Source organism: Mirounga angustirostris, unplaced genomic scaffold (genome assembly GCF_029215605.1).
Source record: "Mirounga angustirostris isolate CCGP_5_RB_7025 unplaced genomic scaffold, mMirAng1.0.hap1 SCAF_4, whole genome shotgun sequence".
NCBI classification, from domain to species: domain Eukaryota; kingdom Metazoa; phylum Chordata; class Mammalia; order Carnivora; family Phocidae; genus Mirounga; species Mirounga angustirostris.
This window is the reverse complement of record NW_026991712.1, coordinates 85,382,504-85,639,423: the sequence shown is the minus strand read 5'-3', so window position 1 is coordinate 85,639,423 and position 256,920 is coordinate 85,382,504. Positions and strand designations below refer to the sequence as shown.

Sequence of the window (256,920 nt, the reverse complement as noted above, 5' to 3'; positions counted from 1 at the left end):
CCCTCGCGGCCCCCGCAGCCCGCACCCGCTGCCCTCGCGGGCCCTAACGTCCCGGCCCGACTGAGCTGCCAAGACGCCCAGGCGGGAGGGACCGGCAGGAGAAGGGCAGCCTCCCCTTTCGGTCCTGCCCAGTATTAGGTTCCCAGAACGCTCTGGAAGAGACAGAGAGGGAGAGGTGGAAATAGAGCCAAGGGAAGGGAAGAACTCCGTGCGATTTTGCTCATCTGAAAACCGCATGAAGATGAAATCGGGGTCCTGGCGCTGGTGAAGGTGAGTCGAGCTCCCATCTTCAGTGGGAGCCAAAGCCTCCCTGGCTACTGATAGAGAAAAGACGTTCGGGTTCGAAGCGGAGGGCCAAGAACTTGAGATGTCTTTGGTGCAAAAAGGTGGTTTTATTAAAGCACGGGACAGGACCGGTGGGCAGAAAGAGCTGCCCCGGGGTCATGAGGAGTGGTTGACTATATACTCTCAAGTTGGGAGGGGAATAGGGATGGTGTAGGTCTGAGAAATTTTGGAAGCAAGGTTTCCAGGAACTTGAGGGGGCTAGCTATTGTTGGGAAAAGGTCATTTATTAGTGTATAATAAAACCCGAGTCATGAGACCCTTCAGGTGTATATCGGTGGATCATATGCTTTGGGAACGATTGCCAACATGTATCTTGTGGGGTAGAGATAAAGGAAGTTTCCAAAGGAATTTTTATTTGTTAAAGTAGATTTACAGGATCCTGGGAATTGGGCTAGATTGCCTTTTGCCCTTGGCAAAGTATTAACATCCAGGCAGCTGAGTTTCTAGAGGAATGTCATTCTGCCTGTTTCAAGGACTGATCAATGGGCCGTAGATAGTAAGGACATTTTTTTAAAAAGATTTTATTTATTTATTTGACAGAGAGATAGCGAGAGCCGGAACACAAGCAGGGGGAGTGGGAGAGGGAGAAGCAGGCTGAGCAGGGAGCCCGATGTGGGGCTCGATCCCAGGACTCTGGGATCATGACCTGAGCCAAAGGCAGATGCTTAACGACTGAGCCACCCAGGCACCCTGGTAGTAAGGAAATTTAATAATTTTTCTTCTGCCTTTGTTTTCCACATCATCTACCAGTGAGTAAGCAGCCCCTGTTCCTTTTGGCACTTGAACATCTCTCCCTGGGCTTTCTGTGGATTCCGAGGATGCAACTGGTAAGTTTTTTTTTTTTTAATATTAAGGATTTTATTTATTTATTTGGGAGAGAGAGAGAGAGCATGAGTGGGGGGGAGGGTCAGAGGGAGAGAGAGAAGCAGACTCCCAGCTAAGCAGGGACCCTCCAACTTGACTTGAGGGCTGGATCCCAGGAGATCATGACCTGAGCCAAAGGCAGGCACTTAACCAACTGAGCCACCCAGGCGCCCCTGGTAAGTTTATTTTTAAGGCACTTATTTGAAGTAAAAGTACTTTAAAATCTTTTAGCAAAGGAAATGGTTTCTGATGGGTTTTGAATGAGGACTTCCAGGTGTGGGGGAAACTAGAGAAAGCAACTGTAGAGGCCGCAACAGGCTTGAGTGATAGAATGTAGAAAGGGCCCACAGCAACCCCCTGGCTGAATACCAGGTGACCCGCCTCAAAATATCTGTAGGCCCTAACTAACCAATGAGCTATTTGCAACCAGACACGGTTACCAAAAAAGGGAAAATGCCATAGTCGCCACACATCCTCACCTTCCTCCTTTAAATACAGCCCCCACCCACTGCCTGGTTGCCGACAGTCTCTGCTTTGCTGACCTGCCCGATACTTCCTTGCAGTGTATTCAATAAACTTCTATCTCCTTTGTTCTGCCTCAGGTGAATGCTTTCACCACCGGTGCCACCGCCCCCCCCACACCCCATCAGGCAGGCCCCACATTTGGGGGCCCCATCCCAACAGGTGACACCACAGCAACTACAGTTGAGAGTGTCACACACCTCGGGGCACTTCAGCCAGGTAGGTTTGACCTCCAGGTTGGGCCTGTCTTAACTTTCAATGCATTGTTTGTGGAACTTACTTAAATATGCATTCAAAAAATATATAATAAGTACATCAAGTCCACTTTTTGCTATTTTTACCCAGATAGAAAAGAAGAACTAATGATAAAGTGTCATAAGATAGCCTTTAAATATCTGATATTTCCATTAAAATTCTTCCTCTCTTATATATAACCATCCAGCCTCCTTTTATCCAAAATGTGATATCCATGGCCAAACCCTAAAATCAATTTACTGGTTCCAGCTTATTCTTCCTCCTACTGTATCTAAACCTCACTCCGATCTTCCTTCATATGCCAAAAAAAGAAAAAAATCCACTCTCCTGGAGTTGCCAATTTGCAACCTTATGTTTGACAAATCAGTATAGCAAATGGGGCTCTCCATCAGACTCTCCCTAGAACTAAGCAGAAAATTTAAATAACACATTATTTTCCATGATCAGAAATAATTAAAAGGCCTTGAAAGTGAACTAATTTTACTTCAAGAAAAAAATCCAGAGGAAATGCTAAGTATTGTAGACATTGTGCCTCTCCATTATCTTTGCAGACAACTGAAGATTTATTCTCTTCAGAGGGTACAAAATATCTTTAGCCACATGATCAACCAGTACACGTAAGGACATGGATACAATACTAAAGTGAGAGCGGCAAAGTAACAGCATACTTTAATCTGTGTGGTGATTACATAAGTATATGCATATTTCAAAATTTATTGAGCTGTGCAAAAAAAAAAAAAATACAAAGCTGGCAAACTAAGGGGTGCCTGGGTGGTTCGTCAGTTAAGTGTGTGACTCTTGATTTTGGCTCAGGTTGTGATCTCAGGGTTGTGAGATTGGACTCCACCCTGGACATGGAGTCTGCTTAAGATTCTCTCTCTCCCTTTTCCCCTCCTCGTTCGTTCTCTCTCTTTAAAAAAAAAAAAAAAAAGCTGGCAAACTTATACTATCTAACTTTAAGACTTACTATAAGCTCTTCTAAGCAAAACAGTGGACAGTAGCATAAGGAAAATAGTATAGATAAACGGAACTGAGTTGAGAGGCCTGAAATAGACTCACACCTATATGGTCAGTTGGTTTTCAATAAAGACTTAAACCAATTCAATGGGCAAAGGAATGTTATTGAAACCAGTGGTGCTGGAAGAAAACTCTATTCCTATCTCACAAAAGTTAATTTTTTATGACTCATGGATCAAAACATTAAAGTTTAAAAAAAATTTTTTTTTTTTTTAAGATTTTATTTATTTGAGAGAGAGAGAATGAGAGACAGAGAGCATGAGAAGGAGGAGGGTCAGAGGGAGAAGCAGACTCCCCGCTGAGCAGGGAGCCCGATGCGGGACTCGATCCCGGGACTCCAGGATCATGACCTGAGCCGAAGGCAGTCGCTTAACCAACTGAGCCACCCAGGCGCCCCAAAAACATTAAAGGTTTTAGAAGAAAACATATGAAAATATCTTTGTGAACTGGGTAGGCAAATATTCCTAGCACAGGGCACAGAAAAAAAAATCATTGTAAGAGAAAGGAATAGTAAATTAGACATTATCAGCATTTTAAAAAATCTACTCAAAAAGATACCATTATGAAAGGAAAAAAGCAAGCCATACACTGAGGCTAAATGTATCTGATAAAGTACCTGTGTCCAGAATATATTGTGAGCTCCTAAGGTTTGTTTTTAAAAATCAAGCAATGTATCTTTTATTTATTTATTTTTAAGATTTTATTTATTTATTTGAGAGAGAGAATGAGATAGAGCATGAGAGGGGAGAGGGTCAGAGGGAGAAGCAGACTCCCTGCTGAGCAGGGAGCCCGATGTGGGACTCGATCCCAGGACTCCAGGATCATGACCTGAGCCTAAGGCAGTCACTTAACCAACTGAGCCACCCAGGCGCCCAAGCAATACATCTTTTAAAATATGGGTAAAAGACTTGAACAGACACTTTAGAAATAATGATATAATAGTCAATAAACACATAAGAGTGCTCAGTATCATTAGTTGTCAAGAAAATGGAAATTAAAACCACATTGAGATATCATTACACTCAGGAGAATAAATAAAATTAGAAGTCTGAAAACACCAAATCTTCGTAAAGATGTGGAACAATGTTAAAAAAATCATTCACATTTGTTAAACAGTAAGGCAGGCTTTATTCAGGAGGCCTACTACCATAGGGTTTTCTTTTAGACTAGCCTAGGCTCAACTCCAAGTCCAACAAGGGATAGTGGGAATGTATAGCCTGGAACAGGAACAGAGAGAGGTTTAGTGAAGAAAAATTTACTAAGAGGAAACATCAGGGGTAAGAGAGAAGATTCTGGCTAAATCAACCCAAGGGACTCTTGCTGAAGGCCTGCCAAAATGATCAGGTACCACCCCGGTGATGGTGGAGAATGAGGAACCTGACCAGATATCATGGGAGGGGGAATTCTGGTTAAAAGGACTTGGTAGGATTCTTGCTAAAATTGGACAACACAAAGACAAACTCAGAAGTCTGAAAATCAGGGCCTACTTGAGAAGAGAGTTTAGAGGAGTCTGACAGAGTTTGGTCAAGGAGAGAATTTTTGTCAACAACCAGAGCACTCATACATTGTTGTCATGACCATAAAATGGTACAGCCACTTTGGGAAACATTTTGGCAGTTTCTTATAAAATTAAACATACACCTCTCCCTCGTTGATTCCATCAAACCCTCTCTTAGGTGTTTGTCCAAGAGAAATTAAAAAAGAATGTGTATATGAAAACACTTATAATAAGAATGCTCTTAGCAGATTTATTCACAACAGCTCAAATTGAAAACAATCCAAATATCCCTTATTGGGAGAATGGTAAAGAAATTGTGAAATCTCTATGTGATGGAATCCTACTCAGCAATGAAAAGGAATGAAAATCTGATATACTAAATAACATGGATAAAATTCAAAGACATTATGCAGAGAGAAATAAGTAGACATAAGCATACATACTCTGTGATCCCATTTACAGGAATTTCTAGAAAAAACAAAACTTAAGGTGAAATAAATAAGGATAGTGGTTGTCAAAAGATTCAGAGGATAATGACAATATTCATGATTCTACTGCTTTTAACATGAATGGTCTGGTATTTCCTAAATCCAAGCACATCTGACAACAGAATGAAGTAGAATGCTCTTAGTCCATTTTATAGAACAAAGAATGAGATAATTGAAGTATATTTATCCAAAGCCATACAAGGGCAAAACCATTTATTTTAAATTGAAGTATAATTAGTCAGTGTCATATTAGTTTGGGGTGTGCAATATAATGATTCAAAATTCTATAAATTCTATACATTACTAAATGCTAATCACAATAGGTGTATTCTTAATCCCATATATCTATTTCATTCATCCCCCGCCAGGGGCTGAATGAACCATCTTTACAACCAAGAGCTTGTCCTCTGGAGCATACATTAGTTCGGTCTTTCTTCTCAGACAGTATATCAGGATTCTTCAGCTGTAGGGATCAGAAGGGAGAGGGAGAGGGCAAATGAGGGAGGGATGGAAGTAGAAATTCTTTCATCCCCTCCCTGTCTCTTCCTCCCTCCCTACCCCCCTCTCTCCGCTTCTTTCTCCCTCCTGCTTTTTCTACCACACCCGGCTCTGACCCTTCTCCCCCCTTCTGTTATATAACAAAAACAATTCTCGCCATTCTGGATCTGGCTTCTGTTCTCCCCCCGCCCCCGCCCCCACAAGCCTCCTAGGAGGTCTCATTGCCCTTTTCCAACCCCCGTTCCCACCCACTCCCCCCCCCTCCATGTTTCCTTTCCTGCCCTAGGGATCTACTCCGCCTGCCTAAGTGAGTGAGTACACAACTCCGCTGAGCTGGGCGTGGGGAGCTCAAGCGCCTAGGGTGCTCGGTAGGCCTTTCAGGTTGCCCACTGCACGGAGGCTGAGCAGTCAATCCGAATAAAGGCTTTATACAAAGAACTTTCTGCTTTGAAAAACTTCATTATTTCCATTCTCAGGGTTCTTTGCGGGACTAGAAGCTAAACAACAATGTATTTAACAAGTCTTAACAGTGCTTCAGACCCTGTTCTCTGGGAGGAGACACCATGATCCCTGCCTTCCTGGAGTCCGGTGTTAGACACGGGAAACCAAACAACACACCGTCCCCCTAGGCCTCTTGGGGAAGGGCAGGCAGACTCTCCTTTGGGTGAAGGTGGAGCAATGCAAAGAGCCACCACCGGAGCACAACAGGCCTTCAGCTTCCCAAAGACCCCACGGAGGTCAGGTCCGGGGAATTGCGGCCCCGGGGTCTATGCAGGTGCTGGCGATGAGGCAGGTCAGGAGCAAAGTGTGGCAAGGCTGTTCCGCTGCCCTTAGAGTTTCGGAATCACCCAATGCCCCAGTTTCAAATGAGACAAACAACATGATCTATCTCTGTTCTGCAAAGCTATAAAAATTGCGGTTTTCCTGCAGAATGGACAGCAATAAATCCTGGGGTGCAAGTTCCAACTGCCTATGAAATCGGGGGAACTGCAACGTCAAGTCTCTGTGGCGCAATCGGTTAGCGCGTTCGGCTGTTAACCGAAAGGTTGGTGGTTCGAGCCCACCCAGGGACGTGTGCCTGGCTTTTAACTCAATTCCGCCTGTTTCCTGCTGTTTATCACCTGCAGATTTTCTCACATAAAATCTATGTTACTGGATTCTAGGTCCTACGACCTCACATCAGCTAACTCTTAAATAAGATCCACCCCCCCCACCCCCCCAACTTCATTCTCTTAGAATATCTGCTCACCTATCAGCTTTATACCCCTAAACAGGAACTCAGACAAAAATAAATACCCATGTTCTGGTGGGGTAAAGTTTTTTATTCTGCTCTTAAAGATTGGATGAATAAGTTAAACTTTTGTGACTCAATTTTTTAAAAAGTCTAAATTTGTTTGCATTCATTGTTCAAAATTCCTTGGGAAGATTGTTCTTAAGGGTGCTTACTTTTTTTTAAATTAAGACTTTATTATTTTTTAGAGCAGTTTTAGGTTCACAGCAAGTCGAGGGGAGGGTACAGAGATTTCCCATACATACTTCCTGCCCTCCACCCCCACATGAATTGCCTCCCTCATTGTCAACATCCCCCACTGGAGTGCTGCATTTGTTACAACTGATGAACCTACATTAGCACATCAGAATCACCCAAAGGCCATAGTTTACCTTGGGGTTCACTCTTGGTGTTCTACCTTCTGTGGGTTTGGACAAATGTATCATGAAAGTATCCACCATTAGAGTATCACACAAAGTATTTTCACTACCCGAAAAAACCTCTGTGCCCCCTTTCTGGCAACCACTGATCCTTTTACTGTTTCCCCAGTTTTGCCTTTTCCAGAATGTCATATAGTTGGAATCATGCAGTGTAGCCTTTTCAAATCAGCTTCTTTCACGTAGTAATACACATTTAAGATTCACACATTTAAGATTCTTTGATGTCTTTTCAAGGATTGGCAGCTCATTTCTTTTGAGTGTTGAGTATTACTTCCTTGTCTGTATGTATCACAGTTCATTTATCCCTTCACCTACTAAAGGACATCTTGGTTGCTTCTAAGTTTTGGCAATTGTGAGTAAAGCTGCTATAGGCATGGGTGGGCAGGTTTTTGTGTGGGTGAAACTTTCAACTCCTCTGGCTAATAGCAGGGAGCCTGATTGTTGACTCCTATATTAAGAAAATATTTTTAGTTTTGTAAGAAAGTGCCAAACTGTCTTCCAAAGTGCCTGTACCATTTTGCATTCCCACCAGCAATAAAGGAGAGTTCCTGTTGCTCCACATCTTCACCAACATTTGGTGTTGATGTGCCTCAGTTTTTTCATCTGTAGCATGAGGCCAACAGGGGTAACCTGTACCCAGGAAGTGCCTGGATTTGGTAATTGCTCTATCAATAATGTCCTGATCAGTGGAATCCTCATCATAATTATCCTTTGCATTTTTTTGACAGAGGCATTTCTTCTATAGTATGTGTACTATTTATTTAACTGCTTTCATATGGCTTTTGCAATTAAGTCGGTTATATGGTTTTATGATTCTGAATAGGCTGCAACCATCATTCTTGTACACATACCTTTCGCCACCTGTGCAGGTATTTCTATAGTGTACAGAACTGGAAGTGCAACTACTATATTATAGTATTCCCAGGATTCTAATTTTAAGAAATCCTGCAAATTTGCCTTCCACAGAAGCAGTGCCTAAAAATTACATTCCAATTTATTTCCCAGCCTGTCCATGTCCCTTTCTTCGTTTCTTTGCCAAGACAACAATCTTTCTGAATCTCTATGATCTTTTTTTTTTTTTTTTAAGCTTTTATCTATCTATTTGACAGAGAGAGACACAGCGAGAGAGGGAACACAAGCAGGCTTCCCGCCGAGGAGGGAGCCCGATGCAGGGCTCGATTCCAGGACTCTGGCTCGATCCCAGGACTCTGGGATCATGACCTGAGCCGAAGGCAGACGCTTAAGGAATGAGCCACCCAGGCGCCCCTATTATATTCTGATAAGGGAAATGCTGCCCTCCTGACTTAACTAAAGGGCAGGTACAACACAGGGACATCGTGAACATTACACAGAAACATTCTGTTGCATATGTTGGACGGCTAACCTTTCAGGATGTAGTCATTGAATACAGAGTCCTCCAATCACTGTCATTGTTTTCTGTAGTCAGCTAAGTTTAGGGCAGACTGCTCAGAGTGATGGCTTTGCTTCCTGCCAAGTAGCTTATCCAAGGGGAGAAAAGTCTCTCTGGCTCCAGATGGCTTTTCCTCTTTTTAAAAATAAATTTGGGGGCACCTCGCTGGCTCAGTTGAAAGAGCCTTCGACTCTTGCTCTCTGGATCGTGAGTTTGAGCCCCATGTTGGCTGTAGAGATTGCTTAAATAAATAAAACTTTAAAAAATAAATGTTGGTTTTGCTTTTATTCGATGAAAACAATCTCTAATGCCTGTTCTCCTTGCTATGCAATGGTGAGCTGGCATGCAGATAACTGTCTCTAGAGTATTCCTTGACAGTTTTTGGTTTTTTGCTATGTCCATAAAAATTAGCCTATCTGAGACCTATCATTGGAGCCAATAGAATCCTGCCCTTGACCGGCTCTTCCTGCACACCTGGACCATTAAGTGCTATTGGCTCAGTTCTTCCGTTGAATCTCATGAGCAGAAAGTGAGCAAAGATCTTTGCCTTTTCCATACTAAGTGGGGTGATTGGAAAACTCCTCTCTCTCTCTCTCTCTCTCTCTCTCGCTCTCATTGTGCATCATTATTTTCTCCTATCAGCGGCCATCAGTGTGTGATTGTGGTTTAATTTTATGAAGTAAATTCCTGGGGCTAATCTCTGATGAGTGGTAGTTGACAGGGATCTCTAGTCCCTGGTAGGTCACAGATGACAACTAATCTAGCCTGTGAGACTTTTTGATTGCCTGTTGTCCTGAGGATTCTGGTCGGTATTTTCTGGTATTTACTTGGGGAATGCTATTGTTTGCTGGGCTCACATATATATTTCTGTATATTGTGGGTATGTGGGTGGTGCTGTGGATATTCTTACAGGTTCTCTTGACTCGCTGCAAAAATTTAACAGAGTAATTTGTTGTTTTCAGTGTTCTGACATTCCAAAATCTTACACCTTGGTGTTGTGCACTGCACGGCTTCTGAGACCTTCTCAAACTTCATTCCTTGTCACACGTTGTTGTTGCTGTTGTTGTTGTTGTTTGCACGGTGCTTGCTTTTTATCACAGCAACCACCCAAATCCAGCTTTGCGAAGAAATGATATCATTGAAAAGAATTTAGCATGATCTAATGTTCTTGAATTTTACTGTATGTAAATTACATCTCTATAAAGCTGACTTAAAAATTTTTTTAAAAGACTGACAATCCCAAATGCTGACAGGATGAGGAGCACTGGAATCTCTTAATTCTGGAAAGAGTACAAATAAATTCCAAAACTGTTGGGAAAAAAAAAATTGGCAGTGTCAACTAAGGGTCATGCATTCGTGGTTATATACTGTGGCCCAGAAATTCGACTTTCAGCTACATACCTTAGTCCTGTGCTGTGCAATATGAAAGTTCAAGCCACATGCAGCTACTGAACACCTGAAACGTTGTTAGTATCACATGTTGCAATGACAATAGTTTTGATATAGTAGGTCTAGTGCAATATTAAAATAGATTTCATCTTTTTCATTTTACCTTTTTAAAATGTATCTACTATGGAGTGCCTGGGTGGCTCAGTGGTTTTAGTGGCTGCCTTCAGCTCAGGTCATGATCCCAGGGTCCTGGGACCGAGCCCCACGTCAGAGCCTGCTTCTCCTTCTCCCCACTTGTGCTCTCTAGCTCTCCTTCTCCCAAATAAATAAATAAAATCGTTTAAAAATGTATCTATTAGAAAAATTAGAATTATATGTGACTGGCATTATATTTCCACTAAAACGGGCTGTCCTAGAGAAATGTATATGTCCACTAAAAGACATATAAAAGAATGTTCATGTAAATCCATAATATCCTAAACTGGAACCAACTCACATGGGCAAGAGCAGAATAAATATATTGAGACATAATTCATACAAGGAATATGGAAACAAGAACTACATGGAAAACATGGATAAATTTCAGACATGATGTTGAATGAAAGAAGTCAGACCAATGCCTCTCTCCCCACCCCCAAAAAACAGTATATGCTTTCTGATTCAATGTCTGTGAAAGCAAAGGCCAAGAAAAATTAACATATATTGATAGAAGTGGGGGGCAGTGTGGTGTGGGGGTTTGGGATGGAGATGACTCTGTGAGCTCTTGGGTGGGAAAAGGCATGAGGAAGATTTCTGTGGTCTGTTAAAGTTCCATACTTTAGTTGGTACTACCTCAGTGCTTGTTCAGGTTGGCTTACATTGGTAACGGTTTTTTAGTGGTACACGTTTTGTACTTTATATTTAGTAGGCCTTGGTTTGAAAACGTTTAAAGCCACTTGGCTATGCTAAAGTGAAATTGATACTTCTTCTGGTTTGGTGGAGGCAAGTGGGCAAAGTAAGTTGAAACTATTTGTTGTGGTGTTTTTTGCTCTCCTCGGATTTTTGGCTTTCCTCTGCTATCTGCTGTCTAATTACTTCTGTATTGCTCACAGCCATTACCTTAAGCTGACATCCAGCTGTTAAAGGTGTGTCAAGCAGAGAACAAAGTCGGCTCTTTTCAGAATAATTACGACTCAACAGGGGTGGTGGTGAAGTTGAGAAATCCTGATGGAGAAAGTAGTTCAGTTAGGCTTCATTAAGAGAGGCCAAGGGAAGGACCCTGGCAGGTATTACAGAAAGTTGGGTGGGCGGGGCAGGGAGTCACCACATTCACCCCACAACTATACTTTCAAGAACTTCTGGGAGCATTCACAAATAGCCAAAAATATTGACCTGATGAGTTAGGCAGCTTCACCAGAATGAACTGTCTAGACTAGCAGTTTGCGGGCTTTCAGCTCATCCGTTTACCAAGGAAAGGAAAACAAAAACAAAATATTCCCAAGCCTTCTGTGGGTTTTTTCTTTCTCCTCTTGTTTCTGTCTCTTTTCTAAATCCTGTTTTTCTCTTTGTTTAGTGACAACATTCTTATAACTGTTTGCATTTCTATAAGTCGACTTGAGTGAGATAACTCATCCAAAGTCTCTTTACTACTGATATTGAAATAAAGTTTTCATATTAACCTCTGTATACACATCATAGCTAGCTTTGAAATATGTTCAGGGGTGGAGAAGCTTCTATGGAAAATGTAGCCCTTGGAACATCCGAAGACAGGTCCTTTCTAGTCTTAAATAAAGCCAATTCCCAGTTATCGTATGGTCAACACACCCGTTGTCATTTTCTCTGTGTCACTCTCCATTCTGGTCCTTTGTGTCCCACCCTCAGCTTCTGGTGGATCTGGGAGACCTGTTGTGTTTTCGCTTTGTCTAGGATGCTCTTTCACTCTCTGGGACAGACTTGGGGAATGAAAGGTATTGGTATCCAGAGTCAAAGCCCCAAAGGTGCCAGAGCTTTGCTGGGCATGGCCTTCTGGCTCCCATGGAAGGTCAGAACCTCGCCATCACCATTTAAGTCCTACCTCAGAACTTTGTCTTTACTCTTTAATGACCACTAAAGCCATTGCTTCTGTGACTTCCATTCTTGTTCCGCAGTCTTGTCTGTGCTATAGAGAAATTAGCTTTGCAAAATTCAGTAAAAACGCGGCTCTTGGGGGCGCCTGGGTGGCTCAGTTGGTTAAGCAACTGCCTTCGGCTCAGGTCATGATCCTGGAGTCCCGCGTTGGGCTCCCTGCTCAGCGGGGAGTCTGCCTCTCTCTCTGACTCTCCCCCCTCTCATGCTCTCTATCTCATTCTCTCTCTCAAATAAATAAATAAAATCTTTAAAAAAAAAAAAAAACGCGGCTCTTGGGAATCAAATGCAGTGTCTTGGGGATGGGACAAAAATTCTACCAGAGACCCACAGTGGCTGACATGACTCTTTTACTCCTGCATCACCTAATCCACACAGAGATTGCATGGCTCTGTGTGACCTCCTGCAACCAGAGCCTGGAGTCATGCTCTTGTCCCAGGAACTTTCAAAAACAAGGAAACTTCTGCAGTGTACAACACTGGTTGTACAACAGTGCTTCAGCAACATCAGTCAAACCTGTGGGGAACGGCGTGAAGCCACCACCTGGGTAGAGCCCCATGACCATCCAAGGGACCGAGACCCCACCTGTGAGAGAGCAGGACTGGCTGAGGCTCCCATTTGTTCCTTTGCTTGGGGAAAGTGTGTGGATCTGATGAGGAAGCAGAGGCAGCAGGGGAGATGGCCCCTGGAGTTGAACTGACATTCAGCTGTATCTAGGCAGCTGAAGAAAGCCATTCAGAATTGTTGTTGGGGCCGCCACCCGGGTGGCACAGTGGGTTAAGCATCAGACTCTTGGTTTAGGCTCAGGTCATAATCTCAGGGTCGTGAACTGTTGGGCTCTGCACTCTGCACAGACTCTCCTTCCCTCTCCCTCGCCCCCCACCCCACACTTGCTCCTGTGTGTGCACTGTCTCTCTCTCTCAAATAGATCTTTAAAGAAAAAAAAAAGAATTGTTATTAAAAGTGAGGCGTCATTAATCTGTCTACTGCTACAGAGAAATAAAGCAGATGATTTTATGGTATGATGGTTATTCTCTAACCTGTGCTGCCCTATACTGTAGCCACTGGCCACATGTAGCTATTTAAACTTAATTATGAAGTAAAAAAAAAACAAATTTGAAAATTCAGTTTCTCAGCACTAGCCACATTTCAAGCCCTCAATTGCTGTAGGAGTCCAGGGGCCTCCGCATTTGAAACTGCACATCTGGCTCATTCATCTGGCATGTCAGTTACACATAAGATTTGTTTATGTCAAGGTCCTGACTTCTCCTTTAGCATTAGATTCATTTTAGTGCATCTAGGACATCCCTAGGACCAGCAGCTCCTGTGTCTGTATGATCTCTCCGCTTTCCCTGAGCTATAATGGAGAGGAGGACTTTCCTGTTTTCTCTGGGCTGGTAGAGAGGAACCATTCCATGCCCTGGCTACTGCAGGGCAGTGGTAAACCAGGCATGTCCAGGGTCTTGCATTGATCAGTCCAGCCCCAGCGTCGCTCTAGGTTACTCTAAAGGCTGCTCCTGCCCATACCTCAAGGGAATGCTTGTGGAGGCTCCTGGGCTCGCTTATTACTTCTGTTACAAACTATAACAACACGATTTTTTCCTTTCATGTGATTTTAGACTTACATCCTGTTTGTGGCAGTTCCTACTGGTATTTCAGTTGTGATGCTGATATACAGTTAACTTTAAAAATAAATTGTCTATGTAAAAGATGTAAATCAAAGTATGGAAAATATTAGCTAATCGATGATAAAGGTAAATGGATGTGGCCAAATATGGAAGTGCTGTGTTCACTAATGAACTTTGAAAAGGATGACTCTGTCTCATTATTATGGGCTAGCCTCCCTTTTCCTTGTCACTCCAGGAGCACTCCCTTTTGCCCTAAGTCAGGTAGGCAAGAATGCTCAGCGGTCTCTCTGCACTTTGAACACAAAAGGCACAGTGAACCTTTTTTTTTTTTTTTTTTTTTTTTTTGGCGAACCTCTCTAGGGAACTTCCTTGTTCGGACCATTAAGGAGAATCAAGATTTCATAAACACTTCTGATGATGTGATTACATCATCCCTGGGACCTCGGAGTGTGTTTCTGGGGAAGACTAAATCGTTCTGTGTGCTCTTTCTTCTTTATTTCATCAATTAGTCCTCAGTGTTTTGTAGGCTTTACTTTGAATCTTCTCTTTTTCTTTCCCCCAGATGGGGGAGGTTGAGCAAGAAGGAGGGGAGGCACATTTCGGTGAAGTCTTCTCAGTGAGCATTGGCATGATGGCCAGGCACAGGGGCTCTGGAGGGAGACGGCCTGGCTCTGAGTGCTGGCTCTCACCATCACCGGGCTCGGGCCCGGGGAAAGTCAGCTCAGCCTTTCAGTGCCCTAGTGTTCTCGTCTGCAACAAGGGTGGTCATGACCTACACACTCTCAGGGTCGTTACGTGCACTAGATACGCTACACACGGTACAGCACCGAGGAACTGTGTGCCGCTCACACAGTGAAGCTCTGAGAAAGCTGCTAGTAGTATGGTCATTAAGACTTTGGTTTCCACTTCTAACTGTACCACTGCTGACCTTCGACATTCCTCAGAATAAAGGAGTGTTAAATGGTTTGCTTGGCCTCTTCTCCGCCATATTAGTGACCAGCACCTGGAAAACTGGTTACTTGGTAATTTTGATAGTGATTTAACTGAGTGGAGATAGCGCAGCAGGGAACCGGTTCCAGCTTCATCAAATCCTTGCACCTTGGACAGGCATGATGATTGTTCTGCTCGTGGTAGACAGTCTATTGCACATGCTTCTAGCAAGAGCTTTTACTATCCAGTCAGACTTATCCCAAGTATTCTAAGAAAACTTCAAGTATGCACCAGTGATCCCTTTAAGGAAAAAAAGGAGTAAATATAATTTATCTGGAAGTTGTAGATTTCATCTTTCAGTGATGGTGGGGTATTTGTAGCAAACCAGCATTCACCCTGAAAAGAAAGAAAGTCTGAACGGAAGGAATTCTGTCTGAAGTCTTTGGAGAACTATCAGTTCAGTTCCAGAGAAGAGAAAGAAGAGAAGACGGGGGGCGCCTGGGTGGCTCAGTTGGTTAAGCGACTGCCTTCGGCTCAGGTCATGATCCTGGAGTCCCGGGATCGAGTCCCGCATCGGGCTCCCTGCTCAGCAAGGAGCCTGCTTCTCCCTCTAACCCTCCCCCCTCTCATGTACTCCCTCTCTCTCATTCTCGCTCCCTCAAATAAATAAATCTTTAAAAAAAAAAAAGAGAGAGAGAAGACGGAAGAGAAACTCAATGGAATAAAACTAATTTTCTAGCTTTTCCCCCTCAGGGCATTTGCCAGTTCTTGGCAGGAACAAGAGATTGAGAAACTGGAGAGAGGGCAGCTACTAAGAGCCAGAGAAAACAGCCACACATTAAGGAATTTCATAGATCTGGACAGAGAAAGAGGAGAAGGAGGTAGGACATGTGGAGCTGTCCAAGGATTCAGACTTGAGGAGCCAAGATCCTGGAGTGGGTTGAATGAGCTGGATGCTTGGGACAGAACTTCCCCCTCGATACATTTGCAAATTAAGCTATGTGCACGTAAGAGGCTATGAAGGCAAGCAGAGTGTAGCTGAAAGAGAGTGGAATTTTCAGCACTACCATGGGGCTAAGGAGATACAGACTGAAGTTCAGGGTTCATCGAAGAGGAGGGGCCTGAGGAAACATGCCAAGGTCTCAGGTGGGAGCCCTAGCCGTCCACAGCACAGCAGCCTGAGCAAACTAGCTGTAGACTGAGGCTTCCCATGAGTGCAAACAAGCTGCAAATCAGCGTCGTGAAGGATTGGAGGTGATCCGGTCCTCTGCTGCCTGCTGGGGGAGAGGGTGAATAATCTTCAGAGAAAGACGACATCGTCCAAACAGGCTATCATTCTTCACACAACAGGGTCATCATTCAATCACAATATTCTAGGATTGTAAGGGAGGAGAAACAAGAGGGGGAAGAAAGCAAACCATGGAAATTGACTCATGGGTGATGGAGATACTGAGTTATCAGATAGGAACTTAAAGTGGTAGGTCTTAGGGGCACCTGGCCGGCTCAGATGGTAGAGCATATGACTCTTGATCTTGGGCTTGTGAGTTCAAGCCCCACATTGGGTGTAGAGGTTACTTAAAATATTTAAAAGTTACTTCCAATTTTTTAAAAAGATAAAGTGGTATGATTCAGCTGTCCAGAAAGTAGATGACAAGATAAAAATTTTCATCAGAGAAATAGAATCAATTTTAAAAATCAGATGAAAATAACAGAAATAAAAGATGTAATAGCTGACATTTTTTTAAAAAGTCATAGCAGTTTGGAAGAGAGATTATTAACCTGGAAATCTGTAAGTAGAAAAAAACTCTCCAGACTTAAGCATAGAGAGCTAAAAGCAAGAGAAATTGAGAAAAAAGAGTGTTACAAAGATATGGGCCTTGTCCTGAAGGCCTAACACATGTATAATTAAAGTCTCAGAGGTTGGAGGAGCCAGAAAGTGGGGCAGAAACTATATTGAAAGATAATATGGACAATTACGGAAAAATCGTGGTGATCTATCCAACCACATGTGCAAGAAGATCAATGAACTACAAGCCAGATGAGGACAAGAAAATCACACCCCCAAACTTCTGAACACCAAAGACAAAGGAAAACAATCATAGCAGCACCCGGATTGGGGAAAGGGGGCGAATTCCCATTTCATCTTCCAAAGATTGGGAGCTGAATTCTCAGCAAAAACAATGAAAAAGAAGACCTCAGGGAAGGGCTAGAGCAAGATCATTTCCAGCCTATTGGTGCTGCTAATCCCTGGCTGAGTATCTTTCAAGAGGAAGTGAAGACCTTACCACATAAGCAGCTGACACTAACTACAGGAAATGCAAAAGGTAACTCTTCAGGCAGATGCTAAACGGCCACAAGGGAAATGTGGAAAATGAAGGTAGGAATGAAGAGCAGTGGGTGGATAGGTTAAACATGTGACTAAAAGTCAAATAAATCTCACTATACAAACAACAATAATAATAATGTTTATGAATTCAAAGTGTATGTTGAAAGAAAATTAATGTGAAACACTCAAAAATGAGGTGAGTAAATGGAAATGAGATGTTCCAGAGTTCTAGCATTGTCTAGGAAATGTAAGAGGTTCTAATGTATCAGTCTTTTGCATAGATTTTAGAGAATACATGAAAGTAACTTATTTGTGTCCATATGAAACAAATATTGAACTAAATATTTAGTGTAGTATTTATTGAATTAATATTAACTAGAACTAAAATGAGTCAACCTTTTGGGAATTCTCAGGTTTTAAAAAATAATTAACTTTCTTTATCGATGCTGTATATATCTATCTGTTATGTCCATCTGGTCTAATCTGTCACTCAAAGACACTGTTAATTAACTTCATGTTGGATGTTAAGGTTGTAAAAATAGAAAGTAGACAGTGAAATGTGATAAAGGTCTAAACCCTTGTGACTATCAGACAGACCCATGTATTTCCATCAACCCAGGAAGTTTCTTGGCAAAATATTTCAAAGGGGGAACCGCTCTTCTCCGCGGATCCTTCCTGGGAATGGGATCACACAGGAGTATCAGATAGGTACGTTTAAATGCATATGTTTTAGGTGTTCAGAAATGTCTTTATGGTGGTCATCTTTTGCTGAACACACTTTTGGAGGGGGTTGTCCGCGTTATTGCCTTATCCATAGTTTAGATGTTTTTACTGCGCAGTACTGATCCATTCTAAAAGTATACAAGGGTTTGGGTATAGACATGTGTTGATGGACATGTGGGTCTTATCCAGCTTTGCCTAGTATAAATGACATTGCACCATCGTTTGTGTAGAAGCCTCTTTGGGATGTAGGCATTCATTGTTCTCAGGAAGTAAATAGCAATATTACTAGGAACAGGGTAGGTATATTTTTTACATTTTCGAGAAACTGCCAAATATCAGGAAAGTAGTTGTGCTTTAATTACACTGCAGTCTCAGTATCACACAGTAACCTCATACTCATTCGAATGGGGGAGGGAGAGGGAAAACAACTTTAAAAATCTATTTTTCTAGACTTTTCGTCTTCACTTTGTTCCAAATACTAAAGCCTCTGTGAATGTGGCTGGGGTCACACCAAGTGTCCCCACCAGCCTATTCGGGTCTGGCTGCGGAGCCACACAGAGGCTCCAAGGCAGCCCACCCAGGAATCACTGATAAACGCCAGGTAAGGATAGACCTTCCCTCCCCAGTCATGGCTCTGTCACTCTTGGGGTCTGTGCCACTAAGAACGGTTTCTTGCGCTTCCTTTTCATCCCGCCGTTCCATGGCCTGGATTTCACTGGACACTGTTCGATGGTCACGGCCACAGGCCTCTTGTCGGTGGCTTGAGAGCAGCCCAGGCAGGAACCGGAGGGACCGCTTTTGCCCGGAGGATACCAAAGAGACGCCCCTCTGCCGAGAGGACGGCGGAGAAGCGCAGAGCCCAAGCGCCCGCGAAGGAAGAGCGCGCGGGTGAGGCGCCGCGGGGCAGGCGGGAGGCCGGGGAGGGCGCGTCCTCCGGTTCCTGGGACGATTCCCGGCGCCGAGCCGCGGCCACGAGCCGAGAGCACCGACCGCGCCCGCGGTGAAAGGGGCCGCCGACAGCCCGGGAGAGCGGGTGACCCCACGGCCGGGCGGCGGGGGCGCCTGGGGGCTCAGACGCCCCCGACCGGCCGCCTCCGGGAGCTGGGGAGTCGGCGGGGCGCCTTCTGCACCGGGGCCGTCGTTCCGGAGCTGGAACCCGTGCGCTCGGTGCGGATCCCGGAGCCAGACTGCCGAGGGCCCCCGGGTCTTCGCCTCCTGGGGGGAGACGCGGAAGCCGAAGCCGGCGCCGCGCGGGGGCTGCGGTCCCTTTCCCTGAGGCGTCGCGGGGGCTCCCAGGGGCCTTTCGCGCTTGGAAAGAAGTTGGTGGCACGACCGAAGGTGTTCAGGGTTCCGGCCCGAGGCCCGCCACCCGTCCCGTTTCCGTAGTGTAGTGGTTATCACGTTCGCCTCACACGCGAAAGGTCCCCGGTTCGAAACCGGGCGGAAACAGCTTCCCTTTTGCCCCCACTTCTATTGTTGGTGAAAACAGAAAGGAGGAGCCTTTGAGCCGAGGCGGCCGAGGCGGGCGCAGCCCCGTTTTCCATTCAGAAAAGCAAACACAAAGCAAGACTGCAGTTGCCTTGCTTCCTGAAAGCCTGCTCGGCACTTCACAGCCCGGCCTCGCTCGTCCGCGGCGAGTCTCAGCGGAGAGCAGCGCACAGCCAGTTCGTCAGGCCCCCAAGGGCTCCCGGCACCAGGCCCACTTCAGGTTTCCTCTACCTCCAGAAAGCCCCTAAGCTGCTCCCCTGGTACCTCAATCCGCTGCCCGGGCGGACGGGCCCCGTGCCTCTGAACACCAACCCAGGCTCCCCTGTGGGGCACACGTGGCTTTCCCGACCCCAGCACGCCGGCGCAACGGGTGCGTTTGCCCCACAGAGCAAAGGAAAACCAACTGCGCCTGGGACTCGTAGAGGAAGAGTTTCAGGCTCCTCCTAGGGAGCCCGCAGGTGCCAGCATCAGGAGAGCCCCTGAGCTAGCTGGCGGGTCCCGAAGTAGAGGGACCCCACCCGCGGCGAGCCAAGTCCGCCCCGCACTCACCAGGAGACCGAGGCTCGGACAGAGAGCGTGGCCTTGGCTCTGCCACACACAGGGCTAAAGCTCGACTAGAACGTCGCACAGGCCAGTTACCTTGGGGCCAGACCTCAGAGCCCAAAGCGCCTCTGAGGCTGGGAGAGGTGATGAGCAGCGGGGCAAGGGCTGGGAGCCTTGGGCCGCTGGGAATCGCCCCCACTTTTGCTCGTCCGTCTGGGAAATCTAACCTTTATTTTCAGGGTTTTCACCTGCAAGGGCCAAAGCAGGGATCCTGTGTGGACTCCTGGTGATCTGTGTGATCCGATTTGGATCTTCAGCGCTGCGGCTCAGGTTCCATTCCCAATCAGGGAGACCTTTTGGCACTGTCACCTTACTTAGCATTTTCCTTTTCATCCCGGTAAGTGTGGTGTACAGCAACGGGCATGTGCAGAAGTGTCTCTACACTGAGTCCCTAAATACCAGAGGTCCAGGCTCAGGGTCCTTGTGATCTCCTGGCTGGGAGAGGAGAGCTGCTGGGATGAGCAGCCAGGGCAAGCGGCTCACCTCCATTCACCTCACAAACCTAAAGTCTCACTTCAAGGGTTTTCATCTAAAGAGAACCTGGGACTTGACTTTATCACTCCTTTAAAACAAACAAACAAACAAACAAACAAACAAACACTTTGAAACATACAAAACAAGTTGCAGGAGTGGTCACGTCCTGTATCCCTCAGCTAAGTGCACCAGTTAGCATTTGCCCACATTTACTTTCTCTCTCTCCATATAAATGTTTGAAAGTACCCTGCAGACATCTCAAGGTAACTGGCTGGGCCACTGTTGCTCCTTTCCTTGGGCGATGTCCGTCAAAACCAGCCTCTGCAGGACCTTGCCTCCAAGGCCAGGGGAGGACATTGTCCTCTGGAGGAGGCCCCTCTTGTCCCTTCAGGAACCAGACCCCTGTTGCCTTCAGGCTGTTAGAGAAGCTTCAGGCAGGCCGAGTGTTACTTGCCTCTCCCAGATGGTGCAGGCCAGGTGTGCCCTGTGCTTGTAGGAACACGTTGAGGTTGTCATGCCCCCAGCACCACCTGCCCTCTGGACTCCTTCTGGTGGCTTTGGTAGGCAGTGGGTCCAGGGTCAGCCTGAGCTCTAGAACCCCCCACCCCAGGAGAGACCCTTCAGGGAGGTGCAGCTGCCCCCTTAGCTCCTGCCCTCCTGACTCTCCGTGCCCTGCAGGGATCTTAGAGGGTCCTGGCCCAGCAAAAAGTGAAGAATCCTTTCCTGTGGTGGGAGGATGAGGGCAGCAGGTGGAAAATTCTTCAACGGGAAGGGGGAAGTTTTCAAGAGCTTTCCAGAGTTGTCTGTGTTGATGCTGTCAGGTAGGTGGCTGTCCTGTGATGAGGGTGCTTAGTCTTACCTTGTCCTGGCCTTGAGCTGGTCCTGGCTCCAGTCTGAGTCCAAGCCGACACAGGCAATTTGAAGTTTGTATTCAGTTGTGCCTCTCCCCAAAGTGAGGAAGTGCCTGACCTTCTATTTCCAGGACCCCAGTGGGGGTCCAAGGATGCTATTGATGCAATTGATGGGGTTTTCTCCCTTCTCCCTTCTTCCTTCTTTTCTTTTTTCCTTTTTCCTTCCTCCCTTCCTTCCTCCCTCCCTCCTTCCCTTCCTGCCTTCCTTCCCCTCTTTCTTTATCTCTCTCCTTTTTTTCTTTCTTACTTTCTTTTCATGTTATTTTTAAGTAATCACTACACCCAAGGTGTGTCAGCTGGAACTCACAATCCAGAGATCAAGAGATGCATGCTCTACCAACTGAGGCAGCCAGGCACCCATCCCACTTCCTTTCTTGCTGAATCTGTAACTCAGGGAAAAGAACAAAAACAAAAAACAAAAACAGTTTAGCTGTAGATCGGTTAGTGGTGTCGGTGCCAGGTACAAGAAAAAAAAAATCAAGTGGAGTCTTGAGTACTTTTAAAACACTTTAAAGGATTTAAATAATTTATATATAATGGCATAGAAGATGTTTATATCATGTCGTATTTCTAAAGAGGACTCCTTGTGTGCATCAGACTGGTTTAATAATTTTGATCTAAAAACTGCTCTATGTTGTCTTCTAGATTTTCGAATACTGTAGAAAATATTGGTAGATAGTATTCCAGTTTATACAAGTCTTGCGTTCATTTTCTCTTCAAAATCCCAGTGACCCTTAGCTGCCTAAATCTCCTATACTGGTTTTACTGGTCCAACAAACACAGTTTAATCCAATACTATTTAAGAGTTTATACAATATGAAATTATGTGTTTCAGTAAGATAAATACATCATATGATATTTTTAATGGAGATTAAGTCTTACAATTCTGGAAATCATAGTGACTCAATTATTCTTACAGTTCTGGGGGGTAAACCTTTTTAGGTATCATATATGATCCCAGCATGCATTTCTCCATTATGTGTCAGGGGCATTTGCAATTTTAAGATCTATTGTGATCTTTAAGTTCTCCCAATGATACTAAATTGAGTTAATTAATGTATCTATCATCTTAGCCTAGAGCATTTCTAATTAGGAGAGAAATCATAAAACACCTTTAATATAGTGCTGCTGCCCATTTTTAGGCATTAGCTAGAGTGGCTGCTGGAACAGGTTAAGAGGAGTGAACCTTTAGGAGATATCGGTGAGTGTAAAAAACACATGCGACGTCTGCTCCAGCAAGGAAAGGGCTATCAGTGAATGATAGGGCAACTTTAAAAGATATGAGCGATTGGGGAAAAAAGAAAAAACAGGAATGATTGGAGTCCCTGAAAAGACTGGGGGGAAAGAAGCAATTTTTGAGGAAACAACGACAGAAGAATTTCCAGTCATAATAAAAATTATAAACCCACCAATCCAAGGAGCCAAATGAACACAACGAATGAGCACAAGACACATGAAGAAAACCGAATCTAGTCACATCCTAATTATATTGCTCAAATCCATGGAAAAAGAAAACAAAATCTTCAAAGCGGCCAGAGGAAAAAGGCATGGTACCTACAGTTTTCTGGTGGGAAGGAGTGTGGGAAGGCACTGGAGCAACCTCAAAGTCAAGGAGGATGTCCCCTCCAAAAGAGGCTTTTTTCAAAAATGAAGGTGAGTGACATTGACAGACATCGAAGTGTTGAAAGACTACATCACCAGCAGACCCACACTACAAGAAACGTTAAAGGAGTCCTCCGGGAAGAAGGACAACCATACCAGATGGGAATCTGCGTGTAGCCAAAGGGATGAAGGACAACAGAATGGTAACCGCATGGGAAGATAGATGAGATTTTTTTTCTTATTATTTCAATCTCTTTAAAAACACGAGGCAGATGAAACCAAAGTAATAAGGATGGGTTTGGGGGTTTCTAACACGCAAAGTAAAGTAAAACGCACGAGAGCTACAGCATAAAGGCGGGCAGGGGAGAAACGTGAAGAGGTAGGAGATCCCTTGGAGGGAGGCTGGTAAGTTACAGGTGTATGCGGCTCTGAAGCCTAAAGCAGTGGCTGAAATAACAAAAGAAAGAGTTATAGCTAATAAGCCAACAAGGGACAGAAGCGGATCATATAAAAACCATGGGAACACTGTGTTAGAGCAATTGCTCTTCCAGGACTCTATCCTGTAGAAATACTCGTCAAGTACGAGAACGATGACGACAGCAGTATTTGTAACCATAGAACTCTAGAATCAACCGAATGTAAAGAGTATAAGGAAAGGGTTAAATAAATCCTGGCACAAACGCACGGTGGCAGAAACTGCACTGTTAAAAGGCATTCGAGGACTTCCGGATTCCCGGCGACCTGCTTTCCTCCAGAGCTCTCCCCCTCCAGAAGCCCTGGTGGCCTTCTGATCTTGGCTTCGGTCCTCCTGTTGTGCACGTGCCAAACGACACTCTGTCTTGTCCCTTCTAAAAAGAACCACCTCGTCCCTGGGTGGGCTCGAACCACCAACCTTTCGGTTAACAGCCGAACGCGCTAACCGATTGCGCCACAGAGACCTTCGGGGAGCCCCCGCCCACACCCCAGTAGAGAGCAAGCACGCGCTCAACGCCAGGGGGAGCCACCCGCCTCCTGTCTGAGGCGACTGGGGCCCGAGGGGAGCTGAAGGCCGGTGGCTTCCCGGGACCGTTCTTCGCGTTTGGTCCGCCGGCACCCGCCCTTCGGCGCCGCTGGCCCTCCGCTCGCTCCACTCGGCCGCCGTCCGTGTGGGGGAAGCTGGAGAGCGGGGGAGGTGCGGGCGGTCAAAAGGGGGCAAACGCCAAGAGGCGGCAAGGGAAAGCGGGGGATGGTTTTTGTGGTTGTTTTGTCCTTATCGCGTAGGAGAGTTGAGGGGAAGGGAAGGAAAATGCGAAGAGCCGGCGGGGAAGAGAGCACAGCGCCCGTACCTGCGGTTTGTCCGAAAAGAAAACAGCGCAGTAACTGGAACGACATTGCGTCAAGAGTCCTAGAGCGACGGCCAGGCTTGCCGCCGGGAGGGTGGCGCGCCGTGATCGTATAGTGGTTAGTACTCTGCGTTGTGGCCGCAGCAACCTCGGTTCGAATCCGAGTCACGGCAGTGCTCCCGGGCGCTCGCTGCCCCTCCCCTTTTGCTTCGGGTTTAAGCCCGCCGCGGCTGCGCCCCTTACCTGGGGGCCAGAGAGCCCTGCTTGCCGCTGGCCGCTGGGCGCCGGGAGGTCGTCTTCGTTCACCCGAAAGAAAGGAAAACTCCACTCGGCCTTAACCCGGGGACCTCCTCCGCTCTGACTCTGAGCGCAAGTCACCTGAACGAAATGGCTTCTCTTCAGCGCGGCTCCCAACCAGGACAAGTCCTTGAGTCCCCAGCTGTCCAGCGAGGAGCCTCGTGGGCCGGCGTTGCTGGGAAACGGCGTCTCTGTGTTCCTCAAAAAAACCTTAAGGATCCTCAAAGACCATCGGGTAAGTGACAGCCCCTCCATAGACCCGCTGAGCGCCTCGAACCTTGGCTCCTGGGAATCTCTGCTTCGGGGGACTTTTTCAGTCCTTGGCTGTTGTCCTCCTTGTCGTCATCACAGCACCCTCTCTAGTACTCGGGGCATACCCTCAAGGATTGGAAAAGGCCTGTCGGCAGCCACTTCCCGCCAGATGGTAGTCATCGGGATGCCACTGAGAGTTGTGCTCCTTCCACACCTTTGCCAAGACTGGGTGTTTCCTATCCTTATCATTTGAGTCCTGCTGCTGGGAGTAGTGCTCTCTCCATGTGATTTTAACATCCATTTCTCTGGCGGCTAAAAATATTGAGCTCTCTTTTAGGTGCTCTCTAGGCCTCGGGTATCTTCTTTTCCGAAGGCTCTGTTCATGTCTTTTCACCATCTAAAAACACTTGAGTTGTCTGAATTTTTTTTTTTTTTTTAATTGTCAGTTTGAAGGAGCTCATTGCACCTTATAGTTACAGGTTTGGGGGTTTGCTTGCTTGCTTGCTTGTTTTGTCAGATAGGTTTTGTGAACATGTTCTCCCTGTCTGTGGCTTGCTGTTTTCACTGTCTTGGGGGCGTCTTTGGATGAGAAGATGTGGTTAATGTTGATGAAGTCTAACTTGTCGTGTCTATTTTTCATATACATATTTTTTCCTGGGTCTTGTTTAGTACATCTCTGCCTACCACCAAGTCACGAAGTATCCTCAAAAACTGCTTTTGCCTTTAGCCTTTATGTTTTACGAGGCACCTGCAATTAATTTCTATGCGTAGTGTGAGGTAGAAGTAACGCTGTTTCCCGCCCCCGATATTGAACCTATTTCCTTTCCCCGTTGAACCGTTTCTGTTGAAAATGAATTCACCAGGTCAGCTGGGGTCAGTTTCAAGTGTTTCAGCTGAGTCCATTTATCTGTGTCTCCTGATGCCACCGGCACACTGCACCGTCTATAGGGACTTAGAGTGAGTCTTCAGGTCCGGTAGCGTAATAAGGTGTGGGGGCAGCAGGTGGGGGGTGTGGGGGCAGAGATCCGGAATCTTCGGGGCCGCCGAGCCTTCCTTGAAAGCGGTCTCCGTCCCGCCCGGAGTCTACTGGGTGATGTTGGGGACCCCGGGGTCTGACGCCGGGCGCCTCCCCTCCCGCGCCCTCGCGGCGACGTCGTGTCCTCACGCGGCCGCCTCGGGAAGGCGCGTCTCCAGGGCAGCTCTGAGGGGCGGCGGGGCCGGGCCGGGCCGACTCGCTCCGGGACTTGCGGACCTGGCGGCCCTCGGAGCGTCTGGTGCGGACTCTTGTTTTGGAGGGAGCGGGGAGGGAACGTCCTTATGAAAGCGGTCCTTGGGAGGACAGGTGACCTCCCGAAGGCCCAACGCCTCCCACAGCTCAGGGGAAAATGTCACTCCCGTGGGAAGGCCGCAGAAGACGAGCCTTTCGCCGGCTCCCTGGTGGTCTAGTGGCTAGGATTCGGCGCTTTCACCGCCGCGGCCCGGGTTCGATTCCCGGTCAGGGAATTGCCTTTTGCGCGGGAATCTTCCTTTCCTAAAACCCGGAGGTGTGGCGTGCGGTGTGCGCCCCGCACCGCTCGGACTGTTCATCTCCCGCGCCGGGGGGTGGGGACGGCGGGCCGCTTTTCAGGGCGCACGCACTTGGCTTGCTGGCCTCCAGGTCCGCCGCCCGCAGAGGCGACTTCAGAGCTTCTAAGCAGCTGGCTCGTGTTTACGCTACGCGGCAGAGGTTCAAAACCCTGTGGGGCCGCCCCAGGGGCGCAGAGCAGGCTGAGCCCCCGAAAAACCCAGCTCTGCAGGCCAAGCCACGGCGCGCTGTTCGCGTGTACGCCAGACACCGGCCGGTGGGCCCAGCTCCTCAGCTCAGTTCGCGCAGAAAAGGCTTACTACGCGTTCGGAAGCCACGCCTGGACCGATACCCGCGAGGAGGGTTGAGAGCAAAGGGGAGCGCCGGGACGGGAGCGGGTCCTCCTCGAAGGCTGTCCCACTCGCGGATTAAGCGGTGTAGGGAGGTGACGCTAACTGACCCAACAGAGGCAGCAAGGGAGGCGTGCCCTAAATGGAAAACTGGTATAGCTTCCGCAAGCCGAAGGTAGGGGTAAAAATCAACAAACACCAGGATACCAAAACGATGATCCCACAGTCAAATCCCACCGTTTCTCCCCGGGCTGTTGCATTTAAACCCTGTAGACTCTACCAGGCACTGGGCACATTTTCTTTTTTCCCTTCGACACTGGCTCCGAAGACCTGTTGGGGTAAACGCGACGTCTTCTGTGAGGCACGAAGAGAGCGAGCGAGGGCCGGGAGAGGTGCCGCGGAGCGAGGCTGCAGGGGCTGCGGGGCGGTGGGTGCGGAGCCGCTGCTGAAAGGCGGACGGTCCGAGCGGCGAACTCGTGGGTTCTCGGGAGGCGGGTGTGTGTTGGGGGGGGGGGGGCGGGGGCGGAAGGGGGTCGCTTGAACTCCTTTCGGGAGCGGTTTGGAAGAATGGCGAGGGTTGGGTGGAGGGGAAGGTGGTGACCCTGAGCGTACCAGGGAGGGAAGGAAGGCTGCCGAGGTGGGTAGGGGGGAAACCTTGGTAGGTAGGGAGACTGTAGTTTTGATGGTGGTTTTTCACAACGAGTTTCGTCCGTTACATCCTGAGTGCGCTTGACCCTGTGGTCGTTTTTAGGCCGCATATGGGTCTTTCCTCCTGGGGTTGTCAATGGGGGCACCAAAATTGCCTTTTCCCCTTTTGTTCATACTCAGACCCGGGGCTTTGGCACAGTGTGGCATCAAGAGGCTGCTTTTTAAGAGACGTTCCGTGTTGAGAAGCATGGATGACGTGTTGGAGGTACAGAACGCCACCCGGTTCCAGCAAACGGGCCCCGGAAGCTTCTCTGGTGATTCACTCCAAGAAGTCCAGGAATTTTAAATTCATCCCTGCCATCTGGGTAATGAATGATAAAGGTAGAGTTTTCAAAGTAAGAGAATACAAATCTATTTCATTTCCGATTACAAGATGGTTTTTGGTTTTGTTTTGTTTTGTTTTGGGGGTTTTTTTGGTGGTGTGTTTTGTTTTGTTTTGTTTTTTGGTGTTCTTTGATTTGTTTTTCCTTAAGCTTGATCGGTACCTTAAAAAAAAAAAGAGAGAGGGCTTAAAGGTAGATGGCAGGCTTGGCACTAACATTCGCAGGTGCCCATGCAAAAAGTAAAAACAGAGGCATCAAAGCTCCTTCCGCTCCTAGGTGGATTGCCAGGATAGCTTATTTTGTTTTCTGTTCCAGGACCTTGAGGGCTAGGAACACAGAAATGGACATTTTCAGTCCCATCTAGTCCTGCCCCTTCAAGTCCCAGGGCTCTTTGGACAAGGCGGCCTTGGTACTACAAACATTATAAAGAAAAGGAAAGTTTAAAACGCCCATGGGAATAAATACATTGAGTAAGCAAGCACACAAGCAAGCAGGCGCCTGGCTGGCTGACTCCGTTTAGCCTGGGACTCTTGATCCTCGGGGTTGCAAGTGCCAGCTCCACGTTGGATGTAGAGATTACTTGAAAATAAGATCTTGAAAAATAAAGTAAATAAAAAGCCCCTGAGGAAATTGTGGCCACGGGCGCTTGACCTCTATTGGATTTAGCCTTGAGTTACACATAGCCTGGGTAGTCTGGGAGACCTTAGGCCCTCAACTTGGTGTGGTATGTCCCAAGAGCCTGCCAGAGGAGAACATATTCAAAAGGAGAACAGGCTCATCCTAGGGCTGTAGAGGTACCCTCCAATAACATTTCCAGAGAATCCACTAGCATCTAGAATTCAGTTACAAGACATAAGAAGGAAAGCTCAGGTATCTGGAATTCTAGAGATGTTTCCGTCAGTCCTGGTATCAGAGCAGACATGAAGACGGAAATTAGGAAATAATTCTGAATCAAACAAAACTGAAAAGACTGCAGCTATGGCACAAGGTGTGCTGCTGAAGCCAGTCTTCAGAGGACAAAACACAGCTTTAAATGTAAATCATGACAATTAGGGCTGATCGAGCTAACCCTCCATCACAAAGAGTTACCCCCCAAATAACAAGAACAACAAAAGCAGATAGGACCAGAAATTAAATATAAAAGCAGGAATTTGAAAATTAGAAATGCAATTTTAAAAATTAAGAAAGAGGGGTGCCTGGGTGGCTCGGTCGTTGGGCGTCTGCCTTCGGCTCAGGTCATGATCCCAGGGTCCTGGGATCAAGCCCCACATCGGGCTCCCTGCTCAGCAGGAGGCCTGCTTCTCCCTCTCCCACTCCCCCTGCTTGTGTTCCCTCTCTTGCTGTGTCTCTCTCTGTCAAATAAATAAATAAGTAAATAAATAATCTTTTAAAAAATTAAAATTAATTAATGTAAATAAGAAAGAAAATCAGAAATAAATATACAAAAGAGAAAAGTCAATGGTTGCATCCTTGAAAAGACTGCTCTGATAAAACTGGGAGGAAGGAAGTCACTGCTACTGAACAGGTAGACATAAGGAAACAATACATGAATATCATAAACACGCATATGCCAACCAGTTAAAAGTTTTAGAGGAAATGTAGGTATATTGCAATAATGATTTGGGCAGGGGTGGGGAGGAGGACTAGTCCTACAAGCATTAAACTTTTTTAAAAAATTAGAATTCAGAAGTCTTCCTGCAAAGAAAGCTCAAGGAGCAAGAAAGTTCATTAGAAGAAATGACTCCAAAAAAAAAAAAAAAAAGAAATTCTAGAAGTATCAGAAGATGGCAGAATCCCCCAACTTATGTTTATGAGTTTGGGTGGAAACCAAAACCCCCAAAAAGTCAATGTGAAAAACAGAAATTGCAGGCCTCACTTATTGCTGAGGATACATAGCTGCAAAAATTCTTTAAAAGACTGAATCAAAATATATATTAAAAAATATGTCATGACAAAATTGGTCTTACACTGGGGAAACAGTTGATTATCGTTAGAAAAAAATGAATTCATCACATCAACAACTTATAGGAGGAAAATCAGAATCACTAAAGCACAGAAAAGGTGTTTGAAAAAATTCATTGTCAGTTTATGATTTTTCAAAACCTCTTAGCATAACAGGAAGAGAAGAGAACAGCCCTAATCTGTTAAAAGGTAGCTCCCAAACCAAAAACAAACCAAGAAAACCCTTCAGCACATGTCATGGTTGATGATGAAATACTGACTTTTCCCCCTACCCTAACCAATTAGGAACCATCAAGAAGCAGACAAAGAGGCCCACCGCGACCAAGTCTCTTCACCACCGTGATGGAGATCTTAGCCAGTGAGAAAAGGCAAGAAAAAGTACGAGAAGTGAAAATGAAAAAAAGAATACTATAAGTATTTATATATATGAAGTAAATTACTGGAAGTATTAAGAGAACCGAGTTTCTTTGGTATATACACAAATAGAGAAAGTGGGTTAAATTAAAGATTCAAAAACCGAAGGTATTCAAAACATTATAAATGTTCAATGATTATAACATATAAGAATTCAATCCCATGTACCGGGGTGGGGGGGCGGGCAGGGGAGGGATGAAATATGATCCCTACCTCCACCATAACCAAAATCACTTCCATGTGGATTAGGCACCAAAATATGAAACGAAACCGCAAATGTAGCGGGGTATTCCCATGATCTCAAGGATTTAAAAACTAAGGATTTAAAAAATAAGACAAAAAGACTAATTCTTAATGAAGAGGCTGACTAAGTCAACTACTTCAAGAATCTCTGTTCATCGCAGCACAGAATCAAGGGTAAAAAGTCAAGGCACAATTTGGGCGCATGTATTTGCAGTCAGCATAATCAACTGGTACCGAAGATAGTTAATGAGTTCTTGCAAAACAAGAAGAAAAAGACCTATAGGAAAATCACCAAGGTTGGGGGAAGAAACATAGGAGAAAATTCAAGTGGCTAACCAACATGCAATGGTGCTCAAATTCATTACCAAGAAGGGCTTTCAAAATGGAACCCTAATGAGAGAACATTAGAGATAGGCAAAATAACAACAGCACCACTAATAATTAAATGGGAGTAAGGGATGAGGTAGAAGCTTATGACCCGGCAAAGCATGGGAGTGACTGATTTAGGGCTAATACCATTTTACTTCTTCATCTGTGTGTAGGTTACACAAGTGTGTGCATAATAATCATTTGTTATATGATGCATACAGGTTCTGTGCATTTTACCTTATGTATGTTACAATTTTTCAAACCCCCCAACCCCCGCACCCCAATGATTCTGTGACAGACAGAGAGAATGTTGTTGAGATTCCAAGATTTTGTTTCAAGAGAAAGGTGTGGACATTACTCTTTAGTACATCCCTCCAAGGACAACCCCATGCAGACCAGGCCCATGAAGTTGAGTTTTGGGTTGATGTGAGCTCAAAGAGTATTCTCCAAGAACCAACCCTAATTGAAAATACCTGTAGGGGTGCCTGGATGGCTCAGTCAGTTGGCCTTCCCAGTAGGGTCATGATCCCTGGGTTCTGGGATCGAGCCCCGGGACAGGCTCCCTGCTCCTCGGTGAGCTTGCTTCTGTCGCTCCCCCTGCTTGTGCTCTCTCTCTCTCTGTCTGTCAAATAAGATCTTTATTTTTAAAAAGAAGAAAGAGAGAGAGAAAGAAAGAAAGACAGAAAGAAAAAGAAAATACCTGTAAAGGCTAAATTCCTTTAGTCCTGTTATTTGAATACTCTGAAAAGGCTGTAGGCGGGAGCCCTAACCATTCAGATCTCTCCTTTGCTTTCTCATTGCTTATTTCACAACCCACAGCTCCTTTTTCCTCCTCTCCTCTAAACTCTCCAAGAAATTGCAGTCCTGTCCTTGTGTGTCTCCTCCCTCCCTGGCAACTTTCCTCCAGCTTCCTCACTGAAGATGGAGAAGCAAGAGGGGGAGGAAGGGGAGACCACCTGAACATGGAGCAAGCTTCTCACAGGCCAGGAGAGTTAGGTAAGGAGGGGAGGCAAAGACAAAATTTTTTCCCCCCCAGCAAACAGTAAAGGGGAAATTTGGGGGATGTTACAGTCCTTAACGCCTTTAGTCACTCATCCAGTGAGTAATCCATCATTTCCTTGACATAAATCAGAACTCCTCCTCCCTCCCCCGAACCCCACGGTCTAAATCCTGATTCCTGTTTACAGAGAAAAATGTATATCACAGTTCAGAATTTATTCATTAAAATTTCAGATTTCCAAAAAAAATTTTTTTTTAATTTTTCAGATTTCCAAGAGTTTAAAAATAAGTTAATGACCAAAACAACTTGCCTGTTTCCAACACAGTATCCTCATGGTTCTATACTCAAAAGTAGAAAGACAGTCTCGGAATGACAAAACTCTTGAAATGGAATAAATCACGTGTATTTTTTAAAAAATTTAAAGATTTTATCTATTTATTAGAGAGAGAGAGAGAGAGCGCGTGCGAGCATGAGCTGAGGGAAGGGGCAGAAGGAAGGGGAGAAGCAGACTCCCCGCTGAGCAGGGAGCCCAGCCCAGAGCTCCATTCCAGGACCCCGGGATCATGACCTGAGCAGAGGGCAGAGGCTTTAACCGACTGAGCCACCCAGGCGCCCCTAAATCAAGTTTATTTTTAAAACGGAAAGGGGGGGAACTCCCCCATTGTCACTAATCTTCGATTTCAAGCTACTGTTAGGTAGGTGAATCCTCCAAAGATTTTCGGATGAAAATTAATCACCGGGAGGGTCTAACGCAGTCACGCCCTACTACCCTCAAATCGGAATCCTTTCCAAGGAGCTTCCAAGAGCTAGAACACAAACCCCGGCCAAAGGTTCCCAGAGTCCTTAGCTCCCTTTCCCTTTTTACAAATACACTCTTGGGGCTAACACCTGCTGAGGCGCATCGCGCGGCCCCCGCGAGAGGTGCCCGTTGAGGCGGAACCGCGAGGCGCCGGCGGGAGGAGCGCAGGCCGCGGCGGCGGACCCCGCGGACCGACTCGGTTGCTGGAGTGCGGTGCGGCGGCGCGAGCGAGGGGTCTCTGGCCCCAGCTCCCCTCGCGTCCACGCGGGTCCCTCTCCACCAGCCTCCGCCTTCCTTGGGCCGCCGACGCCGCCCCGGCCACCGGGGTGTCTGCCGGGCTCCGTGGTGAGACGCGGCCCCGCGGCCGACCCAAGGTCCAGCACGGGCCTCCGTGACCTGGTGGCTCTTTGGGTCCCGTGGGTCCTCCAGGGGAAAGGCTGAAAGTAACTGGGGTCTTAGGTCCAAATAGTCTAAACCGCAAAGCCCGCGGAGACACTTGCGGGTGGACAGGTAAGAACTCGCGAGTGAGCTGCTTGCTGCGCTGCACGCCGATTGGTACTCCACGCAGGCCCAGCCCCAGTGTAGATCGACTCCTTACTGCTTTCTGCTCAGAAACGCCCTGCGGATCTGGGGTCTCATTTTCCTGCTCCTGGCGGCCAGAATCAATCAGGAAACCACAGGACTTGGCCTGTGCCTCGGGGAAAGCGAGGAGGAGGCGCCTGGTGAAGGTCTGAGGTCTGCGGGGGAGGGGAGGGGGAGAGGCGCCCGTGTCGCGGGTGGAAAAAGAGGGAAGGCCAGGCGGGATGCATTGGCCGGGAATCGAACCCGGGTCTCCCGCGTGGGAGGCGAGAATTCTACCACTGAACCACCAATGCTTCATGCAGAGGGGAGCCGCATGGTGGGGCTCTAGAAAGAATTCCCAGGGTGACCCCCCCCCCCCCACACACACACCCACCCCGGGACGGGGCACGGGGAAAAGTAAACGCTCCAGAATAGGTTTACACGGTTGTCTTTGGGGCACAGAGCTAGCAAACCCGCAGGTACTCAGAAGCAACGGCTTGAGAAGGAGACTTCCATCAGGCAACAGCGTCAAGTGGGGACATTCGAACAAAATAGCAAAATAAACTGTTCCGTCGGCTCACACCACAACTCTGAGAAAGGCTCTTTCCAACTGTACGACAGACCCGGGCAGGGAAACGTCCGAAATTCATCCAGACCCCTTGATGATGACCCTAAACCTTCAACCATCAACCTCGAACTGTCACTTTACACAGTCTGAGAACGTAATCTAACTTGCCAGGTTAGGCAAGTAAAATTCTAACCGCGGGAAGACAGAAGCCCCTGACGCAGACTGGAATTAGAAGAAGGAATTAGAACAGCTAAGGAAGAAACACATTTCCGTCAGTGGAGTTAGGTCTTTGTAACTGTTGATTTATTTAGTACAAGAATTAGGAGTCGGTCTGTGATCATTATAACAATAGTATGTGTCTGCCTCTTAAGGTGTTCAAAGCATTTCGATGGGTATGTGATAGATCATAATTATGACAAGATTACTAGTAAGCTTGGGACCGATCATTAACTGTTTTGGAGAATCTCATCCCCTAAACTGGACTCCCTGCTGCACTGAGTTGTAGCATTGGTTGACTCTGAGATGCCTGTGAAGCACAGGCCCTGGTGTACTGGCCATATCAGGAGCAGGCTAATATTTTAGAAAAATGTGGGTGGTTGAAATGTCCTTTGATGACATTGAAATAGAGAGAGATTTCTTTCCCCAGTGTTCCCTGGGGAAATTAAACTGAAGAAGGGAAACTGGAGAGCTCCCCCACATGTTGGGACTAGGAATCAGTACGACTTTTTGAACTAGGGGAGCCACAGAGGTGCAGTGATGCCGCTCTTTCTAGAAGGTAAGGTAGGTGGAGGGTGAGTCCTAAACTTGAGCTCAACAAGGCAACTGACTGTCACCTCAACCTTGAAGAGCTTTGGCTCCTCTGCCCTCTGCCCAACACCCAAGACACACACGGGCTCTGGCCAACAGGCTTTGCGTTACCACCTACAATGACCAGGCATACATTTATTCCCACATCTCTTTCAAAACTACAAACTTGCACTTCCAACTCACAACTCCTGATTCACAAGTCAATGTCTCATTGAGGTCAGAGACGTCCTAAAACTCGACGTACCAGTGAGTTCCCTGCCCGCCTCACACAGCACCGCCCACCATACCGCAACACTCTCGGATCAGACCCGGGCACAGCCGCTCTCAAAAGTGGTAGGTAGTGCACTGTCGCGCTGTTCCAGTCAATCACCAAAACAACACCCGCATCTGTTCCTACCCCTACCATACACCAACAACCATCCTTTTGCCCAAACCAGATCTTGCTGCCCTCTTTGGATATGCTCTCTCATCCTCCCGGCACAGAAACACATGCCCAGTATTCTCAGTAGGATACTGCCTAACTCTACTGGGTGCACCGCTGGCTCACTGCCACTTTATGACTGCACAACTCTTTCCTCCTTTAATACAACCAGATAAGAAGGCAGCGTCCTCACGCCAGTCTGCTCTACTCCAATCCATTTGCCACACTGCATCCTGAGGGACCCTTCCACAGCCTAAATCTGGACATACCTCTAACCTAAAACCACCTAGTGTCCTCCTATTCCTTCACTACAATGCCTTGATACCTGTATGCGTACTCTGCTCCCCGCCCCTCCACCATACCCATTATCTGACTATCTCTTGCCAATTCTCAGGTCTGGCAACAGTGAAGTGCTTGACAGGTTAGGAAGGATCTCAGGATCTCACATCCTGGCACTTGCTTCCCTCTACAGGGGATGGTCTCTCACAATGCCCCCTTTGTTCTTCAAATTCATTCTCATGGTAACTCTTTTGGGTATGAATCTAAAAGCACCATCCATGTAAGAAAAAAATGGATTAAGTTTGACTTCATTAAAATGAAATCCTTCTGCTCTGCAAAAGACACTGTTTAGGGAGTCAAAAGACAAGACAGAATCTGGGAGTAAATATCTGCAAAGTGCTTATCTGATAAAAGGACTTGTATTCAAAATATACTAAGAACTCTGTAACTCAACAATAAGAATTTCAATTTAAGTTTTCTTTTTTTTTTAAGATTTTATTTATTTATTTGACAGAGAGAGACACAGCGAGAGAGGGAACACAAGCAGGGGGAGTGGGAGAGGGAGAAGCAGGCTTCCCACGGAGCAGGGAGCCCCACGTGGGGCTCGATACCAGGACTCTGGGATCACGACCTGATCTGAAGGCAGATGCTTAACAACTGAGCCACCCAGGCGCCCCAACAATAGGAATTTCAAAACTCAAATAATGAGCAAAATATCCGAACAGTCAAAGATATATAGGTGACAACTCAGGACATGAAAAAATTTTCAACATTATTTGTCATTAGGGAATTGCAAATTAAAACAACAATGGGATACCTGTACACACCTGTTAGGATGGTTAAATCTAAAAAGTAACACTAACAAATGCAGTGAAGATGTGGAGTATGGGAACCATCGTTCATTGCATTGGGGAATGCAAAATGATACAACCACTTGGGGAGAGTGTTTGGCAGTGTCTTGCAAAGTAAACATAATCTTACCATATATACTGCATCAGTATCCTAGGTATCTACCGAAATTGGTTGAAAATTTATGTCCACACAGAAACTCACACATGAATGTTCATAGAAACTGGAAGCAATTAAGATGCCCTTCAATAGGTGAATGGATTGTATTCCATTACTATTCCAATAGGTGAATAGTATTAAGGAATAAAAAGAAATGGGCTACTATAAAAAGGTATAAAAGAACCTTAAATTCATATTGGTAAATGAAAGAAGCCTGTCTGAAAAGACCACATATGACATTTTTGAAAAAGGCAAAGCTATAGAGACTAAAAAAGATCAGTAGTTGCCAGGACTTGGAGGTGAGAAGGATGATTATGTGGAGTATAGGGAATATTTAGGGTATCAAAAGTATTCTGTATGACATAGTAATGATAGATACATGACATTATCAATTTGTCAAAACTCACAGAACTTTAAAAAAGAGTGAAGAGCTTTAGTTAATAATAAGGTATCAATATTGGTTCATTATTGGTAACATATGTATCATATAAATGCAATATATTAATAATAGGACTGGGGGGCTGACTAAGAGAACTCTGCTATCTGCTCAATTTTTTTTGTATTCCTAAAACAGTTCTAAAACTAAAGTGTATCAATTAATACAAACTCAAAGATCTTTCAATCAGATTTGACTGGTGGAGTGTAAAACAAAAAGGCACAATAAAAATTATTTTCTTGTGAGTGTGGCTCTCCACTTGGGGCTCATTCTTGTCCTTAATTCTACCAAGACCAGCAAACTAGGACTTAACTCCTTAGAAAGGTCAGAAGCCCCACCACCCAACTCCCTGCATCCAAGTGTCCCCCTTCTTTGGGCCCCTAATGCCTCTCCCATAGCCACTTCTATCCTTCAGTGAACTTTACTTTTTGATCCCACTACATGTGCTATGTGGCCAAAGGAGAGGATAGGAGAAAGAACAATGGTAACAGTGGTTTTGGTTTTAAGTACTGTTTCAAATTGCAGAAACCCATCAGGCACATTTGAGGCTTCAAAGACATACTGTTGCCAGGTTAGGACTGCACAGCAGGTCAACAAACATGTGTGATCACTGCAAGGCTCAGAGCCCTGCAAAATCCCTATTTAGAGCAATTCCTTAAGGTCTTCTGTTCTGGAATTAATTAAAGAGGTATTGTTGCTATTTTTCCTCCCTGTACTGCCACTGCCACTCGTAGAAGCCAGAACCCAGAATCAACCCCTTTTGTCTGTGCAAAAAGGAAAACACAGTAACTAACACATACCCAGGAATTGAACCTGGGCCGCTTCTGTAGGAGAACAGTAATTCTACCCCTGAGCCACCAAGGCTTTGCCTTAGCCTTCAGCCTAGATCTACCCATGTAGTCTTCAAAGGACTTTGAAAAGAATTCTTAAAATAAATTTGTATAGACCTCTTTGGTAGACACACAGAACAAACAGAAAAGACACCCAGAGAAGAGGCTTGCATAGGAAACTTAAATCACGCAGCACTATAAAGTTGAGGTATTCAAATAAAAATCATTTCCTCGCTTCAGATGCATTCCCTTTGCTGGCCCATTGCTTAGTGCCTCCCAAAGCCCTTTGCTCCCAACCTTGATGCCAACATATTTTTCCCCCTCAATAGGCATTCAGGACCCAGTAACAGTTTGGGAAGCTGGATGTTTGGGGATGTACCTGAGTTAATCCAGAAAATCTGGGTGATAATTGAGCTTCTCTCATCATACTTCTATTTTGAGTCCTTCAAACAGGCCAAGGATCAAATGGGCCTGCTTTTTTCTTGCATTTGAAAGAGATGTACAAAAGGATGAATACGTAAAAATTTCATTCCAAGATCTTCCCATGGACCACACCTTCTTTAGCCACGAAGGAGAACACGCCAAGGCAAAACAATTGGATTAGATTCTGGACAGACGCTAGAATGTTACCCTTCTATCCAATGTAAACTGTTTTTGTCCTTTGCCTTTGTCTGATACTCTGACATTTATATTTTTACTCTTCAGTGCTTGCCTTCTGACAAGAGCGGCATCACTGCACCTCTGTGGCTCCCCTAGTTCAAAAAGTCGTACTGATTCCTAGTCCCAACATGTGGGGGAGCTCTCCAGTTTCCCTTCTTCAGTTTAATTTCCCCAGGGAACACTGGGGAAAGAAATCTCTCTCTATTTCAATGTCATCAAAGGACATTTCAACCACCCACATTTTTCTAAAATATTAGCCTGCTCCTGATATGGCCAGTACACCAGGGCCTGTGCTTCACAGGCATCTCAGAGTCAACCAATGCTACAACTCAGTGCAGCAGGGAGTCCAGTTTAGGGGATGAGATTCTCCAAAACAGTTAATGATCGGTCCCAAGCTTACTAGTAATCTTGTCATAATTATGATCTATCACATACCCATCGAAATGCTTTGAACACCTTAAGAGGCAGACACATACTATTGTTATAATGATCACAGACCGACTCCTAATTCTTGTACTAAATAAATCAACAGTTACAAAGACCTAACTCCACTGACGGAAATGTGTTTCTTCCTTAGCTGTTCTAATTCCTTCTTCTAATTCCAGTCTGCGTCAGGGGCTTCTGTCTTCCCGCGGTTAGAATTTTACTTGCCTAACCTGGCAAGTTAGATTACGTTCTCAGACTGTGTAAAGTGACAGTTCGAGGTTGATGGTTGAAGGTTTAGGGTCATCATCAAGGGGTCTGGATGAATTTCGGACGTTTCCCTGCCCGGGTCTGTCGTACAGTTGGAAAGAGCCTTTCTCAGAGTTGTGGTGTGAGCCGACGGAACAGTTTATTTTGCTATTTTGTTCGAATGTCCCCACTTGACGCTGTTGCCTGATGGAAGTCTCCTTCTCAAGCCGTTGCTTCTGAGTACCTGCGGGTTTGCTAGCTCTGTGCCCCAAAGACAACCGTGTAAACCTATTCTGGAGCGTTTACTTTTCCCCGTGCCCCGTCCCGGGGTGGGTGTGTGTGTGGGGGGGGGGGGGGGTCACCCTGGGAATTCTTTCTAGAGCCCCACCATGCGGCTCCCCTCTGCATGAAGCATTGGTGGTTCAGTGGTAGAATTCTCGCCTCCCACGCGGGAGACCCGGGTTCGATTCCCGGCCAATGCATCCCGCCTGGCCTTCCCTCTTTTTCCACCCGCGACACGGGCGCCTCTCCCCCTCCCCTCCCCCGCAGACCTCAGACCTTCACCAGGCGCCTCCTCCTCGCTTTCCCCGAGGCACAGGCCAAGTCCTGTGGTTTCCTGATTGATTCTGGCCGCCAGGAGCAGGAAAATGAGACCCCAGATCCGCAGGGCGTTTCTGAGCAGAAAGCAGTAAGGAGTCGATCTACACTGGGGCTGGGCCTGCGTGGAGTACCAATCGGCGTGCAGCGCAGCAAGCAGCTCACTCGCGAGTTCTTACCTGTCCACCCGCAAGTGTCTCCGCGGGCTTTGCGGTTTAGACTATTTGGACCTAAGACCCCAGTTACTTTCAGCCTTTCCCCTGGAGGACCCACGGGACCCAAAGAGCCACCAGGTCACGGAGGCCCGTGCTGGACCTTGGGTCGGCCGCGGGGCCGCGTCTCACCACGGAGCCCGGCAGACACCCCGGTGGCCGGGGCGGCGTCGGCGGCCCAAGGAAGGCGGAGGCTGGTGGAGAGGGACCCGCGTGGACGCGAGGGGAGCTGGGGCCAGAGACCCCTCGCTCGCGCCGCCGCACCGCACTCCAGCAACCGAGTCGGTCCGCGGGGTCCGCCGCCGCGGCCTGCGCTCCTCCCGCCGGCGCCTCGCGGTTCCGCCTCAACGGGCACCTCTCGCGGGGGCCGCGCGATGCGCCTCAGCAGGTGTTAGCCCCAAGAGTGTATTTGTAAAAAGGGAAAGGGAGCTAAGGACTCTGGGAACCTTTGGCCGGGGTTTGTGTTCTAGCTCTTGGAAGCTCCTTGGAAAGGATTCCGATTTGAGGGTAGTAGGGCGTGACTGCGTTAGACCCTCCCGGTGATTAATTTTCATCCGAAAATCTTTGGAGGATTCACCTACCTAACAGTAGCTTGAAATCGAAGATTAGTGACAATGGGGGAGTTCCCCCCCTTTCCGTTTTAAAAATAAACTTGATTTAGGGGCGCCTGGGTGGCTCAGTCGGTTAAAGCCTCTGCCCTCTGCTCAGGTCATGATCCCGGGGTCCTGGAATGGAGCTCTGGGCTGGGCTCCCTGCTCAGCGGGGAGTCTGCTTCTCCCCTTCCTTCTGCCCCTTCCCTCAGCTCATGCTCGCACGCGCTCTCTCTCTCTCTCTCTAATAAATAGATAAAATCTTTAAATTTTTTAAAAAATACACGTGATTTATTCCATTTCAAGAGTTTTGTCATTCCGAGACTGTCTTTCTACTTTTGAGTATAGAACCATGAGGATACTGTGTTGGAAACAGGCAAGTTGTTTTGGTCATTAACTTATTTTTAAACTCTTGGAAATCTGAAAAATTAAAAAAAAATTTTTTTTGGAAATCTGAAATTTTAATGAATAAATTCTGAACTGTGATATACATTTTTCTCTGTAAACAGGAATCAGGATTTAGACCGTGGGGTTCGGGGGAGGGAGGAGGAGTTCTGATTTATGTCAAGGAAATGATGGATTACTCACTGGATGAGTGACTAAAGGCGTTAAGGACTGTAACATCCCCCAAATTTCCCCTTTACTGTTTGCTGGGGGGGAAAAAATTTTGTCTTTGCCTCCCCTCCTTACCTAACTCTCCTGGCCTGTGAGAAGCTTGCTCCATGTTCAGGTGGTCTCCCCTTCCTCCCCCTCTTGCTTCTCCATCTTCAGTGAGGAAGCTGGAGGAAAGTTGCCAGGGAGGGAGGAGACACACAAGGACAGGACTGCAATTTCTTGGAGAGTTTAGAGGAGAGGAGGAAAAAGGAGCTGTGGGTTGTGAAATAAGCAATGAGAAAGCAAAGGAGAGATCTGAATGGTTAGGGCTCCCGCCTACAGCCTTTTCAGAGTATTCAAATAACAGGACTAAAGGAATTTAGCCTTTACAGGTATTTTCTTTTTCTTTCTGTCTTTCTTTCTTTCTCTCTCTCTTTCTTCTTTTTAAAAATAAAGATCTTATTTGACAGACAGAGAGAGAGAGAGCACAAGCAGGGGGAGCGACAGAAGCAAGCTCACCGAGGAGCAGGGAGCCTGTCCCGGGGCTCGATCCCAGAACCCAGGGATCATGACCCTACTGGGAAGGCCAACTGACTGAGCCATCCAGGCACCCCTACAGGTATTTTCAATTAGGGTTGGTTCTTGGAGAATACTCTTTGAGCTCACATCAACCCAAAACTCAACTTCATGGGCCTGGTCTGCATGGGGTTGTCCTTGGAGGGATGTACTAAAGAGTAATGTCCACACCTTTCTCTTGAAACAAAATCTTGGAATCTCAACAACATTCTCTCTGTCTGTCACAGAATCATTGGGGTGCGGGGGTTGGGGGGTTTGAAAAATTGTAACATACATAAGGTAAAATGCACAGAACCTGTATGCATCATATAACAAATGATTATTATGCACACACTTGTGTAACCTACACACAGATGAAGAAGTAAAATGGTATTAGCCCTAAATCAGTCACTCCCATGCTTTGCCGGGTCATAAGCTTCTACCTCATCCCTTACTCCCATTTAATTATTAGTGGTGCTGTTGTTATTTTGCCTATCTCTAATGTTCTCTCATTAGGGTTCCATTTTGAAAGCCCTTCTTGGTAATGAATTTGAGCACCATTGCATGTTGGTTAGCCACTTGAATTTTCTCCTATGTTTCTTCCCCCAACCTTGGTGATTTTCCTATAGGTCTTTTTCTTCTTGTTTTGCAAGAACTCATTAACTATCTTCGGTACCAGTTGATTATGCTGACTGCAAATACATGCGCCCAAATTGTGCCTTGACTTTTTACCCTTGATTCTGTGCTGCGATGAACAGAGATTCTTGAAGTAGTTGACTTAGTCAGCCTCTTCATTAAGAATTAGTCTTTTTGTCTTATTTTTTAAATCCTTAGTTTTTAAATCCTTGAGATCATGGGAATACCCCGCTACATTTGCGGTTTCGTTTCATATTTTGGTGCCTAATCCACATGGAAGTGATTTTGGTTATGGTGGAGGTAGGGATCATATTTCATCCCTCCCCTGCCCGCCCCCCCACCCCGGTACATGGGATTGAATTCTTATATGTTATAATCATTGAACATTTATAATGTTTTGAATACCTTCGGTTTTTGAATCTTTAATTTAACCCACTTTCTCTATTTGTGTATATACCAAAGAAACTCGGTTCTCTTAATACTTCCAGTAATTTACTTCATATATATAAATACTTATAGTATTCTTTTTTTCATTTTCACTTCTCGTACTTTTTCTTGCCTTTTCTCACTGGCTAAGATCTCCATCACGGTGGTGAAGAGACTTGGTCGCGGTGGGCCTCTTTGTCTGCTTCTTGATGGTTCCTAATTGGTTAGGGTAGGGGGAAAAGTCAGTATTTCATCATCAACCATGACATGTGCTGAAGGGTTTTCTTGGTTTGTTTTTGGTTTGGGAGCTACCTTTTAACAGATTAGGGCTGTTCTCTTCTCTTCCTGTTATGCTAAGAGGTTTTGAAAAATCATAAACTGACAATGAATTTTTTCAAACACCTTTTCTGTGCTTTAGTGATTCTGATTTTCCTCCTATAAGTTGTTGATGTGATGAATTCATTTTTTTCTAACGATAATCAACTGTTTCCCCAGTGTAAGACCAATTTTGTCATGACATATTTTTTAATATATATTTTGATTCAGTCTTTTAAAGAATTTTTGCAGCTATGTATCCTCAGCAATAAGTGAGGCCTGCAATTTCTGTTTTTCACATTGACTTTTTGGGGGTTTTGGTTTCCACCCAAACTCATAAACATAAGTTGGGGGATTCTGCCATCTTCTGATACTTCTAGAATTTCTTTTTTTTTTTTTTTTTGGAGTCATTTCTTCTAATGAACTTTCTTGCTCCTTGAGCTTTCTTTGCAGGAAGACTTCTGAATTCTAATTTTTTAAAAAAGTTTAATGCTTGTAGGACTAGTCCTCCTCCCCACCCCTGCCCAAATCATTATTGCAATATACCTACATTTCCTCTAAAACTTTTAACTGGTTGGCATATGCGTGTTTATGATATTCATGTATTGTTTCCTTATGTCTACCTGTTCAGTAGCAGTGACTTCCTTCCTCCCAGTTTTATCAGAGCAGTCTTTTCAAGGATGCAACCATTGACTTTTCTCTTTTGTATATTTATTTCTGATTTTCTTTCTTATTTACATTAATTAATTTTAATTTTTTAAAAGATTATTTATTTACTTATTTATTTATTTGACAGAGAGAGACACAGCAAGAGAGGGAACACAAGCAGGGGGAGTGGGAGAGGGAGAAGCAGGCCTCCTGCTGAGCAGGGAGCCCGATGTGGGGCTTGATCCCAGGACCCTGGGATCATGACCTGAGCCGAAGGCAGACGCCCAACGACCGAGCCACCCAGGCACCCCTCTTTCTTAATTTTTAAAATTGCATTTCTAATTTTCAAATTCCTGCTTTTATATTTAATTTCTGGTCCTATCTGCTTTTGTTGTTCTTGTTATTTGGGGGGTAACTCTTTGTGATGGAGGGTTAGCTCGATCAGCCCTAATTGTCATGATTTACATTTAAAGCTGTGTTTTGTCCTCTGAAGACTGGCTTCAGCAGCACACCTTGTGCCATAGCTGCAGTCTTTTCAGTTTTGTTTGATTCAGAATTATTTCCTAATTTCCGTCTTCATGTCTGCTCTGATACCAGGACTGACGGAAACATCTCTAGAATTCCAGATACCTGAGCTTTCCTTCTTATGTCTTGTAACTGAATTCTAGATGCTAGTGGATTCTCTGGAAATGTTATTGGAGGGTACCTCTACAGCCCTAGGATGAGCCTGTTCTCCTTTTGAATATGTTCTCCTCTGGCAGGCTCTTGGGACATACCACACCAAGTTGAGGGCCTAAGGTCTCCCAGACTACCCAGGCTATGTGTAACTCAAGGCTAAATCCAATAGAGGTCAAGCGCCCGTGGCCACAATTTCCTCAGGGGCTTTTTATTTACTTTATTTTTCAAGATCTTATTTTCAAGTAATCTCTACATCCAACGTGGAGCTGGCACTTGCAACCCCGAGGATCAAGAGTCCCAGGCTAAACGGAGTCAGCCAGCCAGGCGCCTGCTTGCTTGTGTGCTTGCTTACTCAATGTATTTATTCCCATGGGCGTTTTAAACTTTCCTTTTCTTTATAATGTTTGTAGTACCAAGGCCGCCTTGTCCAAAGAGCCCTGGGACTTGAAGGGGCAGGACTAGATGGGACTGAAAATGTCCATTTCTGTGTTCCTAGCCCTCAAGGTCCTGGAACAGAAAACAAAATAAGCTATCCTGGCAATCCACCTAGGAGCGGAAGGAGCTTTGATGCCTCTGTTTTTACTTTTTGCATGGGCACCTGCGAATGTTAGTGCCAAGCCTGCCATCTACCTTTAAGCCCTCTCTCTTTTTTTTTTTAAGGTACCGATCAAGCTTAAGGAAAAACAAATCAAAGAACACCAAAAAACAAAACAAAACAAAACACACCACCAAAAAAACCCCCAAAACAAAACAAAACAAAACCAAAAACCATCTTGTAATCGGAAATGAAATAGATTTGTATTCTCTTACTTTGAAAACTCTACCTTTATCATTCATTACCCAGATGGCAGGGATGAATTTAAAATTCCTGGACTTCTTGGAGTGAATCACCAGAGAAGCTTCCGGGGCCCGTTTGCTGGAACCGGGTGGCGTTCTGTACCTCCAACACGTCATCCATGCTTCTCAACACGGAACGTCTCTTAAAAAGCAGCCTCTTGATGCCACACTGTGCCAAAGCCCCGGGTCTGAGTATGAACAAAAGGGGAAAAGGCAATTTTGGTGCCCCCATTGACAACCCCAGGAGGAAAGACCCATATGCGGCCTAAAAACGACCACAGGGTCAAGCGCACTCAGGATGTAACGGACGAAACTCGTTGTGAAAAACCACCATCAAAACTACAGTCTCCCTACCTACCAAGGTTTCCCCCCTACCCACCTCGGCAGCCTTCCTTCCCTCCCTGGTACGCTCAGGGTCACCACCTTCCCCTCCACCCAACCCTCGCCATTCTTCCAAACCGCTCCCGAAAGGAGTTCAAGCGACCCCCTTCCGCCCCCGCCCCCCCCCCCCCAACACACACCCGCCTCCCGAGAACCCACGAGTTCGCCGCTCGGACCGTCCGCCTTTCAGCAGCGGCTCCGCACCCACCGCCCCGCAGCCCCTGCAGCCTCGCTCCGCGGCACCTCTCCCGGCCCTCGCTCGCTCTCTTCGTGCCTCACAGAAGACGTCGCGTTTACCCCAACAGGTCTTCGGAGCCAGTGTCGAAGGGAAAAAAGAAAATGTGCCCAGTGCCTGGTAGAGTCTACAGGGTTTAAATGCAACAGCCCGGGGAGAAACGGTGGGATTTGACTGTGGGATCATCGTTTTGGTATCCTGGTGTTTGTTGATTTTTACCCCTACCTTCGGCTTGCGGAAGCTATACCAGTTTTCCATTTAGGGCACGCCTCCCTTGCTGCCTCTGTTGGGTCAGTTAGCGTCACCTCCCTACACCGCTTAATCCGCGAGTGGGACAGCCTTCGAGGAGGACCCGCTCCCGTCCCGGCGCTCCCCTTTGCTCTCAACCCTCCTCGCGGGTATCGGTCCAGGCGTGGCTTCCGAACGCGTAGTAAGCCTTTTCTGCGCGAACTGAGCTGAGGAGCTGGGCCCACCGGCCGGTGTCTGGCGTACACGCGAACAGCGCGCCGTGGCTTGGCCTGCAGAGCTGGGTTTTTCGGGGGCTCAGCCTGCTCTGCGCCCCTGGGGCGGCCCCACAGGGTTTTGAACCTCTGCCGCGTAGCGTAAACACGAGCCAGCTGCTTAGAAGCTCTGAAGTCGCCTCTGCGGGCGGCGGACCTGGAGGCCAGCAAGCCAAGTGCGTGCGCCCTGAAAAGCGGCCCGCCGTCCCCACCCCCCGGCGCGGGAGATGAACAGTCCGAGCGGTGCGGGGCGCACACCGCACGCCACACCTCCGGGTTTTAGGAAAGGAAGATTCCCGCGCAAAAGGCAATTCCCTGACCGGGAATCGAACCCGGGCCGCGGCGGTGAAAGCGCCGAATCCTAGCCACTAGACCACCAGGGAGCCGGCGAAAGGCTCGTCTTCTGCGGCCTTCCCACGGGAGTGACATTTTCCCCTGAGCTGTGGGAGGCGTTGGGCCTTCGGGAGGTCACCTGTCCTCCCAAGGACCGCTTTCATAAGGACGTTCCCTCCCCGCTCCCTCCAAAACAAGAGTCCGCACCAGACGCTCCGAGGGCCGCCAGGTCCGCAAGTCCCGGAGCGAGTCGGCCCGGCCCGGCCCCGCCGCCCCTCAGAGCTGCCCTGGAGACGCGCCTTCCCGAGGCGGCCGCGTGAGGACACGACGTCGCCGCGAGGGCGCGGGAGGGGAGGCGCCCGGCGTCAGACCCCGGGGTCCCCAACATCACCCAGTAGACTCCGGGCGGGACGGAGACCGCTTTCAAGGAAGGCTCGGCGGCCCCGAAGATTCCGGATCTCTGCCCCCACACCCCCCACCTGCTGCCCCCACACCTTATTACGCTACCGGACCTGAAGACTCACTCTAAGTCCCTATAGACGGTGCAGTGTGCCGGTGGCATCAGGAGACACAGATAAATGGACTCAGCTGAAACACTTGAAACTGACCCCAGCTGACCTGGTGAATTCATTTTCAACAGAAACGGTTCAACGGGGAAAGGAAATAGGTTCAATATCGGGGGCGGGAAACAGCGTTACTTCTACCTCACACTACGCATAGAAATTAATTGCAGGTGCCTCGTAAAACATAAAGGCTAAAGGCAAAAGCAGTTTTTGAGGATACTTCGTGACTTGGTGGTAGGCAGAGATGTACTAAACAAGACCCAGGAAAAAATATGTATATGAAAAATAGACACGACAAGTTAGACTTCATCAACATTAACCACATCTTCTCATCCAAAGACGCCCCCAAGACAGTGAAAACAGCAAGCCACAGACAGGGAGAACATGTTCACAAAACCTATCTGACAAAACAAGCAAGCAAGCAAGCAAACCCCCAAACCTGTAACTATAAGGTGCAATGAGCTCCTTCAAACTGACAATTAAAAAAAAAAAAAAAATTCAGACAACTCAAGTGTTTTTAGATGGTGAAAAGACATGAACAGAGCCTTCGGAAAAGAAGATACCCGAGGCCTAGAGAGCACCTAAAAGAGAGCTCAATATTTTTAGCCGCCAGAGAAATGGATGTTAAAATCACATGGAGAGAGCACTACTCCCAGCAGCAGGACTCAAATGATAAGGATAGGAAACACCCAGTCTTGGCAAAGGTGTGGAAGGAGCACAACTCTCAGTGGCATCCCGATGACTACCATCTGGCGGGAAGTGGCTGCCGACAGGCCTTTTCCAATCCTTGAGGGTATGCCCCGAGTACTAGAGAGGGTGCTGTGATGACGACAAGGAGGACAACAGCCAAGGACTGAAAAAGTCCCCCGAAGCAGAGATTCCCAGGAGCCAAGGTTCGAGGCGCTCAGCGGGTCTATGGAGGGGCTGTCACTTACCCGATGGTCTTTGAGGATCCTTAAGGTTTTTTTGAGGAACACAGAGACGCCGTTTCCCAGCAACGCCGGCCCACGAGGCTCCTCGCTGGACAGCTGGGGACTCAAGGACTTGTCCTGGTTGGGAGCCGCGCTGAAGAGAAGCCATTTCGTTCAGGTGACTTGCGCTCAGAGTCAGAGCGGAGGAGGTCCCCGGGTTAAGGCCGAGTGGAGTTTTCCTTTCTTTCGGGTGAACGAAGACGACCTCCCGGCGCCCAGCGGCCAGCGGCAAGCAGGGCTCTCTGGCCCCCAGGTAAGGGGCGCAGCCGCGGCGGGCTTAAACCCGAAGCAAAAGGGGAGGGGCAGCGAGCGCCCGGGAGCACTGCCGTGACTCGGATTCGAACCGAGGTTGCTGCGGCCACAACGCAGAGTACTAACCACTATACGATCACGGCGCGCCACCCTCCCGGCGGCAAGCCTGGCCGTCGCTCTAGGACTCTTGACGCAATGTCGTTCCAGTTACTGCGCTGTTTTCTTTTCGGACAAACCGCAGGTACGGGCGCTGTGCTCTCTTCCCCGCCGGCTCTTCGCATTTTCCTTCCCTTCCCCTCAACTCTCCTACGCGATAAGGACAAAACAACCACAAAAACCATCCCCCGCTTTCCCTTGCCGCCTCTTGGCGTTTGCCCCCTTTTGACCGCCCGCACCTCCCCCGCTCTCCAGCTTCCCCCACACGGACGGCGGCCGAGTGGAGCGAGCGGAGGGCCAGCGGCGCCGAAGGGCGGGTGCCGGCGGACCAAACGCGAAGAACGGTCCCGGGAAGCCACCGGCCTTCAGCTCCCCTCGGGCCCCAGTCGCCTCAGACAGGAGGCGGGTGGCTCCCCCTGGCGTTGAGCGCGTGCTTGCTCTCTACTGGGGTGTGGGCGGGGGCTCCCCGAAGGTCTCTGTGGCGCAATCGGTTAGCGCGTTCGGCTGTTAACCGAAAGGTTGGTGGTTCGAGCCCACCCAGGGACGAGGTGGTTCTTTTTAGAAGGGACAAGACAGAGTGTCGTTTGGCACGTGCACAACAGGAGGACCGAAGCCAAGATCAGAAGGCCACCAGGGCTTCTGGAGGGGGAGAGCTCTGGAGGAAAGCAGGTCGCCGGGAATCCGGAAGTCCTCGAATGCCTTTTAACAGTGCAGTTTCTGCCACCGTGCGTTTGTGCCAGGATTTATTTAACCCTTTCCTTATACTCTTTACATTCGGTTGATTCTAGAGTTCTATGGTTACAAATACTGCTGTCGTCATCGTTCTCGTACTTGACGAGTATTTCTACAGGATAGAGTCCTGGAAGAGCAATTGCTCTAACACAGTGTTCCCATGGTTTTTATATGATCCGCTTCTGTCCCTTGTTGGCTTATTAGCTATAACTCTTTCTTTTGTTATTTCAGCCACTGCTTTAGGCTTCAGAGCCGCATACACCTGTAACTTACCAGCCTCCCTCCAAGGGATCTCCTACCTCTTCACGTTTCTCCCCTGCCCGCCTTTATGCTGTAGCTCTCGTGCGTTTTACTTTACTTTGCGTGTTAGAAACCCCCAAACCCATCCTTATTACTTTGGTTTCATCTGCCTCGTGTTTTTAAAGAGATTGAAATAATAAGAAAAAAAATCTCATCTATCTTCCCATGCGGTTACCATTCTGTTGTCCTTCATCCCTTTGGCTACACGCAGATTCCCATCTGGTATGGTTGTCCTTCTTCCCGGAGGACTCCTTTAACGTTTCTTGTAGTGTGGGTCTGCTGGTGATGTAGTCTTTCAACACTTCGATGTCTGTCAATGTCACTCACCTTCATTTTTGAAAAAAGCCTCTTTTGGAGGGGACATCCTCCTTGACTTTGAGGTTGCTCCAGTGCCTTCCCACACTCCTTCCCACCAGAAAACTGTAGGTACCATGCCTTTTTCCTCTGGCCGCTTTGAAGATTTTGTTTTCTTTTTCCATGGATTTGAGCAATATAATTAGGATGTGACTAGATTCGGTTTTCTTCATGTGTCTTGTGCTCATTCGTTGTGTTCATTTGGCTCCTTGGATTGGTGGGTTTATAATTTTTATTATGACTGGAAATTCTTCTGTCGTTGTTTCCTCAAAAATTGCTTCTTTCCCCCCAGTCTTTTCAGGGACTCCAATCATTCCTGTTTTTTCTTTTTTCCCCAATCGCTCATATCTTTTAAAGTTGCCCTATCATTCACTGATAGCCCTTTCCTTGCTGGAGCAGACGTCGCATGTGTTTTTTACACTCACCGATATCTCCTAAAGGTTCACTCCTCTTAACCTGTTCCAGCAGCCACTCTAGCTAATGCCTAAAAATGGGCAGCAGCACTATATTAAAGGTGTTTTATGATTTCTCTCCTAATTAGAAATGCTCTAGGCTAAGATGATAGATACATTAATTAACTCAATTTAGTATCATTGGGAGAACTTAAAGATCACAATAGATCTTAAAATTGCAAATGCCCCTGACACATAATGGAGAAATGCATGCTGGGATCATATATGATACCTAAAAAGGTTTACCCCCCAGAACTGTAAGAATAATTGAGTCACTATGATTTCCAGAATTGTAAGACTTAATCTCCATTAAAAATATCATATGATGTATTTATCTTACTGAAACACATAATTTCATATTGTATAAACTCTTAAATAGTATTGGATTAAACTGTGTTTGTTGGACCAGTAAAACCAGTATAGGAGATTTAGGCAGCTAAGGGTCACTGGGATTTTGAAGAGAAAATGAACGCAAGACTTGTATAAACTGGAATACTATCTACCAATATTTTCTACAGTATTCGAAAATCTAGAAGACAACATAGAGCAGTTTTTAGATCAAAATTATTAAACCAGTCTGATGCACACAAGGAGTCCTCTTTAGAAATACGACATGATATAAACATCTTCTATGCCATTATATATAAATTATTTAAATCCTTTAAAGTGTTTTAAAAGTACTCAAGACTCCACTTGATTTTTTTTTTCTTGTACCTGGCACCGACACCACTAACCGATCTACAGCTAAACTGTTTTTGTTTTTTGTTTTTGTTCTTTTCCCTGAGTTACAGATTCAGCAAGAAAGGAAGTGGGATGGGTGCCTGGCTGCCTCAGTTGGTAGAGCATGCATCTCTTGATCTCTGGATTGTGAGTTCCAGCTGACACACCTTGGGTGTAGTGATTACTTAAAAATAACATGAAAAGAAAGTAAGAAAGAAAAAAAGGAGAGAGATAAAGAAAGAGGGGAAGGAAGGCAGGAAGGGAAGGAGGGAGGGAGGAAGGAAGGGAGGAAGGAAAAAGGAAAAAAGAAAAGAAGGAAGAAGGGAGAAGGGAGAAAACCCCATCAATTGCATCAATAGCATCCTTGGACCCCCACTGGGGTCCTGGAAATAGAAGGTCAGGCACTTCCTCACTTTGGGGAGAGGCACAACTGAATACAAACTTCAAATTGCCTGTGTCGGCTTGGACTCAGACTGGAGCCAGGACCAGCTCAAGGCCAGGACAAGGTAAGACTAAGCACCCTCATCACAGGACAGCCACCTACCTGACAGCATCAACACAGACAACTCTGGAAAGCTCTTGAAAACTTCCCCCTTCCCGTTGAAGAATTTTCCACCTGCTGCCCTCATCCTCCCACCACAGGAAAGGATTCTTCACTTTTTGCTGGGCCAGGACCCTCTAAGATCCCTGCAGGGCACGGAGAGTCAGGAGGGCAGGAGCTAAGGGGGCAGCTGCACCTCCCTGAAGGGTCTCTCCTGGGGTGGGGGGTTCTAGAGCTCAGGCTGACCCTGGACCCACTGCCTACCAAAGCCACCAGAAGGAGTCCAGAGGGCAGGTGGTGCTGGGGGCATGACAACCTCAACGTGTTCCTACAAGCACAGGGCACACCTGGCCTGCACCATCTGGGAGAGGCAAGTAACACTCGGCCTGCCTGAAGCTTCTCTAACAGCCTGAAGGCAACAGGGGTCTGGTTCCTGAAGGGACAAGAGGGGCCTCCTCCAGAGGACAATGTCCTCCCCTGGCCTTGGAGGCAAGGTCCTGCAGAGGCTGGTTTTGACGGACATCGCCCAAGGAAAGGAGCAACAGTGGCCCAGCCAGTTACCTTGAGATGTCTGCAGGGTACTTTCAAACATTTATATGGAGAGAGAGAAAGTAAATGTGGGCAAATGCTAACTGGTGCACTTAGCTGAGGGATACAGGACGTGACCACTCCTGCAACTTGTTTTGTATGTTTCAAAGTGTTTGTTTGTTTGTTTGTTTGTTTGTTTGTTTTAAAGGAGTGATAAAGTCAAGTCCCAGGTTCTCTTTAGATGAAAACCCTTGAAGTGAGACTTTAGGTTTGTGAGGTGAATGGAGGTGAGCCGCTTGCCCTGGCTGCTCATCCCAGCAGCTCTCCTCTCCCAGCCAGGAGATCACAAGGACCCTGAGCCTGGACCTCTGGTATTTAGGGACTCAGTGTAGAGACACTTCTGCACATGCCCGTTGCTGTACACCACACTTACCGGGATGAAAAGGAAAATGCTAAGTAAGGTGACAGTGCCAAAAGGTCTCCCTGATTGGGAATGGAACCTGAGCCGCAGCGCTGAAGATCCAAATCGGATCACACAGATCACCAGGAGTCCACACAGGATCCCTGCTTTGGCCCTTGCAGGTGAAAACCCTGAAAATAAAGGTTAGATTTCCCAGACGGACGAGCAAAAGTGGGGGCGATTCCCAGCGGCCCAAGGCTCCCAGCCCTTGCCCCGCTGCTCATCACCTCTCCCAGCCTCAGAGGCGCTTTGGGCTCTGAGGTCTGGCCCCAAGGTAACTGGCCTGTGCGACGTTCTAGTCGAGCTTTAGCCCTGTGTGTGGCAGAGCCAAGGCCACGCTCTCTGTCCGAGCCTCGGTCTCCTGGTGAGTGCGGGGCGGACTTGGCTCGCCGCGGGTGGGGTCCCTCTACTTCGGGACCCGCCAGCTAGCTCAGGGGCTCTCCTGATGCTGGCACCTGCGGGCTCCCTAGGAGGAGCCTGAAACTCTTCCTCTACGAGTCCCAGGCGCAGTTGGTTTTCCTTTGCTCTGTGGGGCAAACGCACCCGTTGCGCCGGCGTGCTGGGGTCGGGAAAGCCACGTGTGCCCCACAGGGGAGCCTGGGTTGGTGTTCAGAGGCACGGGGCCCGTCCGCCCGGGCAGCGGATTGAGGTACCAGGGGAGCAGCTTAGGGGCTTTCTGGAGGTAGAGGAAACCTGAAGTGGGCCTGGTGCCGGGAGCCCTTGGGGGCCTGACGAACTGGCTGTGCGCTGCTCTCCGCTGAGACTCGCCGCGGACGAGCGAGGCCGGGCTGTGAAGTGCCGAGCAGGCTTTCAGGAAGCAAGGCAACTGCAGTCTTGCTTTGTGTTTGCTTTTCTGAATGGAAAACGGGGCTGCGCCCGCCTCGGCCGCCTCGGCTCAAAGGCTCCTCCTTTCTGTTTTCACCAACAATAGAAGTGGGGGCAAAAGGGAAGCTGTTTCCGCCCGGTTTCGAACCGGGGACCTTTCGCGTGTGAGGCGAACGTGATAACCACTACACTACGGAAACGGGACGGGTGGCGGGCCTCGGGCCGGAACCCTGAACACCTTCGGTCGTGCCACCAACTTCTTTCCAAGCGCGAAAGGCCCCTGGGAGCCCCCGCGACGCCTCAGGGAAAGGGACCGCAGCCCCCGCGCGGCGCCGGCTTCGGCTTCCGCGTCTCCCCCCAGGAGGCGAAGACCCGGGGGCCCTCGGCAGTCTGGCTCCGGGATCCGCACCGAGCGCACGGGTTCCAGCTCCGGAACGACGGCCCCGGTGCAGAAGGCGCCCCGCCGACTCCCCAGCTCCCGGAGGCGGCCGGTCGGGGGCGTCTGAGCCCCCAGGCGCCCCCGCCGCCCGGCCGTGGGGTCACCCGCTCTCCCGGGCTGTCGGCGGCCCCTTTCACCGCGGGCGCGGTCGGTGCTCTCGGCTCGTGGCCGCGGCTCGGCGCCGGGAATCGTCCCAGGAACCGGAGGACGCGCCCTCCCCGGCCTCCCGCCTGCCCCGCGGCGCCTCACCCGCGCGCTCTTCCTTCGCGGGCGCTTGGGCTCTGCGCTTCTCCGCCGTCCTCTCGGCAGAGGGGCGTCTCTTTGGTATCCTCCGGGCAAAAGCGGTCCCTCCGGTTCCTGCCTGGGCTGCTCTCAAGCCACCGACAAGAGGCCTGTGGCCGTGACCATCGAACAGTGTCCAGTGAAATCCAGGCCATGGAACGGCGGGATGAAAAGGAAGCGCAAGAAACCGTTCTTAGTGGCACAGACCCCAAGAGTGACAGAGCCATGACTGGGGAGGGAAGGTCTATCCTTACCTGGCGTTTATCAGTGATTCCTGGGTGGGCTGCCTTGGAGCCTCTGTGTGGCTCCGCAGCCAGACCCGAATAGGCTGGTGGGGACACTTGGTGTGACCCCAGCCACATTCACAGAGGCTTTAGTATTTGGAACAAAGTGAAGACGAAAAGTCTAGAAAAATAGATTTTTAAAGTTGTTTTCCCTCTCCCTCCCCCATTCGAATGAGTATGAGGTTACTGTGTGATACTGAGACTGCAGTGTAATTAAAGCACAACTACTTTCCTGATATTTGGCAGTTTCTCGAAAATGTAAAAAATATACCTACCCTGTTCCTAGTAATATTGCTATTTACTTCCTGAGAACAATGAATGCCTACATCCCAAAGAGGCTTCTACACAAACGATGGTGCAATGTCATTTATACTAGGCAAAGCTGGATAAGACCCACATGTCCATCAACACATGTCTATACCCAAACCCTTGTATACTTTTAGAATGGATCAGTACTGCGCAGTAAAAACATCTAAACTATGGATAAGGCAATAACGCGGACAACCCCCTCCAAAAGTGTGTTCAGCAAAAGATGACCACCATAAAGACATTTCTGAACACCTAAAACATATGCATTTAAACGTACCTATCTGATACTCCTGTGTGATCCCATTCCCAGGAAGGATCCGCGGAGAAGAGCGGTTCCCCCTTTGAAATATTTTGCCAAGAAACTTCCTGGGTTGATGGAAATACATGGGTCTGTCTGATAGTCACAAGGGTTTAGACCTTTATCACATTTCACTGTCTACTTTCTATTTTTACAACCTTAACATCCAACATGAAGTTAATTAACAGTGTCTTTGAGTGACAGATTAGACCAGATGGACATAACAGATAGATATATACAGCATCGATAAAGAAAGTTAATTATTTTTTAAAACCTGAGAATTCCCAAAAGGTTGACTCATTTTAGTTCTAGTTAATATTAATTCAATAAATACTACACTAAATATTTAGTTCAATATTTGTTTCATATGGACACAAATAAGTTACTTTCATGTATTCTCTAAAATCTATGCAAAAGACTGATACATTAGAACCTCTTACATTTCCTAGACAATGCTAGAACTCTGGAACATCTCATTTCCATTTACTCACCTCATTTTTGAGTGTTTCACATTAATTTTCTTTCAACATACACTTTGAATTCATAAACATTATTATTATTGTTGTTTGTATAGTGAGATTTATTTGACTTTTAGTCACATGTTTAACCTATCCACCCACTGCTCTTCATTCCTACCTTCATTTTCCACATTTCCCTTGTGGCCGTTTAGCATCTGCCTGAAGAGTTACCTTTTGCATTTCCTGTAGTTAGTGTCAGCTGCTTATGTGGTAAGGTCTTCACTTCCTCTTGAAAGATACTCAGCCAGGGATTAGCAGCACCAATAGGCTGGAAATGATCTTGCTCTAGCCCTTCCCTGAGGTCTTCTTTTTCATTGTTTTTGCTGAGAATTCAGCTCCCAATCTTTGGAAGATGAAATGGGAATTCGCCCCCTTTCCCCAATCCGGGTGCTGCTATGATTGTTTTCCTTTGTCTTTGGTGTTCAGAAGTTTGGGGGTGTGATTTTCTTGTCCTCATCTGGCTTGTAGTTCATTGATCTTCTTGCACATGTGGTTGGATAGATCACCACGATTTTTCCGTAATTGTCCATATTATCTTTCAATATAGTTTCTGCCCCACTTTCTGGCTCCTCCAACCTCTGAGACTTTAATTATACATGTGTTAGGCCTTCAGGACAAGGCCCATATCTTTGTAACACTCTTTTTTCTCAATTTCTCTTGCTTTTAGCTCTCTATGCTTAAGTCTGGAGAGTTTTTTTCTACTTACAGATTTCCAGGTTAATAATCTCTCTTCCAAACTGCTATGACTTTTTAAAAAAATGTCAGCTATTACATCTTTTATTTCTGTTATTTTCATCTGATTTTTAAAATTGATTCTATTTCTCTGATGAAAATTTTTATCTTGTCATCTACTTTCTGGACAGCTGAATCATACCACTTTATCTTTTTAAAAAATTGGAAGTAACTTTTAAATATTTTAAGTAACCTCTACACCCAATGTGGGGCTTGAACTCACAAGCCCAAGATCAAGAGTCATATGCTCTACCATCTGAGCCGGCCAGGTGCCCCTAAGACCTACCACTTTAAGTTCCTATCTGATAACTCAGTATCTCCATCACCCATGAGTCAATTTCCATGGTTTGCTTTCTTCCCCCTCTTGTTTCTCCTCCCTTACAATCCTAGAATATTGTGATTGAATGATGACCCTGTTGTGTGAAGAATGATAGCCTGTTTGGACGATGTCGTCTTTCTCTGAAGATTATTCACCCTCTCCCCCAGCAGGCAGCAGAGGACCGGATCACCTCCAATCCTTCACGACGCTGATTTGCAGCTTGTTTGCACTCATGGGAAGCCTCAGTCTACAGCTAGTTTGCTCAGGCTGCTGTGCTGTGGACGGCTAGGGCTCCCACCTGAGACCTTGGCATGTTTCCTCAGGCCCCTCCTCTTCGATGAACCCTGAACTTCAGTCTGTATCTCCTTAGCCCCATGGTAGTGCTGAAAATTCCACTCTCTTTCAGCTACACTCTGCTTGCCTTCATAGCCTCTTACGTGCACATAGCTTAATTTGCAAATGTATCGAGGGGGAAGTTCTGTCCCAAGCATCCAGCTCATTCAACCCACTCCAGGATCTTGGCTCCTCAAGTCTGAATCCTTGGACAGCTCCACATGTCCTACCTCCTTCTCCTCTTTCTCTGTCCAGATCTATGAAATTCCTTAATGTGTGGCTGTTTTCTCTGGCTCTTAGTAGCTGCCCTCTCTCCAGTTTCTCAATCTCTTGTTCCTGCCAAGAACTGGCAAATGCCCTGAGGGGGAAAAGCTAGAAAATTAGTTTTATTCCATTGAGTTTCTCTTCCGTCTTCTCTCTCTCTTTTTTTTTTTTAAAGATTTATTTATTTGAGGGAGCGAGAATGAGAGAGAGGGAGTACATGAGAGGGGGGAGGGTTAGAGGGAGAAGCAGGCTCCTTGCTGAGCAGGGAGCCCGATGCGGGACTCGATCCCGGGACTCCAGGATCATGACCTGAGCCGAAGGCAGTCGCTTAACCAACTGAGCCACCCAGGCGCCCCCCGTCTTCTCTTCTTTCTCTTCTCTGGAACTGAACTGATAGTTCTCCAAAGACTTCAGACAGAATTCCTTCCGTTCAGACTTTCTTTCTTTTCAGGGTGAATGCTGGTTTGCTACAAATACCCCACCATCACTGAAAGATGAAATCTACAACTTCCAGATAAATTATATTTACTCCTTTTTTTCCTTAAAGGGATCACTGGTGCATACTTGAAGTTTTCTTAGAATACTTGGGATAAGTCTGACTGGATAGTAAAAGCTCTTGCTAGAAGCATGTGCAATAGACTGTCTACCACGAGCAGAACAATCATCATGCCTGTCCAAGGTGCAAGGATTTGATGAAGCTGGAACCGGTTCCCTGCTGCGCTATCTCCACTCAGTTAAATCACTATCAAAATTACCAAGTAACCAGTTTTCCAGGTGCTGGTCACTAATATGGCGGAGAAGAGGCCAAGCAAACCATTTAACACTCCTTTATTCTGAGGAATGTCGAAGGTCAGCAGTGGTACAGTTAGAAGTGGAAACCAAAGTCTTAATGACCATACTACTAGCAGCTTTCTCAGAGCTTCACTGTGTGAGCGGCACACAGTTCCTCGGTGCTGTACCGTGTGTAGCGTATCTAGTGCACGTAACGACCCTGAGAGTGTGTAGGTCATGACCACCCTTGTTGCAGACGAGAACACTAGGGCACTGAAAGGCTGAGCTGACTTTCCCCGGGCCCGAGCCCGGTGATGGTGAGAGCCAGCACTCAGAGCCAGGCCGTCTCCCTCCAGAGCCCCTGTGCCTGGCCATCATGCCAATGCTCACTGAGAAGACTTCACCGAAATGTGCCTCCCCTCCTTCTTGCTCAACCTCCCCCATCTGGGGGAAAGAAAAAGAGAAGATTCAAAGTAAAGCCTACAAAACACTGAGGACTAATTGATGAAATAAAGAAGAAAGAGCACACAGAACGATTTAGTCTTCCCCAGAAACACACTCCGAGGTCCCAGGGATGATGTAATCACATCATCAGAAGTGTTTATGAAATCTTGATTCTTCTTAATGGTCCGAACAAGGAAGTTCCCTAGAGAGGTTCGCCAAAAAAAAAAAAAAAAAAAAAAAAAAGGTTCACTGTGCCTTTTGTGTTCAAAGTGCAGAGAGACCGCTGAGCATTCTTGCCTACCTGACTTAGGGCAAAAGGGAGTGCTCCTGGAGTGACAAGGAAAAGGGAGGCTAGCCCGTAATAATGAGACAGAGTCATCCTTTTCAAAGTTCATTAGTGAACACAGCACTTCCATATTTGGCCACATCCATTTACCTTTATCATCGATTAGCTAATATTTTCCATACTTTGATTTACATCTTTTACATAGACAATTTATTTTTAAAGTTAACTGTATATCAGCATCACAACTGAAATACCAGTAGGAACTGCCACAAACAGGATGTAAGTCTAAAATCACATGAAAGGAAAAAATCGTGTTGTTATAGTTTGTAACAGAAGTAATAAGCGAGCCCAGGAGCCTCCACAAGCATTCCCTTGAGGTATGGGCAGGAGCAGCCTTTAGAGTAACCTAGAGCGACGCTGGGGCTGGACTGATCAATGCAAGACCCTGGACATGCCTGGTTTACCACTGCCCTGCAGTAGCCAGGGCATGGAATGGTTCCTCTCTACCAGCCCAGAGAAAACAGGAAAGTCCTCCTCTCCATTATAGCTCAGGGAAAGCGGAGAGATCATACAGACACAGGAGCTGCTGGTCCTAGGGATGTCCTAGATGCACTAAAATGAATCTAATGCTAAAGGAGAAGTCAGGACCTTGACATAAACAAATCTTATGTGTAACTGACATGCCAGATGAATGAGCCAGATGTGCAGTTTCAAATGCGGAGGCCCCTGGACTCCTACAGCAACTGAGGGCTTGAAATGTGGCTAGTGCTGAGAAACTGAATTTTCAAATTTGTTTTTTTTTTACTTCATAATTAAGTTTAAATAGCTACATGTGGCCAGTGGCTACAGTATAGGGCAGCACAGGTTAGAGAATAACCATCATACCATAAAATCATCTGCTTTATTTCTCTGTAGCAGTAGACAGATTAATGACGCCTCACTTTTAATAACAATTCTTTTTTTTTTCTTTAAAGATCTATTTGAGAGAGAGAGACAGTGCACACACAGGAGCAAGTGTGGGGTGGGGGGCGAGGGAGAGGGAAGGAGAGTCTGTGCAGAGTGCAGAGCCCAACAGTTCACGACCCTGAGATTATGACCTGAGCCTAAACCAAGAGTCTGATGCTTAACCCACTGTGCCACCCGGGTGGCGGCCCCAACAACAATTCTGAATGGCTTTCTTCAGCTGCCTAGATACAGCTGAATGTCAGTTCAACTCCAGGGGCCATCTCCCCTGCTGCCTCTGCTTCCTCATCAGATCCACACACTTTCCCCAAGCAAAGGAACAAATGGGAGCCTCAGCCAGTCCTGCTCTCTCACAGGTGGGGTCTCGGTCCCTTGGATGGTCATGGGGCTCTACCCAGGTGGTGGCTTCACGCCGTTCCCCACAGGTTTGACTGATGTTGCTGAAGCACTGTTGTACAACCAGTGTTGTACACTGCAGAAGTTTCCTTGTTTTTGAAAGTTCCTGGGACAAGAGCATGACTCCAGGCTCTGGTTGCAGGAGGTCACACAGAGCCATGCAATCTCTGTGTGGATTAGGTGATGCAGGAGTAAAAGAGTCATGTCAGCCATTGTGGGTCTCTGGTAGAATTTTTGTCCCATCCCCAAGACACTGCATTTGATTCCCAAGAGCCGCGTTTTTTTTTTTTTTTTAAAGATTTTATTTATTTATTTGAGAGAGAGAATGAGATAGAGAGCATGAGAGGGGGGAGAGTCAGAGAGAGAGGCAGACTCCCCGCTGAGCAGGGAGCCCAACGCGGGACTCCAGGATCATGACCTGAGCCGAAGGCAGTTGCTTAACCAACTGAGCCACCCAGGCGCCCCCAAGAGCCGCGTTTTTACTGAATTTTGCAAAGCTAATTTCTCTATAGCACAGACAAGACTGCGGAACAAGAATGGAAGTCACAGAAGCAATGGCTTTAGTGGTCATTAAAGAGTAAAGACAAAGTTCTGAGGTAGGACTTAAATGGTGATGGCGAGGTTCTGACCTTCCATGGGAGCCAGAAGGCCATGCCCAGCAAAGCTCTGGCACCTTTGGGGCTTTGACTCTGGATACCAATACCTTTCATTCCCCAAGTCTGTCCCAGAGAGTGAAAGAGCATCCTAGACAAAGCGAAAACACAACAGGTCTCCCAGATCCACCAGAAGCTGAGGGTGGGACACAAAGGACCAGAATGGAGAGTGACACAGAGAAAATGACAACGGGTGTGTTGACCATACGATAACTGGGAATTGGCTTTATTTAAGACTAGAAAGGACCTGTCTTCGGATGTTCCAAGGGCTACATTTTCCATAGAAGCTTCTCCACCCCTGAACATATTTCAAAGCTAGCTATGATGTGTATACAGAGGTTAATATGAAAACTTTATTTCAATATCAGTAGTAAAGAGACTTTGGATGAGTTATCTCACTCAAGTCGACTTATAGAAATGCAAACAGTTATAAGAATGTTGTCACTAAACAAAGAGAAAAACAGGATTTAGAAAAGAGACAGAAACAAGAGGAGAAAGAAAAAACCCACAGAAGGCTTGGGAATATTTTGTTTTTGTTTTCCTTTCCTTGGTAAACGGATGAGCTGAAAGCCCGCAAACTGCTAGTCTAGACAGTTCATTCTGGTGAAGCTGCCTAACTCATCAGGTCAATATTTTTGGCTATTTGTGAATGCTCCCAGAAGTTCTTGAAAGTATAGTTGTGGGGTGAATGTGGTGACTCCCTGCCCCGCCCACCCAACTTTCTGTAATACCTGCCAGGGTCCTTCCCTTGGCCTCTCTTAATGAAGCCTAACTGAACTACTTTCTCCATCAGGATTTCTCAACTTCACCACCACCCCTGTTGAGTCGTAATTATTCTGAAAAGAGCCGACTTTGTTCTCTGCTTGACACACCTTTAACAGCTGGATGTCAGCTTAAGGTAATGGCTGTGAGCAATACAGAAGTAATTAGACAGCAGATAGCAGAGGAAAGCCAAAAATCCGAGGAGAGCAAAAAACACCACAACAAATAGTTTCAACTTACTTTGCCCACTTGCCTCCACCAAACCAGAAGAAGTATCAATTTCACTTTAGCATAGCCAAGTGGCTTTAAACGTTTTCAAACCAAGGCCTACTAAATATAAAGTACAAAACGTGTACCACTAAAAAACCGTTACCAATGTAAGCCAACCTGAACAAGCACTGAGGTAGTACCAACTAAAGTATGGAACTTTAACAGACCACAGAAATCTTCCTCATGCCTTTTCCCACCCAAGAGCTCACAGAGTCATCTCCATCCCAAACCCCCACACCACACTGCCCCCCACTTCTATCAATATATGTTAATTTTTCTTGGCCTTTGCTTTCACAGACATTGAATCAGAAAGCATATACTGTTTTTTGGGGGCGGGGAGAGAGGCATTGGTCTGACTTCTTTCATTCAACATCATGTCTGAAATTTATCCATGTTTTCCATGTAGTTCTTGTTTCCATATTCCTTGTATGAATTATGTCTCAATATATTTATTCTGCTCTTGCCCATGTGAGTTGGTTCCAGTTTAGGATATTATGGATTTACATGAACATTCTTTTATATGTCTTTTAGTGGACATATACATTTCTCTAGGACAGCCCGTTTTAGTGGAAATATAATGCCAGTCACATATAATTCTAATTTTTCTAATAGATACATTTTTTAAACGATTTTATTTATTTATTTGGGAGAAGGAGAGCTAGAGAGCACAAGTGGGGAGAAGGAGAAGCAGGCTCTGACGTGGGGCTCGGTCCCAGGACCCTGGGATCATGACCTGAGCTGAAGGCAGCCACTAAAACCACTGAGCCACCCAGGCACTCCATAGTAGATACATTTTAAAAAGGTAAAATGAAAAAGATGAAATCTATTTTAATATTGCACTAGACCTACTATATCAAAACTATTGTCATTGCAACATGTGATACTAACAACGTTTCAGGTGTTCAGTAGCTGCATGTGGCTTGAACTTTCATATTGCACAGCACAGGACTAAGGTATGTAGCTGAAAGTCGAATTTCTGGGCCACAGTATATAACCACGAATGCATGACCCTTAGTTGACACTGCCAATTTTTTTTTTCCCAACAGTTTTGGAATTTATTTGTACTCTTTCCAGAATTAAGAGATTCCAGTGCTCCTCATCCTGTCAGCATTTGGGATTGTCAGTCTTTTAAAAAAATTTTTAAGTCAGCTTTATAGAGATGTAATTTACATACAGTAAAATTCAAGAACATTAGATCATGCTAAATTCTTTTCAATGATATCATTTCTTCGCAAAGCTGGATTTGGGTGGTTGCTGTGATAAAAAGCAAGCACCGTGCAAACAACAACAACAACAGCAACAACAACAACGTGTGACAAGGAATGAAGTTTGAGAAGGTCTCAGAAGCCGTGCAGTGCACAACACCAAGGTGTAAGATTTTGGAATGTCAGAACACTGAAAACAACAAATTACTCTGTTAAATTTTTGCAGCGAGTCAAGAGAACCTGTAAGAATATCCACAGCACCACCCACATACCCACAATATACAGAAATATATATGTGAGCCCAGCAAACAATAGCATTCCCCAAGTAAATACCAGAAAATACCGACCAGAATCCTCAGGACAACAGGCAATCAAAAAGTCTCACAGGCTAGATTAGTTGTCATCTGTGACCTACCAGGGACTAGAGATCCCTGTCAACTACCACTCATCAGAGATTAGCCCCAGGAATTTACTTCATAAAATTAAACCACAATCACACACTGATGGCCGCTGATAGGAGAAAATAATGATGCACAATGAGAGCGAGAGAGAGAGAGAGAGAGAGAGAGAGAGAGGAGTTTTCCAATCACCCCACTTAGTATGGAAAAGGCAAAGATCTTTGCTCACTTTCTGCTCATGAGATTCAACGGAAGAACTGAGCCAATAGCACTTAATGGTCCAGGTGTGCAGGAAGAGCCGGTCAAGGGCAGGATTCTATTGGCTCCAATGATAGGTCTCAGATAGGCTAATTTTTATGGACATAGCAAAAAACCAAAAACTGTCAAGGAATACTCTAGAGACAGTTATCTGCATGCCAGCTCACCATTGCATAGCAAGGAGAACAGGCATTAGAGATTGTTTTCATCGAATAAAAGCAAAACCAACATTTATTTTTTAAAGTTTTATTTATTTAAGCAATCTCTACAGCCAACATGGGGCTCAAACTCACGATCCAGAGAGCAAGAGTCGAAGGCTCTTTCAACTGAGCCAGCGAGGTGCCCCCAAATTTATTTTTAAAAAGAGGAAAAGCCATCTGGAGCCAGAGAGACTTTTCTCCCCTTGGATAAGCTACTTGGCAGGAAGCAAAGCCATCACTCTGAGCAGTCTGCCCTAAACTTAGCTGACTACAGAAAACAATGACAGTGATTGGAGGACTCTGTATTCAATGACTACATCCTGAAAGGTTAGCCGTCCAACATATGCAACAGAATGTTTCTGTGTAATGTTCACGATGTCCCTGTGTTGTACCTGCCCTTTAGTTAAGTCAGGAGGGCAGCATTTCCCTTATCAGAATATAATAGGGGCGCCTGGGTGGCTCATTCCTTAAGCGTCTGCCTTCGGCTCAGGTCATGATCCCTGAGTCCTGGGATCGAGCCAGAGTCCTGGAATCGAGCCCTGCATCGGGCTCCCTCCTCGGCGGGAAGCCTGCTTGTGTTCCCTCTCTCGCTGTGTCTCTCTCTGTCAGATAGATAAAAGCTTAAAAAAAAAAAAAAAAGAATATCATAGAGATTCAGAAAGATTGTTGTCTTGGCAAAGAAACGAAGAAAGGGACATGGACAGGCTGGGAAATAAATTGGAATGTAATTTTTAGGCACTGCTTCTGTGGAAGGCAAATTTGCAGGATTTCTTAAAATTAGAATCCTGGGAATACTATAATATAGTAGTTGCACTTCCAGTTCTGTACACTATAGAAATACCTGCACAGGTGGCGAAAGGTATGTGTACAAGAATGATGGTTGCAGCCTATTCAGAATCATAAAACCATATAACCGACTTAATTGCAAAAGCCATATGAAAGCAGTTAAATAAATAGTACACATACTATAGAAGAAATGCCTCTGTCAAAAAAATGCAAAGGATAATTATGATGAGGATTCCACTGATCAGGACATTATTGATAGAGCAATTACCAAATCCAGGCACTTCCTGGGTACAGGTTACCCCTGTTGGCCTCATGCTACAGATGAAAAAACTGAGGCACATCAACACCAAATGTTGGTGAAGATGTGGAGCAACAGGAACTCTCCTTTATTGCTGGTGGGAATGCAAAATGGTACAGGCACTTTGGAAGACAGTTTGGCACTTTCTTACAAAACTAAAAATATTTTCTTAATATAGGAGTCAACAATCAGGCTCCCTGCTATTAGCCAGAGGAGTTGAAAGTTTCACCCACACAAAAACCTGCCCACCCATGCCTATAGCAGCTTTACTCACAATTGCCAAAACTTAGAAGCAACCAAGATGTCCTTTAGTAGGTGAAGGGATAAATGAACTGTGATACATACAGACAAGGAAGTAATACTCAACACTCAAAAGAAATGAGCTGCCAATCCTTGAAAAGACATCAAAGAATCTTAAATGTGTGAATCTTAAATGTGTATTACTACGTGAAAGAAGCTGATTTGAAAAGGCTACACTGTATGATTCCAACTATATGACATTCTGGAAAAGGCAAAACTGGGGAAACAGTAAAAGGATCAGTGGTTGCCAGAAAGGGGGCACAGAGGTTTTTTCGGGTAGTGAAAATACTTTGTGTGATACTCTAATGGTGGATACTTTCATGATACATTTGTCCAAACCCACAGAAGGTAGAACACCAAGAGTGAACCCCAAGGTAAACTATGGCCTTTGGGTGATTCTGATGTGCTAATGTAGGTTCATCAGTTGTAACAAATGCAGCACTCCAGTGGGAGATGTTGACAATGAGGGAGGCAATTCATGTGGGGGTGGAGGGCAGGAAGTATGTATGGGAAATCTCTGTACCCTCCCCTCAACTTGCTGTGAACCTAAAACTGCTCTAAAAAATAATAAAGTCTTAATTTAAAAAAAAGTAAGCACCCTTAAGAACAATCTTCCCAAAGTAAGCAATTTTGAACAACGAATGCAAACAAATTTAGGCTTTTCTAAAATTGAGTCACAAAAGTTTAACTTATTCATCCAATCTTTAAGGGAGAATAAAAAAATTTACCCCACCAGAAGCTGGGTTCTTCTGAGGAGTTCCTGTTTAGGGCTATAAAGATGAAAGGCCAGCTGATATTCTGAGAGAATGATGTTGGGGAGGTGGGGTGGGTGGGTGTTATTTAAGAGTTAGCTGATGTGAGGTGATAGGACCCAGAATCCAGTAACTTCGATTTTAAGTGAAGAAATCTGCACGTGATAAACAGAAGGAAAGACGCCGAATTGAGTTAAAAGTCAGGCACACGTCCCTGGGTGGGCTCGAACCACCAACCTTTCGGTTAACAGCCGAACGCGCTAACCGATTGCGCCACAGAGACCCGTTTCCCGCCCTCCCCACCTCCTTAGGTAGTAAGTACCTGCTAACCTCCTGGACGTGCCATTCGCTAGATAACAGGAGTTCCAAAGCCTTGGAAAACCGGAAACCAGGATCGGAGTCGACGCAGCGTGTTCATCAGGTGAAGCCCTGCGTTGAGCGATTCTGAAGACAAAAGGGCAACCCAACGGTCTCGCCCCATTTGCTCCCCACCGCCTCAAATGCTAGCGTCCCCGCGGTCTGAGGCGAGTGGGCTCCACCGGAAGCTGCAAGTCGGTGGGCTCGCCTGACTTGGCACTTGCCGTTTCTCCGCCTTCACCAGACCGCCCTTCGTCGCCACTTCTCCTCTTGCCCAGGACGCAGGTGCGTGCTGGAGGGGGTGGGAAGGATATAAGCGGTCGGAAGGAGAGCATTTGTCCACCATGCAGGGATGTCTTCGTGGCTGGAGAGGTGCTTCCGCTGCCTTCTTCGGTTTCCTGTGCCAAGCAGGGAAGCCCTACGAGGGCAGTGGTCATGGTGATGGTCGCTCTTGTGTCTCGTCGCCGAGAACAGGGTCACATATGCACCAGGACGCTCTCCTGAGACTTGTTGAATTCCATTGTCGTCTTTAGCTTTGGGGCCCTTGACGAACTGAAGAACCCCGTGAATGGAAATAATGAAAAGCTTTTCAAATGGAAATTTCTTTTTTCAAACTTCTCAAACTTCTAACAGTTCATTGCGCAGCATCCCCAGCGGGGCAACAGGAAAGGCCTACGGCGGGCCGTGCGCACGCTGGAGCTCGGCGCGCCCAGCTCCGCCGCACGCGTGCTCCGGCGCTCTGAGGGGGCGGGCGTGGGCGCAGGCCGCCTGAAGGGAGCGGGAGGAAAGGGAGGCGCAAGGACGCAGAGAAGCTGCGGAGGCACGTCCCGGGGCAACAAGCCCTCCTTAGGCGGCCTGCGCAGCGGTCAGGGCCCGATCCTGGAGAGAGCAGAGTGGTTCTTTTATCGTAGCTGAATGAGGAGGAAGGAAGGAAAAAGAGAACCCGAAAGAACGAAGACTGCGTAGACCTGTAGCTCTCTAAAAAAACAAAACAAAACAAAAACACCAAAATATTACGAAGGCTGTTAGAACGACTTAGAGCACAGCGGTTGCCAGCCGGCCCGTGGCTCTCGGTCACTGCGTAGTGTTTAGTACTCTGCGTTGTACTTGTAGCAACCTCGGTTCCAATCCGCCTCAAAGCCGTGTCTTGGTTGTGGCGAGGGTTACAAAGCTGCAGGATCTGCGCCACTTGCCCGCGGCTCGAGAGCACTGTTTCCCGTGACTCCGGAGCTCTGCGCTGAGAAAAGGGGAAACCGCACGGTGCATGCTTGAGTCACAGTCGTCTTGAAATGCTGGACTGCCCCATGTCTGGAAGGAGGTGAGGGAGGTGCCACCTTGTGTTGATATCTTTCTAAATATGAGTGGTGAGGCTACAGCAATTTTTCTGGTTGAGATATGTCAAACATTCAGTGGGGCCTTTTCAGACCAAAAAAGAAAGGAGATGAAATGAGAGTTCGCGCTCCAACTGGATACTTTAAATAAAATCTAACAAATAAAATAAAATCTAAACTTGATAACATTTCCCCCGCCCCAATTTTTTTTTCGAACAGTAAATGATTGAACATAAGTGCACAAATCTTAAGTGCAGAGCCCAGTGAATTTTGCTAAAAGTAACTGGTATCTAGATCAAGTTAGGGAAAATTTATATTAGTCCAAAAATTTAGAATTCCTTTGCAGTTACGAATCTGAAAGGTGGAATGAAATGGGGTCACTTGCGTGAAGGGGTTTTAAAATGGAGCCAGGAAGCCATTAAGGAGATGGGCTTTTATGCACGTCTCCACTGGGTAGAACCAGGAACTTTTGAATTGCGCCAAACCCCAAATATTACAAGGACTGAGCCCGAAAACCTGTAACTTGCCACAGGAAAAGACTTTGCTTAGTGATAGCCTTAGCAATCAATCATAGCCAGTCAAGATTAGCTTTCTGCCATCAACACGAGTGGAAAACTCTAGCTAGGGGCGCTCCAGTGGCTCGTTGGGTTAAGTATCAGATCCAGGATCTGAAGGTCGTGAGTTCAAGCCCCTCGTTGGACTCTGCATTCCACGCTTCGTGGAGCCTACGGAGTGGGGGAGAAAAAGGTGAAAGTTCTCACTAAGCAACTACTTAGGTTGCTGTTCGTGTGTGTGTGTGTGTGTGTGTGTCAAATTGCAGTTCTTTGATCTCAAACAGTCTTGCTTAATTATTGCCTCCTGACAATTTTAGGTTGACATGCCTGCTGTCAGAAGCAGGACCTGAGGTGACTTCAGCACAGCAGGGCCGGTGTCTCCTGGAATCTGGTGTAGTACCCATAGAAGACTTCTGTGCCACGGATTGTGTATGGAGAGCCTTACACTTGCACTGTGAGTCCTCTTAGGTACCGACCTCCCTCCTTTTGGTTGAGGTCGTTGCCTTTCTTAGGGATCAGGTGGGTGACTGCCAGAGAAATGCCCATTATGCCATGGAGGGTTTTTACTATTGAGGAGTACTCTTTTGTTTCAAAAGGTGGGAAAACGTGTGATTCCCTGTGTTTTACAACAACTGTTAGATACTTTAAAATTGCAGTGACCATTCCAGGAAACCTTTGGGGCACCCTTAAAAAAGAGGATTCCAAACTTCTCTGAGACAATGGAATGCATTCCTTGAATAGTATACAAAGGACAAAATAAGTCCAAAACAGCTTTAAAAGGTTCCTTACACGGCATGCAAATAATAATAATAATAATAATAATAATAATATTTTAATAAAAGACTTTGGTCATGTGAACAGGTAACCTTAAATTAGTCTGTCTGCTAGAAACATAATTTGGATCCAACTATTCTTTTGAGCTTCCTACCTGAGACATAACTAAAATTTAAAAACAAACTATAAGATCTCTGTATTTGTGTGTATATATGTATGTTATACATATGGTATTTTGCTACCTTAGGATGGTATTGCCAAAATTAATTTGTAAAACACTTCTACTTAATTGGCTTAAGGAAAATCAAGTGCTTATAAATTAAATATTCCTAAAGTTCTCAGAAATAGAATAAAGTCTAACCCAAAAGTCTTTCAAGTTCATATAATCTAGGATAATCTTTGATAGATAAAAGCTAATTCAAGTTTGTTGGTTTAATAAAAACAAGAATATCTTCAGAGTTATCAGCATTAAATATAATGCAGATAAACAACTTCTTCTACCTGGGTTTACTAATCAAATAAGCTCATGTTATCTTTGTGTTACAAAATTTGTCAACCAAAGAAGGAACTTAAAATGATGATTAGTTGGGGCACCTGGGTGGCTCAGTCAGTTAAGCTAACTCTTGATCTCAGCTCAGGTCTTGATCTCAGGGTGGTGAATTCAAGCTACACATTGGGCTCCACCCTGGGTGTAGAGTCTACTTAAGAAAAATGATGTTTAACTCTTTAAAGTCTAATCCAAGTATAATTGTTAAAAACAAATAATTTAAATAAATATGAATAAGATCAAAGTTTGTACTGTTAAACTAATGGATATTCATTGAATATCTAAATCATTTCCAAAAAAGATAAACATTAAATGCTAAACATAGTTTATGTAGCTTTGGCTTTTAATTTTTACCAAAAAATTATTATGAGAAAGAATATATCTCAAAAATTTTGAAATGTTTTTATAAGTTTGCTAATATACTACAGGATGCTAATTTATGATAGCTCACAATTACCTGCTTCTTAATAGTCACTGAAAAGCAAAGATTACAAAAGGTCAAAAAGATTGGAAAAGGAGCTAAAAATACAAATGAACCAAAAAGAAAATGTCAAAACACTTAGAATAATAAGCATACATTAACTCTGCATATGCCATGTGCATTGACGCTGAGAGAATGCAGACAAGGGAGCAGGTGCACCTTTGGAAGAGAAGAATCCATGAACTTTCATAAGAGCTTTCTCCTACTGTGGAAGGATTTATTGTAAATTCTGGTTTTTCAAAACTGTGGTCACAGACCATTGATGAGTTATGATGAACAATTATTTAAGTAGAAAATACAAATATTATCAATATCTGTTTATATAGATGAATGGATGATATATGTATCTTCAATTTTATCTATAATTTATAGATTTTATTATAGGTGTATTTATTATCTATATATGAATTTAAAAATTTATTAAAAAAGTAGAAAGAGTACACGCATGGCATATACTGAAAAGAGGCAATACATGGCAGTTTATTAAACTTTTACTTCAATTACACTTATGGTTTTATATGTGTATGTGCTGAGACATAATACACAGAATATCTCTTGCTGTGAAATGATCCAACATGTTTGAAAGCCACTGCTTTTATACAACAGTAAATTGAGCAACAAAAGGTCTGTGTGGCCAGGGAGAAGGCCAATACAAGAACAGCCATCCTTTCTGTCCTGTACATGCACAGTGGTCACTCCTCAAAGCCAGGCTGCAATCGCTCTTTGATGGGCTCATATTTTGTTGCCTTGTCTTTTTTTTTTTTTTTTTAAGATTTTGTTTTTTTATTTGACAGAGAGAGACACAGCGAGAGAGGGAACACAAGCAGGGGGAGTGGGAGAGGGAGAAGCAGGCTTCCCGCTGAGCAGGGAGCCCAACGTGGGGCTCGATCCCAGGAACCCTGGGATCATGACCTGAGCTGAAGGGAGACGCTTAAGGACTGAGCCACCCAGGCGCCCCTGTTGCCTTGTCTTTTAAGATTTATAGCCAGGCAGCAATCTTTGTTTAAAAGAACTTCCCCCTTTTCAATCTTAAGCATGAATGCTGCTTGATATAGCTTTACATACTGGTTCAGTGAACCAGTGGCACCCGGAGCAAGGAATCTTCTTGTGTTTGGTTACACAGCTGTGATCGAGGCCTGCTTTCGCTTCTTGAGAGCTTTATGCTTAGCCTGGCCTCTGCACCAGTCACATGTTTTGGCCCTCACAAGCCTCCCTCCTGGGTTTTCTGCGGGGTGCAAAAGCCCTGCTGTGCGGCCAGGCTTTGCTTGATTTAGCTACTGCACAGATCCTGGGGCTGCTTTCAAGTGTTGTTGCCCCAGTACAGCGAAAGGGATTGTAAATGGTTTGTTTCCTGTCTAGATCCAGGCTCATCCCTTTCTCTCCAAAAAAATGGCATATAAATGAATTTCTACCAGTGACTACTGTCTTAGAAAAAGTGTTGGTGAGTCAGCCTTTAGTTTTCCCTCACCTTTAATCCTTTCTTACCTTCCAAAAGCTGGAAGAGTTGTCTGTTCTGAATTTATTCAATCCCCTAATCTTTACTGATGGTTACTTATACCACCCTACGAACCAATCACAGACTCTCAGGACCCCTTTCATGCAATACCATCAATGCTGACACACATACACCACACACAAATGAACATACACACTTATACACATAGTTACATATAATTGCAGTAAAGTCAAGAACAGGATAAGTGTATTTTATCACAATTAATTACCATTGTTCTGGAAAGTCAATGCAATTAGGCAGGAAAACAAGACCAGCAGTATAAATATTTGTGAAAATGAGGTCAAAATATTTTATGTAATAGGTCTACAATGTAAGAAAATCAATGGTAAAACTATAGGAACTGGTAAGAATTAAAATCACAATTTACTGTTGAGTGGAGCATATTTAAAAAGTTGGATGAATATTTTGACTTTCTTTTAATTATTTGAAATGATGTCTGTGCATGTCTGCATGTATGTTTGTGCATGTGTATGCACACGTGTGTGGGTATGTGTGTAAGGACAAGAATATTAAAATGTCAACAGTGGTTATCTCTTTGGGTGATAAGATTACAAATACTTGCTTTTTCCTTACTTATATTTTCCAAATTTTCTATACTGAACATACATTGTTTTTATAATAAAAAGATAAGTTTAAAAAAAAAGATAAGTTTTAAAATGAAAAAAAAAAGGAACCTCCCCCATTTTTTAAACTACTTGCAATTCTGGGATTCTGGTGATGGCTTCTTTGATATTGATGCCTTCTGCCATCTGTTTAGAACTTGTCCCATCTTTTAAATCTTTATTCTGCCCACTCAACTTAGAGCAACCCTCTTCAGCAATATGGGAATCCTATTGCCCCTCCCTGTCCTGTCATTCCCAGTCTAGCAGAACAGTGTCTGGATGAACCTATAAAAATGAATGGATTTCAAAAAAAAAAATGGATTTCATACTGTAATTTACTTATATAAAACTGACACTTAATATTCTTTAATTTGCTAAAAGGACAAAGTTTTCGTGGTCTGCAACCTGAGAGAAGATTAAAAAAGGAAAGCAAAGATTTTGTGTTTTATCAAAATAATTTTCTATGCTTTATTGGTCTGTTATGGGTTTTGCTCAACTATGTAACCTCCTGGTATTTGCCTTTAAAATTTTTTATTGTCACTGTGGTCAAATACATAATTAAGTATTGATTCATAATCTGTAATCCTTTTTAGTCAGGTGTCTAAAACCTTTTGATATTTTTGACAAACTTGCATCCACGTTGGCCATCATCATCCTGGAGATTCAAAATTAGACTCAGCAGAAACAAAGACAAATTTTTGGCTGATCAAGCAGCAAGGACTACTACCTTAAAATCTATCAAAACCAAGGCCCTCATAGGCAATTAATTCCCTCCTAAAGGACAATCTAAAACTCCTTTTTAAGGATGTTCAACCCAGGGGCACCTGGGTGGCTCAGTCGTTTAGCGTCTGCCTTCAGCTCAGGTCATGATCCCAGGGTCCTGGGATCGAGCCCACGTCGGGCTCCCTGCTCAGCGGAGAGCCTGCTTCTGCCTGCCTCTCTGCCTACTTGTGCTCTCTCTCTCTGTCCCAAATAAGTAAATAAAATCTTTAAAAAAAGAAAGAAAAAAAAGGATGTTTAATCTAGAGCATCCCGCAAAGGAAAACCTTATTAGGCTGACAACGGTTGTAGTTTCAGTCCACTGACTAATTTATGGTATTGCCACAGTCCATAAAAAGACCCCTGATGGAAATGACTCATCAGCTGATGCACTGGGCAGCTGATAAACTTAGAAATCTCATGAAACAATATGGGAGGGGCTATATTTCTAGGGCCACCAAAGAGGCACAATTGATGGGTACAGTGTCTTTTTTTTTTTTTAAACCAATAACTTGTTATTGTCTTTATTAACATTTTTCATAATCATTTTATTGGGGAAGCTCCTTTATCTATTTCTCTATGAAGTAATATGACAGTATTTGTAAAATGTGTCCTTACACTCCTTCTTGTGGATCTCTTTGGATGAAATGAAGAATTCCATGAATGGGCTTATACTTGGCATTTTAACTTGGAAAACACCCTTCAGATTCTTTGGGGAATTAATCATGAAGGACTGTTGGATAGAGGTATTGGGGCTATTACTTGTCCTAATAACTTGTTGCTATATTACACAAGCAACTTAGTTGGTGGTAAGACTCCTTAGTTGGTGGTAAAACCCTATAATACTGAAAAACTCACTGCTTTCATAGGTTATTTGCTGTATGGACTGAATCTCTTACTTGTTAATTCCTCTATCTTGCCTGAAACCCATATACTAGCCAAAATACCTAACTGTCTTTATCTAAGTTCTTCTTACAATGGCCTGTTATTAGGAATAAATTGTAGCCCCTGGGTGAACATATTATTTTTTCTTATGACTCTCATTGCTGATGGTCAAGCCTTATCATATCTTTTTGCCCTTACCCTGTAAAAAATCTTCTGATTCTACAAACCTGACTGTTGATTTGTGCCAGAACAAACCATACTCATGAGATACCTGAATTAATAGCTTGGCCTCTATCCCTAGAAAGATAAGAAAAATTTTACTGTAAAAATGTATAGTATTCTGTGTCCTTAAAAATACTCAACAACTTTCTTTTCTTTGACTAATAACTTCCTTGCCCCACCCTCCTTCCTATAAAAACCTTCCATTTTGTACAACTCTTTAGAGCATCTCTCTGCTTGCTACATGGGATGCTGCCTGATTCATGAATGGCTTAATAAAGCCAATTAGATCTTCAAATGTACTTGGTTGAATTTTGTTTTTTAACACAGTCGATCCTCACCCCACCCCCACTGAAACAATCACCATTCTGATTTCTATACCCATAGATTACTTTTGCCTCTTCTTGAAATTCCCATAAATGAATATACTTTTTGTGTCTGGCTTTTTTTTTCATGCAACATAATATTTTTTAGATGCATCCATTTTGTCATGTGTATCAGTAGATCATGTTGGTATTATCAATGAGTGTTATCCCAATGTGTGAATACACTATAGTTGATGGACAATTGAGCTATTTTTGGTTTGGGATATTGTGAATAAGGCTGATATGAATATACTTATAGGAATCTTTTTGTGCGCTTGTATGTTCTTTTTGTTTGAGTATAAACCTAGTAGTAGAATTGCTAGGTCATGGGATATTTATATATTTTTTAAAAGATTGATTGATTGATTTATTAGAGAGAGCGTTGGGGAGGGGCAGAGGAAGAGGGAGAGAGAATCCCAGGCAGACTCCGCGCCCAGCACAGAGCCGATGTGGGGCTCAACGTGGGGCTTGATCTCATGACCCTGAGATCACGACCTGGAGATCACAACCTGAGCTGAAACCCAAACAGTTGCTTAACTGACTGTGCCACCCAGGCGCCCCTGGATATTTATATTTTTAACTTTATTAGAATCTATCAGTTTCCCAGAATGGTTGTGCTATTTTACTCTCTTACCAGCAACATTTTTGTCAGCATGAGTGTTCTCTATCCCTTAAATTTTAGCCATTTTGATAGGTATGTAATGGTATATCACGATATTTTAAATTTGTGTTTCTAAGGAGTCATGATACTGAGAATTCTTTCTTATGCCTCTTGGCAATAAAGAAATCTTTTGTGAAGAGATTCAAGTGTTTTGTCCACTTTTATAATTGGCTTGACTTTTTTTTTTTTACTTTTTATACTAGAATAGACTTAGATTTATAGAAAAGTTGAGAAGATAGTACAGAAGATTTCCATATACCCTGCATTCAGTTTCCCCTACAATTAGTATCTTACATTAGAATGGTATGTTTGTCATAATTGAACAAATATATTATTATTAACTAAAGTTCATATTTCATTCAGATTTCCTTAGTTTTTACATAATGGCCTGAATATCCCATTATATTCTCCTTATGCTCCTCTTGACTGTCACAGTTTCTCAGATTTCCCTTGTTATTGATGACCTTGAAAAAATCCCTCACCTGGGATTTGTCTGATGTTTTTCTCACATTCAGACTGGGGTTATGGGTTTGGGGAAGTAAAGTACCATTCTCATCACTTTGTATTATGGGTATTGTTAAAAAGAAAACCACGGGCCCAAAATGACATCATTTAGGTTAAGGCCCCAAGTAAGTAAACCAAAAATTAATACCTAACCTAACTGCAGTTTCAGCCCCCCAGAAATGTAACCTTTAACCAGTCAACATGGAATTTCTTGATCAATACTAGAAACTTTACTGGTAGACCCCTTCCTCTCACCTTAGGAGGGCAATCTTGCCTAAATAATACATTCCTTGCTGATAAGTTTTCCTTGTTCTTGTCTTTCTTTCTTCCTTTTTTTAATGCCTTCTCTTTGCCTTTAAAAACCTCCTTTTGTGGGTGTCTGGGTGGCATAGTTGGTTAAGCATCTGATTCTTGCTTTCAGCTCAGGTCTTGATCTCATGGTCGTGATCTCAGGGCTGTGGGATCCAGCCCCACATGGGGCTGTGCTCTGAGTGTGGAGTCAGCTTGGGATTCTCTCTCCCTCTCCCTCTGCCCCATCCCACCCCTGTTCCCTCTCTTTCTCAAATAAATAAATAAATCTTTAAAAAAACAAACAAGGGGCGCCTGGGTGGCTCAGTCGTTAAGCGTCTGCCTTCGGCTCAGGTCATGATCCCAGGGTCCTGGGATTGAGTCCCACATCGGGCTCCCTGCTCTGCGGGAAGCCTGCTTCTCCCTCTCCCACTCCCCCTGCTTGTGTTCCTGCTTTCGCTATGTCTCTCTCTGTCAAATAAATAAATAAAATCTTTAAAAAAATAAAAATAAAAATAAAAAATAAAAAAAATAAAAAAACAAACAAAACCTTTTGTTTAGCCCAGTGTTCTCCCTTCTGCTTACTGGTTGGGATGCTGCCTGATTCAGGAGTCATTTAAAAAAGCCAGTGTGATCTTCAAATTTACTCAGTTGAATTTTATTTCTTTTTTTTTTTTTTTAAGATTTATTTATTTTAGAGAGAGAGAGTGTGAACGTGGGAGTGGGGTTGGGGGGAGAGAGAGAAGCAGATCCCCCACCCCCGGGGCAGAGCTGGACCCAAGGCTGGATCCCAGCTGAAACCAAGAGTCTGAAACCCAACCGACTAAGCCACCCAGGCGCCCCTGAACTCCGTTTCTTAACAGTATGTACTATTTCCTTGACTTATCACTGTTGATGTTAATTTTGATCAGCTGGCTGAGTAGTGTTTGCTAGGCTTCTCCACTGTAAAATCACTTCTTACCCCATTTCCACGGGTAAAGGAAGTCACTGTGAGTATAGCCCACAGTTAAGGAGGGCAGAGTATCTACGTAAATTTGGGATATTTCTGCATGGGACATTTGTCTGTTTTCCCTATTCTTTTATTTATCTATTTACTTATATCAATATGGACACGTGGATATTTATTTTATATTTTGTAGTTATAATCCAATCCTATTTATTTTGTTGACCAAATTGTTTCAGTTTTAGCCACTGTGAGCTTTTTCAGTTGATTTCTGTGTTCCTTTGAGATACCCCCATCATTGTGGAGTTTGTTTTTTTCTTTAGTACTTTCTTATTTTCCGGCATTGCAAAATGGATCACCTTGTATATTTCCTGCCCCAGTGTCAGCCATTTCTCCAAAGAGCGTTGATTCCTTTTCATTTTTTATTTTTTTAACTTTTATTTTTTAAAAGTAGTCTCTATGCCTGATGTGGGGCTTAAACTCACAACCCTCAGATCAAGAGTTGTGTGCTCTTTCAGCTGAGCCAGCCTGGTGCCCAGAGCCCTTGATTCCTTTTATTGATGGCTTGATGTTTTATTATTGGTGTCTAAAATTTTTTTATATTCAGAATCTGAATCATTTGCTAGATAAATGTATTGCAAATAGCTTCTCCCAGGATGGCTTGTCTTTTTACTTTTTATAATTTTTATGAGCATAAAGGTTTTGTGTTTTTTTAAATGAGATCCAAGTTTATATATATTTTTTCTTTTATTGTTTTTTTAAAAAAGATTTTATTTATTTGACAGAGAGAGACAGTGAGAGAGGGAACACAAGCAGGGGGAGTATGAGAGGGAGAAGCAGGCTTCCCACAGAGCAGGGAGCCTGATGCGGGGCTCCATGCATGCGGGGCTCGATCCCAGGACCCTGGGATCATGACCTGAGTCAAAGGCAGACACTTAACAACTGAGCCACCCAGGCGCCCCTTTTTCTTTTATTGTTAAATCTTTTTTTTTGTTCTCTGAGAAATCTCTCCTACCCCAGGATTGGGAGCATACCATACTATATTTAATTCTAGGAGCTTTAGGCATTGTATTTTCACTTTTCAACTTAGGTGTCCTCTCAAATTCATCTCCTGAACACAGAAGGCTTGGGAATACTAAAGACCGAGAATCACGGTGTATCCACCAACAATATGACCTCCAGAAACCTACTCTACATTTTTTATGTAAAGACATGAACAATGTTTTCCTGCTCTGCTCTGGTGCTTTCCTCCCTTGTCCTTATTATCTCCTCCCCCAACCCCTGGGCTGCAGAAGTAGTCAAAGCATTGGTATACCCAATCCCATGGCTTTCCTTCTTAGCTGCCATCCAGGAATCAGGAAGCTTCAACTCTGCCAACACCACCACCTCCCACACCTACTAAATTAGTGACTAAAATCTAGAATGTGACTGTCAACAAAAAAGTGTCCAAACACTCATGGTTCCATAACCTTATTTACCATGAGCAACAGCAGGAAGTTTGCCTCTCCTCGCTTCTGCCAACTCTCTCTCTCTTTTTTTTTTTTACGATTTTATTTATTTGAGAGAAAGCGAGAGAGCACAAGCAGAGGGAGGGGCAGAAGAAGAGGGAGAAGCAGGCTCTGGCACTCCTTCTGCCAACTCTCTTGAGTGCATCCAATTTCTTTTTTTTTTTTTTTTTAAGATTTTATTTATTTATTTGAGACAGAGAGAATGAGAGACAGAGAGCATGAGAGGGAGGAGGGTCAGAGGGAGAAGCAGACTCCCTGTCGAGCAGGGGGAGCCCGATGCGAGACTCGATCCCGGGACTCCAGGATCATGACCTGAGCCGAAGGCAGTCGCCCAACCAACTGAGCCACCCAGGCGCCCGAGTGCATCCAATTTCTATCCAGAACCTGACCTGCAAGGGAATTTGAGAAATACAATAGTTTTTAGGTTTTCCACCTCTTCAACTAGGAGAATGAAATGGATTTTGAGTGAATCAATCTACACTTAAAGTTATTTTAGGAGCACCTGGGTGGCTTAGGTCATGATCCCAGGGTCCTGAGATCGAGCCCAATTTGGGCTTCCTGCTCCCCCCTCTCCTTCTCGCTCTTCTCCCTCTCCTGGTGCTATCTCTGTCTCTGTCTCAAATAAATAAAATCTTTAAAAAAAATAAAGCTATTTTAAATCCCACCCCTCCCAGTCCCCCCAAAACCGCCCCCACACCCAAGAGCTCTGTATGTTTTTCAGAGCCACTCCTTTTTAAAATATGCAAAGAGAAGATGGGATAAAAGAACATATACTAAACTCCTTAACTGATCAGTGACATGGAATTCCAAAAACGCTATAGGAAAACAATTTATCTAAGCAGACCTGTCTAACAAAGACAGGATGAAACTTTTTTTATTTTTTAAGATTTATTTATTATTTATTTATTAGAGAGAGAGAGCATGAGAGGGGGGAAGGTCAGAGGGAGAAGCAGACTCCCCACTGAGCAGGGAGCCTGATGCGGGACTCGATCCCGGGATTCCAGGATCATGACCTGAGCCGAAGGCAGTTGCTCAACCAACTGAGCCACCCTGGCGCCCCTGAAACTTTTTTTAAAAAGCAAAACAGAAACCACACACTGAGGTGGTGGAAGTGGTGCTATGACAGGAATTTCCAACACACCACCAATAACTGTGGATTATAATGGATCCAATGTTCTCAGATTGGATAAAAAAGTAACTTCCAGATATAGCAGTATATTAGAAAAGAGTTAAATCTTAAGAGCAGTAAAAATCTATACCAGGCTAATTGTAAACAAAAGGATAAAAGAGTGAAACATGAATATCAGACAAAGGTAAAAAGCAAAAGAAAGTTTTAAATTAGAGGAGTAATAAGCCGGCATCCACTAGTACCCGTAATCTACTCTAGTATTTTTCCCTGAACCAGCCTTTCTGGGTGGCCGGGTCAGAGCATGTGATGAAGGGAGGACATCTTGGGCAAATTTTCATTTATTTGCTTTTATAGAGGTATGTGTTGGGCAGAAGAATTTTATTTTATTTTTTTAAGATTTTTTATTTTTTATCAAAGAGAGAGCGTACAAGCAGGGGGGAGCGGCAGGTAGAGGGAGAGGGAGAAGCAGGCTCCCCGCTCAGCAGGGAGCCTGATGTGGGACTCCGTCCCAGGACCCCGGAATCACAACCTGGGCTGAAGGCAGCCGCTTAACCAACTGAGCCACTCAGGCGCCCCAGGCAGAAGAATTTTAAAAGCAAGATTTAATCCTTGGCCTTTTCCAGGGACTCAAAAGGGGCATAGAAGGAGAGAAACTCAGTTATCACCCAGATCTTCTGGAGTGAGTCAGACACATCCTCACCCCACCAGTCCAGCCTCCAGAACCATTACTGGGTCTTGAACGCCTGCTTGGGGAGAACAACTGGTGTTCATCTCAGGTTTGGGAGCAAAGGGTTTGGGAGGTACCAAGCAATGGGCAGTCAGCAAGTGAAGGAATCAACTTTCCATGGGTCCACAACAGATATGGACCAGAGATAAGAAACAGAGATATGCAACTCTGGTGTTTTTGTACAGAGATCTGTTACCAACTTGTAAAGAGCTTACTTCAGAATTAGGCTTTTTCAAATCCTGTATTTAGATTTGAATGCCAAAACTTTATAGCATTGCCTGACATTAAATCTCCTATGCAAGCCTTTGCTCTGGGTGTCTTTTTTGTTTTTTGACTATGTTGTTCAAAGAGAGCACTGTGAAAATCTAGTTTGCAGTTGCTTTTTCCAAGTCCTTCCGGTGACTCTTTCGGATTTGACCTAGTACAGCACATTGCTGGGGGGCATGGGTGTTTCAGTGGTGGAGCACTAGCCTCCCCCTTGGGAGGCCTGGGTTCAAATCCCAGCTGATGCAGTGTGTTCAGAAGTTTTACTTTGAACTATCTATCTATTGTTCGGGCAAGTTAGGTCCCTTTGGGTTCTGACCTTCAGGGAACAGCTGCCACATTAGGGGAGGAAATTGAGAACTAAACCCCTCTGGTTATTTCCAGGGCAGAAGACATTGAGGAATTTGTGTGAACAGGGACTTTGGAGAGGCTATGTCCTTCAGGTATCAGGTGTGTCTGATGGGTCTCTGAAGTTTTGCATATTTGGGTCTAAAACCAGTGTTACTTTTATTCTTTTTCCTGGTGGCCCCCGGAATCCAAAGAGTCATCTGGTCACCGATTCACATGCTGGACTTGAACAGACCATTGGGCCACGTCTTACTGTGGAATGGGGATCAAGAAATGAAATTCCCAAATTGAGAGAAGTTGCAGGGCTAGGCAGACACTCCGGTGGAGGGTAAGGAATTAGGGGCACCAGGAAGCGGGGGGGGGATACTTGTGGGGAAGAATCCACAGGGAGATGAGGGGAACTCGGTAGAGGTAGGCCTCAGTCTTTGGCGGTCTTGGTAAAATCAAGGATGAGTCCCCAAGTGTAGAGCAACACGTACAACAAAATCATTTGCGTTACTATTGCCTTATAGTCCATCAGGGGAATCTTCTATTTAGGGGATCATTTTTATGCTCATGGATGGGTAAGCAGCACTGGGGTAGGCCATGGCAATCATCCGTTCTGGAGTTTTGGAGGAGACTCTGGGAAAAGAATGCCCAGGGATCATCAGGTTCGTCTACACCTGTTTTCATCTATTTCCTCAACAAAGCTTATGTGGGTCCCAGATATCAAACTGCACTGGTCACATTGGCAAATTGAGTAAGTGCCACTGGTAATTTCTTTCTTCAAGGGATAAGAAGTGATTGAGCCTTCGCCATGGGAGTGAGATGCAAGAGCAGAACTTATAATGCTTTTCTCCATCTTGTCTCTCTGCTCCCTCTGAACATCAACCTTCCACACACACTAGTTCAAAATAGCCTTCAGTCTCTATGGAGGTTTATAATTTTTTATAATTCCTATAAGTCATGTTTCTTTCTTGCTTCTGTAATTCTTCCAGGGTTGATTTTTGAGTTGCTGGTCAGCAGCCCAGACTAGTTCAATATCCTGGATCATTTGTCTGGTTTTGATACTGTTAGAGTAGGTGGTTAGTTAGGCTCTGACAGGATACCTGGAGGTCAGCAATGAGGAAGTCATGGGCCTCTATCGGGAAGGTCAGAGGCCTGTCCCGGCAGCACTCTAGAAGAAGCCGGATCAAACCAGACAGGCCCAAGATGGTAGGTGCCATGACAGGAAACTCCCAACCCAAATTAAGGAAAAAAATTGGGAAACCCAGCCTCCTACCCCAAGTAGTGAATTTTCCACCCCCTAGTTAACAACTGTCAATAAAAGATAGAAACCCACCCCCCAGGCATACAGTTCCCTCTGGCTCTAGCTCTCCCTGTCACTCCACTTTTCTCTCCCTCTCTTCAGGACTGGCTGGATCGAGGCCCCAGGGCCTGGGGTCTCCCCAGTTCACCTGGCAACAGCACGTTAAAAAGAAAACTAGGCCCCAAATGGCATCACTTAGGTTAAGACCCCAACCCAGTAAGACAAGACTTACTACCTAACCTAACTGCAGTTTCAGCCTCCCAGAAATGTCACCTTTAACCAGTCAACGTGGAATTTTCTGGCCCATACTAGGAACTTCACTGATAGGCCCCTCCCTCTCCCCCTAGGAGGGCAGCCTTGCCTAAACTATGAATTTCTTGCTCAAAAATTCCTTTTTTCTTTTATTTTTATGCCCTCTCTGTCTTTAAAAGCCTTTGTTCTTTGTAAGTCCAGCAGAGTTCCCCTGTACTTGCTAGATGGGATGCTGCCTGATGCGTGAATCATTTAATAAAGCCAATTAGATCTTCAAATTTCATGGGTTGAATTCGGTATTTTTAGCAGATTTGGTGCAGCATAGGGATCCAAAGTGAACTTCTGATGGCTTTCAGGGACAATGAGAAATAGGCATGGTACCTTTTGAGCTCACTGTCTTTCTTGCCCTTTCCGAGGACTCTTGGTAAGCTTCTCTTGGTTTTGAGCTCCCCCTTTTTTTGCGTTTGAGCTACTTATCTAATTGGCTTTGCAATCCGGGGGGAATGGGGGTAGTCTAGACTGACAGGAGGCTCTGACAGAGCGGCAGTCCTTAGTCCTTGGTTCAGTCCTCTCTGCAGTTCCCTATTGGAGTCCTTTTCCCATTTCCAGTCCACAGTTCCCATTTAATAGGATTTGCTGGTTGGTCCTTTACTCATTTCCTGTCCACTCTCCATTTACTGGAGTCTGCTGGTTTAGTCCACGCTGGGAATTGCTGGTGGTATGCAGGGCCTTCTCTTTGCCAGTAATATCTTTTGGTTACTGCTGGTGTGTTGAGGTGCCCTTGTTTATCTTGTTTTGTGCGAACAAATTCTTAGCTAGTAGGTTTCTGAGATTCTAAAGAGTCAAGTGCGCCACCTTCTGGCCAGCCTGCTTACGTTATGTCTAAAAACTATGGTGCCAGGAGCTGTGAATATCTATAAAAATGGCAGAATTTTACTAAAAACAACTTGGAATTACAATGGCCATGATGGGGAACATTGCAAGTAGATAAGACAATTTAAGAAGTGTATTTAAAAGTAAGGGTTTTCAAATTAAACAGCATGGGATACCTGTTTTAATTGGCAAGCAAAAGCCTCCAGAAGTCTTCCAATTCATTGAAAGATTCATTGCAAAAGGCTCATGGAAAATTAAACAAAAGACTGTACACTGATGTAACTCCTATTATTCCCTTCTTTCCTCCTTTGAGTACTCATTCTACTAATCCTCTGTCTGAATTGTTTTTCCACTCTGAAAAGACTACACAACTGTAAACAAAAGTCCTCCCAAGTTGATGGCGATATAGACACTTCCATACCTACTTTCAAAGGAAGGTCCCATATGGGCCCCTCCAAGAGTTGATGAAAATGAGGGATTTTCTGGTAAACTGCTATATTATTCCTTTAAATAGACAAGGGGGAACTCTGGTAGATACTAGAGCCTGCAGAGGGGATCCTGGAAAAACTGGCAGAAGCCAGTGAAGGCTGAAAATTCTTACCAGAATCAGTTCTGAATTTCTATCTGTAGTGCCCAGTTGAGAGAGGGAAAATAAAATTTCACATTGTCCCTTTCTTTTCAAATCCAAACCCATTATGATCCTTTCTCTCCCTGGGATAGCTATTGTCTTCCTTTTTGTCTCATTTTGCATTATTGGGCTAGGCTTTTTGTCTGCCTGGGGCATGCAAGTTGTTGGTTCTTTGTTTTGGCTATCTGTGAGAGTGACTTTGGATTTTGGAAAGGTAATATCCTTTGCACCCTCTTTGGGGACCCAGCTTACACCCAAACGGGGTTATTCAGTATTGTCAGAAATATTTAAAATTAAAGCTCACAACCCCAAGATCAAGAGTTGTGTGCCCCAAAATCTGAATGTAAAAAGAAAGTTGTAGAAGGTTTGTAAAAAAAGAAGTTTTTGGAGAGCAATTTTAATATGTGATCAAGCTGACTTTCATACAAGGCAACAGCAATAGATTCTATAAGGGTTATGATACATTTGGATAAAGTCCATTTTGCTTCTGCAAAAAATGGCCCCTCATTGCCAAATTTTTGCCATCTTAGTGTCCTGTAACATGGCAATCAATCTGCTCCTGAATCAGAAAAATTAAGGTGGGTAAACAATGGCTGTAAATTAACAGTTGGGGCCAATGGAAAACCAAGATGATCACTTGGTTCTTCCTGGCTCCCTAACAAACCCCATTTTTTGGTTTTCGCATTCTTTCACCTACCATGCTACATTTAAGTTGACTCAAATTATAAATACACATTGGTGGGAAGACTTGTATAAAATTACAAAAACAGTCTACCAGCAAAGTCTGACCTGTCAGGTCTATAATCCTGGAAAAACTCTTTTTGCTCTAGAAGCCTCAAACCTCCCTTTGAACACCTGCAGCTAGACTTCGTTCACTTGCCACCTAGTATAGATTGTCAGTATGTTCTTGTTATTGTATGTTATGTTTTCCAGATGGACTGAGGTTATCCTTACTGCAAGGCTGATGTCCCCACAGTAGGAAAAGAACTGTTAGAAAGTGTGTTTCCCATTTGCATTATACCTCCACAATCTTCACATCACTGGATAAATACAAACCTTAACGAAAAACTTGCAGACTTCTTAGAATTCTATCCCTTGTCAGTGTTACCAGCTACTCTAAGTGTGTAGTGTCTTATGCTCAGGCCTAACATCAGTAGGTTAAAGAAGCCTTCCCAGGTCCCAATTCAAAGGATTCTGTTAGTCACAGTCTGTATAGCCTGATGACTGGGTATTCTGGAAGTGTCATCAGAGGAAGACAGCCCTTTGAGCCTCATTCAGAGGAAACTTACCAAGTGTGACCACAAACACTGCTGTAAAACTAGAAAGCATTGAGCCTTGGGTACACATCACCCAACTAAAAAAGTTTCCACCTGATGCCTGGGCCTGTGTAGGTGCTGGAGACCTCCAAATCAAATTGATGAAGAGAAGTAGCTGACATCGAGGTAGACTGCTTCTGCCCAAGACTTCATACTTTAAACATGAAACCCTTTCTCCTTCTTTTCCTTTCCTTTACTCTGGCATTGGCCTGGAAAGATTAACACCTTCATGTTTATCTCCCAGGCCATTGCTAAGTGGGAGTAACCTCTGGAATTTAGAACAACCTTTTATTTCAGGCTAGGAAAAAAAATCTAATTCTGCCCCTAGCTTTTCACAAGCAAAATAAGGCATCTCATTGGTCAAATCCCAATTTACATTGTGAGTTAGAGAGGACCTACCTGGAGGCTTTCATGGTTCAGGATTCACTCCTATCGGCAGATCCCTACTTCCCTTGTAAGGGATAAAAGTAAATAAGGCTATGATCAGGAACTTCTTAATTCTTTTTTTTTTTTAAGATTTTATTTATTTATTTGAGAGAGAGACACAGCGAGAGAGGGAACATAAGCAGGGGGAGTGGGAGAGGGAGAAGCAGGCCTCCCGCGGAGCAGGGAGCCCGATGCGGGGCTCGACTCCAGGACCCTGGGATCATGACCTGAGCCAAAGGCAGATGCTCAACGACTAAGCCACCCAGGTGCCCCAGGAACTTCTTAATTCTTAAAGTTATCACAGAATCTGCTGTGAAAGCATAGCTGCCTGGCAAAGATCCGTAGAATCTCTGACCAAAGTTGTTCTTGATGATGAAATAGCTCTTGATTATCTTTTAGCTGAAAAAGACGTGTCTGTGCTGTGGCCAGCACCACCTCCTAAACCTGGATTAACACTTCTGGGGAAGTTAAAACCCAAGATATTTTTTCCTCAACACCCTCCCTCTCCCCCTTGCTATGAACACACAGCAAGATGGGGGCGGCTTGTAAGCCATGACAGGAGGCCTCAGAATGAAGCTGCAGGGGAGGCTAAACTCTTCCTGTCCCCTTTTAGGGTCTCCAGCTGGGCCTGAGAATTAAGTTGACGTAAAGCAAACTAACAGGAGAAAAGCATAGAAGTATTTTACAAGTACATGGAAGCTTTCAAGGAAAAATAAAGACCCAAAAAGTGCTTAGGCCTAAGTGCTTATGTACTAGGTTGAGCAAAGAGTAGAAATTGTGAAAAAGTAACCAAAATATAGGAAGAGGCAAAAGACAGATAAGGGTTATTTTAACAAAGTCTGTTTGTATAGATTTCTCTCAGATTTCCTATCTCTGGTGACAAGAATGTTTCTTTCCTCCTGGTAGAGGGAGGGAGTTTTATCTCCTCCTTTTAGGAAGAAGGGAGGTCAGAGCACCCTTCTTGCATCTGCTCTTTTTCAAGTATGTCTTTAGCTCAAAATAATCCTTATGCCAAAGTGGCATGTTTTGGGGTACCATATTTGGCTATATTCAAAACCTACATTGGTGGCACCTGAATCTTGGACTTCCCAACATCCAGAACTGTGAGAAATAAATTGCTTGTTGTTCAAGCCACCCAGGCTGCGGTATTCTGTTACAGCAGCCTGAGCATACTAATATACCCATCCATGATGCTGGGACTTGGTAATTGACAATTTCCGTAATTTTTGTTCCTGCTTCCAACTTAGGACCAACCAGAGAAAGCCAGACGTGCCCTGCACCCCAACCAATCTCACAGGAAACCTAAATTCTAGTTAATGTGAAAATTAATAAAGGGAAACCTCACTAAAATAGAGTTGGGAGGCCAGAAGGGGGAGTCATACCACTCAACATCAATTACAGGAAGAATTGTCAACTGTAGACCCCAGCAGAAGAATTCTTAACAGGAAAGAATCAATGACAGGCCCCAAAAGGAAAAAGAATGTAGATTGTATCTCCTACGAGAAACTGACTACCCCCCTCCCCACCACCCATTCAGCGAATGAGAAACCACCATCACCCTGAACTCTTGCTTTTCTCCAATGGATTTTTGTTCAAAACAACACCCCCAACTTCCTCCTTCTCCTCCATAAAATGACATTCCCCTCCTTTTGTTTATTCAGCATGCCTATGGTTTTGCCATAGCATGCATGTCCCAAATTGCAATTCTCTGCTACTCCCAAATAAATCCATTTTGCTGGGAAAATAACTTATTTTTAAAGTTATCACCTGCCTATGGCTTACCCATGCCAACAACCTCCAATCACCGCACACCTGAAGCCTTCCCATTTTTCTACTATAAAGCTCTCCCACTCCTCTGCCTTCCTTTCAGTCTCTGCAAAAACGCAAGCTGCAAGCTCTGAATAAATAGCCTTTGCTTCTCTTGTTGGGTCTTTGCTTATTTCCAGGAGTGTCACTGTAGGTCTGGCAAGGACTTTCTCCTTGATTATACTTTAGTCAGGCTCCTCTGAGCCCTCCTCGATTAGTCCTAGCCCTTGGCCTTCCAAGCCCAGTTCCAGCAAGTGTCCCCCCGCCCTTGATATCTGAAGAAGTTTCTATTAGTAATTTTCCAATCACTGATGCCCTCTCTCTTACCTTTGGCTATAAATCCACAGTCATCTTTGCTGTATTTGGGAGTTGCCCTCAGTTTTATATTGAAGTCTCTTTCCCCTACTGCTGTAGCTAAAGTAAAACATCTGTCTTGCATTTTTTTTTTAAAGATTTTATTTATTTGAGAGAGAATGAGAGACAGAGCATGAGAGGGGGGAGGGTCAGAGGGAGAAGCAGACTCCCCACTGAGCAGGGAGCTCAATGCGGGACTCGATCCTGGGACTCCAGGATCATGACCTGAGCCGAAGGCATTCGCTTAACCACCTTGAGCCACCCAGGCGCCCCTCTGTCTTGCATTTTTAACAAGTGTCTGCGCATTCCCTTACAGGCTGATGCCAGGTCTTTCCACTCAGGCTGTTATCAAGTCCAAGCTCGTTCTGCTCCCTGCATGCCAGGCCAATAAGTCAAGAAGGAAGATGTTGGGGCAGAGAAAGGGACTTTATTCAGAAAGCTAGCAAACCAAGGAGATGGTGGACTGTTTTCCCAAAGAACCATTTCCTCTTGGCATGAAATTCAAGTTTCTTTTATGTTACCAAAGAGGGAAGCAGGAGGGGGTTGATGTCTGTAGACATCTGAGGAAGGTCATAAAAGTTTTTTTGTCCTTGGTCAGTTGATCTTTGCGTACAGGAATCTTATCTGGTCATGTCAATCCTGTAAATCTTAAACATAATCATTTCTGTACTTACTACCTTATCTCCTCAGGTGAGCTAGATTTCAGGTAAAAAGCAATTTTTGCAAAACTTAGCTGTCAAATGCCTACAGGCAGAGCTAAGCAAACATATTTCTATGCTATAGGTCACAGTAGCAAGGGAAATAGAAGCAATGAGTCTGGCTGCCAGGATTCAGGGAGTGGGGCCTGGATCAAGCATTCACATTCAGTTGCTATATTGTCACCTAATCCCTGTTGCCACGTCGTCTACTGGCCTGACTGGCCACAGACCCTTGCTTTACCGTCTCCAAAGGAGAGCCCTCCAATAAATATTTCGTGATAGAGGAGCAACAGAATAGAATCTACTTTTAATGTTCAAATAAAACTTTCAGTTGGGTTTCTCAGGCTGAACACCAATAGTGGTAAAAACAGTAAGAAGGGCTGGTTTCCAGTCACCTGACTGTTGTCTCTAGTTTCATAAACTCAGTTTCTTTCGGATATTGGATAGCTTCAAAATTTTTTTAATTTTTAAAAAAGATTTATTTATTTTAGAAAGTGCTCATGGGGGTGGGGGTTGCCGCGGCAGGGGGGCGGGGCACAGAGGGAGCCCCGGAGACGGTCCAAGGCAGACTCTGCCGAGCGGGGAGTCCGCTCCGGCCTTGATCCCGCCTCCCTCCAGATCGAGACCTGAGGTGAAACCAAGAGTCCAGTGCTTAACCAGCTGCGCGACCCAGGCGCCTCTGGATAACTTCAATCTTAATTGAAATCCTATATCACAAAGATAACTGGATTTGAAAGGAGCCCGTTTCCTTTGTAATCCTAAATTTCTACTCTCCACTCTGATAGGCATTATCCGAAGAAAGGTACGCAGGCGTCAGCAGCCTGCCAGACGGACTCCCCGCAGCCCAACGGTTCAGAACCCGCGCCCGCCGCCACAGCGTGGGGGCGCCAGGGAAAGAGGGAGAGGCAGACGTCACTTCCCCCACGGCCACCCGCCCGCTGGTTGGCCGGCTGGACGTCGTGGGAGGAGGGAGGAGAGAGGAGAGGGCGAGGGCAGGGGCGGGGCGTGGGCCGGAGGGAAGGGGGGCTCCCGTGACGTCACACACAGGGCGTGTCCTATGTAAATATGGCAGCGCAGGGGCTGCCGTTTCGGCCCCTGCCGCCTAAATACAATCTGATCTCCGGTGCTGCGGGAAGGAGTGCGGGGCTGTTGGTGAAAGCTGCGTGTCGTGCGTGTGTGGAAGACGTAGGGAGACTCAGGGTCGTGGGGAGGCAAGTGAGCGTGTGTGTACAGTGGAAGGCGTGTGAGGGTGAGGTGGGGCGGCTGGGGAGCAAGTCATACTTACCTGGCAGGGGAGATACCATGATCACGAAGGTGGTTTTCCCAGGGCGAGGCTTATCCATTGCACTCCGGATGTGCTGACCCCTGCGATTTCCCCAAATGTGGGAAACTCGACTGCATAATTTGTGGTAGTGGGGGACTGCGTTCGCGCTTTCCCCTGATTATTTCAGTTTAAAAAGAGATTGTTTGTGAGGGTTTTTAAGTGTTTTCAGCTACTGTGAGAATATTTTGTTCTATTGAGAGTTTTTTCCGGATGTTTTTTTAAGGGTTTTTTTTTTTTTTTTTTTTTCTTTCAGAATTTGTAAGGGTAGGTAAAGTTTTGGTACTTGTGGTTTTTGTTATTTGGGCGTGGGTTGGCATTCTAGTGTTACCGGAAATCTAGTTTTGTTCACATCGTTTTTTACACAACTGTTTTTCCTAACAAGGTCTGAAGAAACGTTTGTGGTTTTTTCGGGGGCTGGGGCGCTATTATTACTTCCAAGTGTGAGGTAGAAGCTGGTTGTAACTTTAAAGTTTTTGTCTCAGCTCTTACGCAAAGAAAGGGGCCTAGATACTCGGATCGTGCACGGAGTCCACGCAAGTCAGAACCACAGACCCGAATTTTGGCTGAATGCTTTGTGATCCTCCCAGGGACATGCAATAGGGAGTCTTGGGAGTGAACGGTGACCAGTTTTTCATCTGCTTATTTAGTGAGAGGTGCAACTAGACTGTCTTCCTATCTCCTGTCCTTTAAATATCTAATCTTGCCTCAGATTTCATTTTTTAAGCATTAGTTGCCTTGCTTGATGTCTTGCTTTTACACCTTACAGCCATTACTAGCCAATTCCCAAGGTAGCACCCACCCATCCTTCTAAAGCTGCTTTGCTTCTTCGTATTTCTGGCTTCGGTTTCCTCTTCCTCCCACCTCTTCTCTCGGGCTCTCTCTTAATACCTTCATATACAAAAAAACCACAGTAGCTCTCTCTCAACTTCCAATTTGCACCTGACACGGTTCAGTAGCCTGGCCCTGGAAAATGGGGACAATGATGTGAGATGGGCCTGTTGAAAAGAGTCAGTGAGTAAGCACATTTAAATTTGTAGACAATGCCTGGGACATGGCACTTTGCGTATACTCATTGACTGGTAGGTCTTGTATTTGGGGCGAAACACTGAATAAAGACTGGATGTGATGAAAACCGATTTTATTTAAGTTACACCAGTGATACTTTTCAGTGGCTGTGGACCCTCCCAGGGAGAGTGAAGTAACGCTTTCTGACCAACTGTAATCTGGGCTGGGAGCATCTCGGAGTTCATTAGCTCAGCTGATCAGCTCAGTAAAAGCGGAATAAGGATTCAAGTCCTTGCTTCAAAAATACGCCAGTGTACTTCCAGTTTAGGTCTCTGAACCATCGACCTCAGAACCAAAACAACCTCCAGTGACTGAGCAGCCGCATCACAACCTGCCTCACAAGACAATGGGTGCAGTTCCAGGACGCGCGGCGGGACGCCCCTCGCGGTGCAGGATGTAGTGGCCGCAGCCGCCGCCTCTCACCCCGAGGCCCGACGGGGACCCCGACGAGCGGCGGCACTGGCCAGGTGCCCCGGCTGTGGCCGCAGTGTCGGGGCCGGGGAGGGGGGCCGCCACTCTGAGACGCGGGCTTCTCCTTCCCCGGGTCCTGACGAGGCGGCGGCGGCGGAGCGCCGGGGACGCGGCTGCGAGGCGCCCACCGGGGCGCGGGAGGGGCGCGCGACGCCCCCGGAGTTTCCCTCCCCGGGACGGGGACCAGCGGGAGCGGGAAGGCAGTGCCACTTGAAGAGTAAAAAATCACCCTATCCTGGTTAAAGGGAAAGGTCCCACCGAGATTTGAACTCGGATCGCTGGATTCAGAGTCCAGAGTGCTCACCATTACACCATGGAACCCCTACAGAAGCGATGTGCCATCCCTCGCCAGAGGTGCCTAAGTACAGATTCGGCATCCATATGCCCACCAATAATCCCAAGTATTTTTTCTACTGACCTGACAAGATGACTACAGTTGACCTGCGTGGGTGGTCATCCATCTTGCTTTCTCTCTGTCCCCCTCCTTAGGTTGACTTCTATCATGTCACTTCCACCTCAGAAAATAAGGTAAATCCACTCTGGGCCTAGGGTTAGGGAAGAGCTCGTAAACCACATATTCTGCCCCAGTTTGATCCAGAGTTTCCTGTCCAGAGGTGAAATTTCTGCAAATAGTACAGTTACTTTCCTTTTCCTTGCCTTCACACTTTTCCCATTGCCCAGAGAAGACAGATGATTGTCAGGACAAGACTTGGGACTTCCTGGGTCCCTTGGCCACATAGCACCCATCACACTCCAAAGCCACCACCGACTCCTACATGTAATATGTAAAGGTGTGTCAGCAGTGGAGTGGGATTGGGAGGCAGGGGAATTTTCCTTTTCTTTTTCATACACTTCTGGGTTTTGTTGTTGCTGTTGTTGTAAGCTTTTCTTATCTTTCTATATTTGTTAGATCTACAATACGAAGTAGTCAGCCATGTTTAACGTTTACATCAAACACTCAGACAAACCAAAACAAACTCACTTGCATTGACTCAAAATCAACTGCATACCATTGAAGCCACAAGGCAGGGCTCTGACTCTTAGACAGTCACAGACTGTTTTCTGAGAGTTTGGCCAAGTCAATTCCATTCCAATTTCTCAATACATCATGACCTGGAAACTGCATGCTTTAAAAAAAAAAAAAAAAACATATACCAATGTACCACCCAAGAGCACCCAGTACTGTGCCACAGGGTATGTGTACCAAGGTGTCTTACAGTGTGTACACTACTTATGTACACAAAATACCACCACACTAAATATTTACACATAATAGATAAAAATCCACATCACATCTCAAAATAACAATCTGTATTTCATTTCCCCTTCTTTATTTTATCCCAAAACCATTCCTTCCCTTACTCAATACACAGAATAGAAAAAATTGACATTGAAAGAAACAAGCCGCTGGCTGAAAAACAAAATCAGAAAGTTGCCTAGTACTCTGGAAGGGGTATTTTATTCCTAGAGACTGGATGAGGCTTGAATGGAGGAAGGAGACAAAGGGGGCTATTTTATTATGAAGAAGATGTTCTCAAAGTTTGAGAAGATGAAACTTCCTCTGGAAAATGAAGTTGAGCAGTAACTAACATCACAAAGCATTCCTCCAGGAGAACTTTAAGTGAGTCAAGGTTTATGACTGCAAGGAACAGAAATGGACTCTGGCTGATTTCAAAAGAAAAGAAATCTGTTGAAAGGGTGTTGAGAGATCACAGAAGGGCTGGGAAACTCAGAGAACCAGGCTCTGACAAGGAGCAGGGAGAGAAACAAATGACGTTGGAAACTGTGACGGGTGGAGAGACTGTCCTTGTGGGGTCTGAGAGCCCAAGGTGAGGATATGTGAGAGGTGGGGATGTGTGTGTAGGGGGGTGCTGTCATGAATAGAACGACCCCGGGAATGTAAGTCCTCCTCCTCCTCTATCTGCTCCTCCTGCCCCTTCTCTCTACTCCTCCTCCCATTCTGCTGCTGCACCTCTTATCTCTCCCATCTTCCTCACTCTCTTTCTCCTCAGCCCCTTGTCCCAGCCCGTGTCAGCCCCTTATTGGAGCTGACCTATACCTGGAAGCAAGTGTTAGCAGGGTTTCTTGCTCCAACATCAACGGTAGGTGACTTTTATTTCAAATGAGAGAAGTGACCGGGTTTTGTGTCTGTGGTGGCCGATCCTGCTCTGCATGTCTGCACCACTGAGGCAACCTGGAGTCTCTTGCCCTGCCCTGTACAAGTTGGAGACTGGAGTTATGTTAGGTCAGATTTTTCCAGAGGCAGTAAGAACCCTTGGCAGAGGCCTGAGAAAAACAACTGATGGAGTCCCTGGGTGGCTCAGTTGGTTAAGCATCTTCCTTTGACTCAGGTCATGATCCCAGAGTCCTGGGATCGAGCCCCAAGTTGGGCGCCCTACTCAGCAGGGAGTCTGCTTCTCCCTCTGCCCCTTTACCCTCTCTTTCTTGAATAAATAAATAAAATCTTAAAAAAAACCCTGAAAAACAGGCAAAAACTCAATTTATATATGAGCCTCTGAGACTAAGCTGTCATGATAGCCCACACTTGGCTTTTAAGAAATGGTAAAAAAAATTCAGTTATTTCCTCCTTCACAACTTTTATGGCTGCCGTCTTTCCTTTTCATTATCTGCCAGAGATGAAATGGTTCATGTGTATGTCCCTCCTTGGAGAGGTTTACCAGGCTTTGGGCTTGGGTCTACCCAGTGGTCTTGCAATCTCAGCTCTCTGGTGGGCTCAAGACAGGCATGATCTGGTAGATCATCCAGCTTTATCTTGTTGTCCGAGTGGAAAATACTTTCTCTTACAACTTTCTATCTCTTAAGCACACGTGGAATTACATTTCTGTTTTATGAAATCTTTATCTTTTCATCTGCTTCTGGACTAATTTCCCTTTAGTATACCACATCAATTCCTTTAACTGATGACAACTACTCATGAGGCCTTTAGGTGGGGATGATGAGCACCTTGAAGATCCCTGCAAATTAACATAGGCCTATATATTTAGTGCTGAACAGAAACCTTCCTTCAGGCCACTTGAAACTTACAATGATCATCGACAGCGATAGCTGAGTTTTTGTAATGGGGCTCTTTCTCCTTAGTTACCATACTTATCTCTGTACAAGTTGGAGATCGGGGTTATATTAGGTCAGATTTTCCAGAGGCAGTTAAGAGTTGTTGGGATTCCAGTTTGTGATCAAATCAGGACAAGCAGAATGAAGAGGACATTCTGGATATAGAAAAAAGACAAACAGACATAATATTACGTCTCTTTATCACCCTTAGATGAGACATAATATTACACCACATCTTTATCACCCTTAGAATGGTACTCTCAGTGGTAGTTGAAATACTTGTTTCTCCAAGCATGTGAGGTGAAAGTTGGAAAAACTGGCTTAATTGCTTAAATGATTGTGTACTCAGATCGAACCTGAGGATACCTCAAGTGCAAACTTCATTGAAAAAGATTCTAAGATCTGAAGGTGATGAGAGGATGCAATTATGAAACTTTGTATCTTTCCCACCTTCCAATTTTTTTTCCCCATTTTGCCTGATTTTGTGGTCCTGAGCCCGGGCTTAAGTATACATGTAACTAAGGAAGGCAATGTCAATGCAAAAGACATGATATTCATATCATGAAATTGGAGAGTACTTATTCCAGAATGTACTTTCACTTCCCATTATGTAGCCAGATTGAGTGAATGCAACCTGATTACTAAGTGTTGTATTAGTCTGCTTGGGCTGCAATAACAAGACACCACAGGTTGGGTGGCTTAAACAACAGACACTTATTTTCTCACGGTTTTGGAGGCCAGAAGACCAGAGTTGGCTTCTGATGAGACTTCTTTTTTTTTTTTTTAAAGATTTTATTTATTTATTTGACAGAGACAGAGACAGCGAGAGCAGGAACACAAGCAGGGGGAGTGGGAGAGGGAGAAGCAGGCTTCCTGCTGAGCTGGGAGCCCGATGTGGGACTCGATCCCAGGATCCTGGGATCATGACCTGAGCCGAAGGCAGTCGCTTAACCAACTGAGCCACCCAGGCGCCCGCTGATGAGACTTCTTTCTGGCATTTGGAGAAGGCTGCCTTCTCACTGTGTCCTTGAATGGCCTTTTCTCTGTGCATGGAGAGAGATCTCTGGTGTCTCTTCCTCTTCTTATATGGACACCAGTTCTATTAGATTAGGGCCCCATTCTTATTACCTCATTTAACCATAATTACCTCCTTAAAGGCCCTACCTCCAAATACAGTGACATTGAGGGTTAGGGCTTCAACGTAAGAATTCAGGGTGAGGGTCGGGAGCACAATTCAGTCCATAACACCAAACAACAGGGCCAGTCCTATGATTCTTTACCTGTCAAATCCTGTGACACTTGCCCGATGATGGGGCTAAGTGTTAGCAAGGCTGCTGATATTGCTGGTTCTATGATTAGAAGAGCACACCTGAGCTGGAACGCATGGCCATACAGAAAAGAGTGTAGGTCAAACAATAGAGCAAAAGGCTGCAGGGACAGGAAGGAAAAGTTTTGTTAGGGTCACTAGAGGTACTAGTGAATGATACCACTTCTATTTCTACCCTTTGTTGGCTGGACCCTTGAATCCTGACTATGGGAGAAACAGCACCACATATTGGATACCAATGCAGAGCATATACAGCCTCCTGGAAAATCTTGCTCAGCCCTTCAAGGTATTGCAACCCAGTTGGCACTGTAACTGAGTCTTCCGAAGGCCGTTCCAGTGGTGTCCCCCGCCACCGGCTTCCGGATGGTGGGGATCATGGTCAGACTAGAGAATTCCACAAGCGTGGGCTCACTTTATATTCTGTGGAATGACTTCCTTGATCAGAAGTGTATTAGTCTGGGGGCGCCTGGGTGGCTCAGTTGGTTAAGCGACTGCCTTCGGCTCAGGTCATGATCCTGGAGTCCCGGGATCGAGTCCCGCATCGGGCTCCCTGCTCGGCAGGGAGTCTGCTTCTCCCTCTGACCCTCCCCCCTCTCATGTGCTTTCTCTCATTCTCTCCCTCTCAAATAAATAAATAAAATCTTTAAAAAAAAAAAAAAAGAAGTGTATTAGTCTGCTTGGGCTGTCCTAATAAAATACCATAGACAGGTGGCTTAAACAACAAAAATTTATTTTTTCACAGCTCTGGAGGCTAGAAATCCAACATCATGGTGCTAGCAGGGTTGGTTTTGGGTGAAGACTCTTCCTGAGCTGCCTTTTCTCTGTGCATAGGTGTGCACATGCACGCATGCACACACACGCATGCACATACACACATGCACACACATACGCACACACAAAAAGCTAGCTCTTGGTGTCTCTTCCTCTTCTTACAAGGACACCAGTCTTATTGGATTAGGGCCTCACCGGACCTCATATAACCTTAGTTACCTCCTTAAAGGCCCTATCTTCAAGCAGTCACATTGGGAGTTAGGCACGCACATATGACTTTGGTGGTCGGGGAGGCACAATTCAGTTCATAACCAGAAACAGTGCTGTGTGGAATGCTATCTGGGTGGATAAGGCATTCTACAAGTGCATGGACAGTAGATTTGGCAGAAGCATTGTGTGCAGGGAAGGCAAATCTGTGTTCAGAGTGTCTATTCCAGTAAGAACAAAAGACTCTGCCATCTGTGGTGGAAGTGGCCTAATGTCATCAATCTGCCACTAGGTAGCAGGCTGATCACCCTGGGGAATGGTGCTGTATTGGTGACTGAGTGTTGGTCTGTGCTCCTGGCAGATTGGGCACTCAGCAGCAACTGTAGGCAGGTCAGCCTTGGTGAGTAGAGGTCCATGTTGCTGAACCTATGCATGACCTCCATCCCTATCACCGTGGTCACTTTGTTCATAAGCCCATTGGGTGATGACAAGGTGGGTGACTGGGGAAAGAAGCTGACTGGTATCCACAGAACAGGTCTTCTTATCCACATGATTATTAAAATCCTCATGTTTGCACTCATTCTGAGAAGTCTGTCCACATACTTCTTCCCCAGACTTCCTTGTCACCGATTTTCCAAACATGTCCCTTCTGAGTAAAATGAACCACCACGTATACTACTCACAGTTCCACCACTGGAAGTTCCACCACTGTCCTTCAGGGCTGTCCCAGAAAGCAGCTGTCGTGCTACGCCTGTCCACTTTTGGGTGATGCCTGCGTATCATGCAGAACCATCTGTAAATGAGGTTCCAGTCTTCTCTTTCTATGTAAATTGTAGGGAACTCTCCATGAGGCTCTGGGTGAAAGAGAGGGTAGTGTAGCAGGAATGGGGACCATGGGCATTTGTGCCTCTTCTTCATGTAACTTCCTTGTACCTTCAGGGCCTACTTGGGCCCTATTTCATATGTACCATTTCTATTTGATGATGGAGTGAGCCAATCTCATTATACTTGTTAGTTTGACAAAAATGTTCAAAGGTATCCTATACGTAGTCCCCCAAATCCCTGCCTTTTCTAAGTGCTTGAGTAGGAGTATCCAATGATATTTTGCATATCTCTATTGCCACATCGTGCCGTGGACTATCAGTGCTGCTTTTACTACTGGAAATAGAGTTATTAGTGTCTTTAAATCTAATCAGATCAGAGAGCCAATTCCAGAAACCCCAGAACGAACTAGAAGACATTCTTAAGATTCTGTTCCTCTAGAGCAACTCCTGGTACCAAAATAGCTTATGTGACTGTGGAGGCCTGATGAGTCCAATCTGGTGAGACAGCCCGGCAGGCTGGAGACTCAGAGAAGAGTTGGAGTTGGTGTCAAAAGGCAGTCTGCTGGCAGAGCTCCTTCTTGCTCGTTCTGTTAAAGCTTTTAACTGACTGGATGAGACCCACCTACAGTATGGGGAGTACTCCACTGACTGACATGTTATTCTCATCCAAAAAAACTCCTTCACAGAAACATACAGAATAATGTTTGACCAAATATCTGGGCACTGTGGCCCAGCCAGGTTGACACATAAAATTAACCATCACAGTATATAATGTTCAAGGTGCACAAAATTAAAGACAAAGAGAACATCTTGAAAGAAGCCTGAGGAAAAACACATCTTATCTATAGAATAACAAGGATTAGTATTACATCAGAATTTTCTTCAGAAACCATACAAGCAAGAAGAGAATGCAGTGAAGGGGCGCCTGGGTGGCTCAGTCATTAAGCGTCTGCCTTCGGCTCGGGTCATGATCCCAGGGTCCTGGGATTGAGCCCCGCATCAAACTCCCTGCTCAGCCAGGAGCCTGCCTCTCCCTCTCCCGCTCCCCCCTGCTTGTGTTCCCTCTCTAGCTGTCTCTCTCTGTGTCAAATAAATAAATCTTTAAAAAAAAAAAAAAAAAGAGAGTGCAGTGAAATAAAGTGTTGTAAGAAAATCCCTACCAACTAGAATTCTGTATCCTGTAAGTGTCCTTCAAAAGTTAAGGAGAAATAAAGACACTTAGACAAACAAAAATTGGGGAACTTGTTGCCAGTAAATCTACCTTGCAAGAAATGTTAAAAAGTTCTTCAGAGAAGAATATGGCATAGGTCAGAAACTTGTATCTGCATAAAGAAAGGAACAACATTAGAACAAAATGAGAAAGAATAAATGAAAATAAAATGAGAAAGAATAAATGAAAATAAATAAAATCTTTTATTTTTCTTATTGTTAATTGATCTAACAGATAACAATTTGTTCAAAATTATAATATAGCAGGGCGCCTGTGTGGCTCAGTCGTTAAGCACCTGCCTTCAGCTCAGGTCATGATCCCAGAGTCCTGGGATCAAGCCCTGCATCAGGCTCCCTGCTCAGCCAGGAGCCTGCCTCTCCCTCTCCCGCTCCCCCTGCTTGTGTTCCCTCTCTAGCTGTCTCTCTCTGTGTGTCAAGTAAATAAATGAAAAATCTTAAAAAAAATTATAATACAGCAAAAATATATTAGATGATTATATTGGGCGCCTGGGTGGCTCAGTTGCCTGAGTGGCTGCCTTAGACTTGGGTCATGATCCCAGAGTCCTGGGATCAAGCCCCACATTGGGCTCCCTGCTGAGCAGGGAGTCTGCTTCACCCTCTGCCCCTCACCCTGCTCATGCTCACTCTCTCTCAAATAACTAAATAAAATCTTTTTTAAAAGTGTATATATATATGTATTAGATGATTATAGCTTGTGGAGAATTAAATGAATGGACAGCAACATTATAAGGGACAGTAGAGGGAATTGGAAATGCTCTGTTATAAGGACCTGCACTACCTGTGAAGCATTATTGTGTTATTTGCAAGTTGACTTAGATCACTTGTAAATGTATATTGCTAACTACAGGGCAGTCATTAAAACATTTTACAAAGAAACATAATTGATATTCTAAGAGATGAGAAAATAGAATCCCGTAAAATGCTCACTTAAAACCAGAGAAGGCTGAAAAAGAATGGAAGAAAGAAGGAACAATGAACAAAGGCAATGAATAGAAACAGTTACAAATATGGTAGATACTAATTCAACTATATCAGTAATCACTTTAAATGTGAATGGTCTAAATACATCAGTTAAAAAACAGAGACTATAAGAGTGGTAAACAAGACCCAACCATATGTTGTGTATAAGAAAATTACCTTAGGGTGCTGGGTGTCTCAGTCAATTAAGCGTCTGCCTTCGGCTCAGGTCATGATCCTAGAGTCCTGGGATGGAGTCCCACATTGGACTCCATGCTCAGTGGGGAGTCTGGTTCTCCCTTTACCCCTTCCCCCTGCTCTGGATCTCTATGTCTCTCTCTTCCGCTCTCTCTCTCAAATAAATAAATAAAATCTTTTTTAAAAAAGAAACTTTAAACATAAAGACACATATAAATTAAAAGTAAATAGAGAGAGGAAGATATACCATACTGATATTAATCAAAAGAAAACTGAAATCCAGGTTATATTAATTTCAGACAGAATATACTTCAAGGAATAAAAAGTGGTGTTATATAATGATAAAGGGGTCAGTTATCCAGAAGGTATAACAGTACTCGATGAGTAAGTACGTAACAGCAGAACATCAGAATACATGAGGCAAAAACTGATAGAACTGTAAGGAGAACTAAACAAATGCACTATTAGAGTTGGAGATTTCAGCATCCCTCTATCAGTAATAGACAAATCCAGTGGGCAAAAAATCAGTGAGGATGTAATTGAACTGAATAGCACTATCAATCAAGTGGATCTAATTGACATTTATATGTTACTTCATCCAACAACAGTAGAATACACATTCTTTTCAAGCTTACATGGAACATTCACCAAGATAGGCCACATTCTTGACCATAAAACACATCTCAACAAATTTTAAAGAACAGAAATACAATGCATGCTCTCGGACCACAATGGAATGAAACTGGAAATCAATAACAGAAAGATAGCTGGAAAACCCCAAATTTGGAGATTATACAACACACTTTGAATAATACATGGGTCAAAGAAAAATTCTCAAGAGAAATTATTTTGAGCTAAATGAAAATGAAAATACAGCTTATAAAAATGTGTGGGATGGGCGCACCTGGGTGGCTCAGTTGGTTAAGTGTCTGTCTCCAGCTCAGATCATGATCCCAGGGTCCTTGCGTGGAGCTTCTCCCTCTCCCTTTGCTCCCCCCCCCCCCACTGGTGCACGCTCTCTCTCTCTCTCTCAAATAAAGAAATAAAATCTTTTTAAAAAATGTGTGGGATGGGGGCGCCTGGGTGGCTCAGTCATTAAGAGTCTGCCTTCAGCTCAGGTCATGATCCCAGGGTCCTGGGATCGAGCCCCGCATCGGGGTCCCTGCTTCACGGGAAGCCTGCTTCTCCCTCTCCCACTCCCCCTGCTTGTGTTCCCTCTCTTGCTGTGTCTCTCTCTGTCAAATAAATAAAATCTTAAAAAAAAAAAAAAGTGTGGGATGTAGCAAGAGTAGTGTTTAAAGGGAAATTTATAACATTGAATGCATGTGTTAGCAAAGAAAGATCTAAAATCAATAATCTAAGCTTTCACTTTTGCAAATTCAAAAAAAAAGGACAAATTAAATTCAAAGTAAGCAGACGAGAAGAAACAATAAAAATTAGAGCAGAAATCAATAAAATTAAAAACAGGAAATTAATAGAGAAAAATCAATGAAATCAAAAGCTAGTTCTTTGGAATGATGAATAAAATTGATGAACCTCTAGCCAGACTAAACAAAAAATAAAGATACAAATTACTAATACCAAAAATGAAAGAAGGACCCTTAGTACTGATTGCATGGACATTAAATTATAATAAAGGACTATAACGAACAACTGCTCACAAATTTGATAACTTAGATGAAAAGAACCAAATCCTTGAAAGACACAATTTACCAAAACTTACACAAGGAGAAATTGATCATCTAAATAGGTCTAAATGAAGCAATTAATAAGCTTCTGAAAACAAAACCAGACTTAGTTTCACTGGTGAATTCTACCAAACATTTAAGGAAATGATACCAATTCTCTACAATATCTTTCAGAAAATAGAAGACGAAAAACATTTCCCGACTCATTCTATGAGGCAAACTTTACCCTAATACCTGTTTAAAAACTGAATTCAACCAAGTACCTTTGAAGATCTAATCAGCTTTATTATTTAACAATTCATGAATAGGGCAGCATTCCATCTAGCAAGTAGAGGGAGCTCCACTGAGTTTTCTGAAAGGTTTTTAAAGGAGGAGAGAGGGCATTAAAGAACGGAAGGGAGTGGGGGAGAGGAGGAGGAGGGAATTTATTAACAAGGAATGTATTGTTTAGGCAAGGGGAGAAAAGGGGCCTATCAGTAAATCAGGAAACTCCATGTTGACTGGTTCAAGGTTACATTCCTGAGGGGACAGTGGTGAAACTTCAGTTAGGTCAGGTGTTAAGTCCTCCTCGTTTACTGACTTGGGGTCTTAACCTAAGGGATGCCATTCTGAGTCTGTGGTTTTCTTTTTAACAATACCTCTTCTTTTGATCAAACTCAATTTAACTGAGAGATACAATATCTCGGTTACCACTGTGTAGTTTTCTGTAGCTTCTGTTGATCCTTTCATTGACATTCACAGGTCATGATATTTTCGTTTAACTTCTTTGATATTCACAGGTTACTTCAATTAGAGTTGGAGGATAACGTCAAGAACATTTCCCAGGAACCAAAGTAAAAGCAAGGAAGAAAAAAGATATTTAGTTCAGGAAAGTGGATGAGTTCAGGAGGTCCATACTGAATTGTAACCAGACTAACATGATTTCCCTCCTTGGTGAGTTACAGGTAGAGACTACATCAGGTGGAGCTGTCATACAAAGGAAACTATTTGCAGCAAATAAGGAGATCACGGGGTATAAATTCCAAAGCCGTGACTCCCCAAGCGGGGGTGAGCGGGTTCTTTTTACTTAGGGTTAGGATGGATATTCAGAAAAGGGAGTTTTGTCGTCGCCTGTAAAGACAGACATAAGGTTGCATCCCCGTTAGAAAACAAGCCTGTAAGTGCATCTAATGGTACGTTAATGAAGCTGGTGCTCTTTCTAGGGCAGAGACTTTAACATTTTAATGAAGCAGAAGTAATTGGGAAGGGGGTTATGGGCATGCGAGGTGGGGAGGTGGGGAGGTGAGGAGGTGGGGAGGTGGGGAGGTGAGGAGGTGGGGAGGTGGGGAGGTGGGGAGGTGGGGTCGTGGGGTCGTGGGCTCCTTATCTCTGGTAAGGAATACAGCATCTTGCTTACTTTTGAAAAGATGCTGGGAGTTTTACCATTGATTTATTGTCTCTGATATGGTTAGGCTATTTCCTAGCCTGGTAGAGACTGTTAGTTTTTGCACTCTCTTTAATTCTCTTAAAAATTTTAACTACCGAAAGTTTTGCATTCCTTTGTAATTCTGACACCTCCTAGGAAGTTCTTCAACAAGTGTGCTTAGGTGAGTAGAGAGGTAGGGCATCAGAGATCAGGGAAAATAGCCCGGGCCCTAAAATGACTTCTCTTGTGTCACGAAAGCTACGTCTAGGCTTTTTCTGGGGACCCTTAACTCTTTCTGCTTTCAGAATAACGTGTGTTCCAGAAAGAGACTAGAAAAAGAAAATTCAAAACTTTCCCACATCTAAGCGTTGAAAGTGAAATGAATGCAATGTCCCATGAATGAAACTGAACTTTCAAGAATGGAATAGATTTTGCCACCAGTTGTGATGCTTATGAATTTTAATAGATGTACACACAGTGCTACAATCACAAAGATAACTGGATTTGAAAGGAGCCCGTTTCCTTTGTAATCCTAAATTTCTACTCTCCACTCTGATAGGCATTATCCGAAGAAAGGTACGCAGGCGTCAGCAGCCTGCCAGACGGACTCCCCGCAGCCCAACGGTTCAGAACCCGCGCCCGCCGCCACAGCGTGGGGGCGCCAGGGAAAGAGGGAGAGGCAGACGTCACTTCCCCCACGGCCACCCGCCCGCTGGTTGGCCGGCTGGACGTCGTGGGAGGAGGGAGGAGAGAGGAGAGGGCGAGGGCAGGGGCGGGGCGTGGGCCGGAGGGAAGGGGGGCTCCCGTGACGTCACACACAGGGCGTGTCCTATGTAAATATGGCAGCGCAGGGGCTGCCGTTTCGGCCCCTGCCGCCTAAATACAATCTGATCTCCGGTGCTGCGGGAAGGAGTGCGGGGCTGTTGGTGAAAGCTGCGTGTCGTGCGTGTGTGGAAGACGTAGGGAGACTCAGGGTCGTGGGGAGGCAAGTGAGCGTGTGTGTACAGTGGAAGGCGTGTGAGGGTGAGGTGGGGCGGCTGGGGAGCAAGTCATACTTACCTGGCAGGGGAGATACCATGATCACGAAGGTGGTTTTCCCAGGGCGAGGCTTATCCATTGCACTCCGGATGTGCTGACCCCTGCGATTTCCCCAAATGTGGGAAACTCGACTGCATAATTTGTGGTAGTGGGGGACTGCGTTCGCGCTCTCCCCTGATATCTTTTGTTTAAAAGCAGACTTTTAACGTTGGGGTGGTTTTGTGTGGTATGGGTTTGTGTTGTTGGGTGTCTTTGTTTGGTATCTTGAGATAAGACTTTGTGTTGGTGGTGTGGGTTTTTTGGTTTTGGCGATTTCGTTACGTTTAGGTTTTTTTTTTAGGTAGTCTGTTTAGTAGTAGTAGTGGTGGTTATTTTAGTAGTCAGAAAACCAAGCAGTTTTGCAGAGATAGTGTTTCGCTAGTCTTTTTGGCACGTTTTGCAGTATTTTTTTGGTTGTAGCAAGTCGTGTAGTTAGTGCGAGAGAGGGAAGTTATATAAAACTGTGCTTTCTGGAAAATTTATTTTCAGAGTTGTCTTGATTTTTTAGTTCGGTTTTATCTGCTGGTAATTACATTTCTTTAGAGCTTTCCATATTTGGTTTCTTAAGAAGGATATCCTAGAAACATCCCGGGACCTTCGTAATAAGGGGTTGGCATAGGTTAGAATTCAGTAAAGCAGGCTCAAGGAACAGAGAAGCCCTAAGAAAGAGATACAGGGCAAGAGTTGTTGCTGCAAGCCTGCCTGCTTGCCACATGCCCACAACATAAACCAACTGATAAATTGTATGTGTGTGCTGGTGACACCCGCTGCCCTTCTCAGGGTCTAAAAGAATATGGCATCCATTTATATTTCCACCTTCCAAATCCATGTGTCAAGCTAACACAGAACTATGCAGGGATGGGAATTCTGGGAAATGTGCTTCCAGTTTAGGAATGAAAACTGACAAATTCACCACAGTCCACCTCTTATGGACTTGGTGCCTGTGTGGTATTCCTCCTGCTCCTTTTTAAAAACCATTCATGGTCGCCTGGGTGGCTCAGCTGGTTGAGCGATTGCCTTCAGATCAGGTCATGATCCCAGAGTCCTGGGTTCAAGTCCCACATCGGGCTCCCAGCTAGGCGGGGAGCCTGCTTCTCCCTCTGACCCTCTCCCCTCTCATGCTGTTTCTCTCTCTCTCTCTCAAATAAATAAATAAAATCTTAAAAAAAAATTCTTGACTTTCAAATAAAGCAATAGGAAAATCATGCTTTCTTCAAACAATGAAAACATGCTAGCCCTTTCCCCCAAAAGAATAAAATCCCTTGTCTTTGATGTTCATTCCTCTTCCAGTTGAATCACATTCATTCCTCCTTTTCTTCGATTAAAAGTTGACTACTATCAACACATCTTATGTTAGTTAGCTGGTAGTGGGTTGGAAGAGGAAAGATAAAAATATTGGTTAATACGTACACAAAAATATTCATATCAAAATAAGGAAGAAATACCCATATTTATTACAGCCCTTACTTCTGCAACTGTACTGGTTTTATAACTGTCTTCTTCACTACTCATTCCATGTTCCCTTTGCCCCCAGCAAGCACCAGCCTCAATGTTAGCAGGTATCTTGCCTGGTGGAGTTCCATAAACCTTCATTCCCAAAGTCTGGACCATTCTCTGTCTTGCCTGTACTGGATTGTTGCAGTCTTCCATTGACTTTTAATCAGAGTGCAATGAGTTCCAAAGGGTCTTCTGAGGCTTTCTTGCATTTCTCAAATATTCCTCCTTACTTCCATTGTGTAGTAGCAGCCCAGTTTTCCCTTGTGGTCAGGATCAGTCATCCCACTCAGGAAAGTAACCTTCTTTACCTGTTGATACCCTGTCCTGAGGATCCCCAAATGGCCAGGTGGCATGCCCACTTTAATACAGCCATTATTGCACCTGTTGCTGAAAGCACTTCTCTCTTGGGAACTAAGACTTCTGGATCAACAGATCCCAAAGTTACAGAGGTGGGTGGGAAGCAAAATGTTCACTAGCATATCCCTAGGGGTGAATAATGAGAGGAGCCACTCCCATGTCTACCACTTGGTTCCCAAACCTTCGAGAAACAACACCATCTATTGGTTGCTAATTTAGAGTATATGCAATCCTGTGAAATTTGTCCAGCTCCTCAAGGCATTGTCATCCCTCTCGCACTGAAACTGAATGTTCAAAAACACGTTCTACTGCCCCATCAGGTTAGCTGCTTCAGAGTAAAACCAATGAATGAGCATGAGCCCAGGGCAACTGTCAAATGAGTTCTTGGCCAGAAGCAGTGCTGTATGGAATTCCATGAAATAGAAGAGGCATTCCAGAAATACACACAGATGGTTGTTTTAGCAAAACCATTGTAGGCAGAGAAGGCAAAACCATAATAAAAGTATCTATTCCAATGAGAATAAGACTGTGGACCCCCCACCCCGCCCCACCCATGATGCAAAGGTCCTGTGTGATCAGCCTGCCATCCTGTGGCTGACTGATATCTTCCCTTCTTGCCAACGGGGAACTGGTATTGTATCATAGGCTGAGTTGTTCTTTGCTATTGGCTTTTGGGCACTCAGTAGTGGTTGTAGCCAGGTTAGCCATGGTGAATGGAACTCATGTTGCTGAAACCATGTATACATATTCTACATATTCTGAATCTCCATTTGTGGGCCCATTGGGCAGTCCTAGAATTCCTTTTTTTTTTTTAATTGTATTTATTTGAGAGAGAGCAGGAGGGAGGGGAGAGGCAGAGGAAGAGGGACAAGCAGGCTCCCCCCTAAGAAGGGAGCCCAATGAGATGCTCCATCTCAGGACCCTGGGATCATGACCGGAGCTGAAGGCAGATGCTCTACCCACTGAGCCACCCAGGTGTCCCTTAGAATTCCCATTTGATTCTTTTTTATGATTTTCATTTTTTGTGTGTGAGATTCTCTATTAGAACACAGAACAGGGGCACCTGGGTGGCGCAGTCAGTTAAGCGTCCAACTCTTGGTTTCGGCTCGGGTCGTGATCTCAGGGTTGTTAAATTGAGCCCTGCATAGGGCTTGGAGCTCAGCACGGAGTCTGCTTGAGAATCTCTCTCCCTCTCCCTCTATCCCTCCCGTTGGTACTCTCTCTTTCTCAAAATAAATAAATAAATCTTAAAAAAAAAACAAAAACAGGACACTCAATGACATTGTATATTCCTTTGTATAAAGGAATTGTATATTATTTGTATAAATAATTATATAAAATATACATATATATGTATGCATATATATGTATTTTGAATTCTGCTAAAATTAATATCCTGGGAGTTGGTTTCTCTTGACTGCTGTTTTTTTCTTAAGTATGAATTAAATGGGCCTAATTTTTTTCTTTGTATGTCTAGTACTTTTTATTGTTTATAACACACTTTGAATGATATTGTAGAGACTCCAGATTCTGATATCTTCCTCCAAAGAGTGTCAATATTTGTTCTACTAAGCAATTTGATTACTAACCCATGACCTCGAATTTGTGTAGCACTGGATTTATGTTTTGTTTAGGTGGATCTTTGGAAAGTCCAAGGTGTTTCCCAAAGCTCTCTAACTTGGTGTGACTCAACCTGGAAACCTGATTCCTCTGTTAATCTTATCAGGGCTTGGTTTTAATATTTGTCAGGGAGGGTCAAGAGTAAGCCTTACACTAAGGTGTGGTTTTCACACCTAAAACAGAGCATTTCTGGAGTATCAGCTGAATGCTCAGAGTGGTAGAGTTGTTAACAAGGCCTGAATCCCAATGTTGCCAGCACTGATCTCTAGGATCTGTTGTTTTCCATCTTGTAGCATCTGTCATCTGGTAAGCCAGACTGGATAGTAGCTCTCTGCGCATGAGCAGCTCTACACTCAGCAAATGACCTGCAGGGGACCCAATGTGGACCTCTGAAAACTGGCATCTAAACTCTTTTCTCCTTTCTGATGCTCTGCTCTGAAGATTCCCATTGCTTCAGCACCCCTAATTTTGATCTCTGCCTTCACAGCTCAGTGTGAACACCATATTCTGCTGGGATTCCAGCTTGCTATACCATCAGATCATTTCCTCAGTCCTCTCTCAGGGAATCACAGTCTTGCACTACCTCTGTCCAGTGTCTGTAAACAGGTGCTTCACATATTTTGTCCATTTTTGTGGTTGTTTAAAGCAAGACTAATCTGGTGGTATTACTATGTTATAGTTGTGGGTAGAAGACCTGAATTCTTGCCAGTGCCTTTAAGGCAAAGGTGCCTAAAATGGCTGGCTCAGTTGATGGAACATGAGACTCTTGATCTCGGGGTTGTAAGTTTGAGCCCCAAATTGGGTGTAGAGATTACTTACAAATAAAATCTTAACATAAAAATAAAATGAAGGATTTTAGGGTTGCCTGGCTGGCTCACTCATTAGAGCATGTGACTCATGATCTTGAAGTTGTGAGTTCAAGCCCCATGTTGGGTGTAGAGGTTATTTTAAAAAAGAACAAACTTTAAAAAAAATAAAGTGCTTTCAAAAACTTTTTTAAGAAGATAAAATGAAGGATTTTACATAGATTACTGATTTCTATTTTTTAAATCCTTGTTTTATTTATTTATTTATAAAGGTTTTGTTATTTATTTGTCAGAGAGAGAGAGTGCCACACAGCAGGCAGAAGGAGAAGCAGGCTCCTGATGAGCAAGCCCTGGGATCATGACCTGAGCCAAAGGCAGACGCTTAACGGACTGAGCCACCCAGAGTTCCCTAGATTACTGATTTCTAAATAATTTGAATGCTGTTTTCCACATTTATAAATGACCTAGCCGAAGGGTTTTGTTTTTACTTTAACAAATACTAAGAATGATGGACTCACTTTCAGCATGCACCACAAGGAGATCTGAGCTAAGTATCCTTTTCTCTGGGCATATTCCCATGCTTGAACTTGAAGAGTGGCAGGATATGCCACCCCAAAATATGCCACTTTGACATAAGGATTGTTTTGAGCTAAAGGCATGTGGAAAACCGCAGGTGCAAGAAGAGTGCTCTGACCTCCACTTTCCTTCCTGAAAGCAGGAGATAAAACTTCCTATACCAGGAGGAAAGAAACATCCTTGTCACATGAGACAGGAAGTCAGGGCCCAGAGAAATCGGTACAGACCTTTTAAAAAAACTTATATCTTCCTTTAATCTTCCCATATATTTTGCTTTTTCACAATTGCCTCCCTTTGTTCAACCTAGTATAAAAACACTTAGGCCTACCCACTTCTTTGGATTTTCATTTTCCTATTGGACTTTCCATGTTCGTGTAACAATGAATGGGCTTTTCTCCTATTAATCTGTCTTATGTCAACTTAATTCTCAGGCCCATTTGGAGTCCCTAAGACAGTAGAGGTAAAGTTTTGCCTTACCTAATAGATTCTCCTAGGACTAAAAAGAGAAGATTAGCAAAAGGACAACTGTAAGGTGCCTGGTCCTGGTAGAAGGAATGTTGTGTAGGCCTAGTAGACCTAGTAGAAAATGCCAGAATTCCCAGAATCAGATGAGTGGAAGAGTGAGAGGCTGCTTTGAAAGACAAAGATTGGGAGGGGAGGCCCAGAAAGACAAGCTGTCCTTAGTGGGGACCAGTCCCTGGAATGTATCTCTTTTCTTTTCTTCCCCAATTCTGTAGCTCTTAGTTCTGAATCTTCCTTCCCATTCTCTTCCCCACCCTCGCTCCTGGGTGCACCAGGTCTTTTCTCCCAAGCACACAGATTTTAAACCTTTTTTCTACAGAGGACTCCTTTTTTGATCTGCTGAAACCTGCACATGCTTCTTGGAATAAGGCTTTTAAAGATTTATTTATTTTGGGGGGGCAGAGAGAGAAAGAATGTTAAGCAGACTCCTGGCTGAGCCCAGAGCCCCACACCAGGCTCAATCTCACCACCCTGAGATCATGACCTGAGCTGAAATCAAGAGTCCCAGGCTTAATCACCTGAGCCACCCAAGCGCCCCAGGAATAAGGCTTTTAATGCGTAGAACAGAACATTTAAAATCACAAGCGAAATCAGTCACTTTCAAATCCAGTTGTCTTTGTGCCTTTTCCCATAGTTTGATAGCAGAGGGAATGAGGTAGCCTCTGAGCTGGGCAGCTGAGCTTATGCAACCAACCTTCCATGCGCCGACTCAAGACGAACCTAGAGTTGGGGTGGTAAAGAATAAGAATCTTGGGTTGTGCCAGTCTCAGAGAAAGTGAATCAACTGGACTTCATTACCCTTTACCATCCAAACTGAAAAAAAGTAGTGGTCCCTGGGAGCCGAGATCCAAGGGAAGGGACCGCGCGCCCCCTCGTGGCCACCTCGGGGATCCGCACGGTACCGGCCACCGCGGGTGCCCAATCCGAAAACAATCAAATAAAATGCACAGGACGCTGGGCGATGCTCAAGACCTTAAAATTAGAAGTCGAGAGTGCTACAAACTGAGCTAGCAAGACGACGAGAAGTAGATGCACTTCTTTTCCTCCTAGCCGCTTGGAATCGTTGCCCAAATGTAAAATACCTGAGCCAAGACCTTGGCGTGTTGCTGACCAGGAAATAGGTTTGTAGAGAGTTTAATGAATTTCCTCCTGCCCACCGCTGATTGGCACTAAATCACAATCCCAGCCTAGGATCTTCCTACTTCTGAGCTCAAGGAGGGACCAGCGTAGTGGATAGAATAGTGCTGCGTGGAGACGGGGTCCGGCTGAGGGAGCAATCCAGCACCCTCACCCACCCCCCGGCCTTTTAGAAGGGCCTCTCCCGGTGCTAGTTTGCCCCCAGACTGAACCCCAGACTTCCATGGAAAGGACGTCCAGGATAAAGAGGTTTTCAATCCATCCCAATAGGTCCCACCGAGACTTACCACGGATCCTCACCTCCTTGGCCCTGTTACTGGAATTTTCCAACCCTCCACGACAATCGTGGGCGCTTTTCTCCAAGTTCTTTAAAGGCACGGATGAAAGTTGACGTGACGCCAAGTGCACTTTCTGTGCCCCAGCCCCGCGTGTTCTCCGCCTCTTCTTTGGGGGCTGTTGGGGACTGAGACTCAAAGGAGCACACAAATTAATAAATACAGTGTTATGAGCTACGTTTATAAAGAAAAAAAAAATACCCTAGTGCATGCTTGCAGGTCGCCCGCAAATGGCTACAAAGCTACAGGGAACTTTCAGCCCCGTTCATGTGGGATTAAAGCGACAGCTGTCATCGTCTTACTCAATACAAGCATTACTCACTTTACTCCAGTAATAATAGTAAATTCACTCGGACACCCTGTTCTTTGGAATTTTTTATCAGCCTCTCCTACCGTTGCCTACCGTGCACCTCCTTGAAGTACAGACGGTTGGTCACATTCGTCCACATTCCGCTGCAGGGTGCAGGGGCACGGAGGGGGAGCGCGCAGCCGGCTCCGGGCCAGGGGCGAGGGGCTGGGGCCGGGCCGGGGCCCCCGGGGGCGGGGGGCGGACGGCTTGCAGCGTTTCCTCCCTTCCTCCCGGGAGCAGGGACTGTGGGCCCCCCAGCAGCTCCGAGGCCCGCGTTCGGGAAGTCGCCAGATCCAAAGGGTGACATCTCACGGCGCTGCCGTCTTTAAACTAAGCATTTAAAAGAGGAATATCTGTCTTTTCGGAGTCAGAGCACCAACCGCACACAAGAGACGGCAAGTGGCGGGTGATTGAAATTAAGGAAAATCGGCATTTTCAGTTTTCTGCGCCTTTTTGTTTAGCGGCTGGAGTGCTCGCGCCCTCTCCCCGGCGCCTCACCAGGCTGCCCCACGCGCCCTCGCTTCCTTCTCGTCTCCGGCTTCCGCGGTTCAGCCCTGGACACCGCAGCCCCGGACCGCCGAAGTCGGACTGAGGCTGCGTGGCTCGCCAGGGTGCGGAGCTCAGTTGCGTCCTAGTGCGCTCGAGTCCAGAGTCGGGGTCTTCGCCGCGCTCTCGGTCAGCTCTGGAAACAAACGCGCGTCCGCCTCGGAGAAACCTTTGCCGTCTTCCCTCTCCCGAGCCCCTCGTAGGACTAAAAGTTGAAAAGCCCACACTGGAATTCTTGGCTCCCCTCGGCCCCCACGGCGGAATGGATCCTTCACCAAGCATTTAGGGAGTGCCTACTAGGTGCCCGGCCCCGCTCTGGGGCGCGGCGTGCATCGCGAGCCACGCCCGGCCCTGCCGCGTTGCAGCGAGGGGGGTCAGTGGGGGGTAGCGCCCTTCTCACGCGCGCCCCTGGTCCTGCGGGGACTCGCTGTGAGAGCCACGAGTCAGTCGGAGCTAAGAATGGGAAGGTGGATGACTTCAGCGCCAGAGGCTGCGGGCGACCCCTGGAGCCAGGCGGCTCTGGAGGCGGCGAGGAGCAGGCGGAGAGGCGGGGGGTCCGGCGTTGGGCTCCCCGAGTTCCCCAGGTGACTGGCCCCGTATCGATGTTCAGACATGCCCAGTGACACGACCCGTGGCCTCAGTGTCTCCCGCGCCTCCGGTTTCCGGAGTGGGAGAATGAGAAGATGTCCCTAGCCAGAGGTTGGAAAAGCAATTTCTGAGATCAGGAAATGAGTTTAGGAAGAACGGTTTCCGTGTCTCTGTGGCGCAATCGGTTAGCGCGTTCGGCTGTTAACCGAAAGGTTGGTGGTTCGAGCCCACCCAGGGACGGTCTCTTTTACTTGCAACCTTAGGTTACCTGTTAGTGAACTTATTTATCCTCGGAGTCCTCTGGACTTCTGTCCACTTTAAATCAGACGCCCAAGTATGCTGCTGGAAGACTCAAGTTGCATAAAAGTGCCTAAAAGAAGGATTTTTTCAGCAAAGGTATTTTTTTCAATAGCCCGCGTCTGGGCCTTACTTATCCCAGAGACACTGCAGAGCCCCTCACTTCCCGAAGCTGGGTTTTTACAACTGCACATCCTGGAAACTAAGAAATCCCCAAAATTGAGAACAACAAAACCCTTCTTCACTTGGGGTGAAGCCTCTAGTCCCGGGTGGAAATTTTGGTTCTCCCACCATGTGGCTTAAACAAATTATGAATTTTCTGTGCCTCAATTTCTTTGTCTATAAGAGGGGGCAAATAGGAGTACTTCCCTCATGGATTAATTTAAATGTTAATGAGATATGCACATAAACCATTTGACCACTTAATAAATGTTTATTAAACATTAGCTACTATAACTCTTTTCAGGGATGTCTCATCACCATTTCTGTTATTTACTTCATCCTCTTAAATAAATGCATATCTTTTCATGGTATGGATGGGTTATTGTATATACAAACATTCCTTAATTGTGACACGACATTGATTCTAATGTTTACTGTTATAAATGCTTGTTCAGAGAACATCCTTATACAAATATCCTTATCGCTTACACATGGATTTCCCTAAAAGAGATTCCTGGAAGTGGACTTTCCTAATGAAAGTATTTGTCATTGCTAATTTTGCTAATTCCTGACTGATGGCCCTCCAAAGAAGCTGTACCTAGTCATATCCCCACATTCTAAGAGAACGCTCTTTTCTTGGCAACCCAAACTGACATTTACTAGCAGTACAAATCCATCACTTTTGCTTGGGGAATGTTATTGCTTGTTGGTCTCACACATTGCTGAGTTTTGCCGGTGAGGGGCTGGTGCTCCCACAGTCTCCTTTGTTCTCTTGGCCCCTGGGGATCCTGGGGAAGTGGTTCACACTGTTGGATTCATAGGACTGTAGAGCTACAGGTCCCAGTGTTCCTGTGGCAGAGAGCCCAGGCTTCTGCTGCTGAAGAAGAACCAAGAACTCGCCCTTCAGAGTGGGTGGGACCTTCGTGGGTGGTCCTGAGCCAAATAAAAATTGGAAAGGAGAGATATTTAAAATTTTCATCAGATTGCGACTTCAGATGATGGATCTTTTAATTTTTTTTCTTACGGCAGCAAGAGGAGAGACTGCATTCTCAGGACTTGATTTGGGGGAACTTAGTAATGGTGGCTATTCTGTTGATCTTGTGGAATTGTTCCCTCTATGCTGGTATATGTGACACTTGTTATAAAACCTTGTCTGGTGAGCTGAGGTGAACAAGTAGCTAGAGGAATCTTATAGAAAACAGAAATGGGGAGGCATTCTCAAACAGATTTCTAAAGTCTTATTTTGATCTTTTCAGAGGTTTTGGGTGGTGTCCTCGCTGAGGCTGCTATAACAAAATGCCATAGATTCGGTGACTTAAACAACACGCATTTATTTCTCACAGTTCTGGAGACTGAAAAGTCAAAAATCAAGGTGGTGACCCACTCAGCTCTTGGTGAGGCCCCTTCCTGGCTTGCAGGTGACTGCCTTCTCAGTGTGTCTTCAGAGGGCAGAGAGAGGAGGATCTGGTGACCTTCATATTTCTTTTTTTTTTTTTTTAAGATTTTATTTATTTATTTATTTGAGACAGAGAGAATGAGAGAGACAGAGAGCACATGAGAGGGGGGAGGGTCAGAGGGAGAAGCAGGCTCCCCACCGAGCAGGGAGCCCGATGCAGGACTCGATCCAGGGACTCCAGGATCATGACCTGAGCCGAAGGCAGTCGCTTAACCAACTGAGCCACCCAGGTGCCCCTGTATTTCTATAAGGTCCCATCATGGGGTGCCACCCTCATGACCTCATCTAAACCTATTTACCTCCTAAAGGCTTCACCTCCTAATACCATCACACTGGGGGTCAGGGCTTCAGCATATGAATTTGGGAGGGACACATTCAGTCCACAACAGGTGGTAACATAAAGAGGCATTTCCTGAGTGTTTAAAATGCCCTTTATATAAAGTGACCAGATTGCAGACTTGAGAACAATCACTTGCAGGTAGGAGCAGGACTTGTCCTGTAGTTCTTTGATCTTTTCCTCCTAGAGGAATTGTGTGTGTATTTGTGTGTGTGTGTGTGTGTGAGAGACAACAGAAAATGAAGGGTTTATAGAAAGATACATGAAAAAAATTCTTAATTTCCTCTGCTCAAGCTCCAAGTTCCCAAAGGCAAGATACTAACCTGATTATTTATAATAAACAATTTTATTTTTAATAAAGCAAAACAATTGTATTTTTCAATAAAGTCAACAAGCATGGCTTATTTACTTTTAGAACAAAGTAACTACCTCCTTTATAAGTATAGATTAAAAACCTCAGATGAACCAGGCTATCTTCTTGTGCTATAACTTAGACTTGCCTATAGTCTGCTGAAGCCACAGGGCAGGCTATTAACCCCCAGTCCAGTCCCCTGACAACGTGGGCAAGCCACATACTCTGGGAAATTCTTAAAGCATCATGATCCAGAAGTTCCACAGGATTTTCTTTCCTTTCTTCCTTCCCTGATCTGCTTGTCTGCTCTGAGCTGGAAGCTCACAGATACTAATACCCCCCCTCCAAAAAAAAAAAAATCTTAAAAAAAATTCCTGCTTTTCAAGATTCTAGTCACATTACCAGTATTTTTATGGAAAAGAGAATCCAGCTATGGTATGAAAAACATACATCAGTTATAGAACTTTGTTTTAATGAAATTGAGAGCTCTGATAAGAAAATGGGGTTCTGATAAAGATGGGAGGAAAATTTAACCTAGGGTCTATAATGATCTAAGGGAAAGAAAGATTGAACCAAATACTTACGCAGCTCCAGTTCAGACATCACACAGGTCTAAAGACAACAAGCCGATATGCTCAAGTCAGTGAGATAATTCAGGAAATACAAAATCTTTTTGAAAAACTTATTTGACACCAAAATGCAGCTAATGATGAAATTATTTTACAATGAAAATCTCAGAAACAGAACGGTACCACACAAAGCATGAATCCTACTGGAAACTAGGGACTTCAGTTAATCATAATGTATCAGTGCTGGCTCAGTTGTAACAAACGTCCCACACCAATGCAGGGGATTAATAATAGGGGAGACAGTGGGGGTGGAGGAGAGGGCGTACTTTCTGTTCTGTTTTTCTGTAAACCTAAAACTGCTCTAAGAACTAAAGTCTATTAACTTGTTTACAAACCTCAAGAATGAAAGGCCATCTTTGCTTGGTATTCTGCATCTGTCGCTCCAGATCCCTTCTCACCATTATCCGCTTTACTATCTGCTCCAGAGAGTTAATCTTTTTGAACTGCACAAAAGCGCCTCTGCCCCCTGGCCTCCTGTTGGCTACAGCCCATGGGATGCATTGAATAGGGCTGGCAGGGTGGGAAGAATAGGAGGCCAGGGGAGCTCTTTCCTGCAGGCTGACAGTGACTGCGTTCTTTGCTATGCCTCAAAGCCACAGCTGTTGTCTGGTGGACTGGACTGCAGCCTGGGCTACAACTGTCACTTCTCCAGGTTCCAGAAACATCTGTCTCCCCTTGCCCTGTCAGGCCTAGTCATGGGTCTCCACTGTTGCTACTGCTGGGATACCACACCATCTTTTCCCGCGTGGGGCCCAGGAAGCCTGAGCTGGGAAGTCCCAGGAAGTCCCCCTAACCCTCAGCAGGGCTGGCCTTCAGAGAGCCTCAGAGAATTTGCCACCAAAGCCTCAGGGAGGTCACCACATCTCTGTTCAGCTCGTTGACTTTAAGTTCTTTTATTCAGTGATTGGTTATTTCCATCTCTGAAAACAGATACTGTTAATTCTTCATTTCCTAGTTTTAGGCACTTTCTCTCTCGCCTACCTACTCCCTCTACAGTTACCACTGTGTGTGCACACGTGTGCAAACACACGTCCCACTTCCCTGTCTTCCCAATTGTGAGGGTTAATTTTATGTGTCAACTTGGCTAGGCCGTGGTACCCAGATATTTGGTCAAACATCAGTCTAAATGTTCTTGTGAAGGTATTTTTTAGATGAGATTAACATGTAAATAAGGAGACTTTGAGTAAAAGGGATTACTCTCCATAATAAGATTGGGTCTCATCTAATCAATCAAAGGCCTTAGGGGAAAAAGACCAAGGTCCCCCAAGGAGGGAGGAATTCTGCCTCCAGACCCTGCCTCAAGGTTAGAGCTACAATATCAACTCTTCCCTGGGTCTCCAGCCTGCTGGCCTATCCTGAAGATTTTGGATTTATCAGCCTCCACAATCATGTTAATTCCTTAAAACAAAAATTTCTCTCTTTCTCAATAGATAAATATAGATATATAGATATAGGCATAGAGATTTTATATACACACATATATATCTCCTAGGTATGTATATATATTTATATATTTTCTGTTGGTTCCATTTCTCTGGAGAACTCTAATACATCTATATACTTACATCATAATTCTGATGAGATCAATGATTATTATTTTAAATCACATAATTTAATGTGATCAATTTTTGTGGAACATTTTCTCCTGGCTTTAACAATTACCTTATTTTTCCATTTGCTTAGTTTTCCATGCATTTATTACTAAATCATAACCGGTTTCTTTCTAGTTCTGTAAATCTCCCCTCAACACATTGAAACACACAGTTTTGTTTCATTTGTTTTTGTTTTTGTTTTCAAGGAAATCTCTCCTGGCACACTCCTATCTCCTCCAGTCTGGACCACTTGATCGATAGGCCTTCCCCACAGCTATCATCATAATACCTCCCTTTACTTCACCATCATCTTGGGGTTTCCATTGCCTCTTTCTTTTGTTAGGTCCTCTGCTTCATGCGTTACAAGTGGTCTTCTTTCTTCCTTCCTTCCTTCCTGTTAATGGTGTATATCCTCCAATAACTTCTGTAGAGAATTGCTTAAGAACTAAACTCTTTGAGACATTGTATGTCTGAAAATGTATTATATCCATATCCATTAATTGATATTTTGCTAAATAGAGAATTTTATTTTATTTTTTTAAGATTTTATTTATTTTTTTGACAGAGAGAGACACAGCCAGAGAAGGAACACAAGCAGGGGGAAGTGGGAGAGGGAGAAGCAGGCTTCCCACTGAGCAGGGAGCCCAATGCGGGGCTTGATCCTAGGACCCTGGGATCATGACCTGAGCCAAAGGCAGACGCTCAATGACTGAGCCACCCAGGTGCCCCATAAATAGAGAATTTTAGGTTGAAATCATTTTCCCTCAGATTTTTCAAGGCATTGCTTCGTTGTTTTCTATTTTCTAGAGTTGCTGTTAAGAAAGAAAAAATAGCTCTTCACTGCTGTCAGCTTAGAACTGGCCTGACTCAAACACCTGGGCTGTGATGTTCTCCAGTTAAAACTAAAAAATTTCTCAGAACACCAATATCAGACAAAACCACTAATCATGATGAAGCAAAGGGAAAAAAAAAAAAAAAAAAACTACTTCATGATTGTCTGAAGGCAGAGAACTGTCAAACATCCCCTGAACTGAGAAGGCACTTTGAGATGGAAAAACAAATCAGACAACAGTTGACACTGAGTTTTTATATTGGGTAACTTACTGGCGGGAAGGATTGGCCCATGATCCAGTCAGCTGCTCAGCTCTTCTCCACAAAAATCCAGACCTTCACTCACAGATCCTATAAGGAGATGGGACCTGAGGGAGAGCATAACAGTGAGATCCAAGTGTACACGCAAATGTGATTAATAGCTAACATTAACAGACCTCTTGGTGCCATCTGTGCATCAGGAGGCCAAAACTATGTTATTGAAGTTTGTATCTTAATGGACCTGCTGTAGGCCATAACAGAACTAACTCTTGGTGCTCTTGTCTCCTCTGGGATCACAAGACATGTACAGTAATCTTTGGGGTGAAGGGCAGCTTCTGAAGAACATAACACTAGAATGAGCACCAAGTGGACAAGTCAAAATGCTGGCCAAAAATGGAGTCAGTATGGCCAGCATTCCTACAATGATCATGTCTGAGCATGAACGGAACACAGTCCAAACCACAAAAAAATGACCAAACTTCCCGTTCCTTTCCCAACCACTAGTAGTAACTGTTGCTTCTTTACCAATTTCATATTTGGCTCTGTTCCACTCCTCCCACTTTCTGAATAAAAATTATTAAGATTTCCAAAGGTAGAATTGCCCCCACAGTTCCCCACGGTGTATGTTGTCTCTCTTGTTGCAATAAGCCAAAAATCCAACTTTGTTTGATCACAGGTTTGTCCCTGATGGTTATATAATGGAGCGCATCGGCACTGTAGAGAAGGCAGATGCCATTCTGATTCTTGACTATTTACATTAAACTGTTCTCTCACCTCCCTTCCCAAAAGCTTACAGGATCTCTCCTCTTTGTCCCTACTGTTTTGAAACGGTTTCATCTATTTTTATCCACTATACTGGGCACTTAATGGGCCCTTTCAATAGGGGAATTTGGATTTCTTGTGTATCACTCCAGAGATATTTACGTATATACAAGTAAAATTGTCAATCTCTTGCAACCACCATTACCCTTTTGATACAAATGATTGCACATTATAAGACTGTTCCTTTGGAATCTTCACTTGATTTATGTCTCAGTGAATGTAAGTTAGCTTTTGCTATATAACAAGCCATCTCAAACTTATTGACTTAAAATAACAATAATTTATTACTTTTTAGGGCTTCTGTGAGTTGGAAGTTTTTCTGTTCTGGGCCATCTCATTTGGGGCTGGTTGGTATAGGATGGCTCAATCACTTGTCTGGGGCACAGCTGAATGGACTAGAAGAGCGGGGATGGATCTTTTTCTCCTTGTGATCTCTCCAGCAGACTAGCTTGAGGGTCTTCAGATCATGGTCTCAGGATTCCAAATTTAAGCCCCAGTGTGCAAGCATTTTTCAAGCCTGCGCTTGCCTCAGGTTTGCTAAGGCACCAGCATTGGCCCAAGCAAGTCACAGAGCCAATCTTGTATACAGACCGGTGGACAAATAAGCTCCACCTCCTGGTGGGAGGAGCTGCAAAATATTAAACCATTTCTTTTCAGTCACACCATATTGGAATATCAGGAGCTTCCTCATTCTTTTTTACAGGTAGCTGAACCATATTTCATTGTGTAGTTGTATATTTAGTTGTATATTTAGTTACTCCCCCAAATGGTGGACATTTAGAGAGGTTTCCAGTCTTTTACTTAATGAAAAATGCTCCATGAATAACCTTGAATATGTTTAATTTCACACATGTGTAGGAATAATGGGATAAATTTCTAAATGGATTTTAAAAAGGTCAAAAGTGTTATTTCAGTGTTGTTTTAAATTGCATTGCTTTCATTAATAGCAATCTTGAATGTTGAGTATCTTTATGAGCAACAGAAACGAGTATTTTCTGTTCTATATATGTTTGCTATTTTTATTGGGTTGTTGGCTTATTTCTTGTTGGTTTGTAGTTCTGTAAATATTAGGGAAATTAGCCTTTTGTATATATGTGTGTTCTACGAATGTAGATGTTGGGTATGGTTTGGTGAAGTTGCTGCAGCCACAGGAGAAGAGAAGCAGGCTTGAAAGGAAGAAGTTTATTATACTCACAGTCCCAAAGAGGGGGGTCATGTTGTGCAGCAGAGGGCCACAGAGGGGCATAACCAGCAGGGTGCTCGGTTTCACAGGTGGGGAGTAGAGACAGGAGGACCTGTGGGCCAAAGTCTTTACTGGATCTTGCGTGGGGTCCACGGAAAGCAAACCAAGAGAGGTGGGAACGGAAGGTTAGGGGTGAGGGAGAAGGGAAGAGAGGAAGGGGAAGTTAGAGTCCAGCAGTTGGGTTTGTTATCAAGGGGTTTCAGCTGTTTTGGGGTGTGAGTTCACAATTAGGGCAACGAGAAGGATGCTAACCACCAAAGCATGAACTTAAAATGGAGGATTTTTAACGCAATGCGAGTTGCAAATATTGCCCCAAATTTGTTATTTGTGTTTGGACTTCACTTAGGCAGATATCATTCGATTTATATAGTCAAATTCATTGATATTTTCTCTCAGGACTTGTGAGTTTATATCATAGAACAGCTTTTTTCACATACACACCAAGATAATAAAATAATTGTTTAATGTGTCTACAAGAACTTTTATGTTCCTCTTTACTATTTAAATCTTTGATTGATTTGGAATTTACCCTTATGTAAAGGGCATGATATTCACTGACCATTATTTTTCCCTAGACACTTACCTATTCAAAACTGTTCATTAGAATTATTGGTTCAAGATCCTCTTTCTAATATATTACATTTCCTTATTATTTTGGTATATTTCTGAATTCTTGTGCCATTTATTACTGTTGATTCATACATGATATCTTACTATTTTAATTAATATAATTACTATTTCATAGAATTAGTCCTTCCTTATTGCTCTTTCTTTTAAAAAAAGAATTTCCCTGAGTATTTCTGCTTGTTTCTCTTCCATTTAAACTTCAGAATTCTATTGTCCAGTTTGAATTCTAAAAAGCTCTTTTTGATATTCTTAGAAAAACCATGTTAACTTGAGACAGCCGATTTAAGGAGAGATGTTATCTTTGTGACGTTGAGTCTCCCAGCCAAGAACATGGTATATCTTGGTTGACAGGGAAGGAGGCTGCCCTGATGCAGTGGTCCCTGAACTTGAACGTTCACCTAAATCACCTACAGAGCTTAAGTCACAGGTTGTTGGGCCAGCCCCTGGTTTCTGATTCCGCAGATCTGAGGTGGGGCTTGAGAATCTGCATATCTCACAAGTTTGTCCTGGCACCACACTTTGAGAATAACTGGCCTAATGTATTGATCATCTCGGAGCCGGTTGGTGGGAGACTGAAGCATATTTACAAACTTAAAAAAAAAGCAGGACTGTTAAAAGGATCCTTAGGGAAAGGAGGCGGACGACTTGTATGAGGAGTTAAATGTCCTCCTCGTCGTTGTGGAGAAGCCTCTTGACCTGTGCCAAACTTGGCTTCCCCTCGCCTTGAAAAGCAACTGAAGCCAGACCACCCATTCCAACACTGAAAGGGACTTGGCAGGGACAAATGTAGCGCAAACAAGTTCAGGCTTTCCCGGGCAGAACAAAGTTCTCCAGTGGGTCAGTAACTATCTCAACACCCGCGGGCGCGGCGCTGCAGGGGGCCCCCAACAAGCCTCCGGTGGGCTGCAGCGGGGGCTCCCCCCTGCAAGCTCTCGCCTGCGCCCCTCCCCGCCCCCGCCTTCCCCCCTCCGGCTCTTCCGCGTCTCTCCCCCGCCTCCCCAGATGCCATTCCAGGGCATTCCCCTTTTCCCGCCCCGCTTCGGGATCTTAGTAAACGAGTTGTATTTTACAGCCCTTTGCGGCTAATGAACGCTTCAAAACCTGAAGAGCAAAGACAGGTGCTCCTTGGCACCTAGCGGAGAACATTTTAACTAGCTGAGAAAGCCCTTCAAAAAACCTCATCCAAAATTTACCCCCACCAAGCAGAAGAGAAGGAGAGTGTTCCCATCCGGTCCGGTCCTAAGGCGTCTTCTTGGTGGAGAAGAGTCGTGGTAGGACGGAGGGGGAGCCCCGCGGGTCAGGACTGGGAGCTGCTCCGGCTCCTGTCACCTTCGCACCCCCGGAGAGGCTCCTCCCATCCCCCCCCCCCCCCCCCCCCGCCGTAGGTTTGAGACCCTTGGTCTCAACGACCAGGATCCCCGGTTCGGATTCCTCATTTCTGTTCAATTTGGAGCAAATAGAGGAGATTTTGGAAGTTGTTACCGAAATTAAAGACAACAGTGGCCGCAATAGCTAATTATAAGTCACAATTGTTGGTTGCCAAAAGAGGATTTAATAGAAATAGAAAAATAACCGCGTGCGCCCAACGTGGGGCTCGAACCCACGACCCTGAGATTAAGAGTCTCATGCTCTACCGACTGAGCTAGCCGGGCGCTGGTGAGCCAAGGCGTCTCAGAGACAGGATGTATGGTCCAGATACACACTAGTGACAGAGACCGCAGGGTCTAGGATTTTGTGAACCGAATAGTAGCTTTTTGCTACCTGGACCGAGGCTCCGAGAGAGTGGTGGGGACTGCGTGGGGCCAGGCGGCCTCCCAGAGGACGGGGAATCAGGAGTCCTAAAACCTCCATGTTTTCTCAAAGTCCGCGTGGACCGGATCATTTTGACAGCCCGGTGTCTGGCATGCGGACTCCTGAGGAGGAGGCGAAAGAGCGCGAGGGAACGGGGATGAGAGGCGCAAAGAGCCGGGGGAGCAGGTGGGGCACGGGGACTTGCCTCCCGGGACCTTGGTGCTCCAGCCGCTGCTTCCTTCTCTTCCTAAACCGTGACGACCAGGGTGGTGGGTGGAAGTGGGGATGAGAGACGCGTCACTGGGGGCACGAATTTGTTTTTAAATACTAAAGTTTTGTGTGGCTTGAGTAAAAGACCCTATTTATTACGTGTAAACGTCCTAGCGAGATTTCAAGTCAGATGGGAGTCAGAGCCCCAGGCGATTTCACTCTACTCTCCCAACTTTCATTTCTCCAAGATCCGGTACAGGCGCTGAGTTCCGGAGTCCGAAGCAAAGGGTTCTCACCTCTGCAGCCTTAGTGGCAGCTCCGAGGCTCGCCATACCGCTCTGCAGTGCGTCCCTGCCAGAACCCGTTAGGTTGTTTGCTTTAGGTGGGCGAGCGGCGGAAGGAGCTGAACAGAAACAATTCACCCAATTCGTGGATAGCACTTCTGCAAGGTTGCTTGGAACGAAGAGAGAATTAAACTTTTTTCAACCCCTTTAAAACGTTTTATATATACATATGTTTAAAAAAAAAAAAAAGCCACCACGGAGACATCACATGCCGTGACTCGGATTCGAACCGAGGTTGCTGCGGCCACAACGCAGAGTACTAACCACTATACGATCACGGCGCGCCACCTGCCAGGCGACGCGCTCCGCTCTTATTTTATGCCCTTTGGAATAGGAGTACGTACCCCGTGCTGCCGTTTTAGTTGCCCCGTTCAAGTAATCTGCATCAATCAGAATACCAAACAAACGTTTCCACTCCACAACCTCGAAGTTTTGACCCTCGAATCTGGTTCTGAGCTCCTAAATCCCGCGTGCAGGCGCCAGTGTCGCCCTTCGGCTGGGCAGCGGGCTGCGGCCGGGGACCATCCCCTGTCGCCCCGCCTCATGCCACTTCTCTCCCTTCCAAAGAATCAAGCCGCCCCGCCCAGCGGTGCGAGAGGCCGCCCGAGGATTTTCCTGTTTACATCTCCAGCTTGTACCCTGGAATTGAGGTTACTGTCCCCAGAGCGGTGGAACCGGAAGAGAAGGGGAGCTGGTCGAAGGCTCTCCTCTTGGTTTCTTCTTGCTTTCCTCACCGTTCCAAGTGACAGGACGCTCTCCGGCAACTGCGGGCTCTTGGGCTGACTTCCTTATTCTGATTTCTCAGTAAACCAGAGCTGCATCCGAGGATTTAGAAAATCAAATCCGAGCAGCCTCTATTTCAGACACTTCCCTAAAGGCCCCAAAAGGATAGATATCATAAACTGGTGCGACGCCAGCGGCCGAACCCAGCAGACGAGGTTGGCTCAGGGTTGCAGCTACAAAAACCCTAAAGGCTCTTTTAGGAGAGACTCCCTTACGAACTAATAGTCTCCAAAACCTTTCCTTCCCCAGTGGTTTATTGAATTGAACTTACTTAAAAGTTTCGGGGGAAAAGTGAAAGTGAGAAGTGCGTTGGCCGGGAATCGAACCCGGGTCAACTGCTTGGAAGGCAGCTATGCTCACCACTATACCACCAACGCAGATGTTACTGGTGTCTGATCGGTTTCCTCATGAGGAGTAATTCGTCCAGTTCTGGTCACACAATTCTTTATCTGACATTCATATTAAGAGAGATTTCTAACACAACGCCAAAGGAGGAAGCTCTCTGGGATTTCTCCTATGGTTATATTAAAAATTCTGTGGCAGTTTCTTATTTATTCACAGGTTTTAAAAAAGTCAATTCTAATTTTTTCTATTGTCGTTTGAAGGGGGCATCTGAAATCCAGTTACGGAGTTAAGGCTCCCCTGAGGGAGTTATTAGGCATTTCAGAGTGTTTTCATAGGGCAAATGCATTAAGGTAAAGTTGCAAATCAAAAGACATAAGCATTTTAAAACTTTGGATACTATATTGCCAAATTGCTGTGTGAAAAGATAACACCAGTTTTCGCTATTACCTTACATCTGTCAATGGGATGTCATTCTTTTCATCTTCATGAAAGTTCAGGACAAAAAGTCTTATCTTAATTTGCATTTATTCTATTACTATTGAGGTTGATCATTTTTCATATTTACCAATTATTTGCATTAGTTTTGAGAATTACTAAGTCATATGCTTTGTCTATTTTTCTATTATTTGTATTATATTAATATTACTGATTTATACCACTTTGTCATTTGACTCTTAACATTCTTTATAGATAAACAGAAGTTTTCTGTTATGTAGTCTAATCCATCAGTTTTATCCTTTATGATTTCTGTCTTTGCTTTTATCTTGGAAAACCTGCTACCCAGTATTAAGATAATTATCCACTAGTGTATTTTTCTTAGCTTAGTTATTTCAGTTCTTGCATTTAATTCTTTAATTCATTTAGTATATGGTATGAGGTAGTAATTCTACTTCCGGAAATACCTAGGAAATACCTAGGATGTATCTACACAGATGTTCATCAAACTGTTACCTGCAAAGCCAAAATTTTAGGGGGAAGAAACTAAAATTCCAGAAATAGGTTAGATTAAATCCACTTTGATGAAAACCCACATGAGTTTTTCTTTTTTTAATTCTATATACATTGTACATTGCTGGTGGGAGTGTAAATTGGCACGACCTCTATAGAAGGCACACTGGCAATATCCACCCATGAAATGCACACACCTTTTGAACCAGTATTTCAATCCCTGGGCATTTAGTCCACACACATGGACGTATGTACAAGATTATTTATGGCGGCATTGTTTGTAATAGCAAAGGACTAGAAATAACCTAAGTGTCCATCAAAAGGAAGTTGGTTCAATTAATTATGGAATATCATCAATACAATGGAATACCATGTGTCATGAGGAAGAATGAGGAAACTCTTCATGTCTAAACTTCATGTATAATCTGTCTAATATATTTCTAAAATATATTGTTAAGTGAAAAAGGCAAAGTGTAGATAAAACATGTATAGATTGCTATCATTTGTGCAAGGGGGAGCATATTTAAATATATAAGTATGTATGCATGTACTTGCATTAACATAAAATATTTACATTATTATAGTTATGAAACATAACATTGGTGGCCTTATTAGAGGGAAACTAGATGGCAGAGGTAAAAATTAGGTTTGTCAGTTATAGCTTTTGCATATTTGAATCCTAAACCATGTAAATATATTTACCTTTTCAAAAACTAAATTAAAATGAAAGAAAATACCATGTTAGTGAAGAGCGTTTATTTCCATTGGCAAGTGTTGGAAATATATTAACTTTAAAAATAGCTGGAAATAAAATAGTATGAATAGCATAATTCCAATTGTTTTTAAAACTGGACGTCAGCGGTTAACATGTGGTAGAACAGTTTTTACTTTGTATATTTCTGCATTTTCTGTATTTCAGCTTTGGCGGACTGGGGAACTGACTAGGAGTAACAAAGTTAATCATTAATGGTTAAAAGAGAAAAAAAATAAAACACTTTTCCCTGACCGGGAATCGAACCCGGGCCGCGGCGGTGAGAGCGCCGAATCCTAACCACTAGACCACCAGGGAGGCTGAAGAGGTTTACTGCTAGAAACTATATGATTCTGAGTATGTGTTTCCACTTAATTATTCTGTATATTATTGCAACTGCCTTGGGTTTTGAGATTCCTGAAAACTGGGCCCTCCTCAGGTCGAAATTACTTTTTCGTGTTTTTTTTTTTAATTGAAGTTAGAAAACCCGCTAGAGAACCCCGAAGCCTGGCTCCCAGAGCTGAGGGATGATCATAAATACACGATCACAGTCCCCAAGACCAGAGACAAGTAACCGGAGGAGACAGAGAGACAGAAAAGAGACTCTTGGCTTCACGTAGTTGCAGTGATTTCCTGAACTGTGATCAGGAGAAAAGTAAAGATCTTCAGCTGGAGCTTTGCCCAACGGACCAGGAACTTTTCCTTAAGAAATACAGAGGTCGTCGTGTGACTAACGCTTGGAGATCCTGATCCTATTGCAGGTTTTTTTCATCTGCGAACTCAGACCAAATTCTCTTGGCCAAAACAAATATTACAGACAAGTGAAAGTCACTGGGCCTACTGGTCCTCGGTGGTTAGCGGGACCTGAGCTTAACTCTCTGGTGGGAGACTGAGAGAAGGGCAGGGGTACGGAGCTTTTAATTTTTTTATATGAAGAAAGGAGAGTGGGAGTAAGGAGGAAAAAAGAAATGGGGTTCATGCTTCCACTGAAGGAACTTTTAAAACCATACCATCAATGTATGCAAATTAACTTTTTTTAACTATATATGAGAGAAAAGAAAGCAAATGTAACAAAATATTGACAGTGAATCTACCTGAAGGGTAATTGAGTGCTCATTATTTTATTCTTTCAAGTTTTCTGTAAATCTTTTTAAAATAAAAAATTGAGAAAAACAAGAATGAAACAAAAGCCTCCCCTCAGGCTTTTTTTTTTTTTTTTTTTGGTCAGATGAGTACAATGTTATGAACTCTCTGCCCAAGAGCTCAAACAAATTTTTAAAAGCGATCCCCCTCCACATTCACATCAGAAAATATTTTGATAATGAATGAAAAGTGAATTTAAATATTGACTCACCAATGATGTGTGCATATCAGCAGGGCCTGACAGAAGACAGCTTTTTGCTGTTTTGCTTTACTTTTAAAGTAGCAATGTTAAAATATTGTTTAAGAAAAGTACTCATCCTCCCGACCTCCAGTCTCCCCCTTCCTGTGGTTTTAAATGCCAGAAATTAGTAACTAACTGCTAGATATTTATTTTCACAGAAACCAGTAATCCTGTTGGCACATGTCACTATGGAGACTAATAGAGCCTACTTCTTTTTACTCCAACTCTGTTCCCACTGAAGAGCAACCTGTACCCCAACGCTGAAAAAAAGTAACTAACTTTCAGAGCAGCATTTTGGAATTGTACCTGGGGTGGGTAGGGTAGTAGAATTTATTCCTGTATATCAGAGGAAATCAACCTCCTTATGTTTTGGTCAACAGACCATTTTCATCTATTATTCTGTCATCTGCAGGTAATTTTTGGTAACACATGAGAACCTAGGAAAGAGAGTATGAGCTCTGGGAGCTAGCCACCTTTCTCAACATCAAAATACCAGGAGAGGACTCATCCTCAGGACAGGATTAAGCCTCCTCCTCTTCTGGCACCACACACCTAAGGGCGGATGGGGGAAGAGTGCAATTCATTCACTTCACTCCATGTTCTGTCGTCTTTTTTCCTTTTTTTCATGCATTTGCAGATCATGTGCCAGACTAGGCATTGAAGTCACTAAATATACTTAATGAGTTCATAATCAGGGGGCACCTGGCTGGCTCAGTCAGAAGAGCATGCAACTCTTGATTTTGGGATTGTGAGTTTGAGCTCCACGTTGGGTGTAGAGATTAATTAAATAAATAAACTTTAAAAAAAAAAAGAGCTCACAATCAAATGGAAAACTAAATAAACAAGTGAATAAAAGAAAATGGATCAGGGAAGATTGAGTAGTTGTACTTTTCCCTATTCCTCCTGCTAATACAACTAAAAACCTTGGATACTGCACATAAAACAAATATAAGAGACTTGAAAGGAAGAGAAAAGAAGGCAGACCAGCTAGGGGCCTTGGGACCTAAGGAACCACACATTGGTGATTTCACTGGGTTTTCTTTTTGTCTCATGTATCCCAGATGTGGTGTGGAAGAAGCCAGCAACCTGGAAATGCCAGTGGGACAGCCAAAGGAAAAAACAAAACAAAACAAAAGCAAGCCTGTTCTTTCTAGCCAAAGGACCAGGAAAGAGGCAACCTAGCAAAATAAAAAAACTTCTAGATAATAACCACTCTACTCCAGCCAAACACCACAGAAAGAACTGTGGCTCACTCCTACACACACTAGTAAAGGTTGAGTGGGATGCCTAGACTGCCACCTTCACCAGGCCTTTTAGGAGGTGTCCCTTCCCTTCTCTGCTGGATTCGTTCCAGAGGAGACGTGGTAAAGAGTCAGCACTTTCACCAACACCCAGTGATAACAAGGCCACCCCATCCCCTACTGTCAGTGAAGGCCATGTGGGGAGGAGTAAAAAGACCTTCCTACCTCTCCCAGCCAGGTTGGTGTCAGTAGAAGCCTAATGGGCAGCTGAAAACTCCTGATGTCACCTGAGCAGTATTGAGAAGCCCCACCCCTCAGGTGTCAGTGGAGGCTGAGTGGGGACACTGGAAGCCTACACCTACCTGGCTGTAACAAGACACTTGCCCCTACTTCCTCTGCCAGAGGAGTATCGGAGAAAGCCACCTAAAACAGAAGGTTTAAATAATATCCAGAGTTCAAAATGTCCAGGTTTTAATAAAAATAGCACTCATCATACCAATGAGAAGGATCTTCAACTGAATGAAAATAGACCACACCTAGATGACAGATGTTAGAATTCTCTGACAAAGATTTTAAAGCAGTCATCATAAAAATGTTTCAACAAGCAATTACAAACATGCGTGAAACAAATGAAAAAATAGTTTAAGTTTTAGCAAAGAAATAGAAGATGTAAAGAAAAACTAAAAAAAAAAAAAAACTAAATGGAAATTTTAGAACTAAAAAATACAATAACCAAACCAAACCAAAACAAAACATCTCAGTGGATGGGTTCAACAGCAGAGTGGAGTGGGGAGTGGAAAGAATCCGTGAACTAGAAGATAGAACAATAAAAAATATTCAACGTGGACAACAGATAAATAAAATGGAAAAAAAAAAGAGCAGAGTCTCAAGGACTTGTGGGATTATAACAATAGTTCTATTGTATCATTGGATTTCCAGGAAGAGAAGAAAAAAGAACAGGACTGAAAAAAGTACTAAAAGAAATAGTGGCTGGAAACTGCCCAAATTTGGCAGAGGGATAAAACTTACGCATTCAAGAAGCTGAGCAAACCCCAATGAGGATAAACCCAAACAAATTCATGCCAGGACACATCACAGTCAAACTACTGAAAGCTTAAAAACAAAGAAAAAGTCTTGAAAGCAATAAAAAAATGACACCTTACTTGTAGGGGAAGAAACGACGACAGCAGATTTCTCATCGGAAACCTTGGAGGCCAGAAGAAGGAGCACAAAATTTTTCAAGCACTGAAAGAAAAGACTCTTAACCTAGGTTCCTATATCCAGTGAAAATATCCTTCAAGAGGAAAGGGAATACAATTCAACAACAAAAAGACAAACAACCCAATTTTCAAATGAGCAAATGAATAGAACTTCTCCAAAGAAGATACTCAAAACAACCAGCAAGCACATGAAAAGATGCTCAGTGTCATTGATCATTAGGGAAATGCAAGTCAGTACCACAAGAAGATACCATTTCACACTTTGGGGATGGCTACAATTATGGAAAATAACAAGTATTGGTGAGGGATGAGGAGAAATTGGAACCTTTATACACTGCTGGTGGGAATGTAAAATGTACAGCTGCTGTTGAAAACAGTTTGGCAGTTCCTCAAAAAGTTAAACATAGTATATGACCCAGTAATTCCACTCCTAGGTACATTATACCCCAAAGAACTGAAAACAGATACTCAAAAGAAATCCTATACATGCACATTCATAGCAACATGCTATTCACAGTAGCCAAAGTAGAAACAAGTCAAATGTCAATCAATAAATACATAGATAAACACCTATGGTATATAAATACAATGGTGTATTGTTTGGACATAACAAGGAATGAGGTACATACTTGCTGCAATATGGATGCACCTTGAAAACATTATGTTAAAAGAAAGAAGCCAGACACAAAAGATCACATATTGTCTGACTCCATTTACATGAAATGTCCAGAATAGGCAAATCCATAGAGACAGAAAGCAGCCTGGTCATTGCCAGATTTTGGGGAATGACTGAGTAATGGGTACAGAGTTTCCTTTTTGGGGTGACGAAAATGTTCTGGAACTTGATAGTGGTGATTGCTACACAACATTTTTTTTTTTTAAGATTTTATTTATTTGTTTGACAGAGAGAGACAAAGTGAGAGAGGGAATACAGGCAGGGGGAGCGGGAGAGGGAGAAGCAGGCCTCCCGCGGAGCAGGGAGCCTGATGCGGGGCTCGATCCCAGGACCCTGGGACCATAACCTGAGCCGAAGGCAGACACTTAATGACTGAGCCACCCAGGCATCCCTGCTGCACAACATTTTGAATGTATTATATGCCACTGAATTGTACACTTTACAATGATTAAAATTGTGAACTTTATGTTACATGTCTATTACACTACAATAAAAAAAACAGTGAAGGAGAAATCCTAGCAAGATTTTTTGGGGCTATAGACAAAATTATTCTAAAAGTTAAATGGAAAGGCAAAGGAACTAGAATAGCTAAAACAAAGTTTGAAAAAAGAATTAAGTGAAAAGAATCAGCCTACCCATTTTCAAGACTTATAAGACTACAGTAGTCAGGATGGTATGGTATTGGCAGAAGGATAAATATACAGATCAATGAAACAGAATAAAGAACCCAGCAATAGACCCACACAAATGTGCCCAACTGATTTTTTTACAAAGGTGCTGCAGAAGCAATTAAATGAAGAAAGAATAGCTTTTTCAATATATCTAGCTGAAGAAATTGGACATCCATAGGCAAAAAAAAAAAAAAAAATCTCTCAACTTTAGTTTCATACCTTGTATAAGAACTAACTCAAAGTGGATCCCCAACTTAAATGTCAAGTGTAAAACTTTTAGAAAAAAATAATAGCTCTTCATGAGCTAGGGCTAGTCAAAGATTTGACACCAGAAGCATGATCCATAAAAGGAAAAACTGATAAATTAGACTTCATCAAAATTTAACATATTTGCTTTGCAAAAGACCTTGTTACAAGGATGAAAAAACAAAGTGGTTGGGAGAAAATATTTGTAAACCACGTACAAAACAGAGGACCATTACCTAGAATATATAAAGAACTCTCAAACTCAACAGTAAAAAAACACAATCTGATGAGAAAATGGTCAAGAAACATGAAGGGACATTTCACCAAAGAGGATATACAGAGAACAAATAAGCACATGAAAAGATGTTCAACATTATTAGCCATTAGGGAAATACAAATTGAAGTAACAATTAGATATCACTACATACCTATCAGAATGGCTAAAATTCAAAAAACATGACAACATCAAATGTTGGTGAGAATGCAGAGAAACTGGATCACTCATCCATTGCTTTTGGGAATGTAAAATGGTATAGTCACCCTGGAAAACAGTTTGGCAGTTTATTAAATGAACAAACAAAAAACATCCTAGAGATGCAATTTTCATGTGACCCAGCATTTACACTCCTGGGCATTTATCCCAGAGAAATAAAAACTAATGTTCACACAAAAACCTGTACACAAATGTTTATAGCAGATTTATTAATAATAGCCAAAAACCTGAGACAAGGCAGATGTCATTCAACAGACGAGTGGTACAGATGGTAGTACATCGACAGCATGGAATACTACTCAGCAATAAAAAGGAAGAAACTACTGATACACACATGACTTGGATGAATCTCCAGAGAATTACGCTGAGTGAAAAAAGCCAATCCTAAAAGGTTACATACTATATGATTGTTTATATAACATTCTTAAAATGACAAAATTATAGAAATGGAGAACAGATTAGGTTTTACTAAGCTTAAGGTAGGGATGGAGATGGGAGGGAAGTAGGTATGGCAACATGAGGGATCCTTGGGATGGAGATGGCCTATCTTAATTGTAATATCGCACTATAGTTTCCTAGGGGGTCACCATCGGGAGAAACCGGGTAAAGGGTGCATGGGATCTCTCTGTATTATTACAATTGCAAGTAAAGCTATAATTATCTCAGAAGGAAACGTTTATGTTTAATGAGTACAGAGTTTCAGTTTTGCAAGATAAAGAGTTTTGGAGATTTCGTTGCACAATGTGAATGTACTTAACACTACCGAACTGTATATTTAAAAATGGTTAAGATAGTTAAGTTTTATATTATGTGTATTTTATCACAATTAAAAATTTTATAGAGCGGGGCGCCTAGGTGGCTCAGTCGTTAAGCGTCTGCCTTCAGCTCGGGCCATGATCCCAGGGTCCTGGGATCGAGCCCCGCATCGGGCTCCCTGCTCCACGGGAAGCCTGCTTCTCCCTCTCCCACTCCCCCTGCTTGTGTTCCTTCTCTCGCTGTGTCTCTCGCTGTCAAATAAATAAATAAAATATTTTTAAAAAAATTTTATAGAGAAACAAAAGTTTAATTAAAGAGTAGAAAGATTTTACACACAAAAACTAGAATTGAATGGGACAAAGTGTAATTAATTCCACCAGAGCGAGTGAAGAACTCCGGAAACACTGCTGCACATGGGTAGGAAAGCCGGCAGTAGAATTCATAGCTCCTCTCCAGCCTGTTTGAGATTCTCTTTTGCTTGGAGCTTTAAGATCCATAGGAGCTCCTAACTCCCTTCTGACATCAGATTTTCCCAAATAAAGCCAGATGGCATCAATCTCAACTCTTCCTACTGCCCACAGAAATTCCTGTCTACGTGGACTTTCCTGCCTTCATCATCCCTTTAGACTAGTGGTTCTCAACTTTAGCCACACACGAAATCGCACAGGGAGTATTAACAACAACAAAAAATCCTGGTAGTTGGGTTCCACCCCCAGAAATTCTGATTTAATTGGTCTGGGGTATAATCTGAGCATCAGAATTTTTTAAACCTCCTCAGATAACATGCAACCCAAGTTAAGAGCTGCTGCTTCAGGCACTGAATAGTACACTTTTTCATTAAGCACTCTATTACATTTATCTTGCATTAGACTGTTATTTTTCATTTGTGTATATTTGTCTCCATGGCAAGGCTGTAATCTCCTAGAAGGCCTTAATTCTATCAAATATTTCTAGCAAGTTTTAGGTGCTCGATCAACGCTTGAATTCTCAACTAGCCGAGAAAATGCCTCGGCTTGGCACCAGGATGCAAGTTAATTTTGGCTAATTAATACAGTCCAAATCTAAGATGGAACAAAGGAAGGAGATAAAATCTAATATTTGGTGAGAATGACAGACATTATTCCTGATATAGCAGCAACTAAAGTCCAGGCCTAAATAACTGAGGAATCTTTGCCTGATTAGCAATAAATGTCCGGGGACAAAAAAACCCACAAGGCATCAGTCATCAACCCTAATTACTATTTGTCTCTCATGATAAATTCTTCGACCAGTTTGATTTGTTTTAACCACAACATCTAAGTATGCCAAGAGCTCTTCGGAAGACAGAGGAACCTATGTATGCTTGGATTCCAGGAATCACTCAAAAACACCCAAAGTCCTTCTGAGGAACAGTCTAGGTGGACATCACCACTGCATAACTAAAAATCCAGAAAGTAGACCCAAAGGGGTAGTAATTCACAGACCGAAAACTCATCTTGTAGTATCTCATGGGCTCTGATAACTTGCAATAATCTATATCCAAGAGGCCTAAAATGCCTCCTCTATACATGGAGGAGATATTCTGCTGTGTAATTTAACAGTATAAATGTCCCCAGTGCCCACTCAGTTTCCAAGTTCTGCTCAAATGATGGGACAGGAGAAGAGCAGTAATTATAAAGACTTGGCACCAAAAGAGATACTTAGAAACATATAATCTGTTGGTTTTTCAATCTATTTAAGCAATAGAACTCTTTTATCTTAATGAAAACATGCCCCAAATCCCAAAATGTGAAACAGCTCAAAGCAGAGCTGCTCTGTTTGGACTGGGGTGTCGGAAATCCCTACAGCTCTGGGAGCATGGCTTTGAAATCCAAATTCTACAGGTAAAGGGGCTGAGGGTTAAGTTTGTGTGGTCCTGTCCTTGGGAGGCACCAGAGAGAAGCCAAATATGTCAAGTAAAAGGAATCAACTGTCTCTCTTATATGAGAGTGCTGGGAAGGTCATGTCCTTGACCTACACACACACACACACACACACACACACCCCAAACCTGTTTCTAAAGCAAGGATGGCCCATAACACAAAAACACTTCTACTGAGCCAGTTTAGGTCATGGTAGTGTGAAACCATTTGGGATTGAGAATATCTAGGTTTCCTCAACCAGAGGTTGGGGTGGGGGTGGGGCTTTGGAAATATGCAGGAGTACTTTAAAAATATACATTTACTGGGGATGTAAATGGCACTTAGCAGGAGAGGGGAGACAAGAAAACAAAGAATTGTCCCTCCCATAATGTCAATAGAGCCCCCACTGAGAAACACTGAAGGCAAGGAAGCCTAAAAGATTTGGGTTACTTTACACTCAAGATCCCCATGACACTTTTTCACAGAGCCTAATACACTCCTAAAATTTGTATGGGGAACCCCAAAGACCCCAAGGAGCCAAAGCAATCTTGAAAAAGAAAAGCAAAACTGGAGGCATCACGATTCCGGACTTCAAGCTACATTACAAAGCTGTAGTCATCAAGACAGCATGGTACTGGCACAAAAACAGACCCATAGATCAGTGGAGCAGAATAGAAAACCCAGAAATGGACCCACAACACTATGGTCAACTAATCTTTGACAAAGCAGGAAAAAAATATCCAATGGAAAAAAGACAGTCTTTTCAACAAATGGTGTTGGGAAACCTGGACAGCCACATGCAGAAGAATGAAACTGGGCCACTTTCTTACACCCTCCACAAAAATAAATTCAAAATGGATGAAACACCTAAATGTGAAACAGAAACCATCAAAATCCTAGAGAACACAGGCAGTAACCTCTTTGACCTTGGCCGCAGCAACTTCTTGCTAGACACGTCTCTGGAGGCAAGGGAAACGAAAGCAAAAATGAACTATTGGGACTTTATCAAGATAAAAAGCTTCTGCATAGTGAAGGAAACAATCAACAAAACTAAAAGGCAGCCTATGGACTGGGAGAATATATTTGCAAAAGATATATCCGATAAAGGGTTAGTATCTAACATCTATAAAGAACTTATCAAACTCATCACCCAAAAAACAAATAATCCAGTTAAGGAATGGACAGAAGACATGAATAGACATTTTCCCAAAGAAGACATCCAGATGGTCAACAGACCCATGAAAAGATGCTCAACATCACTCATCATCAGGGAAAGAGAAATCAAAATCACGATGAGATACCACCTCACACGGTCAGAATGGCTAAAATTAATAACACAGGAAACAATAGATGTTGGCGAGGATGCAGAGAAAGGGGACCCCTCTTGCACTGTTGGTGTAAATGCAAACTGGTGCAGCCACTTTGGAAAACAGTATGGAGGTTCCTCAAAAAGTTAAAAATAGAACTACCCTATGACCGAGCAATTGCACTACTAGACAGTTACCCAAAGGATACAAAAATACTGATTCAAAGGGGCACATGCACCCTGATGCTTATAGCAGCATTATCGACAATAGCCAAATTATAGAAAGAGCCCAAATGTCCACTACTGACTGATGAGTGGATAAAGAAGATGTGGTGTTGTGTGTGTGTGTGTGTAATGGAGTATTAGTCATCAAAAAGAATTAAATCTTGCCATCTGCAATGACTGATTGGAGATACAGTGTATTATGCTAAGTGAAATAATCAGTCAGAGAAAGACAAATACCATACAATTTCACTCATGTGGAATTTAAGAAACAAAACAGATGAACATAAGGGAAGGGGTAAAAAAGGAGAGAGGGGCAAACCATAAGAGACTTAACTTTAGAGAAAAAACTGAAGGTTGCTGGAGGGGAGGTAGGCAGGGGATGGGCTAAAAAATAAAAAGATCCCCATGACACACCTTATTATGTTCCACCACACCTGAACCCTAATCTCTCTCCCTCATTACTTTCACTGCCTCTGTTCTACCCATACCAGTTACTCACATTCAGCTTCTCAATCAGGAGAATAATCCTTTTTTTCAGATGTTAGAAGATCTGTAGCTCCCAAGAGGCCAAGAGCCACTGGTGGCTGGCTCCACAAATATAATCAAGGCCACTGTAAAAAATAATGTCTTTTTAATAGTGTGCCTAATTCTTCACCTGAAGGTAAGGAAACATAAAGCATAAAAACATTTAATGGCAACATGACAGAATTGAGTTCTTATCCAAATAGTTAATAGAGAGTTTTCCCCTCTATAAGACCTCAAGATAGAAATTAATATAAACCAAATAAACAGAACTAAATCTGTAAGGGCATATACTGTAATGGATAGTCTTTAGCAACCCAAAAATTTTTCAGAACTACTTGATGGCCAGAATAGAATTGCTTCAAAGCCATCATGAAACACTCTTGGAGCAGGAAGAGCAGAATCTACCTATGGTTCTATTACTGCTTTGAGCTGGGTATTGAGAGCCTTACTCAAGTGTCGACCTTGCTCTCACCACTATCCGTAGTAAAGAGGTACCTCCTTGGTGATCTGGTGGCCAGGATTCAGGGCTTTCACAGTGAAGAGGAGTCATGTCTATTCCAGCCCTCTAGCAGGAGGTATATATACCCTCAAGAAATTGTAGTTAAAATGTCAAGGCACATATTTGAGCATTTTTCTGAGGACAGGGCTAATATCGCTCATTAGATTTTCAAAAGGAGTTTGTGATCCTCCAAAGTAAGAACTACAATTTATAAACTCTCAATCCCAAATAATCTCACACTGCCAACACCCTAATAAGTTCAACCAAAAGAAACCCATCTTTTACTGCATCAGCAGTCTTTGATTATAGAAGCATTTTATTTTTGGAACTCTCTTCTTAATGCAGGGAAATGCAAGCACTGCTGTCTTCACCTTTCCAGGAAATGATAAAAACACCAAATGTGTAGGTGAAGGTGGTACAGAGTAAAGAGTATGTCTTTATGTAATAGTTACAAATGAGTAAAATGGTAAAATTCCAAGCTATGCAAAATGAATGCCTTTTTATTTAACTTAAATTTAAATTCACACTTTCAAAAATATTTGATTTGTTTTTATTTTAACTTTAATTTATCCACAAGAGGTTTAAGAGATGTGCAAAAAGGTAAGCAACACCTCACCTGTAACCAAAACAAATATAACAAACAACAACTAACATCAAGATAGAAGATTCAAAAGCTATGGAAAAGACAAAATATATAACAAAAACCCAAGCTTATATAAATATTATAACTGAGCATTATATTTTCCTTTGAACTTCAAAACAGTTAAAAAGAGAAAATGAGTTATATAGAATTTTTACTACCTCTTTTTTTTTTTTTTAAGATTTTATTTATTTGAGAGAGAGAGAATGAGAGACAGCACGAGAGGGAAGAGGGCAGAGGGAGAAGCAGACCCCCTGCTGAGCAGGGAGCCCGATGTGGGACTCGATGTGGGACTCAATGTGGGACTCAATCCCGGGACTCCAGGATCATGACCTGAGCCGAAGGCAGTTGCTTAACCAACTGAGCCACCCAGGCGTCCCTTTACTACCTCTTAAAAGGAAATATATCAAGCTGCCAAAAAGGGCAAACTTTTCCTAAATGGGTGAACTTCTCCAGTAGGCCCTTTTACCACAACTGAATACCTAATGACCATTGCTGAGTTTATCTGAAATGAATTTTGAAAAAGTATCTTGTTTCTTTGTTTCTTTCATTTGACACGAAATAAAAGTGGCTGTCCAGTGATTATCTTCTACGTTTTCAGCATACTGGTAGAAGTTAGGGGTTTAGTAATGTAGTTTAAATGTGTTGAAATATATTAGAATTTTGTTTAACTCCTTAGGTATATAAAAGCTGCATGTCAGCCATCTCTCTTCTTACCCTCAGTGATGGGCTCATTCTCTTCGCCAGCACTCTAATTTGAAGATCTAGGAACTGTTTTCTCTGGTCTACTATCTCTCGCATCCTGTCTAAACCCGTATCTTTTGTTTTTTCCTTTTCTCCATCTAAATTCAGTCACCTGGGAGCCTACAGAAGGTGCTATAATGCAAAGAGTATTGACCTCTGGGGCAGATAAATCCGGACTTGAATTAGGCAACCTTGGACAAGATGGTCTCTCTGGGCACTTCAGCTTCTATAAAATGGGGATAAAATTTGCCTTTCAGGGTTGTTGTAAGGATTAGAAATGCTATCATCAGATCACTCAGCAGAGCATGTAGCACCAACAGATGTTCCAACGATAATTAAACTATTTCTACTATGATGAGTACCCTTGTCTAGGTGGATCCGTTTTAATGTGTCTCATGACAATTCTCTGTACCCATTTCTAAGTCTTCTCCTTTATTTTAAAACCCACATAACATCCTCTTGCTGTGCTTCTCCTGTCATTTAACCTCATCTATGCTTTCAAAGGCTGCTCACCTCTTGGCCACAGGTGGGATTTTTCATCCTATTACAAGTACTTTGCAAATTAGTAGCTGTTATCCAGCTGGTTCCACTATCTTTCCTGGTGCAACTTCACAGCCTCGTAACGCTGGAGGATCACGAAATAATTTAAAAGTATTAAATAAGTGACCCCAAAGGGGTAAAGGAGATGGGTCTGTAAATGGGATGGGAAAGATCGAAACAACCTGAACGATGCTCTGAATCATCCTGAGTGGTGCAACAAAGAATTAGTGACCATCTTCTAGAAGAGTAGGGAAACTTTTCCTATCAAGGGCCATGGAATTACAGAGAACAGAGTAGCTTAAGGCCTTATAAGGAAAAGAATCATGAAAGAAATGATCTCATTTACTTTAAAAATCAGGCATTGTCAAAACTAGTAAAAATCAGATGTTTCTGAGCATCAGCAAGTCCTGTGGCTTTACCTTCAAAATATATCCCAAGACTGACCTCTTCTCATTGTTTCATGGCCACAGTCAGAGTCCTGAGTGGGGGACTCTGCTTCCAAACCTTCCCTTCTCCAAAGTCATGTCTATAGAGCAATGAGAATTACCTGGTTTTAAAATTTAGATTGTGATATTATTATAGTATTTTAATTTACACTTTTTATTTTCTTTTTTTCTCCTTTCTAGTCTTCTTCTGGATTAATCAAGCTTTTATCTTGTTTTATTATCTTAATCCCTTTTTTCCTCTTTTTGTTCAGAAATAATACACTCTATTTTTTTCTATTATTTTGGTGCCTACCCTTACAATGCAGACTTAAATATTAATTAAAGCATAAAGTGAATCAATTTTGACACATTCCTCCCAAACAATATGAAAACCTCAAACAACTTTAATTATAAGTCCCATCCTGTTTTCTGTGTTATTATTGTGTTTTCTGCCAGAGGCAGTCATTTTTAAAAATACAGTATTCGTTTGTTTAGATTCAATCACATATGTATTTCTTTGTTTACCATTCCTTCTCCCATCTTAATCCATCCTTCTTTGTTCAAAATCATTCTTGCTAGTAAATCTTTTTAACAGTTATTTTGATGTGTATTTATTGGTGGTCTTGTTTTGTTTGAAATGTTTTTCTTATTTTTAATTCTGGAATAATACTTAAGCTGAGTATAGAAGTCAAGGTTGCTAATTATTCTCTCAGCTTATCAGGCCCACACCACAGCTGAGTTTGGAATAAAATATAGACAAGACCGCTCTGCAACCACAAAAATGAGCAAACATCCCTTTTCCTGACTAACATGAGTTATTGCTGCTTTTCTGTTGTCTTTTTTTTTTTTAAGGATTTTATTTATTTATTTGAGAGATCATGAGTAGGGGGAAAGGTAGAGGGAGAAGCAGACTCCCCACTGAGCAGGGAGTCCGATGCGGGACTCCATCCCAGGACCCTGGGATCATGACCTGAGCCAAAGTCAGACGATTAACCCACTGAGCCACCCAGGTGCCCTGCTTTTTTGTTGTTTTAACCAGTTTCAGTTCCAATCCCTATTCAATCCTTTGCCTCCCAATTAGATACGCAATCATTGAAATGTCTCTGCTGCTTGACAATATTCAATCCAAAATTGGCCCTCACTATGCTAAACACTAGTTCAGAAGTATCCACAACAGGCCCAAATTCTAGAAGAGGCTCCTCACATAATTCCACTGTGGCATTCTGTCCTTGCTGCGGCAAGCCAAATAAACCCAACTTTTTTTTAAGTGTTAAGTATTCTTTATTTAACATTATACATAACCACACTAAAATGCCTTCATTAAGCAAAAGGCAACATTTTAAACGCAGGGAATTTTAATTAAATTGGCATGGTTAAGACCAAAAAGATAAAGTGGACACTACGAGCTTATCTTCAACCCTTGCCTTTAACAGGCTAATGAACACAACTTGAAACACAGCTGAGTCTTGCTGTTCTGAGACAGTGAAGGGATTTCCTCAGTCTTTAAATATATCAATATAACCAGTTATATAAATCTAAATACAAAACCAGTCTCCCCTAAGTTTAGAGATGGCAGTTACCATCTCTGTGAAAAGCTGAACATTACTAGTCAATTCCAATCATATTTTTAGGAGGGGAAAACAGTGGCAGCACTTGCTGAACCAGACTTACTATCAAAGTTCAAAAAGCTGATCATATTCATTTAACCACAAGCCAATCTTATTTAAATCAGGACTGTCCAAAAGAAATATTCGATCAGCCATTCATGATCCGAATTCTGGTATATGAGATCAATTTAAATGTGGTACACATAAAAAAAAAGTCATGAGACATTTTTGTTTTGTAATAAATAAGGCAATGGCCAACTATTACTCCTTAGTCGCTTTTTTGAGATAAGTTATCAAGTCTGCTCTTTCCCCTGTCTTCTTAATGCCAGTGGAGACCATTTTTGCTCCAGGGATGTACTTCTTGGGATTCTCCAAATACTCATCAGTATCTACTCTCCCCAGGTGATGCCTTTGTTCTTGTTGGCATCTGTGTAAGAAAATCCAGGGGCCTGACCTGTCTTTCGCCCAAATAAACCCATGGAGATTTGTCCCAGTCTTGCTCTTGCCTCCCTTCTCCACAATATGGCCCTAGGAACACTTCTGAACAAAAATCTTCTTGCTCTTCTCAACATCACCCATTTTTAAATCATTCTTTTGTCGCGTGCGAAACAAAGGTACCAGCTCGCAAGCCGGACTTCCCACTCTCTCTAAAGCCAACTTTTTTGACTACAGCTTTGTTCCGGGTAGTGTTTGGCCAATAGGCTTTGACAAGGATGATGGTCAAATACACACACACACACACACACACTCAAAGGGCTCATAGATAATTTCCTTTTTTTTAAATTGTGTTATGTTAATAATTTCTTTTTTAAAATTGTGTTATGTTAATCACCATACATTACATCATTAGTTTTTAATGTAGTGTTCCATGATTCATTGTGTATAACACCCAGTGCTCGATGCAGAACATGCCCTCTTTAATACCCATCACCAGCTTACACCCCGCTCCCCTCTAAAACCCTCAGTTTGTTTTTCAGAGTCCATAGTCTCTCATGGTTCGTCTCCCCATCCGATTTCCCCCCCTTCATTTTTCCCTTCCTGCTATCTTCTTCTTCTTCTTCTTTTTTTTTAACATATAATGTATTATTTGTTTCAGAGGTACAGGTCTGTGATTCAACAGTCTTACACAATTCACAGTGCTCACCATAGCACATACCCTCCGCAATATCTATCACCCAGCCACCCCATCCCTCCCACCCCCCACCACTACAGCAACCCTCAGTTTGTTTCCTGAGATTAACAGTTCCTCATATCAGTGAGGTCATATGATACACATCTTGATCTGGTTGACGTATTTCGCTCAGCATAATACCCTCCAGTTCCATCCACGTCGTTGCAAATGGCAAGATCTCATTCCTTTTGATGGCTGCATAATATTCCATCGTATATATATACCATATCTTCTTTATCCATTCATCTGGCGATGGACATCTTGGCTCTTTCCACAGTTTAGCTATTGTGGACATTGCTGCTATAAACATCAGGGTGCACGTACCCCTTCGAATCCCTACATTTGTATCTTTGGGGCAAATACCCAGTAGTGCAATTGCTGGGTCATAGGGTAGCTCTATTTTCAACTTTTTGAGGAACCTCCATACTGTTTTCCAGGGTGGCTGCACCAGCTTGCATTCCCACCAACAGTGTAGGAGGGTTCCCCTTTCTCCGCATCCCCGCCAACATCTGATGTCTCCTGACTTGTTAATTTTAGCCATTCTGACTGGTGTGAGGTGGTATCTCATTGAGGTTTTTTTTGTTTTTTTTTGTTTTTTGTTTTTTTTTAAAGATTTTATTTACTTATTTGAGAGAGAGCACATGAGAGGGGGGAGGGTCAGAGGGAGAAGCAGACTCCCCGCAGAGCAGGGAGCCTGATGCAGGAGTCGATCCAGGGACTTCAGGATCATGACCTGAGCCGAAGGCAGTCGCTCAACCAACTGAGCCACCCAGGCGCCCTCACTGAGGTTTTGATTTGGATTTCCCTGATGCCGAGCTATGTTGAGCACTTTTTCATGTGTCTGTTGGCCATTTGGTATCTTCTTTGGAAAAATGTCTATTCATGTCTTCTGCCCATTTCTTGATTGGATCATTTGTTCTTTGGGTGTTGAGTTTAATAAGTTCTTCATAGATTTTGGATACTAGCCCTTTATCTGATACGTCATTTGCAAATATCTACTCCCATTCTGTCGGTTGTCTTTTGGTTTTGTTGACTTTCTTTTGCTGTGCCAAAGCTTTTTATCTTGATGAAGTCCCAATAGTTCATTTTTGCCCTTGCTTCCCTTGCCTTTGGCGATGTTTCTAGGAAGAAGTTGCTGCGGCTGAGGTTGAAGAGGTTGTTGCCTGTGCTCGCCTTTAGGATTGTGATGGACTCCTGTCTCACATTTAGGTCTTTCAGCCATTTTGAGTTTATTTTTGTGTGTGGTGTAAGGAAATGGTCCAGTTTCATTCTCCTGCATGTGGCTGTCCAATTTTCCCAACACCATTTGTTGAAGAGACTGTCTTTGTTCCATTGGACATTCTTTCCTGCTTTGTCGAAGATGAGTTGAGCATAGAGTTGAGGGTCCATTTCTGGGCTCTCTATTCTGTTCCATTGATCTATGTGTCTGTTTTTGTGCCAGTACCATACTGTCTTGATGATGACAGCTTTGCAATAGAGCTTGAAGTCCGCAATTGTGATGCCACCAGCTTTGCTTTTCTTTTTCAACATTCCTCTGGCTATTCGGGGTCTTTTCTGGTTCCATACAAATTTTAGGATTATTTCCTCCATTTCTTTGAAAAAAAGTGGATGGTATTTTGATGGGATTGCATTGAATGTGTAGATTGCTGTAGGTAGCATTGACATCTTCACAATATTTGTTCTTCCCATCCATGAGCATGGAACGTTTTTCCATTTCTTTGTGTCTTCCTCAATTTCTTTCATGAGTATTGTATAGTTTTCTGAGTACAGATTCTTTGCCTCTTTGGTTAGATTTATTCCTAGGTATCTTATGGTTTTGGGTGCAATTGTAAATGGGATTAACTCCTTAATTTCTCTTTCTTCTGTCTTGTTGTTGGTGTATAGGAATGCCACTGATTTCTGTGCGTTGATTTTATATCCTGCCACTTTACTGAATTCCTATATAAGTTCTAGCAGTTTTGGGGTGGAGTCTTTTGAGTTTTCCACATAAAATATCATATCAGGGCTCATAGATAATTTCTGACTTTAAATTTTTGTTATGGAAAATTTCAAACATTTACAAAAATAGGCTAGGGTAATGAATACCTGAGTATCTACCAATCTGAACAATTATCAATTCATGTTTCAATCTTCTTTTATCACTTCTTCCTGACCTATAAACATTGCAGCTATCACATCATTTCATCTGCAGATATTTCAAGATGCATCTATAAAAGATAAGTGCTTGCTTTTTAAAAAGTACCACTTATCACACTGACAACTTTATAAATCACTAAGTATCCATGAACTGTTCATTAGCATTCAAATTTCCCCAACTGTCTCATAATTTTTGTTTGTTTTCTTGAATTAGAATCCAATAAAATCCATACTCAGCTACTGTTTGATGTCTCTATTAATGCATAAGTTCCCTCTCCATTTTCTTCTTTTTCTTCTTCTTCAGTTTGTTGAAAAGCCCAGGTCATTTTGTCCTTGAGAGTATTCCCACAATCTGGATTTGCACCTCTGAGGTATCATTTGATGTCTCCTGTATTTCCTATAAATTAGTAGTTAGCTCTACACTAGATCAGATTCAGACTGAAAGGGCTTTTTTGCATGCCTGCTTCAGTAGGTGGAATTTGGAATCCACCTGTGATCAGGAGTCTCTCCTGTCATGATGGATAACAGCCATTGTTGATCACTGCCTAGACACATGAATTCATTAGGAGTTATAAATATTCACTTTCTAATTATGCCATTTCTTCTTCATTTGTCTGCTGGAAAACTTCTATAAAGAGAAATTTCCTCCTCATCTTAAATTCCCACAGGAAAAATAGGATAAATGCTTGATTCTTTCCAATTACTAGCAGTTTGCAAAATAACGAGTTGATCCCCTAGCGTTCTCCAGTAATGAGTTTGTTTTTAAGTATTGTTGGAAACTCATAGATTGAAACATATTTGATACAAATATGATAGTTGAACATATCAAATATGCAAACAGTATCCGTTTTGACACTTAAATTGTCTCATCTTTGGCCAGTGTAAACTATTCTAGTTGCTTCTGAGTCCTTTTGATACAATCCTACTAGTTTTTGAAGGCTTCCTTGCTTATCTTGCACAATTCCTGACCCATACCTGAACTCAGCTATTTCTCTAAGGAGCTCCTTTCAGTGGGAAATGGTGCTTAGAAAGCCCAGTTTGCATGTAGTGGTGTCATTGCTACTGGGTTATTGCTTCTAGGCCTTTTCAGAATAAAGCCAGGAAATGTTTTGGTATAAAATATGCCTCAAGCTCACAGTTATATTTTCAATTTAAATCAGAATTACAGAGTTCTTATTTAACTTCATCGATGATAAATCTGTATCTCTTTATTTTACACCAAAAATCCTGGTTCACAAAGACACTAGCATTAATACGTGTTTGTTTTACTCCACAACACACCCACTCTAGGTGCACAATGGCAATACCAACACTACCACCAACAGTATGACTCCTGGGAGATACTTTTGCATTTCTTTTTATCCTTAGAGTGTATCCCACTTGGCATGTCATAGTCAAATTACTGCATTTTAAAGTCACTTGCATAGTTTGGTTGGCATTTATATCCTTGTGCTGTGGACTCATGTGGTTGAGAGAAATCTAAATTTTTCAAAGATATATGCATAATAAAGAGAAGAGTACTGTGTTGACCTCTAGATTCTGAATTAAATGCAAAGCCAATTAATCAAATGCCTTAGTGACACTGTTTGGAGTCAGCTTTTGTGTTCACTTCGCTTGGCAAGTGTAAGAGATGATGGTCCCAGATGCCTATGGCAAGACGGCGTTGGTGGTATAGTGGTGAGCATAGCTGCCTTCCAGATGCCTATGGCTGCAAAAATATGACATGGCTAAATTCCTTGGTTGCAATATCTTAAAAGGTCACAAGGTTATGTTACTCCACAGAAGTATCATTCTGAATCTCTTTTTTCCTCAGTTTATCTCTCCAAGTTCCCGTCCCCTGTGGATTAGTAACCTTCAAAAAACTCTATCCCTATTCCTTCTTCACCTCTTTGCTTCTGCTAGCCTCCTCCTCTAACAACTCAGAAGCTTATATTTTGTGTGTGAGTTGGTGAGAGGGAGGGAAGAGGAACTGCTGTATAAACTAAGGGAATGAAATGGAGGAGGTAGGGGGATAGACAGCTGCAAGGATCTGAGCTGCTAGACTGAAACAAACCCTCGTCCTAAGCAACTCAGAGCTCAGATTTCTTCTCTGGACAGCTGGCTTTTTTAGTCCTTCTGAAATACTCTGCAAAGATGGGGGAGGGGAAGGTGAACTACCTCTGCTATGGACCTTATTTGAAGTCAGCTACCTCCTAGATGTGTTCAGTAGAAACTAAATGCAATATTCAATATAGCAGGGGTGAGGGTGGTGAAAGAAAGGTATGTAATTACCTACTCCAGTTTTTAAAGGCTGGGAGCTCATCACTGAGAATGCTGGAGGGCTGCCTGGAGTAGGCAGTGACTAGAGTCACATAACCTGGAAGTGGATATCTGACTTGCCTATAATATTTCTGCCCCCCCTTCCCCACTTGGCACCCCATACTCCATATTCTTTCTAATCCTCCTACCCTCCCCACTCGCGCCACCCACACCCTACCCCCACTAACGCTCCTGGAATTTTGGACTTAGCTATTTTTAAAACAGTCAACTCAGTAGCCACCTCCTCCCCCGCTCAGCTGTCCAGTACTCTGGCCAGCCATTTATTCCCCCTTCCCCCCATGCCAAACCTTCTCTGGTTCCCTGACCCCAGTGAGATTGCAGCCGGTGTGGGGACCTGGGGGAGACATGGAGAAGGAGACGGGGGATCCCCTGGCTGGAGCTGACCGACAGAGTAGGCAGTCATGGCTGGAGAATTGGATATCAGAGTAATGTTTGACCTCTGGAAACAGTAAGTCAAAATGAAATTGCAATTCCTTTAATAAGCTTTTGGAATGAAGTTAGACTTTCAGAAAATTATGACACCTACTTGAATGTATCTGGTCCAAAAGCTAGGATCTCTTTCATACCAAGGTGCCCCATCTCCATTTCTCCTGTCTTATTTCTTACTGGTTGCTGGCCACCGGCCTCTTGAAGTTTAATCTTCCATCTCTCCTTTGGCTGTTTTAGCTCTCTCCTTATCCTGTTGCCTCAGACTTCTGATGAAGTTTTAGGAGTTTCCCATATCCCCTATTCTGTGGTTTTCTCACCAAGGCCAAATTTAGCCTCAGATGATTAGTCACTGGTACCCTTCTACCCTGCCCCTACTCAGCAGTGCCCTTCACATTGGGCTGCCAATGGTGGGGGCTACTCCTTGTTGTAAATGGTTTATCCCCACACTCTAGTCTCACCACCCTGTTCTCCCTCCTGCATGACTCTGACCCCACTCATATCCTTACCCCAAGAAAGGGGAGTTTGGCTGGAGGAGCTTAGCCCCTCCCCAAGGCCTGTCCTCATCAAAAGACTGAGAACTTCTGAATTTGCAAAGGGAAGATGAAAAGAGTGGTTCTTCAGTCAGATTTGGAAAAATTTTTTTAAAAAAATACAAGAACTGTTGACTTAGCCCAAACAAATATTGATTTGCATGCTTGGTTTTCATCCCATTATTTAGTGAGAGAGAGGGATTATAATCTTAGCTCTCTAAGTAGATGAAAGAGATCGGACCCTTTTCCTTTGAATACTGATGTTCTAGAGAGGGAGTGGGTATTTTACCCTCACTCCTTCTTGCTAAAAGTTCTGACACAAAGGAGGAAGAGAAATGAATGACCCCTGGAGGGTGTCCCTTCTGGATGGGGAAGGGCAAATAAGTGGTGTGTTTCTGAAGTATTTTCAGATCCTAATTCTATTGAGGAGCCCACTGAGATGACTGGGGTCTGATCCATCCACACAATCCCTCCTTTTTTGACACTTCTGCTGTTTGGTAGCTCAGGATGGGGCAATACAGTGGACTCTGCCCGCCCGCCCCCCCCCCCCCCCGCCAGTCTAATCAACTTTCCTCCCACCCCCACCTCAGGGTATTGCATAAGGGACCTTGACAGTGGCCACAAGAGCAGGGCACAGAGGCTTAACAGCCACACTTACAGTTTGGGGAGCCCCATTCTCCCCAAACTCCTGACCGCTCACTCATCCTTTCCCTGATCTTCCCAGATTCTCTTCACATCATCCTGAATGATCTTCAACTCTTCTCTCTCCCCATGCCCAGCCAAATTTCTTTTTTCAGTCCCTTACAGGAGGTCCGGTCAAAATTCACTAGGTAGGAGAGTCATCAGCTGGAAAGAGCCAGAGCCTGGGGGGACCTGGCCGGATAGGTATGGGGGAACCAAGCCGGTCCCCCCATGGCAACCCCCCAACTCTAAGCACTCTCACCCTCCTGCTGCTCCTCTGTGGACATGGTAAGGAAGGGCTAGGGAAGGGCTGGGGAACCTAGAGGGTCCTCTGCTGTGCAAGGGTGGGCAGGTGAGCATGTGTGAGGAGAAGGGATGGGTGCTGGGGAGTTCCACTCTCTCTCCTGACTCTCCAGGGAAGGGCACTGGAAAAGCGCTTGATCCACAGGGAGAAGAGATCCAGCGGGCTTACACATTTTTAGCAAGACCGAGTGAACACAGGAACTAGGGAGCTGGGAGCTGGGGACCGGGGAGAGAACTGGAACTCGGGATCAGTTGGGTTTTAGGAGCAGCTGAACTCCCTTCATCAGATTTGGGAGAGTTAAGCAGGAATCTAGGAGCCATCTCACAATCCTCTCCCTTTGTCCTCAGCTCATTCTCAATGCAAGATCCTCCGCTGCAATGCTGAGTATGTATCATCCACCCTGAGCCTTAGAGGTGGGGGTTCACCGGGAGCACTTCGAGGAGGAGGAGGAGGAGCAGGAGGAGGGGGCCGGGGTGGAGTGGGCTCCGGCGGCCTCTGTCGAGCCCTCCGCTCCTACGCTCTCTGCACCCGGCGCACCGCCCGCACCTGCCGCGGGGACCTGGCCTTCCATTCGGCGGTGCACGGCATCGAGGACCTGATGATCCAGCACAACTGCTCCCGCCAGGGCCCCACGGCCCCGCCCCCGCCCCGCGGCCCCGCCCTCCCAGGCTCGGGCCCCGTCCGCTCCTCCGGCCCCCCAGCCCCGGACCCCTGTGACTATGAAGGCCAGTTTTCCCGGCTGCACGGTCGTCCCCCGGGCTTCCTGCATTGCGCCTCCTTCGGGGACCCCCACGTGCGCAGCTTCCACCACCACTTTCACACGTGCCGTGTCCAAGGAGCTTGGCCCCTGCTGGATAATGACTTCCTTTTTGTCCAGGCCACCAGCTCCCCCGTGGCATCGGGGGCCAACGCCACCGCCACCCGGAAGGTCAGGGACTCAGCAGCTCCTCCAGACCCTCTCATGGTCGCCCCGCGGTACCACTCCCTCCCCTCCCCACCGTCCCGCAGCAACGCTCGCCATTCCCTTTACTCCTCGACTGCCCCCGCATCTCCCGCCACTCCCTCCCACCAAGCACTTGCTCCTTAGGTCACTTTCCCTCGCTGGGAATTTCACTCAAATGCAGAAAACACCAGAGAACGTTGAGAGGAGAGCTGAGGAGCCCTAGGTTGAGGAGTTCCTGAAGGGAAACTTTTCTTTCTCCTGTGAGTTGCTGAGATTGAGACCAAAAAGGAGAGGGAGGGGTTGAGCAGGGAAGAGATCAGAGTGAGGGAAGGCCACCATAAGCCTGGCGTCTCTGCCCAGATCAGATCCCTGACTGTGCGTGAGGCCCGACTGTGGTTAAGGGGACAAAAGCACTGAGCCCCAAATGAACTGTTTTCCCTCTTGCCCTCACAGCTTACCATTATATTTAAGAACATGCAGGAATGCATTGATCAGAAGGTCTACCAGGCTGAGGTGGACAATCTTCCAGCAGCCTTCGAAGATGGTTCTATCAATGGAGGTGACCGACCTGGGGGCTCAAGTTTATCCATTCGAACTGCTAACCCTGGGAATCACGTGGAGATCCGAGCTGCCTATATCGGCACAACTATAATCATTCGGCAGACAGCTGGGCAGCTCTCCTTCTCCATCAGGGTAGCAGAGGATGTGGCCAGGGCCTTCTCAGCTGAGCAGGACCTGCAGCTCTGTGTTGGGGGATGCCCCCCAAGTCAGCGACTCTCTCGCTCAGAACGCAGTCGTCGGGGAGCTATAACCATGGATACTGCCAAACAGCTGTGCAAGGAAGGGCTGCCAGTTGAAGACGCTTACTTCCATTCCTGTGTCTTTGATGTTTTGATCTCTGGTGATCCCAACTTCACTGTGGCAGCTCAGGCAGCTTTGGAGGATGCCCGAGCTTTCCTGCCAGACCTAGAAAAGCTGCACCTCTTCCCCTCAGATGCCGGGGTTCCTCTTTCCTCAGGAGCCCTCCTGGCCCCACTTGTGTCTGGGCTCTTTGTTCTGTGGCTTTGCATTCAGTAACTAGGCCAGCAACCCCATGACTGGTTTGAAATGATCAGGGGATAGAAACAGGCAGGGAAGAACATGAAGATTCACTGAAGGAAACAGTGGGAACTAGAAGACACATGAAATAATGACATTTAACCAGAGTCAGATAAGGCTGCAGGCCAGGACTGAAATGATCACAGAATAAGGATTCTGGGCAAAGCTTCTGCAATCTAGACTTCTAGAGGGGTTCTTTGTCCATTTTCCCAGTCCCAGTTATGATAAGTGATTGTTCTAGTCCATCTACTCCTGAAATCATCCCAACAAACGCAGAGGTTACAGGGGTCATGATGACCAGTAGAAAACTTAAGGGTTGAGACTTTTAAGAGGAAAGAATTGAAAGAGGAAGACATGATCATTACCTATGAGAGATTTAAAAATCCAACAATATTTTCTCTTGGAAAGAGGAGGAAATGATTAAGGATGGAGTCTATTTGATAAATAAAAGTGGGTAAGATGTGTTTTTTCTTGGTTCAGAAATGAAATGGGGGTTGTCTGGATCTTGGGAGAAGGGAAACTCTGCCTTTGGAGAAAGGCACAGATGAGAAAGAAGCTAGCATCCCCACCCCTAACTAATCTGTTATTAAAGCTATGAATTCTTCACATCCTCTTCTGTTGCCTGTGTTGAATCTCTTTACAGATGCTTGAAATGGAGTAAAGACAAAGTATCAGATATCAGAAGTATCAGATATCACTTCCGCCCTCAGGATGTTTACAGGCTAGTAGGGAGACAAAACTGATTCACATGCAGGAGTGATGAGTGTGCAGTTATTCCCTAAATTCTGTGGTGTTATGAATTCAGATGGAAAGATAGTTGATGAAAACTAAATAAATAATAATGAGAGGTAATAGAAGGGATGGGATTTGAAGTGATCTTTGAAGACTGGGTTGGATTTGAATTGCTAAGGGCCTTCCAGGACAATGGAAACCATCTGGAGTTGTGCATAGATTCATTCTTCAGGGAGGAAACCAGCAAAAGTCAACTGAAGTAGATAGGAAGTAACGGAACAGAAGATGGGCAGAGGCCAAATTATGAGGCACCTTGAAAATGGGTCCAAGGAGTTTAAATTAATAACTAACATTTATTGAGAGCTTAAAATTACCAGGGAATGTTCTAAAGATTTTTAACATATGAATTCATTTAATTTTCACAACTCTCTAAGGAAGGTAGTAGTCTCATCTTCACTTTTATATAAAGAAATTGAGGTACAGCAACTTGCCCACAATCACACAGCACATAAATGGTTGAACAGTAATTAATTTATTAATTGACCATAATTGTTGAACCCAGGCAGTTGGGTTCCAGAACCTTAACTCTTCATCGCTACACTGTGTTGTCAGGGAAACCACAGAGAGCCACTGAAACTTCCGGTTGTGGAGCTGTGGCCTCGAATGCCTCCACACAAGCGACTTCCTTCTTAACTGCTCCTTATATTGGTTCTCTTAACTCAGAAGAGTAACTTTATCCCTCAGATGTGGGAATTTCAAGTCAGTTAAGAATTTCATGGCCAAGTGGTGAATGAGATTCTTCCATGGTACCTGTCGTAACACTGTTTCTTTTGCCCAAACTTAAGGTTAGCCCCTAGTATCAGTGGAATATTGAAAAATGGGTAGCTCAAAATAAGCACATGAAAAGATACTCAACATTATTAGTCATTAGGGAAATGCAAATCAAATTAGTCACAATGAGAAAACACTACACAACCACTACAATGGCTAAAATTAAAAAGACTGACTATATCGAGTGTTAGCAAGAAGTGGAGCTCTCATAAGCTGCGTGTGGGAATGCAAAATGGTACAACCAGTCTGTAAAAATGGTTTGGCCGTTTCTTTGAAGTTAAGCATACACCTATCCTATGATCTAAACATTCCACTTCTAAGTAGTGACCCAAGGGAAATGATAATGTGTGTCAGCACAAAGACTTATGCACAAATGTTCATTATAGTTTTCTCTGTAATAACCAAAAAAATTGGAAACAACCCAAACGTCCATCAACAGATGAATGGATATACCAATTGTGATAAATCCATAGACAATAGAGTACCAGTCAGCAATACAGTGAAATAAACTACGAATGCACATAACAATGTGATGAATCTCAAAATAATCATGCAAGCAAAAGAAGCCAAACAATAACAAAAAAAGAGTATATACTGGTTGCTTCCGCTTTTATAAAATTTTAGAAAATGTAAACTAATATATAGGGACAGAAAGGAGATCAATGGTTGCTTGGGAATGGGTGAAAGGGAGGGATAGCTTACAAAGGGGCAAGAGGAAATTTTCGGAGTAACATGTTCATTAACTTGATTGTGGCAGCAATTTCATGGGTATCCATATGTTAAAACCCATGAAATTATATACTTTATTTTTTCTTAAGATTTTATTTATTTGACAGAGAGAGGCACAAGCAGGCAGAGCGGCAGGCAGAGGGAGAGGGAGAAACAGGCTCCCTGCTGAGCAGGTGATGTGGGGGGGGCAGGGAGGAGACTTGATGAGGGGCTCCATGCGGGGCTTGATGCGGGGCTCCATCCCAGGATGCTGGGATCATGACCAGAGCCGAAGGCAGACACCTAACCACTGAGCCACCCCGGTGCCCCTGAACCCATGAAATTATATACTTTAAATATGTGTAGTTTATCACACATCAAGTATACCCAATAAAGCTGTAATTAAAAAAAAAAAACAAAACAGGTAGCCCATCTTTCCCTTTTCCTTTGTTGGATCTGACAAAGGCTTAGAATGACCACAGCATCGTAAGGAATATTGGAACAGACTTGTTCTTCTAGGAAAACACAGAAAAGAAGAGGATGATGGGGCAAGGGAGAGAGAGTATTTCATGATTTTATATTCTCTTTTCTACTCCTATCACAGGGACATAGTCCTTCCTCCAGATTGTCATTCCAAAGGTCAAATACCATAGAAAGGACATTTTCCGGCTTAAAAACATCAGCCCTGCACCTCATAACTCTGTCTTTCCATTCCACCAATAGTCAGCAGATGGCGATGGTGACTAAAAAGAATTACTCAGTGGGGATGGGGCGAGTGTCCCAGAAAAAGAAATCTGATTTCTTAGATTATTAGATATGTTGGTCATTTGAGAGAAAATTCTAGTAAGTATTTGATAGAATAGGCATTTCAGGAATAAGTTGGAGGTAGTGGCACGGCTAAACAAATAAATTGTTGAAATAAATTATTATATATAACCTCACAACAAAGGGTTGTTCAAGACATGGAACAATGAAAATATTCTACTTGGCTGCCACAGTGGATATTATTTACACAGCGACAATAATGTAAACACTAACTATTGATACAACCCAAATTGTGATATAACTACTAGGAGGATGAGGTAAGAGGAAAGAGAAGGCAGATATACAACATGATGTGAAAGCTGACATTTCAAATACTATAACAAAAAAGTAAAATCTATGTCTACTATTTCTAAATTAAGAAATAAAAGAAGAAACATATCACCTAGAAATATGAAGTAAATGCCAGATAAAAAAGCTAAAAGATTTGGAAGAGACTCTATTGAATGTCTCAGTAGGAGGGCATGAGAACTGATGTTTTTTGGGTCAGCCCTAAATATTATGTGACTTTAAACTACATTATGTTACATTATTTTGATTTTTAAAAGGGAGGACATTCCCACCTTGGCCAGTCCTGAGCTTTTCCGCTTAACAAACTTGTGGCCACCTCAACCATTTCTTAGGTCCACCCAACACCTCCCTACCCACTTCACCCACATTGTATGCTTTATGGCAAATTCCTTCCCACACTTCTTCTCAAGGAAACAGATAATTTCCGTGGTCCAGTAATTATGGTTCCCAAAATCAGTGCCAGGCATCTGCACCAGTACAAAGGAAAGGAAAGAAGGCAAAGTATTAGAAAATAAAAGGTCTTCCTCAATTTTTCTGCTTACTCCCAAATCAAATTATTCATCATCCTTCCCAATAGGAAGAAATAAATTACATATGTTTCCTGAGATAAAACTTGCGTGTGAATGGAGGGTGCGCTTTGAGAAAGTGAAAGAGAGATCAGGCAGGATAACTGGACTCTGTCTTCACAACAGGGCTAATGGTTTGGGAATCATTATCTGCTCTTGGTTCAAAGAACTAATATTACATCTAGCTGACACAATGTTACATTAGTTTCAGGTTTACAACAGTGATTCGACAAGTTTATAGGTTAGTGCTATGCTCACCACAAGGGTAGTCACCATATGTCACCATGCAACACTATTATAATATCATTGACTATATTCCCTATGCTGTACTTTTCATCCCCATGACTTATTCATTCCATAACTGGAAGCCTGGACCTCCCACTCCCCTTCACCCATTTTGTCCATCCCCATTCCCTCCCCTCTGGTAACCATCAGTTTGTTCTCTCTATTTAAGGGCCTGTTTCTGCCTTTTTGTTTGTTCATTCTTTTGTTTTGTTTTTAGATTCCACATATAAGTGGAATCATATGGTATCTGTCTTTCTCTGTCTGACTTCTTTCACTTAGCATAATACCCTGTAGGTCCATCCATGTTGTCACTGATGGCAAGATCTCATTTTTTTAATAGCTGAGTAACATTCCATTGTATGCATATACCACATCTTCATGTAATCAGTCTTTGATACAGCACTTTTCTTCAACTCCTACCTCTGAGAAATGAGTGGTCAGACTTTTAAAAAATCAATCAGCTTCTTCAACCTGCCCTCCCACCCCATCTCACCCCAGCCAAGAATTGAAACGCCCTTTGCTAAAACTACAGCAATATTCTGCTGTGGTTTTTCTCTATATGGAGGATACAGCCCTGCGCCTACCACAGCCAAGCCTACAGCCTCGAGGTGTAGTGTTGGAGAACAGACAAGAACCAGAAGGATGATCCATGGGATGGGCTATCTATCTACACATTAGCTGATCAGGCTAAAATAATCCTACTGATTGATTTTGATTCTTCTTTAGAATTTTTGAAGCACCTAAATTATGCCAGGCCATAAGACAAACATGATTCCTACCTTTGGGGAACTTGGTTTAGGTGGGAAGAAATAGACAAACATAATTATAAGATAAATGATCAATATTCATAATACTTAGAAGTATGTCCAACATACTGTAGGGATACAAAGAAGGTGGCAATTAAATCTACTTGTAGAAATCAATCTTTACAAAGGAGATGAATTTTCTTTGTTTAAGGAGCAGAGACAGACTATTAGAAAGATCTTTCAGCCATAGTCAGATGAATTTTATCCTAGCTGTGTGACCTTAGGCAAGTCACTTGAACTCTCTGAATCACAATAGTCTCTTCTGCAAAATATCTACCTGCCTATTTAGTGAGAAGCAAATGTTAATGCAATTGCTTAATAATGCACATGTATAAATAGTTCTATATACAATATAAAATGCTATTAACAAAGAAAGTATTGTTAAATGTCAGTCTGGATAAAAATAGAAAACTGGTTTAATATATAATTTCTTCCTCTGAGTCATGAATATCATATTCTTTCCTCTGATCCTTCTTCAAAGAATCATCTTCATCAGTCAGGGTTTCAGGTCTCAGAAAAGCTTCAGTGCATTTGAGACAATTCTTGGACTAAGGATCTTGATAATACATTAGCGTACCCACTGGGTGGCAGGGCTGAGCAAACAGATTACTGAACTGTGTCAGAAAAAATTTCTCAGAAAAGAGGAAGCTGGGCTAAGCACACAATGTCCCATCTCTCTCATGTTTATAAATATCAACACAGTCCAATTTTCCCCTCAGAAAAACAAACCATCGCCTCTCACCGCCTTACTGCCCTTGCTCTGATACACGACGGGTCATAGGCTTTGAGGAGGGACTGGTTGTATATGCTCCAGTATCGCAGAAGGAAGTGAGGTTGAAGTTTAAAGTCTAACATTGATAAGAATACTAGATTCTGATTAGTGGCATATTCTGTTCTAGAGACACACCCCAATCTACCAACTCAATTTATATTTAATAATATATTTAACCTATGAAATGTACTCTGCTAGATGCTATATAAAGAATACAAAGATAAAAGAGGACTCTCTAGGAATTCATTATCCAGGAGAGAAAAGGACATTTACATGCAGATTTTATATGAGAAATATAAGTAACATTTGTGTCACGGAGCATTTATTTTTTTTTTAAGACTTTATTTATTTATTTGACAGAGAGATAGAGAGCATAAGTAGGCAGAGTGACAGGCAGCGGGAGAGGGAGAAGCAGGCTCTCCATTAAGCAGGGAGCCCGATGGGGGGCTCGATGATCTCAGGGCCCTGGGATCATGACCTGAGCTGAAGGCAGCCGCTGAACCAGCTGAGCCACCAAGGCGCCCCCATCATGGAGCATTTAAAAGAGAGTGAAATTCTACTTGGTGGCAAGGTGAAAGATGAGAGGATTGGGAATCAAGAAAAGTTTCATAGAGGAAAAGTCATTCGGCTGTCTACGAAAGAGTGGGTAGGATTTCAAAATGCAGAGATGGGGGAGGAAGGTCAGGCATTCCAGGTAAAGAGAAAAACATAACCAAAGACGCAAAGGCAGAGAAGGTTGTATTTGGGGAACATGGAGTACTCAGGTTTGGCTGAGGTATAGGGTACATATATGAGGAAGTAGTGGCAGATGGGACTGGAAAGTTTGGTTAAGGACAATTTGTGAAGTCTTTAAAGGCCAGGTTGAAGCATTTGGATTTGATTCCATAAGCAATGGGTTTTGGAGCATCACAGGAACAGACAGGAATTCAGTCGTGTTAGATTATCTGATTGTGGTCTATAGATTATAGCAGAAAGATCAGTTACAAGGTATTAAAATAATCTAGGCAAAAGAACAAGGACATGAATCAGATTGCTGGCAGTGGAATAATAAATAAGAGGTAAATTCTAGAAACGCTGGAAAGATGGCCTCTACAGAATTTGGCAATTGATTGGATGTGGGGAATGTCATAGAGGAAGGAATCAAAAGCAATTCCTGGATTTTAAGCCTTGATAACTGGGGGAATGTATAATGGTTCCATTAAAAGAAACAAAGGGAAGAACTGAGTTTGAACACAGGTGGAAGATTATGAATTCTATACTGGACAAGTTGAATTTGAGATGCCAGCTGAAACTTTGGAAACAGGCTAAAGGCATAATATAAATTTTACAGGGCGCCTGGGTGGCTCAGTTGGTTAAGCGACTGCCTTCGGCTCAGGTCATGATCCTGGAGTCCCGGGATCGAGTCCCGCATCGGGCTCCCTGCTCGGCAGGGAGTCTGCTTCTCTCTCCCACTCCCCCTGCTTGTGTTCCCTCTCTCGCTGTGTCTTTCTCTGTCAAATAAATAAATAAAATCTTAAACAAATATATATATATATAAATTTTACATAAGGGATGTACAGATGGGCAAACTAAACAGCAAAGCTTAAAGGAAAAAAAGAAGAGGGCCAAGGACAAGTCCTCGAGAAAAGCTTTTGGGAGCAGAGAAAAAAGAAACTGCCAGAAAAGGAGAAAGTCCAAAAGTCAAGATGAATGTCTAAATTTTAAAAAGATGGCAGTTTTCAAATTATATAGGAGCCAAGGGGAATAAGGCCAAAAAAGCACTCTGGTTTCCTCTGGAAACCTTGAAGAAAACCATTCTAGTGGTAGCAGAAGCCAGACTACAAAGGGACAAATTCAGTCAACGCAGAAAGCTGGTATAAGTTATTCTCTTAAGAAATTTAATAGTAAAGGAAAGAAAACGAAGAGTGATAGCATGAGAAGGGAAATACATTTTTTAATATAATAAGGCAATTTTAAGAAGTATCTTAATAAGTCTACAGTAGTTCTGAACAAACTAATTTACCTCCTCTCCCCATCTCTCCCTGAGGTTGGGCAACTCCTAGATGTCCATTCTTTCTTCCACATGGTAGAAAAATAGACTCCAATAAACATGAATGTGGGCTTCCACATAAGGTATTTTTATTTTTATTTTATTTTAATTTTTTTTTTTTAAGATTTTATTTATTTGGGACGCCTGGGTGGCTCAGTCGGTTAAGCGTCTGCCTTCGGCTCAGGTCATGATCCCAGAGTCCTGGGATCGAGTCCCGCATCGGGCTCCCTGCTCCGCGGGGAGCCTGCTTCTCCCTCTGCCTCTGTCTCTCTCTCTGTCTCTCATGAATAAATAAAATCTTTAAAAAAAAAGATTTTATTTATTTGACAGCGAGAGAGGGAACACAAGCAGAGGGAGTGGGAGAGGGAGAAACAGGCTTCCCACTGAGCAGGGAGCCCGATGTGGGGCTTGATCCCAGGACCCTGGGATCATGACCTGAGCCGAAGGCAGACGTTTAATGACTGAGCCACCCAGACGCCCCATAGATAAGGTATTTTTAATAATTAAACCCAAACTAAAAAAACAAGAACCCTCACAAAGCATCCTCGAGACAAGAGCTCCAGGTTAAATGTTACGAATCCTGGGTTTGGAGAATGGCTGCACCAGTGACTAGCTGTCTGTCCTAGGGCTTGGGTGGTTTTTGTGGGGTTGTGTTTTTTTTGTTTGTTGGTTTGTTGGTTTGGTTTTGGTGTTTTGTGGGGTTTTTTGTTGTTATTTTTTGAAGACTGCTAGAGTCCGCCCTGACTCTAAAATATTATGAATCTTGTCCTGAAGCCTTTACAGCAAGGATTAAATAAGATACAATGTATAAAAGCACTGAGAGGCAGGACAACACATTAGAAGGAGTTCATACTTTAGACCAGACAAACTTGGGTTCAAGATCTTGCTCTGTTTGCAAAATCTGTGACCTCAGGCAAATTACTTAACCCTCTGAGCCTGACTTAATCAACCCTGAGTCACAGGGTTATTGTGAGAATTCAATGAAATAATCTACCTTAAATCCTTTCTGGAACAAGATGACAGATGGATTTATAAATGAAATGTCATTGAAATAATTATGTTAAGGACTTGGTCCATTATAGGTGCTCAATAAATGACAAAAAAGTCACTTCAAGCTCTAAGATGCAATACAATTATTAATATATTCTTATTAATGACTTGGAGGCATACACACAGTTGAGCAGTCTGGAATTCCACACTTCCTTTCGACTTTTATTTGCCTCTAAACTAACATTGCCTAGGGGAAAAATGGAAAAGCTGATAGGTTAGGGAAAAGGGAAGTTCACAGCGCAGAGGGGACAAAGGGATTTGTTTTGCATTAGGAACCATGAGTCTTTATAGAGTTCTAAATGTTTGTCAGACCAGAAGTTAAGGAAAGAAACACAACTAGCTCTGACTCTGACTGGCAACAGAGTAGGGAGGGTACTTCTCTCCTTGAAAGCTTTGGCTTTACTCAACCAACTCCAGTAAAACAAAGGACTATCACCATTTGATTTTTATTGGCACAGAGATTGAAGAGGGTGGGGAAGGTGCAGGTAAAAATGATCTCACTTGAAAACTCCCAGGACTTAGCCTGACTTTGCTGTTCCCCCTGGACCCTTCCCCACCCCACCCCCGCACCCCCACAAGTGTTTGTACCCTGTTCTCAAGACAGGAACTTAAAAGATTTTTTCTTCCTTTGACTCAGGAACTGAAAAAGAATCAGGGAGTAAGTTTGTATCAGAATGCCGGGTTATAAGGTGAAAGGTCGTAAACAACTCTGTCCAAGAGGGCTTCGTTTCAGAACATGCCTTGGCCAGGGGCCTGGTAGGCAGCGGCTTACTGCCAAAGCTAAATAGTTTTTGGCATTTAAGGGAACCCAGACATAGCACACAGCAAACAAGTGGTCTGTACTGAGTTCTGCAAATGGGAAAGAAACAAACCCTGAGCCCAAAGAGGAATTTATTGTAAGAGAATTGCTTGATTTTTAAAAAGCTTAAAAAATTCAGCCCTTTATATATGTGCCCAAATAAATATCAGCAGTCTCTTTGTCTCTAACCCGTCCAGAATCACTACCACCCTGATCTATTCCTATTCACCTCTCCTTTCCTCTCAAAAACTATGTAATATCACACAGTTTAACAATACTGATTCGTATCTTTTTTTAATGTAACCTCTACACCCAGTGTGGGGCTCAAACTTAACCCAGAGATCAAGAGTCATGTGCTCCACCAATGCAGCCAGCCATGCACCCTTGATTCATCTATTTCTTTGTAAACATTCTGATGTTTCATATTTATGTCCACTTTCATACCCATCAAAATGAAAGTTCTCCCAGAAGTCACAATTCTGAATTTTTAAAATTACTTTGGTGAGAGTCCTACCCTGCCTGCTCCTGATAATTCAGTCAATATTGTTGACTGACTAAAAAACAACTCAGGCCTTGTTGACTAAGGTTTCTAAAACAGGGTGCCACCTCAAACCCACACACCCTAAGGATCAACATGTTCCCCTTTTTGTTCCTGGGGGTTGATAAGTGTGTGTGTTTTCCAACAGAATTTGATGCCTAAATCTTGAGCTTGCTTCATAGTGGTGCTGAGTTGTAACTTGTTAGCCTTAGGGTGTTAACCCAGCTACGCTGTATGAGGAAGAAGGATCCTCAATGGCAACGGACAGCTTTCTTTTTGCTGAGAATAGGATTTCTGTATATCTTAATGCTTCTTATTTACTTCCTCATCTCAATCTTGGAAACACTGTCTTCCTCTTTCCAGCACAAAAAAAGAGAGAGAGAGATAAAAATCTTCTGATACCTCAACACAGACATAGGAAAAGCCCAGGAGTCAAAGACAAGGTGGGGGGGTGGGGGAGGGGGGGAAATCCCTGTATCTCTGCAAGTTTTTCTTACTGCATTTATGACTAATTTCTCATGAGACAGCTCCTTAAGGCATCTCATGGCTAGGTTAGGGGAAAAACCTGACAGCCAAATGACAACACAGAGTGAGGAGTCAGGGTTTCTTTCAGCTTGAACATATAGTGTTTTGGTGACCCTTTTTGTCTTCTCTTTCTTCACTGGGATTTCTAAAGGACTTAGGAAAACACTTTGAGAAGATAGGAAAGCTCTTCCTTCAAACAGGAATACAGCCATCTCTCCACTGACACTTTGGTTATAAACAAGGGAACTTTTAACTAGGCTGTGAGGAGTGCGGGCGACAGATTTAGGGATGTACCTTTGATTCAGTGGATCGCAGAGGGGATGAAGACAAAAAACAAACAACTCAGGAGCAAAGTGAAAAGAGTGAAGCATCTTTTTTCTTTTTCTTTCCTCTCCTCAAGAAGCAGTGAGAGAGAATCAGAGCCCAGAGCACACACCTGACTGAAGAGTAATAGGTAACTGGGGGAACAGAAACAAAGTGTTCCCCAGCTCTGCAGGTAGAAACTGAAGAGATGAGGGGATAAGCAACAGGATGTGAACACGCCCTATTTCCGTTCCCGAGAACGGAGTAGAGGGTACGGGGGTGAGGACGGCCCAGGCACGCAGTTCCGAGCTCTGAGGGGCTAGAAAGGGAGAGCGAAGGCCGAGCAGCCCCCCATCCCGCTGCCCACTGAGGACTGAAGAGAGGTTTACAATTTGTGATAAGTTCTCCTTCCTTTCACAGTAGTTTGGGGGCTTGATAGAGACGCGGGGCAAGAGAGGGACAAGGGATCTTCCTGAACAGTAACGCCAGCGCTCCCTGGCCTCCGCCCCAATTCTGAAGTATTCTTGTTATGGGATTATTTTTCACAGGACTTAAGACTTGTGAGCCGGAAATAAACGGTCGCCTCTAAATTAATTGCACTGGCTAAGGCTAGGCACGAAATTCCCACATAAGCACATTTTCTTTTTGCCTCAAACACTGCTCCCAGCCCAGAAGCATCCGCACCCGCCCTCCGACGGCCGCCAACCCGCGATAAATTTGAAGGTCAGCGAGACCCCGCTTCCTTTGCGCCGGAGGGAATCCGCGCCGCAGCCCCTCCGCCCCCTCCTCCCTGCGACGCGGTGGTGCACAACAACCATTTTCCCCGCCAGGAGCACACCGTGTCCACGCGCCGCTGCGACCTCGCTGATTGGTTGGGCTCCTGGTAAACAAGGGCCGGGCAGCCAATGGCGGGGCTGTGCACGAGGGCAGCACGAGCCTCCGGACCAGCGCTCGCGTGGCCCTGCTCGCCCGCGCTACTATATAAAGGACTTTCCGGTTCCCTACTTGAAACTAGCCTTGCGTCTCTTCGGCTGAAGCGTGCTGAACCGCCCCGCCGACACCCAGACCGCTCCTCCGGCTGTTGGAGGGTAGAAAAGAAAGCTGATTTTTTTTCTCTGGAACTCTTTTGGCATAACCTACAGCTTACGTTTTTCTGACATCTTTTTGAAATCTTGGTAGAGGGTTGGAAGAGTGAAATAATTTATTGCAGAGGGGTTTTTGGATTTGGAATTTCGTGGGGGTGGTTTTTTCTCCCCCGTCGATAACTGTTAAGGCAACCCAGCCCAGTCATGGTGATGTTCAAGAAGATCAAATCTTTTGAGGTGGTCTTTAACGACCCTGAAAAGGTGTACGGCAGTGGGGAGAAGGTGGCCGGCCGGGTGATAGTGGAGGTGTGCGAAGTCGCTCGAGTCAAAGCTGTCAGAATCCTGGCTTGCGGAGTGGCCAAAGTCCTGTGGATGCAGGGATCCCAGCAGTGCAAACAGACCTCCGAGTACCTGCGCTACGAAGACACGCTTCTCCTGGAAGACCAGCCAACAGGTGAGTGGAGGGCTGAAAGCTGATTCCAGAAGAGGGTTGAAACGAATGATTGGAGCTCATGCTAAATATTCCAAGTTGCTCAGGTTGAGCAGCTGGAATTCTGTGTTGCTTCCTTTTTTAGTTTTAACTTGTAGACTGTGTCCTCAAAAAGGGGGGATTTGTACAATTTCTTAGTGTTGTGTTCTGAAGGTGATCCTGAGGGATGTTGCCTTGGCTATGTAAAGGTTTCCTGTATGCAGAAGTTAATTTTTTGTTTCCTGTTTGAGAGGATGGTAGCTTCTCTGTCCTGGTTGAGCCTTTAATTATTGCAAGGCTTTGTAACTTTTTGCCCAACAAAACGCATCAGAGTCTTTCCTTTAAGAACATGAGGGGTGAGAATGGGGGAGTGACAATATGCTTGCATGCTGCCCAAGAATTCCTTATTGCACAGCTGCATTTTAAGTGTAACAAGAAACCTGATGGGCTACTCTCTTTCCTTTCTCTTCAGGTGAGAATGAGATGGTGATCATGAGACCTGGAAACAAATATGAGTACAAATTCGGCTTTGAGCTTCCTCAGGGGTAGGTGTCTGCTAAATAACATCTTTGGACTTTTTTAATCTCTAAAAATTGTCCCCACCTTTGACCACTTCATATTCTTGGAAGGGATTTTTAGGTTAATTGCTTCTTTTTTCTTGACACAGGCCTTTGGGAACATCCTTCAAAGGAAAATATGGGCGTGTAGACTACTGGGTGAAGGCTTTTCTTGATCGCCCCAGCCAGCCAACTCAAGAAACCAAGAAAATCTTCGAAGTGATGGATTTAGTGGATGTCAATACTCCTGATTTAATGGTGAGCTTCATTTTAAAATTCTCTTCTCTTGGGCTTCAGGGATGATAAGGCAAGGGTCTTGGGCATCAGACTGAAGCACCCCAGGGGTGGGAGGGAAAGCTGCCTATTCTGGGTAAGGAGTGGAAAGGAAAAAGAAGCAGAGAAGTATCTCTAGAAATTCTCAAAACCTCTTTTTACCCCTATTGAACATCATAGGCCCCTGTGTCTGCTAAAAAGGAGAAGAAAGTTTCCTGCATGTTCATTCCGGATGGACAAGTGTCTGTCTCTGCCCGAATTGACAGAAAAGGATTCTGTGAAGGTAAAAACCTAGTACTTAAAGTGGCAGACTGATGAAACAGGGACTGTGTGTTTGGGAGTGAGGGCAGGGGATAGGGATAGAATAAAAGCCGTTAATTGTGTTAAGCATCAGCTAATAAGTTTCCATCTTTCTCATTACTAGGTGATGAGATTTCCATCCATGCTGACTTTGAGAATACATGTTCCCGAATCGTGGTTCCCAAAGCTGCCATAGTAGCCCGCCACACTTACCTTGCCAATGGCCAGACCAAGGTGCTGACGCAGAAGTTGTCATCGGTCAGAGGCAATCATATCATCTCAGGAACGTGTGCATCATGGCGTGGCAAGAGCCTTCGGGTGCAGAAGATCAGGCCTTCTATCCTGGGCTGCAACATCCTTCGAGTTGAATACTCCTTACTGGTGAGTGGGTAGAGTCAGAGAGCGAAATTGTTCATCTTTCAAAATAGCAGTGGTTTCTCCAGACCTCTCGTCTGACAAACTACCATTTTCCTTTCTAGATCTATGTTAGTGTCCCTGGCTCCAAGAAGGTCATCCTTGATCTGCCCCTGGTAATTGGTAGCAGGTCAGGTCTGAGCAGCCGGACATCCAGCATGGCCAGTCGAACAAGCTCTGAAATGAGTTGGGTAGATCTCAACATCCCCGATACCCCAGAAGGTGAGCCAGACCTCCTAATGTCTTTTCTTCTCTTGGCCTCCTTGGGTTTGTGAAATTGTGATGGTCAGGCATTTCATGGCCAGACTTCTATGATAAAAACTCTATTTTGTGTTTTTTCTAGCTCCTCCTTGCTATATGGATATCATTCCTGAAGATCACCGATTGGAGAGCCCCACCACTCCTCTGCTAGATGACGCTGATGGTTCCCAAGACAGCCCTATTTTTATGTATGCTCCCGAGTTCAAGTTCATGCCACCACCTACTTACACTGAGGTGAGAATTGTCATTTTATTACTGCATTTGTCCTAAGCCTTCTATAGGAAGTTGAGTGGGAGGGATTGCTAAACTGGGTGGTTCTTTTAGTTCTTACCCAAACTAAAATGGTCGTTTCTTTCTCTTCTTGCCCCCACCCCCAGGTGGATCCCTGCATCCTCAACAACAATGTGCAGTGAACATGTGGAAGAAAAGAAGCAGCTGTACTTAACTTGTTTCTTTTGCCTCTCTTCCCTGGACTCTCACTTTTTCAGAGACTCAACAGTCTCTACTGTGGCGTATGGGTCCACCCCAGCCTCTGACTCCACAATGTAGGAGGTGATCAGCAGGCAGTCTCCTGGGCCTTATATGGTGCGCACATGTCCTCAGCCAGTGAGATGTGGTGATATGGGAGTGTTTGCTGGATGGGTTTAAAAACACACTAGAAAAACTCGGGCCGTCCCATTTTCTCAGATCTTAAAAATTGAGGCATTTTAATAGTTTGGAATAAGGGGTAGAAATGGCCTCCCCAGGTTTTTGGAGGGGATTACATATCTTGAACTTTTGTGCCATGTGGAGCAGAGCCAATTCAGCAAACTAGGAAAACAAAAAGGAAAAAAATCATGGCCAAAATTTTGGGACAAGAAGGTTCTTAAAATCAGTGTTGCCCTTTGTACACTTACAGAACAACAACAACAAAAAAACCTTGCAGAGCTGATTTGGTTTGAACTTTGGAGAGGGCTTCCCATGTGAATTAAAGAGAAGAAGCTCTAAGGTCGTCTTTGCTTAGAACGTACTTTAATCTGGCTTAAAGCAGTTGTAACTGTGCCCCCACCAAAGGTCTTAAAAGCCATTTTTAGAGCCTATTGCACTGTGTTTTCCTGTTGGCAAATGTTTTCATGCAGGAGAATGTGTTTTCCTTTTCATGTGACTCCTTGGAATGGATTCTGAGGTAATTCTTAGCACTTTAGTTCCTGTCAAATTTTGGGTGTTTTTTTTTCCCCGTCTGATCTCAAATGTAAGCTAAAACTGGTCTACTATGTTTCTAGGGGTAAGCACAATAACAAAAAATATAGATATAGTGTTATTCCTCACTTTGAGACTTCGTCCCAGTGTACAGAATTCTGTCATTCTGACACTAATTCTATGAGAAGGGTTGCTGCTATCAGCCTTGCCCACTGTGACTTCTCCACACCCAAGGAGGAACTCTAGATCAAGATGCCGCCGACACTGTGATCAGAGCTTCCAGACATTGCCATGGGAAACGAGAGGGCTGGTCTTCACCAAAGCCCCCAGGCTCCCTTTCTGCCCAGTGTTAGGAGGCAGGGATATGACAGCCCTCTCTCACTGCAGCCCCTAGCACTTGGTCAGTCACACTCAGCCTTAGCACTTTGTTCACTGTCCTGTGTCAGAGCCCTGAGCTCTACTCTTTTCTGAGAAAGTATGTGGGCTGAAGGTGGTTTCATTTTTTTTTTAATTGTTTATCTTTTTGTATGATAAAAACTATATTTTGTACTTAACCAGATATATTTTCACCCCAGTGGGGGGTATTCTTTGTAAAAAATTAAAAAATAAAAAGTTTTTTAATGACAAACGGCTTTGTTGTCTGTGAGATGGTGTTGAAGCTGTTAGAAAGTATGCCTGAGGGAGCTTTGCCCCTACTTCACTGTTCCGGTTTTGGATACCTTGTGGGGAAAACATTACCTCTGTTACAGGACCCTAGTGATTATTGTCAGAGTGGGGGTTGGGGTGAAAAGGGAAGGAATTTGAACTACAGTTAGTTTTAATTCCAATTAACTAAAGCTGGAGTGGGATATTCTGGTGGTATGGGCTAGTTTTCTGCACCTGTAGATACTCATGATGAAACGCCTTCAATTTTGGAGTGCATGAATCTTTTTAAAAAGACGAGCTCTTAGGGCACCTGGGTGACTCAGTCATTAGGCGTCTGCCTTCAGCTCAGGTCATGATCCCAGGGTCCTCGGATCGAGCCCTGCATCAGGCTCACTGCTCCGCGGGAAGCCTGCTTCTCCCTCTCGCCCTGCTTGTGTTCCCTCTCTCGCTGTGCCTCTCTATCAAATAAATAAAAAATCTTAAAAAATAATAAAAAGAGCTCTTGGGGCTGGGTGGCTCAGTCAGGAGCATGTGACTCTTGATCTCAGGGTTGTGAGTTTGAGCCCCATCTTGGGTGTAGAGGTTACTTAAAAATAAGACCTTTTAGGGCGCCTGGGTGGCTCAGTTGGTTGAGCGACTGCCTTCAGCTTAGGTCATGATCCTGGAGTCCCTGGATCGAGTCCTGCATGCGGCTCCCTGCTTGGCAGGGAGTCTGCTTCTCCCTCTGACCCTCCCCCCTCTCATGTACTCATTCTCTCTCTCTCAAATAAAATCTTAAAAAAAAAAAAAAGACCTTTTAAAAAATAAAATGAGCACTTGAGATACACAAAGATAAAATTGGAGAGGGTGTTTGAAAGGAAACGGGTATGGTTCTATTTTATAATTTGGTTTCATCCTAGGGTTTCTTCTCAGCTAAACCTGGTTTATATACAGTAAGACATAAGATGATGATTATTTAGGACTTAAGGATCTAGACTTTTGAGTATTCTTTGGAGGCAGCTACCTTCCTATTACAGTTCCTAGCAAAGAAACACATAATCATAACCCAGTGAATGCTGAATATTTAACCCCACCCTCATCCCTTAGAGTATGCTTCTGCTGTTCCTATTTCTTCCTTATAGGGTGAGAACAATAAATGGATACCACAACTCCCCCTCTAATTGAAATTATTTTTATTATTCTCAAAGAGGTGATGAGGATGAGCAACCCTGAGACTGCGGAGGTTAATGTACTTTCTGGCTTCTGGCTTATTTAAACTTTTGCAGACAGATCTAGTCCTGGCCCTTATTTGGGGATTTGGGGGTTGGCTTTTCTGTGGACTTCCACATACTAATTCCAAACCTCAGACTCCTGGAAGTTCATAAAATCAATGTGAATTGAGCAGAAAGTGAGATTGAAAAGATTCTTTCCCACTTCAGTCTTTATGTGTCTTTCATTCTCAGGAGCTCTTCTCTGTTTTGGCTCTTTTTCTTTCCCAAGGTGTCGGGCTCTAGCTCCCTGTTGCCCTGGTGACTCTCTCCTTTACTCTTATCTCTGCTGCCTCCTTTTCTTACCTGTTCAAGAGTTTAGGGGCTCCTCCTCTTTTCACTGAATTTGACCAGGAAACTAGGTCAAAGTTGACGGAAAGTTTTTTGTGCAGCTTGTTTTCCAGGGATTGGAGGGATGGAGCAAGGACATGAGCAGGCCAGAGGGCAAGAGGAAGAGATGGAGAGAAAGCCTGGCTGTTGGAGTAAAGGGCCTGGCTAATGGGACAAGATAGGAGAAGAGGATAGCAGGGAGAGGGGAGATAACTTATGCCTAAATTCTGTTAGAGATCTGATTCTCTAACAGCAAGAGCATATGCATCTCCTCCTGATACGGCAAGCCTCAAATTCAGCACTGCCCAGTAGAACTTTCTGGGATGATGGAAATGTTCTCTAAGTTCACTAAAACAGTAACCATTAGCCTCACGTGGCAATTGAGCTCTGAAATGTGGTGGTGTGACTGATGAACTGAATTTTTATTTTTGTTTAATTTAAATTTAATTAGCTCCTTGTGAAACTAGTGATGGTCATATTGAACAGGGTAGCAAAATATGGGAAGGAAGGAAGCTATTTGCTCAGAGGAAACTCATCCTTCCCCTAGACCGCAAAAGGCTCCACTCAGACGTCCTTTTCCTTTTCCACACACAGCTTCTACCTTATTCAGGACATTTTCTGCATATAGGCTCCTTTAAGTACACTTCCTTGGGTACTGGCCCAGCTGTTTCCCCACTTAACTGGGTAGATTTGGGGCCACCCTTTCCTGTGCTCTTTTCATATGCCTTTTAATTTTTTTTTAATGTTTTATTCATTTATTCATGAGAGTCAGAGAGAGAGAGAGAGAGAGGCAGAGGCAGAGGGAGAAGCAGACTCCTCGCCGAGCAGGGATCCCGATGCAGGACTCGATCCCAGGACCCCAGGATCATGACCTGAGCCGAAGGCAGACGCCCAACCATCTGAGCCATCCAGGTGCCCCATATGCCTTTTAATTTTTAAAGAGCCAAAATCTACATGTACAGCCATTAGAGGAGGTCCAGTTCTTAGTATCATTTACTCATTAGGTCCAATCTGGTATATGAAGATCTGAGAGAAGACAGCAAGAAAACAATCTAAAGGGTGAAAAGAACTAGAAAAGGTAAAATAAACAAGAAAAGGGCAGGTACTTCCACAACTAGGGTCCTTGGCTACCTTGATTCCCCTGAACAGACTAAAAAGGGTGTGATTTGGGTTGAGCCTCTGGGAGGGAGAAGTGTGGAAAGATCTGTCCGAGCACTTGGTCAACAGAAATAACCACGTAGGAGCTGAAGGGTATGGAATGGGGTGAAGGAGTGTGTTTTGTCCAGTTCTCTCAACAGCCTACAGACCCCTTCCTAGCGCTTTCCTTGGATTATCTATCTCTAGGTGATGGAATACATGAGGTAGATATGGAAAATATTTTACTGACCCTCCGATGGCTGGAACCCCCGTCCCAAGCACTCTGACCTCAATAGTTCTGGACTAGAAAAGCAGACATTTTTGTCTCATTCTCTATTCTTACCCCTCATCCACCTCCATTTCCAAAGTTGAAAACCACCCTGCAGAGGGGCTGCAGATCCAGGGCTGTAAGTCCTGGCCCAATAGGTGAGTCTAGAGCCTAGAAAAAGTTCAGAGATCAGCCTTCCTATACTATTAAGGAGAAATAATATAGTGTGGAGTCAAACTATCTAAACCCCAATCCTAATTCCACCATTTAACAGGATGTTCAAGCTTGGGCAACTTGTTTAAGCCTTCAGAGCTACAGTTTGATATATGTGAAATGGGGGATGATAATAATAATACCTACCTCAGAAGACTGTTGTGAGGGTTTTAAAAATAAATGTGAAGTGTTAGAACAATGGCAAACAAGTGCTTGTTATCTAAAATAAAAGAGGAGGCCTATCCACCACCACCTTGACTAGTTCAGTTCCAGGCATGTCTCCAAAATTGTTCTTCCTCTGTGACCTAGCAGAAGTAGGGCCATTCTCTCTCTGCTCCTCTTGATTCCCTTCCTGTGTTAAGGGAACAAAACAGTCTGAGAAGTCCATGTATGGCAGCTGACGCAGCCTGGAGTTGATTGTGGTAGGGGAGGGGTCGGGACTCCCATCTCCAGACCAGGACCAGCCCTCCGCACACTGCCAGCATCTCACGGTATAGCTCAGGGAGCACTAGGGGTTTCTCTTTCATACTCCCAGAGTGCTTCACAGGCCTCTGGATTAACCCTGTCACCCTCTGGAAATTAAATGAGCTGTCTTAATTTTTCAGTATACAACTTCAGGGGAAAGCTCCCCACCACTGAGAGTCATAAACTGGGGAGCAGGGAATGCTGGGCAGACGATGTGACACTGCAAAGAACTCTCAGACTCCTTATTTGAAGGTAATGCATCTCATTTGGTTTTCTTTCCTGCAGTGGACTAGACCGAGCGGCACAAAAGCTAGTGGTGAGCCCTTTGTTGAGGCCCAGTTTAGTTGATATTGGCCATTTCTGTCCTGTCTTGACCTTTCCCTTGGCTTGACCCTGCTGTATTCTTTCCTGGGCCCTTTCTGTAAGGAGAAAAGAACGAACAGACTCTGAAGGCTGGGATTTTTCTGACTCCTAGCTGATTGGTCATCTCTAGGCAACAGGAGTGATGGGAGGAGGAGGAGAACAGAAAAAGCGTGGGTCCAGGACTGTGGCTCTGATGTGCCTTGGGTCCTGGGGTGTCAAGCAAGGTCCATTCTCCTTCTTTGTGGGGGTGATGGAGGTGCTAACTACCTCTCTAAGTCAATCAAACGGTCGGTAAACAGGTTCTTGGAAATGTCCTGGCAGGGCTGGGTGCCCAGCTTGGATATTTTTAACTTTCTGGACAGATGGACAGAAGGATTTCAGTTGTTGGGAGGGAAGGTGGGGGTCAGGGGTGTGAGAGTTATGTTTCCCTTATACGGTTCTGTGGCTGAAGACCCTCCTTGTCCACTTCACCTCTCTAAATTCTGACTTCCTCCTTCATCTACCCAGATTCACAGTGAATCCTTCCTTTGTCTCCCGTTCTCCCATTTCACTCCGTTTCTGGTTTTTCATGCCTGTCTTACCTTCCAACTCTAAGGAGACTTTGCTCTCTGTTCAAGACCCCAAGATCTTTTTAGCTCAAGGATCAAGGTAGATCAAGGAAAGGGTGGTAAGGCTGCTTTGCTTTGCTTGGAGAAAGAAGCCTGTCAGTGGCACCCAGAGGCTTCTCTTCAGTCTTAGCTCTTCAAGCTATCCTGTATCCAAATTCCCCCCTTGCAACTTCACGCACCTCACTGCCCTCAACTCTTGGGAACAGAATTTGAGATCTTGAAAGCCCAGATGAGCCTCATATATCTTTGGAAAGTAGAAGAAATCTTAGTTGGGGTCAGGGGCAGCAAACCAGGGGGCCATTGGTGGAATCAGCTTGCAGACATTTCGAAACCTGTACAGTTTCTTCCTAAAAATTTGAATTGGTGGTAAAGATCTAAAAACCAGATTTCACCAAAAGCTACTGTTCTGGCTTCTTTTAAAAAGCAGTTATATTTGGTAACAAGCAGTCCACATTCCTTCATGGCGTCCACCTGCGAGAGCTGAAGGGCTCTCATTTGCCAGCTTCTACCACTCCCTGCGGTATCACACTCCCCTGCTTCACCCCTTTATACCTGCCTGACTCCTGTCTGGTGTTTAGGTTTGTCTTAAGTTGTTTCCTTTAAGGAGAGCTTCTCAAATATTTCCTCTGCGGGACCCCTAAGATCGGGAGAATGAACCATTTTCCCCAGGGCTTCTGGAACATTCCAAAGTCACCTGTAAGAAGCCAAAAATGTTGTTGAAGTACCTATTTTATGTTTAAAAAGTGCAAATTTCGATTTATACTGCACAGTATATTTGTGTAGCTTAGCATAAAAATAATTTTATCTTCCTCCACCAAATCTTAAAAGTAAAATTGAAACGCTGGAAGATGTACTGTGTGTTTTCTGTAAATCCAAAAATTCCTCACTACATCACCCATAATTAACCCAAGTTAGGCACCACAATGCTCAAGAAGGCACAGAGAGACATGGAAAGAAAGACACGGAGAGAGAGTCAACAAGCAGAAAAGAATATGAAAGACGCTAAGAATGAGTGAGTGATAAGCTCTTTCTGGCCCCAAGTCACACCTCCTGACCTGGCCCAGTCCAGCTCCTGGGAAATTTGTAGACATCCCTGATATCTCTGGACAGGTGTTAGAGTGGTGGCTCGGGGTGAAAAGCAAGTCTCAAAACAGGAGCCAGGCCAAGTAAGGAGACGTGAGGGGCTAAGAGCAGCCAAGTATGGTCAGACGGGAAAGATTGTCTAGGGGCCAGGAGAGAGGCTTGGAGACAGGAAGCGGAGGGTTGAGAAAAGGGCTGGTCAGCATTTGCCCTTTCTCCCACTGAGCCCATCTTTGTTTCACTTCCTCTTACCTCCCCTGCCTCAGAAAAATGAAGTAAAAGAGTTGCCTTGACCTCCTTAGATGAGGGAATCTTCTTTCCAGAATGGCTACATCTCCCACCATAGAAGAGCAGAAGGAGGATGAGTACCAGGGCTCCTTTCCCTGTCCAAATGGGATTTCATCTCTTCTCTCCCCAAGATAGGATATACGCCAGATCTGTGTTCCTGACTTGGGTGAGTTTATTCCCCCATCCTCTTTGGTAAGGCAGACAGGTCTAACTAATCTCCCTCCTATTCCAGGACTTTCAACGCTGCCCTGAATGTAACAAAGAACGTCAAAGACAGGATTTGGATATTTTCCACTAACCATGTATACCAAGAGAAATGGAATCACAGGATGGGGAAGATTAGGGAGAGGCAGGGGTCCAAGTTTTGGGAAGCCCATCTCATAGCTGAGGATCCAGGGAGGAGGAGGAGTTTGAGAATGGGGACTAGTCCCAGACCCAAAGGTCATGGCGACATAGCCTCTCCCTGCATTGGTCAGACCTGGGTCTGAGGAATCCTTGGACCTAAAAAAGGGTCTTAAAAGTCTTGGGCCTTAGCCTCTCAGGTCCTGCAGTTAGGGCTGGATCACTGTCTTCCCACTGAGTCCCATTAGGGTGGCCGGGGGAACCTCCCTTCCCTTTAGGATACAAAACAGCAAATTAAGTTCTGTTGGAGATAAAGCAAAGGCCTTTCTGAGGTGATCCTAGAACTTCTTATTTTCAGCTCTCTGGTCCCAGATGACCTTGAGGAGATAGTGAGGCTCAGCTGGGGAAAGGTCAATGGAGAAGGGGTTACCACTGGTCTGGCCAGATCAGCTAACTGGGCTATTCTTTTCTAGCTCATTTCTCTGTCCTCTGGCCAGACATGATATAAGACGGGAGATGAAGAAGCACCCCCCACCCCCCACCAGCCCCTTCCTCAGTCAGCATCCAAACTGCTTGATGTGAGTCCTGACCTGCAGACTGTGACCTTGAACTCTGATGCAGGGGCTGTCACCTCTTTTGATAGTTGATAGAATTGCTAATCCTCCTGCTACTGGGGCTTAGGCAGTTTCTTGGAAAGGACTGGCTGCATGCCTGAGGTATCTTTAGCTTGCCCAAGCTGAAAATAGGTGGGGAAATCCAGAAGATGGAATGAATTCAGCAAAAGCTGGGCATGTCCTGACTTTTGTTCTCAAAACCATTTAGACTCCTGCAGGTGGATCAACGTAGGCTTGAAGGGTTCCTAGTGGATCTCTAATCCAAATTCCGTCTCAGCTGAAGCTTGCAGACTTGTCATGATTTTCCCAAGGGCACAAGGCTGTGGGGTGGTGAAACTCCGTAACCTGTAACTCCATAAACATATACCCATAACTAGTGCTTTGCTCAGTTGAGACAGCAGCCCTTCCCTTTGGCTTAGTTCTCAACCAGCCCCCGCCTACAGGCCACCCTTCCTTCCTTTCAAAGTTCAAACAGCAATAAAAATGAATTGAGGGAAATCATTGTCTCTTCCTCACTAAACCAGGGGTGCCCTATCCACCCGATATCTGACCTTCCAATTGTGGGTCTCCACTCCCAATCTTCTAAATAACATGTTGCATCCAGGTTTTCCATTCAGCTGTCCCTCAAACCACTTGAGTCCCTGTGAAGTTTGCAAGACCCCACTCTCAAGCTTCCTGCCCACAGTGGGAGGGGACCAGAACCTACGGATGGAACATAGGATAGGGAAGGGTAGGATTCTTGCCAGAGAGCAATCTGCTCAACATAAGCAGGCCCTAGCAGGCAGGTAGCACAGGGCTGAGTGAGCACCGTGTGGGTCCTCTCTAAATGTTTGCAGACGGACCCTCAACCTCTAATCTCTCAGGTGGTCCTCCAGAGATATAAGGAGTTGTGACTGGTTACTGGACCTTAAGCTTCAGCCTCAGCCTGCCCGATGGAACCTATGGAAAGTAGGAGAGAGGTCAATGGAAACAGTCTAACTCTGCCTGGAACTGTTCTGGAATCTGGGGAAGCGGCTAGATCCCATGTCTCTGGCTTTGTTGAGCAAGGTCACCTGCCAAGAGTGGCAGGGCGCCAGATAGGAAAGAATCCAAGAATGGTCTGATCTTTCTAATGCTTTGTTTTTGAGGCAGTACAACGGAACCCAAGTGGTCACTCTAACCTTTGCCCTCCTTTCTCCCATTTCATGGGAAAAGATGTATGTATATAGTGGTGGGAGCAGGAGTGTGTTCCAGTCCTCCTCTACTTTCTGTCTAGAATCTTCTTTATTCTCACTCTTTTAAGGTCCCAGGGATCTGGGGGGCTGGCTGTGCCCCCAACATAGACACAGATATAGCTGATCAGGTTAGGACTGGTATATGTTGGGGAGGGGGACAGGAGGCAAAAGGAGATTTTTCAGTGTCTTTTACATTTGTTTCTTCCTGATTTCTCCACAGCCACAATCACCAGCTAAAGTCTGACTATGGGAAACCCCAGTGACAGGCCCACGGCTCCTCTCCCACCATTCCATGCACTTAACACCTTGGAGAGCTAGAAAAGGAAATACACCAATCAAATTGCTCAATAACTCTGGACTGTTCTCTTTCAATTCCTGCTTCCTACTCTGTTCTCTTGACTGCCTCTACCTTAACACCTATTACCACAGCCAAACCAGGCTTTCAAGGTGCTTTCCCTCAACGAAGTCACAGTCCCTATTCGTTTTTTACAATGGGGTCAGAAAGATCGAACACGAGATTGCCAGTCTCTATCACTTGATGCGGTATATGGAATTCAGTCTGCCTGCCTGAATGTGTTTGGAGAATTTCTTGGAGGTTCTCTTGCACCCCCTCTTCATGACTTTCAAATGTTTTCGTAGGGTCGCTATGACAGCATCCCAGCTATCCGTGCCTGCTTCCTTATTCAGTCCCTATTCTGGACACGCAGCTCGCCCGTGACTGTTGCATGCCAAGTGGCTGGAACCAATCAGCTCATCGAGGGCTTCCTTGGAAGCCAATCAGAGCCTAGGGAAGTGACCTCACCCCAGGGAGAGCTGTGTGGGCGAGAAAGCATCTCTCAGAGCTGAGTGTCCCTAAGTCACTCCCCTCCTCCCCACCCTCCATACTTCCTGTAAAGCGATACCGCCTACCCCCTCTACTCCAAGAAGGGAGTGAGAAAGTCTACCTAAATTCCACAAAGGAAGAACCAAAAGGGAAACTGCAACTCAGCCACAAAGCAGCTTCTGGAAGTGGAGAATGGGGGTTCCTCTTGCACAAACCCATCTTTCAATGTGGAGTCCCCGGGGGGCCTGGAAGAGGGTGTGTGCTGAGGAACAATCAGCACCTCCTCCCTACTCCCTCCCTGCACCTGGCTTTCTTGACTCTCTCTCACAAAAATAGCTGTAATCTTTCCTTGTAAACAAGGACAAGATCAAGGTCAAGTGTGGGAAAGAGAGGGCCCGTGTCCTTGTGAAACATGTGAAAACAGACAATCCATGTCCCGTGGCCTGAGGACCAGAGGTTCGGAAGCCAACTGGTCTTCAGGACATGGGCTGTTCTTCTCTACTCCTCACTCTGAGCAGCCTCATAGATGAGTTCCTGAATGTTCTCTGGCAGGGCTAGAATGGAAGTATGTGTCTCACCATGGGAGTGGAGGGAAGGGGTAAAGGACAGGAAGGCTGTAACCCCCACCCAGTGTCACATTGGACTCTGATGGGTAAGGAAAGAATGGCTCAGCTAGGCACTCCCTTTTTTCCTCCAGGCCTCTCCCACCAGGCCTCACCCTGGACAGAGAGGCAGATAAAAACATTTTATTTAAAAATATAAAGCTGGCCTTACTCCTCCTAACTGCACACACCCCCGATTATCTTTCACTATAAAAAAGTGGGTGGGGGCTTATGTACAGCTCTCTCAGCTCTAACAACTCCAGTATTTCTTTGACCCTTCTTTCTTTCTTTCATACAATTAAGACATTGGTCCTTGGCCCTTTAAGGGAGCTCTGTCATCACTGTCCATTCCTATCTCCAGGGCCAAACAGTTTATCTGGGCTCTAAGCAAATGATTTGCCTGCCCACAAAACCAAATAATAGGGACAGTTACTCTCTGTATCTTAAACCAGAAAGATCCAAAGGTCCAGGGTGCTGTTCAGGGTCCTTTGTCAGTATATAGCCTCATCCATATTGTCATCACTGTCACCCCCAAAGTCCTCTCCATTGTCAAAATACGACATGATGTAATCAGTTTCCTGAAACAGAACAAAAAGAAATCAAAGTCAGGCTTGCTTTCGGCCTTGTCCTTCCTCCCGGTGTGTCAGGCCCCTCCCCTCCCCATGAAACCATCTCAGGCCTGGGAAGTCCCTTTGGCTGCAGTTTGCTCTTGAGAAGAGCCTAGGGACACATGAAATGGAGGGCACGATCCTCCAGGGCACATCTCCTTCGGCTCTCCAACCCTCTAGAGGGAACATCCCTGGTGCGTGGGGTTGAGACCCCCAGAGCTGATGAGGAAGAGATGGGAACTGAGGTTGGAAGGAGAGCTCTTTCACCTCTTCATGTTCTTCTTCATCATACTCCTCTTCTTCTTCCTCTTCCTTCTCTTCTTCTTCTTCTTTCTCCTCATCTTCCTCTGAAGTCACTTCTTCCTCCTTTTTCTCCAGGGTCTTATGTGGAGATGAATAGAAGAAGAAACTCAGACTCAGTTCAGAGAAGGGAAAGAATGAAGCACACATGGGCCAAAGGACGGGGCACGGGTCTGGGGTCCAGGTGGTCTCTGTGCACATTTCCTCCTTACCTCTAGTTTCTGTATTGTTTCTTCCTTATCTTCTGTGTTCTTAGGGGGCCTCTTGGGAATCAGGATGGTGGTCCCTGGTCAAGGAATCAAAAGGTGAACCATCAGAGAGCAAACTTCCTTATTAGCTTTCTACCCCGCCCTCTCGCACAGACGATGTCACTCTGCTGCCCTCATGTGGCCACCATGGCATCCAGCTACAATACTGGGTGGAGTGGGTAGGAACTGGGAGGGCAGGCAAGACCACCCACAGACTCTGGCCCTCCAGCTGATGAAGGAAATCTCTCTTCTGCCTCCTTTTCCCAGATACACTCACGTTCCTTTTGTAGCTTCCGCACTCGGATCTTTAGCTCCCTGGGTAAACGTCGCCAATCTGGGAACAGCAGGAACATAAAAGTCAGTAAGACTCTGCCTGGGGTCTCCTATGAATAACTGGTTTTAAAGGAGAGGTAAGAGACAGGTAATGGTGAGGAAGGAAGGGGTTGGGTCAAAGTTGCTTAGAACAAAACTGTGGCTTGGATGCCTCTAGGAAAGTGGGGCTATTTAATAGGTTTTCGGGGAGAGTCGGAGAGTGTTCTGGAGCACATCTAGGGCTCCAGTTTGTACATACTGAGTAGAGTGGAGGGAGGAACAGAGAAAGGTGGGCGGGTTGGTGGTTTGTGGCATCTTGAGGATTTAAAAAAAGGGCAGTCAATGAAAGGGCCCATCACCTACCAGGGTTCCAATCGATGGCATTGTCAATCGGCCCTGACATCTGATATTTGTCTGAGTAACGCTCCACATCTGAGGGGTCAGAGGCCAAGGGTCAAAGTTTTATCCTTTCAGAGCCCCGGAAGAGGGTTGTTCCTGAGGGCCCAGCCCTCTCAATACTTAGGCATTGTCTGTTCCTTCACCCCAAACCCAGAGCCCAGGGGCTCAGCTTCCATGAGGACCTTCAACACTTTGCCACACCAAATTTTTGTTTTTGTCATCTCCCTTAACCCAAAGGCATGGCCATATTGAGAGGTAGTGTGGTACATTGGAAAGTACACTAAAGAGCAAGAGATCAGGGTTCAAGTCTTCCCTTTACTCTTTGTTAATGGGGCTACCAGGCAAGTCTTTCATCCCTCTGAGCTTCAGCTTCTAAGGCTTCAACTGGAAAGCACTGTTTGTCAATACACTCAAACACTGCACTTCCACACCAGCTGGTAAATATCCACTATCCCAAGCCTCCCAATGACTCCCCTTCTCTGGTTCCTCCTGGTCTCCTTGGCCTCTCCAGAATCCTGCTAACCTTAGGAGGGCTTCTCAGACACCCAGCGTCAGCCTCCCTTCTGATTGTTTGGTGCCTGTAATATCCGACCTGTTAACCATGTTGATATATTCCATTTAAACCTAAGAAATGAGCACCATGATGCTTAACCTCTTACTATCCCCAGACTGTCGTGAGACTCAGAACAAACCACGGATACTAGACTGCATTTCAAAGGCGGGGATAATTGTTATGATCTCCCCAGCTAGACAGTGAGCTTCCTGCACCTCTCCTGGCCTCTCAGGCCCCCAGTGGTGCCGTGTATAGGGCACTACTCATGAAAGGTGCTCAGAACATGATGCTCGTGTTCCAACTGACCTCTCTTGGGGACAGCTGGCCGGATGAAGTAGGGGAGCTGCCTCATGGCCCCTCGCAGCTCCTGCTTCAGCGCCAGGACATACTCCCCTTCCTCTCCTGAGGGCAGGGGCACTGGGCGGAACTCCAAGGGCTAAGGAAGCGGGGCAGTGGTCAGTCCAGGGGAAAAAAAACACTAGAGTACAAACCTAGAAGGGACTCTCCCCCCAGTTCAATCCAATGCTCCCACTGACCAGGGGGCCAAAGAAAAATGGGGGAAGCAATACAGCATTTTGAAAGCTGGGGAGCTGGGAGTGTAAGAAACTACTTTGCCTGGAAAACATCCCATGTGAGTTGGAAGCATAGAGACAGGCAGGGGCAATATGAGTGTTATGGTGGCCCACGAGGAATCCAGGATCATATACTGTCAGCCAGGGACAGACAAGGGGGACAGACACTCACAGGGAAGAGTGGAGAAGGTTGCAGGGTGGGTGGGGGCAGAGCATCCCCCTTCCCAATGCCCACAGCCTCCATGTTGAAGGTCAGCTGGCCCCGGCCACGACCCCGGCCCCCACCCCGACTGGCCATGGTGGAGGGGGCCTGAGTATTCAGTGATCCAGTGAGAAAAACCTGATAAAGACAAAAACAAAAAGAAAAGTATAGTAGAATGATGGGAAGCCAGAGAGGTACAAGGCACTCAATCTTTTCTCCTTAGGACCCAAAGAGCCAGTGTAATTCAACAAATTTTGATGGGGAAGGCATTGTACCAGGCAGGGTATTTCTGGAAATACAGACGTGGATGAGACATGGTCCCAACAGGACAGATAATTGCAGCATAGTGTAATTGTAGAACAAAAGGGAAAGTGGGGGTGCCTGAGTGGCTCAGTGGGTTAAGCGTCCGCCTTTTGATTTCGGCTCAGCTCATGATCACAGGGTCATGATCTCAGGGTCGTGAGATGGAGCCCCGGCACTGACTCCACGCTCAGTGGGGAGTCTGCTTGGATTCTCTTTCTCCCTCTGGCCCTCCTCACTCTCTCTCTCTTTCTCAAATAAATTTAAGAGAAGGGGGGGAGTGATTAGACCCTTGGATAAAACTTCCCTCCATCCCCGAGATAATTTGATATTTGTCACCATCTGCATATCTCCAATAATCTTTGAATTCTTTCTCTCCCTGACTTTCCACACCCAACCAAGCCCCAGGGCAATCCAATGCAATGACTTTCAGCAAAACATTCACTAAGCATCTACTATGGAAAAGGTAGTGTGCCAGGCACTGTGGGGGCACAGGGATAAGTCATTAGTCTCACTGTCAGTGGTGGGAGGTAGGAGTGAGGAGAACCATTACAATCAATTTATTTTTTTTTAAATACAGCTTAGAAGCATGGAATCTTAGAATTGGAAGGACCGATAGAATTACCTAGTCTAAATTCCCTCCCAATGCAGTACTCCACTCTGTAAGTTATTAGTCATTTAAATTCCAGTGGCATTTCCTGGAGAGAGGGTGTCCATTCTCTCCCAAGGCAGCCCATCCCATAGTGATCAACTCTGACGAACTGAAAGTTCCTTCTGCTACTGAACTGAACTTTGCTTCTTGTCATCAATCTTGAGGGGCCAGTCAGAGGCAGATAGGATGGAGGATAAAGTTATCAAGTGAAAATGAAACTTGCAAGAAATGATATTCCAGTGACAAAGAGCACATCTAGCAGCCAGATCTTGGTTTCTAATACCATTTTCCAACAAAAGGAACCAGGGCTTCTTGGAGAAATGGCTGGTTCTAGGGCTGGGGCAGGAAATATATAACGTGAGCTGGAAGCATCTTCTCGCGCCAGAAAGCAAAGAAGTACTCACAACAATGACACACACACACACATCAGTGGGGCTATGTCAAAAGGGCATAAGAGTCAACCGAAAAAGCTCCCAATGGCCAAAGCTGGAAGAATTTGAGCAATAAAATAAAGTAGTATTAGATTATAACCCCATAGTATAAAACAAATATCCATGAGTCCACACTGATATAAATAAATGATTAAATAAGTTAATACATGGGAGGGGGGAAGACAAACCTCTCATGTAGAATTTCAAATAAATTATGTAGACTCCACCCTGAAGAGGGGGAGTATAACTTTCCACTCCCTAAGTGTGGGTGATGTATAAGGAATTTTGTCTAATTCAACTTAGGAAAGGGGAGAGTAACTCTACAGTGGAGAACCTGGACAAACACTACCTCAGTCTGGTGACCAAGGTCAACATCAACAATATTAAATTACGTTGCTAGTAAGGGTACGTACCCTAAATAAGATGGGAGAAGGGAGAAAGCTAGGAAGACTGGGATGGTGAAAGGAGGCTTGATGAATCACAAGGTCTCAAGTTTGGAAGAGCCCTCAGAAATCATGTATTCATTCATTCAGCAAATAATTATTGAGCATTTACTATATGCCAGACACAATGCTAGACAACAGGGATTATAGTGAATCTTCTACTCTAGACTTATAGCCTTCCTCTGATAAACCTTATTTAGTAAATTGTTATACAGTTTCTATTTACACATCTTTAGTAAGAGGACTCCCTATCTCACTTTGCAAGTTATTCCATTTTTGGATATTTGTTCTTCAATTAATATCCAACAAATACTCTAAACAAGAAATATATGGCTCAACAAAATGCCCTAGTTGGTGAAAAAAAATGATTTAGAAATATGTATAAGGTCATCTATTTTGTCAAACACACACATACACATTGTTTTATATGCACATACACATTTATGATGAAAAAAAGTTGTTCTTGAAGGATACATACCGAAAATTAATGTTGGCTAATTTGAGGTGATGGGATTTGTGTGGTTTTTGGAGGGGGCGGTTATGTGTACTTTAAAGTTTGTTTTCTATACTGAATAGGTATTGCTTTTTTAATAAGAGAAAAATAGTAATTTAAAAATTAAAAATATAGCAACAGAATAGTAGATGAGATTAATAATATGTAGCAGGAAGGAGAGGGTAGAATATATGTGTCTGAGGAATTTGGAAAGTTTAAGGTTCAACAAAAAATGTGAGGAAAAAATGGCTGTTCGTTAACAGATTAAACTGTGATCTGATTGAAAGAACATATTAGGGGAGAAAGGATGTCTCATGGACACTAGAGAAAGAGAAAGAATTTGTGAGCATGTCTTCAGGCCCTTTCAAGGGAAAGGACACGCTAACCAACTGGTTTAGGTAGCCTTCCACCTGACAGACACAGTTCTAGCAGTGGGGATGGGAGCTGGTTTGATCGCAAAGCAGTAAGGAGTCAAGAAAAGGTTGTAAGCTTTGAGGTTAGACAAATCAAATTCCATTTCCAGACACTAACCAAGTAACCCCCAAGGATATGAGGTAAAAGGAAGACAAAATTTTATTTAATTGAGGCAATAAACTGGTGGTTGGAAACTATAAACCATCCATTTCTACCCAACTCAGGTCAGGAATCTACGGTGTGTCTCTTCTATTGAAGATTGTGATTGAGTCTGAATTCTTGAGGATATTTAGGGTCTTCCATAATCTGGTCCCAAACTGCTTTTCCTTATCGTCAATCCTCCCTAGAGCTCATCCTTGTACTCTCCTTCCCCCAAACAACATCTCATGTACGTGATACTCACTCTAGTAACTATATTGTGGTAGAAATTAAGAAGCCAGTTTCAACAAAACATACAGAAAAACCATTACATCAAATTTCAGAAAGGCAGTACCTGTAGCAGTTAAGAACGTGGATTTGAATTCCAGTTCTGTCATTTCCCAGCTACACAACCTTTAGCAATTAACTTAATATCTCTAAACCTGTTTCCTCATCTATAAATGGGAATAATAATAATAAAACCATCTTAATTCATTCAACAAATATTTACTGAGTGCTTGTTATATGCCAGGTACTATTCCAAGTGCTAGGATATAGCAGCGAGCAAAACAAACAAAAACTGCTGTGTCCATGGAATTTAAATGGAGCTTACATTCTTGTAGAGTTATCAATATACAGATATTTCAAGCCATGAGACTGGCTGGAATGCCTAATGGAGTAGATGTGAACAGAGAAAAAAGAGATCCAGAGACTGAGGCTCTAGCACTCTAATTTGTACTCTAATATTTTGGATTTGCTATATTTATGATAAATAAGACAAGGAGTTAACCCTCATTATATGAGAACTCATGGAAATTCAAATAAAAAAATTAAATACCAATAGAATAACTGTGCAAAGGACATGAATAGGCAATTGACAAAAGAATGATTAGTAAAACCAGTCTTCACTTACTTATCAAATAGACAAAGACTTAAAAAATAATCAGACTGCCAGTTTTTTTTTGAGATGGGCACTCTCATACCTCATTGGAAGGATTGTGTTTATACACAGTCTGTCAGGGGAGCAATTTGGCCACTTGAATCAACAGCCTCTTAAATCATCATATCCTTAATCCAATAATCCTACTTTAAAAAAATCTATCCTAAAGAAATTGTCAGATATGTAAGTACAAGGATGGTCATCATAGAGCTATCCATGGTAGCAAAACTTCTGAAATAACCTAAATGGTCCAACGAAGAATGAATGGTCAAAAAAAATCAAATGTCCATTTTAGACCGCTATGTAGAAAGAAAGAAAAATGACTTCAAATAATATTTAAAAGTAAAAAAAAAGTTCACAATATAAAGTGGAGGGAAACATGATATAAAATTGTATTTGTTGTATAGCCTGATTTACATAAGATACACATACACATATATATGTATATATGAAGAAAAGAAATTGAAAGGATAAGTATTAAAGTAATAATAATGGGGGCGCATGGGTGGCTCAGTTGTTGGGCGTCTGCCTTCGGCCGGGGTCGTGATCCCAGCGTCCTGGGATTGGGCCCCACATCGGGCCCCCGCGTCGGGCTCTCTGCTCCGCAGGAAGCCTGCTTCTCCCTCTCCCACTCCCCCTGCTTGTGTTCCCTCTCTCGCTGTGTCTCTCTCTGTCAAAAAAATAAATAAAATCTTTAAAAATAATAATAATAATAAAATAAAGTAATAATAATGGTTATCACCAGATCATGCTCATGAAATAATAAGCATTTTGATTTATACCTTTATGTGTTTCCAAATTTTCTAGAATAATAGGCATTTTGATTTATACCTTTATGTGTTTCCAAATTTTCTAGAATAAATGTATATTACTTCTCTAATCAGAAGCCAAAAGGGATGGTTTTATTTTTATTTATTTATTTATTTTAAAGATTTTTATTTATTTATTGAGAGAGAGAGTGATAGAGAGCATGAGAGGGGGAGAGTCAGAGGGAGAAGCAGACTCCCCGCTGAGCAAGGGGCCCGATGCAGGACTCGATCCCGGGACTCCAGGATCATGACCTGAGCCGAAGGCAGTCGCTTAAACAACTGAGCCACCCAGGCGCCCCGGGATGGTTTTATTTTTAAGAATGCTACTGGAATTCAAATCCATGTTCCTAACCAGGACAGCTCCCCCTCTTTTACAATGAAAGTGAGGAATGCATTTTGTTGAGCTATGTATTTGTTTAGAATATTTGTTGGATATTAATTGAAGAACAAATATCCAAAAATGGAATAACCTGCAAAGTGAGATAGGGAGTCCTCTTTAAAATAGAAGCTGGATAACAATTTACTAAATACAGTTTATCATAGGAAGGATGCATGTCTAAAGTAGAGGATTCACTATGATCCCCATTGTCTAGCGTATGTCTGGCATATAGTAGGTGCTCAATAAATATCTGTTGAATGAATGAATGAATGAATACATGATTTCTGAGGGCTCTTCCAAACTGCGAGACCTTATGATTCATCAAGTCTCCCCTTACCATCCCAGTCCTCCTAGTTTTCTCCCCTCTCTTGACTGTGGGAGCAATTATATTACAAACCACTAATTTAAGAGATCTTAATTAGATATTGTATTGTATTGTATTTTGTCTTTTATTAATTGTTCCCCAATTACGTTAGGAGTTTAAACTCTGCCTTCCCAATCAATTCCATTCAATTAACCTTTATTGGGCACTTCATATTAGGTACAAGAACCTGCCTACAAAACCTTATATTCTCAGAAGAACAGAAACATTAGAGAGCGCGCTAAGGGCTCTAATGGAGAGGTATGCATAAAATACTATCGTCAGACTGGGGAACGGTTAATTCTGAAAAAAAGAAAAAAAAAAAGAAAGAAAGAAAGAAAGAAAAAGAAGAAAAAGATAGTCCAGGAAAGCTACAGGTAGGAGGTAATATTTCAGCTAAGTCCTGATAGATAACAGGAGTTTGTCAGACTCTTAGACAAGGGAATAATACAAATAGATTCGGGGGAAGCTGATGCCATAGCAAAGAGTCAGAGATACAAGAGTGAGCCTTCCTCACTTTGTGCTTTAACATCTCTCCCCTATGCACGAATGAAAACTGCAGTTATCTGGTATATAATCAGTACAGCAATGGGAGCCCTGAAGAGAAAGGGAAAGAAGAGTAGGAAACCAGAAGGGGCTAAATCCAACAGGCTGCCGGAAAGCGTTGTCTATCTATCTCGCAGCTTGGCCCTGGTGAGCTAGATCGGGAGGTGAGGGACAGAACCAGGTCAGAGCCACCAGGACGGAGCCTTACCTGCCGCCCCTCCCCCACGCAGAGCCCACGTCGCAGCCAACTTGAAATTTGCTGGTCTTCCTCTAGCTGCTGGCGCTGTAGGTCCGCCTCTCAGAGCTCCCCATTGGTGAGTTCTCCCGGCCAATCTAGGAGAAGAGGAGGAGGGAGATCCGCCCACTTGAAGCCGAGGAGAAGTAGGGAGGGGGAGAGTCAGCCGGAACCCAGGCTCGGGAAGCCCCGCGCGGCGCGAAGGGAGATGGGGTTGCAAAATCAAGCAGGGGTCGGTTATTTCCGACCTCATCTCAGATGGGAGAGCTCCTGGCTAGCGAGAGTCCACAGAGGGAACCTGACACTTAGATCTCACCGAGGGACTCTGTTGAGGAAGCTCCCACAGATAAATGAAAGTGTTGTTCGTTAGGGATGAGTCTTTTTGGGACTTGGGCTTCCCAGCCTGGCCCCTCCATTACTCCAACCTTCCCTCTAGTCCTACACTGCTTCCCTCCAGCACCATAAATGAATACTTCTTTTCTATTTTCTTACCCCCCCCCCCCCCCGCCCCTCAAGGGTTGCTGCCATGTCTGTGAGATGGGAGGAAAGTTTGGGGAAGGAAGGATTAAGAATCAGAGAACCAGAGTTGGGGAGGCAGGACAGAAGCCCAGTGTTTCCCGCATTTTCTATTGCCTTCCAGCTCCTTCTAGCCCTTGGTGAAGGAGAGCACGGTGGCGAGGGTGAGTGGAGGGCAGTGGTGGAGAGGAATCCTACTTTCATACACACACACCCCACAAAAACAACCCCAGAAATAGAGGGAAAGAATAATCCAGAGTAGTGATAAAAGCTAGGAGTTAGTCAAGAAGACTGTCCCACGTGTCAGAGAAAATGGCCCTGGGAGTGAAGCCTCTGGACTTGGAAGGCTGCAGGTGTAGTGGCAAGACCTGCAGTCTTTGGAATAGGACAGAGACAGAGCTGTGAGGCTTTGGAGAACTTGCTTAACTTTATTAAGTCTCAGTTTCTTCATCTATAACAAGGAGATTCCTACCTTACAGCGTTGTTCTGAGGATTTGATATAATGTATGTGAAGTACTTAGCATATAGTTAGTATCCAACAAATGGTAGCTAGTAAAAATGGGTAGCTTCCCTGCAATATTTCTCCCCCTCCTTCTCCAGAAACATTATTTTTGGTATCTTGTGTCTGGTGGCTTCCAGTCTGAATTATCTCAGGTGAGTTTTCCAAATCCTTGGGATTTTTTTCCCCTCATCTTCCACTTCCCCTCATGCCTTCCAGCTGGACACAAACTCCTTCCTAAAATATGCAGATGGAAGCTATGGTAACCATGGAGACCGGGCAGGTGGCAAGGAGAGGCAGAGACAGGCAGCAGAGAGACCCATTATGATTGCGACAGATAGGCAGAGAGAATACTTAGGGAGCGATTGGACAGAGACCTTCAAGCAACATGGAAAAATAATGAGTCTAAGCAAGACTGAGTGTAAAGAGATGCAATGAGAAAGGGATGTGTTACAAGGTTCGCTCTTCTCTCTGCCTCTTTTCTCTCTCCCTCTCCCCCTCCAAGAATATGGGGAAGAAGGCATCTGGGAATGCCACCTGGTGTAGCTAAAAATGACCCAGTATATCCATTCTCCTCATACTTATCTGAGGTTTGTACAAGGGATCTGAGGTTCAAGTTTATCTGTGCTGTGTGTTCCGTTTGGGCGGAGATGGAGTGAGGATGTACCGCTGCGTCTGGCTCCAGCTCTCCCTGACATGTAAACTGCAAGGAGGCAGCCAGATCTCTTGCTCTCTCTGCGCAGTATGGACTCCGGCTGTGGATCCCAATCGCCTCTCTCCACCCCTCTGCACAGTGTGCCATGTGCTGTGTGTGGCAGGTCAGATCTGGCGCACAGACGCGCATAAACACATCTAGCGCGGAGAATGGGGCTCTGCTCAACGAAGAATTGGGATGGCCCCAGTCTGGGTCGCAGAGGAGTCTCCTAAGAAACATTTAGGTTTGTTGGGGCTGAGGGGAGGTCGGCTAAGCGAGAGAAGTCAGGATTGGAACCTCTAGGTTTTGAGGCTTTATGTGTGCATGGGTGGGGGAACGGTTTGGTGCCCGACGCCCCCACCCGCAGAGACTAGGCTATAAATAGCAAGGCAGAGCTCCGCCCCCCCCCCCCCAAGCTTCTCTCCTCCCGAGCCGGCGCCTTGCCCGGGGCGCACCGGGAGGAGGGACCAGGATCCGGTGCCCGGGCGCAGATACTGACACCAAGGGAATCCGGGTGCCCCTCCCCACGCCATGTGGGCCCCCGGGAGCCCAGCTCCGCCACCTAGGCTGCCCCATGGCCCTGGCCTCAGTCCTGGCCCGGCGGAGATCCTGCGGACATTCAGGTATCTATTTGGGCGCACCGCCTGGGAGGGAAAGAGCAAGGAGTGATGGGGAACATAGCAGGGGCAAAAGAAACCCCCAATTCTCCCCCCACCCGTTTTAGGTCCCAAATGCAAGCTGCTTCCCTCCCCCCACTCAATATTTGGGGCTGTGGCAACCTAAAAGAGGTTAGGAATGGGACTTGTGTGTGAATGTATGGGTGCATGTGTGTGGGTGGGTGGCGTTCAGCATCCTAGAAAGGGGTATTCCAAGTGCGATTAAGAAAAGGGGGATGCTGGAAAGGTCTGAGAAGCCGTGGGGTGAGGGTGGGGGTGCGGTATCCCTGCGCGTGCACGTACGCATTTGCACGCGCGCTCGTCCTTCAATGCGGGTGCACCCTTCCCACCTCCTCAGGCATGCGCTGGGGGGAGGGGGCGGCTCAAAGGCATGAGTTAGAGGAAGGACTGTGTGCCGTGCCGTGCCGTGCCGTGGAGATCTCCCCACGCCGTCTCCTTCCACCGGTGCCTCAGTTTCCCTGCCTGAATCCGTCAATAAGATCTCTCTCTTTCTCGCAGGGATTGGCTTCGCCACTGAGCCCTCAGGCCTCCGCCAGCCACCACCCCCACGTCCCTAGACATCCTCGGCGGGCCCCAGTCCCGGCTCCATTGGTGCTCTCGCCCCTGCCGCAGCTATGCTGCACACCGAGGGCCACGCTCTTCTTCGGGCCGTGGGTCAGGGTAAGCTACGCTTGGCCCGTTTGCTTCTGGAGGGAGGCGCCTACGTGAATGAGGGTGATGCCCAGGGGGAGACTGCGCTAATGGCGGCTTGTCGGGCCCGTTACGACGACCCCCAGAACAAGGCGCGCATGGTACGCTACCTCCTGGAGCAAGGCGCGGACCCCAACATCGCAGACCGCCTGGGGCGCACCGCGCTGATGCACGCCTGCGCCGGGGGTGGGGGCGCCGCCGTGGCCTCGCTGCTACTTGCCCACGGTGCAGACCCCTCAGTGCGAGATCACGCGGGCGCCTCGGCGCTTGTCCACGCCCTGGACCGTGGGGACCGCGAGACCCTTGCCACGCTGCTAGACGCCTGTAAGGCCAAGGGCACGGAGGTCATCATCATCACCACCGACACCTCGCCCTCGGGAACCAAGAAGACTCGGCAGTATCTCAATTCCCCACCGTCCCCGGGGGTGGAGGACCCTGCTCCCGCTCCTCCCAGCCCTGGGGTCTGCACGTCGCCTTCCGAAATCCAACTGCAGGCTGCAGGAGGAGGAGGAGAACGGGGATTGCTATCCCCTCGCGCTCAGGAAGAAGAGGAGAAGCGGGACGTATTCGAATTCCCTCTTCCTAAGCCCCCTGATGACCCCTCCCCTTCTGAACCGCTCCCCAAACCACCTCGTCACCCTCCAAAACCACTCAAAAGGCTCAACTCCGAGCCCTGGGGCCTAGTGGCTCCTCCTCAACCGGTCCCACCCGCGGAAGGGAGGCCGGGGATCGAGCGCCTGACCGCGGAATTCAACGGCCTGACTCTGACCGGTCGACCCCGTCTTTCCAGACGTCACAGCACGGAAGGTCCGGAGGATCCGCCCCCGTGGGCGGAGAAAGTGACGGGTGGGGGTCCTCTCTCTCGCCGAAACACTGCGCCAGAAGCTCAGGAGTCTGGTCCCCCTTCAGGGCTGAGGCAGAAACTGAGCCGCATGGAGTCGGTGGAGCTCGATACCCCCGGAAATATTTGCCCCGACTCGCCGGAGTGCAGCCGCTTGTCCCTGGAGCGCCGGCGGTACAGCGCCTCCCCGCTGACCCTCCCTCCAGCCGGCTCGGCTCCCTCCCCGCGCCAGTCCCAGGAGAGTCTGCCAGGGGCTGTATCTCCGCTGAGCGGACGGAGGCGGAGTCCCGGGCTGCTGGAGCGGAGGGGCTCGGGGACGTTGCTCCTGGACCACATCGCGCAAACGCGGCCGGGTTTCCTGCCTCCACTCAACGTCAGCCCCCACCCTCCCATCCCCGACATTCGCCCCCAACCCGGAGGTCGGGCGCCTTCGCTGCCCGCCCCTCCCCAGGCGGGGGCGCCAGGCTCTCCCAGGACCAAGCGCAAGTTGGTGAGGCGCCACTCCATGCAGACTGAGCAGATCCGCCTGCTAGGGGGCTTCCAGAGTCTAGGCGGGCCAGGGGAGCCAGGGCGCTGAGAGGAGTGAGAGGAACCAAGGAGGGTGGGGATCAGGACCTTGATGGGACAGGTGGGAGAACCAGCTCACACACATACCACGGACATCGAGGTCTTTTGCCTGTGCTCCTGGGCACGGTGCACGCACACATGGGTAAAAAAGTGTCCACAAGCACAGCACTCTTATTCACAGGGAAGGGTAAGTACTCTCTCGACTGGGCATATAGACACATACATTCATGTCCTGGTCACTTCACATGCATATGGGGATACTTGTGTACCCATCCATAGGAATGGCACACACAGGGCCACTTGTGCTAGGGCCCCAAGTGGGTCCCAAAGTCACTTGCATTTGTTCAGAAGCCGTAGGGAACCCCTACTTATGGATAGTCTCCAATCTTTTTGCCCTTTTGCAGAAGCAATCCCCTGCTTTCCATGTATGCCCTGCAACACAGCCCGTTCACGACTTTGCACACTCTGCCCTCTTCCTGGATATCCCAACCTGTGTAGGTCTTGCTTCTCTCTCCAGGCCTGGCTCCTTGTTCACACCCTGCTTCCAGCCCTAACCACTTTTCAGGATATCTTCTTCACCCTCCTTGGGGTTTTCCTGCAGCAACCCTCAGCTTCAGTTCTGCTGCTGCCCTTCCTGCTCTCAGCTTTACTTCTCAACTTCCTGCTTTTTATTCCCACCTTGTTCCCCTAACCAATACAGGAGGTTGTCTCATTTTCCCAGGGAGTGGGTCATGGGCTCTATGCTGCTCTTCTGTCTGTCTGGGCTTATGAACACCCCCACAGGTAGAAGTGGGGAGTAACCCTAAATCACTCCTCTCTCCACTTGACATATCAAATAAATGTGTTCAGAAGTCTCTGTTTTGTCACTTCTGCCTGAGGGTGTGGGGTATGGGGAATGAGGAATGGGGAGGGAGGATGATGCTTACTATAGCTCTAATGATCTAGGGGATACTTAGAGGTTCCAGCCACCTTCTTTGCAGGAGACCAACTGACCAGCTGTGGTTGCAGAAGAAAAGACAAGTGTCCTGTGTCCTGAAGGTTTTAAGGCATTTGACAGGCTTTCATTCGCTCAGGCTCCCCTATGTCCATCCTCAAATTCTTTAACTTAAGATTTCTAAAAAAGTACCTCCTACAAAAATTACCTCCGTCCACTATCAACAAATATCTCAGTAGATTGACTGCCCCTCTTTCAAACTTCTTATTTTGTGACCATTCCCAGTTATTCCTTGGGGTTCTAATTTTCATCTCACCAGGTGCATTTCATCCATTTTTTTCTACTTCTTTTTTAAAAAGTTTTTACTTATGTAGTCTCTACACACAAAGTGGGGCTCGAACTCACAACCCCGAGATCACGAGTAACATGCTTTTCTGACTGAGCCAGCCAGCTGCCCCCATTTTTTTCTACTTCTGACTTTTATTTCCCCGTCCTGAGCCACGGCACAGTGGGGAAAGAGAGAGAGAGAGAGAAAAGTAGTATAACCTCACCTAGGTAAGAATGGCATGATGGTCAACTGACAAAGGATGTGTAGTGTGTATCTGTGTGCATAGGTGTGTGTAAGAGTAATCCGAGGAACCCAGCCTGACAGGTTATGAACAGGATAACTGTCTTAATCTGCCCCCTAGACTTCTCAGTTTTCTGGTTTCTGCATATATTCTAATTCTTTCTCACTCTAACGGGAGGTAAGGGAGCAGCCCATTCCACTCTTTCTCACGGTTTCCCCCAACTTAGAATAGGTAAAATCAGAAAATTACCTAACGATGCATGGTATAACGAAAAGATCAAAATATTGGGAATCAGAAGGCCTATGTCTGAACCCCTCTTTGCCATCTCCTAGCTTGAATTTTGGGCATTTTATCCAGCCTCTCTGAGTGTCCATTTCCTTATCTGTAAAATAATAAAATCTAGTTAGTCATTGTGATTATTAAATAAGACAATGCTCTAAAGTACATTGCGCAGTGTTTGACATATAGTAAGTATATGCTCATGAAATGTATTCTTTCCTTGTTTTAGCTCCATCGCCCATTGCATGTGATCTTGGACAAGTCACATAATTTATGTTTCCTCATCTACAACTATAAAATGAAGTCGTCGGACAAATGATCCCTAAGAATCCTCTTACAACTGTCCACAATTCTCCTCAGCCTGGCATCCAGGCCTTCCCCCCGCCGTTCCTCCCGCTCCCCCCTCCACACACACACAAGCTTCGTCCCAGGAGTCTGGCTTGCTTTCCAGTACTCCCTACAGGACTCCCGAAGAAGCGCCCAAGCTAAGCTTCTCCCTTATAAAGAATATCGCTTTTTCTCTTTGCAATTGGTTGTCCAGAACCTCCGCCCTCCTCGGTATTTTGCCTATGGCGGAGCTGGAGCCCTCCAGCTCCCGCCCAGTCTCTGGTGATTGGCATAGGACCTGGCTCGTCCCCGCCCCCGCTTGACTGACGGCTGCGCTCCGGCACCGCCTCAGTCCCTGGGCGCTCGCTGGCGGGGGTGGCTGGGACCGTTAGCTCGCCAGGCTGGCAGGCTCCGGGCCGCTACTCCACTGGCGGCGGGGATGGAGACGATGCGAGCACAGCGGCTGCAGCCTGGAGTGGGCACCACCGGGAGGGGTACGCTGCGAGCGCTTCGGCCCGGGGTGACTGGGGCCGCGGCTACCACCGCCACACCCCCAGCAGGCCCCCCGCCCGCCCCGCCGCCCCCCGCCCCGCCCCCGCCGCCCCTGCTCCTGTCGGGGGCCCCTGGGCTGCCGCTGCCCCCGGGCGCCGCCGGCAGCCCCGCGGTGCTGCGGGAGGCCGTGGAGGCCGTGGTGAGGAGCTTCGCCAAGCACACGCAGGGCTATGGCCGAGGTGAGTCTGCGGGTCTGGCCTCCTGCGGGACACTGTCTGTAAAGGAGCCTTGCTCCCATAGTCCTCTGGATCGCTTTTCCTGGCGCAGAGCCCTCACATGCATTTCCTTTCGGGGAGTTTCCTTCTGGGCTACACACACACACACATGCACACACAGGCACGCACATAGGCGCGCGCACACACACAGAGGCACACGCTCATACATACGTCTCACCCCTTCCCCTTTATTGAGTTACTACTATATTCTCCAGGGACCCCTTTTTACAAATACAACCATTTTTTCTTCCCAGCCGTTTCTCCTTCAGAAATGGAATTCTTCCTATAGCTTAACATCCCTTTGCCTTTGAGGACCAGTCACCATTGTGTAGGATCCTACCTTTATGTCAGATCCAAGACATTTCTCATCCATACCCTCTCAATCTTTCTTCTGTGATCTCGGCAATTCCTGGGCTCCCCTATTAACTTACTCCACCTCCTTAGTCTTTTTTTTTTTTTTTTTTTAAGATTTTTATTTTTTTAAGTAATCTCTACCCCTAATGTGGGGCTCAAATTTACAACCCCGGGATCAAGAGTCGCATGCTCCACCAACTGAGCCAGTCAGGTACCCCTCCACCTCCTTAATCTTGACTTTTGAATTCTTTTCTTACTTATCCTCACTCTGAAATTTCAGTGCAACTTCAGATTTGCTGGGGAATTAGGTAGTGCCTTCACAAGTCACTTATAATTGTGTTTTTAAATCTGGAACCGTACCACTGAGTCCACACCACCTTCCTGTGACTTAGTACCTCACTTTGGTGTCTTTTTTAGTGTGGAGCCTCACAACTCTGGCCTCTCTGTCTGTCTGGCTCTGTTTTCCTGGCCCTTGCCCAGGAACTGAGGATAAATCCCAGGCCTTGGCTCTCTCAATGTTAAATTCTGTGGAAATGAGCCAGGCAGAAACCCTATTTCCATTAGAAATCTTTATCTTACAGATGCCTAATTTCTAGGGTTTCTGAGAAGGGGAATGTGAGGATTTTCTTTGTTGTTTTTGTTTAATCAGTGCAGAGTTTCCTGAGTTTGAGCTCCAGATTTATAGTGTAACAAGGAACACAATATAGTGAGGGGTGTGGGATACAGAATGTAAGTCTGGAATTTCTGAGACATAACTTCTTTCTGTTTGGTTAAGTCCTGCCTGAGCTGGAAGTGATTATATCTCTAACCTTCTAGTTGGACAATAATACAGAGAAAGGTTGTAGGGCTTTCTCTATGGACAGTAGTGACTTTTTTCCCTCCCTGTGAAAGTGTAGTGAAAAGAGCGTATGTGGGTTTTGGAGTCAGACAAGCGTGGATTAAATCCCAGATTAAATCTCTGTCACTTGCCAGCTATGTTTTTGGGGAAGTGACTTAACTTCACTACACTTCAGTTTCCTCGAGGGTTATGAGGGGGATTAAATGAGATATTACACCTGACACGTAATGGGTGACTTAAAAATGATGAGAATTACCTCAAATTTATTGGTTCATATTTCCTTGGAAAGAACATGTCTCATTTTCTCCCTTTCTTAGATCCAGACAGTATAAACCCAAATATTCCTATGAAAACAGATTTTTTAGCTCCATTTGTTAGATGTGCCCAATGATACGTTTACCATTAGTTTCCTTTTGTTCTTCAACATTTTGAACTCCTATCATGGGGCTGGCACTCTGCTAGGTGCTTGGAATGCAAATGCACGTGATTCTGAAATTCATCATGAGGGAATATAGTTGTTTGTCTAGTTTAATTCCTAGATTTAACAGGGCTTCGTGATGTAACTGTCATCAGCTATTGTCCTGCTGCTTCCAGTCTTTTTAAGTTGAGACCAAGGCAAGGTCTCCGGGCATAGGAGTAGTCACCCTCAATCTGAACCGTTCCTCTTAGAAACTTACAGGCGTTTATTAGAATTGTAGAGGAGTGTACCATTTTTCTTGTTTGTGTTACCTAGGGCTTGGCATCTAAACTGAGTGTCCTGTAAAAACTTTTTCATTTCCTTAGGATGAAGGAGCAAGGGGATTTTACTGACAAAGAGCAATCAGTCAGGCTTCAGACTCTGCAGCCATTCCTTCCTCCAACCTCCCAACCTCCCACCACACTCCTCATTATTCCTGAGTTTCTCATTTCCAGTCTGGGTGTCCAGCCAGTACTTTGGGAGAGTTTGGCAGGTAGTTCAGCTTCAGGCAAGCAGAATCTCTGCCGATTTGGCTCAGAAGTCCTTCACCACATGGAATCGCTTATTCTGCTTCGCTTAATAGGCAAAACTGCCATTGGCATGTACCCACGTACCCTTGTGACTGATGGCATGGTATTTGGGGGCTGGCTCTATTCCCGTGAATATAATTTACTTTGATCCTTGCCCAGACCTTTATCCCATCCAGCAATGCTTTACTGCATCATCTTCAGTTCACATCCTTCACCTTCTGACTGCTCCAAATTCACCTTTTCCACCTTTAGATTTACCTGTACCCGTGTAGGACCTCAGCATTTATTTAAAAAACACAAAAACAAAATTCTTCTGTTATTTCACCTATCTGTCCTAGATCTCCCCCACCCCCACCCCAACCCCCACCCAAGATACACACATAGCTCAGTAGGCTGTAGGATCTTAATCAGCTTGTAGTACATAGGGTTTGGAATCAGAGAACCTCACCCTGTCAAACAATGGCTGTTTGATCTTGGATAAATTGCTTAATCTCTCTAGGCCTCATCTGCTTCATTCATTTGACAAATATTTATTGATCACCAGATGCAGTGGTGAACAAGACAGATACTCAGTCCCTATCTTCATGGAGCTCACAGTCCACAAGTATGTGTGAGGATTAATGGTGCAATAAGGCAGGATAGGGCAATAGAAAGAGGTTCAGCTTTGAGGCAAACAAACATTAGTTCTAAATCCTGGTTCTGCCGCCATGGCCTGTTCCTTAACTTGTTTACTTTTTTTTTTAAAGATTTTATTGTTAAGTAATCTCTATGCGCAACATCGGGCTCAAACTCACAATCCCGAGATCAAGAGTTATATGCCCTGCTGACTGAGCCGGCCAGGTGCCCTAACTTGTTCACTTTTTGAAAAATGGCTATTATAATACTTACCTTCATAGTTTTGTGTGGATTGAATGAGATAATGAGTGTAAGCCATATAGCACATAGTTAGGACTCAATGAGTGGTTGCTATTATTATGCATTTGGGAACCCTTTGAAAACTGCAGATGATAGGTATTGGTAGCATTTCCATTTCCTTGGCTCCTTTTTAAACATTGCATGTAGTCCCCTTCTAATGTTTGATAGCTGGCAATCTCTAAAACTGGCATGACTGACTGAGTGACCTTGCCCTGTAACTTCTGCATTGCCCTCTTCAAACGTATAGTTTCGGAATTATTATTATTCTCCCTTTATATCACAGTATGATTACATGATTGGAAGTTCTGCCCAGCTACTCCCCTAGGTTGAACAAATGAATCTTGGGTGGTATTTTCTGTTTAGTTGTTTGGAATCACAGAGAGCTTCTTTGCCTACAAGTGACTGTGGAGTTAAATTGATAGTCTGAACATTTCCAATTTTGGGGATGTTGGATTAGACTCTGTATTGGTTTCCTGTAGCTGCTCTAACAAATTATTGGAAATTTGGGGGCTCACCACAACAGAAATTTATTCTTTCACAGTTCTGGAGGCCAGAAGTCCAAAATCAGTATCACTGGGGGGCCAAAATCAAGGGGTCAGCAGATCTGTGCTCCCTCCAGAAGCTCCAGGGGAGAATCTGCATTCTTGCCTCTTCCATTTTCTGGGGGCTGCCAGCATTCCTTGGCTTGTGACTGCATCACTCTGATCTCTGCCTCCATGTTCACACTCTCCTCTCCTCTTCTGCACTTCATAATTCTCCTTCCCTAAGGACCCTGTGATTGCACTTAGGGCCCTGCCCAGATAATCCAGGATAATCACCCCACCTCAAGATCCTTAATCACATCTGCAAAGTTTTTGCCACCTAAGGTAACATTCACAGGTTTTAAGGATTAGGGCATGGACATCTTAGCAGGGGGCATTTTTCAGCCTTCCATAGTCCTCGCCTAAAGTCACTGTCGTCTTGTGGTCCCTCCCTTCCAATGAGTCTATGCACTGGGCCATTCAGGGGTACATTCTCCAAGTTGAAATAGGAAATGTCAGATGGAAAATTGTTAACCAGCTTCCCTGTCTTCATAATAGTGTGAATTAAGCTGGGCCAGACTATTCTCGCCATCTTGTGTGATCAGGGAGAACCTTCTCATTCACCTCTCAATTGCATTAGCTATTTATCCATGCTCCCTCATCACAAAATTGTATTTTTTATGACATAAATTTGTTACTGTAATTTCATGTGTTGTTTTTTAAAAAAGATTTATTTATTTATTTGAGAGAGGGAGAGCTTGTACATGTAGGGGGAGCGGGGCAGAAGGAGAGAGAATCTCAAGCAGACTCCCTGATGAGCGCAGAGCTCTATGCAGGGATGTGGGACTGGATCCCAGGACCCTGAGATCATGACCTGAGCGGAAATCAAGAGCTGGCTGCCTAATGGACTGAGCCACCCAGGTGCCCCTCATGTGTTGTGTTAATGATTTCACTGTATGGTAGATAGATAATCTGTACCTCTCATCCCACTTAAACATTCATATTTTATCTCCTAAGGACCAAAACTGGAATTTTCCTCTTTTGTTATTGTTCAACATCATGGTACAAGCACTTAAATATTCCTCACTATCTTGGTCTTTCTTGTCTCTTTTAGCCCAGCATCCTCCAGTTACTCCTAAAAAGCAATTGTGGCTGTTAGATGAGTATGTCGTGGTCATTGCTAACCCTCCCACCTCACAGTTCTCTAACCATCCTCATGTAAACCATTAGGTGCATGGTTCCTCACTGAAAATCTGATAAAACCTATGGGCACCCCCCCCCATAAACTCTACACACACACACACACACACACACAGACACGCGATTTCATTGTGGGTTTTAGGCAGCTTGTGAACTCCCATGAAGCTCAATCATGGATCTGATCTTGGACTCTGGGTTAAGATTCCCAAACTGGAAAGAACATTGGCATCAGGATGTCTACATTCAATCCCTAGCTCTGCCACAGCATGTGACCTCGAGCAGGTCATTTCTCCTTTTGTTGGACTAGATGATCTCCAAAATCCCTGTCAGCTCTAAAGATCAATGAGTCTGTGAGCAGTTTCAAATTTGGATCACAATTAATCGCTTTTCTCCTGAACATTCTGCTCAATTTCCCATTTCATCCATTTTTGAAACAAGACTCCCTATTTCCTTTGGCTTTGAGTAATCATTAAAAAATAGTCCTATGGGGTGCCTGGGTGGCTCAGATGGTTAAGCGTCTGCCTTCGGCTCAGGTCATGATCCCAGGGTTCTGGGATCGAGCCCCACATCGAGCCCCACATCGAGCCCCACATCGGGCTCCTGGCTCAGCGGGGAGCCTGCTTCTCTCTCTGCCTCTCCCCCTGCTCATGCTCTCTCTCTCTCTCTGTATCTCTGTGTCTCAAATGAATAAATAAAATCTTTAAAAAAAAAACAGTCCTGTACTGTGTGCCAAGAGGGATTTAACTGGATATAGACTGGACATATGCTTTTTAATAGGACCTTCCCGGTTACAATGGTTTCCTCCCCTTTCTCTTTATTTCAATATTCTCCCTGTTTGCATGTCAAGAAAGCTGTCACCCAGCTCATTGTGCTAAATTGTCTCAAAGAGGGCCTGGGGCTGAAAAGATCTCAGTGGAAAGAACAAAGATGGCTAAGCTTTCTGGGCAGCAGTGACCTTTGAAGGGCCCCTGCCAAAACTAAGGGTGGGAAGGCCAGAGTTTCCTTTTCATGCTGCCTTTTAATGGAAGAATGAACATTGTAAAAAGTCAGTTAGATCCAGGGTGTTAGGAAAGAGCATGTGCGGCTTTCATACCCTGGCTGGTACACAGAGTACTTGCTTCAGCTGCAGAGCAGGAGAGATAACAGTTGTTGCTGGCCACTAGATTTTGAATGCCTTGCTGACCAGCATTGTGTATTATTCATCTTTGCATCTCTAATGCTCAACATAGAGCTATGTACATATTACGGGCTCAAATTTCTGCTTAATGTGTGTGTGGCAGCCATGAAAATGTGCTATTCATATCGCCTGCTGCAGGGGCATAACTGACTGACAGCCTGAAGCTGCTGTCCCCTCTGTGTCCATCACCACATGTGCACTGAGGCCACATGTCCTGCAGGCTGCCCCCCCCCCCCGCGCCCCACCCCATCAGTGACGGGGCCCAGCAGGGGCACTAACTCACACACATCCTGGTGAGGTGTGGATTTCCTTTGGCTTGTGGACTTCCCACTGGCCTGGCCGAACCTTTCTTGGAACTTTCTTGGAACCTTTCTTGGAACTCTGCTGCTGACTGAGATTCTCGTATCCAGACCTCCTTCCTTCCTATGCCCCTTCTACAGGTGTCAGACCTTCAACATGGTCCGAAGCCTCTCCCTTCTCCCACTTCCTCCCTAATAAATCCCTTGCTTGTCTATCCTGTCTTGGTGTCTTCTCCTTGGCAGACCTAAACTAACACACTATAAAAGAATGAATGAGTCCTTGTAACCTTGTAACCAAGAGTAGAGAGTGGCCATGTTGCAGGATATTGGAGAATGCATGTGATCATGTATTATTATGAGGCTTTTGTTAAAGCCACTTGAAATGTTTGGAACCCTGTAGTCAAAGTGATCCTTTCCAAAGGAAAACTGATTTCATCCCAAACCCTTCAATGGCTTCCCGCTGCTCTTAAGATAAAGCCAGTACTCTGCTGTGGCCTGCAAGATCCACTTTGGTCTGGTCCCTACTAACTTTTGCAATCTCACTTGCATACACTTTCCCTCTCTCTTTTCTTTGAGCCACACTGGTCCCTTTATTTGCCATCTTCTCTGCTGCTACAGAGTATATGTTGTTCCTTATGTTCAGAGCTCTGTTCTCTCACCTTTTTCCTAGTGAATTCATACTCATATCTGTACTTAAATATCACTTTGTCAGTGTAGCTTTCTTTGGCCTTCTTAATGAGGTCAGATGCCCCCACGACATTTCCCATCATCTACCAAACTCCTTTATAGTGCTTATCACAGTTGCAGTTTTTCATTTGCTTGAGGTTCTCTGGTTAATCTCTCTCTCCCTCTTTAGACTGTAAACTGCATAAGGAAATGGAACAGGGTATGGTTTTGCTCACTATTGTAGCCTAGCATCCAGCACATAGTCTAGCACAGAGTCGGTACCCAATATATATTTGTGCAATGATTGAGCCCAAGTATTGGGGGAAGAGGCGACTATTCTGGAATACAGTGTTTTGAGCCTGGTTTTGAGTTTTGAGTTTGATTTTACCCTAATATGTTAGCCGGTTACTGTTTGACAGATGGTGGCAGAAGTCTAGAGACTCCTGGGTCAGAGACAAAGGACTTTATTACTCACAGTACAGCGGGTAGCATAAGCATCAGATTTGTTTGCATCAGTTCTCCTTGCCTCCCATGTCTGATGTGAACGGCTCAGGTGCATGCTTGCATCGGCCACGGGCTGCATTACAGAGGAGGAACGAACACTGAGCTTGGGGAACTTGCCATTTCTTAGCAAGCAGTAAGCAGGCTTGTTCTTTGTCCCCGAGGGAGACAGTACCTCATCCCTCAGGTTTCTTGCTGCAAACACAATCCCGAGAAATGGCCCAAGGAAAGAGCAGCCATCTCCTTCAAATCTTGGCATACCCAGCAAGATGGAAAGGCGCACAAGAGACCTGTGAAGGAGTGTCTCCCAATATACAGTTCCACCAAAAATTACTTTTACCTAGGAAAATCCTCAGAAGAGAAATTCATGCTCTCTCTCTCTCTCTCACACACACACACACACACACAGAGGAGTGTAGTGTATATATATACACATAGTGTATAATATTCCAGGATGGAAAAGGACTCTGGCTATGGGTTTGCTCACCAGAAGCATAGACTTGAGAACGGCTAAAAGGGACACATTTCCTTGAGTGGCAGTATTACACAAAGCTTAGGAACATTGACTCTGGAACCAAGACAGCCTGGCTCTGAATTCTTACTCTGCTACTTTCTAGCTGTTACATCCTTGGGCAAATTATTTAACTATGTGTCATTTCACTCATCTGTAAAATGGGGGCACGGAGGTGTTCAGTAGATGCACTTCTTATTGTGCTGGGGATTATTATTCTCGGCCACCTGACCAACTGTGGAATGATCTACTTGCACTTCATCAGGCAGGGATAATGGTCTGCTGACCTGGAAGCTCTGCCTCCAATATTTAAGTTATTCTGCTTTGATGTTTAGGACTAATCAAAATGTGAACCAGAGAGGCGGGGGAGGAGGCCAGGCATATACCGGTCTTGCTATGCAAATGCCTTAATCACAGTCTAGGTTTATTAATTTAAATGTTTTTAAGTGGTGATAAGGAGCTAAGGTGGGTTAGACTCTTGATGTAGGTTCGGGTCTCAGATACCGTCTTGAAGCACAGGACCACTCATTGCTGAACTTAACTGCTTCCCTTTCTGTAGTGAATGTGGTGGAAGCACTTCAGGAATTCTGGCAGATGAAGCAGTCCCGTGGGGCGGACTTGAAGAACGGAGCTCTGGTGGTTTATGAGATGGTTTCCTCCAACAGCCCTCCTTACGTCTGCTATGTCACTCTGCCTGGGGGAAGCTGCTTTGGGAGTTTCCAGGTAAGAGGTGCAAGGGGGCAGTAGTGAAGATAAATGCTTAACTGCTAGTAGTGGTTTTCTCCATCATTTTGGCCATTAAATCGCTGTCTGAAATCACATATTTGAGGACCTGAACCAATTCTGGGCACATCATTCTGGTAAGCATCTGAGGTTCATTTAACCGCAAAAGAACCTCAGTACCTTCTCTTTCAGCCTGCAAAAACCCACATCCATTTTGAATTGGAGTGGTTATGAATAGGCCCTTTCTCAGTATATCAGACTACCAGCACCTAGCCCATGTTCTAATCTGGCTGTCCAACTTCCTGCCATCTCTTTTTGAGAACACTGAATAGTAATTCCTTACCCACAGTACTTTTTCATAGGAAATTACTAAAAAAAGCAATCTTTGACTTCTTTAAGAGGTCAAAGGGGAGGGCCTAGGTATGGTGGAAATAGTACTCATCTAAGAGTTTAGAAGACCCAAATTCTTATTCCCCTCACTGCCAGCAGGGCAAGTCAGGTAAATTCTCTGGGCCTCAGTTTCCCCATCTATAACATGAAGGAGATAGGTTAGATTATTTCTAAAATCTTCCTAGTGCTAGCTTTCTATAATTATATGAAAGAACTGTGATATATGATGATGAACCATGGTTGCTATTATAGGGTAATAAGAAATTTGACTAGCAGTCTTTGTCAGCTTCCACCATGACGTACCGTGGCCAGGGTCGAAAAGTGCAGAGGGTGATGGTGCAGCCCATCATCCTCATCTCCAGATGCTTGCAAAATAGATCTCGGATTCAGGTGTGGCTTCATAAGCAAGCGAACATGCGGATAGAGGGCTGTATCATTGGTTTTGATGAGTACATGAACCTTGTATTAGATGATGCCAAAGAGATTCATTCTAAAACAAAGTCAAGAAAACAACTGGGTCAGATCACGTTAAAAGGAGATAATATTACCCTGCTCCAAAGTGTCTCCAAACTACAAATGATCAATGAAGTGAGAAATTCTAGAGAAGTCCACGTAGTTTGTTTTTTTAGATGTCCTTTGTTGGAAGGGTAGTTCTAAAACATTTGGTTATATTATTTTGATTACCTTTAAGTTATTACCAGAGGACAATAAATGCTGTTGGATTGTTTTTATTAAAAAAAAAAAAAAAAGAGTGCTCGCTTCGGCAGCACATGTATTACAATTGGAACGATACAGAGAAGATTAGCATGGCCCCTGCGCAAGGATAGCATGCAAATTTGTGAAGCATTCCATATTTTTGTTTTGTTTTGTTTTTTAAAGATTTCATTTATTTATTTGACAGAGAGAGACACAGCGAGAGAGGGAACACAAGCAGAGGGAGTGGGAGAGGGAGAAGCAGGCTTCCCGCTGAGCAGGGAGCCCGATGAGGGGCTTAATCCCAGGACCCTGGGATCATGACCTGAGCCGAAGGCAGATGCTTAACAACTGAGCCACCCAGGCGCCCCACATTCCATATTTTTGAATCGTTGAACACTACATCAAAAACTAATGATGTACTATATGCTGGCTAACTGAACATAATAAAAAAAAAAAAGAAAAGAAAAGTTTGACTAGTGTGAATACTGTCATCAAAGATGGATTTTTTTATGTCACCCATAGGAAGGTAGCCTTCTGAAATGTCAACTTAGAGTCTGAATAGGAATTTAGAGGAGATAATAGACATTTTGTTGTTTTTATGGTTTGTATAACCCTTAGACAAAGTTATAACCCCTGCTATGTGCTTCCATAGCCCCTTGAACTTCCCTTATCATACCACTTATCACAACATATCATGATTGATTATCTCACCTAGTGGATTATGCTTCATGGAGGCAGAGATAGTATCTGTCTTCTTTCTCACTCAGTTTTAAATCCTTACTACCAACTCAGCACCCAGCAAAGAGGAGGCACTTAATAAATCCGTGGCATGAATGAGGGCCATTGTTGTTCAGTTCCTGCTCAAACAGAGAAGTCCTAAGGAGACTTCATTTCAAATATGGTGACTAAGTTTTTTCCCCCTCGGAACCCCAGCCATTTCAGAAAAATAAATATATGCCCAGGATGACTAATGTTTATACTTTCTCTTCTAGAGAATAAGGTCTCTCCTCCTTTCTCTCATCTCATTTTATTGTTGAATGAAGATTTGATAATTTTATGGTGATGTCCAGAACTGAGCCATCATAGTAATTTGATTTGTTTTCCCCCCAAAGAATAGAATTATCTATCTTGGCTTCTTTTAGCTTATATCTTTTATATCCATTTTGGCAGGTGAAATTTCTCCTGGTGGTTTTTTTCATGGATGACTTTTCAGGAATAGCACTATACTGTAGAATGAGCAGCAGACTAGTGAGTAGAGACAGACTAGTGAGTAGAGACAGGCTAGTGAACAGAGAAATTGAAGAAGATGACTTAGGGTTAATGCACGAAGCACCATATTCTGACAGACCTGTCAGCTAAAGGAAATTGAGAGTTATTGATACTAAGGGTGGTTAATTAGCAAACATATCCTAGTCTACGTTTAAAAACTGTAACATTACTTTCTTCCTTTCCTCTAATCCTAATCATAAATGACAGAGGGCACAGAGGCCTTTGAGGCTGCCAGTGATGATGAATTATAAAGGAATGCTCTGGTGCCTGGGATTTAAGGTTGAGTGATTTACACTTCTGAAAATCAGAAGTCCAATATGATACCCACATTGGATACAATGCAAAAAACATGAATTAACTTTTAAATTTTTCTTGCTTTGTTCAGGTAAGCTTTCCTTCCCCTTGCCACCCCTCTCCTTATTTCCACTGGGGCAAAAAAAAGAGTATAAATTCCTTCTTCAGATCTTGGACTCTGTTCAGGGAGAGCTCATTGATTCATTGCATTACTGGGGGGGGGGGGGGGGGGAATGCCTGCTCAAAGCTAAAAGCGAAGTCCAAGAATCCCAGATGGGTGCTTCTGGTAGAGACTAGAGGTCTCCTCCGCAGAAGCAACCTAGACACAGATTTGTTCTACTCTTAGGTTATCTAGAGGGATGAAAACAAATCTTGCCTATGCACAGAACAGGAGAACAAGATACAAATTTCGAGCAGGCTGGGCAGAATCTGGCTTTTGAGTAATTAATTCTGTCGACAGTTTAAACGGGTATTTTTTATATCCAGTGATTATATGCTGACTTTAGCAGCCTTCCTCATTCTGCATTCAATTTGGTATGAGCTATCGCCGTCTCCAGTTCCTTAATGACTTCAGGATGTTGAATCAAAATTATGTTTCCAAATGCCTCAACCATTTTACAATACAAACTTTGGAGGGTTTGCTGAATGAACTGATTTGTCCAAAGACTGTCCAAGCGTCTTCTATCCCAGTGTTTCCTCTATCCTGTTTCTTCCTCTCTCTCAGACACACATATGTACATGTTTTCTCTCTCTCTGCCCTGCCTAGTTTTGCCCCACAAAAGCTGAGGCCCGACGGAGCGCTGCAAAGATTGCACTGATGAACTCTGTGTTTAATGAACATCCTTCCCGAAGAATCACTGATGAGTTCATTGAGAAGAGTGTCTCTGAGGCTCTGGCATCTTTCAATGTAAGTTACTGGGAGTTGAAAGAAAGGAGAGTGGGGGTTGGGAGAACTGGCTGGTTGGGAAGTCTTGTAAATCACTGGGAAACAGAGCAGGAATTCTTGTTTTCTTTCCTGTCTGTACCTCTTTCTATTTATTCTCTATCACTCTTGTGTATTACATGCTCCCATGTTTTTGTTGATATTTTGCTTCTTTCACTGTGTCTCTTTGGTATCTAGAAACCTTTAATTCAAGATTTATGGAGTTTTAGAGATATTCCAAAATTAAAACTGAGCTTGAATTCTACTTTTCCCAGTTTTGGTTTAAGAACTTACTCCCTTCTTCCTTCAATGTTTGTTTGTTTATAAAAAGCTCCACGCCAAGCATGGAGCCCAGTGTGGGCTTGAACTTATGACCCTGAGATCAAGACTTGAGCTGAGGTCCAGAGTCGGACACTTAACTGACTGAGCCATCCAGCCGCCCCTTTTCTTGTTGTTATTCTTTTTTTTATATATGACTGTTCTTATTGTCACTTGTCTCCCTACTTCATCTATTAGTAAAGAACACTTTATAATACAGTGTCTTATTTCCTTTTTCCCCTCCTAGGAATGGGGTGGATAATTTATTTACTCTCCTTAAAAAGAATGTCTGTTCTTTCAAATGATGATGATGATGATAACCATAGCTAATCCTGAGTATTCACTTTATGCCAGGGACGATTCCAGGGGATTTATATGTATTTTATCTCATTTGATCATCGCAGTAACGCTCTGAGGTGTAAGAACTATTTTTTGCCCCTATTTTACAGATGAGGAAACTAAAAACATGGAAGTGCAATTTTGCCTGAAGGGATGTAGCTAGGAAGTGATAGAGCCAAGACTGGAACCCAATTCAACTTAGAATTTTCTATCTCAGGAGCACATCTTAGAAATGAATGCTGCCTTCTTTCTTCCTTCCCACAAGTTCACTGATAGGTTGATAAAGTCAAATACTGTTTCTGTTCTCTTTGAATTTAAGATGTAATTACATATACTAAACCACTTTGGTTATCTGTTTGTGTATTTATCAGTGTTGAATACTTTAAATCATAAGTTGGCTTCCCTCTGTTACCCAGGACCCATCTGATTTTCTCCCATTTCTCTTTGCCCCAGTCAGCAGTATCTACAGGGAATAAAGACAATTTTTATATTAATCAAAGTCAATTAAAATGAAGAAAGTACATTTATCACTCTTAAGTCATCTAATGTATTATAAAATTAAACATTAGTTTGGATTATAGAAAGCAATGGTTCATCGTTTTGAAATTATGTTTCTACGAGCTGCGTGACTTTGAGCAAGTTACCTAATCTAAGTCTCAATTTCCTCATCTGTAACAATTATACCTATCACACAGGATTATTGGATAGAAGAGAATATATTCAAGCACTTAGCATATGTTACCTGTTTAGATGCCTTTGGATGCAAGTAATAGAAAAATCTCACTTCAAACTGACTTAAGGGAATAAATCAAGAAAGGAAACTTATTCTCTAACATGACAGGAAGTTCAGAAGTAAAGATTTCAGGGCTGGTTGATTCCATGGATCAAGAATGTCATCATTTACTGGCCCAAATTCTTTCCATCTCTCCATTCAGCCGTCCTCTAGATATTGGCTTTGTCCTTGGGCTGGCTCCCCTTAGGGTGTAAGACAGCTAGCTACAGAATTTCAGACATTAAATACAGATATAACTACAGTTAGAGACAGAAAGAAACCATTTTTCTTTCTCTCCTCTCTTTCTTCCTTCCTTGCTCTCTCTCCTTCTTTCTTTCTCTTTCCTTCATTTTCTTTTCTTTTTCTTTCTTTCTTTCTTTCTTTCTTTCTTTCTTTCTTTCTTTCTTTCTTTCTTTCTTTCTTTCTTTCTCTCTTCCTTTCTTTCTTTCTTTCTTTCTTTCTTTCTTTCTTTCTTTCTTTCTTTCTTTCTTTCTCTTTCTTTCCCTTCCTTCCTTTCTTTCTCTTTCTTCTTTTCTTTTCTTTCTTTCTTTAAGTAGGCTCCACACCCCACCCAATGTGGGGCTTGAACTTAGGACCCTGAGATCAAGAGTCACATGCTCTACCGACTGAGCCAGCCAGGTGCCCTGAGACTGTCTTTTAGTATCTCTTTAGTAGTAAGGAATATTTTTCCAGAAACCCTCCAGCAGACCTCCCTCCTACCTCCCAATGGCCAGAATTCTCACCTTAAAACCAATTACAAGCAAAAGGAATTAGGATTTACCCAGTGGAATTAGAGGATAAAATCACTCTTCCCTGGGGGAGGCACATGGAAGATGGGTAGGTACTGGAACAAGATTAAGATTCTATAGTAACAAAGAAGAAAATAGATGTTGGGTAGGTCACCAGCAATGTCTACTACAAAGCATTTAGGAAATATAAGTTAGTATTATTCCTGCCACTATTTCTATTTGATCAGTCCTTCAAAATTGAGAATTTAATAGATTTCTCATTAATTTCCCAATGGAATTGCCATACTCCAAATAACATCAATTTGGTTAGCTATGGGTAATGTTTACATTTCTGCCTTCAGCTTTTGTTCTTTAATAGTCCTGACTTGAGGGGCACCTGGGTGGCTCAGTCGTTAAGCGTCTGCCTTCGGGTCCTGGGATCAAGCCCCACATCAGGCTCCCTGCTCCTCGGGAAGCCTGCTTCTCCCTCTCCCAGTCCCCCTGCTTGTGTTCCCTCTCTCGCTGTGTCTCTCTCTGTCAAATAAATAAAAAATCTTTAAAAAAATAAATAGTCCTGACTTGGGAGACTGTATTGTATTATGTCTTTTGACCAATCACCCAGCCTCTGTAGCTCTGAATTTCTTCATTTGTAAAATGAATAGGTTGAATTAAATTAACTCTAATTTCTTTGCAATTATATTCTAATGTTCCTACCACTTACCAAGTATTCTGTGATTAAATGTTTATTGAATAAATGGAGTTCATTTATAGCCATGTTAGATGTAGAAGTGTAATAGGAGGTAGATATTCCCAACTTGTGGGTCATGCCACTTCAGTGTACTCTGAATAGGTTTCAGTTGTGCCATACTATTGATCCCCTCAGCTTTCAAGGGACTGAGCAAGGCCCAGGGCAGATGGACTCCTCTGCCAGCAGCCTATTCTGTATACCGCAGTTGGTTGTACAGAGATGATCATTACTTTCTATGTACTGTATCATGGAAAACTCTGGAGGTACTGAATAAGGTATCATATTGAATGATTGTAGGCAAAAATGAAAAGGTTACTTGTTTCAGGGCCCTAAATGCTAATAGTGAAGATTACTTTTGTCCTTCCTCCCTCTAGCTTTTCATTTTTAAATCCAAATTTTGTGATCTTTGCTTCGCCATCAAGATTAACTACATGTTGGCATGTTGTTTCTCATGAGCCACAAAACGGCATGGGTTGATCTTGTGTAGTTGTGACTTCTTGTCGATTCTAGCACAGTGAAAACAAATAATAAGCTAGCACTTATGATATACTTACTGAGTACATTGAATTATTTTAGGTGTAATACATATACAGTAAATACATATACATGAAAAGTGCCCCATAAGGAACTGAATTTGGATATAACTTGATTGGCTCCTGACCTCTACCCAGTCCCCTTTCTCAAAAAAAGCAGAATCTTAGGTGTAGGGCAGGAATGGTCATGTAGAACAAGCTACAAAGAGCAGGCAACTTCTCAGGAAGCAGGAGGAGAAAGTTGGGTACCTGTGTTCCCAGTAGTCTCCTGGCTTTATTTTCTTAGATCAGGTTGACAAAAAGGTCACCAATAAACCAGGAGATGCCCTTATTTTGGAAGTCCCAGCCAGCTCCAGGGTTTGGAATTATCTCTAATAACATTAAACCACCACCAAATAGCACTAAACCAGAGCCAGTAACAGAATGGATTTGGATTGTGTAACTGGATACCTAGTCTAATGTAATAATGTACCACATTTTATATAATTGGAGTTTTAGACCACACTTATCCTTTTTTAAATAATTTTTTTATTTTTTAAAAGATTTTATTTACTTGAGAGACAGCACAAATAAGGGAGAGGGGCAGAGGGAGAGGGAGAAGCAGACTCCCCGCTGAGCAGGGAGCCCGACGTGGGGCTCAATCCCAGGACCCCGGGACCATGACCTGAGCTGAAGGCAGACCCTTAACCAACTGAGCCATCCAGGCACTCCAATAATCTTTTAATTTAATTCTCAAAACAATCTTAGAAGATACATCTGTGATTATTCCCATTTTACAGATAAGGAAACAGAGGAACAAGAGAATTTAAATGACTTCACTAAGGCTTCAAGACTAGTAGGAGATCCAGTCCCTGCTCTTAACTTCTGTACTGTATTGCCTTTTTCACAGAACAATGTATCTTAGTTCTACCCTTACAGGGTCATGTCACCAATAAGACACACAAGGCAAATGTCCAAGAGGCCAAACTGCTATCCAGAATTTACCATGCTGATGGCTCCTACTGTTTCCCTTTAAAGTGCATTTGCCCAATTATCCTTTAGGCTAGTCCAATCCTGTATGCTGAGATCACTCTGTTTTTGGGGCTGAATCAGGGATCTTCTCTATGTCCAGTGTTCCCTCTTTGTAAGATAGGAAAAATCAGATTGACCTCTGTCACCTGAGTTAATATGTGTTATGACTTTGGAGTCCTCTAGGTCTGTGCTGACCAGCAGAATAGCCACCAGCCACATGTAGCTATTTAGCACCTGATATGTGGCTAGTATGAATTAAGATGTCCTGTAAGCATGAAAGAGACATCAGATTTTGAAACCTTAGTATAAGAAAAATAATGTAAAATATTTCATTAAAAATTTTTATGCTCGGAGTGCCTGGGTGGCTCAGTTGTTAAGCATCTGCCTTCAGCTCAGGTCATGATCCCAGGGTCCTGGGACCAAGCCCCGCATCGGGCTCCCTGCTCAGCGGGAAACCTGCTTCTCCCTCTCCCACTCCCCCTGCTTGTGTTCCCTCTCTCGCTCTGTCTCTCTCTGTCAAATAAATAAAATCTTTAAAAAAATGTTATGCTAATTATAGTTAAGATATTTTGAATATATTAGCTTAAATAAAACATGCTATTAAAATTAGTTTTACCTGTTTAATGTGGCAACTAGGAAATTTTATTTTTTTATTTTTTTTTAAGATTTATTTATTTAGAGAGAGAGCTCACAAGTGCTTGCTGGGGTGGGGGGGGCGGTAGGGGAGCAGAGGGAGAGGGAGAGAGAAACCCAAGCACACAAGCTCTGTGCTGAGCGCAGAGTCCTAGGCGGATGGATCCCACGACCCAAGCCTAAACTGAGAGTCAGACGTTCAACCAACTGCGCCACTTAGGCGCCCCTAGGAAATTTTAAATTAGGTTGGGGGCTCGCATTATATTTCTACTGGACAGTGCTGCTTGAGGTCATAATCCTGATTGAAAATCTATTTATCTTTTCCTTTCCTCTGTTACAGGGCAACAGGGAGGAAGCTGACAACCCAAATACAGGGATTGGTGCCTTCCGGTTCATGTTGGAATCCAATAAGGGCAAGTCAATGTTGGAGTTCCAGGTACTGTTCCACCTACTTCTCTGGCTCTAATAACTTGGATCAACCTGTGGATGGATGGATGGATAGATAGATAGATAGATAGATAGATAGATAGATAGATAGATAGATAGATAATCTCCTACTAATCCCTAAGTCACTGATACTCAGTTGGAAGGGAAGGGAGAGGTTAGAATATTTTTCAAAATATAAATATCTTCCTTTCCCAAAGGGCATATCAGAGATGGTAGGAGATGCTTCCATAAATGTATTTTGTAAGAGGTTCCCCATGTAATTCGGATGCAACCTCCTAATATAAAATCACTATCCTGACACTTCATATCTTCTTCCCCCAGGAACTAATGACAGTTTTTCAACTGCTGCACTGGAATGGCAGCCTTAAGGCCATGAGGGAAAGACAGTGCTCTCGGCAGGTAAGAGGTCCTATAGGTAGATGAGAGGAATCTGGCAGAAGGACTATTTTGAGGTGGCTATTCTGTTAGAAATAAGCAGGCCTATAGTTACCAGGTTGTGAATACTGAAAGCCTCACTTTAAGTGCCCTCTTCATTCCTATCATCTTTCTTATTTAGATCTTAGCTGTCATTCTTTTGCCTGCCTTGCTTCCCCCACCAGGAAGTTTCCCTTAAGACTCTCCTTAGAGGACTTAAGTGCTAACTTCAGTTAGGACTCCAAGGCTGAGTTCCTAGCCCTGCTGGGTCAATGTGGTATGAACCTTGACCTTGTCAGTGATCTTCATATTCCTTTCCCCTTCCAGGAAGTGTTGGCTCATTATTCACACCGGGCCCTGGATGATGATATTCGCCACCAAATGGCATTGGACTGGGTGAGCCGGGAGCAGAGTGTGCCAGGGGCACTGTCTAGAGAGCTGGCCTCTACTGAACGGGAGCTGGATGAAGCCCGGCTGGCAGGCAAGGAGCTGCGCTTCCACAAGGAGAAGAAAGATATTCTCCTGCTGGCTGCTGGGCAGTTGGGCAATATGCATTCTTCCAACTGCTAGGCATCCACTCACATACTCCCCGTCCTCTCTAGACCCTTTTTTATGTCTTTTCTAAGACTTAGTTGATTTCTGTACATACTTTCTCAATTTTATACTTTAAAATATAGATATATATGTATATGTATAAATTCTACACTCAGATTCCTATTTGCTGAGAGATCCCTTTTCTTCTGGTTTTTGGATGTCGTTTCATTTGAAACATCGCCACTCCGCTTTTAAGAGGCTGTCTTCGGAGCTTACACTCCCAGTAACTCTGTGTATTCATTTCAATAGCACAAGATGATGGACAAAGTGTTCTTTAATGTAACAGGGAGCTTGAATAAGGACTATGTGCTCCACCCTCACCCTCATTCCTGCTTTCTCTTGGATTCCAAACAGGGTATGAGTACGAAGCCTTTGGCTTTGGCTTATCTTGAGCTGAGCCTACTTGGTAGAGTTGTTCCTCCAGTAACTATATATTTCCTAGCCTAGACTCCCCCCCAACCCCCCGCCCCCCGCCCCCCGCCACTATCTTACTCCTTTTCTGCCTTCAAGTGGTACTTCATTTTGAGGCTTCCTTTATTATTTGGAATGAAGTGGAGATCTGGTATCTTATTGTTAAAATCATTCCTGAGAAACTTCCCAGAGAGAGGAGAGGAATTATAAACACAACCCATAGGTGTTTATCACCTAAATTGCCTCTGGGGCGTAGATACCATACTAAGCTGATAATCTAGCTTTCCGAGGTATTCTGTGCTCCGGAAGGGGTCAGGGTTGAAGCTGCTTATCTTCAAATACTCCCTTTTCTCTCCTCCTCCCCTGCTCACCCAGCTTAGTTGAGTCCAGTATTTAGACCATCCTGCCTGCAGAGATTGGTAGAAGGGAAAACATTTCCCTATTCCCTCTCCTCCCATCATTTTGCTCTTTGGAAACAGCTGTCCTGTTTGGCGAGGGCCATGTTCCGCTCTCTCCCTCAAAGTTGCTGCTGTTTGCTACCTTAGATGTTCATAGATTCAGTTGTTTTCTCTCTTTTCTTTCTTCTTCCTCCATGTTGATTATTAGAGCATGAGTCGATCAGGAATATGAGCCTGGCATTATGGCACTTCCTAATTGGAACCTTGGGAGACTGCAGGAGGGCAAAGAGGCTCAATGATTAACTATTTGTGTTTTTAAGACTTCCTCTCCCCACCCCACCCCGCCTCTCCTGGGTGAAACAGGAGAGAAATGATCTGGAGTACAGCAAAAGCATTCCTCTTTGGGAGAATTTTTTGTAGGTCTCTCGAGGATATATTTTCCCCCTTTGTTTTTGTAATCTCCTTTATACTGTATATAGTATATAGTGTTCAGGGTACTTTCTAAAATGTGCTTGGGAAGTTTCATGCTTCTGCAATTGGACTTTCCATTTAATGATGATACACTTTGTTTTTAGAAATAGGTTAGGAAATAGGCCACAATTTGCTCTTTTGGGCCAGATAGGGTTAAGATGAAAGTCAGCTTCTTTGCCTTTGAAATCATCTTGGTGACCAGTACAAATGGGATCAGCAGTAAGGAGTCTAGCAACTGTTTTAGTGCTTGAAAGGGACCTCCTTGAATTCTCCAAACCCCATCTTTGTATACCATGAAGCACATATAGGGTTGGAGTAGAGGCTCCTACATTAAATAATAGGTATGTCTGTTCAGCTTTTATTCATATTTATAATCCAGAAATCATAAACCTCATTTGTTCTATGCTCCTTTCTCTGGGAAGTATGAAGGGGTGTGAGTTATGGGAAGAATTTCTTCTTGCCCCTCCTGGATTGACTATTTTTCTCAAATAACAACCAGTAAGATCCCAAAGAACTTGAGAAAAATTGTTCCCTGATCTGTCCATTTTCATTGTTAAAGAATTTACTTATCTTTTTAGTACTTTCTATGTATTTTATATGTATAATTTTATATAATTAAAAATAGATTTTTGTCTAGTGAGCCACATTGACTCTTTCTTGAGACCTATGTATCAGAGGAGCTCTAAAATGACCCTTTCTTTTACAAGTACACTAAAAGAGAATTTTGATTAGTATTTTTTGGGTGGTAGAAATAAGATTGTACTGCTGGGGGAAGGCATTCTGCCTCCTCTTCTCCAGACATTTGAGGAGTCTGGATTTTGTCACTGATCCTTTCTTCTCAAGCTCTACCCATTTCCACTGGCAATCTCACCCACCATGGTGACTTCAACTCTATCATATGATAACACCATTCTCAAATCTATTTCTTTCACCCTTTTGAGCTTTTGCATCTGTATTTCCACATATTGGACATCACTACCTGAATTTATGGCACAAGCTCTTTGAATTCACATATTCAAAATAAAAGCTATTTCCATACATGCTCCTCTTTGACTCCCCAAATTTGTTATTAGGATTATTATCTATCCATCTATCTAAGCTAGAATCTTAGGTCCATCCTTGACTTTTCCCTAGCATGATCTAATCAGTCATTGTTGAGGTTACCTCCTATATAAACTTAAAAAAAAAGATTTATTTATTTGAAAGAGAGAGAATGCAAGCAAGGAGAGGGGCAAAGGGAGAGAGAATCCTCAAGCAGACTCCTTGCCAAGTGCAGAGCCTGACCCAGGGCTCGATCCCAGGACCCTGAGATCATGACCTGAGCCAGACACTTAACAGGCTGAACCACCCAGGCACCCCTCCTATATAAACTTCTTAATCTGTCTTGTCCATATACACTGCCTTAGTTCAGTTATTTATTATTTCTGGGCTGGAGCACTGCAACAGCTTCCTGACTAGACTGTCTTCATTCTTAACATCCTCCACACTATTGTCAGATTTCTTTCTAAAATACTTAGTACCGTATCACTATCTTGCTTAAACCATCACTTAGCTATCTTTGTCTTTAGCAGCATTCCCCAAAGTTTTATATGTGAACCCTTGGTATTACCTGAGAAAATTTTAGGTGGTAGATGGGCAAACATTTTTAATTTTTAAAAAAATTTTTAAAGATTTTATTTATTTGAGAAAGATAGAGAGAGCATTAGCAGGGGAAAGAGCAGAGGGAGAGGGAGAAGCAGACTCCCTGCACTGATGCAGGACTCGATCCCAGGACCCTGGGATCAGGACCTGGGCCAAAGGCAGATGCTTAACTGACTGAGCCACCCAGACACTCACATTTTTCATTTTTACTTATAGTCTAATCTGAAACTGTCATAGAAGAAAATACAGATTTTACATTTATGCCAGTGATATTTAAATTCAGTATAAATTTGTTTAATTAACAAGTCAGTCTACTTAAGGAAAAATACTAATCAAGGAACATCATGGGGGCTATCTGTGATTGTGAAAAATCATGAATACCCAAATACTTGAAGTCGAGAAATTATTGCCTACAGAATAAAATTCCAAAATCCTTAGCATGGCATACATTTTGGCCCCAACCTGTACTTTCAGCTTTATTTCCTAGCCACACAGCATCAGGCAAACAGAATTTCTTGCCATTCTGGTTATTTGTTCCTTCAATAAGTATGTATCAAATGTCTACTGTGAGCCAGACACTGGTCTAAACTGTAAGGCTGGGGCGCCTGGGTGGCTCAGTCGTTAAGTGTCTGCCTTCGGCTCAAGTCATGATCCCAGGGTCCTGGGTTTGAGCCCCGAATCGGGCTCCCTGCTCAGCGGGAAGCCTGCTTCTTCCTCTCCCACTCCTCCTGCTTGTGTTCCCTCTCTTGCTGTGTCTCTCTCTGTCAAATAAATAAAATCTTTAAAAAAATAAAATAAAATAAACTGTAAGGCTATTGTTGTAAATAAGAGTCTCTGCCATAAGGATTACACTCTAATGGGAAATTGACAATAAACAAGATAGAAAGTAAACAAGGTAATTGGGCTGGCATTTAAGCTCTGTGAAGGAAATAAACAGAGTGACGGACAGTAAAGTAGAGAATACTTCGATTCCAGCAGTATTTTTGGGAGACCTAAAGGATGAGGTTGAATGAGCCATGTGAAGAGCTGGAGTAAGAACATCAGGAACAGGAAGTTCCAAAAGTCCTGAGGGGAAAGAGACAACCATAGTTGAGGGAAAGTGTAGGGAGAGCTTAATGAGAGGGAATTTGGTGATGGAAGTCGTTGGAAACAGGCAGAGCAGGTGATGTTTGAATTTTATTCCAAGTGCAAGAATAAGGAAGGGTTTTTGGTAGGGATAGGGCCAGCTGATTTTTTCAAAGATCACACTACCTACTGTGGAGAGTGGATTAGTGTCTCCTAGTCTCAGTACAACTGCTTTGCCTGGAAAACTACCCAGTCTTAAAGGCCTAGTTCAAATGGAAGCCTTCTTATTCCCAGTCCTATTATAAACTTCCTTTGTACTGCCATAACAACTTTGTGATAGCAATCATCACTCTCATAATATAATTATATAAAGTGACTGTTGATAATCTAATTATTTTTCCTTTTATTGCCAGCACCTTCTCTAGTATTAGATAAACATATTATAACTGTTTGATTAAAAAAATTAATAAATAAGTGGATGCGCAGTCCACTATTGTTGAAGGCCTACATCAGGATTCCAGAATTTGGGGGCAATATGGGTTTTGCGTCCTAGGCAAAAAACTCCTAGGTTTTTAAACATGAAATACCTGCACCATTCCCAAAGACGCTAAAGTCCCTATTTTGTTTAAAGCCATTATTATTATTATTTTTTTAATTTTCGGAGGTGGTGGCAAGGGTTTGAGAGTTTATCTTAAAAAAATAAATAAGCAGCTGATACCCGTCTCACCAATCCTAGTTCACTGACAACCAGGTCTGTTAGTTTTCTTGAGAAATTCGGTGCTGCAGTACGAACCGGAAGCAGCTTTTGAGCCAGCATTGCTGACTGAACTATTTTAAAAATGTTTCCATCACGGATCCAGCTACTCCTCCGAACAGGGTACGGGTCTAGAAGTTTTGAGAGAAAAAAAAACATTCATCAAGTTCCATTTCCTAGTATGGAGTCCAAGGAGACGAAAAACAGTCCTCTAATAAAGAAATTAGGCAGTGCTTCTCTGGCAGTAGTATTTCTCCTCGGCTGCCCTAATTAATAGGAAGCCATTGTCTGCACCTACCCGCTAGCGGTCCCTTAGAGCTTTACTCCATTCAGCTCACCAACTGTTCAAGATGGCTACAAGAGCACTTCCGGCATCTTCCCGAACTAGGCCCGCCTTCATTTGCGTATTTTCACCGCGCCGGGGGCGGGACTTAGACTTAGCTTTTGATTGGTCAACTTAACTAGCGACTTTTCCCCTCCGCGACAGTTTCCCGAGGTGCCTAGTGCTTGAGCGGCACGGACGAGAGTGAGAAGGAAGGCAAGATGGCGGACGTGCTGGATCTTCATGAGGCGGGGGGCGAGGATTTCGCCATGGATGAGGATGGGGACGGTGAGGACAGTGGAGGCAGCTGCGGGAAGCGGGGAAGGTGCGAGAGAAGGGACTAATAGGAAGATAATTTCCTTTCCCGTCAGGGAGGATGGGATTCGGGGAATCGGGTTTCAGTTGGATTAGAGACAGCGCCCCCTTCGGGAGGAATGCGGGCGGGACCGGGAAGGGAATGGGACTGGAGGTGGTGGGGCTGCTTTCAGATCATGTGTCCGTAAAGAGACTATTGTTACCAATACTTGTTATTTTTGTTACTCATTCTTTCACTTCTGGGGCTCCAGAGAGCATCCACAAACTGAAAGAAAAGGCGAAGAAACGGAAGGGCCGCGGCTTTGGCTCCGGTGAGTGTTTGTGGGGAAAATGGGTCTAGAATGGCGATATTCTACGAGTTTTGGAGTCCCCATTCAGACTCATGGGGAACAGCGGGAGAATGGATTTCTGGTGATCTCTTGTATGTTCCATATAGAAGAAGGGTCTCGAGCGCGGATGCGTGAGGATTATGACAGCGTGGAACAGGATGGTGATGAACCTGGACCGCAACGCTGTAAGTAAAATGTAGCCTGTAGGGATCTGTTTGTAGGGAATTATGGACCAATGAAATAAAACCCAGTAGGAATGGGGTCGGAGATACCTTAACCAATCTCTGGAATCCCCACTTAGTCCACTCTTGTGATCTTGCTTGAAGTTTTTCTCTTGTGCTCAAACCTCCCTCCCTCTCCAACAGCTGTTGAAGGCTGGATTCTCTTTGTCACTGGAGTCCATGAGGAAGCCACCGAAGAAGACATCCATGACAAATTTGCAGAGTATGGGGAAATAAAAAACATCCACCTCAACCTGGACAGGCGTACAGGATACCTGAAGGTATCCCTAAGTGACACCCTATTGCCTCTCTTCCCGCATAACCTTTAGACAGCTTTGATAGTTCTCCCATGTTTGTTGTGATTGGCCAAGAGCAAAGTTGAAATAAAATGAGATTGGAAATTGATTTTGTCAGACATAGCAGGGACGGAAACAGACATTTTGTATGTACAATAAGGATATATGATGTACATTTGTTGTTAAAAGTTTATAGATTTTTGTATTTGAGTATGAGTTTAGATTTGAGGAAGAGGATACTTAGGTGGTGTTTGGTGGAATATGAGAGTTTTGATCTCTGTCTTTTCACTTGTCCCAGGGCTATACTCTAGTTGAGTATGAAACATACAAGGAGGCCCAGGCTGCAATGGAGGGACTCAATGGCCAGGATTTGATGGGACAGCCCATCAGTGTGGACTGGTGTTTTGTTCGGGGTCCACCCAAGGGCAAGAGGAGGTAAAGTGGAGAGGGCAAACTATCTTGGTGAAGGGAACATGAGCAAAACAGAATAAGGATGTTGTATTATGTTCCTCTGATGGGCCCTTCCTTTTCCCTAGAGGTGGCCGAAGACGCAGCAGGAGTCCAGACCGGAGGCGGCGCTGACAGGTCCTCTGTTGTCCAGATGTTCTCTCCAGAGATTCTACTTGACCATGCAGCCTTGGAGAAATAGGGCAGGGGTGGAACTCACTGTGTTTATATTTAATCTCTCACCCTACTTGCTTAGTGGGTTGGTTTTTGTTTTTGAGTTAGGAATAAATGTCCCATTTTTGTTTTGTACATTTAAAATTACTTTCTTCTTCTAACATTGCAATCTCGGAAGCACTATTTACAGTAAGGCAGTTTGGGTCACTGTGAAGATGCTTCTTGGGCCTCAATTCTGTGTGAATTTCTACATTAAATATAGTCTCAAGTTTCAGCTAGGGTGAGAGTAGAGACACTGCTCAGTACTTCTTTTTCTTGGAAGCTAAGAGAGCCCAGGTAGAAGTGAGGTGTTCTTGTGATATTAACACATAATTATTTTGTTCCTGTATACTCTGTTCCATGCAAATGGATGTTACAGGAATGTCTTTTTTGTTTCTCCTGTCCTTCCTGCTGCCATGTTTGTTTGTACTTGCAGCTGTCTAAGGGCTTGAATCTCCTGTCGGGGCATTCTCTCAGAACCTTTTTCTCTGGAAGAGTCTATACTAAGTTCCTGGTGCCTTCTTCGGCAGTCAAGGGTGAAGGCTCCATAGAGGAGAGGATCCAGAGGAGCATTGAGGAGGCCGAAAAGGAAAAGGATGTGGCTGAGGCTGGGGGGAACTTCAGTTAGCATGGTGGGAGAGAACCAGTACCACAGGCCCAGCAGGTAATAAGGTGTCCAGCAGAGGACGAAGGTCAGCAAGACAAGTAGGGCCAGTCGCAGGGCCCACAGACGAACACGGGAGCGATTGTCTAAGGAGCGATGGAGGGCAAATTCACCGGCAGGGGCTGGGAATTTAGAAAACACTCAAATTCAGAACCACTCAGCTTCTGAATTGAGTGTAGGGTGAACAGGCAGGGATGGTGAGCTGGAGTTCTCCCGATACAAGGAAGAGAATGTGGCAAATAGGAGGTAATGTTGCACATCCTCTTCCCTTCCCAAACTGGGATTATATGCTCCCCCCTCTCCCCTAGGGAGTATGACAGACAGGCTGGAGGAAAGGTTTTGATTGAGATGTGGTGTTACGGAGCTACTAAGACTACTTGAAGACTTGATGGTGTCCAAGACTAAAGGAGAACACTGATCACCTTCCTCCTCAATCTTGCCCAGCTAACTCAACAATGGAGGGTGGCTAGAGGCTGGTTACAACTGGAGGCATTTAGAAAATACCTGTAGCATCAGGTGCTAGAGGGATGGTTATGATGTCACTTTTGGTTTGATAGAAAACTATCAGATCAGTAAATGAGGCTAGAGGCAATAGTTTTTAGGGTATGGGTTAGGGCCCGGGGATTGGGGTCTTACCATGGTTCCCCTTCCTTGTCCGGGGACTAGACACACTGAGGACAATGCGGCTATAGCAGACGGTCATGGCAGTCAGTGGCAGCAGAAAGAGGCAGCAGAAGGTGAAGAGGTTATAGGTGATCTCTTGCCATCGAGCCTTGAAGCTGCCTTTGGTGACACACTGAGTGAAGGGGACTGGGCCAGCTCGGCGGACGGTGTGGAACAGGAACAGCTGGAGTGGAGTTTGAGGACTGTTAGAACTGGTCCCCCTTCACCCTTCTCCCTGGTCACACTATCCCAGTTCATCCTTAATTCTCTGCAAAGCTGGGTAGTGCTGAGTTCATCCATAGTGCCATATTTAAAAGGTTCAAAACTTGAGAATCCCTGTCTTCCCCTTAGGCTACGGAGCTAATCATTAAGTTTGTTAAATCCTGGGACTTAAAAGAATCTTGCCTCCTCCAGTACTGATCTAACATTGGGCTTTGTAAAAGGATGTTTCTACCACCTCACCAACATTTTTAGCTGAAATGATTTTTTTGATGTGTCTAATTCTGTGGAAAAAGAAATTTTGTATAAAATGGGTGCTGCTAAAATTTCAGGCCATTTTGCAGCCACTCTGTGAAGTGACCTTTAGTGATAGTCTTATGTACAATAACTATAACGGTGAAACAATGTTAAGTAATAAAATTTAACATTTTCCAAATGCTGTTGGCTGCCCCTTCCCCTTTTTGGTAAATTGCTGAGATTTTGGTTTGAATCTTAAAGAGTATTTTTCAGTTTAGAGCTTCAGGTTAGTACCTTGATTCAGGTAAGGCAGATTGAGTTACTATTAGCTTGATAAAAGTCAAGCTTAGTGGGTCTCTGATTCCTAGATCTAAGGCATTTGGGAAAGTGATTTCAGCAGGTGTGAGGGACTTTTAGGAAAGGTGAATAGTATCAGCCACAGACACAATTTTATGTTTGCCGTGTCCGGACATCACGGCCCCAAACACACTGCGAGCAGCTGCCCCAGACACAATTTTATGAATGGCTTGGAGTTATGATCAGCTACTCTGAGCTAGTCGGGGAGTCGTCTTTCCCCTTCCCCTGTCTTGAGTCCATATATTTGTAGGTTTTTTGGTTGGTTGGTTTGGTTTCTTTTTGCACTATGCCTAGATGTATCTGACATCTTGTGAAAAGGGGTTTAAAAATAAGCAAGGCTCCTGGACTTAGAGTTTGGTCTGTAGGCCTCCTTCTGCCTTTCCTTCCCCCTATTACATGCAGTTTATCACCCACTATAGAAACCTTCCTTTCAACCACTTACGATACTTAGAAACTTGAGCCTTCAAAGATAATTTCTAACTACTCCAATAGTCCCTCACCACACTTAAAAAAAGGTGTTTTTTTTGACATATTAGTCCTTGAAGGTAAGATTAATATTTTAAATAGAACATACGGGCAATGCAGAATTTATACAACAGGATGCTAATTTGGAACCAAAAATACCATCTTTTGCACATGTATCATAATGTTATCATCAGTTTGCCATTGAAACAAATGGAGATTGCAGTTGTCAGAATGTAACAAATGATGAAACTCCTATCTAATATCTTGTGGCCCATTGGTTTCAAGTGATTTAGCCAAAGTCATATAGCTAGTTAGCAGAGCCTAGACTCAGAAAAAACAAAGTAAAACAATGCAACAAAAACAGGCTTCTACCTCCCAGTCCACATTTAAAATTTGCTTCATATAAACAACTGTAATACCTTTTGCACTGAGGCAGCAATGCTGTTTTTTAAAGCTTTGGGTAGCAGAGGTCCTGCTTGCAGCATTGTTAGAAGCACTATTTTTTGTCTTAGAACTATAGTCAGACTAACTTTTGGTAGTTCTATTTCTAATATTTGAGGATTTAAGGATCACATTTTAAATCTGATTCTATAATGCACTGTCATTCCAGAGCCCCTTCTAGGTAGAATCCTAATCCTGGTCTACTCCTTCCCCTCAGAGGGAGGTGGTGGTTTTGGTTTTGGTCTTAAAGGAATTGCTTCATATTTCGTTTTTTTCTAGATTTCTAGTTCATTGTCAATACATGAGATTTGAGAACTGGTACTCAAGTTCAAATGCTCCATTTTCTTTCTAATTTTCTTTCCAGTTTTCACAATAAAGCTAGAATAAAAAATACAAATCTGATTATGTCACTCTCCATCTTTTACCTTAGTGTCTCTCCACTGCGTTCAGGATAAAGTACAACCTTAATATCTATAACCTACTCTTCCTTCCCATCCAGGCTCATTACTCACACATTTTCTTTCTTTCTTTCTTTTTTTAAGATTTTATTTATTTGACACAGAGAGAGAGGGAGAAGCAGGCTCCCCACTGAGCAAGGAGCCCGACGTGGGGCTCGATCCCAGGACCCCGGGATCATGACCTGAGCTGAAGGCAGCCACTTAACTGACTGAGCCACCCAGGCGCCCACTCACCCATTTTCTAGCTCTCAACTTTAGCTACAACTACTTTGAATTCCTCTACCTTCCACCCTCCCCAGCATTCCTCCTGCTTGAACTTGTCTAACACCTCTCTTATTTTAATCAAAAACAATCAGTGTTAATGTCTTTGAGAAGTTTTCCCTGACTGTCCAGGAGTGGGTCAGACATCCTCATTGTTCTTTAGCTCCTTATGCTTACCTTTAGCATAATGCTTTACTGCATACTTTATTATGATTGCATACTAATATGTCTTCTGCTCTAGTAAGTTTCCTGAAGGCAGGTCTTTGCTGCTCAATCCTTGATAGAGCATTAGAGTGTGCCTAGGGGTGATTAACACTATTTTTTGAATGGATGAGTGACTGTACCAGAGTTTTAACCAAAGCCCCTGACTTCACTGTCTTCTTTATAGACCCCCATATATGTTTTATCCCTAGAGTTTCTGCAACAGTCTCCTGAAGAAGAAGCTGGAGGATGCAAAAAGGCATAGGTACAGGGTACTGCTTTGAAGATGTAGGCTCTTAATAGAGATACAGGTTAACATGCAATGATCTTAATTTGCAAAACATCAGAGGCTCCCCTCTGAGCATTAATGGGTGACCACTGGTCAAGCACACCCCTTGACTCCAAACGCTCTTGTTGTTTACCCAAATTATTGTCCAGTCTACCCTTGAGTCCCAACAAGTCACTCACCTGGGGCAAGGCAAGCAGGAAACTAAGTCCCCAGGCCGTCCCCAGAAGTTTCCTTCCAGCTGAGCGGGGTCCAAGCGGGTGGAGTACGGCTGCCTGACGGTCAAGTCCAATCACCACAGGGAGGAAAGCTGCAGCATACATGGCCATTAGTTTCAGGAACATGAGTGTCCAACATGCGATGTCCCCGGCCAGCCACTGAACAGTGATATTCCAGATGGCATCTAGGGGCATAACCACAAAAGTGACTAGTAAGTCAGCAGCTGCTAAGTGGGCAAAGAGGAGTCGTACAGGGGACGGGCGGATTTGGCTGGGTTGTGGCCGAGTCACTGACCAAAGGACGGTCAGGTTCCCTGCAGCTGAAGAAATGAACAGCACAATGGTCACTCCCACTCGGACCTTGGCTGCAGCTGAGAAGGTGGGCAGCTCTGAGCCCTCCACCTCTACTCCTGATCCAGCCCAGACCTCCTCCCCCGCGGCTAACCCCCGAGGGGTGCCATTGGCTGCAGACATGGTGACCTGGAAGGGAAAGGGGTGGGAGGATGAAGTGTTAGTATGAAGAGGTTAGCTTCGTCCACTGATTCTTCGCCCTCCTCCTTATTAGAATCTGAAGCTGGTTATTGCGAATTTCGTCCATTAAAGCCTCTGTCTCTGGAGACTCTCCATCTGTATCCTGGAGGTCACCTGCCCAACTGTCAGGGTCCCGCAGGGAACAGGGATCTGGTGCTGGCTTCTACTTCCATAGACTTCTTTAGCCCCTACAGCCCTGGGTTCGGCCGCAGCGGGTGTGTGTTTGTGTGTGTGTTGGGGGTGTTCTGGAAGCACCCCGGGGGCAACCCTATCCTAGCCCGGCAGGCGAGGCGCTGTGGTGTCTTCTCGCCCCGCCCCTAATGCAAGCCCCGCCCCTGGTCCAGAATATTTAAAGAAGAATGTACCGCCGGAAGCGTGCTTAGAAAATAGAGGCCATCCGATAAGCGTATATTCAGACGGAGACCCACCGAAAAACACCCTGGTGTTGATCCAGAGACAAACGTTTCTTGTTCTGAGGTTCCGAGGCCGGCCTCACTCGCTTTCTTTTCTGGCGATATTTGTCCCTCGCGAGACACCGTTGATCGTCCAGGAGGCGTGACTAGGGGCGGGAAGTGGGGCGGGCGCGGGGCTGCGGAGCCGGGGCTGCTGCTGTCATGGATGCCTGGGTTCGCTTCAGTGCTCAGAGCCAGGCCCGGGAGCGGCTGTGTAGGTGCGGCCCGAATAGGAATGGGGGTGGGGACAGAGGAAGATCCTCGTGAGGCGAGGTCCGTTCATACTACGGGGGTCAAAAGGGGTCAGCTCGGGCTACGGAGGCCCGGACGGACCGCCAGGTGCTGATTTGAGCGGGCCGTGAGGAGATGATTCGTTTCTGCTCACCGGAAAGATGGGGAAACTGAGGCACGAGTGGGCCAGCGGGGAGGCCGCTCAGGGTGGCCATGTCCACATAAGACCAGCACTTTACTCACTGGGCGGTGGTGGCGTGAGGAGCATTCGCCCCGCGATGGATAGCCGGACTCTGCCTCCCAGAGCTGAGTGGCTCTAAGTTCCCTTGTCCCCTCACCCTGTTGTCATCTGGGGACTCCTCTGCCTCCGCCCTGTCTTCCGGTCTCGATTCAGCTAGAGGGCCTTGAAATCTCCTAGTTCACCTATTCTGAAGAATAATCCCTCCATCTGTTCCCCACTCCCTTACATATCATGTACATGCTCACACTGATGTGCTCGTGATGGACCCCCTGCTGCCTTCACAGTCTCCTTCAGACTTCATCATTGTCAAATCTCTTATTTTCTCAACTCCAAGTAACGCCCCCAACTCCTTTTCTAGGCTCCTTTTTATCCTTAACGCCTTTCCCTTCCCCTGGCCTGAAGGAGAAATGGTAAGAAGTGGGCATAAAGAGGAGGAAAGGGAATGTTCTCAAACTGGGAAAAAGGGAAGTCAGTACTTTACTTTGGAAGACATTTTTTGAGGCGTAGGTTAGGGACATCTCCGCCTTACCTTGCCTGGCCTCTTCTCCAGGGCCGCCCAGTATGCCTGCTCCCTTCTTGGCCATGCACTACAGAAACATGGGGCCAGTCCCGAGTTACAGAAACAAATTCGACAACTGGAGGGTCATCTGAGCCTAGGAAGGAAGCGTAAGTAACCGTACTTTTGCTTTATTACTCCAACACTTTCTCCATCCCCAGCTATTCTCCTTTAGTCCTTCCTTCCTGTTCTTGACCTCTCTGCCAGTTCTTCCCCCTTATTTGGCTCTGCATGCCTCTTGATTGAGATAAGAGAGCAGGGGTAAGAGACTAATGAAGGATTGGAGAGTATGGGGCAAGTTTGAGAAAACCAAACTGGGACACAAATTAACTAAAATTTGAAGAAAAAAAAATTTTGAACTGTTTTTCTTCCTTTTTTAAAAAATTGTAATTATTGTTTCTGTCACTTGCTTGACTTTCACCTTCTTGCTTCCTCTTTCTCTGTGTCTCACTCTCTGCCTCTACTTCCAAATCCTTGCTTCTCCTTGCTAATCTCCACAAGTTCTACGCCTGGGTAACTCAGCAGATGCCCTTGAGTCAGCCAAACGAGCTGTGCACTTATCAGATGTTGTCCTGAGATTCTGCATCACTGTTAGTCACCTCAATCGAGCCTTGTACTTCGCCTGTGACAATGTCCTGTGGGCTGGAAAATCTGGACTAGCCCCCCGTGTGGATCAGGAGAAGTGGGCCCAGCGTTCATTCAGGTTTGATATCCTTTTATCCTACAAGACCTTTTGTATTTCCCATACTGCATGGCTTGCCTTTTATGAGCAAAAGATCTTTCAGGGTCTTCCCAGAATATACACATCTTTATCACTTGGCTTCCAATCTTCATTTAGATTTTAAACTATCAGAGAATAGTGAATGGAGGCAGATGGAAGATAGATGTTCTTCTATGATGAATGACTAAGATTGGGCAAGATAAGATATTATATTGCTTAAATCTGTTTCTGTCTGTACCACAGGTTATGCCTCTCACTGCCTGCTCATTCATTCATTCTAAAAATATTGAGGAGGTGTTTACTATGGGCTAGGGAATAAAGCAAAGAGTCAGATATGGTTCCCATTCTCACTAAGCTTCTAGTCTAGTGGGGGCGTCATATTAAGACAACCACCAAACCAGTTATTTGTAGAAATGTACAGGGTGTTATGAGATATATCACAAAGGGAGCTGATTTTGACTGAAAAGTCAGGGAAGAACTCTTTGAGAAGTAATGTTTTAGTTCAGATTTGAAGTCGGAAAAGAAGTTAGGCAAAGTAAACAGTAGCAGAGAAGACCTTCTCAAACAGAAAATAGCCCATTCTAAGACTTTAAACCAAGAAAGATTTTGTGGAATTAGAGAAATAGAAAGAAAGTCAGCATGATGGAGAGTATTGACTGAAGGGCATAAGTTTGAACTGGAGATGTGGAGGGGACCAGATCACATGCAAGGCCTCTTTGGCAATGGTAGGATTTTTGGTTTAGTTTTGTTTAAATTTTATCCTAAGTACAATGGGTTCTGAACAGGGATGTGACATGATTCGAACTGTGTTTAAAGAAGATCTCTCTTGCTGCAGCGGAAAATGAATTGTGGTAGGGCAAAAGAGGAGGAGATGCCCTAATATGTCCAAGAGATGATGTTGCTTAGACTAAGGCGCCACCCAGGAGCCCCTAGGTTTCATTTTAAATGGGATAGGAAGGAAGCCATGGTGAGTTTTAAGAAGGGGAGTAATGATGTGATTTACTATGTGAAATTAAATTGTTGGGGGCAGGGGGCAAGGGAAGACCATTTAACAATGACTAAAGTAGTAGTTCAAGCAAGAGGCGCTGGTGGCTGAGACTGCTGGTGGGGTGTAAGAGAGAGAGATGTGATTGGATTCAGGATGTGTTTTGGAGGTAGGACAATTACATTGAGTACAGACCACTATTGTCAGAGTGAACATAGACTCTTGGGGCGCCTGGGTGGCTCAGTCAATTGAGCATCTGGCTCTTGGTTTCTGCTGAGGTCACCATCTCATGGTCGATCGGTTGGTTGTAGGATCGAGCCCCGTTTTCCCCCGGCCTCAAGCTCTGTGCTCAATGCTCAGTGGGAGTCTGCTTCAGGTTTTTTCTCCCTCTGCCGCTGCCCCTCCCCACTCATGCTCTATTTCTTAAATAAATAAATAAATAAAATCTTAAAAAAAAACCACACACAAACCGTAGACTGTTCATTGGTTTGTTTGTTTTTTTAAAGATTTTATTTATTTATTTGACAGGGAGAGACACAGCGAGAGAGGGAACACAAGCAGGGGGAGTGGGAGAGAGAGAAGCAGGCTTCCCACGGAGCAGGGAGCCCGATGCGAGGCTCGATGCGAGGCTCGATCGCAGGACCCTGGGATCATGACCTGAGCCGAAGGCAGACGCTTAATGACTGAGCCACCCAGGTGCCCCTGTTTGTTTGTTTTTTAAGAAGGCTGCAATGTAGGCCTGAACCCAGGACCCTGAGATCAAGACCTAAGCTGAGACCAAGAGTTTGATGCTTAACCGACTGAGCCACCCAGGCGCCCCTGTTTTTTGGTTTTTTTTTTAAAGATTTATTTATATATTTATTTGTCAGAGACAGAGCACAGAAGCAGGGGGAGTGGCAGGGAGAGGGAGAAGCAAACTCCCTGTTGAGCAAGGAGTGCGATGCGGGACTCCATCCCAAGATGCTGGGATCATGACCTGAGCCGAAGGCAGACATTTAACCAACTGAGCCACCCAGGCGTCCCTGTTTGTTTGTTTTTTAAGTAATTTCTGCACCCAACATGGGGCTCAAACTCACGACCCCAAGATGAAGAGTAGCTTTACTGACTGAGCTAGCCAGGAGCCCCAAACATAGACTGTTCTTAAGGAATTGATAAATCTAACACATTTAGCAAGTTGCTTAACACTTCTGGGCCTCGCTTTTTGTTTTTGTTTGTTTGTTTTAACAAAAGGATGGGATTTAAAAGATCTATAATGTCTCTGAGTCTCTCAAACAACTGAAGCTTGTTCTCTGAAAACATTTGCATTATTATAGTTCAAGTTGAATGTGTGTGTATGTGTGCTAATGGTTTGCCAAGTGGACAAGTGAAATTTGAGGGTGTCTTGGAAGGTTTGATGATGCTCATGACTTTAAGCCAGGATCTTAAGGTACATGTAAACACAGATTAGTTACAGAAAGCTGGGAAGACATTCCTAATAGTGGGTAATAGCACTTACTGCTGGTGTTCTTACATATAATTTGCACTTTGCACTGTGAGGGAAAAAATGTTTAAGTATTCTGTTTGATATGCTAAGTGGCTATCTGTGCCCTTACTGACTCTTCTGGCCTGTTTATCCCAGGTACTATCTGTTTTCCCTCATCATGAATTTGAGCCGTGATGCGTATGAGGTTCGCCTACTGATGGAGCAAGAGTCTTCAGCTTGTAGCCGGCGACTGAAGGGTTCCGGAGGAGGAGCCCCAGGAGGAGTTGAAACTGCAGGACCTGGAGGTCCAGGAACTCCAGGAAGAGGCTTGCCTCAACTGGCTCTCAAGCTTCAGCTCCGAGTCCTGCTCTTGGCTCGGGTCCTCCGAGGTCATCCCCCACTTCTGCTGGATGTGGTCAGAAATGCCTGTGATCTTTTCATTCCACTGGACAAACTAGGCCTCTGGCGCTGTGGCCCTGGGATTGTGGGCCTTTGTGGCCTCGTGTCCTCTATCCTGTCTATTCTTACTCTAATCTGCCCTTGGCTACGACTCAAGCCCTGATATTCTGGTACAGGATAAGGAGGGGATCTGAATTGGTAAGATGGAATCTTAGATCATCCCCAATGTACCAGCCTCATTCTAATTCTACTCCTTGGTTAAAGTTAAAATCCCAAGAGTTCGGGGTAGAGGGAGGAGCTTTGGGGAAGGTGAGGTGAAGAGAGGTGACTTGTGAAGTCAACGGGATGATTCTGATGTTCAGATCTTCTGGGGCTTTTGCTTTTTCCTCCTTCATTGCAATGTCTATGTCTCTCTTGACCCCTTTTACTTTGTGTTTCTTGAGTCTATTTAAGATTCTGTCTCTGCATCTTTTTTTTACCCTCTCAATTTGCTGTCCTAGGAATTTAATCAGCAGAATTACTTTTTTGGTAGGGGAGGTAGAAGGTGTGGTCTGTAAGGTTCTAACTGCCTTCTTCTTTTTCCTCACAAAGGTGACTTGTGGCAGATTTTACCCCCTTCAAATGCCACCAAAGCATAACTTTAGAGACTTCATGTCCCAGTGGATTCTCCCCTCATGCACCAGAGGTGGTTTGCTACTTCCTCCTTCATGTCTACCTCACCAGCCTCCCTCATGACTTGGCCCTTCCCTCTACTCACACCTGCAGATTTCTGCTTACACTTTTATTTCAGGGCTTTGTTCCCTAGCCTGTTCTCACCCCTTCTTTGCCTATCCAGAAGGATGCTGTGTCTAGCATCTTGCTGTAAATACTGTACAGTGATTCTGTGTAAATAGCTGTGGGCGTGCCCACAATGGGGAGCAAGCCTTCAGGTCAGCACATTAAAGGTCCGTTTGCTCATCAGTGTTTGGTCTGGTCCCATGTGTTCTGGTCATCTGAGGTCTCTAATTCCTGGTACTGTGGTTTGGGTTTTCCATGGGATTAGGCACTAGCGTCATCACCCGCAGACTTTTACTGAACACCTACACTCTGCAGGGCATAATACTAAGAGGTAGAGATACAAAAAGCTAAGAAGCTCTATGGTCCCGACTTTAGAAGTTTATAGCCTCGTTAAGAAGAGGGGGTCTAATATTACAGTAATTATGCTGGTTCCACAACCCACACCCCATACCAGTTCATAGTTTCTAGTCCCTCCAAAAGCTATAATGCCACAAGGCAACATAGGCTGAGTCACAGACAGAACTAAGTGAAGTGCGACTGGCAAGGTTTGGTTTGTGGGCTGGCTGTGCTCACATGTTGGGACTCCCCTGGGTGGGAGGGGAATTGATATCACTGTCACCAGCTCTTTCATTTTCCATATCCCAGGGTGAGATAAATAAGGTTAAGAAGTAAAAAGTCTCTGTCTCCCATGTCTACCATCTATTCCAAACCTGAGGAAAGCATGAACTGCCTGGCAACAACAAAGGATAGAAAAAAAGGAAGAGAAAGAAACTGCAGAAGTCAAGACTTGGGTTCTTTGGATATTGAGATGATGCCTCCAGGGGGCAGCACCAGGGCAGAGAAATAGGCTAAAATCGCTCAGTCCTCCTTTCCTTGGTCTGGGGCTCCCCGGAGTTCCCACCATCACTCCTCCCATTTTATTTTTAGCTGCCAGTGGGAGGGGGCAGGATGGGAGGGAAAGTAAAGAAAACAGAAAAGGAGAGGGACAGAGGCACAGAGAACTTCTCACACGGACAGAGAACAAGCAGGCATGAAGCTTGCCCTCATCCCTCACCTGCTCTTGCCCATCATGTTCCTGACAGGTGAGGGGGGTTAACTTCTTGGTTCCTGGTGGGGAAGGAAGGTGTATGGGTTGTTTGGCATCGAGACCTTTAGGGTTAAAATCTTCGGAGTTAGGGTGAGAAGTTAACACTGATTCCGTGTGTCGTGTGTGTATGTGTGTGTTTGTGTGTGTGTGCATGTTTTCATTCTTATGCCCACACATACGAGGGCTTCGGGATTGAGACGGGCAGGGCCTTGGGTCAGATTTGCGTCCCATTATCTAAAATCTTTATCCTAAGCCCTGGAGGAGTGAGTGGATCAAAAAGAAATATGACGTGACCTTCCACGTGGCTAGTCTGATTCCTCTTATTCTCCTCCCAACTTCCTTCTACCCTTGGGGGTCTCTGGAGCCCGAGGCATACCTGACTGTGTGGTGAGAACTCAGTTTATCTAACCAATGAGCTCCAGTTGCTGGTCATACAGCCCTGCCAGTTTCCTGGATGCAAAAAGGCTCACATAGAAAACACCTTTCTGAGAAGGAACGTGGTTTGAGACAGAGCTTATAGCCATTGGTGGCGGGGGTGGTGGAGGTGGCCTGAGAGGGGGTTGCTTAAAGGAGAGAGCAAGACAGGGAAGAACCATGGGAGGGACCAGAGGCTTGGAATTTTTCCTCACCAGTGCCCTGTAATCTTTGTTTCCTAAAATACCTGCTCTGATTTCTTAACATTTTTTAAATTTAATTTTATTTTTAAGTAAATTCTGTGCCCAACATGGGGCTTGAACTCATGACCCTGAGGTCAAGAATAGCATGCTCTCCTGACTGAGCCAGCCAGGTACCCCATACCAGCTCTGATTTTAAAGGGCTTGTGGTTGGTGGTGGTGGGGGTGAGACTCAGACAGGACAAGAGTAGGGGGTGTCTTTAGAGTGGGCTGAAAGTTAAGGAAGAAAGGCAGGTAAGCAGGGGGCAGTTGGGAGGGTGGATGAGTTAGAAAAGAAGTGGGTTGTGGGAAACCTTGGGGTGATGGTACCCTTGGTAAGGATGGTTGGCAAACCATGTGTGTGGGCAGGCAAGTGGCCCCACCCAGTTAATTACCACTGAGGTTTTCAGGGCTGGAATCATGCAGGGACTTAGACAGTGGAGAAGAAGATTGAGAGTGTGACCGTGACACTGGGAGTCATGAAGAGACAGAAAGAGGAGAGACCAGGCAGTACTCACTAGCCTCTTGTCCTCCCTGAGGTCCTGCGTTTGGGGAGAATCTGGAAGGGACAGTTGTTCTGGGCTGCAGAAAGGCCCTCTCCCTCTTTGAGTCTTGCAGCTTCTGGGGGAGGATGTGTAGGAGGAATGATGTGGACAAGAGGAACCTGACCCTTCCAGACATGTCTGTGAATGAGATTGCAGGGGTGGGAATGGAAATACAGCTGTGCACCAGCATGGCAGAGGGCCACAGGTTAGGTAGCTGGACTGAAACACAGGAAGAAGACCATCCTTGCTTGGAGCTCTGAGTACATGGGTAAGAAACAGGGAGATAGACTGAGATCAAAATGTTCCCTTCGTGCTTCCTCTCTGGTTGTACCTCTCTGGGCATTCATTAGCCTCTCTGACCGCTTCCTCCTATCCTTATGACTCTGCCCCCCAGGTCTGTGCTCCCCCTTTAATCTGGATGTGCATCACCCACGCCTATTCCCAGGGCCACCCGAGGCTGAATTTGGATATAGTGTCTTACAACATGTCGGGGGTGGACGTCGATGGTGAGGAGGAAACCAGAGGGCCATGGGATTGGGACTGTGGTGGAGCTCTTAAAAGGGAGGCAAGGCAGATGGGAATCTAAGTGACTCTGGTCTTTTGGAAGTGGCTGGGATACGGGACTTGCTACCCCCATGCATTTTCCCTCTGGCCTATCTCAAAGGTCATGTTCACACAATGCTTATACTCATGTCCTTCTCCCAGGATGCTGGTGGGTGCCCCCTGGGATGGGCCTTCAGGTGACAGAAGAGGGGACGTTTATCGCTGCCCTGTAGGGGGTTCCCACAGTGCTCCATGTGCCAAAGGCCACTTGGGTAAGAAGATGCCTCACTCTTCCACTCCTAACCCCTAACCTGATATGCTAGTAGCCACCTCACCTTCACCCCCATATCCTACATACTCCCTTGTCTTTGACTTGACCCTGATCTCATCCTCTTTCCAAATCACCCTAAATTCAAGAAGCTCATGTGTGACCCCATGATCTCATTCTCTCCCACCCCCTTCCAACCAGGTGACTATCCCCTGGGAAATTCATCTCATCCTGCTGTGAATATGCACCTGGGAATGTCTCTACTAGAGACAGACAATGATGGGGGATTCATGGTGAGCTAAGGAAAGGGTGGTGACGGGGTCTCTGACGGATTTTGGCAGAGAGAAGAGTAGTATGGTAAAGGAAACTGGTCTATGTGAAGGGGTCAAGGTCAAGAAGTTTAAAACCCTAGAAAGCAAAGAGGGGAATCCCAGGTTTCAGTGCCTCTTGGACTAGGGGCAAGTGTTGAGAGTGCACTCCCAAGCCCTGGGGGTAATACTTCTCCTGCCCCTCCCTAGGCTTGTGCCCCTCTCTGGTCTCATGCTTGTGGCTCATCTGTCTTCAGTTCTGGAATATGTGCCCGTGTAGATGCTTCATTCCGGCCCCAGGGAAGCCTGGCACCCACCGCACAACGTGAGCCAGAAGAAGGGCCTGAGGACTCAGTCCCCAGAACTGGGTGCAGGGTGGGAAAAAGATGGGGCAACAGGGTATGATGCTGGACAGGGGGCCTGCATACCTTTCCTCATTGTTACCGAAAGTGCCTGCAAAAGTTCCATGTTTCCTAACAGATTAGAATTCAGACTCTTTGCCAGGGCATCAAGGCTCCATGAACTATTCTAACCAACTTCAAAAACTCAACTCTCACTCTACCCCTCCATGCACTGTGCCTTGGCCATGGCCTTTCCCTCCCCATTCTCCTCTTTGTCATCTATTTTTATACCTCCTTGTCCTTTTATTTAAAGCGTTCTCCATGCAAATGTCTTTTCTTATATTCTCCTCTCCTCAAACATCTTCTATTGCCTCCTCCTTTGATTCCCTACTCTCAGAACTGACCCTCTGTTGTCCTACAGCAGAGTGGTGCTCTGTTTCTCCCTAGCACTCAGTTCCTCCTCTTCCTCCTCTCTTCTTCTCCTTCTTCTTCCTCTTCTTCTCCCTCTTCTCCTCCTTCTTCTTGTAAATTATATGCATGCCCATCTCCTCTTTTACTCATTTCTACATTGACCCAGGGCCGGGCATACTACCTTCCTTGCATGTTCAGAAGGGCCTAAAACGTGTTTGGATGGAATGTACCCTCCTGTGACCTCTTCCCTTGTTGTCCCCATGTCCAATATCCTTCTACCCCTCTGTTCCTCATCAGCATCCCCCTCCTCCTAGGCTGTCCCACCTACATGGATGTTGTCATTGTCTTGGATGGCTCCAATAGCATCTACCCATGGTCTGAAGTTCAGACTTTCCTACGAAGACTGGTAGGGAGACTGTTTATTGACCCAGAGCAGATACAGGTAAGAGAAGGCAATATGGCTGGGCTTGTAAGGGGGAGAGATGGCAGGGAGAGAGTGGTGATGAGGTGAATGTAGGTCATGTCTTCAGTAGTATCCCTGCCCTCACATACTGTCTTCTCCCTCAGTACATGCATTCCATGTGAGCGCATGCTTTGTTCTCAGGTGGGACTGGTACAGTATGGGGAGAGCCCTGTGCATGAGTGGTCCCTGGGAGATTTCCAAACAAAGGAAGAAGTGGTGAGGGCAGCGAGGAACCTGAGTCGGCGAGAGGGACGAGAAACAAAGACTGCCCAAGCAATCCTGGTGGCCTGGTGAGGCATTGGGAAGGGGAGCCTGGGAGGCCAAAGCCAGAGTGAGGAGGGCCAAGAAGGGTTAGGGAGGGTCTGGAGTACAGTGCGTCCACCCCAAGATGTCCGGCATGCTTTCCTTTGTGTGCCCACTGGTGGTTGGGGAAGGCTAAGCTGGCTGTCTTTGCACATCTCATCACATTCTCATCACATTCTTCAAAGTGTCTATGTCTGCGTCTTTCCACGTTTCTGACTGATTTATCTCTGTAGACAGAACGCTCTCTATCCCTGCACTCTCACTTCGATCTTGGCCTTCAGGTTCTTCACCACTCATGTCCTAGCCCGCTTGCCAAACGTGATTCAGAACTCATCTCTGGGACGACTCCCCTGTCCCGCCCCCCTCCTTGATTTTACACTTCTCTGAATATGTGTCTTTTCCCCAGTGCAATGTTTGCTGAATGAATCTACGAGCAAATGGATTTTATACTTATTTGCCTGAGGATATGCTGCTCTATATGTTCTATGTCATTCAAACATTTTAGCCCTTACTGTGTGCAGTCTCCGTGCCAGACACTGTCAGGGAAATGGAGTAAAAGGGGAGATGCCTGACCTTGGTGAACTGTGACAGTGGGGTGGGTGTGTGTGTATCTGTATACACGTGATCACACCTCACTCCTTTCTCTCTCTTCTCAGCACAGAAGGATTCAGTCCGTCCCATGGAGGCCGACCAGAGGCTGCTAGGCTGCTGGTGGTTGTCACTGACGGAGAGTCACATGATGGGGAGGAGCTTCCTGCAGCACTCAAGGCCTGTGAGGCTGGAAGAGTGACCCGCTATGGGATCGCGGTGAGAATCTCCTCTGGGTCTGGCGGGATGGAGGGGGGATGGTGACATTGAGGACTGGGAACTTGAAGAGAATGGGCATTAACCACTTCCCAAAGATCGGCCGTATTGCCCTTCCTTCACTTTAGTTGGCCTGCTCTAACATCCCACGCCGCATAGCTAACTGACCCCACCTGGGTCTCCTGACCCCAGGTCCTTGGCCACTACCTCCGGAGGCAGCGAGACCCCACCTCTTTCCTGCGGGAAATCAGGATGATTGCCAGTGATCCAGATGAGAGATTCTTCTTCAATGTCACAGATGAAGCTGCGCTGACTGACATCGTGGATGCACTAGGAGACCGGATCTTTGGCCTTGAGGGTAATGACTACCCTGAAGAAATGGAGGACAGAAAAGGGGGGGTTCAGGGTGTAGGTGGGGTTCTGTGGTGAGCTCTTCCCTGATTCTGCTTTGATATTTTCTCGTGCTCAGGGTCCCATGGAGAAAACGAAAGCTCTTTTGGGCTGGAAATGTCTCAGATTGGTTTCTCTACTCATCGGCTAAAGGTTGGACAGACTCTGACCCCTCTGTGACCCCCCTCAACATCTGACTCCTCCCAACCTGAGACTCAGGCAACTTCAACCCAGGGCTCTTCTAGATTCCTCCTTTAACCAGTGTCCATGCTGACCTTCCCATGCCTTTCCAAGTGACCCCAGCATACTCTTAGTGACCTTCTCACTCCTGGGGTTTTTACTCCTCATTTCCTGTTGTCTTTTCAAGTGACCCCATCTGTTTCTGCCAAACAGGATGGGATTCTCTTTGGAATGGTGGGGGCCTATGACTGGGGGGGCTCCGTGTTATGGCTTGAAGAAGGTCACCACCTTTTCCCCCCACGGACAGCCTTGGAAGATGAGTTCCCCCCTGCTTTGCAGAACCACGCAGCCTACTTGGGTGAGTTGCAGAGGGTTGCAGGGGATGATGTGGTGAGGAGGAAATGTTTCACCAATGGAGGGTGTGAGAGCAGTTTCTCACTGATCTGCTACTTTCCTTGGGACCTGCTCCTGTGCCTTTAGGGAACCCTCTTACTCTGACCCCATCTTTTTTCCCTTTCACCCCTGATTCCCTGCCCATTTCTAGGTTACTCTGTTTCCTCCATGCTTTTGTGGGGTGGACGCCGCCTCTTTCTCTCAGGGGCTCCTCGGTTTAGACATAGAGGAAAGGTCATCGCCTTCCAGCTTAAGGAAGATGGGGCTGTGAGGGTTGCCCAGAGCCTCCAGGGGGAGCAGGTAGGGCATGCAAGGGAGGGTGGGACCTTGGATCCTGAGGGACCTTCAGGCTGTGGGGGAGGAAAGGGAAGAGCCAAGAGTGGAGCCTGAAAAGTCTTTGCTGAATTCTGACTAGCGGAGTCCGTCAGGGGTGTGAGGATCAGACTGGCAGGCTGGCGGGTACTTCTCACTTGTCCACAATCACCTTGTCTTTTCTCTGGGGTCCCACTCCCCACCACTCCCCAGATTGGCTCCTACTTTGGCAGTGAGCTCTGCCCGTTGGATACGGATGGGGACGGAATAACGGATGTCTTACTTGTGGCCGCCCCCATGTTCCTGGGGCCCCAGAACAAGGAGACGGGGCGGGTTTATGTGTATCTGGTGGGTCAGGTGAGACTCGCTGGCTCCCCTTGAACTTGTCTGTGGGGGGTGGAGGGAAGAAGGAAGGGAAGGCGCATCCATTCACCCATTCACGGGCTGGCTGAGAGGTTGGGACTGCTGGCTCAGCGTCTTCTGTCTTCTCCCTCCACCAGCAGTCCTTGCTGACACTCCAGGGAACACTTCAGCCGGAACCCCCCCAGGATGCTCGGTTTGGCTTTGCCATGGGTGCCCTTCCTGATCTGAACCAAGATGGTTTTGCTGATGTGGCCGTGGGGGCACCCCTGGAGGATGGGCACCACGGAGCACTGTACCTGTATCATGGCACCCGGAGCGGGCTCAGGCCCCAGCCCGCCCAGGTCAGGAGTGTCCGGATAAAGCAGGGGCATGGGTGGGAGGAAGGGGAAGGGGGGTGTGCTCCTTTTTCGTCATTGTTTCCCTGACCTGGAGACCTAAACTGGACAAGTGCTCTTTTATCAGTAGTCAAAAAGGTGAGGTGGTAGGGTAGGATGCGGGTTGTTGTACTAGGGACTCCTAGACACAGGCCAGTTTCTTTTATTCCTTCTTATTCTCTCCCTCTTTTTAAAGATTTTATTTATTTGAGACAGAGAGTGCACAAGCCAGGGGGAGAGGCAGAGGGAGAAGCAGACTGCCCCCCTGAGCAGGGAGCCCAATGTGGGGCTCGATCCCAGGACCCTGGGATCAGGACCTGAGCCGAAGGCAGATGCTTAACTGACTGAGCCACCCAGGCACCCCCTTTCTTATTCTCTTACTCCTTATTGTGAGTGTACCGGGTGGGCGGCCTGGGTCACCAGGTGTGAGAGTCCCAGCTCAGTCTCCCCTCTCTTCCGCTCAGAGGATTGCTGCCGTCTCCATGCCACAGGCCCTCAGCTACTTTGGCCGGAGTGTGGACGGCCGGCTGGATCTGGATGGAGATGACCTGGTAGATGTGGCTGTGGGTGCCCAGGGGGCAGCCGTCCTGCTCAGGTGAGCCGCGCCAGCTCAGAAGGCGGTGGGCAGTGTGGTGCAGCTGTGAAAAGCAAGGGCTTGGGAGTCACAGACTTAGATTTGGATTTCTTTCTTTTTTTTTTTTTTAAGATTTTATTTATTTGAGAGAGAGAGCAAGAGAGAGCACAAGCCGGGGGAGGGGCAGAGGGAGAGAGAGGAGCAGGCTCCTGCTGGGATCATGACCTGAGCTGAAGGCAGAGGCTTAACCAACTGAGCCGCCCAGGCGTCCCTAGATTTGGATTTCTTGACCAACTTGCTCTGTTCCTCCATTTCCTAGTTTTTTTTTTTTTTTTTTTTAAAGATTTTATTTATTTATTTGAGAGAGAGAGAGAGAATGAGAGAGACAGAGCATGAGAGGGGGGAGGGTCAGAGGGAGAAGCAGACTCCCCGCCGAGCAGGGAGCCCGATGCGGGACTCGATCCTGGGACTCCAGGATCATGACCCGAGCCGAAGGCAGTCGCCTAACCAACTGAGCCACCCAGGTGCCCCATTTCCTAGTTTTTAAAAATGGGAATAATCATAGTGCCTGCCTCATAGGCTTGTTGTGAGGATTCAATGCCACAATCGGGTAAAGATCTTGACGCAGTGCCTAGCACATGGCAAGTACTTCTTCAATGTCAGCTATTATCTTTCTGCCAGAAGGTTCCGGAGAGGGTGACACGCGTACATTTAGCCCCTCGTTCTTGCCTTTGACCTCTGGGAGGCCAACACTGGGGACTGCCTTCTTCAAAGGGCTTTCTTTCCTCTTACTGCTAGAATTTCTTTCCCACCCTGCTCCCAGCTCCCGGCCCATTGTCCACCTGGCCCCCTCACTGGAGGTGACCCCACCAGCCATCAGTGTGGTTCAGAGGGACTGCAGTCGGCGAGGCCAGGAGGCAGCCTGCCTATCTGCCGCCCTTTGCTTCCAAGTGACCTCGCGCACCCCTGGCCGCTGGGATCGTCGATTCTGTGAGTGACCGGAGCGGCCTAAGCAACTCTCAACCCCGCCGGCCTCTGTCTCTGGACCGCCCTTCACCCTCGCTCCTGCCTGCCCCGTCCAGATTTGCGGTTTACAGCATCCCTGGATGAGTGGACGGCGGGGGCACGTGCTGCGTTTGATGGCTCTGGCCAGAGGCTGTCCCCTCGGAGGCTCCGGCTCAGCACCGGGAATGTCACTTGTGAGGCGCTACACTTCCATGTGCTGGTGAGGAGGAGCAGTAAGTGCTTTGCATCAGGGCCTGGGAGCGAGGGGAAGGCGGATTGGAGGACGAACTCCCGCTGGATTGGCAAAAAAGCCGAAGCTGAAGGTGGGAAAGCCAGGAAGGTCAGCGTCTGGGGGCAGGCTGATCTGGGTTTGAAGCCCAGCTCCGCCGTTTGCCGCTTGTCAACTCTGACAAGCCGCACAACCTGCATGCCTCAGGTTCCTTGCCTAAAAGGAGGAGATACTAATAATAGCTACATCATGGGAGTTGTGTTAGAATTCAATGTAATGGTATTGATAAAACCTTAGGACAGTACCCAGCACATAGAAGGTGCTCGGTACATGATCACTATAATCTTCCCATTCTGCCAGGGGCCTGGGCTGTACCCCTAACCCAGGCTCCCCATGATCCTTGACTCTGGTTTTCCTCAGGATACCTCAGATTACCTCCGGCCCCTGGCCTTGACTGTGACCTTTGCATTGGACAACACCACAAAGCCAGGGCCTGTGCTGGATGAAGGCTCACCTACCTCCATACAAAAGCTGGTCAGCGGTGCCAAGCCCTGCCCTGCCCCTAGGTCCCAACACTGTCCTCAGTGAATTCGAGGACATGGAGGGTGGGCACCTGATATCACAGCGAAATCTGACCTGGGCATCCACTCTTCTCTTTTCACTTTTCCCCTAATTCCATCCCTTTCTCCTTGCCTTCCTATCGGGCCCTCAGCCCCTTCTTTCCCCTCTAGGTCCCCTTCTCGAAGGATTGTGGCCCTGACAATGAATGTGTTACAGACCTGGTGCTTCGAGCTAATATGGACATCAAAGGCTCCAGGTGGGACAGACATGAACTAGCCAAACCAGGGTGACCTGAGACCACTGGAAGGAACTTGAAGGGAGCTGGAGGGTTGTTTCTTGCCCAGGAAAGCAGAAGTGATGCTTCTGGGAGCTTTTTCAATTCCTGGGCTCTCCCTTCTCCGCCACTCCTAGGAAGGACCCGTTCGTGGTTCGAGGAGGTCGGCAGAAAGTGTTGGTGTCAGCAACTCTGGAGAACAGGAAGGAAAATGCCTACAACACTAGCCTGAGTCTCAGCTTCTCTAGAAACCTCCACCTGGCCAGTTTCACGCCTCAGGTGCCTGGGGGGCGGGGTGGGGGTGGAGGTTTGGGAGGAGTCAGGGCAGGAGGAGGAAGAAGATTGGGGCATTGGCCTCGGCTGTGAAGGGCTCTAGAGAAAGGCTCAGTGTTTCGAGGCTGCGGGCAGGAGAGCACTTGCAGCTTCAGCTCCAGCCCCCACCCCCTTCCTCTGCTCTCAGAGGGACAGCCCAGTGAAGGTGGAATGCACCGCCCCTTCGCCTCATGTCCGGCTCTGCAGTGTGGGGCACCCTGTCTTTCAGACCAGAGCCCAGGTGAGTGGGGGCCCAGCATGAGAAAGCAGCTTTGAGAGAGCAGGGACTGGAAACTGCGGGGCCTGGGAGTTTAGGGAAGGAGGTACACAACAGCTCCTGAAGAGGAAGATTCCATGACCCCATATGACCCCAGGTGACCTTCCTGCTGGAGTTTGAGTTTAGCTGCTCTTCGCTCCTGAGCCAGGTCCTTGTGAGGCTGACTGCCACCAGGTGAGAACAAAGGGAGCATCCCCCCCAGGCCTCTCCCATTGGGTCTTGTCGGGGAAGGGTTGTCTGAGAGGGGGCTGGGACGTGAGCCTCTCCCCCTGACCCTACAGCAATAGCCTGGAGAGAAATGGGACCCTTCAAGATAACACAGTCCAGACCTCAGCCTACATTCAATATGAGCCCCACCTCCTATTCTCCAGGTATGGCTCACCTCCCCGCCAAGACCCCGTTCTGACCCCAGACTCATACTCTATGTTTCCTCCCTTTCCTTCCACGTGTTTCCCCCAAACCCTTGGGGCTGCTCCATCTTTTTGCCCTCAATCCCACTCAAGTTGAACCTTTTAAGCATCTTCCTTTCCTAGGTATAGGTATACCTATGCGTCCTAGGTATAGGGCTTTGCTGTAGGCCTTGGGGATTGAAGTTGGGGTGACGGGTATGGGATGTGACTGTAAAGTTTGTATCAAGTCTACGTCATGTCCCATTTCGATCTTCTTTATGTGTCCCCATCTCTTTATCCATGTGCTGGCTCTGCCTTCCCTGAATCCATGTCTGTGTGCTGATCATGTGCCCCTGTGTCTGTGTCATGGCTGTGACCATGTACTTCCTGACTTGGTGTCCACGCAGTGAGTCCACTCTGCACCGCTATGAGGTCCACCCATACGGGACCCTCCCAGTGGGTCCCGAATTCAAAACCACTCTTAGGGTGAGAAGCTGGAGGGTCCTTGGTATGAGCAGGGGGAGGGGGAGGAGTCCTGGGCAAAGGAGGGGACGAGTCTCTCTTAGATGTCCAGGGCCATCTAGGGTGAAGGGGAACAGATGAGGAAGGATCTTCTGTCTCCCACTTCTTCCCATTTCCAATCCTGCTCTTAGGTTCAGAACCTTGGCTGCTATGTGGTCAGTGGCCTCATCATCTCGGCCCTCCTTCCAGCTGTAGCCCATGGGGGCAATTACTTCCTGTCATTGTCTCAAGTTATCACTGACAATGTGAGTCTGGGCTAAGGGCATAGGGAACCCTGCCACCTCGATCTGGTGAACTTACCCAGCCCCCTATCTGCTGGGTCACTGCTCTCAGGGCTCCTCCCTCTGGGAGACCTTTCTTTTACACATGTGGCTTCTTTGGGGAGAAAGAAAGGGATTGCGCAGGGAAGAACCACAGAGCATGCATGGATAGTATGCTCCTGCTCAGCCTGGAGTGGGTGGCCTCTCACCATCAAGAGGGTTGCTCAAGTTGCATCTTCCTCTAGGCAAGCTGCGCAGTAGAGAACCTGACCGAGCCCCCAAGGCGCCCTGTGCACCCAGAGGAGTTTCAGCACACATACAGACTGGTATGAGTCGCAAGAAGGTGAAGGAGATATCCAGAGTGGGAACGCAGCAGGGAGCAGTAGATTTTGGAGCCTTGGGGCAGGAGTGGGGAGTAGGCAATTTTTCCACCCCAAGATCCTGATCTGTCTCTCTCTTCTGGCAGAACGGGAGTAACACTCGGTGTCAGGTTGTGAGGTGTCATCTTGGGCGACTGGCAAAGGGGACCGAGGTCTCTGTTGGACTACTGAGGCTGCTTCACAATGAATTTTTCCGGAGGGTAAATCTTTTCTTCTACTCTCCTCCTCCGCTCCTACCTGGAACTTTGGCATAGTCTTTGGAATAGACTCAGGTTCAAGTTCCAGGTTTGCCTCCTACGAGCTGTTGGACCTTGAGCAAGTAATTTAATCTCTCTCTGATTCTTTCTCTCTATCTCTAAAGTGGGGAAGATAATACCTACTTCATGGGGTTGTAAAGAATAAATGAATAACGAGATGGATTCCTTGTATTTTCCTCTGTTTATCATCCCTTGGTGCTATATCAATAATCAACATTTAGGGGCGCCTGGGTGGCTCAGATGGTTAAGCGTCTGCCTTTGGCTCAGGTCATGATCCCAGGGTCCTGGGATCAAGTCCCACATCGGGCTTCCTGCTAGGCAGGGAGCCTGCTTCTCCCTCTGCCTCTCTCTCTCTCTCTCTCTGACTCTCATGAATAAATAAATAAAATATTTTAAAAAATCAACATTTATAGGATACCTAAATTCAGCCAATTAATAATCTATCAAGTGCCTACTATAGAAAAGGACCTGTATTAGGTAGACACTGAGGAGAATATCCCCAACACTCAGCACCATGCCTAACTCATTATAGTGACTCAATACATTTCTCTTAAATGAATGAATAAATAGTCGATATTGTATGCATGATAGATATTGGAGGGTAATGGGAGGCAAGATTGTATAGCTGAAAGGTGTGTTCTAGGTTATGAAAGTTCTCCAAAGCTAGGAAGGTGAAACTGAACTCAATGCAATGGGCAGTCAGGAGTCAGTGTGAGTTTCTGAGCAGGGAAACGACATCTTAATTATAACGGCTGTAACAGTGACTAGGGGCAATTTACTTTGAATAGCACAAGCTCCCTGGGATGTAGGCATATTTTATGGGAAGCTTAAGTCTGAGACACCATCCTTCTCTAAGTCTGGTTCTCTCTGTATCTCTCCTCGGTATCCTTTTTTCATTCATTCATTTATTTTTTCAATAAAGCCTTATTGAGAGGGCGCCTGGGTGGCTCAGATGGTTGAGCGACTGCCTTCGGCTCAGGTCATGATCCTGGAGTCCCGGGATCGAGTCCCACATCGGGCTCCCTGCTCGGCAGGGAGTCTGCTTCTCCCTCTGACCCTCCTCCCTCTCATGCTCTCTGTCTCTCATTGTCTCTCTCGCCAATAAATAAAATCTTAAAAAAAAAAAAAAAAGCCTTATTGAGAAACCAGTGTGTACTTGGCACTGTGCTAGGCACTAGGCCCTAGAGACACATATGTTTATAAGACACAGCTCTTGACCTCAAGGATCTTCTAGTCCAGCGGTGAAAGACAGAGAAGTAAACAGAATATTATGACCTAATTCAGGGTGGTGGGGGTTAGGAGGAAACACTTCCCTAATTCCCAGAAGGGATGATGTCTAAACTTCAACCTGAAGGAGGGGTAGGGGTTAGCCAAAGAACGGGAGTTAAATAATACTGGGTAGAGCAAACCGCACACGTGAAGGGCCAGAGGCTTTCCTTCTGTTACCCTTCTGCTCTTTCTCCTTTGATCTCCAACCTTTTCTTCTGGTCTGGAAGATGCTGGAAGTTGTGCCTACCAGCCTCATCTTTGCTGTTGGGGTTCTAAGACCACACCACCTGATGATGGCTCATCTTCAATGTCTTCCACAGGCCAAATTCAAGTCTCTGACAGTGGTCAGCACCTTTGAGCTGGGAGCTAAGGAGGGCAGTGTCCTACAGCTGACAGAAGCCTCTCGTTGGAGTGAGGTGGGACCGAAGCCTGGGTTTGGGAGCCACAGAAAGAGTGAGGGTGGGAATGGGGCAAGGGCACCTGGGGGCTTTTTTAGAACAGAGGCATCCTCACTAGCAGGCAGCTGGGGAGTCAGAAGTGATAAATCAGGATGCTGGGCTCCCACTGCCTTTGTTCCTGCCTCGGTTACTTTCTTTTTATTCTTCTATTTTGAGGCTTCTATTTCACCCCTATAATGTGAGGTGAGGCTAGCTGGGAGAAAGGGTGCAAGTCCCGAACAGCTGTCCTCCCCATACAGAGCCTGCTGGAGGTGATTCAGACCCGCCCTGTCCTCATCTCCCTGTGGATCCTCATTGGCAGTGTCCTGGGAGGGCTGCTCCTACTTGCTCTCCTTGTCTTCTGTCTTTGGAGGGTAAGCACTGCTTTGGTGGGAAGTATGGGCCATGATGCCCATGAGTTGAGAGCTCCTTGAGTATAGCAGGGAGAACTGGATTTGTGCTGGGCGGCTAAGTAGGCTGTGGGTGTCCTGCCCGGATCTCTTTCACTATACTCTACAAATGTTGGTTGAATTAAACTAAGCCAAATAAAATAAACTAGAATCTCATTTTTGGAAGCAGAACAAAAGTGAAGATTTCAGACATATCTGAGGGCTGTTGGCAAGGTCCCCAGGCAGGACATTTGGTGATGACTCTTATCTCTTCCTCTACAGCTTGGCTTCTTTGCCCGAAAGAAAATCCCTGAGGAAGAAAAAAGAGAAGAGAAATAGGAGCAATGAATGTATAATAAAGCCCTAGAAAGTCCTCTTGGCAGCTTCTCCAAAAGACTTGCGTAAGAGCCATGGTCTGGGGGCTCAGATGGACAAGAAAAGCCTCTGGACTGTCTTCCCAGACTTGCAGACTGACTTGACTTTTGAGTCTTGAGCATGCTGCTGGCAAGAGATGAGGCCTTACCTCAGATGAGAAGGGCTGGCGCCCAAACCAGAAACACTCTCCCCCTGTGCTTCCCTCCTCATGATCCTGCTGCCACAGCCAACACTGGGGCCTTGGTTGGGGGCCCCCTTTTTCCTTATCCCCAGGAATCAAGACTTTTTTGCCTAGGTTCCCTGACTCCTTTTAGATTCCCCCTGATATCCTCCCTCAAATTTGGAAAGGATGAGGGCGATCTTCCTCCATTCCCTGCCTCTCACCTTCCTGCCTGCTCCCCACTCCACAGAAGGGAGCTGACGTTGGCTTCGAAAAGTAAAGTCAACATCTGCTTCTTTCCTGTGGAGTCCGGTGATTCAGAGAGCCGGATGGGGAGAGTCAACAGGAAACAAGGAGGGAGGAAGAAAAGCCACAAGAGACATTCTGTACAATTCCAAGGAACAGAGAAGCCTTTAGACGGGCAACTGCCATCCCCCTGAAACCTGAGACTTCGTGGTACACTAGCCCGCCCTCAGGTGCCTGGGAAACCGAGCTGCTCCAGGCCTGCAGGGCCTGGGTTTCCCAGCTCAGCGCCTTCCCTGGGAGCGAAGCCAGGGCCGGGTGCCTGATGCTCCGGAGCCAGGGGCCCCCAGGTGGCTAGAGCTGGGATAGCAGAGAAGAGTCCCGGTGTTTCGGTCCCGACCAGTGGAGAAAGTTGGATACCCTGGGCGGTGTTTTCTCCTCTCTCGGGCCTCACACACTCATGAGCCCTCCTTGGGGCTACCTTATAGAAACTAGAGAGAAGGGAGATGATTTCTCCTTGACGGTGGGAAACGCTTTCACCGGCTTTGGGAAGCAGCAGCTCCGTGGGGTCTAAACTAGTCAAGTCTGCATTGACGAAGAAGCCAAAGTGGGTGGCAGGAGGTCTCTGGGGAGCAAGCCCTTACTTGCTTAGCATTGGTTTTGTGGCACAAAGAGCTCCTAGGAAAATGTTTCTGGAGCAACTGCAGTCATTCCTGGTAGGGTGGAATCAGTTTGCCAGCCCTTGCCTGATATTTACTGGAAAGTTCCAATTTCTATCTCTGGGTCACCTCACCACCTCTCCTCCCATTTTGTGGTCCTGGCCAGTAGTAGAGCGAATTACCTTCTCACCAACGACTGGGTAATTTATATTTCTTTGTAATCAAGACTTTGGATACCAAAGTCTGTTATTGGTCTCCAAGGTGCGGCTCTGACAGCCATTTGAAGAATCCGCACCTGTTTCACGCTGAGAAGAGAGGAGACCTGACCGGGCAGTTGACCAGCAGCCACAGAACTTGTTCTTGAGGCCTGACCACAATGTTTATCTTGACATGTCTCTGGTCTTCTGCACAGAACGTTGTCTCTGTTTCCTAGCAGGGTGGATAGGATATCAGATGGTCAGAACAAATAAAGTTCAGTGTCAAATGACTTCTGGCTCTCTTTGAGTTCCCTAGGATATGGATAGCTCAGGCATGGTGAGAGGGAGATTCTTGGACCACCTGAGACCTATACAGTTGAGTTCCTGGAAGGCAAAGTTATAAGCTATTCGAAATGTTTTCCGTGACTCTCCCATGGAGACGTCTTCTAGCCTCCTGCAATCCTCACCTACTTAAGTGACTACAGAGTATAAATCGTGTAGGTTTGGGAAGCACATAGGCCTAGATTGAAACCCCAGGTCTGCCATTTATTAGCTGTGTGGCCTTGGGCCAGTCATAACTACCCTGAGGCTCAGATAACAGTAAGAGGCTGTGTGGTACAGTGGTTAAGAATGAAGACAGACTTGGGTTTAAATCTCAGCTATACCACTTTTGACCTTGGGCAGATTTCATTTCTTTAAGTCTTGGCTTTCTTGTCTTTAAACTTGCTAGGGTTGTGAGGACCAATGAGATAATTCAAGTAAGGTGATACTCAAGAAAAGTTAACTATTGTTATAAAAATATTTTGTTATAAAATAATCAATCTTCCTGTATATCGTGAGGATTAAGTCAGAAGGTATATCAAAGCACCAGGTGGTGCTCCTAATCTGGTGACCTACCTCCCCTTTACACAGGCCCTAAAGATTTGTTTCCCCTACGTGCTATTGTCTCCTGCCACTAAATCTTATCCCACACCTCATCCCCTTTGAAATAAGCCCTCATGCCCACTAAGGCAATAATTAGAAGGTTCTAATGGTAGAAATCAAGTCTATTTGATTTTTTTTAGACATCCAGTGTTTTTCTACTACCCTCAAGGAACATGTGCACTTAAGCAACAGCCTTAGAAATAAGACCATGTCTCTCTCTCTCTGTTGCCTAACTCCAAAAATGGTGGCCGGTCCGGCCAATAGGCCAGGACAACCGTTCTGTGGCAAACTGATGAGTTATTTGTGGCAGAAGGAGTCCATGGTGACCCTCAGTGCACTTCATATAAGCTATCGCTTGATCAACCTTTATGGAGCGTACTCTTTCTGATGTGGTGATGTGGACAGATCTCCCCTCTTTATTCCCGGTCAGCACTGAAAGGGAGATGGATTTCTTTGAGGACCGGCTCATTTAATTCCTTATCTGTGTGATTAAAAGAGCATTTTAAATATTTTTCCCCACCTAGAGATCCCTCTCTTCTCTCTCCTTCAGCTCCAGAGTGGGACTTTCTAACCCAACCTATTCTTCACTTGGGCCTCTTCCTTTGAAGCAGAGGCAGTTTGAGAAGCCACTGTGGAAACAACGGGCTCTCCTCAGACACAGGAGTGTCCCTTCCTTTCTGCTCATTGTTGCTTCTTCCTTCCCTCCTTCATCTTTCATTCATTCGCTCATCAGACATTAAGCACCTAACATGTGCCAGGCAATGAGAACAATATAAAATACAACTCCTACCATCAAAGAGCCCGGTCTCGTAGGAAAAACAAACCCGGAAATAAATAATGGCAGAGGTGGTTTGCTGTACAACCTAGCAGTAAGGATTCGAAGCGTGTCACGCACAAGGGGCCCACTTTTTAAAGCAGGGTTGTAAGGGAAATCTTTACAGAAAAAAAAGTGCCTCGAGGGGCCAGCAAGTGTGAGAGGAGGCATTCCAGAGAGGATTAATCACCAGTGGGGAAGGGAACTGTAGTGGATTAGAACAGCCTGAGCATTGGGCTGTTTGTGGACTTGGTGAGAGATGAGGCTGGAGAAGGCCGGGTGCTGCTCCTGCTGAGCCTTGTAACCACGTGAAGAACTCAGCTTTAGCAAGTAGGCTTTGGCTTTCGTAGGCCTTTGAGTGGTGGCTCTGGCCGCGGGGAAGACAGGATGTTGAGGGATCATTGAGCATGATGGTCAAGAAATAAATTTTTTTTTTTTTTTTTAAGTAGGCTCCATGCCCAACATGGGGCCTGAACTCACAACCCTGAGATCAAGAGTCACATGCTTCACTTACTGAGTCAGCCAGGTGCCCCAAGAAAGAATTCTTTAGACATTGTATGGTACAACTGAGTAAGTTTTGGTAAGTAGCACAGGGACAGGACCCGGGGGCACAAAGAGCTGCACTTTTGCTGTATGCAGCTGGTGGTTATATGCTTAGTGCTCAAGGGGGAGAGGACGTGCCGGGAGGATCAGATCATAAGTATTGACTTCAAATTTCTACTCGTAAAACTACCTTTGCAAGATTTCTCTGGTGATTATCATTCAGTTCCATATTAACTATCAGTGAAATTTACAGGCAGTGATGAGACCCTTTAAGAATGTAGCAACCAGCACGCATTTGATCCATACTGAAACTATGCAGGCCATAGGTGAGCCTTTGGGGCTAGAGGTGAACATGTTTCTGCTTCTGTCCCTCATCATTTCCCCCTGACCATTCTTCGGTCCTTAAATATTTAAGGTTGTTGGGGCGCCTGGGTGGCTCAGTTGGTTAAGCGACTGCCTTCGGCTCAGGTCATGATCCTGGAGTCCCGGGATCGAGTCCCGCATCAGGCTCCCTGCTTGGCAGGGAGCCTGCTTCTCCCTCTGACCGTCCTCCCTCTCATGCTCTCTGTCTCTCATTCTCTCTGTCTCAAATAAATAAATAAAATCTATAAAAAAATAAAAAAATAAATAAAATATTTAAGGTTGTTGAAAGGCAAAGGGCTCGTCTTCTGTAACTTCTTCAAGCTGACAGGGGTCGTAGAGATGTCCCTACCTATGGACCGAAACTGGCCACCATCTGTCCCTACAAGTAACTATTACAGAAGGCCACTGCTGTAGAATACAGAGGGTACATTGGGGTGAATTTGTTTTGAGTAGTAAGGCTCATCTTTGGCTGGGCAAAGGAGTTGGGAACTGCTTGCATGTATCTCAACAATAGGAGAGAACAAAGCCAAAGAGACAACATATTAGGATTCATATTATAATAAAAATAAAAAGTGTGATAAAGAAGACCCTTTAGGGTGGACCACAGTCCACCTCCTGACCAGGAATTTAACCAATCATTAAGGCCTTTAAGACAATGCAGAGTCTTTAAGAGCACTGACTCGGTTATTTATATCAGTAAGTACTCCTGTTATATTTTTGTTATAATCTGGAATATAGACACAACCTTCTACTTTAATAATGGCACATGTTGCTCCTTGTGCTGCTGTTAAGACATCTAATGCCATTCTATTTTGTAGAAATGTTTTACACATTTGAGTCACTTTAGTGTTTAATAATGTAATGCTATTTGGAGAGTCATTTAAGGCCTTAATTGTGTACTTATCGAGGGCCTCCAGGTGCCATATGACATCTTTTTCTAAAGCTACTGATGGAAGAAAAATAGATGTCAGATGGTCATACCCATGGAACACGGATCTTGTCCATCATTGTTTTAGATACGGAAGATTAGCTGGACTGGTGCTAGTCTGAGTGCTATGGCCGTGAATCTAGGCATAACCTATAGTACATCTCCCGGTCCAGCCTGGTGGAAGCCATGGCCACAGATTTGGCCCACATAACCACTGTGTTCCATTAGGTGCTAGCCATCTGACATCTGGTCACCTTGACTAGTCAGTAGCAAGTCAATGGGTTGCCTGTAAAATAATGGTAAAGTCACAGGCTTCTGGTGGTGGGGAGGGGAGGGGAGGAGAGCCATCCTATTTGGCAAATACTATTGGACCATGAATCAAGTATGGTTTTTCTGTTCCCAGCATAAAAGGGCCTTTTGGCTTAGTTGTCCTATTGTGGTAGTAAGCCATATATATATCCATCCCATACTTGATATAATCTTTCCTGGGTGTCTTGATAGGAAAGACTACATACTCAGGGAATTTGTTGTCATGAGCCTATCTGTGGGTTGGCATATTCAGTTAAAATTTTGGTAGTTTAAAGGGTGCCTGGGTGGCTCAGTCGGTTAAGCATCTGCCTTGGGTTCAGGTCATGATCTTGGGGTCCTGGGATCGAGCCCCGCCTTGGGCTGTCTGCTCAGTGGGGAGTCTGCTTCTCCCTCTTGCTCTCGCTCTTGCTCTCTCTCAACTAAATAAATTAAAAATCTTAAAATTTTTTTTGATAGTTTGAGGATAAGAGAAAGGCTTCTTATGGCCTGGAGAGTCCCATGTAACATTTACCATAGGCAAAGAAACATTCTCTTTAGTAGTAGAAATATCCCTATATGTGCTGGTATTGGAGTGACTTCATGTTGGATTTGGTTAAAGGTGGCCACTGCATGCTTGCCTTAGGCCTCTACTTGTAATTTTACATCTATAGAGGTGGCTCCCAGGACATATATGACTGAGGAATAAAACCATTTAGAAGCCTTCTTTGCCTGATGTCTAGCCTTACAATATCCTAATTATGAGGAATCACTAGCAAGTGAGAGATGACTTGTCTTGGGAGATAAGGGCATCCCCAAGTGCATTCTCCAATCCAATTATAGGGAAAGTGGGGCCATCCATTATCTCCACAAGTTTATAGTTAATCCCATAGAGTGGGGTACGCTTTGACTTTTAAGGAGTGATTTGTTATTCCAGCTACATAGAATAGATCAAGGTGACAGCTGAGTTACACAATTGTTAGGGAGTCCATCCCATTGTCCAGGTGTTTAAATAATCATATGTCCATGGGGTCCCTTCTATTATCCCCACAGAGTAATAAGCAGGAAGACTGTCTATACATGAACTATTATGGCAATCTCTCTGAAGTTTACCTCAAGTTGTCTAGCTTAGGCAAACAACAAATATTTAAAGACATTTAATCAAAACTACAATCTAACATCCAAAAGGATACATTATTGAAACACAATCTTTCTCTCTAAATTCACCCTTATTTCCATAGATAGCCAAATCAAGACTAATTTGGTTGTAAAACCAGTCCAGTTTTAACAAACTTGGCCTCAGTATTTACATAAGCTCAGCAAGAATAGTGATTAAACATGTAAGTTTGTTTTTTTTTTTTTAATTTGCTTTACTGGAACTTTTCATAAGGAATTTCCAGATTGAACTTTTAATAGCCTCCAGAGGCCAGAGCCAAGCCAAACTGTTGTCATCAGACTTACCTGCAATACCTGTAGATTTGGGTATATTCCTCTTCTCGAGGTCCCCCAAATATCCTGAGGTTCCTGCACTTGCCAGGAGGTGACATTCTTGTGTTTTGTTTTGTTTTTTGAGATTTTATTTATATGAGAGAGAGAGACAGCACAGAGGGAGAGTGAGAGGGAGAAGCAGACAGCCCAATGCAGGACTCGACCCCGGGACCCTGAGATCAGGACCCTGATATCAGGACCCAAGCCAAAGGCCAGACGAAGGCAGACTTAATGGACTAAGCCACCCAGGCACACCAGGAAGTGACATTCTTTACTCATCTGGTAAGGCTGCTGGGAACTCTGTGAACAAGGTATCAGGCCAACATTTCCAAGGGGCTCTATTGGCTCCATAGTCAACCTTAGTTCCTTAAAGCTGTCTCTGCATGCCTCTCTCAAATATGACATTTCAGTCAAAGCCTTGGTAATATAACCAATATTTCCAGTGGTGTCCTGTTATAAGGAGAACAGATTCTTATTGAAGTTATGCAAATAACTGTAATTGCCATGGAAGAAAGAATACTCATTAAGAGTTTCTGATTTCTGGAAGGTTTGGGTAGGGAGAAAAATTGCTTCAATTTGTTCATAAAAGAATATTTTATCATATTCCTGTAAGTCATGGATATTTTAAGAGAAAACATTAGAGAACCAGCAATGTTTCAAATAAGAGTCATAAAAAACTGTAATCTTCTTCCTCAATTCATTCAGTTCTATGTTGTTAATTTTTGTTCTGTTTGAATTCAGCTTTCCTCTTAGTCCTGGAAATTCTTACCCAGTTCAATTTTATGATTTTAAAGATATCAAAAACCTGTATTTGTTAAAAGTCCTTTTTATGAATCTCCTTGAAGACAAAACTCATTCTGTAAGAGCATCAGAACAAGAACTGTAAATGACAAAAAACTCAAAAATAGACAAGGTTGAAGATCTGATATGAGAGTTCATTATAATGCAATTGATAAGGAAATCGGTTATTTCTGTGACACATAACACTTTAACAATTAGAACGTCAAGTGATGACCTTATACCAAAACATATTAAAACTTAAGGAATTTTGGGGCGCCTGGGTGGCTTAGTCAGTTAAGCGTCTGCCTTCGGCTCAGGTAATGATCTCAGGGTCCTGGGATCCCTGCTCAGTGGAGTCTGTTTCTCCTTCTCCCTCTGCCCCCCACCTCATGCTCTCTCTCTGTCAAATAAATAAAATCTTAAAAAAAAAACAAACTTGAGGAGTTCCATATAATTTCTAGAACAATTATAGCATTTACCCAAACAATGTAACCTATGGCTTATCATTAGTTTGACAGTGCTTCTGGAGTAACTTAACATACCAAATAAACAAGCCTAATTTGTCAAAAACTTCACTTACCATTTAAATCTCAGGAAGTGGGGCAACTGGGTGGCTCAATCAGGGAAGCATCTTCCTTCAGCTCCAGTCATGATCTCAGGGTCCCGGGATTGAGCCCCGCATCCGGCTCCCTACTCAGTGGGAAGCCTGCTTCTCCTTCTCCCTTTGCCTCTCCCCTGGCTCCTGTGCTCTCTCTCTCAAATAAATAAATAAAATCTTTAAAAATAAATAAATAAATAAATAAACAAATCTCAGGAAGTTTGTTAAAAACCTTAGAAAGTTTTAAAGCACATATCTGAAAAGAATTACAGATCATTATAAATTTAATATTTACATTTAACCAAGGTGTCAATAAGGGATTCTACAGGAAGCAATATAGTCGTTAGCAAAACTGAGCTCCTTTAACATCGAAACCTTTTAACTTTCTTAAGTAATCAAAGACAAAACATAGAAGCTTTGGTTTTTTTGGGCTGACAGAGGAAGAAAAGAGAAAAAAACTTTGTTTACATTTTCTTATCAAGAGCAGACCAACAATCCAAGAAAACTTTGTCTTTTTAACAAAGAGAAAAGGAGAATTTCAATCTTATACCACTGTACTTTTAAAATCCATTCATTTCAAGCTTAGTCCTGACCGAATGTAAAATTCTTTCCCAAGGGAGAAAAGGTTATATAAGAGGATTTCTGGTTGAATGATGATTGTAAGCTTTTTGAGACCAGGAGCCACATGCTATTCATCTTTGCCATCATAGAAATCATCTGTCAGGTACAGGTGGGGCATGAAAGGAGGCCGTGATCAACAATGTGGCAGGAGGCTGTCAGGAATAAGCTCACAGCAGAGGCTCCATACCTCCATACCATCTATCCACCCAACAACTGGGCTGAGAGAGTCATAGTGTCTACACTGCACCCGTGAAGAAACTGAGGCTCAGGCTAAGCAACTGCCTGATGCCATACATTACATGTAGTGCTGAATGTGAGACTAAAACTTGGATTTGTCTGGCTCCAAAATCTCTATGCCTTCCACAACAATAAAAACTCAGAAGAGGGCGCCTGGGTGGCTCAGTTGGTTAAGCGACTGCCTTCGGCTCAGGTCATGATCCTGGAGTCCCGGGATCGAGTCCCGCATCGGGCTCCCTGCTCAGCGGGGAGTCTGCTTCTCCCTCTGGCCTTCCTCCCTCTCATGCTCTCTGTCTCTCATTCTCTCTCTCTCTCAAATAAATAAATAAAATCTTAAAAAAAAAAAAAAAAAAAACTCAGAAGAGACAGACAAAGGAGGACTTTCACAGAACTGTAAAAATTGATCCAGTCACCAGATCATGAGATTAGTCAGAGCCCAATATGTAACCTTGGGGTTTTCTTTCTCATCTCACTCTTACAGCGGCCTGCACTGATGCTTTTTGATAAACATATGGCTTCCTTCTTATTCTAGAAAACACTGATTCTCAATGACAAAAGATGCATACTTAAGCAAACTAAGGATTATTCAGTAAACACTAAGGGCTGGACTGGAAAGACTGTTGTATTGCAGCTAGTTCTTTCTGTGAAGACAGTAGGATTATAAAATCAAAAGACAAGATGGACTGTTTTCTGCTCAACCAAGCATATCTAAAGCACATGATAAGTTTGAAGCAATAATTTGTGTTATTTTAAGAAATGCTGCATGGAATTATTACCTGGTTGCAAGAAAACATCGTGTAGAAGGATAATACTAGAAATTTAAAAGGAGCATGGACAAAAGTAAAAAAAAAAATCTTTCCCAAAGAACTCCCTTTATAAACCGTCTATGACTTTCTTTTTCATTCAGATTTTGTCCTAAGCCTTTTCTCTCTAAACAACCAGTCTCATTTTAGGACAGAATTACCTTCTTTTTCCCTCAACAAAATGTATTTCTACTCCTTATATCTTTCTCATGTATTTCCTATTTTCCCACATGCAGAGTTGCTTATTTCCATCAGTCCTAATTACATTTAGCAGAATTTTAACTCTTAGAAACCTTAGTCTCCAGTGAAAACTAAGTAGTAACCAACTGTGCACTGTCTGCTATATCAAAATTCTTTAGATCTGAAATCCATGAGTACATTTCCTAATTTCTAAAAACATGCTTTTCCATAGTGCAATCTTTCAATAAAGCATAAAGCACGTTTGCAAAGAGACCCAGTTATCCTCAGTTTCTCTGTGATAAGAAGCCAAAGCTGGTAAACCTATGTTCAGTAATCAATGCTTTAGTATTTTATCTTATTTGGAAAAGATTTAGATATCCAATGAATTCAATGCAATTTATCATTTAACTTAGCAAAACTTCAAAATTTCAGCTGAAAAGATTTTGAAAGCTATTTTAACAATTACCCATGAGAACTTTATGAGACAGACAAAATTAACTGTCATTTTAACCCATTTTGGGGGACAAATTGCAACAGAAATAACACGAGCTTATTTGACCTTTAGCAATCATTGGTAGAATAAAAGCTTTATATTTAATGCTGATAACTCCAAAGACATGTCTACCTTAATTAAACTAATGAACTTACATTAGCTTAAATACTGAATATGTTGCACACAAGTCAACCTAAAAGTCAGTCAATTTGTTTAAAAAGTCGTTGGGACTTTTCACTTTTTTTCAACTTTAAAGTCACTGTCAATTTTTAGCTGGGGCACCTGTGGGGAAATCTCAAGTGGGTGGTTTAAGTCCAGGGAGGGGTGCTTGTCACTCCTTGGTAACAAGGGTAGAAGGAGCCAAGGGCGGGCGCTGGAGACGCAGAGGAAGTTACAGGAGTCAGTCACGCCAGGCGGCCCCTGGGGCTACAGAGACAGGAGGAGGGGGAGGAGGTGAGGTGTGGCCAACAGGGCTGAAGGCAGATAGAAGCCCAGAAAGCAGAGAAAGAGGACTCAGGGTCCTAGAGTTCAACAGCTCAGGCAGATGAACAGACACATGTTTTCTTTCCACCAACAGAAAGTGAAAATACGCAGTCGATGTTGGGCCGGAGAAGACAGGGAACCTCCTCGAAACAAGAGGAGTTTTGGCAGCTGCTTGGGAATATTCCTCAAGGTCCGCATCCCAAAGTAGACTAACCACAGGGGCGCCTGGGTGGCTCAGACGGTTAAGCGTCTGCCTTCGGCTCAGGTCATGATCCCAGGGTCCTGGGATCGAGTCCCGCATCGGGCTCCCTGCTAGGCGGGGAGCCTGCTTCTCTCCCTCTGCCTCTGCCTCTCTCTCTGACTGTCATGAATTAAAAAAAAAAAAAAAAAAAAAAAAAAGGTAGACTAACCACAGACGATTGGCTCCAATTATAGCCATTAACCCAGAGTGAATGAGGGAGAAACCCTCCCCTCCCCCACCACGCAACAAGAGCCAGGCAACATTCATCCAGTAGTCTCAAGATATATTTCTGACACACAAAAGAAAAAGCAAACAAATAGGAGACAGGTAACTCAGGGAAAAGAGGAAGGCATGTACATGATCTTGGCAGTAACCTGTTTACAAGAGAGACAAAGGGGAGCACATAGAGAACATGGCAGAACACAGTCAAATGGTGGATTAATAGAAGTAGGAGGGCCCAAGGCAGCTGAGCTGATGGTGGATTGAGGGATAGAGTGTGAGGAGAAAGGTGTCCTCAGGCCCTCTAAAGGTGTATGGAATAGATCAGGATTTTGGTACGGGGCCCTAAAGGCCTGACCATACGGGATTTCAGTCCAACTTCCCTGACACCTACCAAAAAGGTCTAACTGATAAATAGTACTGAAGTTTAAGGACCCATAAATGGGCCATTTTTCATCATTCTCCAGAGAATATTGAGGTCAGGCATTATCATAGAAGAAGATAAGATGCTTCTTTCAATCCTGTTGTCCAAATTGACTCCAGTGTGTTAGGAGACAGCCCATAGGGAAATCCTTTGGGACTGAAGAAGTTGAACCCATAGTCAATTCCTACAAAACGAATGAGGAGAATACATTAACTAACTGGGAGTCCATTACCAAAATCCCCCTTGGCTTCCGAATGGTGACCTGTCAGGAATATTGCTGAAGGTTCCTGGGGTTCAGAGTGGGGGGAGGTGTCCCTTTCTCTTGACTGCTCTGACACCTTTGTACTACCAGAGAAGGAATGTCGACCTCCCTTTGCTTCCCAATTGCAGACTACAGCGGGTGCTGGTGAATGGACTGAAACGCTGCAGAGATTGGAGCTGCCTCTTTCCATTTTGGGGGACAACCAATAACGCTACCCTTTGTAAGCCTCTAGATCTAGCATTCATGGATGGGGTAGAGGTCCTGGCCTTTGTTAAGAAGGGGCAGCTATTTTTTTTTAAACATTTTTTAATTTAAATTCAATTAATT

The 256,920-nt window shown here is 44.9% G+C and overlaps 10 protein-coding genes, 1 long non-coding RNA gene, 21 other non-coding genes and 1 pseudogene across 62 annotated transcripts; 18 read left to right on the top strand and 15 right to left on the bottom strand.

Moving 5' to 3' along the window:
* Window positions 1-6,486: 6,486 nt before the first annotated feature.
* On the top strand, window positions 6,487-6,560 carry TRNAN-GUU (transfer RNA asparagine (anticodon GUU)). Its single transcript has one exon. It is a non-coding gene; the product is annotated as a tRNA-Asn (tRNA).
* Window positions 6,561-19,083: 12,523 nt separating this feature from the next.
* On the top strand, window positions 19,084-19,156 carry TRNAV-CAC (transfer RNA valine (anticodon CAC)). The gene has a single exon. It is a non-coding gene; the product is annotated as a tRNA-Val (tRNA).
* A 4,493-nt stretch (window positions 19,157-23,649) lies between these two features.
* TRNAN-GUU (transfer RNA asparagine (anticodon GUU)) lies at window positions 23,650-23,723 on the bottom strand. Its single transcript has one exon. It is a non-coding gene; the product is annotated as a tRNA-Asn (tRNA).
* A 485-nt stretch (window positions 23,724-24,208) lies between these two features.
* On the top strand, window positions 24,209-24,280 carry TRNAH-GUG (transfer RNA histidin (anticodon GUG)). Its single transcript has one exon. It is a non-coding gene; the product is annotated as a tRNA-His (tRNA).
* A 1,807-nt stretch (window positions 24,281-26,087) lies between these two features.
* On the top strand, window positions 26,088-26,159 carry TRNAE-UUC (transfer RNA glutamic acid (anticodon UUC)). Its single transcript has one exon. It is a non-coding gene; the product is annotated as a tRNA-Glu (tRNA).
* A 7,033-nt stretch (window positions 26,160-33,192) lies between these two features.
* Window positions 33,193-33,263, bottom strand: TRNAG-CCC (transfer RNA glycine (anticodon CCC)). The gene has a single exon. It is a non-coding gene; the product is annotated as a tRNA-Gly (tRNA).
* A 5,778-nt stretch (window positions 33,264-39,041) lies between these two features.
* On the top strand, window positions 39,042-39,112 carry TRNAG-CCC (transfer RNA glycine (anticodon CCC)). The gene has a single exon. It is a non-coding gene; the product is annotated as a tRNA-Gly (tRNA).
* A 7,033-nt stretch (window positions 39,113-46,145) lies between these two features.
* On the bottom strand, window positions 46,146-46,217 carry TRNAE-UUC (transfer RNA glutamic acid (anticodon UUC)). Its single transcript has one exon. It is a non-coding gene; the product is annotated as a tRNA-Glu (tRNA).
* A 1,807-nt stretch (window positions 46,218-48,024) lies between these two features.
* Window positions 48,025-48,096, bottom strand: TRNAH-GUG (transfer RNA histidin (anticodon GUG)). The gene has a single exon. It is a non-coding gene; the product is annotated as a tRNA-His (tRNA).
* Window positions 48,097-48,581: 485 nt separating this feature from the next.
* Window positions 48,582-48,655, top strand: TRNAN-GUU (transfer RNA asparagine (anticodon GUU)). Its single transcript has one exon. It is a non-coding gene; the product is annotated as a tRNA-Asn (tRNA).
* A 4,493-nt stretch (window positions 48,656-53,148) lies between these two features.
* On the bottom strand, window positions 53,149-53,221 carry TRNAV-CAC (transfer RNA valine (anticodon CAC)). The gene has a single exon. It is a non-coding gene; the product is annotated as a tRNA-Val (tRNA).
* Window positions 53,222-65,750: 12,529 nt separating this feature from the next.
* TRNAN-GUU (transfer RNA asparagine (anticodon GUU)) lies at window positions 65,751-65,824 on the bottom strand. The gene has a single exon. It is a non-coding gene; the product is annotated as a tRNA-Asn (tRNA).
* A 23,397-nt stretch (window positions 65,825-89,221) lies between these two features.
* Window positions 89,222-89,385, top strand: LOC123841022 (U1 spliceosomal RNA). Its single transcript, XR_006790155.1, has one exon. It is a non-coding gene; the product is annotated as a U1 spliceosomal RNA (small nuclear RNA).
* Window positions 89,386-91,053: 1,668 nt separating this feature from the next.
* On the bottom strand, window positions 91,054-91,125 carry TRNAQ-CUG (transfer RNA glutamine (anticodon CUG)). The gene has a single exon. It is a non-coding gene; the product is annotated as a tRNA-Gln (tRNA).
* Window positions 91,126-103,534: 12,409 nt separating this feature from the next.
* Window positions 103,535-103,698, top strand: LOC123860735 (U1 spliceosomal RNA). Its single transcript, XR_006794848.1, has one exon. It is a non-coding gene; the product is annotated as a U1 spliceosomal RNA (small nuclear RNA).
* Window positions 103,699-112,059: 8,361 nt separating this feature from the next.
* TRNAN-GUU (transfer RNA asparagine (anticodon GUU)) lies at window positions 112,060-112,133 on the top strand. The gene has a single exon. It is a non-coding gene; the product is annotated as a tRNA-Asn (tRNA).
* Window positions 112,134-122,031: 9,898 nt separating this feature from the next.
* LOC135363972 (uncharacterized) lies at window positions 122,032-123,890 on the bottom strand. Its single transcript, XR_010410417.1, has 2 exons — window positions 123,192-123,890; window positions 122,032-122,956 (listed from the first exon to the last, which is right to left on the bottom strand). It is a non-coding gene; the product is annotated as an uncharacterized LOC135363972 (long non-coding RNA).
* TRNAK-CUU (transfer RNA lysine (anticodon CUU)) lies at window positions 122,082-122,154 on the bottom strand. The gene has a single exon. It is a non-coding gene; the product is annotated as a tRNA-Lys (tRNA).
* Window positions 123,057-123,128, bottom strand: TRNAH-GUG (transfer RNA histidin (anticodon GUG)). Its single transcript has one exon. It is a non-coding gene; the product is annotated as a tRNA-His (tRNA).
* A 45-nt stretch (window positions 123,891-123,935) lies between the features above and the next one.
* On the bottom strand, window positions 123,936-124,007 carry TRNAG-UCC (transfer RNA glycine (anticodon UCC)). The gene has a single exon. It is a non-coding gene; the product is annotated as a tRNA-Gly (tRNA).
* Window positions 124,008-125,920: 1,913 nt separating this feature from the next.
* TRNAE-CUC (transfer RNA glutamic acid (anticodon CUC)) lies at window positions 125,921-125,992 on the bottom strand. The gene has a single exon. It is a non-coding gene; the product is annotated as a tRNA-Glu (tRNA).
* Window positions 125,993-140,488: 14,496 nt separating this feature from the next.
* On the bottom strand, window positions 140,489-141,573 carry LOC123858251 (cytochrome c-like; annotated as a pseudogene). Its single transcript, XR_008507583.2, has one exon. The product of XR_008507583.2 is annotated as a cytochrome c-like (transcript).
* A 5,079-nt stretch (window positions 141,574-146,652) lies between these two features.
* HJV (hemojuvelin BMP co-receptor) lies at window positions 146,653-150,971 on the top strand. Of its 4 annotated transcripts, none has more exons than XM_045870627.3 (4): window positions 146,653-146,826; window positions 148,135-148,306; window positions 148,670-149,250; window positions 149,719-150,971. In XM_045870627.3, exons 2-4 carry the CDS (start codon window positions 148,225-148,227, stop codon window positions 150,340-150,342), a joined length of 1,287 nt encoding a protein of 428 aa, XP_045726583.1. In that variant the 5' UTR covers window positions 146,653-146,826; window positions 148,135-148,224; the 3' UTR covers window positions 150,343-150,971. The 4 variants fall into 4 exon arrangements, with proteins under 4 accessions (XP_045726583.1, XP_045726584.1, XP_045726585.1 ...); XM_045870628.3 differs by having other exon boundaries at window positions 148,117-148,306; XM_045870629.3 differs by lacking the exon at window positions 148,135-148,306 and having other exon boundaries at window positions 146,654-146,826.
* Window positions 150,972-162,417: 11,446 nt separating this feature from the next.
* On the top strand, window positions 162,418-166,586 carry TXNIP (thioredoxin interacting protein). The gene is made up of 8 exons (XM_045896757.3): window positions 162,418-162,959; window positions 163,447-163,519; window positions 163,642-163,789; window positions 163,985-164,087; window positions 164,229-164,485; window positions 164,584-164,740; window positions 164,862-165,013; window positions 165,157-166,586. The coding sequence occupies exons 1-8, from the start codon at window positions 162,710-162,712 to the stop codon at window positions 165,190-165,192; spliced, it is 1,176 nt and encodes a 391-aa protein (XP_045752713.1). The 5' UTR covers window positions 162,418-162,709; the 3' UTR covers window positions 165,193-166,586.
* Window positions 166,587-169,921: 3,335 nt separating this feature from the next.
* On the top strand, window positions 169,922-190,870 carry ANKRD34A (ankyrin repeat domain 34A). Of its 6 annotated transcripts, XM_064588409.1 has the most exons (5): window positions 172,562-172,768; window positions 187,291-187,485; window positions 187,966-188,029; window positions 188,417-188,578; window positions 188,695-190,870. In XM_064588409.1, the coding sequence occupies exons 3-5, from the start codon at window positions 187,973-187,975 to the stop codon at window positions 190,024-190,026; spliced, it is 1,551 nt and encodes a 516-aa protein (XP_064444479.1). In that variant the 5' UTR covers window positions 172,562-172,768; window positions 187,291-187,485; window positions 187,966-187,972; the 3' UTR covers window positions 190,027-190,870. The 6 variants fall into 6 exon arrangements, with proteins under 6 accessions (XP_064444482.1, XP_064444479.1, XP_045752719.1 ...); XM_045896763.2 differs by lacking the exon at window positions 187,291-187,485; XM_064588411.1 differs by having other exon boundaries at window positions 188,417-190,870.
* Window positions 176,326-188,854, bottom strand: POLR3GL (RNA polymerase III subunit GL). Of its 3 annotated transcripts, none has more exons than XM_064588413.1 (8): window positions 188,719-188,854; window positions 185,506-185,630; window positions 179,362-179,529; window positions 178,029-178,097; window positions 177,631-177,687; window positions 177,318-177,391; window positions 177,073-177,186; window positions 176,326-176,775 (listed from the first exon to the last, which is right to left on the bottom strand). In XM_064588413.1, exons 1-8 carry the CDS (start codon window positions 188,745-188,747, stop codon window positions 176,689-176,691), a joined length of 723 nt encoding a protein of 240 aa, XP_064444483.1. In that variant the 5' UTR covers window positions 188,748-188,854; the 3' UTR covers window positions 176,326-176,688. The 3 variants fall into 3 exon arrangements, with proteins under 3 accessions (XP_064444483.1, XP_045752725.1, XP_064444484.1); XM_045896769.3 differs by lacking the exon at window positions 188,719-188,854 and adding an exon at window positions 178,924-179,053; XM_064588414.1 differs by lacking the exons at window positions 178,029-178,097; window positions 188,719-188,854 and adding an exon at window positions 178,924-179,053 and having other exon boundaries at window positions 185,506-185,629.
* A 1,601-nt stretch (window positions 190,871-192,471) lies between the features above and the next one.
* On the top strand, window positions 192,472-213,612 carry LIX1L (limb and CNS expressed 1 like). Its single transcript, XM_045896771.3, has 6 exons — window positions 192,472-192,856; window positions 201,421-201,584; window positions 205,000-205,140; window positions 210,578-210,673; window positions 211,006-211,083; window positions 211,426-213,612. Exons 1-6 carry the CDS (start codon window positions 192,565-192,567, stop codon window positions 211,666-211,668), a joined length of 1,014 nt encoding a protein of 337 aa, XP_045752727.1. The 5' UTR covers window positions 192,472-192,564; the 3' UTR covers window positions 211,669-213,612.
* On the top strand, window positions 201,594-204,458 carry LOC123859177 (small nuclear ribonucleoprotein E-like). The gene has a single exon (XM_045896774.3). The coding sequence runs from the start codon at window positions 202,269-202,271 to the stop codon at window positions 202,623-202,625; it is 357 nt and encodes a 118-aa protein (XP_045752730.1). The 5' UTR covers window positions 201,594-202,268; the 3' UTR covers window positions 202,626-204,458.
* Window positions 202,726-202,832, top strand: LOC123860601 (U6 spliceosomal RNA). Its single transcript, XR_006794731.1, has one exon. It is a non-coding gene; the product is annotated as a U6 spliceosomal RNA (small nuclear RNA).
* A 3,272-nt stretch (window positions 213,613-216,884) lies between the features above and the next one.
* Window positions 216,885-218,671, top strand: RBM8A (RNA binding motif protein 8A). Of its 4 annotated transcripts, none has more exons than XM_045896773.3 (6): window positions 216,885-217,042; window positions 217,321-217,380; window positions 217,509-217,583; window positions 217,764-217,900; window positions 218,214-218,350; window positions 218,452-218,671. In XM_045896773.3, exons 1-6 carry the CDS (start codon window positions 216,976-216,978, stop codon window positions 218,495-218,497), a joined length of 522 nt encoding a protein of 173 aa, XP_045752729.1. In that variant the 5' UTR covers window positions 216,885-216,975; the 3' UTR covers window positions 218,498-218,671. The 4 variants fall into 4 exon arrangements, with proteins under 4 accessions (XP_045752729.1, XP_045752728.1, XP_064444476.1 ...); XM_045896772.3 differs by having other exon boundaries at window positions 217,506-217,583; XM_064588406.1 differs by having other exon boundaries at window positions 216,936-217,079.
* A 150-nt stretch (window positions 218,672-218,821) lies between these two features.
* LOC135364119 (gonadotropin-releasing hormone II receptor-like) lies at window positions 218,822-223,885 on the bottom strand. Its single transcript, XM_064588407.1, is given in 4 exon segments — window positions 218,822-218,964; window positions 218,967-219,361; window positions 219,876-220,086; window positions 223,010-223,885. Coding segments are annotated over 4 exon segments (1,245 nt in total). The 5' UTR covers window positions 223,520-223,885; the 3' UTR covers window positions 218,822-218,835.
* Window positions 223,886-224,152: 267 nt separating this feature from the next.
* On the top strand, window positions 224,153-229,583 carry PEX11B (peroxisomal biogenesis factor 11 beta). 2 transcript variants are annotated; one of them, XM_045896777.3, is made up of 5 exons: window positions 224,153-224,246; window positions 225,051-225,166; window positions 225,558-225,759; window positions 228,381-228,821; window positions 229,215-229,583. In XM_045896777.3, the coding sequence occupies exons 1-4, from the start codon at window positions 224,191-224,193 to the stop codon at window positions 228,784-228,786; spliced, it is 780 nt and encodes a 259-aa protein (XP_045752733.1). In that variant the 5' UTR covers window positions 224,153-224,190; the 3' UTR covers window positions 228,787-228,821; window positions 229,215-229,583. The 2 variants fall into 2 exon arrangements, with proteins under 2 accessions (XP_045752733.1, XP_045752732.1); XM_045896776.3 differs by having other exon boundaries at window positions 228,381-229,583.
* On the top strand, window positions 228,684-249,090 carry ITGA10 (integrin subunit alpha 10). 16 transcript variants are annotated; one of them, XM_064588399.1, is made up of 30 exons: window positions 228,796-228,821; window positions 232,080-232,191; window positions 232,391-232,500; window positions 232,698-232,789; window positions 233,015-233,129; window positions 233,871-233,998; window positions 234,161-234,309; window positions 234,979-235,129; window positions 235,319-235,484; window positions 235,596-235,669; window positions 235,910-236,054; window positions 236,241-236,389; window positions 236,615-236,758; window positions 236,902-237,105; window positions 237,603-237,733; window positions 238,536-238,702; window positions 238,795-238,937; window positions 239,367-239,480; window positions 239,678-239,763; window positions 239,919-240,060; window positions 240,242-240,334; window positions 240,468-240,544; window positions 240,652-240,741; window positions 241,167-241,245; window positions 241,413-241,526; window positions 241,787-241,867; window positions 242,008-242,121; window positions 243,768-243,863; window positions 244,145-244,258; window positions 244,556-249,088. In XM_064588399.1, exons 3-30 carry the CDS (start codon window positions 232,392-232,394, stop codon window positions 244,610-244,612), a joined length of 3,324 nt encoding a protein of 1,107 aa, XP_064444469.1. In that variant the 5' UTR covers window positions 228,796-228,821; window positions 232,080-232,191; window position 232,391; the 3' UTR covers window positions 244,613-249,088. The 16 variants fall into 16 exon arrangements, 13 of the variants coding, with proteins under 13 accessions (XP_064444470.1, XP_064444469.1, XP_064444463.1 ...); XM_064588393.1 differs by lacking the exon at window positions 228,796-228,821 and adding an exon at window positions 229,680-230,482 and having other exon boundaries at window positions 236,905-237,105; XM_045896778.3 differs by lacking the exon at window positions 228,796-228,821 and adding an exon at window positions 229,680-230,482 and having other exon boundaries at window positions 244,556-249,087.
* Window positions 249,091-256,920: the final 7,830 nt, after the last annotated feature.

Coding starts and splice junctions, on each gene's coding strand:
- HJV (XM_045870627.3), top strand. CDS start 148,225: ATGGGGGAACCAAGCCGGTCCCCCCATGGCAACCCCCCAACTCTAAGC. Junction 148,307..148,669: donor GCTGCTCCTCTGTGGACATG/GTAAGGAAGGGC, acceptor CTTTGTCCTCAG/CTCATTCTCAATGCAAGATC. Junction 149,251..149,718: donor ACGCCACCGCCACCCGGAAG/GTCAGGGACTCA, acceptor TTGCCCTCACAG/CTTACCATTATATTTAAGAA.
- TXNIP (XM_045896757.3), top strand. CDS start 162,710: ATGGTGATGTTCAAGAAGATCAAATCTTTTGAGGTGGTCTTTAACGAC. Junction 164,741..164,861: donor CATCCCCGATACCCCAGAAG/GTGAGCCAGACC, acceptor TGTTTTTTCTAG/CTCCTCCTTGCTATATGGAT. Junction 165,014..165,156: donor CACCACCTACTTACACTGAG/GTGAGAATTGTC, acceptor CCCCACCCCCAG/GTGGATCCCTGCATCCTCAA.
- ANKRD34A (XM_064588408.1), top strand. CDS start 172,676: ATGAGTACCAGGGCTCCTTTCCCTGTCCAAATGGGATTTCATCTCTTC. Junction 172,769..188,416: donor GATCTGTGTTCCTGACTTGG/GTGAGTTTATTC, acceptor TCTTTCTCGCAG/GGATTGGCTTCGCCACTGAG. Junction 188,579..188,694: donor TCTTCGGGCCGTGGGTCAGG/GTAAGCTACGCT, acceptor GACGACCCCCAG/AACAAGGCGCGCATGGTACG.
- POLR3GL (XM_064588413.1), bottom strand. CDS start 188,747: ATGTTGGGGTCCGCGCCTTGCTCCAGGAG. Junction 177,392..177,630: donor GCGGAAGCTACAAAAGGAAC/GTGAGTGTATCT, acceptor TTCCTTGACCAG/GGACCACCATCCTGATTCCC. Junction 176,776..177,072: donor ATGAAGAAGAACATGAAGAG/GTGAAAGAGCTC, acceptor GTTCTGTTTCAG/GAAACTGATTACATCATGTC.
- LIX1L (XM_045896771.3), top strand. CDS start 192,565: ATGGAGACGATGCGAGCACAGCGGCTGCAGCCTGGAGTGGGCACCACC. Junction 192,857..201,420: donor CACGCAGGGCTATGGCCGAG/GTGAGTCTGCGG, acceptor CCCTTTCTGTAG/TGAATGTGGTGGAAGCACTT. Junction 211,084..211,425: donor AAAGACAGTGCTCTCGGCAG/GTAAGAGGTCCT, acceptor TTCCCCTTCCAG/GAAGTGTTGGCTCATTATTC.
- LOC123859177 (XM_045896774.3), top strand. CDS start 202,269: ATGACGTACCGTGGCCAGGGTCGAAAAGTGCAGAGGGTGATGGTGCAG.
- RBM8A (XM_064588405.1), top strand. CDS start 216,998: ATGAGGCGGGGGGCGAGGATTTCGCCATGGATGAGGATGGGGACGGTG. Junction 217,381..217,505: donor GGGCCGCGGCTTTGGCTCCG/GTGAGTGTTTGT, acceptor TGTTCCATATAG/AAGAAGGGTCTCGAGCGCGG. Junction 218,351..218,451: donor CCACCCAAGGGCAAGAGGAG/GTAAAGTGGAGA, acceptor CCTTTTCCCTAG/AGGTGGCCGAAGACGCAGCA.
- PEX11B (XM_045896777.3), top strand. CDS start 224,191: ATGGATGCCTGGGTTCGCTTCAGTGCTCAGAGCCAGGCCCGGGAGCGG. Junction 225,167..225,557: donor TCTGAGCCTAGGAAGGAAGC/GTAAGTAACCGT, acceptor AATCTCCACAAG/TTCTACGCCTGGGTAACTCA. Junction 225,760..228,380: donor TGGGCCCAGCGTTCATTCAG/GTTTGATATCCT, acceptor TGTTTATCCCAG/GTACTATCTGTTTTCCCTCA.
- ITGA10 (XM_045896778.3), top strand. CDS start 230,431: ATGAAGCTTGCCCTCATCCCTCACCTGCTCTTGCCCATCATGTTCCTG. Junction 235,130..235,318: donor TGACCCGCTATGGGATCGCG/GTGAGAATCTCC, acceptor TCCTGACCCCAG/GTCCTTGGCCACTACCTCCG. Junction 235,670..235,909: donor TCTCTACTCATCGGCTAAAG/GTTGGACAGACT, acceptor TCTGCCAAACAG/GATGGGATTCTCTTTGGAAT.